Source organism: Perna viridis, chromosome 14 (genome assembly GCF_037379345.1).
Source record: "Perna viridis isolate PV_CMFRI_1.1 ecotype Kerala chromosome 14, ASM3737934v1, whole genome shotgun sequence".
Classification (NCBI taxonomy): Eukaryota; Metazoa; Mollusca; class Bivalvia; order Mytilida; family Mytilidae; genus Perna; species Perna viridis.
Window position 1 is genome coordinate 4,603,001 of NC_142458.1, and position 257,822 is coordinate 4,860,822.

Genomic DNA, 257,822 nt, shown 5'->3' on the forward strand with positions numbered 1-257,822 from the left:
TTCCTATCATTTTTCGAACTCAGTAAATGAATTATTTAGAGTTCAACCGTACTCTCCATGACTTTAAAACTGTTTGTGATATGGTTGCAATGTGAAGATGAAGCACATGAGATAAAAGTGCTCTCCAAAATTGTAAATCCTTATATATATATAAACAGCATTTGGTTATATGGTAGAAACTAACCGTTCTATCAATCCTTTGTGATAACAGAGACCTATAATTAAATTTAATTACAGTTCTATGCTTTTTTTTTAAATAAGTGCGAAGTTAATAAATCTACTAATTTATAATGACCATAACCAAGCAACATATATGATATGAATTATATAGTTATATAGAGTATACTATACTGTTAATTAATTAAGTGGCGGATCATATATATATATATTTTATAGGTTATTTTCAAGTGCGCACCATGGACATTGAGGTTATATCAAATAGACCGAACAAACATAACAGTCGTTCATTTTAATTTAATTTTAGTATTGAAATTCAACGAGTAAATCATTAAAACGGTTGATAACATGATAGTCACATTACAAAATTTGGTCTATGAGATGATGGCCATTTTTTTACCTAACCCAGAAGGGTGTTACTTCTGAAATTTAATTATTACGAAATATTAAGAAAAGTATACAATAGATTAAATCAAATTAACAAATGTAATAAGCTTATCCTTGGTACTCATCATTAGCGAGATCTGCATTGCGATTGCGGATTCCGTAGCAATGGCAAACAATCAGAAGTGACGGCTCCGTGAGTATATGTAGAAACCTGGCCCATCCACTTTTTGGAAAGTATTGTTAAGACCGAACAAAACGTTAGTAAAAGTGAGCAGAAAACACCCCCCCTTTTAGAAATCTCTGGATCCACCCATGAGTAACAAAAAAATTGTTACTTCTTATGACAAGGTCGTTACCATATGAATCTATCTGCAGATATTTGATTAAGTTACGGACTAAAAGCTATAGAGATCGTGGAAAACTCGTCTGAGTTCTGAGAGATTAACATGTATACCTTAATTTCCTCGATAAGTCGATTCCGAATATATACGAGGGAGCGTAATATACTATTGCAAAAAAAGTTATTATCAACGAGGGGCATCGCGGTCATGCCATATCGTACAGACACCATTTCCTCGGTCATATAATAACAGAGGTGCCCAAGAATATCACAGAGCTGCTTTATCAGTAAAAAAATACGGATCAACTTACTATACCATCTTTTATCGGATTTAATACTTGCTGACAAGGCCCTTCATTTACCAATGGATAATTTCAACCAGAAATATGGAGATTGTAAGCAAAATGATGTTCCTAGCACCTTATAGAAAAGGAGTATGTCTTTTCTATGCTTTTGAAAATTATATGTTTTATGTGTTTTATATGCACAAAAGAATTGCATCGATTCTAGAGTTGGGTGTAGCTTAGACCTTATTATACAAACGTCTCAGAATGTGACAACTCTATTCGCTACACTGCTCCATTGGGTCAAATTGATACAGGGAAGATAACGTAAGCATAGAAGGATCTGAAAAATTCCCAATGATGTAAATAATTTTTTGTCGTTTAGTCCGCGGGACTCGAACTCGTACCGCTGTGACATCTATGGCAACACCACCTGTACAAACTCCAGCGCAGAATTAATAGAACATATTATCATCAAAGCTCAAGTTCTTTGCTAAATATAAAAGGAAGTTGTACAAGTACAATGTAGTATTAAGAAATACAGATTACCACTGTGATTGTGTAATATATGCCATCATTTTTCTGATTATTTAAGATTTTCTATAATATCAAAAACAAAATATGTTAAGAAGAAAAAAATATAGGATAAGAGAAAGTATTGCTTAATTCCAAAAAAATGCATTAAATAATGAGAGTATTGGGGGAAAATGAAAAAAAAAAATAAAGAAAATAAATAAATATAAGAAGGAAAACATGGGGGTGGGAGTTTGTCATGGGAGCATTGAATTTCAGCAGAAATGATCGAAGTACAATGTCATGTATACCATATAATGACTGGCATGTAGACCTGTTATATACTATTAAAACCTTATTGTTGCATTAATATACATTATTATTGCATTTGTTACATACATATATGTGTGTTGAATATATATATGAATCTATATTAGCAATACGAAGAGATAAAGGGAATTCAGGAAAGCAATATTCGAAGGGTCCTGAAAAAACTAGTACTGTCTTTTAAAAAGATAGCCGACGTAGTAAAATGTTGTTCTTTTCTTTTAACTTCCAAATTTCTACATTTCTTTCAAGAAAATAACCCATGGCACGCAATTTCAAATTTTCAATACAGATTTTTCGAACGCCACTAAGTTATCAGTATTTGGCCAATCGGGAAACAGAATTGCGATCAGGTGACTTGCGTTTCCATAGAAGAGTGTCCTTAAGGTCAAAGGGTAAAAAGCGAACCTATACCGACTGCGTCGGAAAAACATAATCTATGGATTGAAAATAACAAGACAGTGACAACAGACACATACAACTAAGATCATGAAATTACTAAAAATAACACGTACATAGAAACAAAATTAGTTGATAATGTCCCAATCTAATTAGATTGAGAATGCCCCGACTCCATTAAGACCATGTGCACCGCTAGGGTAAAAGTCCTCTGCTTTTCTTGAAACACCCGCTGAGTTGCTTGTAAAATGTCTCGACCGGAGTAGACGAAAGAAAAAAAGGAAAAACTGTAGCACGATGGTTCTCTTGGTGCAGACGGATACACGATAACGATACGCGAGTTCATGATGACGACCATAAAACTTGAATAGGTAGTGATGTCTTATAAATTTAATCATGCAGTAGCATAATACAGGACCGTAACTAGGTTCTTATCATGATGGAGCAGAAAGACTTCGCCGAAAAAATCGGATCGAAAAAAAATCGGCAGGGGGTCTTGGGTCCGCTTAATCCTCCCCGAAGCTCTGGGGTAAATGATGCAAAATCCTGGGTTCTGGCATTTTCAGAACACTATTTGACCTCCGAATCTTAACGATCTTCAACAAAAATTTGAGTACATGTACGAGGTGATACGGAGATATATAACGAAATATCAACTCAGTAGGAATTAATTACTAGTTTCGCTGACGATTGCAATGACAGTATGGTAAAAAAAAATAGCAGAAAAGAATCAACAAGATTTTCACTTTTGAAAACATATTATTTCCATAAACAAATGCAAAATACAGTACCTGTATAAACACATATTTTCATTAACATTCATTTTTGTCAAGTAGGGTGCAATTCCCTTGTTTAGTTGTAAAAAACACAATCCAATTTTACGGTGACCAGAAGCATCATATCTCCTAAGTATATTTTCCCTTTGTACAGTCGTGATTCTGTGCACATAAAACATGCTAAACCACACAGACGTTCTCTTTTCATTATAGCACATTCTCAAGTTTAAGCGTACTATTATTTTAATTAACTTAGTCTGTTAAAAAGACAATATTTTCATAAGGCATTTGCCTCAATGTAGTTCCGACCCTGTATAACTCTGATCCAGAAGCCTAATTCTAAGATGTCTAGCACGGTACAAAAAGTCAACGTACCTCGGAAAGCTCTAGCATACCACATGATTATTGATAAAAAACACATATGTACGTACAAGTTTGGGATACTCAAGCAAACACAGCAATTACATTACAATGATTTGGTAACAAGCTTGGTTGAGTTTTTTTCAAAACCATCTCCTAATAGGCCATAATATTATTGCCTCAACTGTTCGAATGTTTAAATCACCCTGAAATATTATAAATGAAGAAACTCACAATATCTAGGTGTCATTGTTTAGCCTTACTGTCTCATCTCTCAATTCATGGCTAGAAGAAGAACGGTTTTTGAGCTAAAGGCGAAATATGTATCCCTACCCGTCGTAAAAAAAAACGCTTGAATAACAGGGTTTTTTTTCAGTGAAGTAGTGCACCAGTATCTTTCTTAATTTTCAGTATAGAAGTATCAAAGTTTATAATTTTAAGGTTTATTTGATGATTGGTGCAATTTTTATAGTCACAATATAACCACACACACACACACACAAAACTTCTGTTAAGTTTTCATGCACAAATTTATGAAAAAAAACACCAAAAATTGAAAATATTATCCCCAGTCCGATAAAACCGGCCTCAATATGAAACAAAATTGTTGATTTATAGCCTACCAACAGTGTAAAACTAGGATATAATATTATCAGGCGGAAGCTCTTCATGTAATTCAGATTAAAACGGCAAGTATAGCTCTGAAAAAAGTCGCAGAAAAGTAGGAAAATATTAACCAACCACTAATAGCGATACAACATGCTCCGTCCAATCAGAATGGGTGTTACGAAACATGGTGAAGATTACATCTAATATGGCGAAAATGAATTAATTTATTTTAGCCCTGTACAATTCTTAACAAACAAACAACAAAGAAAGAAATAAGCGAAGAAAGGAAGTATGACATCAATTCATTGTATAGTTCATCCATTACCAGGAACGGACGATCAACTGAACGATAGGTATGAAGAAATTCACGACAGAAAATTTATCGCCAGCGTGCTCTGGTCGAGTCTGTAATCGTCCACAACTGCACCATGAGACTCGCCAAATTTTGATCTGGTGTTTTCGCTCCACATACTGTCAAATTAATAACAAATTGACTTAAGCTTCATTCATAATACTTGTCTTGTATTACTTTATATTATTTTTTACAACAGCAAACTGGATATTGCCATTATTGGTTATGAAAGAACGAAAATAAGTCATCACCTATATTGCAAAACTGTTGCTGTTAAACGGTCTTGTAGCTGATTTTGTGGCAATAATCCTGTCATTTGTCAAATTTCTGTATTTTTGTCCAAATGTTTATCCAACAAACTGTTACTTCAGCACACTAATACAGTAATATTATGAAGGTGAAACCTTTTAACACTCCCAAAGAAACATTAATTAAAAACAACTTTGATAATTTTTGTCAGTTCTGATTTGATATATTATATATATAAATTTGTAATGATGTATGTCCTAAAGCATTATAATAATTGTCATGGTCTATTGGCCGAAATATCCGGCATTCATAAGGAATTAATGGTTGTAATAATCCGAAATGCCTGGGTCAATTTGTCTGGCACTGGTAAACATTATAATTAATGGAATTTGCGAAACGTCTTTAAGATTTCTTTTCTTTAATTTAGTTTCGCTGTTTTGATTTTTATCGTTTAATTATGTCTTTATTTTGATTTGATTTATTGTTTTGTTTCGATTCTTTGTTTTATCAATTATTTTCGTTTTCGTTTCGCAATTTTTATGACCCGAGAATTATTGGTAATATTGATTACCTAATTTTTTCCTAAACATCTGGGTGCCATACTGCAGACTGTTATGGCCAAGGGTTGGCAGCCCTATCTTGGAAAAACTATGATTTGATTTGTATTTAATTATCGAAACTAATGAATATTTTCCAAGACTGGCTCTCAATTGCACAATACAAGTATACGCAAATGAAGCTGCCATTATGCAGTTTTTCAGCTCCTGAAAATGAAGGTACAAACAGGATATTGATGCTTTTTCTTGCCATAAGTATACAGGACCAAATTCCTTAGGGAGCGTATTATGACAGTTTTTATGTCAAGACACTCACAGTGAGCCCGATTGGCCAAGATGGGATGTTTTGTTGAGACCTTCAAAACTGATGTTATCCTATTTATCTGTTGAAAACTAAATGCATACAATTCCAAAAAGTAACAACATTCATGTATTTACATTTACAATATTCTATTTTTATCTTTGAATTTCTGGCCTTCTGTTAGTTCAGTCTTCCGGAACTGAATGTTCATTGTCAAAATGGGGATCAACATTCAAGAATAATGCTTGATTACATCATAAGTGACATTCTTTCCTTATTAGTCTGAGTATGTCAGGTTATTTCATTGCTTTCTTTTGATCCCCATGTTTGATTGCAGAAGTCATTTTTAAATCAAATTCCATTATTATTTACACACATCATATTTAGCATTGACTGACAAAACATATTACAATATTTGCATCTATTTTACATCACACTTTCACATTAAACATTCCCACAAATAAAAAAAAAAAACAATTCCTCATATGTTCCCTTATCAGTTAAAAATATCCTCTATATTCCCAAATTCAAAGGATAGTGGGTGCATGAACACCCAAATGCAAAAACTGATGGGCACGCTGGATCCCCAAAGAAAAGTTTTATTTTTTTTTACTGTAAAACCCATTGTAGGCTAATGATTGGTCTGTCAATGTTGTTAATGTCTCATTTAAAAAAATATTGCTTGGTATGGTAAAGGTGCGATTAAACATGGTGATACATTGTATTTGGGGCAAACACATATTATACTGTACAAATATACTGGCAAGTATGACATGGTTTCAAAAAGGTTATGTCTTTTTCTGTCTACTTAAATTTTTCTTAAAGTCTTGTAATGAATATTATAACATATTACAGTAAATCTGTATTGTGTTTATGTTAAAGATTGAGAGAAGTTGCAGAGAAGATCAGTCATCATGGATTTTACAGTCCAGCAGCCTTCAGGGCCATCAGAAATCTTGTTGTTACACAATGTGTGGTTGGACCTAACTTTATTGCATTGTTGTTGGAGGTAGGATGGAAAATTAACATAGTGAAAATACCATGTTGAGCATATATTTTTAAAATTTAAATTGTCCAAGTTTGATATCTTTATTTGGCTTTGACATGAATTTTTCTTGACATTATTTACCTATTAATGTTACAGATTTTGAACAATGTACAAATACAATAATGCTTGTATTTTATAACACATGCAAAGGCGTAGGTAAATTTTTTGTAATGATCATGTTGTGAAGTCCTACATATTATTAATCATTAAAAATTCTAAAACAGGAGAAAAATTATTTTCAAATCGAGAGAATTTCAGAGTTTTTGGTTTTGTGACATACTTCTACAAGAATTGAAAAAAATTAGTGCAAAGTGGGAGAAATTTCCCTGAATGTGGCTATATCTCCCAATTTGACCGAAGCACAAATTTGAAAGTGGAAGATTGTTGAATTTTCCATGAAATGTTAGGAGGCTTCTGCCACATTCTTGTTGCAGACATGATTTATTTTTTTTCGTTCTTTAGCAGAATTCCACTAAATCTGCTGAATATTTACTTCCGATTTTGTCAAATTGCTTTATTCATTGACCTCGTAAAATCATCCCTTCTTTTGGTAGAGACATCACTCTTAACAATAGCTCTGTCCCTCGTAGGAAAAGGGACAAAGTCCTATTTTTTTCTTTTTTGAGTTCTTGATTATCTGCATTGTTTATTGTAGGATGGAAGAGTCTGTAGAGTACCATTTGGTGTTGTCACTGAAAGATTAGACCTCAACAAGTCAGATACCAAAACGTAATTTATCGTCTTATTTTTATGGTTTGAATGGTAACAAACATTAAAACCAAAATATCCCAATGTAATCATGAATTATTATGTTTGAATTGTCTGCCTATCTGTTACACTTTTCAAAGAATAACTCTTCATAAACTACTGCACCAAATTTCATTAAAACTTTGTAGGTAGTTAAGCCAAGAAAACAAATATTGGTATCTTCTATGTGTTGCTGTTAAACTGCCGTTTTTAGTTGAGCACTATTTAAGTCAAGGAAACTTCCTGTAAATGTCCATATAAAATTATTCTAAAAGATTTTACCTACCTACCCCTTTTTCATCCAATGTAACCTCAAACAGACAAACTATTTTCTTGCCCTTAGACTTAACTACCAGGAATTTGTAAACCATTGAATTTTGTGGAAGTGATTCCCCATTGAACTTTGGAATGGGAGAGACATACATTTTTGTAGACCAAGAAAAAACTTTCATACTCAAATACTCATACATGTATATTACTGAGTAAAACTTGAGTACTTACTTATTACAATGTAGATTTGTATTTTTATTTGATTAATTGGAACCATCTGAGTTATTTCTGTAAAGTGGGACTTGCTCCTTTATTATTATACTTACTTTCAATTAAGATTTTTTTTATTCTCCCTACAGCTCAATGGGTCAGCATATGCATTCAGTATACACCTCTAGTCAGTGTTCTAGGTTTTTTTTTTTTTTATAAAATTATAGGTTTACAAGGGAAAAGTCTAAATGAATATCAACTTTCCCATACTTGATGTTTGCTCTTTTATCTTAATAAATCATTTTAAAAAATTGAGTCTTCTACTTAACTTAGGTAAAGTTGAATATAATAAACAACTTTCCCACTTGCCCCTGTTGACAGATCAATGCCAATCATTACCTCTAATGATGAACAAGTAATTATGAACTGGTAATGCATTTTAATGCTGTTAATGGGGACAATGTCACATGTAGACAGTGAAGCTCTGTAATCAGTTGCTCATATTGAAAATCAATTGGCACACATTTAAATGATCAGATTTTTTTTTCAAATTCATTTTAATTCAAAAGTATGAGAACTTGAAACAATTGTACTTTTTGTGATTTAGAAAAATGATGTGTTTTTTTTTAACAGTACATTAAAACGAGACAGAAGTGAGAGGACAGCGCCGTCTAGAGGAGGAGGAACTTTAGTCGTAGAAAGTCCTATGGTGCTGGTTTCAGACATTCTAGGGTCTGGGGCTGAGCAATCAGCTGGGTTAGTATCGGGGTAAGCAAGAATTTTAATTTTCTCTCCTGGTCTGTTTTAGACAAATGTAAGAAATTGATGATTTTATATGACATTGTCATTTTTTCTCATTTGTTATAGGGCACTCAGGCCAAAAAAATATATGTCTGTTTCCTGTGCTGACTTAGCTGGATTTTTTTTCATTTATATTCCGGGAAAAATCTGGATCCCAATTGTGCCCTGTATGATCCAGATCCACATTCTACTGAAGGAGCAGGCACAAGTGTACTGTAGTTCACATTAAAGAAAAGTCTATTCACCAATTCATGTGGTATATCTTTCATAATGGAGTATCTATTCAAGTTAAGCTGATCATCTGATGATGCCAAAATCATTGAAAATCAAAATAATAACAGTCAACCTACTGACTGAAATTTTTGCCTTTGCAACAGGTGACAGGCATATTTTTTGTTTTGTTTTTGGCCTCAACAGTTATCTTTGATTACTGGTATGATTGTCAGCTTTAGTTTTCCTGTGACATGTGATTGCATAATTTAAAATTACAAACAGATTTATTGTAATCAAAATATTTAACTGCTCAAAGACCAAATCGAAAATAGGGAAAACTACAGGTTTGAAAGTGCAAAGGTCTACTAACTCATAAATGTCTGACCCTGATAAGTCAAGGCTAGTAACTAACTTGCTGAAAAAATATTGACTATACAGACTAAGTCCAAAGAATACAGTGGATGCAAAATCTGTTTATATATAAAACACGCCGGTTGACCTGTAGTCAGGAAGGTTAAACTGAATAACAATCATAAATTGTGAATCTGAGATGATTTGAGAATCACTCTACATTGTCAATGGAACTTTAGAAGCAAGAGCATTTACATAATCATACCCCGATTTCTTAAAAAGATGCTTGTTTGTATTTTAGTCGATGGGGAAGTACTGTAGGTGGCAGCACCAGCAGTACGACGAGAAGTTCTAGTGGTGGGTCAGGTGCTCAGCAAGCTTTTAGTCGCCAGATGCAGAGGTCAGTCCATGTTGGTAGAGGTAGAAGGTCAGGGGTCATAGTTGGAACTAGACCAATGGTACCTGCCTCAGTTGTACCTGAAGAGCTCATAAGTCAGGTAAGGGCATAGTTAACACGTTCATTGTACATACAGAACTGTCTTTCTGGTGTAATCAGTCTTCACAAGATAGGCCCATTATTTACACTAAAAAAAATAATGATGAATAGATTTACTGGGTTTAAGTGATAAATCTGAGAAATTCAGAGACTAATTTTCTGTATAAAGTGCATCAGTATTGTGAGAACTTACTGTAAATGTACTAATTTTCGCTATTTTTGTGTTGAACAGAAAACAGCGAAAAAAGTACACACGAAATAGATTTTAAGCACTATATAAACCTTATCATTCTTTTTAAACTGCAGAAATTGATACTCGAGAATATTGTTCACTTGATCAAATCCGTGAAAATTAAACATGTACAGTAAGTTTTAGTATAAAGTTTAGTTAAGGTCTCAAGGCTATTGTTGATAAATTCTTACCCACAAAATTAACAAACAATAAAATAGGGTTACAATGTCTGTTCCCTTCCCCAAATAATTGTTGAACACATGTCAGAGATGTTGAGTTCCTAAAAAATAGCATTTGGCCTGCCTGATTCCTCTATATTTGACAGATTTCTGTCTATTCTATTACAGTGTCAGGTGGTACTTCAAGGTAAATCAAGAAACTTGATCATCAGAGAACTTCAGAGAACTGTAAGTTTATATGTTTACACTCATTATACCCCTGCTCGTTATTAGGGGCTACATTCCAACCATCTTGTCTGGTCATCTGTAATAAATTTCTCGGCTTCTAATGGACGGAATGCTTATTATTTTTTATATTACTTTCTATACGACTGGAAATTCATGCCAATTTTATACATATACCCCTGCAGTCTAGTGGAATTTTTATGGTAACACTAAAATGATACTTTTATAATTTCATATTATTATACAAAACATGAAAGCAACACGAAAAATAATACATAACAAACACACTATATATCAACAATTTCGAATTGGCGAAACTTATCTCTGTGACAACAGTTTATCTGTCTTTACTACTTGATAGGTAGTCAGCAGTTTTCCGTGATCAGTTAAGATTCTTAACAGAAATGTTCTTTCATTTGTTCAAAGATTCAGGAAAAACATTTGTTATCAAATACTGATTAAAGATTGGCCATGAATATTTTTTTTTATTTCAGAATCTGGATGTGAACCTTGCTGTAAACAATCTGTTGAGTCGTGATGACGAGGGTGATGATAATGATGATGACAGTCAGGAGTCGTACATGCCTGATGATCTCATGTCCTTGCTGGACAGTGGAATGCACTCAGATAACCCCAGTGTCATCATAGATGCTGATGCTATGTATAATGAAGATGTTTTTGGCTATTATTCTACACTACGTAGTCGTGGATCTAGTACTCGTTCCAGATTAGGTAGGATTATGTGAAAATAATGGAATACCAGGAAGTTGTTGATGTTGAATTAGGTAGGAATTTAAGTCCGGCGGAACTGATGGCTGTCTTATGAGAAAGTAAACATTGAAAGTATTCAAGGATTCATAACAATGTAACATGATCCCTTTGTGATATCATATGGTGAAATAAGAATTTGAATTCAATATGCTTAGTGCCAATAACTGTAAAATGATTATTAATTGAATTAACACCTAACTATGAAGATAATCAACATTGAAAATCCAACAGATTCTATTGTACTTGAGTGTCATTTTACAGAGTTATCTCCCTTAATTTTGAAATCTACAGTACATTCTATATAATTTTTATTTTCTAAGAACATGGGTTATATGAAAGACCGAATGTTAATTTCTATTTACTATGGCAATTCAAACAAAATATCAAAAATAAAAATATGTAGGCTTTTTATCCATGAATCACATTTTGCATGATTCTTAGCTGGAATGCTACTTAAGTATTCACACACAATTTTGAAGATACTAGACAGTTATATGAGTAATGATGTTGATATTTGATTAACTTCCTCCATAGGTGACAGAGATATTGACTTGGATAGATCAAGAGAAAGGGAGTCTATTTTTAGAATCCGGGAGAGACGAAGGTTAGATACAACACTACGAGAAGAAGCAATTAAAGCTCTAGACCGAGGAAAAAGTGATGGATTAGATGCTGATGGTCTGAAGAAACAGAAGCTGCCGTCAGATAGCCCTTTAGATTTTGGTTTAGATTTACAGTTTTTCACTGAAAAGGTAAACTCAACCAATTTACTTAAATTGAATATATTCTGTATTTTGATTCAGTTGTGAAGTCATTTTGATGTGAGAAATGGTATCCTTGTAAATGATTTCTGCTACTGTAAATGTATAAATTTTCCTGATTGCTCATTTTTGTGTCTTTTTTCAGTGAAACATTGGCGAGTATCAATTATCAAAGTTTCAGAAAAAGAATATTAGCGTAATATACTGTTGAAAACCAATTTTGTGAGAACTGTTTTTTTGCACTTTTCTATCTAGTACGAAAAAAAGTGAAATTAATATGTACTAAGACTCCATACTTCCAAAACTGCAAAAACTAATAACATCTAAGGTAAACCATGAACATTTTAATCCTTATAGTACACAGCATAGACTGTTCATTATTTTTGCTACATATGTTCCTGTGTATTGATTCTCCAACAAATTTAATTGTTCTTAGAATTTCTTCATAATAACAGTTATCCCGTAATACTTGTGTAATATATATATTTTACAGGAAGGTACAGTAAGTTGATTCTCACTCATAGCAGCTATGCATTCAGAGTTTGTCAGTAAGGCCAAAAAAAAAATGTCTGTTTAGGGTTACATTCCTCCCAAAAATAGAGTAGGTTGGTAGACATTTTCATTTTATTTTTTTTTATTTTTTCTCGACTAAAGTTGAGCCTATATTTGTAAAATAGCATCATGTTTAAGTCATGAAAGTGTAAGTTTTAAGTAGAAAGTTTAATTGTTAACATACACATCTATTAATCATGTATACTCATGGCTTCCATTGTACACACCTATTAATCATGTCTTTTATTACAATACACTTATTTTTTGCAGGAATTTTGAACAAAATATAAGTACACTGTATTTATGCTTGGATTTACATGATATAAATCAGTCTCCTATTCAAACGCTATTGTGACCTGGTTTTAAACATAGCTTTGGTTTTACCGTAAATGATCCATATTATACTGGAAATTGGCGGAAATTACCGATTTTGTCAATTTTGGAGAAAAAATGTATTAGGGTCAGTCAGGAAACCCGAAACAGACATATTTTTTTTGGCCTAATATTCTATATATTTGACGGTAAGGTACAGCAAGTTGATTCTCACACATAGCAGCAATGCATTCAGAGCTTGTCTGTAATATACCATTTATTTTTCAGGATGCTACAGCAGGTAGATTCTCACATATAGCAGCAATGCATTCAGAGCTTGTCTGTGTAGGGACTAATGGTAACTTGTACAGCTGGAAATGGTCAGAACCAGAACCATACAAACATCCTGATGTAGGTTTACACAGATACACTGAATATTATAACAGATTGACAGAGGGTTATTTCTTTTTGATTAACTCATCGAATCACTGGTTCCTGAATGAATTTAATTACAAATTTCAGATATTCTAAACATATGAGAAGTAGGTGATTTGTCTACTTTTTCTGCACACCAATGAAGAAGTTTAGAAATATCAAGACTTTAGAGCCATTAAGTGGTACAGTGAAGCCTTTCTAAACCAAACCTCTTGTCGAATGTGTTCATTTAGAGAGGTGTTGGGTTTACCCAGGTTTAAAATATATTTAATTTATATAAAGTGACTTTAAAAAACTATCTAGTTTTGGATTATTCAGGGTTTAACTAGGTTTCACTATAGTTTCTTTCATGATATTTATTTTTTACAAAGCATATACTTTGATTTTATCTTGTTTATTATCAGAATCCAAACATAAGACATCCTAAACTAGTTCAGCTGGGTCTACAGCATGAGAAGATTATAGGTCTGTCTGCCTGTAATGTGAGGGCTTCTGTGTTCACTGAGACCCACCGTGTAGCCACCTGGGTTGATGAAACTCTCAACAAAGTAGCACCCAAACTTGAACACTCTATACAGACTTTCCAGGAATTCCTTACAGATAGGATTGTCTCCCTTCATACTTGTTCCCTGTATACCTGTGCTAGACTGGAAAGTGGTGCTCTCTATTGGTGGTATGTTTAAGTTTGTTACAGTTCAATTCTGAGGCAGTAAAAGTGTTTTATTGTTCATTCCATTTATTAAAAAAACATGAAAAAGTAAACAATATTATTAATTTTTATTAATTTTTTCATGGCAGACTCACATGATACAATTCAAATTAACTCTTGTTCAGGGACCTGGACTGTCAATTTCTGATACAGGACCATGAAACTTCTTTTATCTAGGTCCTTGACTTACTATACTTTTCATTTACTCTTATTGGGGACTTTGCAGTTATTCTGGTGGACTTTTAATTTAGGATACAAAATATTTTTGGGGTGTCATATCATTTGTTTGATGTTTAAGTTGTGTCATGTCACTTGTAATATTTCAGGGGTGTCATGCCATTCGGTCAAAGGAAGAAAATGGTAGAGAGGACAAAAATGAAGAAAAAGAAGAGTAAAGATAGCTCATCGTTTTCTTCCTATACCTCTGATGTGATGACTGGGTCATTGGTCTGTCTGCGGAGTTCTCCAATGTACCACATAGGAGCACTAGCCTTCACATCTATAGATGGAGTACCAAAAGTTGGTCAACTCTTGGAGTCTGCATGGTCACTTAATGATACATGTAGATTTAAAATACTCAAATCTACCATCAGGTATACAGCCTAAAGTGTCATACTTTTTTGTCCCCCGCAACATGTCACAAGGGGGCAAAATGCTGTTGTTCGTCCATCCATCTGTCCATGTTTTCTGCACTTTTTTTGTTATGCTTTTACCAAATAAGTTTGTTTTTGGTATGTGGCCTTATTGTGAAGAGTTACGAATTAAGTTCGACTTAGATTTTTACAGATAACGGCCCTTGGAGTTAGAAAATTTCGGGGAAATTCCAGTTTTCACACTTTATTTTGTAATGCTTTTACCAACTGATTTTATATTTTGTATGTAGTCTTACTAAGAGAAGTTGCAGGTTAAATTAGACTTTGGTTACGGTTGAATGATTTTTGCATAAAATTTTAGTAAATTTAAAGTTTTGCCTTTTTTTTGCAGGGGACATTGGAACGCTGTTCTTTTGTTAGTAGTAGTACATTTGTGATAAAGTATATCTATAATTTGTGCACATTATGTTTTTAATTTGTAAATCATAATGTATTTGTAGGTGTATGTAATTTTTTGGTGCAAGTACAAAAAAAAACATGTTTCTGTTTACCAGCAGAAATACTTTGTGTTATAAAAAAGGAAAAAAATTCTCCCTTAAGGTAATGCATGTATATAGATATTTAAGGCTACTTCTTATGTTTTCAGTGAAGTGAAGCCTGAAATGAAACAGGAAGTAAAAATCCCAGAGAGTAAACCTGATATGCCACCACCTCCCTCACCAGACTCATCAACATGTAGCGATCATAGTAGTACCTCCCTGGTCAGTCCAGCCTCTACTCTCAGTAAGTCTATTGTCCTCAACATGTAGCGATCATAGTAGTGCCTCACTAGTCAATCCCACCTCACTCATGTTCTAGTGATGAGGCAATATTGTATTCCTTTGTCCTACAAAAATTGTTGTTTTGTTTATTTTTTTTAAAGTAAATTTGATCCAGATCTTTTTTCCAATTTTATTTTTTGCTATTATAAGTATGTTTGGTATTGAATGGGCTGCTACAAATGAAAATGAAATTTCAATATTGCATGTTTATTTCAGAGAGAAAAAAAGCACCAACACCAATCAAAGAGTTTGACAAAAAAGATGAGGAAAACTGGCCACTTAAAAATGTAGTGTTTGTAGAAGATGTTAAAACTGTCCCAGTTGGTAAAGTCATCAAGGTTTGTCGGTGAAGATTTTTATTGTCCTTGATAAATACAATCCAGTTAGTTGGATATTAAATTCATAAATTAAATATGATTTTGATCATTTTCATTCAAATGGTAATTTTTGGCCAGGTTGCACTCATACAAATTAGTACTTAGAATGGTGAATTTTGGTCAGGTGGGCCAAGAAAATATTTTCGTAACAATTTACTCAGCAACTATAAATCACAGCCACTATATAATGGTATGCCGCTTCAGTGTGAGTTCCAATATTGTGAGATTCAATTTCAAGTCTGTCGCACTTCTACTTCCTGTTTATGGCAACCTGGCCATTTCTGTCTGACCCATTTTTTTTATTTGGTTGTGTATTAAAAGTTTTGGTTTATTGATTTATGATAATTCATAATAATTAGTTTCCCGCGGACAAAAGGTCTGTATTAGTTAATTTATCATTTGAATTTGAATTTCAAATTATGTTGAAAGCCACAACTCTTCCTTTTCTAACTCTTCTTAGGATTAATGAAGGTTTGTTTGTACTGTAGGTTGATGGTGCCTATGCTGCTGTGAAGTTCCAGACTAAAGACGACCAGACCAACAAAGATGATTTGACCAGTCTCTTACAGGATTGTAGACTACTCAGGAAAGATGAACTACAGGTAATTATACACAGATGTGGAAAAACATTGACATCAAGTTTCCTCAGCTGTCTAGATCATTGCTTTCTTATTTCCAAACCATTTAGAAAATTTACGGCTTTTTTCCCCAAATATTCAGATAATAGAAAGGCTTGTTTAGAAAATTGACTGCTTCTTTCCCAAATTATCCAGAAAATTGATTGCTTGTTTCCTCAACTATTTGAAGCATTTCTCAAACTATCTAAAATATATACTAACTTATTTCCCAAATTTTTTTAGAACATTGACTGCTTGTTTCCATGACTATCTAGTTTGTCACTTTCCCAAAATGTTCAAAGAAATTTAATAAAATAGATACATGTGAGTATAAAATAAAGATACATGTATATATATATATGTAAGTATTTTAATTTTGCTCATGTAAAACATTATAACATAAATGCATTAATGGTTCAATTTTGTAACTACAGTATTTGTTTAGTTGTGGCAGTTGACAGGATTTCTATTTACTCAATGATTTTTCATTATTATAGGTTGTTAAGAGTATCAATGCCCCACGCTTGCCAGACTGTTTTCAGAAGACACCTAAGAAAGTCACTCTTTCAGAAAATGGACAGATTCTAGCTGTGGCAGTTGATGCAGAAGGTATATTGAGATTCTGATCATAGTTAAATGAAAATACTGTCCCTTAATTTTATTTTAATTTGATTTGGGATGTTTATCATGTGTTCAATGCTGAGATTTAACTTGTTAAGACTTTCTGAGTTGACTTTCATCCATCAAGATAATTATTCCTTAAATTCCTAATTTTGTAGTTTCAAACAGACCATAAAAACCACAAAAATGAATCTTTTAGATAAAAATGAAACCAGAGTATATTACTTACGTATTTTGAAGGTATTCACGTGATAGCAAGATCAGGATCAAAGTTGAGTTACCTAGTTTACAACTTGACAACGGGGAAGTTAGACCAAGATGCACAGTTTCCGACAGATACCCAGGCGTTCATGGGAAGTCTACGCAGCGATATCACACTTCATAATACAGGAGATGTAAGCCATTATACATGGACATGAATCATGCTGAATTTTCAGTTTTAGGGGTTGATCATGTCAGTAGGTCTTACCAAATGAAGGCATTTAAAATGCTGTGTTTTAGGGAAGAGTCATCAAGAGGACCAAGATTCTAACAGAAATGAAAAGAACACAATCCAAGGGCAAAGACCCACACAACAATGAAAATAAAATAACGAAAATAATACATACAAAGAAACAAAAGTAAATGAGCAACTCGGACAATTATTTTAGAATTACATACATCATTACTAGAGATTGTTGTAAATCATTGGTTTGACTACTCTATTTTCAGGAACTGTTGGTCCAGTTACAGGATGGTAATGGTGCAATATATCCACTTGCCAAAGACTACAACAGTGGGATTAGGGATCCTATGTGGTTAAACTTGCCCCCTGTTAGATGCCTTGGTATGAGAGTCCAAGCATTATCTAATACAATTCTCAGTCAGAAGAACAAAGCAGCTGTTATTGTACTGGCTGTAGAGGTACATATAAATAATGTTATGAAGTCGACATGATATATTGCCCAGTGTACAAGGTCACATATTGTTCATCAAATCATGTTATATATTGCCCACTTCACATTGTCACATATTGCCCATCACACCATGTCAAATATTGACCATTTCATCAGTTTACACATTGCCCATCATACCACATTAAATATTTCTTCAATCACACCTCATGGGTTTTTCTTGTGGCTCCAGTACTTTTCTGTTTCAATTCTGGCATTTTTGGGGTATAATTACTGTATGCTGCCAAGTGCTTCCCTGTGTATAATTGGAAAGGGAATGTTTTGCATCTGAGTAACCGTTAATGATGTATTCAGAGCAATGATAATGTCAACACACTTACTGTTTCACATCATAACTCAAAATAGATGTATACTCAGCTGGATTAGGCTATGCACATAATTGCACTTTAAATTCATGTTCCAATCATTACCCCAAATGAGAAATGTGTTTCAAATACTGTGAAAGTACTTTAATTCATGGATTATGGAAGAAACACATGTTCGAGGATTCATGAATTTGTTTGTTTTTAGGTGTATAGTGCACATATCAATGAGAATTTCCTTTTCATTGGGAACCAAATTTCTTCCCTACCAACAAAAACCACAGAAATTGGTACCCTACGAACAATAGTACTTTCACAGTATCTAAGCTTCTTGCAATTATTTCAATACAGGTAGTTATCATTAATGGCTGAAAATTAGAATAGAGAAGAGTGAAAACAGGGATTTCAAGTAGATTTTTTTTTCTTAATTGAGATCATAAAATATATAAATGTGATGTGTTTTACAGCATCAGAATTTGATACCACATCTGTTAAGATGTGACTATGAAAAAGTAAAGAATGTCCTGACATCATTGGAACAGGAACAGAGTGAGTTATTGTACTAAATAGTATTTTTGACTTGTGCAATTTTGAAATATTAAAATAGTGGTGAAAATGAATATTTGTTTGTCTTAAATACATAGCTTATGGTTGGAAGTCCAGTATTAAAATAGTAACCTGCTACATTGCTTTTTTTTTTGTTTTTTTGAATATTTGATCTTTTTTTATTTAGCCAGTGCTGAAAAATAATTACCAGTCTAAAACTTGTGATAAAATTGTTATTTTTTAATTCTTTAATTCCTTTTATTGCCATCACTTGGCATCCGTTGTTGTCGTTAACAATTTTTCAAAACTCTTCTCCTCTGACCAATTGAACCAAACTTGGTATAAATGTTCCTTGGGGTATCCTGCATAGAATTGATGTGGGGATTTTTGATCTGTTGAAAAACATGGCCGCCATTACTAAAAATAGAACATATGGGTCAGACAGTAGTTTTTCACATATATCACGAAAACTGTTAGGTTTAGCTAATTCTGACATAGATAAAAGTGTTTAGCATGATGAGATCTATCTGTGGTCAATGTTTTATTTAATCCATTAAGCCATGTTGGAGTTATTGCCCTTTTTCAACATTTTTTGCTATTTTTTATGTTATTTCTTTCAAAAATCTTCTCCTCTGATACTACATGACCAATTGGAACCAAACTTGGTATGAATATTCCTTAGGGTATCCTGCATAGAATTGATGTGGAGATTTTTGATCGGTTGAAAAACATGGTTGCCTTACTAAAAATAGATCATAGGGGTCAGACAGTAGCTTATCGCATATATCTCTAAAACCGTTAAATTTAGCCAAATTCTTTCAGGAGCTGAAATGATCCATATTTATAAGGACTACAAAAGTCTTCAGGGATAAAATTTGTCAGGCCATTCCTTGTAAGAGTTATTGCCCTTGAAAAGGGAAAAATGACAGGTTTTTTTTTTTTACAGTATTCAGCTAATATCTTGGAAACTATGATAGAAATTCTTCTTAAATTTACTGCCTTTGAAAGACAAAATTCAACCAGGTGAGCAATTCAGGCTCCTGGGTGCCTCTAGTTAAATAATAAAAGAAGTTTGATTTATGAAACCTTCACTTTTTCCATGTGTCATGTGCTGCGCAGATGGCTTGTGAGTGGTATATTGGAATCACCATGTCTATCTGTCATTCCATCCCATTTTCTTCATTGAGATGGATAAGTAACTTAGGTTGCTGTTCATTATCAACTTCCGATTTGGGTTTTTTAATTTTTTTGTTAGTTGTTTTTTTTTACTTAGCCATTTCTCACTTAATGGAATGGTTTAGAAATTTTTTGTCTCATAAATCTCGGCTCCATATAGATGGAGCATATATTGTAAGTGATTTTGGTGGCTGTCCAGTGTCAACTTCCTGTTGGGGTATGCTTAGCACGATGATGCATGCAGATTCATGCTAAATATTCATTCTTTTCATTTTATTCAAATGAAGTTAAAAAAATTTAATCTTCTACCTTCATGTACAGATTTTTATTCTAGTTTTAATTATTGTTGTAGGTAACCCTGCCAGTCAGAAACAGTTACAGGATATTTTACATGAACATTGTGATGGAAACAGAAACATTCTTCACACATGTGTAGCTATGTGTGTTCCTACCTCAAACAAAGATTATGATACAGGTACATGTATAGATAATTAAGTCATATGTAGCTATGTGTTTTTCTTCTTCAAAGATTATGACACAGGTACATGTATAGATAATTAAGTCATGTGTAGCTATGTGTGTTTCTTCAAAGATTATGACACAGGTACATGTGTAGTTACTTTAGTAGAAGGAAATATTACACATGTGTAGCTATGTGTGTTTCTTCAAAGATTATGACACAGGTACATGTGTAGTTACTTTAGTAGAAGGAAATATTACACATGTGTAGCTATGTGTGTTTCTACTTCAAACAGATTATGATACAGGTACATACATGTTTATGGATACTTCTGGGAAAGGAAATATACTCACATGTGTAGCTATGTTTATGGATACTTCTGGGAAAGGAAATATTATACTCACATGTGTAGCTATGTTTATGGATACTTCTGGGAAAGGAAATATACTCACATGTGTAGCTATGTTTATGGATACTTCTGGGAAAGGAAATATACTCACATGTGTAGCTAGGTGTGATCCCAACTCGAACCAAGGTTAAGATACAGTTACATTTGTAGTAATGTGTGTTCCTACCCCAGAGAATGTGAAGTTACTTCAGGAGGAGAAAATATACACATTTGTGTAGCTAAGTGTGTTCCTACCTCAAAAGTAAAGATTATGACAGATAAATGTATAATAACTTTAGGTGACAGACATACTTATCACTGTGATGAAGCTATGTATGGACCTACTTGTTACCAAGATTTTGACTCATGAAATGTATTGTAACCGAAAATTGTCACTGAGAAGACAAGAACATTCCTATTTTTAGCTGTGCGAAATTTTTTTATCTCACCCATTGGTTGACAAGTGTGGTTTACGTAAAAAATTGGAACAATTAAGTAAAGAGTTCGTAAATGATGTGGGCTACCAATATGTGTTAGAAAATTCTTTGAAAATAATAATTGTATCAAGAATAAACTGTGATTGATTATTTCTTGCATTAAGTTTATATCCAGTGATTGTTTTGAAATGACCTATATTTTACACCTGGTCGTGACATATCACTTGTCCCATTGATACAGGATATGTAAGCCATTATATAGGTTAGATATGATATTTCTTGAACTTGGCGGAGCCTAAACAATTATATCTTACACTCAGGAGTCTGAGGTTTCTCTGTCTTGCACTGTTACAGATATTAGATTGTCAATATTTACATATGTGTTCTAGATCTTACAACTGAAATAATATATGGCTCATTCTATGAAAACTTTTTATTATGAAGTAAAATGAACACTACAAGCTATGAACTCACTTGGAATGACATATGTGTATTTTAGAAGTTATGACTCACTATTTTTCTATTTTAGAGCCGCCAGCTTTACCTACAACAACAACCAGTAGTCCATTCACATCTGCCTTGGAGGCCATCAATGCTGTTAGTAATGCTGTAGATGCTCTAGCTGCCATACAGTCACGCAGTGCAGAACCTAGAGGGTCAGTATAAATTATGTCCTTTCTCTGCTGAGTCAGCAGAACCTAGTAGATCATTCGAAATCCCGTCCTTTCTTTCTAGAGTGCTCAGAACCTTGAGGGTTGACTGTTATTTATATTCAATCTTGTGTGTGGAGGGGATATATGCCATTTCATTACACCTTTTCCACACACTCTGACAGCACTAAACTACACAAATTAGTATAGTGCAATGGAAAAGTAATGAGCAGTGTTCATGCCTTGTGATTTTGTTAAGCAGTTATAGGTCTGCAGAGGAGATTGAATGATATTCTTTGATATGTTTTAGATTGCCCAATATCTTTACATGTGAACATGAAGTATTTACTTTAATGTCCATTTATTTATTTTTTAGGAGTGTTGCTAATAGGAATGAGATGATTAGAGACATCATGAGAGCCACTACGACAGGACGACCACGAAGTAGTACAGGGTCTCGAGCTGATGACTCGGACAGAGAAAGTGATCCTGGTATATGTGTTCCTACGTTGTCATGGCCACCAGATCCTCCCTCATATGCAGAGTCTCTCTATATGGGTAGGTTTTCCTTTCTGGTCCATCCTATAGTTATGAACTTTTTGCTTTCACCCCATAACAGGTGTGACATATGTGCTTGTATTATAGAACATGTGTACTTTTTTTCAAATTAAAGCTAAATAGACAAATGACACTTTTGACAAAATTAAACCAAACTGAAATGACTAATATGCTTGTGAGATTATCACAGTAAAATGTAAAACTAAAGTCCTATTGTCCTTTGTTTTTATCAGGTCTAGAGTCAGTTACATTGCAATGTAATGCATTACATTACCATTGATTTATCAATGTTTGCAGTACTCAATTTTAATGATGTAATGCATTACATTACACAACTTCACCATTACATTAAAACTTGCCACATTACATTACACATTACCCCAGACCTGATTCTGATTACTGTCAGTATAGAATCCTATTTTTGTGATTACAGATACAGGTATGTCCCATGCCAGCTTTGGCCCTCCAGAATACAGTACTGTGTGTATACCTCCTGTTAAGTTGGATGAGAAAGAAAGGAGAAGTAAAGCTAACCAGATCCTCAAATTACTGTGTGAATCTCCTGTTCTACAGCCACATTTACAAACCTTGTTGTCAGCTAGGTAAGCCTTTGTTTTTCACAGGTCTGTGAATCTTTATGAGCTGTTTACAATAAATCTTAGTTTAAAAATAGTCCTGGGTTCTGATTTTACGATATTATGACTTAGACTTATTTTACACTTGCATGTTTTTATGAAATCTGTGTATGTTTTATAGCCCTATGTTGTCAGCTTGGTAAGCCCTTACTCTGTGCCCTCAGGTGAATTAAAATTACAATGTGTATCTCTCAATTTAAAGCCCCACCGTAAGAATTACGTCTTGGCTCCATGTGCTCTTTGAATGTCATCGTTTAATATAGAATATTGTCTAATACTAAAAAAAAATTATTTTGAATTATTTGAACTATTTACAGGGCTGATTTTGTTTTTTAATTTGCCAGTTATTTTAGACCTATAATTGCTAACATATCTTGGATAATGGTGCAAATAAAAACCAGGAGGAAATTGTACATAAAAGTTACTGTTTCTTTATCTTATCAAAGTCTACCATATTAATGCACATTTAACAGTCGCATCTATGATATGTTGAATTCTTATACCAAATGATGACTTAGCTACTTTTTTTTCTAGAAATGCTGAAGGATTAACTCCCTTTATGCAGTCAGTCAGAGGCTGTGCATATCAAGCATCTCTCTTGTTACTGGACACATGTAAACGATTGACTGTCAAGGATGATTCAGAGCGTACTGTGTTCATGTCACTGATCTACCCACCAGGTTCTACTCTTGATAGCTCACCGCTCCAGATGTTATGCTGTAATGACACATGTAGCTTTACCTGGACTGGCAGGGAACATATCAAACAGGATATATTCGAATGTAAAACATGTGGTTTGACAGGGTCCCTGTGTTGCTGTACTGAATGTGCCAGGGTTTGTCATAAAGGACATGACTGCAAGTAAGTCATGGAAAAATAGACAAGTAATTTAGGACAATATATCACTTCGTTGGTTTTAGTTACTGTCTTGGTTAGTCAATGATAGTAGTGTTTAGAATAAAATTAAAAATTCTGGCTTGTAATTATCCAGTTCTACATGATGTAAAACTTTCTTTGAACAATATTTACAGAATGATTCCAGGCTATATACATATAAAGAATAAAGCCATGGTGATAGAGTATATCTATTTATCTATTTGTATTTGGGTCAACTTAATTGGTAAAATTGAGGACACTGCTTTTATCTCTGAAAATTTACTCTGATAACAGTGTTGAAATATGGTAGAAAACAATTTTCTTCAAATTATAGTAAATTTAGTTTGTACTGTCTTAATGGGAATTTTATCCCCTTTTAGAATGAAGAGAACTTCTCCAACTGCTTACTGTGACTGCTGGGAGAAATGTAAATGTAAAAGTCTAATAGCTGGACAACAGGGACCCAGATTTGAACTTCTTAGTCGTGTGTTAACAGATACAGATCTAGTCACCCTTCCAAATAGTCGGTAGGTATTAGTTAACAAGGACCTTGATTGGAAGTTATGAGTGCTGACAGACTTAAAATAGGGTTACTATCTGTCAGTTGTTCAGCTTTGATTTCCTTGGTTCAGGATGTAGTCTGGCCGAAGTTCCCGGGGGTGGGGGTGTGGGAGCGCCCAGGCTCCCTGGTGGTGTCAAGGGGCAATGCCCCTGTAGTGGGTCCAGTGGCTAAAGCCCCCCCCCCCAAGGCCAAAATGGATTTCAGAGATTTTGACCCCTTTTGGAATTGCTCATCTGACTGCTTTTTTTGTTCATTAAATAGATATGATAAAAATGCAGTGAAAGTTTTAAATTAGACATGTAATTATTCCAGGTTATTAATCTTCATGTTTTGGGCCCTGATCCTTTGTTTTATTTGTTTTTTTTTTAATTTTTTGTTTTGCCTTTCAGGGATTTTTTTCTAAAGTTTGTTGCCCCTGTTGTGAATGAATTAGATTCCAATACTTGATACATAAAGAACACCTCATCAACTTTTTCAATAATAGACTTTCTTTATGTAAGGGTAAATTTAATTGGCTAATGGTGCACATGCCGACCAATCAGTGGCATCCATCTTAAGGTGCTTATAGATGAAATTTTAATTTTAAAAGGGTAGAAATGATTGGTTACAATCGCAGCTTCTGGCCAATCTGCGACAACCTTATAATAGATATTTTACTATTCTAAAAATAACATGTAGGGAAGCACCTCAGGTTCAAATTTTAGGAATTTTCTGTGTGAATTTTATTTGGACAACTGACTATAGACATAGACGCTGCATTGGTCATTTGCAATTTTAATTGGTTTTCTAGAAACACCCGCCGAGTTGCTCATAAAAAGTCAAGTCCGGGGTAGACAAACGAGGAAAGGAAAACTATGACCCGTTGAATACATCAGTTTTCATGGTGCTGATGGATATACCATAACGATCCACGAGTTCATGATGACGACCATAAAACTTCTGTAGTGATGATTTCAATCGTGTAGCAACATAACCCTGTTCCAGAAGCCTATTTGTTAGAGTTCTAGCGCGATAGTGTGTTTTGAATAGAGAGCAGGGATTCAGACATCAGGGTTAGGGTTTGCAATGAAAAGAACACAGGTTGTAGCATTAGTGGACTTGACATTACCATACATACATATATATACATGATATTAGATTGTAGACATTTTATATCTTTCTGTGATTTTGTCTTGGAACGATCTTAGCTTCAGTTTTTGGTCTTTTGGACTACCATGTTGATAATGAAAAACATTTTTTTTTGGTTGTTGTTTTAAATGTAAGTATATTTAAAGTATCCTTCTATAAAACAGGAAGTACACATCTACTTTTCAGAGGAGAAAATATCCTACTGTTTCTTGTTCAGACAGTTGGTAGACAGCTTGTTGAGCAAAGGCAGTATAGGCCTGCTAGAAACAGGGCTCCGGGAACTAGAAATAAGACATTGGTCCAAGAGCTGGGTTTGTATAATATGTAATAATTTGACATTTACTTCACAGTAAAGAAGTCAACAGGATATGCAAATTTGAGAGGTGAAAGTAATGCAAAATATTGAGTTGTGTAATTTGCCATATGAAATTGTTGTAAAGTTGCTATATAAAGAACAAGGAGTATTTGTTGAGTAAATAGATTCTGTATTTAAGCTCTGTTAAAATTCAACTAAAATTAGAAAAGGAAATCTTAAGTACACTATCTGTCTGGATTTAATTTACTTATAAATACTTTAAAGTACTAGTCCAAATAAAATTAAGACACTGCCTTTGGCAGAGGTGTAGAAAGATCAATGGATGCTTTTTCTGTCAGCTTATGTTGATCTTTTTGTTATACATATCTGATAAAACAGTACATTCATCTCTCTCTAAAATTAACAAAATCAAATCAAATCAAGAACAATAACTCCAACAAAGTGCAAATTTCATACACAATTTAGATAATTTTTTTTATCAAAAGTGCAACAGCAGAGTGATACACTATAAAGATTGGCTATGTGGTATGTAAATGTTTCAGAATTAGAAATAAAAGTGAATTTGGAGGGGTGTTGACATGCATAAATCCCCTTCTGTCTGGTTTTTATGAAGACTGCAGTGTATGTGAAATTAGTTTACAGATTACCAGACCGAATCTCATATTTTGAACATTTTCCTATTCGGGCAACTAAGAAAATAATATTTTTTACAGGACCAAGGACATTTTTACCAGACATGTCTGTTGGTCCTGAGGTATTTCATTTTCACTGGACTGCTAATTAAACAGAATTCACTGTTTTAATTTTTTTTTTTTTTGTCTTTCTGTACTCAGCAGATATTGAAATGCCGGAACACGACTTGGAACCTCCCAAGTTTTGTCGTCGTGCTTTGGAAAGGATTCTCAATGATTGGACAGCTGTCAAAGCCATGATACATAGCGGCAAGAAACAGAACACCAGGTATGAATAAGTCATTACTGAGACTTATTGTGGTGTACTGCTCTTTTGGTTGAATTTTTATCATTATGGAAATGAACTCTTTTTCCTTTCAATACTTTTTATATTTCTTTTTTGTATAGAACTAATGGCTAGCAATACCAGGCAACAGGCTCTTATTGATTAATATTTTAAAGCTGTCTAAATTTGAAGAAAACCATAAAATTAGCTATATATCACTTTAAAAAAATACATAATTAAGTTTTCCATACTATGATGCTCCATGTACATGTATGTGAATGTGGTGGTTAAGTAAGTAGATGAGGAATGGTAGTCCTGTGTTGAGTTTCTGTAGCTCCAGGTTCACTCTCATGATCTATAACATGTCTGAGTATGGAATTCTTTCCAGAAATGAATTACCTGCAGCCAGCTATTACTTGGAACTGTTCCTGTAAAATACTACATGTACATGTATGTCCCACAGAAAGGCAAGTCCTCTGCCACCTACATAAATATATTATAAATGGGTTTCAGATTATCCCCACTACTTTAAAAAGAATAAAATTAATGTCCAGAAGAAAAATTTTTCTTGAAGAAACTTAAGTTACCTTTAAAATTCAGTATCCTGAGCTGTGCAGTGATGCCTTATGGAAGTAAGTAATCAGACAGATATGTGCTCTGTTGAGTGAATCTCTCCAGTGCTGTCTGTCAAATGACTCATTCCAGAACTGGCTGTCGAGTGACTCATTCTAGAACTGTCTGTCGAGTGACTCATTCCAGAACTGTCTGTATGAATTTTAGTATTAACTGAGCATGGCTGATGGCATGAACGTAGATGTATAATCACAGTGAAAACCCACTTGATCTTTATTGGTGGATTTTGGTCCATTTGTAAGAACAAAATTTGACTCATGGAATTTTTTTATCTTCCATACATTTGTTTTTCCTGTACATAAATCTTAACTGAAATTTGTTATAAATTTCTTCAAGTGGCTACAATATGAATGGAGGGAAATAAATGCAGTTCATAATAAAGTACTTTCTGTATGAAAATCTATCAGGTATATTCCCAAATTACGGGAACATATTAACTGTATTGATAAAACTACAAATTTTATGTATTATGTCACAAATATCATATACCCGAATATACATCATTATCTGAACCTGCTTCACTCATGCTGTGATGATAAGTGTGAGCGAATCTAGTAAAACCATGACTGTTGATTTGGACTGATTCACAGAGACTGTGTTGACTGTCTATCCATCATGGTTTTCATGACATTAAAACAGTTCTGAGCATGATTTGTCATCAATCATCTATATTAATGTAGTAAAATGATAACATATTATTTCTAGATTTGAATAAAGTCAGGTGATTGTCTAATAATTACAAATTAGAATCTTGGAATCCTATTTTTATTAGTTCCCCAGATGTAGTGTATGAAGACCAGCTTTATCTGGACAGCCAGAGTGGTACAGCACACCTTGATAAATTTACACACAACCTTCTTGTAAAATGTAGCATAGAGGTAGGTTTTTTCCATGATTTCATTATAACAATAATAAAGTATAAGTGTTTGTAAGAGTCAGACAAAAAGGTAAAAATCAGAAACATGCATGTCAAAACCTCACTGTTCTGACAGTATAATTTCACTCAAGGATGCTTTATCTATTTGAAAAGGCCATTATGTGGATTTGCACAGAAATTTTTCAATAGAATTTAAAAAAAATGAGGTTTTTGACAGAGTTATTTGCCCTTTAAATTTTCATTTTTAGTGCATTTCATTGAAATTATATCTCAATGCAGCAACATCATACGAAAAATCTTGATTCTGATGGTGTATTGTAAAACATAAGGTCATTCAAAGAAATTGTCATCATAAATTAAAGTTATAAATTTACTATATTGTTTCCAGATGTTGGAAACCCTGTTGACTACATTGATCCGTGAGATGCAGAATGATAACACAGAGGGAAGGAAGGCAGAGGCCAAAACTGTAGCACGGAGATTCATTCGATCTGTTGCTAGGATATTTGTTGTCATCAGTATTGAAATGTCTCCTGATGCTAACAAAAAGAAAAGGTAAAATCACTTTCTTAAGTTTGTTATGGAGGCAAAATAAGTAAAATTATAGTGTTTATATTTCCTTTACTAATTAATTGTTAACATTTATGAAGGTGATTTTAATCTGAGTGGTATAGATTTAAAGCTTTTAAATGCTTTTTTCAAATCATGGTTGAGACACACTGATTCTATACTATAAGCATCTTATTTGGAGTTATTTCCCTTTGACCATGCAGTTATATAAAAAAATTGTAATAGTTCGAAAAACAATAAGCTTTTGTAATGGCAAACCAAGCCTATTATTTGGTAAATATTGGTTTTTTTATTGATCAAAGTCCAAGAATATCAACAACTTCTTGTGTAATTGTGCCACATGTCCTGTAAATAGACAGATTAGCAACAAACTCCTGTGTGATTATACCACATGTCCTGTAAAAAGATATAATATAAACAAAGTCCCCAATGATTGTGCCACATGCCCTGTAAAAATACAGAATGTCAACAAATTATTGTGTGATTGTGCCTCATGTCCTGTGAAAAGACATTGGTGTGATAGATGAAAGGATCAAATTGATGAGGTATATACACAGTAATCCAGATATAGTCATTTTCATTTCAAATGTTTTTATTCCAGTTCTACATCAAAGTCCTGTGAAGCTCTGGTCAGATGTAAGAAGGCATTCCAGGCTCTCATAAACATTTCCATTGAGGAACTGTGTGAGATGGGTAACTCACTGATAGCTCCAGTTAGAATGGGTGTAACCAGACCAACTGCTGCTTTTTCATTGGTCAGTGGAAATATTGAGGCAGTACAGGTAAGTCCAATTAGAATTGAATTGACAAAGCTAGAATGAAACATTTAATGAAAGACCACTTTCATTTGTTTTTTCTTCTCTATAGAAGAATTTTTTGGGGAAAATTGACTAAGTGCTATTCCATAAAAAGATGTGTCCTGGAGGCAAAATGCTGTAATATTTAGGGGAACCACCAACACTTTAAAATTAATATGCAATACATTCTGCCCCCAAAGACATTTTTTCTGGAATAGCCCTTAATAGGACCTTGCATATAAATAATTGTCAAACAGTGAGCACTATGACATATTAGTGTGTAAGTATCATTGTTCATAGGGTACCAATTTTCATGGTTTTTTGTTGGTTCATTAAACCTCGAAATCTAGTTCCCAATGAAAAGGAAATTAACCATTCATTTGTATGATGAAGTTGTCAAATCCATGAGTTCAAGAATCTGTGAACTGATGATTTTCCCCTAAACCACGAAAATTGGTACCCACGAATAGAAGTTCTTTAATAGTAGTCCTTATCTAAAATGCTATTGTTTCAGGGAAGTGAAGAAATATTCAATGTTGATCCATTACCATCTAAAACAAGTGATTCGGGTAGCAGTTCATCCTACATAGCTCACCCTGCTGTCCTACCATCACATAGACAGAGGAGTAGAGATGCAGTAGAACGAGAGGATGATGAAGAAATGATCCAAGCTGATATTGAAGCTGTATGTTATGTCTTGCTCCCTATTACAGTGAAAATACTTGATGACACTTCTCAACATTATTACATCCTCCATTAACTAAGTATATCAATGACCTTGTCAGTCTCTTTGTCTGTCCTGCTGTCCTTACGTCATTTAATGTATTTTAATGAGGTAAAGGACTGTTTACAAAGAGATGTGCCCTGAAACCTTATTCTTGATGTTCATGTATATAATTCATTCATAGTTTTTAAAGTTATTATTTTATCAGGGAGGAATCGGCCGTGACACAAAAAAACACATAAAGGAGAATGTTGAAAATATTCTTAAATTATACAATGGAGATAAGTTTCCAGTTGTGTTTCTCTGTTCAATGATTTCATCCACGTCTTTGTAATTTTTTTCATATGTTTCTTCCATATTGAATTCTGGAAATTTTGTTTGAAAGCAGATTTCAGGATTAAACTAATCTGATTTTGGATCTGCTTAAAACATGCACTGGATTTTAAATCTGATTTTAAATTATTTTTAATCATACACTGTCTAAGTGAAGGTTTTTGAAGGTTGTATTAATTTTACATTGATTGATATTGTATTTATACCTTCTCCTTATCTTAAGGTTGAAGTAGTAGATGGTCTAGAAAGAGATGACGATCAGTCTGACATTGATCACCATGATGACCACCAATCAGAACACTCAGATCAGGATCAAGGTCATGTAGACCATGAAGAAGGTCAGTTAATATTACTATAGTTTCCATATTGTTCATTACTTAGTTCAGGTCAGATAGATTTGGAATGTGCTCTAATAAAGAAATCTGAAATTGACTATGAATAAATGTTTTTGTTAATCTTTACCTGCTGTGTATTATGTGTTTAGTTTATCTCATTTTGACTCAAAAGTCTTTATCAATTCTTATTCTTTAAATTCCAAGGTCAAAATAATAAAATTTTAGTTAGAGGTCAGGGATCATACATTATTACCTATTCAGGTGCAGCTGAGAGCGATATGGACCTTGACCTTTTGGCAGAATCTGAAAGTGATAGTGAGAGTAGTCATAGCAACCAAGATAATGTCAGTGTACAAAGGAGTGCTGTTACTGCAGCAACAGCTGGATCAGATGCTGGAACAGGTACTTGAATGAATATAGCTTTTTGTATGACCACATATACCACAGTTGTATAATAGTATCATGCTGATGTTGTTTTTATCAACATGAGTATACATTTTATGTTCAAACAAATACTTGAGTATAATCCAAAGATCTTCATGAAATTATGAAAAATTATTAAACATGGTGCCACACCACAAAAGAAAGCCTGGGATTGATTTTGGCGTTGTGACTTGAACCGATACAGAATTAGGTAGCCGAAAAAGGACCAGAAACAAGCATTTTCATGATGTCAGGACAATAAGTTGAGTAAAATTTGAATGGATCTTTTGAAAGTGAAGCACAAGGTGTTATACCACAAAAGGAAGGCAGGGATTGATTTTTGAAGATGTGCCTATAACTGGTTTTTTTTTTTAGGAATTAGATACATGTACCAAAAAAGGAAACAAACAAGCATTTTCCTGATATACAGTGAAACAGAATGGATTGCTCTGAAATTATAGCACACACCCAAACAGAAGGCTGTGGTTGATTTTAGGGATTGTGTTTATTGAGGAATTAGGTCAGAAAAGGGGCCACTTTAATTTTGGTCAAAGTCTTTTCCTATGTAAAAAATTAAATCGCAATCAAAATTCAAAATGGTATCTAGCATGAATGTTGTGTCCTTAGCTGACTGTTGTATCATCATTTTATACAAATCTTACAGGTCCATTAAGTCTTGCTCATTTCTCTGAAGATTCTGGAGATTCTCCTGACTCCTCCAATCAGGATGATGATTATGAGAGTGATGAGAACCAGAGTGTATCTAATGATGCTGATGATATGAACCTGATCGACGAGCAGTTAGAAAGGTGTAATACTTCAGGTAAATATTGCTGAAAGTCATATCATTCATTTATAGTACTCAAATGTTTAACACAATCCAGAAAACTATTGTTTAAAGTAGAGTTAATATGAATTTTTATCCATTACTATAGTTTGTTCTTGCTTGAATGAAAACAGTGTATTTTAGAACTTTTGATAGTGTTTTTCCTCAAAGTTTGTCACATTTTAGACAATGTGTTAGATATATTAAAGCTGAGAAATTATCATTGTTCATTAGGCCAAAAACAAAAATATGTCATTTTTGGGTTTCCCGACCAAGGCTGATAAATTTTCTCCAAAATTAACAAAATCGGTAATTTCCGCCAATTTCCAGTATAATACAGATCATTTCCGGTTAAACCGAAAAAAGTATTTAAAACCAGGTCTCAATAGCGTTTGAATAGGAGACTGATTGATATCACGTAAATCCAAGCATATTACTGATGATGAGCACAATGGAAGCCATGAGTATACATGATTAATAGGTGTGTATGTTAAAAATTAAACTTTCTACTTAAAACTTACACTTTCATGACTGAAACATGATGCTATTTTACAAATATAGGCTCAACTTTAGTCGAGAAAAAATAAAATAAAATACCTACCTACCTACCTACCTACCCTATTTTTGGGAGGAATGTAACCCTAAACAGACATGTTTTTTTTTTTTTTGGCCTTAGTCATTAATCAATGATGCAGGGGTCGCGCTGGGCTTCACCAATGTCACAATTTGCGATTTTTTATTTTATCTTGCGACAAAAATAACCAGTTGATGATTTTCTTGGCGCCTAGGTTTTGTACATTACACTACCTACTACAGGATGTTTATCAGCAAGGGATATTCTCTCTAATTAAACAATTGTGTTGACACCTGTTCAGAGTTAATTGACCATGACCAATTTACGACTGAAGGCAATTAAAGGTAATTAGACCTGGCGACAGCAACTGACAATATCCTCATTGGAGGTGTCAACCAAATGTAAATATATTATTGAGCCAATCAAAACTCATCAAAGGTAAGCACAATAACGGCCATGTGCACGTGGCTACATACAAGCTTCACAGTCCTGTGATACATTCAGAAACAGGCTTACCTAATAACAGAATAAATTAAATCCGATTAACAATGATTGCCCCATCTGGAAGTGTCAACACACTTTGAAATGAAAGAATTGACAAAAGAAAATGGATGACATTTGTTTACACTTTTGCCATGTGATTTTTTTAGCGGGAAAATCGGTAAACAAGTAGAATGGGGATTCCCAAAATCTAATTAAGGAAATACTATTCAGGTATCAAGATAATTAAACAGGGACACAATTAATGGTCCATGATACAAAATGTAGTTTACTAGAAATTTTATCAATTGAAAAAAAATGTAGTTTGTTAAAAATATGAAAAAAAAAAATAAATTATTTATTGTAAGATAAATTAGACCATAAAGGACAAAGGTGAACATGTTTTAAAATCAGGTACTATATGAGAATAGTAATATAAAGTCCTTGATAGAAATAAAATACCTGTTTCTGGAGTAGTACTTCATTATGTTGTGCATTTGAAAGTGACAGACTATAGCTAAAAACCTGCTTTATACATGTGAGTGAATCTTGGGTACATGTATGTCATGAATGGAGAGGTTATTTTGATGAATTGACAAAGATAATTCATCATTGGACTTGATACTGTCATATTGTTTTAAATAAAAGTATAATTTTTATTTGGCACCCTTTGGCTCTAATTTTTGAAAATTGGTGACAAAAAATGGCAGCTGACAATTTTTTTGGCGACAGCATTTTCTAAACCAGAGCAGCCCCTGTGATGTTTGTGGATATTCATGTTCTGTCTATCTGCATACTCAAACTCTCGTTGATCGTCTGTAATTTATACTAAGTTCTAATACCCAGAATATACCACTGTTTACTCAGGTACCCATGGACAGAGAACGTTACAAGCTCCACAAACAATGCAATGGGCCATTAGACAAAGGGAAACAACTGCATCCAGACCAACACCATCAGCTGCCTCGAACTCAGCATCAGGTCAGTAGGTCAATATATTGTAAGAGATTGACAGGTTCTAAAGTAACAATTGTGTGAAATCCAATTAATGCATATCATATTAAGCAATCCCTTATAGTACAAATTTTGGAATAGAAGAAAAATCATCTGGTTGAAGTGTACTACAACCACCTTCTTGTGCCTTTTTTAAATCTGACATAACCAGTCAAAAATTGTTATCTTCGCCACTCAACTCTATTACTGTGTAAGTACTTAATTTGTTGATACCAATTTTAGTGGATTAGGAAAGATACACAAGTTTGTGAATTCTTGAATTTGTGGTTTTGAGGTTTTCAGTATACACATGAATGGGAATCTCCTTTTTGTTGGGAACTAAATTTCATGGTCTGGCTCACCCACGAAAACCACAAAAATTGGTACCCCACAAACAATAGAACTTCAATAGAATGTATATCAAGAGTTGATATTACTTTTAGTTACACAAATTTCTGCATGAAAAATCATCACATTCCTGGTTATTACATATGACCTGTTCTGTGGAATATTAAAAATACACTCTTCCCTCTTTGGCAATTTTCATAGGATCCAATCTCTTTTTATAGGTAGTGAATCTTGTTGTCTTCTTTGATAAAACATGGTTTTAAATTCAATAAAAGCTTCCTTTGTTCATTAATTGATAATAAATTTCAAACTTTAAGTTGAAAGAATATCAGGTTCACTTCTTAACCAAATTATATTGAAATAAAAAAATACAATTTCATAATTCTTTGTTTCAATCATTTTCTCTTTGATGTTATACAGGTGGTACCAGTGGTCTTATCTACATAGATCCCTCCACACTTCGCAGAACTACAACTGTCACTACAACCTCAACTCCAAGTCACGACAGTGCTGTTACCATGACAACAACAGCCAGTCAGTTAGCTCGTGGGTTTGGTATAATCATACGACAGATTGCTGATTTGTTGACAATGTTACAGGATTACCATGCTTTGGCCCCTGGTCTGCCAAGGACATTAGATATCTCTGATCAGGAGGCTTTAGATCTACAGGTAAATGTTCCTATTTACATTAGAAATTTGTTGTAAGGATTATGTGTTGTTTTTTTTTTTGTGAATTGAATAATGAAAAAATTGTTCTGTTAAAATAATTTTAAGCTCTTGTTTGTTAGTTTGGAGAATACTCATCTGTAATATTTATGTCAACCTAATAATATTGATAATGAATCTGATTACAGTACTTTTCTGAGTGGAACTTACGTCACACTTGGGAATGGTTATTTGATGTGATGGATTGCACTGAAGCCCAGTTAAGGTTTGGATCTGCTCTGAGTAATACATCAGACCCCTCTAATCCTGGCCATCCTTTACATTCCAACTACGTCAGAAATCAGAGGATTAATACAGAGGACCCTCATCCTCCTATATCACAGGTCTTAGAGAGGAGACGTGCTAGATTTGGTACAATAGCACGTAAGTATTGTACACATACTGACTTGGACCAGGTACGCCGGTAGGGAATCAATAATTTCAACAATTATAATTCTATTGTACTATGTTATTATATTTGTTGATGAAGTTCATACAATTTGAGTTTTTAACCAGTAGAAAATTGTATTTGATATTTGAGTATTATGTGATTTTTTTTAAATCAATATTTTACAATTTTAAAATGTGTGAAAAATTAAGACAAAAATTATTCAATGTTTTATTTTTCTCAAAAACTGAGAAAGACTTATGTGTAGCAATATTTCAACAGTTTTTTTTCGAAGATGCTTTATTAATAGAAACATATATACTGTGTTATTTCAGCTTCTGATGGTAGTATTGCTAGGAGAGACTTTCTGAACTATGCCCTATCACTGATGAGGTCACATAATGATGAACATTCAGATTCTCTTCCTAGCCTGGATATATCAGCCATGCGTCATGTTGCTTACGTCTTTGATGCTTTGATTTACTACATGAGAAGTGGCACAGATTCTGACACTGATGTCATACGGGATGGCATCTCGGTTATATCATGTGACCATGATGAGAATGAAAATGAAGAACAGGATGATGAAATGACTGGCAATGGAATGTCTGGTGTTGAAAATGAAAGCATGGATGGTGAGAGTGAAATGTCAGTAAAGTCTGGCAAGAAAAATCCGTTTTTCCATAGGTCTGAGTCAACCATATTTTTAGGTTGTCCTCCACCTGATCCTTTTAAAACACCTTTGGTAGAAGCTCTACCATTGGCTGATCAACCTCATTTATTACATCCTAACTCCAGACGAGAAGATTTATTTGGAATGGCCAGACAAACAGTTACTCCAGTCAGTTCTTGTGAAACCAAAGTTCATCCACCTCTGAGTGAGCCTTGGAATCTGTCAGAGAAGGTTCCTGTTAGGATGGCTTTAGCTGCCAGATTATCTGACATTCCAGCATCTGCTGCTGGTCAGGTGACTTCAGTTCCAGGCTGTAGTACTGCACCACCTGTCTCCACTGTGGCATCAGATTTGTCCTTCACCAGTGCAAGTGTTATTGTCAAGCCTCTTTCTCATTTACCTTCCTCAAGTTCCCTTCATCAGGGATCTTCTCAAAGTACAAGTAGAGGTTCAGATGGGTTATTTCAGAGTAAATTTTCTGTGGATGAACCAATGAATTTGTCATCTCATGATTCTATCAGTGACACTCAGTCACAGGATCAGAAGGCAGAAGTTCAGCAAGCAAGTGTCATTGTTCATGCAGGATCATCTCAATCAACAACAAAATCTCCTCTCAAATCAGAAAGGTCTGGTACTGATTCAAAAAGTCAGAGTTCAAGGTCAGATGAGACCCCTTCAAGTATGGATACCATAGTAACTGGTTCCTTGTCAACTGAAGGCAGTACCATTCAACAACAGAGTAGTAGCACTGTGTCTGGGTATGTTTATATATTTGAATACTCTTAATTCAAGATATGGAGATAAAAGATCAAAACATTACTCATTTTTGTCTGTCTTTCACAAAGATACAATGTACATGTATATTGGATATTGTTTTCATATTTTTCTCCCCGTACTTAACTGAAATTTGATTTAATTTTTAGATAGGTTAAGTGTTTAAATCTAAGAAAGCCTTGCTAATTTGTCTTCCTATGACCCCAGATTGGTCATTTAGTGGATTAATGTGCTTTTCAAACTGATGTTAATCTTTAAATTAAGGGAAAGTCATTATGGACACAAAACAGAATGTTATTGCATGAGCATAGTTGTTTATTTCAGCAGATTGTCTGTAGTTTCTATGAATTTTGACTGCAAGTTACACTCTACAGATTGTGAATCTCTTCATATCACAACTCATACATTATTCCAGAGCTTGCTGAAGCTACGCAGACTTTTTATATTGCACTAGAACTCTAACAAATAGGCTTCTGGAACAGGGTTATGTTGCTACAAGATTGAAGTCATCACTACAGAAGTTTTATGGTCGTCATCATCAACTCGTGGATCGTTACGGTGTATCCATCAGCACCATGAAAACTGATTTATTCAACAGGTCATAGTTTTCCTTTCCTCATTTGTCTACCCCGGACTTGACTTTTTATGAGCAACTCTACGAGTGTTTCTAGAAAAGCAGAGGACACTTACCCTACCGGTGCACCTGGTCCATGCTCCCAGTTTTTAGTGGAGTCTTTAGTTGCTCATTTGCTTTTGTTACTTTGTATGTATGATTTCAGTTACTTTATGTTCTTTGTTGTATATGTCTGTTTTCCATGTCTGGTCTTTGTCCCTGGATTACATTCTTTTGATTACTGCTATAACCTTGGTTCCCTTGATTACTCTTCCATAAAGTTATAACCACACAAAGTTTAGAATTGCCAGATCATTTTCATTTAGTATGGCCAAAAATATGGACTGTCATTAGAGGTCTGCAATAGTAAATACTAATGTTTTTACTGTATGTATTACTAATATTTTGTAACAGATACACAGTGTAGACCACAATAATAACTGTTTAGTGTTGTACGATGGTTTAATATGATCTGTTGACTTCACAGAAGCCTAGCCAGTGTTCCTAGTACCAGTACCGAAGGACCAGAAGATATAGTGGGATCCAATGAAAATGTAGCAGGCACTGTTGTCATAGAAACATCTCAAGGTGCCACAGCTGTCATGTCACCTGCATTGACACCATATCCTTTCTCAGCACCAAGGTAAATATGACATCCAGTGTTAGGGTTAGAAGTCACAGAATGATAGTAATGTAACCAAATATGATTGTATTGATTTTGAATGTTCTGGTCAATTTATGTGCTTTAAAATGTCAGAAATATTTCTAACCAATTTTTTATGAAATAAAAGTATCCACATGCAAGAAAATATTTAGACTTAAGTTGTTCACGACAGTCTAATTTATGGTAAATTGTGAGTTAATTTAGGATTTTTAATTTCAATGTAGGGATAGTTGAAATATTACCAATGTATAAACTGAATATTAGCAAATTATGAATAAAAATCCACTAAACATACCTTTTAAAGTTCTTTCAATGTGCCCTTGTAGTACTTTTTTGTAGATTTGCCTCATTAAAAACCAAAATGTGCTACCAACAAATTTAAGGTTAAGATAAAATGAGGAATTTTGAATAAATAATGTATTATTGGCCTCAAACCTAGTCCTTAAATGTTTTTCCTATGGACCTACATGTATATTAATTTTAATTTTATAAAAACAAAAGAATGGCTAAAATTTTATCATAGTAAAATTAGTATGCTTTGATTTTATCTTTGTAACATTTTCAGTAGACAGAATCCTATTGGTCACCAGCTGTCACATGACATCTTGTTGGGTAGATGGCGCCTTGCATTGGACTTGTTTGGTCGTGTATTTTGTGATGATGTGGGGGCAGAGCCAGGATCTGTCATTAGTGAGCTAGGTGGTTTTCCTGTTAAAGAAAGTAAATTCAGAAGAGAAATGGAAAAAATACGCAATTCACAACAAAGAGATTTAACTCTAGAGGTTTGCATCTTCCAGTAAAAAATCTGTACCTTTTTATCAATAAACCAATATTAATATCAGTGAATTGTAAAATTAAAAGTATGGCTGTATTTTGCAGGAGGCACTTAAACTATTATTTGTTGAAAGTACAAACTTGTCTTCATTTAATTACCTGAAATAACTACTGATATAATTGTAAGCTGTCTTAGATGACTACAGTAAAGTTTTTTGTTTAAATTCCTAATCAAGACTTGTAGCAATACATGAAGTTAACTGCTTGCAGTAACAAAATTCTGGTTCTCGAATTTTTTAAATACTGTATGTCAAATATTTTTGCAAATAAGGATGTATTGTGTATACTAGGTGCAGGAACTCATTATCTTGATATTGGAATTGTTCAAGGTTCTGGAAATGTCACAGAGAGTTTCAACCAGTCCTTATTTTAGGAAAAAAAAAAGATATGAAATAAAAAAAATAATTCACCGTTAAATATACAGCAAGAACAATTAAATATTTTGTAGATGAGTTTAGAATCAACAATACAACACAACCCTTGCTTTTTTTAGGTTGAAAGAGATAGAAATCAGTTGATAATACAGTCTTTCAAACAACTCAACAACCAGTTCAATAGGCGTACCAACACAAGTGGTCAACCTTTGGCAGTTCATAGGGCAAAGGTCACATTTAAAGATGAACCTGGAGAAGGAAGTGGTGTTGCCAGAAGTTTCTATACAGCAATAGCTAATGTAAGTCAACCAACAGACAGAGTCTATAGATATTGCAATAACTTGTAAATTCTGTGAAAAAAGCATCCATCATTTTTTTACTTGTAGATATCTTTTAGTCAAAATGAACATGCATTTGATTTATTCCCATTTACAGGTCCCAAAAACCTTGGAGTTACCTCCCTTAGAATGTCAAGGAGATAGTGTGTTGATATCATTTCAGTTCAGTAAAATTATCATAACTGGATCAACTCTTATATTGTACTTGTGAGAGTCAAAGAATCTGTTTTTTTTTTATCATGCTATGAACACACTTAGAAAACTTGAGATATAAGTAGTAGTAGATGGTATGATGTAGATTTGTCATATTTGACTGGTAAGTTAGGAATAAAAATTGCAGAGAAAATTTGCACTGTACAATGCATTTCAGCTTATTATTCAAATGATTGTTTCATTTTTAATCTGCTATGAATGTAAAGGGGGTATATTGTAAGATGCATTGCATTTCAGTGTTCTAGAATTCCTATTTCCCGTTACCCGGGGCAAGTGAAATTTTGGTCAGGGAAAGTTAGGTACTTAGTTATACTTTCCCATGGCAAGTTGAAAACTTCATATGCTGTAAGGATTTGTTTTTTAGGAAAGCAGTCATTGACTGTGGGAAAGTTGATTTAATATGGATTCTCAATTTCTGAAAAATCCTAGAACACTGCATTTAAGACCTGCTTGTTTTTTACATGGATCTGTATGTGACTTCAAAAGTTATTGCAATTTTGATGTTAATTTGAATAATGTAAAATAATTTATTGGTATTGAAAACTGGAGAAAATACACAACTCAATTTTATCATTAAAGAGACAATTAAAAAAATTGAAAATTTTGAAAATTTCAATAATATAGTGTATGTCTTCCATTAACACTGTTATCCATTGGATGTTTTGTGATTTCAGGCTGTATTATCTCAGGAGAAGTTACCATCATTAGAAGGTGTCATGGTTGGAACTAAGCCTTCTTCTTACAGTATGTATTGACTTAATTTCTAATGGCCTGGAGTTCTACTGTGTATTTGTAATGTAACACTAGCAAAGAGTTTAAAAACTAAATATTGATGAAACATTTTCAAATTTGTGTGTGTGTGTAAAGTTTTGAGTTGCCAAATGAAATACTTAAACTGAAGACAACTTGTATCCAAAATGATATGAAAGGCATTGTTTCCTTTATTATTACATATATTAAATATCAAGACAAATCTAATTTTTTTTTCATATTTTATTATTTTTAAAATCTACAAAATCTTATTTTGATGGGTAAAAAGTATGAAATTTACGTACTGAGGTAATTGTAGGAAAAAGAAACCTACAGAAATCTGGTCACATGACCAATGATTCAATAATATAGATTGGGTCAAAGCTTGCAGCCATTTTTCTTTGACACTAGATCCAAGATATTTATGTTGAATAATTTTAAAAATTAAATGGAAAATTATTATTGTGCAGGTCTAATCCAGAGGGCAAGGTCACGTGACAAGGAGAGACAAAGACAGCAAGCAAGTGCCCAGAGACGAAGAAGTCGCGATCGAGAACTTCGGTCCACTTTATCATTGGATGCACCCCCATTTTATCTTAATGAACCTGGTGCTTCTAATAATAATAGTACTCCCACAACTAGCATTCCTAGTAATGAAGGGCCAATTGAAAGTGGTACAGAGACTATCGGTAACTACCGAAGACAGTTCGGTGAACGTCTGTATCCAAGGGTTAGCGCTCTACAAGCAGTGAGTACTGTTCTCATTTAACTATTGGAGAATAGAAAATTTGTTAATCATAATTTTTTAATACCTTTCTCCATTTTATGTTGTGCATGTTCATGGTACATGTTCATGACACATCATTTCTGCAAGTAGCTGTTTAGTTTTATTTAGTCTGCAAGCCTTTGAGTCAATTTTGTAAAATTTACACTTGCATATTACCATTGTAGGGGAAAACTTTCATATGAATTTAAGGTATTATTACCTTGTGTCCACATTCTTGAAAAAAATATAGTATAGTATTACAATTTCTTGGTGATATAATTTTTCCTTTCAAAAAGAAAACACCCAAATTATTACCTCAAAAATTAAAGAGTAATTCCTCCATATGTCATCTATGTAGTGTTGTTTTTATTTTCTCCCCCTCTTCAAGAAAAAAACACTTACTGCAATAAAAACAAAATTTGTTCCTTATGTTTTCAATTAAGGATAAGTAATGTTGTATGCTGTGAAAAAGAGAAATGTCTTTTGAACATTTTTACTAAAAACTTGTCTGTTGTATTTCAGTCTTTAGCTCCAAAGATAACAGGTATGCTCTTAGAACTATCCCCACCACAGATACTACTGATGATTACATCAGAGGAAATGTTGAGACAAAGAGTGGAGGAGGCAGTGGAACTGATACATGCTCCTGGAAGGTATATTATCAACATTAAAGTCTAAGTAGGTCGGTGTTAGAACTGATACATGCTCCTGGAAGGTATATTATCAACATTAAAAACTCAGTAGATCGGTGTTAGAACTGATACATGCTCCTGGAAGGTGTATTGTCACCATTAAAGTCTCAGTAGACTGGAAACACGCTCCTGGAAGGTATATTATCAACATTAAAGTCTCAGTAGATCAGTGTTAGAACTGATACACGCTCCTGAAAGGTATATTGTCAACATTTAAGTCCATGTGTTAAAACTGGTTGAAGTTTTCCTATCTTTGTTTTGAATCACATGTTTATTTGAAGAAATAATTAATCTTCATTTTTGAAGGAGTGTAGCTGGAAATGCTATTTTAACACTATGTACATGTACAAAAATTTCCCATTGTTTTTACTACCTGCTATTTCTTATTTCAGGTTTTTCATGTGCTTTTGTTTAATGTGGGTGATTAGAAATTTACACATAACTGTCTATAAAGAGAGTCATGTCTGTTTTGAACATAACTACTTTGAAAGTACTTTTATTCATGGATGCCAATTTTTGTGGATAAGGGAAGAAACAAAAGTTCGTGGATTCTTGAATTCGTTGTTTTAAAGTTTCAATATATACATGAAATGGGAATCTACTATTTGTTAGGAACCATATTTCATGGTTTGGCCTACCCATGAAAACCACGAAAATTGGTACCCCACGAACAATAGTACTTTCACAGTATCATCAAATCCCCACCTTATTACTCTCATAATATTTTGTCTTAAATTCAAAATTGATGTAATTTTTTCACTATTGAACACACATTAGATATTAAAGGTACTGTAAAGCTATTTTCTTATTTTTTCGCGGTATAAAGAATATGAAAAGTAGTAAAGTACCCTGAAAAATCATTTCTCATTCTATGAAACATTCCATTCCTTCAGAAACAGCAATTCATTATACCTTAAATGTCATCATGTGCAAAAATTGTAACTTGGAAAGATCAATATCAGTTATCCATGACTCAACCTAACCTTGACCAATGCCTATATAGTACATTGGGATGTTGTTAAATTGGCACATTTATTCTTCCTGAAATGGCCCTTTGTGAGTTGAGACGACCTGTGGAAGACAATGTTACACATGCTTGTCTATCTTGTTCTTTTACCCAATGAAATGTCTTAAAAGTGGTAGCATCATAAACATATTTGAAAAAACAAAGGCAAAGAAAATTTGATGTCACTATATACTACATTTCTAGAAATTATGGTGCCCTCTTGGAGAAGCAAAAAAAATATATGTTTTCACAGAAGAAACATGTACTTACACTAGTTAAAGATCAGAGATCTGGTTATCTTTCACTCGTTAGGGAAATTCTTAGTCTTTTTTTGAAAAAAAACTTGTATTTCTCAAACTTGTGAAAGAAAACCTGATCTTTAATCTTCACTCGTGTAAGAACCTATTACTATTTAAGTGTATTTTAAGCCTACTTTTATCCAGCCTAGTCTAAGGCAGTTTTAGTAAAATTACACTGTAATTTACTACATGTATCTTTTCCGAAAACACAACAAACTTGTTAACTTAGTAGTTTAAATGAATTATTTACTGAATGATACCTTATTTAATTTTTAGAGAGCTGAGTGCTGAAGCTTTACTAGATCTTGACATCTTTAATCTGTCCGCTGCTGATAAAAAGAAGAAAGCTGGAGGTGATAGACGTAGTGACATTGAGGATGAAGATGATCTGGAGGATAATGCCCCATTGTTTTGGCAGCCAGGAAAGCGAGGGTTCTATTCACCACGGCCTGGTAAAAACTCACCGGAGAGACTTAATGCATTTAGGAATGTCGGAAGGTGAGTGTCAGAGTGTTGTGTGAGAATTTGTTGAAATCTAGTCATTTTGTTCAGGAAGTATATGACAATAAATGGTTATTAGACTGACTTAATGATTAGTTTCTTTGAGTTGTACTTTACGGGGTGTTTCACCTGTGTTTTTCCTTTACACTTTGCAAATATGTGAGGGCTTAATTTACAGATGAGGTCATAAAAATTACTGATTTATTCTGGCCTTTTGGTGCAAGTGAACAACAATTACCAGAAATGTTCAATAATAATATTAGACTAGCTATCACCATTGTATCATTTTCCAGTTTATTTTTAAATAGGTTTACAAAAATTAAATTCTCTGCATTTTCTTCAATAATTTGTAAAAAACCATGTATTTAGAGATTAATGTATATTTCTTATTTCTAAGTTAAATGACAATATCCATTGTGTGTCAGAAGCCTTTTACCTGAATCAAAGTACTAATTCAGAGATGTGTCAATGTATTGTTTATACTTACTGTTCGTGGTTCATATCTAGCTGGGCCACACAGAGTATCTGGTTAGAATATTGTTTTATATATCTACATGTAAGTGAATTTTAATGCACAAGTTTCTGGTCAGTAAAATATTTTGTTGTTAATTGCATGTGAGAAGCAAAGAATTTTATGAAAAAAAATATATATATATTATATATTTTTTAATATTTTGTTTCATAAAAATTAGAACCTTGTGAACTTCCACAAAATATTTAATCTTGATAATTTGTTTCAATTTCAGAATAATAGGACTGTGTTTACTACAGAATGAAATGTGTCCACTGTTTCTCAATAGACATGTACTAAAATATATACTGGGTAGAAAGATTGGCTGGCATGATCTGGCTTTCTTTGACCCTGTAATGTATGAAAGTTTACGACAATTGGTGCTAGATTCTGAGAAGAAGGATGCTAATTTATTGTTCACTGCTTTAGATATGAATTTTTGTGTGGAAATGAATCCAGAATTGGTAAGTTTATCTGGGTTTAATTATGTACAGGAACTTGATAAGTACTTGATTAGAATTATGTTGATCTGCTTTCCTAAATGATGTTTTGTTTAATGGCACAAATTAGTTTAAAAAGAGATGCTGGTCACAAAACAACATTGATCATTAGTCTGTAATCAATAGAAACCTGCATGATGTATAGAATACTCCACTAATACAGTCTAGAAGGCTTGAATACTCCAGAAATATAGGCTATGAAGGCAATGATACTGATGTAAAAGATGTAAGAAAAAGAAGATTTTAAGAAGCGATTTCAGCTTTCTCATGGATTTTAATAGTTTCAGGATAGTATTGTAAATCAGGATATTTCACACCATATTTTGTGTTTGTGATTTCTGCTATAAATCTGCTTCCACACAGTTTTAAATTTGTGACTGTTCTTCAATTTATGCTGTTATGTTCTTTAAAGAAAACATTTGTGACAGTTTAATTTTCGTTTTAGGAATCTAGGCGTGAAATTAGGGGGGAAATAATTGCCATGAAATTTCACGGTTTACAGTATCTGATTTAATTTATAGGGTGGAGAGACTGTAGAATTAATCCCAGGAGGGTCTGATATTGAAGTAAATGCTCAGAATGTACATGATTATGTACGCCGTTATGCTGAATTTAGAATGACCAAAGTAGCAGAGAAGGCTTTAAAAGTGAGTATCTAAATGTCAGATATTCATCTTTTAAATGGATGTATGTACCAATACATTTTTTCTGAATATTTGATACAGTATTACATTAGATATAAAATCTGATGTTAATGGCTTTTGTTTTTGCTACAGGACAAAATCTACGGGTACAATAAAGAAAACACTTTGTAGAAATTTCAAGTATCTATCTCTTGAATGTAATAATTTTAATTACGAACAAAGGTCAAGTTTTGACCCCATTTGACTGACATAGTGTGGTGTGGTGCTGCCTGTCTGAGCCATACCTGTTAACTTTATGAACAGTTCATGTGGTGGACTCTCCCCCTTTACACTGTCTCATTGGGGAGATTTTTTACATATAAGCAAGTTATTTAGTATTTTTCACTGAAAATGAAGTCATTTTAACCAAAAACCTCCCACAAATCTTTTGTTTTTATTTGGGAGATTCTAAATTTTTCATTAACTACATGGGAATCTCCCCACTAATGTGGAAAGGTAAACAGGAATGCTCCTCAAAATGATAACTTAAAACCTCTGAGGTTTCAATACTTTTTGGTGCAATGTATGTGTTCATTAAAGTAAATTCTTTACTTTTTCTTTTTTCTGTTAAGTGTTTCTTTGTTTTATAATTATAGTCTTCACATTATTCCAGTATTAGATAAAGGCTGGTAAAAATCCTACTTACAGGCCAGTAATGCCTCAATAAAATCCTACCTACAGGCCAGTAATGCCTTAATAAAATAATTCAACAAATTTAAGCAAGGACCTGTGGTTTAAAAAGTGAACTGTGACAATTGCAATGTCATTGGTTTCCAAATCTTTTGACCAAAAATGGGTATAGAAAACATGTTCTTCAGCACAGCTTCAATTTATTACTGTACTATAGATTTATATAATGAAATACGTATTATACATAATACCAACTTTGTATGGAGTTCTGATATGGTGTTTCCTATTTTAGAGTGTACAGCAGGGTGTGTTTGATGTGATTCCAGCTGCTAACTTGGAAGGTTTAACATCGGAGGACTTACGTCTCTTACTGAATGGTGTTGGTGACATCAATGTACAAACACTCATTAGTTATACATCATTTAATGATGAGAGTGGTAAGTTTTTATCTGTTTGTAGAATTTATTACAATATATATAATATGGTCTGTGAATGACAGCCATTTTTGAGTTTTTGATCCTTCAGGAATAAAATACCTTATGTCAGCAGTTCATGTTAGGAACTTCCTTAGTGTTTTTGAACGGATACACAGAATTAAGAAATGCATGTACTTGTAGTATGTAATGTTGAATATTGGTTTGTTTGTTTTTTTTAATGGTGTATCCAATGTATGTTTTACAGGTGAAGGTAATGACAAAGTACAGAGGTTTAAACGATGGCTTTGGTCTGTTGTGGAGAAAATGAACAATCAAGAAAGACAAGATTTAGTAAGCATTCTTACTTGTTGTCAGAGCAGGGGACATTAGTGTCTGTCGATCTGTACAAATTAAAACATACTTAGTCCGCAGAATTCCATATTTTGGATTCCCAGAATGGGTTGCATAAAACTAAGTAAATGAAGTATCATTAGTATGATAATGCATACAGTTTAAAATGTTTAAGGTCAAATTAAAAAGGTTGTGTTTCCTATTAACCTGCTCATCCTATTTGTTTTTTTCAACATAAAATAGTGTACCATATTTTGGTGTGTCTAATGCACATTTATGTATGGAAGGCTGTGCAAATTAAAGGTCAAAATGTGGAATAAGCAGCATTTTTAGACCTAGATTGCAGTAGAATTTGCAAGATAAAAGATATTTTGCACTTGATCAGTCAATTTATTTACCTTGATGCTGTATTTCCTACAAAAATGTGAAGGAAAGAAACTTATATTCACACTAAAATATCATGAAAGATCAGAAACTACATGAATTGGATAATTTAAATTTGAAGCATAATAAAATTGCCACAGGATAAAAGAAATGGTTTATAAAACGAAAATTAAAAGTCGGGGAAAATCTGACATTTATGGAGTTTGGTGTTACTCAAATTTGACTATTTTTCATTTTCAACCATAATTTTAAGGAAGAAAATCATTATAAATTATCAAAATACTCATTTTCAGCTGCAAAAACATATTAAAAGGAGGATTTGACAAAGAAAGGACTTTGTTACTTTTAAAGTTTGAGTTGTTTCATTCTGATCTCTGTGTTTTATAAGAAAGAAATATTGTACTTCTATTGTCTGAAATATGTATTAAGACAAACAAGATTTGAAGAAAATATCATTTATAATTCATTATTTGAAGATATATTGATTGATTAGATAAACTTTCTTTCAGTAATATTTCACGTCTAGTTAGTTTGCGATCTCTTTGTACGAAAATCTTTCATTTCATGGCTAATTTCTTATACATTGGTGCATAATAAGCACCCCCTTGCTCTGGAAATAATATCTATGTGAAATAATGTGTATTATACATACCAAAATAAAGTACAGTACAGTTCCTTTTTGGTCATTTTTTCAATATAACACACTGTTTAAATCTGAATATTTCTCCCACTTAATGTTAAAAAAAATATTGAAGTAAATGAAATCCCTACCTACCTACCTACCTACCTACCTAACTAACTACATACCTATCTACCTACTTACCTACCTACCTACCTACCTACCTACCTACCCACCCATTTTTTTTTTCAAAGATGTAATATAACCTCCATGATCTCAGGGTATCCACTTAGAATGTAGGAAGTGAGTGGGATTGATCCCTGTGTGAGTCACACCAGTGTCATGTGGGAGTGGCATGACTACCTGCAAGCTGTTGCTTCTGTGAGCTTGTACAATAAAGCAAGATCTATCCAGTTGATTAATATTTGTTGTCCTGAAATGCATGATCTATCAGCCATAGAATATTAAACCATAATCAATCAATCAATCAATCAATCAATCAAAGGTATAGTAGGGAACACAAATTGGTTTTTTTTCTGGGCGGGATACATAGTCCAGTATACCAGGAGGTTAGGTAAAAATATTCTGATAATCACAATGTCAAATTAGTACTATATTATTTCAATATGGAAAGTCAGCATTGAAGGTGATAAGAGATAATGTAACAATAGAACCATTAAAAAATCCTATTAAGATGCCAAGAGAAAACATCAATTTAGAACCATTCATGAATTACAATGACTTTTTTTTGTGTTATATAGTCTATTTTAAGTCTAAAGTGTTTACATTTTAGGTATACTTTATGTTCTATTGTTTATTTTAAGTTTGAAGTGTTGATATTACAGGTATACTTTTGGACCTCAAGTCCTGCATTGCCAGCAAGTGAGGAAGGTTTCCAGCCAATGCCAAGTATTACCTTGAGACCTGCCGATGATGACCATCTGCCAACAGCCAACACTTGTATATCTAGACTCTACATACCATTGTATTCCTCCAAAACTATACTTCGTACCAAGCTCCTGCTAGCCATCAAAACTAAGGCATTTGGATTTGTATAACCATATTACAAGCCATCAAAGCTAAGGTGTGTTGGATTTGTGTTATCATGTCAAACAAACTTAACTGATATTTTCGTGGGTATTTTTTGTAGCTAGGATTGTTCTTCATTACATCAGAGGTGTTGTGTTTTCTCCAATTTTCCTGTTAATTGATTATCCTAAACTGGTAGAAGCTTGTGTTATCACCCTAATGTCATGTGGAGAACCTTTATGTCAACATCACCTAAATGTCATGAGAAGAACCTTATGTCAACATCACTTTAATGTCATGAAGAGAATATGTCAATATCACCGCAATGTCACAAGGAGAATCTTGATGTCAACATCACCTTAATGTTATGAGGAGAACCTTTATGTCATTATCCTTTAAATGTCTTGAGGAGAACCTTTATGTCATTATCCCTTTAATGTCATGAGGAGAATATTTATGTCTATATTATTTAAATTGAAGTTTAGTTTATAAGTAAATAAGTGGTGCTTTACTTTCTGTTTATCACTGCCTATAATTATTCTACAGATTATTTGTTGTTTATTGCCAGTCCTTTTTTATAATCATGAGTACATTCTCATACACATCAAATGGTTATTATGTGTTTGGTATGGTGTTCACATACAGATCAAAATTGTGATCAGGGGGTTGATATGGAATACTAGTAAATAGTGGCAATGCAGCAAGACTCTTCAGTTATAATCACCAGGTTAAGAGCCTGTTACCACTAGATTTTTTCATCAAATGCCAGTGATCAAGTTTAGATGGGGCCACACATGCCATTTACAAGTATCTTGTTCCAGTGGAAAATGTGCCATTCTTTTAAGAGTTGTAACAGAGAATGTTAAAGAATGGTCCATTTAAATTCTTTTTGTACTAGAAAATTTCCCATACTTAAAATTTTGCCCTGGGAAACAATTACTTCTAATATAATACATGTTACCTGCTGGTTACCAGTTGGTAAACTGGTCCTCTTTGTAACTGAAACTCAATCAACTGGTTATTTATATATTGTGATAGAATATAGTGCTGTGACAGCTGTGAGAATATGTCTGTATTGGATAGTTCTTTGTGATGTCATCACTTACCTGTAATTTGATTTTGGTTGGCAAAAAAACATTGAGTGGCATGGGGCATCAACTTTTTATCCATGGAATTTTTAAATAAATATTCAGTAATTAGACTATATGAGCATAAAATTGTTAAAATAGTTATATATGAAAATGAGGTTTACGTTTAAATATCATTAAATTTATTCTTTCAATAAAAGAGCTATAAATTCACATACAAAATATGAATTATTTCATCTAATTGAAACATTTTACAGAAACAAAATTGGATATAAAATAACATAGTTATTAAGTTTTGAAAATTTGGATTCTAATCATGGAATTGTCAATTGTATATTTAGTTGTTAATTTGCCAACCAATTTGACACTTTATGATATGCAAATTAGTGAATATGACATCACTATTGAGATTGGCAAACTCTCCTATTTGCTAGATACAATGTATGTGTATTGTAATATTTCGGGTGAATTGAAATTTTATTATTTAGAAATTACTATGGTTGTTTTACAAATGAGGAAGAAACTGTAGATTCATTGATATTCATAGGAATAAAATAACGGTTATGGGACAAAAGATAATTTTGACCTATTGAAATATGTGGGACATATAATTGAAAAGGAAAACTTCAGCTTTCTGAACTTTGTCTGATCACAGTTGTATAGAAATGGATTTCTATCCGGAAGTTAAGTTTATTTAGTGCTCATTTGATTAATGCAGTAATTTTAGTACCAGTCGTCATAAAAATCAGACAGAAGGTGATTCATGTATGTCAAAAACCCACCAAATTCAATTTTATGTCTTGTTCAGAAACAGTTACTGATCACATAACCAGTCTTAGTTTTTCATTTGGTTGGATTGTTGCTCTTTTACAAAAAAATTACATAGATTGCACATGAATTGGCACTTTGCAAGAGTTATTGTTCTTGATTTGGTACCATTTGGTTGATTTTAGTGGGTGATGAATGTATGGTTTTCTCATAAGTGCAGATCTGGATACAGATAATTATTGTTGTGTAAAAATATAGCATATGTAGACAGAAAAATCAGTATTTTTTGGTGGGTTTTTCTACATCATAAATCACTTTACCATTGTCTGAATTTTATATGGACTGGTACTTAATTTCTATAATGACCATTCTTATTTACCACCCATTTGAAAATTTTGGTCTAAAATCTGAAATTTTTATATTGCGTGCAATTTTTTTAATAAACAGTATTACATTGCTTCACATTACAGTATGTGTGAATTCCCTGAAGTATGTTTGAATTCACTGAGGTATGTGCATTTTGTGAAATCAGGAAAATGTGTAATGCATTAGTCTGCTTGAAAACCTATTTTTGTGGTTTGTAGCTATCGAATGTTTGACTGTCACATGAATTACTATCCATGATAAATTAAACTTAAAGAATACATTTGTTGTTAAAATCACACACCTTCACATGTTAATTTAGTGCAAAGATTATGTTCAGTTTTATGTGATTCTTTTTTGCTTGTGTACTTTATGATTGTAACTGTATGATTTTGATGGTCTGTGATTGACTTATTTAGTTCTTGGAATGTTTTGGATGAACTTCATGTTGGGATATTTAGGAGGAAGGTTTTACCCTATTTGTTTCTGCATTTTGTTGTTAGAGATTTTTGTGTTTTTATATGAAGAAAAAGTCTAGCCAAGCATGTATTGATGGAACGTATCCCAAGAAACCTAGCAATAATTTGTTTCTATTCCAGTGTTGACTTATCTTGTGTGATTTAGATAAAGCAAAGTGAATTATTGATAACAAGTAATCATGTGTGGTTGCATCAATTATTTTTTTATTTTGTGGGTCATCTACCTAATCTAGAATTGATCCAAATGGGTCCTTTGTTTGGTAGTCCATAAGGAATGTAGAAAATTGAAAGATAATTTAACACAGCCTGACCCTGATCTAATCCAGTGTGTGTGTGTGTGTGTGTGTGTTTGTTTGTTACTTTCATGTGTGTATGATATTTTTGAGTTCATTTTTAGATTTGGATGAAAGATCAGCCACAAAGTGGATCTCATTGTAATCTCATTGTAAGAACCAGGTTTTCAAGGCATTTGTAAAATGTAATTGTATTAGGAAATAAAGTCAAACATTTTAAGTGTGTCAGTAAATGTGGAAATCAAGGGTTGTGAAATTCAACAATTTGTTTGTAGAACATGTGACTTACAACCCGATTCTTACAATGTATTGTATTTCATTACTATGTTACTGGTAACATGCATTTATATATATATCGAAAACTTGAGCTAAATAAAAACATGATCATTTTCTGTTCATTTGATCTTTAGTCCTTATAAGAAAACATAATTGGTAAGAACAAGATTGTCTGTAGACTTGTCAAGGAAATATTGGCATGTATAATCTTCAAGATGAAATGCAACCAAGAAATCATTGGAGAATCAGGCATAGGCACTCAACAGCTGAATTCATGCTAGCTTTAATCACTGAAGTGATATTTACAAACTTGGTTTGTAAATTGCCAGTTGTACTATTGTTCAAAATTATAATTTCATAATCAAACAACATACATGTATTATAGATTTCTTGAAACCTGAGTTTCTTATAAAATTATGTATTTAGCAATTACAACTTTTGTCTGTGTTGTGCAAAATTTAGGTTAAAAAGAACTTGCAGCTCATCTCCACTTATTATTCCCTACTGGCTTTAGCGGTAGGGGACTTAAGATTTGCATGCATTCCATCCATCCATCCGTCTGTCTGTCTGTCTGGAAAAAAAGTTTTTGTCTCTTGTTTTCAAAATGCTAGCAGATATTGAGATGATTTTTGGTATGTTAGTCCAACCATATGAGTTACAGATCAAGTTTATGTTTTGTTGTGCTCCTCTGATTTTTGTCCGAGTTATGGCCCTTGAACTTTGAAGAATTTACTGAAAGTGAAGTTTTCTGCACTTTTTTCCTAAATGCTTGCAGATATTGAGCTGATTTTAGGTATGCAAGTCTACCCTGATGAGTTACAGATTAAGTTTTTTTTTGTTTTTTTTTCTTGCTTTGCTGAATTTTGTCCTGACTTATGGCCCTTGTATTTACCAAAATTTTAGTTTTTCGCACTTTTTTTTTAACCGCTTGCAGATATTGTGCTGATTTTTAGATTTTTCGTTCCACTTTGCTGATTTTTTCCAAGTTTCAAAATCAAGGTCATTTCCTCAGTTTGTCATTTAAACTTGATTATCCAAGGTAGGGTGGGTCAGTGATATAAACAGCAGGTAGGGGACTATGTATTGTTTTGGTATCATTTACCAGTACTTGTGTTACTATACTTAGATCAATGTGTTTTCATATTGGGTCTGTTTTTTTTTTCAAAATTACTGATGGGAGAAAGAACTGTGAATCATTTCTTGTCCTTGCTGTTAATAAGAAGGCCATCTTCGAGCCTAACTGGGTATCCTTTAATAAGATTGTAGATGTATTGTTGTTAATGCTCTGAAACTTAATATGATTGTTGTCAATAGTCCTTGCCAGACTGAAAGAGCTGTGAAAACTTGTCAGCAAGGACCTGTCCACAGATTCCACTAATTGTGCCATTAAGGTGGTTTATACAGTGGTAGTGGTTATTAAAGAGACTGCTTAATTTTTGCTTTATGTTTGCAAAAACATTGCAGTCATATAATGGTATCATGCTGTTGTCTTCATCCATAGATGCTTTGATTCCATTCAATAACTTGAGTATAAGTGTATAGATCTTTATGAAATTGCACCACAAGGTGCCATACCACGAAGGGAAGCCAGGTTATGACCTTAACTGTTTAGGAATTTGGGGCCAGAAACTAGCATTTTCATGATGGACAATAACTTGAGTAAATGTGAATGGATCTCTTTGAAAGGGAACCACAAGTTGGCATACCAAAAAAGGAATGCTAAGGTTGTTGGGGTGGGTGGGGTGGAACTAGATCCATTAAGGAATTTGGCGCCAAGAACAAGCATTGTTCTGATATCCAGACAATAACTTGTTAATATATACATATGTATCTCTTTGACATAGAACCAAAAAGGGGCCAGAAACCAAGCATTTTCTTGAAGTCTGGTCAATTAGTTGATTAAAATTTATTGGATCTCTTTGAAACTGTTCCATAAGGTGCCACACCACCAAAAGCAGGCTGAGATTAATTTCGGGGTTTGTGACTTAAACCAGTTAGGAATGAGGTAAAAAAAGGGGCCAGAAATTACAAGCATTTTCCTGGTGTCCAGGCAGTTATTTGAGATCTTCTTGAAATTATACAACAAATTGCCATACAAAAACAAGGATTTATTTAGGGGTATGGTACACAATTGGAGGCCAAAGACAGGCCACATCATTTCTTATCAAATTCTTATCCTGTGTCAACATTCAATTCAAATTCAGAGCTGAATCAATTAAGCTAGAATGGTGTGTCCATTCTTGTTGGAATTGAACCGTGTGTTCAAATCTGTATCAACAGTATAATTATATTGTCCATGACTGACCATGAGGTCATGTAAAAATACTTGGATTGAATTGCACAACACACAAATTGTAAGAAATTTTAGGTCTTGCTCAATATAGTTGCAATTAAATTAACTGTTTAATGATTTTAATCATGCTTATCTTTTGAGGTGTAGTGAGGTAATTTAGCAACATTCTGCACTATCATTTTTGAAGAGGATTCCTTAATATCCATAAATGTGTATTATACTAATATAATTATTGTATACTATGTACTGAGAAATTTAATTTTCCATTTCTACAACTATTTTATATACATATATAAGAAAGGTTCAATATAATAGTTACTGGGGACTTACATTTATTATTCACTTTTTATTACCAAATATATTCTCCTAGGTGGGTCTAGGGTAAAAGTGGGGAGCATTGGTCCACCTTTTATGATTTTTTTTTTCAAAGTGCTATGTACTTTATGTCAAAACCAGAAAAATACCCAGTAAGGAAATGCATAATTCAATAAATTTGTTTATTTAACTGTATTATTAACACAGTAGGTATTCACTGATATGGTCATAATATAAAGATTTTATCCCATGTGGTCTATCATAAATGAAACTACAGGTATTCTTCTTCATGTTTAGTTTTTGAATTATGGATATCAGGTCAAAGCAAGGAAATGTTTTCCTGGAAATTTTAAAGTTCTTTGAACATATTCATTCTGTGTCAAACATTTAATCACAATCCAAACTCTGAACTTTATTAGCCTGTATTTGCACTAACTGTTCAGGGTTCAACCAATGTGGTCGTACAGAGCTGCGACCTGTGAAGCATTTTATTATTCCCTATACTCCACCAATGTGATCAAACACAGGTGATGACATCTGCTTCCTGGAAGACAAATCAGGAGCGGATCTAGGGTTTGTGAAGGGGAGGGCGTAATTACGAGAGTCATTATAAAAGGATACTAGATTATGATATGTTTTAATGAATGAATATGATAAATGGCCGTATTCAAAACAATATTTAGCAGATTACGATAGATTTTTTAACTGAAAAAGGGGTGCCGTACGTCCATTACGCCTGGACCCGCCCTTCATATCACTATATAACATTTCGAAATAACCATGAAATATACAACACACAATGTAGATGTACCTGTATAACCGACATTTAAAGGGTAATGATTGTTTTGCCTGGATGACTTTTAAGAAAAGATCGAAAATAAAAACATGTTAACCGAGTTGATATTGAAATACGATATATCTAGTCTACACAAGCATATTCTAAACGGAATTATGGGAATTTAATAGAACACCCTGTTTACGAAACGTTTCGACCTTGGCACCGTATGCGCATTTGTGTTGGCACTATGCGCCGACGATCTCTGCCTGATTTGCAAGTGCTGAATAAGGCATCTGTTCCGATACTAGGAGAAACTGTGCACGAGGAAGTTATTTTGAAGAACCCAGACATACTGTTGAATGACGAACCAAGTCCTCCCGGGAGCATTACAAGTAGTCAACCTCTGTTAACAGGAGAAATTTGTGACAGTGATGACGTTGTGTGTAGAGTCCGGAGGAGGTATGTCATATTCATCCTGGCTGCGGTTGTGTTTGTGGTCATATTTACCCTTCTGCTTTATGTCTTGTTCAACACCAAAATTGACAGCCAGGAACACACAGCACCGAAGACATAGGTAAATATACGGTTATCTTGCTAAATGTGCTAATCCCAACTTTTTTTATTGTGCTATATCACAGAGGGAGACATCTCATCCAACGCGGACATCCCATGTCGGGAACAAGTCAGGAAATAAGGACTAACTTCCGTTCGGGCACAATCCCTCATATGGTGTTTTTTTCTTATTTTAATTATGAAATTAGAAAGTTTTTAAATGGCATGTTTCTGTTAAAAGTGGAAATGTTTATTGTTATTGAAGTATCTAGACTGACGAAACTACACATTTAAATTCAATATCTAAAAGTTGCATTAAGCTGAAGTATTGCATTTTACTTTGGTCTCTTAACATTTGAAATGATTAAAATATATACTTCCGTTGCAAAAATTACTCGAATTACACCAATATTCCCACTTTTCACAGTATCTCATATTAAGATGTTATTTTGATTTGTATAATAGGTAAGTACTCACCATAGGAGGGGTAGTATTCTATAAATAGGGGGTTAACCCTAATTTTATAATTCCCTCTATGCCGTGTGTTTAAAAGAGGCTGTGAATACCCATTTGAAAGTGGCGCGGTAAGGACAGTGATAGAACCCACGTCCACCCCTTAAAAAACCCAAAAAATCAAACACCCTAAATGGGAAACGGATATCTATAGGTAAAGGAGTTACTTGGAATCGACACACAAAAAAACTGACAGCGTGGAATGTTTCCTAAGTGCAAACCACAAGAAAGTCTTTCGTCCGTATCGAATTAAACACCCTAGAAACCCATGAATGCACTACTTTATTAGTGTAGATAGCACTCAGATAACAAATACACATACCTGTAAAAATCGATAATAACTGAACATGTATAAATGGTAAACACTGGTATACTATGAGACGACATCTTTCCACCAGTCGGTCAATTGACAACAATGAAGAAACCGCTGAATTACTACTTCAACATGTATTAGAAGAGAGTGAACAAAGCTCATTTGGAGATTCACATGACCCACAAAAGACACAAATGGAGAGGAGAATATCGAGATCGGACTCCGTAAATGTAGATACGGTTGTAAATGTTGATGGACCAGAACCTGTACTTAGAATCCAGAGATCGGTGTCTGTTTTCTCTGCCAGGGCTTTGTTCAGTCGGAGATCGTGTGTGTTATTAACTGTCTTTAGTTTAGTCTTTTTGATTCTCACTGCTTTACTCATTCACAAGATACTGACAAGTGTTCATGAACTGGATGTTCCCTCTGAAACGAAGGTCGGTTTTGTATGGTGTTCTATAGAATGTTCGATGCGAACTGATAAGGTCCTGTATGGCTTCAAGCAATAATAAAGTAATGAGTGATTTTACATTATTCAGACAGAGAAAGTGATGAAGGGAGGCAAAATTCGAGGGTAATCAAAAGATTATTATTACGGAGTTAAAGACTAGACAGGAAAAAAGACACATGAAGTAGCCAAAATAAAGTAAATGAGCAACTCGGACTCCACTAATAACTGGGAGCACGGACCAGGTGCACCAGCGGTAGGGTAAGCGTCCTCTGTTTTTTCTAGAAACACCCGCCGAGTTGTTGATAAAATGTCAAGTCAAGATAGACGAAAGAGTTAAGGGAAATTGGTACGGTGCCATTGTGCAGATGGATACACATAAAACCCAAGAGTTAAGAAAAAAACATGAGTGAGGTGTTTTTATTCCTATTTACTTAGTTGATAGTATGGTAATAAAATTGGTTAATGAGGCACCCTACAAAGAGATGAGGTAGGACCTGCAAACCAATAAACAACTAGTATATTATTTTCAAAATTATGTTATATGATGCCCTAAATTGAAAGTTATGTATAAAAATATTTTGCTTAACTCCATTTTAGATGAATGCATCAGTAATAAGACTATCAACGAGTACACATGGACAATGATGTTGGAGAGGTCAAATCCGGTTTAAAAACTCTCATAAAGGGAAGATTGAGAAGTACCAAAGTTCCGTTATTTAATAGGGCAGAGTGCAATTATAATTATGGCATAGAAGTTTGTGAAAGTAGCAACGAATATCTTAGCATGGAGTACATGGAATATGATTGACGCTAACTTTTATATCATTTATTCATCGTAATATATACTGGGTTGAATAGATGACTGCGGATAAATAAATATATTAATAAATGTTCACAATTTAACAGGTAGCTTTCAAGCAAGCCACTGTTCATGACTGGTGCACTTCCGTTACTTTTATATTTCGTACTAGGATCCAGAACAATGCCCGGTTTTTTAATAAAATTCAAGATTGTTAATGTGAAATATTTAGAAAGGAGTATATTTTAATAAAATGATTGATTGATTGATTGATTGATTGATTGATTGATTGTTGGGGTTTAACGCCCGAGCAGCAATATTTCAGCTATATTCAGGCGGTGAACATGAAATGGTGATAAAATGAACATGAAATTACGATAAAGATGAAATGAAGTATGGGATGGGACACAAGGATAAATTTTGATTGCCACTATAAAAATAGGGAAGGATGGGTAGGATCGGGCAATTTAGCCTCCTGTGGCGGAGCGGAAAGGTTCCTACCCCTATCGAATACCACAGCAGGTTTCTTTAACGCCAGAACACGTTGCATCACTATGGTCTTCGGTCAGGTTTTCCGTATTATAGCATGTAACACGCTATGGGTACCCCATTCCACCACCTGGCGTATTTTAATAAATAATCACTGCATTGCGCTACTTAGTATTGTGTGTGTATATATGTATATATATATACAACGTCTCAGAATGTGACGACTCTATTCGCTACACTGCTCCATCGGATCAAATTGATACAGGGAAGATAAGTAAACGTATAGAAAGGTCTGAAAAATTCCCAACGATGTTAAAACTGTCAAATTTGCGATGCAAATTTTTGGTCGTTCCCTCCGCGGGACTCGAACTCGTACCGCTGTGACATCTATGGCAACACCGCCTGCACAAAGTCCAGCGCCCTAGACCACTCGGTCAGCTAGGCTACATAAAAAGACAACTTTCGCTGGCCGGGTCATTCTTCCTCGTAGGATTAATCTAGGGCTGTAACTTAGTACACGATGTATGGTAGTACGGGACAGTTCATTTAGATGTTATTATGTAGGATAGAGGATCAAATTAATGATGCATGTCACAACAAATCAATATTATAAAAACGTCTAAGAATGTGACGACTCTATTCACTAGGAGGAATTACCCGGCCAGCGAAAGCTATATTGTCATATAGCCTAGCTGGCCGAGTGGTCTAGGGCGCTGGACTTTGTGCAGGCGGTGTTGCCATAGATGTCACAGCAGTACGAGTTCGAGTCCCGCGGAGGGAACGACCAAAAATTTGCATCGCAAATTTGACAGATTAACATCGTAGGGAATTTTTCAGACCTTTCTATACGTTTACATATCTTCCCTGTATCAATTTGATCCGATGGAGCAGTGTAGCAAATAGAGTCGTCACATTCTGAGACGCTTGTGTGTGTATATATATATATATATATATATAAGTGCACGAAAATTCCCAATTTTTCATAAGGAAGAAATAGATCGGGTTTGCACCCCTTTGCCTGGCTACGCCATTACATTTCATAACTACATTAGAGAAAAAATATTAAACTGATTATAGCAGTAATGAACAAGGCATTGACTATGTCACAGACGGACGGGTATTTTGTCCGTTCATGTATGGTCTAGGTATATAGTCAGTCAATCATGAAAATAAATGTCAAGAATTAATTGCATATAAAATTATCAAAATATACAAATACTAAATCGTTATTGATATGTCTTGTATAAACTAGGTTGTACAGTATGGAGTTAAGACAAAAAAACACAAAAAAAGAATTGAGGCATGATTTATTAACATTTTCCCACAATGTGCATTAAATATAAAAATAGGAGATGTGGTATGATACAGTCATCCAACAAAAGCCAAGCAAAGAACAATTAAACATCTATAGGTCATGCCCCACAGTCTTCAATGATTTGCAAAACCCGTACCATAAGGCAAGCTGGAAACAATGACAACCACTGGACTACAGGTTCCTGGTTAAGGATAGGCACATAAAGTATGTGGCGAGGTTTAACATGTTCGTGTGCGCTCACAATACGATTTTTTACTCTACATTAATTGCCGTCAATGATCAGTCTAACATTGATTTGCTTTTGTCCAATTACATTTTTTTATCATTTCAGTCTGACATCAATTTGCTTTTGTCCAATTACATTTTTTTTTCATTTTTTTTTCATCTGTAAAATTTACCCACACTCATTTACAATTGATTCGTTTATTTGAAGTAATTGTAAATAATTGTGGGTCAATCTCACAGATTTTGTAAATTTTATATGCATACGTAAGGACTATTAAAGACTGATCGAGTTGATCCCAAAAATGACCCGCCCCTATCCGTACACGTGCTATGCGTTCAGTCCAAAAATACATGAGTCTTTACCTTATTTGGAATAATACAATATAAAATATAAACACAAAACCAGAAAAATGTATCGATATCGTATTGAAACTCCGTTAAAATTGTTCATTAAAATGGCATGCGCTTTAAAAGTACAACGCACATGTGTATTTAGTTACATCAGTCAATAATCATGATAATTATAATTTTACAAAATAATTGGACAAAAATAATAGGAAGAAGAGCGAAAACAAATCTCAAACATTGATAAAAAAATTCATTGAATCTGAGATTGTTCCTTAATGTATCCATTCTTCATGTTGACCTGAGATTGTTCCTTAATGTATCCATTCTTCATGTTGACCAGGTTTTAAATCTAAAAACAACATGTAGCAACTAAATAAATCACCTATACCATATTTGTAGAACTCATTTCCAGATAAAATTATATTTTCTGTATAAAACACTGGATTGGGGAAGACAAAAACAATATTTCAATTATATATACTTTTTACAATTAGGCGAAACGCTGGCTTAATAAGGGTTTGTTAAACTAAAAATAAAAGTATGAATTTACGACACAAATCTTAACCTATAACTTGGAAGCCATAAATCTGTGGTGTGGAACAAACGGGACAGACAACGTGAGATAATTTTGCTCCCCTGACATTCGTACTTTATATATTTAGGTGGGAACATATAACACTTTGAAAATCTTGTAGAGAGAAGTCACGTTTTAGATGAGAAATATTGTCAATAAAGTAGGAACAGAACAAGAGTAAACAAAAAATAACAAATTAAAGCCCTGACGTACAATACAAAAACTACAACATAACCGAGAACAAATAGTAAAAATGGAAATTAATAAAGTAAAATCCCTGTTTTGTAAACATTCTACCAAAATTACTTTTTACGTGTATGGACGAACAAACAATATACACAAACGGTCATCAATCTACATTCATTGATTTATAGACAAAATACCATTCACCAACTGAAAACTCGTCTGTAGTTTGTTATCCTGACAATGAGCGTATTGTTATTTTCAAATCTGTTTTGGAAATTCTATATATTTAATGCAGTAAGACACTTGTACCACATAGCTTACACTGGACAGGGCAAATATCAGACACTTGTACCACATAGCTAACACTGGACAGGGCAAATATCAGACACTTGTACCACATAGCCAACACTGGACAGGGCAAATACCAGACACTTGTACCACATAGCCAACACTGGACAGGGCAAATATCAGACACTCGTACCACATCGACAACACTGGACAGGGCAAATATCAGACACTTGTACCACATAGCTAACACTGGACAGGGCAAATATCAGACACTTGTACCACATAGCCAACACTGGACAGGGCAAATATCAGACACTTGTACCACATAGCCAACACTGGACAGGGCAAATATCAGACACTTGTACCACATAGCCAACACTGGACAAAGCAAATATCAGACACTTGTACCACATAGCCAACACTTGACAGGGCAAATATCAGACACTTGTACCACATAGCCAACACTGGACAGGGCAAATATCAGACACTCGTACCACATAGCTAACACTGGACAGGGCAAATATCAGACACTTGTACCACATAGCCAACACTGGACAGGGCAAATATCAGACACTTGTACCACATAGCCAACACTGGACAGGGCAAATATCAGACACTTGTACCACATAGCTAACACTGGACAGGGCAAATATCAGACACTTGTACCACATAGCCAACACTGGACAGGGCAAATATCAGACACTTGTACCACATAGCCAACACTGGACAGGGCAAATATCAGACACTTGTACCACATAGCCAACACTGGACAGGGCAAATATCAGACACTTGTACCACATAGCCAACACTGGACAGGGCAAATATCAGACACTTGTACCACATAGCCAACACTGGACAGGGCAAATATCAGACACTTGTACCACATAGCCAACACTGGACAGGGCAAATATCAGACACTTGTACCACATAGCTAACACTGGTGGACAGGGCAAATATCAGACACTTGTACCACATAGCTAACACTGGACAGGGCAAATATCAGACACTTGTACCACATAGCTAACACTGGACAGGGCAAATATCAGACACTTGTACCACATAGCTAACACTGGACAGGGCAAATATCAGACACTTGTACCACATAGCTAACACTGGACAGGGCAAACATCAGACACTTGTACCACATCGACAACACTGGACAGGGCAAATATCAGACACTTGTACCACATCGACAACACTGGACAGGGCAAATATCAGACACTTGTACCACATCGACAACACTGGACAGGGCAAATATCAGACACTTGTACCACATAGCTAACACTGGACAGGGCAAATATCAGACACTTGTACCACATAGCCAACACTGGACAGGGCAAATACCAGACACTTGTACCACATAGCCAACACTGGACAGGGCAAATATCAGACACTTGTACCACATAGCTAACACTGGACAGGGCAAACATCAAAGCTATATAAGAAGAAATCAATCATATTTATATGCTGAGTAGTTGGAGTTGTCTTAAAAGTATTTATGAAATAGGAAGTAAATATATTTCATAGATCCCGATTTGAATTATATTCTCTCTCTTGTGGAAATTTGTGCATCGGGGACTTTCCCACAAATCTATGTGATCCCAAATGTGAACGTGTTCAACGAATATTCATGTAAAATAGGCTCCTTTTTAAATTCGCCCCCACGTCTTGACAATTTCAGAGAACCTTTATAGCCTCACCAAATAACTTCACACTGTCTATAGGCAAAATACTACCCCTGTATTTTAGTTAGATTTCTATCCGTCCTTCAGCAGCTCCAAGATAAACGGTTGTTTTATCCTTCAGAAGCAGAATCATTCTACCGTTCTGGTCAACAGCATACAAAATTAATGAATAAGACGTTCTATTTCACATCGCTTTTGATAATAGATAAATACATCACATACTTCACAAAATTAACAGACGTATACATTTTTTCATAAAATACAGGTTTAACATATCCAATGAGTCTGCAACAATGAACTACTGACTGTATTAAGATACTAGTATACCAAAACTTTCGGCTGATGAAACGGTTGAAGAATTATTTTCTTTACGCGTTCACCGAATTCACTATCTTAATTTGATTAACCCGTGTATTATAAAGTGTCGTGTTAATGATTTATGCAAGATCAAACCAGAGTTCGCTTACTTTTTATTGGTAGCCGACTCTTGATTGATGTATTGTAACGCCCACCTCTATCCCTTCTAATGATTGATGCATTGTAACGTCTATCTCACTGTTATTTATATACAAGCTGTGCAACATGATGCGAAAAAAAAAAACAGAATTAAACTTCAAGAAAAGTGAATTCACGGAACCAAACACACCAAGGTAGGTCGTACAATGTAAAAGGTTTCATAAAAAGTCCACACACCTAGAAAATAATCGTTATTTCTATCATGATTTTGTTGTGTATGAAGTGTATGAAGTGTATACTGTATACCATGCCATTACAGGTAAGAAAAAGATGGCACTTGGCGAGTTGGTAAATGTTAGTTAAGCATGATATACCTTGAGAGACACATTCAGATATACCGTGAAAAAGACTCTTGTTTATCGTCAGATTAAAAATAGGCGCTACACGACAGAGCGTGGTCTTTATCAGTCAAAATGCTTAGATGAGCACTGACTGCAATGCAATCGTCTAACTGTAGACATCTAAGTACGATCAGCACGAAATCGGCCAGGTTTTTCTGTCCAAATGTGATTCCTCATAAACCATGCACAATTCCAGAAATAAAACTAGGCATGATTATTTCTGGGTGAATGTATATCACATTTGAATGCTGCAGTGATTATCCATCTAACGAGTCTTACCAAATTAGAAAGTATGACAACCAGAAAAAGGGAGGGAGGGAGGGAGGGAGGGGGGCGGGCGGGCGGGCAGGCAGGCAGGCAGGCAGGGAAAAAAAGAAAGAAAGAAAGAAAGAAAGAAAATTAATATTGTGTGGAAAAAAACATGTAACATTATATACAATACAAGCACTTACATTCGAGAAGTGTATTGTCTATTCAAGTTAAAGTTTATTTTGAAAGCCTCTCTTCAATGTTGTCAAACAAGTTGAAACGGTATCTTCGCATATACTGATCCATTCAAGTACCAGACAGCTTCAAACTTATTGGAATCTGATTGATTGATTGATTGACTGATTGTTGGGGTTTAACGCCCGAGCAGCAATATTTCAGCTATATTAAAGTGATGAACATGAAAGGGATGATAAAATGAACATGAAATGATGATGAAATAAAAAAGGACACAAGGATAATGGGGTCGACAAATTTTAATTGCCACAAGATAAAAGGAAGGGATGGGTAGGGCTGGGGAATTTTGCATCCTGTGGCGGAGTGCAAAGGTTCCTACTCCTATCGAATACCACAGCAGGGTTCTTTAGCGTGCGAGGAACGTGACATCTTTCCCAACACGGTGCACCACTATGGTTTGCGGTCAGGTTATCCGTATTGTATGGGGACAACCCCAGCATATAACACGCCAGGGGTACCCCATTCCACCACCTGGGGCACACATCCCAGTTGCTCTGTGGGCAGAGCGCCTAGCCCCCGGCTAGGTTTCTGAGCACTATTTAGTCGCCTTTTACGACAAGCTTAGCGCTGTGCAAGCCTATTCTTTTAACACCCGGACCGGCACGGGGCTATAGGAATCAGAGAGAGTCCCATATTATGCTGTGTCACATCATCTACAAGCTTGGTTACACACAGTTTGGATATGTTCTTTTTTTCTCCTCGAGATTCTGGACATAACTTCAGGGTTAGTGAGCTTCACAATTATTGGACGCTGCTGTCCCTCTTTTTCTGTGTATTCCCTGAAGTTCAGATCGTGTATCTGTGACATTAAGTTGCTCTTCGGCAATCTTATTAACCAAAATGTCTTTTATATTTTTATTTTCTATTTCAGGATAGGGGTCGGGTCGGGAATCGATTAAGTGTAGAGTTTGAATATTTATACTGGGAATCCGTCGTATATGGAATTTTCTTTGTTAGAGATACATTTTCTGGCACTGACGACTAACTTTTGCTTTGGGTCCGTGGATCCGGTGTGATGAAAGTAGCTCGTGACGCAATAACAAATTGATCCAGTATTCTAATGTTCATTGACGATGAACAGTCAATTTTTAGTATGATGTTTTACGTTTCTGATCAATTTGTTGTTTGTCATACTGTTAAATATCCTAGAAACGACTTTTTCACCATTATTTGACCCTATGTTGTGTCGGACCTACCAAAGGCCAATAGTACAATGTATCCCAAGGAATAATTTTCAAAATGTTGTAATTAAGAAATAAATGAATTACGAAAACTTCATTTTATCATTGATTTATCACTACTTACTAAGTTTTAAATTGTGAAGAAAATTAGTTACGGAGATTACTACATATAATCTCTGGTGATTGAGCGCAATGGACAATGTTTTCGGAAGTCAGAATTTGAGTTTTCTGTTAATAAAGAGAACGTCATCCGAGACTCCATTCTTTAACAATTTTCGAATTAGTGTGTTGGTAGCGATAACCACCCCATCCCACCAAAATAGGGTATACCCCAATACCTCCCATTTATGAATCTTTTTGTCAGCAAATATCAAACTTCGGAATGTGTTATGAATATCAGATGAAATAATTATATCTCCATTTCCGTGCGCACGGAAAAAGCCATCCCAATCAACCTCGAGATTTGTCATAATCCCGCCGGTCGCTAGTATGACTTACTTATTTTGGAGAATGATAACAAGAATCTGGTTCCATCTATTTCAAAAATGAAGCTTTTTGTGATAAATTTTCAACTGGCCTAACATTCCGGGACGTTCAGTAGCATGGACATACAAGACCCTTAAATATAATTTTTATTCTCTCCTATATCTCCTGTGTGTACGAGAATGTTTCTGTTAGTTTAGAAGCTCTACTGAGACATTACTTCATCGAAGAACTGAATATATGCAAGTACTTAGTTGCCTTGCGTACAGTAAGCAGAAATGTTTAATATGTATCTTTTATTCAAGGCCAATAAACAGGGGCGTGTCCAGGATATTTGAAAGGGGGGGCGTAGGATAAAATATTTCGCCGAGCGAAATTTTTGGACCTTTTTTGGCTTAAAAACATAAAATAATAGAGAATTGCACTAATGTAACGGTTCCTGACTTGGAGCATGTATATTTTATAGTTCAAGTGTCAGGGTGTGACATTTTTTATGCCGAGTTTTCTCCATTAATTGTCTATGGTATATTAAAATGATTGGATGGATCTTAACAGCAGTAGACCAATAACGAGAAATTCCAAACTCAAGGGTATAAGGACCCATCAAATTGGGGAATCAGTATAAAAAGAAATCAGAGTATGTGTTTAATTAATGAATATGATAAATTGCCATCATTCAATACAATACTAGCAGATTATAACGATAGTTTTTTTTTTTTTTTTTTTTTTTTTAAAGGGGGGGCGTACGCCCATTACGCCCTTACCTGGACCCGCCCCTGATAAATGCGTTAACTCGATAGTCGTCGTATCAAAGAGTTGGGCGACGGAAAGTTATCCTCGATTTCTGAAGTTCGGAATAGTTTACACCATTCGGAAATTCTTTGTTTTGGAAATTCACAATGAAATTTCGCAAACACCTTTGTCGACACGTAAAGTGATGGAAACTTGAAATAGAAACCGTTATTTTTTTCCACCACCACAGATTTAGAGAGCCCTGTTAATCAAAGCATTAATGGTTGTCAGTGTAAAAATCAAGCAGATCCTATGCTATGGGTGACACAGGACACAGGGAAAATTTTATCACACTGATGTAGACGTTATTGGAGCGGGGTCCTTCGGTGTGGAAGTGTTTTTATTGAAAAGGCGTTTCCTTTTATCATAAATACCTTTTTCATTAATTGTGACGGTGTCGGTGCCGACTGATGATGTCATTGTTTTAGTGAAACCCTTGATTTGGTCATAAAAGGAAACATGAAGATTTTAGCTGACTTGTGAAGGGAATGGCTATCAAAACGTGGTATCAGTTTAAAAAAAAACACACTTTATTTAGAAGATTCTCCCAGCATTGCTTAGAGGTACTGGGAACTTTGCATAAGTATACGGCAAATTAGAGAGCTTTAATCAAAAGTGCATTTCCATAGAAAAATAATCAAGTTCCACAAAAAATTGTCTCCACGAAATTGTACTCCCGCGAAAAGAAATGACTATAGGCGGACGATCGATGTTGTGTCAGATGTCTAACATATTGAAGTCTCTTGAGCCACGCGTTTTATTTTGGGTTTTGTGGCAAGTTGTGGTACCAGATTTTCCGCATTTGTTTGTTTTAAAGAGTAAATTTAAAGATACAGCCTTTAATGGCCATCCCAATAAGATAGTGCTAGCTGTGTTGGTTTTTATGTCGTGGTTTATACGGTGCCTGGTTAAAACTTTACTGAAGGTTATCAGCAAAGAAATTAAAAGATACAAAATTCGGAGAAAAATTCACGACGATATTGCTATACTGTTGAGTGCTCTGGTGTCGAGTTAAAACAGTAAGTCAAAAAAATAAATGTGCAAGTACAGGGTCGCAAATAGGTTACACCTTACCAGCAGTGTGCCCGAGAAGTCAGTCATCTGTATTAGCCATTACTAAAACAAATGAGAAATACAACATTACTTGTTGTGCTATGTAGTCATACTCATCAGCACAATGCCATGAAACCGAAAGTTCGTATGTGACAAAGTTCTTATTGAGTAGGAAATAAATTTACAAAGTACTTAATCATGAGATATTCTCTACCTTATACTCTTGAACCATCTCCAGATACATGTACGTGGCAGAAATATATACGCTATACGAGTAAACCTTTAATTACTTGTGGGTAATTGAAAAACTTACAAATGACGGGTGAAATATTTACAGGCGTTCCCTCCATTTTGATGAGTGTTTTAATATGCTGTTGGAAAAGTCGGTGGGGTGTTGTAATCATGTACTTCCGTTTTGTTTTTTTTTTTTGGCAGCCTCGTATTGATTCGTGTACCTCGAATATAGTGCCCAAAAAAAAATCTTAAAATAACGACAATACTGAACCACCGGCCAAGTTGTGAAATATAAACACGTACTATTAATCCTTCTGAATTATTTGAAATATGAAAGACTAAAAAATATGAAAGAAAATAAATACAAAAATAATTGCAGTCGGGTTTTTTGCCACGCTTGTTCAATCCGTTTCGTCGTATAAAAGGGAAACTTGGCCAAAACGTGTGTTATTATTTTTGTTTGAATTCGAACAAGTCATAACACAATGTCAGGACGTGGTAAAGGTGGAAAAGCTAAATCTAAGGCCAAGAGCAGGTCGTCCCGTGCTGGACTTCAGTTCCCAGTCGGTCGTATCCACAGACTGTTGAGGAAAGGCAACTATGCTGAGAGAGTTGGTGCTGGAGCCCCTGTCTACCTCGCCGCCGTTCTTGAATACTTGGCCGCTGAAGTATTGGAATTGGCAGGTAATGCTGCCCGTGACAACAAGAAGAGCAGAATCATCCCCCGTCATCTCCAATTGGCCATCAGGAACGACGAGGAATTGAACAAACTCCTTTCCGGTGTTACCATTGCCCAGGGTGGTGTACTGCCAAACATCCAGGCCGTTCTCCTGCCCAAGAAGACCCAGAAGGCTGCCAAATAAACAGTTTCGTTCATTGAACTATCATATACAACGGCCCTTTTCAGGGCCACCAAAACTTTTCAAAAAGATTCTTACGTTGATATGTACTTGCAGTACGCAAAACACAAACCAAGCTAGTGCCCCTACCCTGTAGTACTATTGTATTTTTTATGATATTATTCTATATGCACGTTGATAAAATATAACCACAAAGTAAAATTTTAACAGAAATAATCATACTAATAAATTCCACTTTTTACTTCTAATTTCTATAATACTTAATATATTACATACTGGAAAAAAATTCATAAAGAATCGATCCGAACTAAAACATACATACATACATACATACATACATACATACATACATACATGTTACGTCTGGTCAGAAAAGTTTAATTTTTTTTTGATTGATATCAGATTTTTTTTTGGTCTTTCACTCCTTTTATCATTGTTGTGCGTTAGAATATTTTAAATACAAGATGCATAAACTTCTTACAAAGTATTAAGTTAGATCACATCTTTCGAAATATTTAATATTTATTTTCCTCTTATTTTAGTATAGTATTAATTTATACTTTAAAAATATAAATATAAAAAAAACGTTACAGTACACATTTTCCTTTTATTTTTTGATAGATTTTGTTTTTTTTTTTTTTTCAACTGGAGCTCAACATACATGTCACTGTAATTCTGAATAAAATTTACATGTGTCCTGATGTTGATGACATTTGTATTCTTTTTTTTTTTTTTGGTAATTTTTTGCTTTTGTTTTTACAATAAAATTAATAGCAATAATTATTTTTGTTATTCTTTGACATATCACTACCAAAGCTCTACCACCAGACAAAAATTGTGGATTGAAATTTTTATTTCTTTTGTCCAATGAAAATGCCTGAATCGCAACCAATCACAATGCCTTTTATTATTCTGCGTAACCAATAATTCTTAACTTTTCAAATTTGCGGGTTAACAAAATTAGACCTATTACGGGATTTCGGGTATCACAGTCTAAGATTGTTGAAATCATACATCGTTCGTAATGGCTCGTACAAAGCAGACCGCACGTAAATCCACCGGAGGAAAAGCTCCAAGAAAACAACTTGCCACCAAGGCTGCTCGTAAGAGCGCACCTGCCACAGGTGGAGTCAAGAAACCTCACAGATACAGGCCAGGAACTGTTGCTCTGAGAGAAATCAGAAGATACCAGAAGAGCACTGAGCTCCTCATCAGAAAACTCCCATTCCAGAGATTAGTCAGAGAAATCGCCCAGGACTTCAAGACTGATCTCAGATTCCAGAGCTCTGCTGTCATGGCTCTTCAAGAAGCTAGCGAAGCCTACTTGGTCGGTCTTTTCGAAGACACCAACTTGTGTGCCATCCACGCCAAGAGAGTCACCATCATGCCAAAGGACATCCAACTGGCCCGAAGAATCCGTGGAGAACGTGCCTAAAATGTGAATTTTCACATATCAAAAACGGCCCTTTTAAGGGCCACCTAAATATTTCAAAAAGATTCTTATATTTATGTTATATGTATTATTCTGCACAGTCAGAACTAATTGAAGATAGCCCCCCCCCCTTTTATCCAAATGAATTGACTTGTAATAATTTTCTTTTTTTTTTAATACAAAATGTATAAAAAAAAATCGCATACGATTAATATTAATAAGTATTGAAATGGCAAGTATGACTACTTGCGAAAACATAAGTAATATTGATAAAATACACATATACCAATTTAAGAAACTGCAATACACAAATATGGCCTAAATAGTTATATTATTCCCATTTCATTTTACTATCCTCAAGTAAATGTGAGCTTTTGGTAGATCACAATTGTGCATGTAAAGTTATTTATGTGTTTTGCTTCAAATTCTCCCCTTAAAATAAACACATGTCAACTATTACACACTACAAACATGTATATATGTGTATGAACTTTTTTTAGAAGTTCTGAACATTGCTCACTCCATATATCTTTACAACTTGTTAAACAATGGTATTAATATCATTTATCTCCTAAGACCTAACACTATACACAGTTCATAGTGTGTGTGTAGCATATTTACTCTTACTTAAACAGCAAATGCTTCAATTGAAAAAAAATCATGTACATGCAATACACCCTTCCTAAAAGCTAGTTATGATCCAAATATTTAATTGGCCATTTGTAAATTTGTACAAAAAAAAATTATTTGCATGATTACAAATCACACTATACATTTCTGTTGAAGTGGCAGAATACTACTCCAAGTACCATGTTTGAATACCATGCTCTCAAATGTTATATTAGTCGAAACTCCTTATTTTTGTGATGAAATATTGGTATTGGCAGGATGGAGGAGCATACAGTCCCAAACATAAGCCAAAATCATATCATATCATATCCTATCATTTCATAATGTTTGATATTTTAATCCCAGTTCTTACTTGATCATCCTTCAGATATTTGAATGTTTACTGTACTACACATTGGCACAAATAATAACAAACATGTTTTTTTTTTGGGCTCTTCATAATACACTCAACCAAATGTCACATAAGTATGGAAACTTATTTGAGCACAATGTCATATATGATGCATACCCACAAATGTAAACAATTGAAAGAAATGAATTATGTATAGCAAATGATGATTAAAAACTTGATTTTTTTTTTCTTTCTTAGTGTTCAGACCTGCCAAAGATATATATATCATAATGTGTAATCTGTCCAACAAATACCTAGTTACCCAGAATTTGAGCATAGAGTATATGATATAGTTCAAGTCTTGGCACAATAGCTCATTAAATTTGTCAGACAGGCTTAACGGTTGAAATTGCCACTTAAAATAAGACTTGTAACGGACTTTTGCAAAGGACGAAAGTCCCAAACTCAAATTGTCTCAAAACTTGAACTAAATCTAAGAAATGGATGAATGAACTTTCAAAATAAACAGAACTGAGAAGCTTTATATGCTGTGTGTGCAAGATGCAAAAATTATATCGGCTCTTATTTAATAAGACAGATATATTTCTTCCATATGACAAGGGTTTACTTGGACATTTATTTGCTTAGAACATTTCAGTCTGTTAAAGCTGATCAAGGACAACCCCTTCTTATAAAATATGGCAATTCAGCTTGCAGACTTATAAATATTTCATGATTACAATTATTTGCATATCTTCTATTCGTTCAGAGTAATTCCACATCATGTGCACCTCTGTATCTATGTGTTTAAAATTGGAACTAAAGTTAAACTCAATTTATAAAGAACATTTACTATTATACAGCCACGTATTACAACTTGCAATTCATTTTCAAATAAAAAAGAGAGCATTCATTAGTTTTTAAAAAATACTTTTTTTCACAATTTTGAGTGTATAATCATCATAATTTGTAATCAGCATTTTTGAAAAATATTCTTTGTTTTACATTGTATTCCCCCCTTTTTTTGTTTGTTTACATTATTTTCCCTCCGATTAACCAAAGATTATTTGTTATAGTATTAACCAATGGTCGCTTAGCTTTGTAAAATCAAGGTAGCTTTCTATCACGGTCGCGTTATTTGTTTATAGTCGATTTTTTTGCCGTCCACTTGCCATTCTACTGATCAATTTCACTCAGTAAGTCAACATGTCTGGACGTGGTAAAGGAGGCAAAGGACTTGGAAAGGGAGGCGCTAAGCGTCACAGGAAGGTGTTGCGTGATAACATCCAGGGTATCACAAAACCAGCTATCCGTCGTCTTGCACGAAGAGGTGGTGTCAAGCGTATCTCTGGACTTATCTACGAAGAGACCCGTGGTGTGTTGAAAGTTTTCTTGGAAAATGTTATCCGAGATGCAGTCACATACACTGAGCACGCCAAGAGGAAGACCGTCACAGCTATGGACGTTGTCTACGCTCTGAAGAGACAAGGACGTACCCTTTACGGATTCGGAGGTTAAACAGCTTCCTACAGAACATACAATAACGGCCCTTTTCAGGGCCACCAAAATCCTTCAAAAAGATTCTTATATATGATATGTTACATGTAGTTGCCAAAATTTAAGTACAAATGTATAAAATATACGTATCTATAAAAGCTCCCCCCCCCTCCCTTTTCTTTTTTTACCCACCAAAAATAAAAAAATAAATTCTCACAATAAATACTTATATGCACAACCCAAAACACCAAATTAACGAAAGTTCACATTATGGTATATTTATGAAAGACATCTCTACAATGATCAAACTAACATTATATTTACTGTCAGGAATTTGAGTACTACGATAATAATCGTACTGCAGATTTAGTTTGTAATTGGTGCCTTATAAGACAACGTTATAATATTGATACTAACTAAAGTGTTATTTTTCTTTGTATTGGTATATGACAACATAAAGTGTGATTTTTTTTTTTTTTGGGGGGGGTGGTGTTTCAATGTTATAATGTTTATAGTACACGGGAATATGTCAATATTTTCTGTAGTAAAACGGGTAAGTTGAGGTATGTGCTACTGTTATAACATATCAACATAAGAATCTTTTTGAAATATTTTGGTGGCCCTGAAAAGGGCCGTTAATATTAGACTGCTACTGCTAGTCTACTTGCTGCTGGTGTATTTGGTGACAGCTTTGGTGCCTTCGCTGACAGCGTGTTTGGCCAATTCTCCTGGCAAGAGGAGACGGACAGCAGTCTGGATCTCCCGAGATGTGATGGTTGATCTCTTGTTGTAGTGAGCCAGACGTGAAGCTTCAGCGGCGATTCTCTCGAAGATATCGTTGACGAAGCTGTTCATGATGGACATAGCTTTGGAGGAGACACCAGTATCTGGGTGAACTTGACGGAGAACTTTGTAGATGTAAATTCCGTAAGATTCCCTTCTTCTCCTCTTCCTCTTCTTGTCACCTCCAGCCCGTGCGGCTTTAGCCTTGGTGACGGCTTTCTTAGCTCCCTTTGAACCTGTTGCTTTTGGTGGCATGTTTACTCGCTGACAATAATTCAGTGAATACTGTTGTCATACAAGTAAATTTTGTATTTAAATAACACGAGTGGATTGAAATATGTTTCTTAACGCGAACCTCGCGGAAAACACCATTACTACTCTCGATAGGACGATCTCACTGATTGGTTCATATTTTGTGCGCTTGTTCAATCCGTTTCGTCGTATAAAAGGGAAACTTGGCCAAAACGTGTGTTATTATTTTTGTTTGAATTCGAACAAGTCATAACACAATGTCAGGACGTGGTAAAGGTGGAAAAGCTAAATCTAAGGCCAAGAGCAGGTCGTCCCGTGCTGGACTTCAGTTCCCAGTCGGTCGTATCCACAGACTGTTGAGGAAAGGCAACTATGCTGAGAGAGTTGGTGCTGGAGCCCCTGTCTACCTCGCCGCCGTTCTTGAATACTTGGCCGCTGAAGTATTGGAATTGGCAGGTAATGCTGCCCGTGACAACAAGAAGAGCAGAATCATCCCCCGTCATCTCCAATTGGCCATCAGGAACGACGAGGAATTGAACAAACTCCTTTCCGGTGTTACCATTGCCCAGGGTGGTGTACTGCCAAACATCCAGGCCGTTCTCCTGCCCAAGAAGACCCAGAAGGCTGCCAAATAAACAGTTTCGTTCATTGAACTATCATATACAACGGCCCTTTTCAGGGCCACCAAAACTTTTCAAAAAGATTCTTACGTTGATATGTACTTGCAGTACGCAAAACACAAACCAAGCTAGTGCCCCTACCCTGTAGTACTATTGTATTTTTTATGATATTATTCTATATGCACGTTGATAAAATATAACCACAAAGTAAAATTTTAACAGAAATAATCATACTAATAAATTCCACTTTTTACTTCTAATTTCTATAATACTTAATATATTACATACTGGAAAAAAATTCATAAAGAATCGATCCGAACTAAAACATACATACATACATACATACATACATACATACATACATACATGTTACGTCTGGTCAGAAAAGTTTAATTTTTTTTTGATTGATATCAGATTTTTTTTTGGTCTTTCACTCCTTTTATCATTGTTGTGCGTTAGAATATTTTAAATACAAGATGCATAAACTTCTTACAAAGTATTAAGTTAGATCACATCTTTCGAAATATTTAATATTTATTTTCCTCTTATTTTAGTATAGTATTAATTTATACTTTAAAAATATAAATATAAAAAAAACGTTACAGTACACATTTTCCTTTTATTTTTTGATAGATTTTGTTTTTTTTTTTTTTTCAACTGGAGCTCAACATACATGTCACTGTAATTCTGAATAAAATTTACATGTGTCCTGATGTTGATGACATTTGTATTCTTTTTTTTTTTTTTGGTAATTTTTTGCTTTTGTTTTTACAATAAAATTAATAGCAATAATTATTTTTGTTATTCTTTGACATATCACTACCAAAGCTCTACCACCAGACAAAAATTGTGGATTGAAATTTTTATTTCTTTTGTCCAATGAAAATGCCTGAATCGCAACCAATCACAATGCCTTTTATTATTCTGCGTAACCAATAATTCTTAACTTTTCAAATTTGCGGGTTAACAAAATTAGACCTATTACGGGATTTCGGGTATCACAGTCTAAGATTGTTGAAATCATACATCGTTCGTAATGGCTCGTACAAAGCAGACCGCACGTAAATCCACCGGAGGAAAAGCTCCAAGAAAACAACTTGCCACCAAGGCTGCTCGTAAGAGCGCACCTGCCACAGGTGGAGTCAAGAAACCTCACAGATACAGGCCAGGAACTGTTGCTCTGAGAGAAATCAGAAGATACCAGAAGAGCACTGAGCTCCTCATCAGAAAACTCCCATTCCAGAGATTAGTCAGAGAAATCGCCCAGGACTTCAAGACTGATCTCAGATTCCAGAGCTCTGCTGTCATGGCTCTTCAAGAAGCTAGCGAAGCCTACTTGGTCGGTCTTTTCGAAGACACCAACTTGTGTGCCATCCACGCCAAGAGAGTCACCATCATGCCAAAGGACATCCAACTGGCCCGAAGAATCCGTGGAGAACGTGCCTAAAATGTGAATTTTCACATATCAAAAACGGCCCTTTTAAGGGCCACCTAAATATTTCAAAAAGATTCTTATATTTATGTTATATGTATTATTCTGCACAGTCAGAACTAATTGAAGATAGCCCCCCCCCCTTTTATCCAAATGAATTGACTTGTAATAATTTTCTTTTTTTTTTAATACAAAATGTATAAAAAAAAATCGCATACGATTAATATTAATAAGTATTGAAATGGCAAGTATGACTACTTGCGAAAACATAAGTAATATTGATAAAATACACATATACCAATTTAAGAAACTGCAATACACAAATATGGCCTAAATAGTTATATTATTCCCATTTCATTTTACTATCCTCAAGTAAATGTGAGCTTTTGGTAGATCACAATTGTGCATGTAAAGTTATTTATGTGTTTTGCTTCAAATTCTCCCCTTAAAATAAACACATGTCAACTATTACACACTACAAACATGTATATATGTGTATGAACTTTTTTTAGAAGTTCTGAACATTGCTCACTCCATATATCTTTACAACTTGTTAAACAATGGTATTAATATCATTTATCTCCTAAGACCTAACACTATACACAGTTCATAGTGTGTGTGTAGCATATTTACTCTTACTTAAACAGCAAATGCTTCAATTGAAAAAAAATCATGTACATGCAATACACCCTTCCTAAAAGCTAGTTATGATCCAAATATTTAATTGGCCATTTGTAAATTTGTACAAAAAAAAATTATTTGCATGATTACAAATCACACTATACATTTCTGTTGAAGTGGCAGAATACTACTCCAAGTACCATGTTTGAATACCATGCTCTCAAATGTTATATTAGTCGAAACTCCTTATTTTTGTGATGAAATATTGGTATTGGCAGGATGGAGGAGCATACAGTCCCAAACATAAGCCAAAATCATATCATATCATATCCTATCATTTCATAATGTTTGATATTTTAATCCCAGTTCTTACTTGATCATCCTTCAGATATTTGAATGTTTACTGTACTACACATTGGCACAAATAATAACAAACATGTTTTTTTTTTGGGCTCTTCATAATACACTCAACCAAATGTCACATAAGTATGGAAACTTATTTGAGCACAATGTCATATATGATGCATACCCACAAATGTAAACAATTGAAAGAAATGAATTATGTATAGCAAATGATGATTAAAAACTTGATTTTTTTTTTCTTTCTTAGTGTTCAGACCTGCCAAAGATATATATATCATAATGTGTAATCTGTCCAACAAATACCTAGTTACCCAGAATTTGAGCATAGAGTATATGATATAGTTCAAGTCTTGGCACAATAGCTCATTAAATTTGTCAGACAGGCTTAACGGTTGAAATTGCCACTTAAAATAAGACTTGTAACGGACTTTTGCAAAGGACGAAAGTCCCAAACTCAAATTGTCTCAAAACTTGAACTAAATCTAAGAAATGGATGAATGAACTTTCAAAATAAACAGAACTGAGAAGCTTTATATGCTGTGTGTGCAAGATGCAAAAATTATATCGGCTCTTATTTAATAAGACAGATATATTTCTTCCATATGACAAGGGTTTACTTGGACATTTATTTGCTTAGAACATTTCAGTCTGTTAAAGCTGATCAAGGACAACCCCTTCTTATAAAATATGGCAATTCAGCTTGCAGACTTATAAATATTTCATGATTACAATTATTTGCATATCTTCTATTCGTTCAGAGTAATTCCACATCATGTGCACCTCTGTATCTATGTGTTTAAAATTGGAACTAAAGTTAAACTCAATTTATAAAGAACATTTACTATTATACAGCCACGTATTACAACTTGCAATTCATTTTCAAATAAAAAAGAGAGCATTCATTAGTTTTTAAAAAATACTTTTTTTCACAATTTTGAGTGTATAATCATCATAATTTGTAATCAGCATTTTTGAAAAATATTCTTTGTTTTACATTGTATTCCCCCCTTTTTTTGTTTGTTTACATTATTTTCCCTCCGATTAACCAAAGATTATTTGTTATAGTATTAACCAATGGTCGCTTAGCTTTGTAAAATCAAGGTAGCTTTCTATCACGGTCGCGTTATTTGTTTATAGTCGATTTTTTTGCCGTCCACTTGCCATTCTACTGATCAATTTCACTCAGTAAGTCAACATGTCTGGACGTGGTAAAGGAGGTAAAGGACTTGGAAAGGGAGGCGCTAAGCGTCACAGGAAGGTGTTGCGTGATAACATCCAGGGTATCACAAAACCAGCTATCCGTCGTCTTGCACGAAGAGGTGGTGTCAAGCGTATCTCTGGACTTATCTACGAAGAGACCCGTGGTGTGTTGAAAGTTTTCTTGGAAAATGTTATCCGAGATGCAGTCACATACACTGAGCACGCCAAGAGGAAGACCGTCACAGCTATGGACGTTGTCTACGCTCTGAAGAGACAAGGACGTACCCTTTACGGATTCGGAGGTTAAACAGCTTCCTACAGAACATACAATAACGGCCCTTTTCAGGGCCACCAAAATCCTTCAAAAAGATTCTTATATATGATATGTTACATGTAGTTGCCAAAATTTAAGTACAAATGTATAAAATATACGTATCTATAAAAGCTCCCCCCCCCTCCCTTTTCTTTTTTTACCCACCAAAAATAAAAAAATAAATTCTCACAATAAATACTTATATGCACAACCCAAAACACCAAATTAACGAAAGTTCACATTATGGTATATTTATGAAAGACATCTCTACAATGATCAAACTAACATTATATTTACTGTCAGGAATTTGAGTACTACGATAATAATCGTACTGCAGATTTAGTTTGTAATTGGTGCCTTATAAGACAACGTTATAATATTGATACTAACTAAAGTGTTATTTTTCTTTGTATTGGTATATGACAACATAAAGTGTGATTTTTTTTTTTTTTGGGGGGGGTGGTGTTTCAATGTTATAATGTTTATAGTACACGGGAATATGTCAATATTTTCTGTAGTAAAACGGGTAAGTTGAGGTATGTGCTACTGTTATAACATATCAACATAAGAATCTTTTTGAAATATTTTGGTGGCCCTGAAAAGGGCCGTTAATATTAGACTGCTACTGCTAGTCTACTTGCTGCTGGTGTATTTGGTGACAGCTTTGGTGCCTTCGCTGACAGCGTGTTTGGCCAATTCTCCTGGCAAGAGGAGACGGACAGCAGTCTGGATCTCCCGAGATGTGATGGTTGATCTCTTGTTGTAGTGAGCCAGACGTGAAGCTTCAGCGGCGATTCTCTCGAAGATATCGTTGACGAAGCTGTTCATGATGGACATAGCTTTGGAGGAGACACCAGTATCTGGGTGAACTTGACGGAGAACTTTGTAGATGTAAATTCCGTAAGATTCCCTTCTTCTCCTCTTCCTCTTCTTGTCACCTCCAGCCCGTGCGGCTTTAGCCTTGGTGACGGCTTTCTTAGCTCCCTTTGAACCTGTTGCTTTTGGTGGCATGTTTACTCGCTGACAATAATTCAGTGAATACTGTTGTCATACAAGTAAATTTTGTATTTAAATAACACGAGTGGATTGAAATATGTTTCTTAACGCGAACCTCGCGGAAAACACCATTACTACTCTCGATAGGACGATCTCACTGATTGGTTCATATTTTGTGCGCTTGTTCAATCCGTTTCGTCGTATAAAAGGGAAACTTGGCCAAAACGTGTGTTATTATTTTTGTTTGAATTCGAACAAGTCATAACACAATGTCAGGACGTGGTAAAGGTGGAAAAGCTAAATCTAAGGCCAAGAGCAGGTCGTCCCGTGCTGGACTTCAGTTCCCAGTCGGTCGTATCCACAGACTGTTGAGGAAAGGCAACTATGCTGAGAGAGTTGGTGCTGGAGCCCCTGTCTACCTCGCCGCCGTTCTTGAATACTTGGCCGCTGAAGTATTGGAATTGGCAGGTAATGCTGCCCGTGACAACAAGAAGAGCAGAATCATCCCCCGTCATCTCCAATTGGCCATCAGGAACGACGAGGAATTGAACAAACTCCTTTCCGGTGTTACCATTGCCCAGGGTGGTGTACTGCCAAACATCCAGGCCGTTCTCCTGCCCAAGAAGACCCAGAAGGCTGCCAAATAAACAGTTTCGTTCATTGAACTATCATATACAACGGCCCTTTTCAGGGCCACCAAAACTTTTCAAAAAGATTCTTACGTTGATATGTACTTGCAGTACGCAAAACACAAACCAAGCTAGTGCCCCTACCCTGTAGTACTATTGTATTTTTTATGATATTATTCTATATGCACGTTGATAAAATATAACCACAAAGTAAAATTTTAACAGAAATAATCATACTAATAAATTCCACTTTTTACTTCTAATTTCTATAATACTTAATATATTACATACTGGAAAAAAATTCATAAAGAATCGATCCGAACTAAAACATACATACATACATACATACATACATACATACATACATACATGTTACGTCTGGTCAGAAAAGTTTAATTTTTTTTTGATTGATATCAGATTTTTTTTTGGTCTTTCACTCCTTTTATCATTGTTGTGCGTTAGAATATTTTAAATACAAGATGCATAAACTTCTTACAAAGTATTAAGTTAGATCACATCTTTCGAAATATTTAATATTTATTTTCCTCTTATTTTAGTATAGTATTAATTTATACTTTAAAAATATAAATATAAAAAAAACGTTACAGTACACATTTTCCTTTTATTTTTTGATAGATTTTGTTTTTTTTTTTTTTTCAACTGGAGCTCAACATACATGTCACTGTAATTCTGAATAAAATTTACATGTGTCCTGATGTTGATGACATTTGTATTCTTTTTTTTTTTTTTGGTAATTTTTTGCTTTTGTTTTTACAATAAAATTAATAGCAATAATTATTTTTGTTATTCTTTGACATATCACTACCAAAGCTCTACCACCAGACAAAAATTGTGGATTGAAATTTTTATTTCTTTTGTCCAATGAAAATGCCTGAATCGCAACCAATCACAATGCCTTTTATTATTCTGCGTAACCAATAATTCTTAACTTTTCAAATTTGCGGGTTAACAAAATTAGACCTATTACGGGATTTCGGGTATCACAGTCTAAGATTGTTGAAATCATACATCGTTCGTAATGGCTCGTACAAAGCAGACCGCACGTAAATCCACCGGAGGAAAAGCTCCAAGAAAACAACTTGCCACCAAGGCTGCTCGTAAGAGCGCACCTGCCACAGGTGGAGTCAAGAAACCTCACAGATACAGGCCAGGAACTGTTGCTCTGAGAGAAATCAGAAGATACCAGAAGAGCACTGAGCTCCTCATCAGAAAACTCCCATTCCAGAGATTAGTCAGAGAAATCGCCCAGGACTTCAAGACTGATCTCAGATTCCAGAGCTCTGCTGTCATGGCTCTTCAAGAAGCTAGCGAAGCCTACTTGGTCGGTCTTTTCGAAGACACCAACTTGTGTGCCATCCACGCCAAGAGAGTCACCATCATGCCAAAGGACATCCAACTGGCCCGAAGAATCCGTGGAGAACGTGCCTAAAATGTGAATTTTCACATATCAAAAACGGCCCTTTTAAGGGCCACCTAAATATTTCAAAAAGATTCTTATATTTATGTTATATGTATTATTCTGCACAGTCAGAACTAATTGAAGATAGCCCCCCCCTTTTATCCAAATGAATTGACTTGTAATAATTTTCTTTTTTTTTTAATACAAAATGTATAAAAAAAAATCGCATACGATTAATATTAATAAGTATTGAAATGGCAAGTATGACTACTTGCGAAAACATAAGTAATATTGATAAAATACACATATACCAATTTAAGAAACTGCAATACACAAATATGGCCTAAATAGTTATATTATTCCCATTTCATTTTACTATCCTCAAGTAAATGTGAGCTTTTGGTAGATCACAATTGTGCATGTAAAGTTATTTATGTGTTTTGCTTCAAATTCTCCCCTTAAAATAAACACATGTCAACTATTACACACTACAAACATGTATATATGTGTATGAACTTTTTTTAGAAGTTCTGAACATTGCTCACTCCATATATCTTTACAACTTGTTAAACAATGGTATTAATATCATTTATCTCCTAAGACCTAACACTATACACAGTTCATAGTGTGTGTGTAGCATATTTACTCTTACTTAAACAGCAAATGCTTCAATTGAAAAAAAATCATGTACATGCAATACACCCTTCCTAAAAGCTAGTTATGATCCAAATATTTAATTGGCCATTTGTAAATTTGTACAAAAAAAAATTATTTGCATGATTACAAATCACACTATACATTTCTGTTGAAGTGGCAGAATACTACTCCAAGTACCATGTTTGAATACCATGCTCTCAAATGTTATATTAGTCGAAACTCCTTATTTTTGTGATGAAATATTGGTATTGGCAGGATGGAGGAGCATACAGTCCCAAACATAAGCCAAAATCATATCATATCATATCCTATCATTTCATAATGTTTGATATTTTAATCCCAGTTCTTACTTGATCATCCTTCAGATATTTGAATGTTTACTGTACTACACATTGGCACAAATAATAACAAACATGTTTTTTTTTTGGGCTCTTCATAATACACTCAACCAAATGTCACATAAGTATGGAAACTTATTTGAGCACAATGTCATATATGATGCATACCCACAAATGTAAACAATTGAAAGAAATGAATTATGTATAGCAAATGATGATTAAAAACTTGATTTTTTTTTTCTTTCTTAGTGTTCAGACCTGCCAAAGATATATATATCATAATGTGTAATCTGTCCAACAAATACCTAGTTACCCAGAATTTGAGCATAGAGTATATGATATAGTTCAAGTCTTGGCACAATAGCTCATTAAATTTGTCAGACAGGCTTAACGGTTGAAATTGCCACTTAAAATAAGACTTGTAACGGACTTTTGCAAAGGACGAAAGTCCCAAACTCAAATTGTCTCAAAACTTGAACTAAATCTAAGAAATGGATGAATGAACTTTCAAAATAAACAGAACTGAGAAGCTTTATATGCTGTGTGTGCAAGATGCAAAAATTATATCGGCTCTTATTTAATAAGACAGATATATTTCTTCCATATGACAAGGGTTTACTTGGACATTTATTTGCTTAGAACATTTCAGTCTGTTAAAGCTGATCAAGGACAACCCCTTCTTATAAAATATGGCAATTCAGCTTGCAGACTTATAAATATTTCATGATTACAATTATTTGCATATCTTCTATTCGTTCAGAGTAATTCCACATCATGTGCACCTCTGTATCTATGTGTTTAAAATTGGAACTAAAGTTAAACTCAATTTATAAAGAACATTTACTATTATACAGCCACGTATTACAACTTGCAATTCATTTTCAAATAAAAAAGAGAGCATTCATTAGTTTTTAAAAAATACTTTTTTTCACAATTTTGAGTGTATAATCATCATAATTTGTAATCAGCATTTTTGAAAAATATTCTTTGTTTTACATTGTATTCCCCCCTTTTTTTGTTTGTTTACATTATTTTCCCTCCGATTAACCAAAGATTATTTGTTATAGTATTAACCAATGGTCGCTTAGCTTTGTAAAATCAAGGTAGCTTTCTATCACGGTCGCGTTATTTGTTTATAGTCGATTTTTTTGCCGTCCACTTGCCATTCTACTGATCAATTTCACTCAGTAAGTCAACATGTCTGGACGTGGTAAAGGAGGTAAAGGACTTGGAAAGGGAGGCGCTAAGCGTCACAGGAAGGTGTTGCGTGATAACATCCAGGGTATCACAAAACCAGCTATCCGTCGTCTTGCACGAAGAGGTGGTGTCAAGCGTATCTCTGGACTTATCTACGAAGAGACCCGTGGTGTGTTGAAAGTTTTCTTGGAAAATGTTATCCGAGATGCAGTCACATACACTGAGCACGCCAAGAGGAAGACCGTCACAGCTATGGACGTTGTCTACGCTCTGAAGAGACAAGGACGTACCCTTTACGGATTCGGAGGTTAAACAGCTTCCTACAGAACATACAATAACGGCCCTTTTCAGGGCCACCAAAATCCTTCAAAAAGATTCTTATATATGATATGTTACATGTAGTTGCCAAAATTTAAGTACAAATGTATAAAATATACGTATCTATAAAAGCTCCCCCCCCCTCCCTTTTCTTTTTTTACCCACCAAAAATAAAAAAATAAATTCTCACAATAAATACTTATATGCACAACCCAAAACACCAAATTAACGAAAGTTCACATTATGGTATATTTATGAAAGACATCTCTACAATGATCAAACTAACATTATATTTACTGTCAGGAATTTGAGTACTACGATAATAATCGTACTGCAGATTTAGTTTGTAATTGGTGCCTTATAAGACAACGTTATAATATTGATACTAACTAAAGTGTTATTTTTCTTTGTATTGGTATATGACAACATAAAGTGTGATTTTTTTTTTTTTTGGGGGGGGTGGTGTTTCAATGTTATAATGTTTATAGTACACGGGAATATGTCAATATTTTCTGTAGTAAAACGGGTAAGTTGAGGTATGTGCTACTGTTATAACATATCAACATAAGAATCTTTTTGAAATATTTTGGTGGCCCTGAAAAGGGCCGTTAATATTAGACTGCTACTGCTAGTCTACTTGCTGCTGGTGTATTTGGTGACAGCTTTGGTGCCTTCGCTGACAGCGTGTTTGGCCAATTCTCCTGGCAAGAGGAGACGGACAGCAGTCTGGATCTCCCGAGATGTGATGGTTGATCTCTTGTTGTAGTGAGCCAGACGTGAAGCTTCAGCGGCGATTCTCTCGAAGATATCGTTGACGAAGCTGTTCATGATGGACATAGCTTTGGAGGAGACACCAGTATCTGGGTGAACTTGACGGAGAACTTTGTAGATGTAAATTCCGTAAGATTCCCTTCTTCTCCTCTTCCTCTTCTTGTCACCTCCAGCCCGTGCGGCTTTAGCCTTGGTGACGGCTTTCTTAGCTCCCTTTGAACCTGTTGCTTTTGGTGGCATGTTTACTCGCTGACAATAATTCAGTGAATACTGTTGTCATACAAGTAAATTTTGTATTTAAATAACACGAGTGGATTGAAATATGTTTCTTAACGCGAACCTCGCGGAAAACACCATTACTACTCTCGATAGGACGATCTCACTGATTGGTTCATATTTTGTGCGCTTGTTCAATCCGTTTCGTCGTATAAAAGGGAAACTTGGCCAAAACGTGTGTTATTATTTTTGTTTGAATTCGAACAAGTCATAACACAATGTCAGGACGTGGTAAAGGTGGAAAAGCTAAATCTAAGGCCAAGAGCAGGTCGTCCCGTGCTGGACTTCAGTTCCCAGTCGGTCGTATCCACAGACTGTTGAGGAAAGGCAACTATGCTGAGAGAGTTGGTGCTGGAGCCCCTGTCTACCTCGCCGCCGTTCTTGAATACTTGGCCGCTGAAGTATTGGAATTGGCAGGTAATGCTGCCCGTGACAACAAGAAGAGCAGAATCATCCCCCGTCATCTCCAATTGGCCATCAGGAACGACGAGGAATTGAACAAACTCCTTTCCGGTGTTACCATTGCCCAGGGTGGTGTACTGCCAAACATCCAGGCCGTTCTCCTGCCCAAGAAGACCCAGAAGGCTGCCAAATAAACAGTTTCGTTCATTGAACTATCATATACAACGGCCCTTTTCAGGGCCACCAAAACTTTTCAAAAAGATTCTTACGTTGATATGTACTTGCAGTACGCAAAACACAAACCAAGCTAGTGCCCCTACCCTGTAGTACTATTGTATTTTTTATGATATTATTCTATATGCACGTTGATAAAATATAACCACAAAGTAAAATTTTAACAGAAATAATCATACTAATAAATTCCACTTTTTACTTCTAATTTCTATAATACTTAATATATTACATACTGGAAAAAAATTCATAAAGAATCGATCCGAACTAAAACATACATACATACATACATACATACATACATACATACATACATGTTACGTCTGGTCAGAAAAGTTTAATTTTTTTTTGATTGATATCAGATTTTTTTTTGGTCTTTCACTCCTTTTATCATTGTTGTGCGTTAGAATATTTTAAATACAAGATGCATAAACTTCTTACAAAGTATTAAGTTAGATCACATCTTTCGAAATATTTAATATTTATTTTCCTCTTATTTTAGTATAGTATTAATTTATACTTTAAAAATATAAATATAAAAAAAACGTTACAGTACACATTTTCCTTTTATTTTTTGATAGATTTTGTTTTTTTTTTTTTTTCAACTGGAGCTCAACATACATGTCACTGTAATTCTGAATAAAATTTACATGTGTCCTGATGTTGATGACATTTGTATTCTTTTTTTTTTTTTTGGTAATTTTTTGCTTTTGTTTTTACAATAAAATTAATAGCAATAATTATTTTTGTTATTCTTTGACATATCACTACCAAAGCTCTACCACCAGACAAAAATTGTGGATTGAAATTTTTATTTCTTTTGTCCAATGAAAATGCCTGAATCGCAACCAATCACAATGCCTTTTATTATTCTGCGTAACCAATAATTCTTAACTTTTCAAATTTGCGGGTTAACAAAATTAGACCTATTACGGGATTTCGGGTATCACAGTCTAAGATTGTTGAAATCATACATCGTTCGTAATGGCTCGTACAAAGCAGACCGCACGTAAATCCACCGGAGGAAAAGCTCCAAGAAAACAACTTGCCACCAAGGCTGCTCGTAAGAGCGCACCTGCCACAGGTGGAGTCAAGAAACCTCACAGATACAGGCCAGGAACTGTTGCTCTGAGAGAAATCAGAAGATACCAGAAGAGCACTGAGCTCCTCATCAGAAAACTCCCATTCCAGAGATTAGTCAGAGAAATCGCCCAGGACTTCAAGACTGATCTCAGATTCCAGAGCTCTGCTGTCATGGCTCTTCAAGAAGCTAGCGAAGCCTACTTGGTCGGTCTTTTCGAAGACACCAACTTGTGTGCCATCCACGCCAAGAGAGTCACCATCATGCCAAAGGACATCCAACTGGCCCGAAGAATCCGTGGAGAACGTGCCTAAAATGTGAATTTTCACATATCAAAAACGGCCCTTTTAAGGGCCACCTAAATATTTCAAAAAGATTCTTATATTTATGTTATATGTATTATTCTGCACAGTCAGAACTAATTGAAGATAGCCCCCCCCTTTTATCCAAATGAATTGACTTGTAATAATTTTCTTTTTTTTTTAATACAAAATGTATAAAAAAAAATCGCATACGATTAATATTAATAAGTATTGAAATGGCAAGTATGACTACTTGCGAAAACATAAGTAATATTGATAAAATACACATATACCAATTTAAGAAACTGCAATACACAAATATGGCCTAAATAGTTATATTATTCCCATTTCATTTTACTATCCTCAAGTAAATGTGAGCTTTTGGTAGATCACAATTGTGCATGTAAAGTTATTTATGTGTTTTGCTTCAAATTCTCCCCTTAAAATAAACACATGTCAACTATTACACACTACAAACATGTATATATGTGTATGAACTTTTTTTAGAAGTTCTGAACATTGCTCACTCCATATATCTTTACAACTTGTTAAACAATGGTATTAATATCATTTATCTCCTAAGACCTAACACTATACACAGTTCATAGTGTGTGTGTAGCATATTTACTCTTACTTAAACAGCAAATGCTTCAATTGAAAAAAAATCATGTACATGCAATACACCCTTCCTAAAAGCTAGTTATGATCCAAATATTTAATTGGCCATTTGTAAATTTGTACAAAAAAAAATTATTTGCATGATTACAAATCACACTATACATTTCTGTTGAAGTGGCAGAATACTACTCCAAGTACCATGTTTGAATACCATGCTCTCAAATGTTATATTAGTCGAAACTCCTTATTTTTGTGATGAAATATTGGTATTGGCAGGATGGAGGAGCATACAGTCCCAAACATAAGCCAAAATCATATCATATCATATCCTATCATTTCATAATGTTTGATATTTTAATCCCAGTTCTTACTTGATCATCCTTCAGATATTTGAATGTTTACTGTACTACACATTGGCACAAATAATAACAAACATGTTTTTTTTTTGGGCTCTTCATAATACACTCAACCAAATGTCACATAAGTATGGAAACTTATTTGAGCACAATGTCATATATGATGCATACCCACAAATGTAAACAATTGAAAGAAATGAATTATGTATAGCAAATGATGATTAAAAACTTGATTTTTTTTTTCTTTCTTAGTGTTCAGACCTGCCAAAGATATATATATCATAATGTGTAATCTGTCCAACAAATACCTAGTTACCCAGAATTTGAGCATAGAGTATATGATATAGTTCAAGTCTTGGCACAATAGCTCATTAAATTTGTCAGACAGGCTTAACGGTTGAAATTGCCACTTAAAATAAGACTTGTAACGGACTTTTGCAAAGGACGAAAGTCCCAAACTCAAATTGTCTCAAAACTTGAACTAAATCTAAGAAATGGATGAATGAACTTTCAAAATAAACAGAACTGAGAAGCTTTATATGCTGTGTGTGCAAGATGCAAAAATTATATCGGCTCTTATTTAATAAGACAGATATATTTCTTCCATATGACAAGGGTTTACTTGGACATTTATTTGCTTAGAACATTTCAGTCTGTTAAAGCTGATCAAGGACAACCCCTTCTTATAAAATATGGCAATTCAGCTTGCAGACTTATAAATATTTCATGATTACAATTATTTGCATATCTTCTATTCGTTCAGAGTAATTCCACATCATGTGCACCTCTGTATCTATGTGTTTAAAATTGGAACTAAAGTTAAACTCAATTTATAAAGAACATTTACTATTATACAGCCACGTATTACAACTTGCAATTCATTTTCAAATAAAAAAGAGAGCATTCATTAGTTTTTAAAAAATACTTTTTTTCACAATTTTGAGTGTATAATCATCATAATTTGTAATCAGCATTTTTGAAAAATATTCTTTGTTTTACATTGTATTCCCCCCTTTTTTTGTTTGTTTACATTATTTTCCCTCCGATTAACCAAAGATTATTTGTTATAGTATTAACCAATGGTCGCTTAGCTTTGTAAAATCAAGGTAGCTTTCTATCACGGTCGCGTTATTTGTTTATAGTCGATTTTTTTGCCGTCCACTTGCCATTCTACTGATCAATTTCACTCAGTAAGTCAACATGTCTGGACGTGGTAAAGGAGGTAAAGGACTTGGAAAGGGAGGCGCTAAGCGTCACAGGAAGGTGTTGCGTGATAACATCCAGGGTATCACAAAACCAGCTATCCGTCGTCTTGCACGAAGAGGTGGTGTCAAGCGTATCTCTGGACTTATCTACGAAGAGACCCGTGGTGTGTTGAAAGTTTTCTTGGAAAATGTTATCCGAGATGCAGTCACATACACTGAGCACGCCAAGAGGAAGACCGTCACAGCTATGGACGTTGTCTACGCTCTGAAGAGACAAGGACGTACCCTTTACGGATTCGGAGGTTAAACAGCTTCCTACAGAACATACAATAACGGCCCTTTTCAGGGCCACCAAAATCCTTCAAAAAGATTCTTATATATGATATGTTACATGTAGTTGCCAAAATTTAAGTACAAATGTATAAAATATACGTATCTATAAAAGCTCCCCCCCCCTCCCTTTTCTTTTTTTACCCACCAAAAATAAAAAAATAAATTCTCACAATAAATACTTATATGCACAACCCAAAACACCAAATTAACGAAAGTTCACATTATGGTATATTTATGAAAGACATCTCTACAATGATCAAACTAACATTATATTTACTGTCAGGAATTTGAGTACTACGATAATAATCGTACTGCAGATTTAGTTTGTAATTGGTGCCTTATAAGACAACGTTATAATATTGATACTAACTAAAGTGTTATTTTTCTTTGTATTGGTATATGACAACATAAAGTGTGATTTTTTTTTTTTTTGGGGGGGGTGGTGTTTCAATGTTATAATGTTTATAGTACACGGGAATATGTCAATATTTTCTGTAGTAAAACGGGTAAGTTGAGGTATGTGCTACTGTTATAACATATCAACATAAGAATCTTTTTGAAATATTTTGGTGGCCCTGAAAAGGGCCGTTAATATTAGACTGCTACTGCTAGTCTACTTGCTGCTGGTGTATTTGGTGACAGCTTTGGTGCCTTCGCTGACAGCGTGTTTGGCCAATTCTCCTGGCAAGAGGAGACGGACAGCAGTCTGGATCTCCCGAGATGTGATGGTTGATCTCTTGTTGTAGTGAGCCAGACGTGAAGCTTCAGCGGCGATTCTCTCGAAGATATCGTTGACGAAGCTGTTCATGATGGACATAGCTTTGGAGGAGACACCAGTATCTGGGTGAACTTGACGGAGAACTTTGTAGATGTAAATTCCGTAAGATTCCCTTCTTCTCCTCTTCCTCTTCTTGTCACCTCCAGCCCGTGCGGCTTTAGCCTTGGTGACGGCTTTCTTAGCTCCCTTTGAACCTGTTGCTTTTGGTGGCATGTTTACTCGCTGACAATAATTCAGTGAATACTGTTGTCATACAAGTAAATTTTGTATTTAAATAACACGAGTGGATTGAAATATGTTTCTTAACGCGAACCTCGCGGAAAACACCATTACTACTCTCGATAGGACGATCTCACTGATTGGTTCATATTTTGTGCGCTTGTTCAATCCGTTTCGTCGTATAAAAGGGAAACTTGGCCAAAACGTGTGTTATTATTTTTGTTTGAATTCGAACAAGTCATAACACAATGTCAGGACGTGGTAAAGGTGGAAAAGCTAAATCTAAGGCCAAGAGCAGGTCGTCCCGTGCTGGACTTCAGTTCCCAGTCGGTCGTATCCACAGACTGTTGAGGAAAGGCAACTATGCTGAGAGAGTTGGTGCTGGAGCCCCTGTCTACCTCGCCGCCGTTCTTGAATACTTGGCCGCTGAAGTATTGGAATTGGCAGGTAATGCTGCCCGTGACAACAAGAAGAGCAGAATCATCCCCCGTCATCTCCAATTGGCCATCAGGAACGACGAGGAATTGAACAAACTCCTTTCCGGTGTTACCATTGCCCAGGGTGGTGTACTGCCAAACATCCAGGCCGTTCTCCTGCCCAAGAAGACCCAGAAGGCTGCCAAATAAACAGTTTCGTTCATTGAACTATCATATACAACGGCCCTTTTCAGGGCCACCAAAACTTTTCAAAAAGATTCTTACGTTGATATGTACTTGCAGTACGCAAAACACAAACCAAGCTAGTGCCCCTACCCTGTAGTACTATTGTATTTTTTATGATATTATTCTATATGCACGTTGATAAAATATAACCACAAAGTAAAATTTTAACAGAAATAATCATACTAATAAATTCCACTTTTTACTTCTAATTTCTATAATACTTAATATATTACATACTGGAAAAAAATTCATAAAGAATCGATCCGAACTAAAACATACATACATACATACATACATACATACATACATACATACATGTTACGTCTGGTCAGAAAAGTTTAATTTTTTTTTGATTGATATCAGATTTTTTTTTGGTCTTTCACTCCTTTTATCATTGTTGTGCGTTAGAATATTTTAAATACAAGATGCATAAACTTCTTACAAAGTATTAAGTTAGATCACATCTTTCGAAATATTTAATATTTATTTTCCTCTTATTTTAGTATAGTATTAATTTATACTTTAAAAATATAAATATAAAAAAAACGTTACAGTACACATTTTCCTTTTATTTTTTGATAGATTTTGTTTTTTTTTTTTTTTCAACTGGAGCTCAACATACATGTCACTGTAATTCTGAATAAAATTTACATGTGTCCTGATGTTGATGACATTTGTATTCTTTTTTTTTTTTTTGGTAATTTTTTGCTTTTGTTTTTACAATAAAATTAATAGCAATAATTATTTTTGTTATTCTTTGACATATCACTACCAAAGCTCTACCACCAGACAAAAATTGTGGATTGAAATTTTTATTTCTTTTGTCCAATGAAAATGCCTGAATCGCAACCAATCACAATGCCTTTTATTATTCTGCGTAACCAATAATTCTTAACTTTTCAAATTTGCGGGTTAACAAAATTAGACCTATTACGGGATTTCGGGTATCACAGTCTAAGATTGTTGAAATCATACATCGTTCGTAATGGCTCGTACAAAGCAGACCGCACGTAAATCCACCGGAGGAAAAGCTCCAAGAAAACAACTTGCCACCAAGGCTGCTCGTAAGAGCGCACCTGCCACAGGTGGAGTCAAGAAACCTCACAGATACAGGCCAGGAACTGTTGCTCTGAGAGAAATCAGAAGATACCAGAAGAGCACTGAGCTCCTCATCAGAAAACTCCCATTCCAGAGATTAGTCAGAGAAATCGCCCAGGACTTCAAGACTGATCTCAGATTCCAGAGCTCTGCTGTCATGGCTCTTCAAGAAGCTAGCGAAGCCTACTTGGTCGGTCTTTTCGAAGACACCAACTTGTGTGCCATCCACGCCAAGAGAGTCACCATCATGCCAAAGGACATCCAACTGGCCCGAAGAATCCGTGGAGAACGTGCCTAAAATGTGAATTTTCACATATCAAAAACGGCCCTTTTAAGGGCCACCTAAATATTTCAAAAAGATTCTTATATTTATGTTATATGTATTATTCTGCACAGTCAGAACTAATTGAAGATAGCCCCCCCCCCTTTTATCCAAATGAATTGACTTGTAATAATTTTCTTTTTTTTTTAATACAAAATGTATAAAAAAAAATCGCATACGATTAATATTAATAAGTATTGAAATGGCAAGTATGACTACTTGCGAAAACATAAGTAATATTGATAAAATACACATATACCAATTTAAGAAACTGCAATACACAAATATGGCCTAAATAGTTATATTATTCCCATTTCATTTTACTATCCTCAAGTAAATGTGAGCTTTTGGTAGATCACAATTGTGCATGTAAAGTTATTTATGTGTTTTGCTTCAAATTCTCCCCTTAAAATAAACACATGTCAACTATTACACACTACAAACATGTATATATGTGTATGAACTTTTTTTAGAAGTTCTGAACATTGCTCACTCCATATATCTTTACAACTTGTTAAACAATGGTATTAATATCATTTATCTCCTAAGACCTAACACTATACACAGTTCATAGTGTGTGTGTAGCATATTTACTCTTACTTAAACAGCAAATGCTTCAATTGAAAAAAAATCATGTACATGCAATACACCCTTCCTAAAAGCTAGTTATGATCCAAATATTTAATTGGCCATTTGTAAATTTGTACAAAAAAAAATTATTTGCATGATTACAAATCACACTATACATTTCTGTTGAAGTGGCAGAATACTACTCCAAGTACCATGTTTGAATACCATGCTCTCAAATGTTATATTAGTCGAAACTCCTTATTTTTGTGATGAAATATTGGTATTGGCAGGATGGAGGAGCATACAGTCCCAAACATAAGCCAAAATCATATCATATCATATCCTATCATTTCATAATGTTTGATATTTTAATCCCAGTTCTTACTTGATCATCCTTCAGATATTTGAATGTTTACTGTACTACACATTGGCACAAATAATAACAAACATGTTTTTTTTTTGGGCTCTTCATAATACACTCAACCAAATGTCACATAAGTATGGAAACTTATTTGAGCACAATGTCATATATGATGCATACCCACAAATGTAAACAATTGAAAGAAATGAATTATGTATAGCAAATGATGATTAAAAACTTGATTTTTTTTTTCTTTCTTAGTGTTCAGACCTGCCAAAGATATATATATCATAATGTGTAATCTGTCCAACAAATACCTAGTTACCCAGAATTTGAGCATAGAGTATATGATATAGTTCAAGTCTTGGCACAATAGCTCATTAAATTTGTCAGACAGGCTTAACGGTTGAAATTGCCACTTAAAATAAGACTTGTAACGGACTTTTGCAAAGGACGAAAGTCCCAAACTCAAATTGTCTCAAAACTTGAACTAAATCTAAGAAATGGATGAATGAACTTTCAAAATAAACAGAACTGAGAAGCTTTATATGCTGTGTGTGCAAGATGCAAAAATTATATCGGCTCTTATTTAATAAGACAGATATATTTCTTCCATATGACAAGGGTTTACTTGGACATTTATTTGCTTAGAACATTTCAGTCTGTTAAAGCTGATCAAGGACAACCCCTTCTTATAAAATATGGCAATTCAGCTTGCAGACTTATAAATATTTCATGATTACAATTATTTGCATATCTTCTATTCGTTCAGAGTAATTCCACATCATGTGCACCTCTGTATCTATGTGTTTAAAATTGGAACTAAAGTTAAACTCAATTTATAAAGAACATTTACTATTATACAGCCACGTATTACAACTTGCAATTCATTTTCAAATAAAAAAGAGAGCATTCATTAGTTTTTAAAAAATACTTTTTTTCACAATTTTGAGTGTATAATCATCATAATTTGTAATCAGCATTTTTGAAAAATATTCTTTGTTTTACATTGTATTCCCCCCTTTTTTTGTTTGTTTACATTATTTTCCCTCCGATTAACCAAAGATTATTTGTTATAGTATTAACCAATGGTCGCTTAGCTTTGTAAAATCAAGGTAGCTTTCTATCACGGTCGCGTTATTTGTTTATAGTCGATTTTTTTGCCGTCCACTTGCCATTCTACTGATCAATTTCACTCAGTAAGTCAACATGTCTGGACGTGGTAAAGGAGGTAAAGGACTTGGAAAGGGAGGCGCTAAGCGTCACAGGAAGGTGTTGCGTGATAACATCCAGGGTATCACAAAACCAGCTATCCGTCGTCTTGCACGAAGAGGTGGTGTCAAGCGTATCTCTGGACTTATCTACGAAGAGACCCGTGGTGTGTTGAAAGTTTTCTTGGAAAATGTTATCCGAGATGCAGTCACATACACTGAGCACGCCAAGAGGAAGACCGTCACAGCTATGGACGTTGTCTACGCTCTGAAGAGACAAGGACGTACCCTTTACGGATTCGGAGGTTAAACAGCTTCCTACAGAACATACAATAACGGCCCTTTTCAGGGCCACCAAAATCCTTCAAAAAGATTCTTATATATGATATGTTACATGTAGTTGCCAAAATTTAAGTACAAATGTATAAAATATACGTATCTATAAAAGCTCCCCCCCCCTCCCTTTTCTTTTTTTACCCACCAAAAATAAAAAAATAAATTCTCACAATAAATACTTATATGCACAACCCAAAACACCAAATTAACGAAAGTTCACATTATGGTATATTTATGAAAGACATCTCTACAATGATCAAACTAACATTATATTTACTGTCAGGAATTTGAGTACTACGATAATAATCGTACTGCAGATTTAGTTTGTAATTGGTGCCTTATAAGACAACGTTATAATATTGATACTAACTAAAGTGTTATTTTTCTTTGTATTGGTATATGACAACATAAAGTGTGATTTTTTTTTTTTTTGGGGGGGGTGGTGTTTCAATGTTATAATGTTTATAGTACACGGGAATATGTCAATATTTTCTGTAGTAAAACGGGTAAGTTGAGGTATGTGCTACTGTTATAACATATCAACATAAGAATCTTTTTGAAATATTTTGGTGGCCCTGAAAAGGGCCGTTAATATTAGACTGCTACTGCTAGTCTACTTGCTGCTGGTGTATTTGGTGACAGCTTTGGTGCCTTCGCTGACAGCGTGTTTGGCCAATTCTCCTGGCAAGAGGAGACGGACAGCAGTCTGGATCTCCCGAGATGTGATGGTTGATCTCTTGTTGTAGTGAGCCAGACGTGAAGCTTCAGCGGCGATTCTCTCGAAGATATCGTTGACGAAGCTGTTCATGATGGACATAGCTTTGGAGGAGACACCAGTATCTGGGTGAACTTGACGGAGAACTTTGTAGATGTAAATTCCGTAAGATTCCCTTCTTCTCCTCTTCCTCTTCTTGTCACCTCCAGCCCGTGCGGCTTTAGCCTTGGTGACGGCTTTCTTAGCTCCCTTTGAACCTGTTGCTTTTGGTGGCATGTTTACTCGCTGACAATAATTCAGTGAATACTGTTGTCATACAAGTAAATTTTGTATTTAAATAACACGAGTGGATTGAAATATGTTTCTTAACGCGAACCTCGCGGAAAACACCATTACTACTCTCGATAGGACGATCTCACTGATTGGTTCATATTTTGTGCGCTTGTTCAATCCGTTTCGTCGTATAAAAGGGAAACTTGGCCAAAACGTGTGTTATTATTTTTGTTTGAATTCGAACAAGTCATAACACAATGTCAGGACGTGGTAAAGGTGGAAAAGCTAAATCTAAGGCCAAGAGCAGGTCGTCCCGTGCTGGACTTCAGTTCCCAGTCGGTCGTATCCACAGACTGTTGAGGAAAGGCAACTATGCTGAGAGAGTTGGTGCTGGAGCCCCTGTCTACCTCGCCGCCGTTCTTGAATACTTGGCCGCTGAAGTATTGGAATTGGCAGGTAATGCTGCCCGTGACAACAAGAAGAGCAGAATCATCCCCCGTCATCTCCAATTGGCCATCAGGAACGACGAGGAATTGAACAAACTCCTTTCCGGTGTTACCATTGCCCAGGGTGGTGTACTGCCAAACATCCAGGCCGTTCTCCTGCCCAAGAAGACCCAGAAGGCTGCCAAATAAACAGTTTCGTTCATTGAACTATCATATACAACGGCCCTTTTCAGGGCCACCAAAACTTTTCAAAAAGATTCTTACGTTGATATGTACTTGCAGTACGCAAAACACAAACCAAGCTAGTGCCCCTACCCTGTAGTACTATTGTATTTTTTATGATATTATTCTATATGCACGTTGATAAAATATAACCACAAAGTAAAATTTTAACAGAAATAATCATACTAATAAATTCCACTTTTTACTTCTAATTTCTATAATACTTAATATATTACATACTGGAAAAAAATTCATAAAGAATCGATCCGAACTAAAACATACATACATACATACATACATACATACATACATACATACATGTTACGTCTGGTCAGAAAAGTTTAATTTTTTTTTGATTGATATCAGATTTTTTTTTGGTCTTTCACTCCTTTTATCATTGTTGTGCGTTAGAATATTTTAAATACAAGATGCATAAACTTCTTACAAAGTATTAAGTTAGATCACATCTTTCGAAATATTTAATATTTATTTTCCTCTTATTTTAGTATAGTATTAATTTATACTTTAAAAATATAAATATAAAAAAAACGTTACAGTACACATTTTCCTTTTATTTTTTGATAGATTTTGTTTTTTTTTTTTTTTCAACTGGAGCTCAACATACATGTCACTGTAATTCTGAATAAAATTTACATGTGTCCTGATGTTGATGACATTTGTATTCTTTTTTTTTTTTTTGGTAATTTTTTGCTTTTGTTTTTACAATAAAATTAATAGCAATAATTATTTTTGTTATTCTTTGACATATCACTACCAAAGCTCTACCACCAGACAAAAATTGTGGATTGAAATTTTTATTTCTTTTGTCCAATGAAAATGCCTGAATCGCAACCAATCACAATGCCTTTTATTATTCTGCGTAACCAATAATTCTTAACTTTTCAAATTTGCGGGTTAACAAAATTAGACCTATTACGGGATTTCGGGTATCACAGTCTAAGATTGTTGAAATCATACATCGTTCGTAATGGCTCGTACAAAGCAGACCGCACGTAAATCCACCGGAGGAAAAGCTCCAAGAAAACAACTTGCCACCAAGGCTGCTCGTAAGAGCGCACCTGCCACAGGTGGAGTCAAGAAACCTCACAGATACAGGCCAGGAACTGTTGCTCTGAGAGAAATCAGAAGATACCAGAAGAGCACTGAGCTCCTCATCAGAAAACTCCCATTCCAGAGATTAGTCAGAGAAATCGCCCAGGACTTCAAGACTGATCTCAGATTCCAGAGCTCTGCTGTCATGGCTCTTCAAGAAGCTAGCGAAGCCTACTTGGTCGGTCTTTTCGAAGACACCAACTTGTGTGCCATCCACGCCAAGAGAGTCACCATCATGCCAAAGGACATCCAACTGGCCCGAAGAATCCGTGGAGAACGTGCCTAAAATGTGAATTTTCACATATCAAAAACGGCCCTTTTAAGGGCCACCTAAATATTTCAAAAAGATTCTTATATTTATGTTATATGTATTATTCTGCACAGTCAGAACTAATTGAAGATAGCCCCCCCCTTTTATCCAAATGAATTGACTTGTAATAATTTTCTTTTTTTTTTAATACAAAATGTATAAAAAAAAATCGCATACGATTAATATTAATAAGTATTGAAATGGCAAGTATGACTACTTGCGAAAACATAAGTAATATTGATAAAATACACATATACCAATTTAAGAAACTGCAATACACAAATATGGCCTAAATAGTTATATTATTCCCATTTCATTTTACTATCCTCAAGTAAATGTGAGCTTTTGGTAGATCACAATTGTGCATGTAAAGTTATTTATGTGTTTTGCTTCAAATTCTCCCCTTAAAATAAACACATGTCAACTATTACACACTACAAACATGTATATATGTGTATGAACTTTTTTTAGAAGTTCTGAACATTGCTCACTCCATATATCTTTACAACTTGTTAAACAATGGTATTAATATCATTTATCTCCTAAGACCTAACACTATACACAGTTCATAGTGTGTGTGTAGCATATTTACTCTTACTTAAACAGCAAATGCTTCAATTGAAAAAAAATCATGTACATGCAATACACCCTTCCTAAAAGCTAGTTATGATCCAAATATTTAATTGGCCATTTGTAAATTTGTACAAAAAAAAATTATTTGCATGATTACAAATCACACTATACATTTCTGTTGAAGTGGCAGAATACTACTCCAAGTACCATGTTTGAATACCATGCTCTCAAATGTTATATTAGTCGAAACTCCTTATTTTTGTGATGAAATATTGGTATTGGCAGGATGGAGGAGCATACAGTCCCAAACATAAGCCAAAATCATATCATATCATATCCTATCATTTCATAATGTTTGATATTTTAATCCCAGTTCTTACTTGATCATCCTTCAGATATTTGAATGTTTACTGTACTACACATTGGCACAAATAATAACAAACATGTTTTTTTTTTGGGCTCTTCATAATACACTCAACCAAATGTCACATAAGTATGGAAACTTATTTGAGCACAATGTCATATATGATGCATACCCACAAATGTAAACAATTGAAAGAAATGAATTATGTATAGCAAATGATGATTAAAAACTTGATTTTTTTTTTCTTTCTTAGTGTTCAGACCTGCCAAAGATATATATATCATAATGTGTAATCTGTCCAACAAATACCTAGTTACCCAGAATTTGAGCATAGAGTATATGATATAGTTCAAGTCTTGGCACAATAGCTCATTAAATTTGTCAGACAGGCTTAACGGTTGAAATTGCCACTTAAAATAAGACTTGTAACGGACTTTTGCAAAGGACGAAAGTCCCAAACTCAAATTGTCTCAAAACTTGAACTAAATCTAAGAAATGGATGAATGAACTTTCAAAATAAACAGAACTGAGAAGCTTTATATGCTGTGTGTGCAAGATGCAAAAATTATATCGGCTCTTATTTAATAAGACAGATATATTTCTTCCATATGACAAGGGTTTACTTGGACATTTATTTGCTTAGAACATTTCAGTCTGTTAAAGCTGATCAAGGACAACCCCTTCTTATAAAATATGGCAATTCAGCTTGCAGACTTATAAATATTTCATGATTACAATTATTTGCATATCTTCTATTCGTTCAGAGTAATTCCACATCATGTGCACCTCTGTATCTATGTGTTTAAAATTGGAACTAAAGTTAAACTCAATTTATAAAGAACATTTACTATTATACAGCCACGTATTACAACTTGCAATTCATTTTCAAATAAAAAAGAGAGCATTCATTAGTTTTTAAAAAATACTTTTTTTCACAATTTTGAGTGTATAATCATCATAATTTGTAATCAGCATTTTTGAAAAATATTCTTTGTTTTACATTGTATTCCCCCCTTTTTTTGTTTGTTTACATTATTTTCCCTCCGATTAACCAAAGATTATTTGTTATAGTATTAACCAATGGTCGCTTAGCTTTGTAAAATCAAGGTAGCTTTCTATCACGGTCGCGTTATTTGTTTATAGTCGATTTTTTTGCCGTCCACTTGCCATTCTACTGATCAATTTCACTCAGTAAGTCAACATGTCTGGACGTGGTAAAGGAGGTAAAGGACTTGGAAAGGGAGGCGCTAAGCGTCACAGGAAGGTGTTGCGTGATAACATCCAGGGTATCACAAAACCAGCTATCCGTCGTCTTGCACGAAGAGGTGGTGTCAAGCGTATCTCTGGACTTATCTACGAAGAGACCCGTGGTGTGTTGAAAGTTTTCTTGGAAAATGTTATCCGAGATGCAGTCACATACACTGAGCACGCCAAGAGGAAGACCGTCACAGCTATGGACGTTGTCTACGCTCTGAAGAGACAAGGACGTACCCTTTACGGATTCGGAGGTTAAACAGCTTCCTACAGAACATACAATAACGGCCCTTTTCAGGGCCACCAAAATCCTTCAAAAAGATTCTTATATATGATATGTTACATGTAGTTGCCAAAATTTAAGTACAAATGTATAAAATATACGTATCTATAAAAGCTCCCCCCCCCTCCCTTTTCTTTTTTTACCCACCAAAAATAAAAAAATAAATTCTCACAATAAATACTTATATGCACAACCCAAAACACCAAATTAACGAAAGTTCACATTATGGTATATTTATGAAAGACATCTCTACAATGATCAAACTAACATTATATTTACTGTCAGGAATTTGAGTACTACGATAATAATCGTACTGCAGATTTAGTTTGTAATTGGTGCCTTATAAGACAACGTTATAATATTGATACTAACTAAAGTGTTATTTTTCTTTGTATTGGTATATGACAACATAAAGTGTGATTTTTTTTTTTTTTGGGGGGGGTGGTGTTTCAATGTTATAATGTTTATAGTACACGGGAATATGTCAATATTTTCTGTAGTAAAACGGGTAAGTTGAGGTATGTGCTACTGTTATAACATATCAACATAAGAATCTTTTTGAAATATTTTGGTGGCCCTGAAAAGGGCCGTTAATATTAGACTGCTACTGCTAGTCTACTTGCTGCTGGTGTATTTGGTGACAGCTTTGGTGCCTTCGCTGACAGCGTGTTTGGCCAATTCTCCTGGCAAGAGGAGACGGACAGCAGTCTGGATCTCCCGAGATGTGATGGTTGATCTCTTGTTGTAGTGAGCCAGACGTGAAGCTTCAGCGGCGATTCTCTCGAAGATATCGTTGACGAAGCTGTTCATGATGGACATAGCTTTGGAGGAGACACCAGTATCTGGGTGAACTTGACGGAGAACTTTGTAGATGTAAATTCCGTAAGATTCCCTTCTTCTCCTCTTCCTCTTCTTGTCACCTCCAGCCCGTGCGGCTTTAGCCTTGGTGACGGCTTTCTTAGCTCCCTTTGAACCTGTTGCTTTTGGTGGCATGTTTACTCGCTGACAATAATTCAGTGAATACTGTTGTCATACAAGTAAATTTTGTATTTAAATAACACGAGTGGATTGAAATATGTTTCTTAACGCGAACCTCGCGGAAAACACCATTACTACTCTCGATAGGACGATCTCACTGATTGGTTCATATTTTGTGCGCTTGTTCAATCCGTTTCGTCGTATAAAAGGGAAACTTGGCCAAAACGTGTGTTATTATTTTTGTTTGAATTCGAACAAGTCATAACACAATGTCAGGACGTGGTAAAGGTGGAAAAGCTAAATCTAAGGCCAAGAGCAGGTCGTCCCGTGCTGGACTTCAGTTCCCAGTCGGTCGTATCCACAGACTGTTGAGGAAAGGCAACTATGCTGAGAGAGTTGGTGCTGGAGCCCCTGTCTACCTCGCCGCCGTTCTTGAATACTTGGCCGCTGAAGTATTGGAATTGGCAGGTAATGCTGCCCGTGACAACAAGAAGAGCAGAATCATCCCCCGTCATCTCCAATTGGCCATCAGGAACGACGAGGAATTGAACAAACTCCTTTCCGGTGTTACCATTGCCCAGGGTGGTGTACTGCCAAACATCCAGGCCGTTCTCCTGCCCAAGAAGACCCAGAAGGCTGCCAAATAAACAGTTTCGTTCATTGAACTATCATATACAACGGCCCTTTTCAGGGCCACCAAAACTTTTCAAAAAGATTCTTACGTTGATATGTACTTGCAGTACGCAAAACACAAACCAAGCTAGTGCCCCTACCCTGTAGTACTATTGTATTTTTTATGATATTATTCTATATGCACGTTGATAAAATATAACCACAAAGTAAAATTTTAACAGAAATAATCATACTAATAAATTCCACTTTTTACTTCTAATTTCTATAATACTTAATATATTACATACTGGAAAAAAATTCATAAAGAATCGATCCGAACTAAAACATACATACATACATACATACATACATACATACATACATACATGTTACGTCTGGTCAGAAAAGTTTAATTTTTTTTTGATTGATATCAGATTTTTTTTTGGTCTTTCACTCCTTTTATCATTGTTGTGCGTTAGAATATTTTAAATACAAGATGCATAAACTTCTTACAAAGTATTAAGTTAGATCACATCTTTCGAAATATTTAATATTTATTTTCCTCTTATTTTAGTATAGTATTAATTTATACTTTAAAAATATAAATATAAAAAAAACGTTACAGTACACATTTTCCTTTTATTTTTTGATAGATTTTGTTTTTTTTTTTTTTTCAACTGGAGCTCAACATACATGTCACTGTAATTCTGAATAAAATTTACATGTGTCCTGATGTTGATGACATTTGTATTCTTTTTTTTTTTTTTGGTAATTTTTTGCTTTTGTTTTTACAATAAAATTAATAGCAATAATTATTTTTGTTATTCTTTGACATATCACTACCAAAGCTCTACCACCAGACAAAAATTGTGGATTGAAATTTTTATTTCTTTTGTCCAATGAAAATGCCTGAATCGCAACCAATCACAATGCCTTTTATTATTCTGCGTAACCAATAATTCTTAACTTTTCAAATTTGCGGGTTAACAAAATTAGACCTATTACGGGATTTCGGGTATCACAGTCTAAGATTGTTGAAATCATACATCGTTCGTAATGGCTCGTACAAAGCAGACCGCACGTAAATCCACCGGAGGAAAAGCTCCAAGAAAACAACTTGCCACCAAGGCTGCTCGTAAGAGCGCACCTGCCACAGGTGGAGTCAAGAAACCTCACAGATACAGGCCAGGAACTGTTGCTCTGAGAGAAATCAGAAGATACCAGAAGAGCACTGAGCTCCTCATCAGAAAACTCCCATTCCAGAGATTAGTCAGAGAAATCGCCCAGGACTTCAAGACTGATCTCAGATTCCAGAGCTCTGCTGTCATGGCTCTTCAAGAAGCTAGCGAAGCCTACTTGGTCGGTCTTTTCGAAGACACCAACTTGTGTGCCATCCACGCCAAGAGAGTCACCATCATGCCAAAGGACATCCAACTGGCCCGAAGAATCCGTGGAGAACGTGCCTAAAATGTGAATTTTCACATATCAAAAACGGCCCTTTTAAGGGCCACCTAAATATTTCAAAAAGATTCTTATATTTATGTTATATGTATTATTCTGCACAGTCAGAACTAATTGAAGATAGCCCCCCCCTTTTATCCAAATGAATTGACTTGTAATAATTTTCTTTTTTTTTTAATACAAAATGTATAAAAAAAAATCGCATACGATTAATATTAATAAGTATTGAAATGGCAAGTATGACTACTTGCGAAAACATAAGTAATATTGATAAAATACACATATACCAATTTAAGAAACTGCAATACACAAATATGGCCTAAATAGTTATATTATTCCCATTTCATTTTACTATCCTCAAGTAAATGTGAGCTTTTGGTAGATCACAATTGTGCATGTAAAGTTATTTATGTGTTTTGCTTCAAATTCTCCCCTTAAAATAAACACATGTCAACTATTACACACTACAAACATGTATATATGTGTATGAACTTTTTTTAGAAGTTCTGAACATTGCTCACTCCATATATCTTTACAACTTGTTAAACAATGGTATTAATATCATTTATCTCCTAAGACCTAACACTATACACAGTTCATAGTGTGTGTGTAGCATATTTACTCTTACTTAAACAGCAAATGCTTCAATTGAAAAAAAATCATGTACATGCAATACACCCTTCCTAAAAGCTAGTTATGATCCAAATATTTAATTGGCCATTTGTAAATTTGTACAAAAAAAAATTATTTGCATGATTACAAATCACACTATACATTTCTGTTGAAGTGGCAGAATACTACTCCAAGTACCATGTTTGAATACCATGCTCTCAAATGTTATATTAGTCGAAACTCCTTATTTTTGTGATGAAATATTGGTATTGGCAGGATGGAGGAGCATACAGTCCCAAACATAAGCCAAAATCATATCATATCATATCCTATCATTTCATAATGTTTGATATTTTAATCCCAGTTCTTACTTGATCATCCTTCAGATATTTGAATGTTTACTGTACTACACATTGGCACAAATAATAACAAACATGTTTTTTTTTTGGGCTCTTCATAATACACTCAACCAAATGTCACATAAGTATGGAAACTTATTTGAGCACAATGTCATATATGATGCATACCCACAAATGTAAACAATTGAAAGAAATGAATTATGTATAGCAAATGATGATTAAAAACTTGATTTTTTTTTTCTTTCTTAGTGTTCAGACCTGCCAAAGATATATATATCATAATGTGTAATCTGTCCAACAAATACCTAGTTACCCAGAATTTGAGCATAGAGTATATGATATAGTTCAAGTCTTGGCACAATAGCTCATTAAATTTGTCAGACAGGCTTAACGGTTGAAATTGCCACTTAAAATAAGACTTGTAACGGACTTTTGCAAAGGACGAAAGTCCCAAACTCAAATTGTCTCAAAACTTGAACTAAATCTAAGAAATGGATGAATGAACTTTCAAAATAAACAGAACTGAGAAGCTTTATATGCTGTGTGTGCAAGATGCCAAAATTATATCGGCTCTTATTTAATAAGACAGATATATTTCTTCCATATGACAAGGGTTTACTTGGACATTTATTTGCTTAGAACATTTCAGTCTGTTAAATCTTATCAAGGACAACCCCTTCTTATAAAATATGGCAATTCAGCTTGCAGACTTATAAATATTTCATGATTACAATTATTTGCATATCCTTCTATTCGTTCAGAGTAATTCCACATCATGTGCACCTCTGTATCTATGTGTTTAAAATTGGAACTAAAGTTAAACTCAATTTATAAAGAACATTTACTATTATACAGCCACGTATTACAACTTGCAATTCATTTTCAAATAAAAAAGAGAGCATTCATTAGTTTTTAAATAATACTTTTTTTCACAATTTTGAGTGTATAATCATCATAATTTGTAATCAGCATTTCTGAAAAATATTCTTTGTTTTACATTGTATTCCCCCCTTTTTTTGTTTGTTTACATTATTTTCCCTCCGATTAACCAAAGATTATTTGTTATAGTATTAACCAATGGTCGCTTAGCTTTGTAAAATCAAGGTAGCTTTCTATCACGGTCGCGTTATTTGTTTATAGTCGATTTTTTGCCGTCCACTTGCCATTCTACTGATCAATTTCACTCAGTAAGTCAACATGTCTGGACGTGGTAAAGGAGGTAAAGGACTTGGAAAGGGAGGCGCTAAGCGTCACAGGAAGGTGTTGCGTGATAACATCCAGGGTATCACAAAACCAGCTATCCGTCGTCTTGCACGAAGAGGTGGTGTCAAGCGTATCTCTGGGCTTATCTACGAAGAGACCCGTGGTGTGTTGAAAGTTTTCTTGGAAAATGTTATCCGAGATGCAGTCACATACACTGAGCACGCCAAGAGGAAGACCGTCACAGCTATGGACGTTGTCTACGCTCTGAAGAGACAAGGACGTACCCTTTACGGATTCGGAGGTTAAACAGCTTCCTACAGAACATACAATAACGGCCCTTTTCAGGGCCACCAAAATCCTTCAAAAAGATTCTTATATATGATATGTTACATGTAGTTGCCAAAATTTAAGTACAAATGTATAAAATATACGTATCTATAAAAGCTCCCCCCCTCCCTTTTCTTTTTTTACCCACCAAAAATAAAGAAATAAATTCTCACAATAAATACTTATATGCACAACCCAAAAGACCATATTAACGAAAGTTCACATTATGGTATATTTATGAAAGAAATCTCTACAATGATCAAACTAACATTATATTTACTGTCAGGAATTTGAGTACTACGATAATAATCGTACTGCAGATTTAGTTTGTAATTGGTGCCTTATCAGACAACGTTATAATAATACTAACTAAAGTGTTATTTTTCTTTGTATTTGTACATGACAACATAAAGTGTGATTTTTTTTTTTGGGGGGGGGTTCAATGTTATAATGTTTATAGTACACGGGAATATGTCCGTGTTCAATATTTTCTGTAGTAAAACGGGTAAGTTGAGGTATGTGCTACTGTTATAACATATCAACATAAGAATCTTTTTGAAAGATTTTGGTGGCCCTGAAAAGGGCCGTTAATATTAGACTGCTACTGCTAGTCTACTTGCTGCTGGTGTATTTGGTGACAGCTTTGGTGCCTTCGCTGACAGCGTGTTTGGCCAATTCTCCTGGCAAGAGGAGACGGACAGCAGTCTGGATCTCCCGAGATGTGATGGTTGATCTCTTGTTGTAGTGAGCCAGACGTGAAGCTTCAGCGGCGATTCTCTCGAAGATATCGTTGACGAAGCTGTTCATGATGGACATAGCTTTGGAGGAGACACCAGTATCTGGGTGAACCTGACGGAGAACTTTGTAGATGTAAATTCCGTAAGATTCCCTTCTTCTCCTCTTCCTCTTCTTGTCACCTCCAGCCCGTGCGGCTTTAGCCTTGGTGACGGCTTTCTTAGCTCCCTTTGAACCTGTTGCTTTTGGTGGCATGTTCACTCGCTGACAATAATTCAGTGAATACTGTTGTCATACAAGTAAATTTTGTATTTAAATAACACGAGTGGATTGAAATATGTTTCTTAACGCGAACCTCGCGGAAAACACCGTTACTACTCTCGATAGGACGATCGCACTGATTGGTTCATATTTTGTGCGCTTGTTCAATCCGTTTCGTCGTATAAAAGGGAAACTTGGCCAAAACGTGTGTTATTATTTTTGTTTGAATTCGAACAAGTCATAACACAATGTCAGGACGTGGTAAAGGTGGAAAAGCTAAATCTAAAGCCAAGAGCAGGTCGTCCCGTGCTGGACTTCAGTTCCCAGTCGGTCGTATCCACAGACTGTTGAGGAAAGGCAACTATGCTGAGAGAGTTGGTGCTGGAGCCCCAGTCTACCTCGCCGCCGTTCTTGAATACTTGGCCGCTGAAGTATTGGAATTGGCAGGTAATGCTGCCCGTGACAACAAGAAGAGCAGAATCATCCCCCGTCATCTCCAATTGGCCATCAGGAACGACGAGGAATTGAACAAACTCCTTTCCGGTGTTACCATTGCCCAGGGTGGTGTACTGCCAAACATCCAGGCCGTTCTCCTGCCCAAGAAGACCCAGAAGGCTGCCAAATAAACAGTTTCGTTCATTGAACTATCATATACAACGGCCCTTTTCAGGGCCACCAAAACTTTTCAAAAAGATTCTTACGTTGATATGTACTTGCAGTACGCAAAACACAAACCAAGCTAGTGCCCCTACCCTGTAGTACTATTGTATTTTTTATGATATTATTCTATATGCACGTTGATAAAATATAACCACAAAGTAAAATTTTAACAGAAATAATCATACTAATAAATTCCACTTTTTACTTCTAATTTCTATAATACTTAATATATTACATACTGGAAAAAAATTCATAAAGAATCGATCCGAACTAAAACATACATACATACATACATACATACATACATACATACATACATACATACATGTTACGTCTGGTCAGAAAAGTTTAATTTTTTTTTATTGATATCAGATTTTTTTTGGTCTTTCACTCCTTTTATCATTGTTGTGCGTTAGAATATTTTAAATACAAGATGCATAAACTTCTTACAAAGTATTAAGTTAGATCACATCTTTCGAAATATTTAATATTTATTTTCCTCTTATTTTAGTATAGTATTAATTTATACTTTAAAAATATAAATATAAAAAAAACGCTACAGTACACATTTTCCTTTTATTTTTTTGATAGATTTTGTTTGTTTTTTTTTTCAACTGGAGCTCAACATACATGTCACTGTAATTCTGAATAAAATTTACATGTGTCCTGATGTTGATGACATTTGTATTCTTTTTTTTTTTTGGTAATTTTTTGCTTTTGTTTTTACAATAAAATTTATAGCAATAATTATTTTTTTTATTCTTTGACATATCACTACCAAAGCTCTACCACCAGACAAAAAAAGTGGATTGAAATTTTCATTTCTTTTGTCCAATGAAAATGCCTGAATCGCAACCAATCACAATGCCTTTTATTATTCTGCGTAACCAATAATTCTTAACTTTTCAAATTTGCGGGTTAACAAAATTAAACCTATTACGGGATTTCGGGTATCACAGTCTAAGATTGTTGAAATCATACATCGTTCGTAATGGCTCGTACAAAGCAGACCGCACGTAAATCCACCGGAGGAAAAGCTCCAAGAAAACAACTTGCCACCAAGGCTGCTCGTAAGAGCGCACCTGCCACAGGTGGAGTCAAGAAACCTCACAGATACAGGCCAGGAACTGTTGCTCTGAGAGAAATCAGAAGATACCAGAAGAGCACTGAGCTCCTCATCAGAAAACTCCCATTCCAGAGATTAGTCAGAGAAATCGCCCAGGACTTCAAGACTGATCTCAGATTCCAGAGCTCTGCTGTCATGGCTCTTCAAGAAGCTAGCGAAGCCTACTTGGTCGGTCTTTTCGAAGACACCAACTTGTGTGCCATCCACGCCAAGAGAGTCACCATCATGCCAAAGGACATCCAACTGGCCCGAAGAATCCGTGGAGAACGTGCCTAAAATGTGAATTTTCACATATCAAAAACGGCCCTTTTAAGGGCCACCTAAATATTTCAAAAAGATTCTTATATTTATGTTATATTTATTATTCTGCACAGTCAGAACTAATTGAAGATAGCCCCCGCCCCCCCTCCCTTTTATCCAAATGAATTGACTTGTAATAATTTTCTTTTTTTTTTAATACAAAATGTATAAAAAAAAATGGCACACGATTAATATTAATAAGTATTGAAATGGCAAGTATGACTACTTGCGAAAACATAAGTAATATTGATAAAATACACATATACCAATTTCAGAAACTGCAATACACAAATATGGCCTAAATAGTTATATTATTCCCATCTCATTTTACTATCCTCAAGTAAATGTGAGCTTTTGGTAGATCACAATTGTGCATGTAAAGTTATTTATGTGTTTTGCTTCAAATTCTCCCCTTAAAATAAACACATGTCAACTATTACACACTACAAACATGTATATATGTGTATGAACTTTTTTTAGAAGTTCTGAACATTGCTCACTCCATATATCTTTACAACTTGTTAAACAATGGTATTAATATCATTTATCTCCTAAGACCTAACACTAAACACAGTTCATAGTGTGTGTGTAGCATATTTACTCTTACTTAAACAGCAAATGCTTCAATTGAAAAAAAATCATGTACATGCAATACACCCTTCCTAAAAGCTAGTTATGATCCAAATATTTAATTGGCCATTTGTAAATTTGTACAAAAAAAAATTATTTGCATGATTACAAATCACACTATACATTTCTGTTGAAGTGGCAGAATACTACTCCAAGTACCATGTTTGAATACCATGCTCTCAAATGTTATATTAGTCGAAACTCCTTATTTTTGTGATGAAATATTGGTATTGGCAGGATGGAGGAGCATACAGTCCCAAACATAAGCCAAAATCATATCATATCATATCCTATCATTTCATAATGTTTGATATTTTAATCCCAGTTCTTACTTGATCATCCTTCAGATGTTTGAATGTTTACTGTACTGCACATTGGCACAAATAATAACAAACATGTTTTTTTTGGGCTCTTCATAATACACTCAACCAAATGTCACATAAGTATGGAAACTTATTTGAGCACAATGTCATATATGATGCATACCCACAAATGTAAACAATTGAAAGAAATGAATTATGTATAGCAAATGATGATTAAAAACTTGATATTTTTTTTCTTTCTTAGTGTTCAGACCTGCCAAAGATATATATATCATAATGTGTAATCTATCCAACAAATACCTAGTTACCCAGAATTTGAGCATAGAGTATATGATATAGTTCAAGTCTTGGCACAATAGCTCATTAAATTTGTCAGACAGGCTTAACGGTTAAAATTGCCACTTAAAATAAGACTTGTAACGGACTTTTGCAAAGGACGAAAGTCCCAAACTCAAATTGTCTCAAAACTTGAACTAAATCTAAGAAATGGATGAATGAACTTTCAAAATAAACAGAACTGAGAAGCTTTATATGCTGTGTGTGCAAGATGCCAAAATTATATCGGCTCTTATTTAATAAGACAGATATATTTCTTCCATATGACAAGGGTTTACTTGGACATTTATTTGCTTAGAACATTTCAGTCTGTTAAAGCTTATCAAGGACAACCCCTTCTTATAAAATATGGCAATTCAGCTTGCAGACTTATAAATATTTCATGATTACAATTATTTGCATATCCTTCTATTCGTTCAGAGTAATTCCACATCATGTGCACCTCTGTATCTATGTGTTTAAAATTGGAACTAAAGTTAAACTCAATTTATAAAGAACATTTACTATTATACAGCCACGTATTACAACTTGCAATTCATTTTCAAATAAAAAAGAGAGCATTCATTAGTTTTTAAATAATACTTTTTTTCACAATTTTGAGTGTATAATCATCATAATTTGTAATCAGCATTTCTGAAAAATATTCTTTGTTTTACATTGTATTCCCCCCTTTTTTTGTTTGTTTACATTATTTTCCCTCCGATTAACCAAAGATTATTTGTTATAGTATTAACCAATGGTCGCTTAGCTTTGTAAAATCAAGGTAGCTTTCTATCACGGTCGCGTTATTTGTTTATAGTCGATTTTTTTGCCGTCCACTTGCCATCTACTGATCAATTTCACTCAGTAAGTCAACATGTCTGGACGTGGTAAAGGAGGTAAAGGACTTGGAAAGGGAGGCGCTAAGCGTCACAGGAAGGTGTTGCGTGATAACATCCAGGGTATCACAAAACCAGCTATCCGTCGTCTTGCACGAAGAGGTGGTGTCAAGCGTATCTCTGGACTTATCTACGAAGAGACCCGTGGTGTGTTGAAAGTTTTCTTGGAAAATGTTATCCGAGATGCAGTCACATACACTGAGCACGCCAAGAGGAAGACCGTCACAGCTATGGACGTTGTCTACGCTCTGAAGAGACAAGGACGTACCCTTTACGGATTCGGAGGTTAAACAGCTTCCTACAGAACATACAATAACGGCCCTTTTCAGGGCCACCAAAATCCTTCAAAAAGATTCTTATATATGATATGTTACACGTAGTTGCCAAAATTTAAGTACAAATGTATAAAATATACGTATCTATAAAAGCTCTCCCCCTCCCTTTTCTTTTTTTACCCACCAAAAATAAAAAAAATAAATTCTCACAATAAATACTTATATGCACAACCCAAAACACCAAATTAACGAAAGTTCACATTATGGTATATTTATGAAAGAAATCTCTACAATGATCAAACTAACATTATATTTACTGTCAGGAATTTGAGTACTACGATAATAATCGTACTGCAGATTTAGTTTGTAATTGGTGCCTTATAAGACAACGTTATAATATTGATACTAACTAAAGTGTTATTTTTCTTTGTATTTGTATATGACAACATAAAGTGTGATTTTTTTTTTTTTGGGGGGGGGGGGGGTGTTTCAATGTTATAATGTTTATAGTACACGGGAATATGTCCGTGTTCAATATTTTCTGTAGTAAAACGGGTAAGTTGAGGTATGTGCTACTGTTATAACATATCAACATAAGAATCTTTTTGAAAGATTTTGGTGGCCCTGAAAAGGGCCGTTAATATTAGACTGCTACTGCTAGTCTACTTGCTGCTGGTGTATTTGGTGACAGCTTTGGTGCCTTCGCTGACAGCGTGTTTGGCCAATTCTCCTGGCAAGAGGAGACGGACAGCAGTCTGGATCTCCCGAGATGTGATGGTTGATCTCTTGTTGTAGTGAGCCAGACGTGAAGCTTCAGCGGCGATTCTCTCGAAGATATCGTTGACGAAGCTGTTCATGATGGACATAGCTTTGGAGGAGACACCAGTATCTGGGTGAACTTGACGGAGAACTTTGTAGATGTAAATTCCGTAAGATTCCCTTCTTCTCCTCTTCCTCTTCTTGTCACCTCCAGCCCATGCGGCTTTAGCCTTGGTGACGGCTTTCTTAGCTCCCTTTGAACCTGTTGCTTTTGGTGGCATGTTTACTCGCTGACAATAATTCAGTGAATACTGTTGTCATACAAATAAATTTTGTATTTAAATAACACGAGTGGATTGAAATATGTTTCTTAACGCGAACCTCGCGGAAAACACCGTTACTACTCTCGATAGGACGATCTCACTGATTGGTTCATATTTTGTGCGCTTGTTCAATCCGTTTCGTCGTATAAAAGGGAAACTTGGCCAAAACGTGTGTTATTATTTTTGTTTGAATTCGAACTAGTCATAACACAATGTCAGGACGTGGTAAAGGTGGAAAAGCTAAATCTAAAGCCAAGAGCAGGTCGTCCCGTGCTGGACTTCAGTTCCCAGTCGGTCGTATCCACAGACTGTTGAGGAAAGGCAACTATGCTGAGAGAGTTGGTGCTGGAGCCCCAGTCTACCTCGCCGCCGTTCTTGAATACTTGGCCGCTGAAGTATTGGAATTGGCAGGTAATGCTGCCCGTGACAACAAGAAGAGCAGAATCATCCCCCGTCATCTCCAATTGGCCATCAGGAACGACGAGGAATTGAACAAACTCCTTTCCGGTGTTACCATTGCCCAGGGTGGTGTACTGCCAAACATCCAGGCCGTTCTCCTGCCCAAGAAGACCCAGAAGGCTGCCAAATAAACAGTTTCGTTCATTGAACTATCATATACAACGGCCCTTTTCAGGGCCACCAAAACTTTTCAAAAAGATTCTTACGTTGATATGTACTTGCAGTACGCAAAACACAAACCAAGCTAGTGCCCCTACCCTGTAGTACTATTGTATTTTTTATGATATTATTCTATATGCACGTTGATAAAATATAACCACAAAGTAAAATTTTAACAGAAATAATCATACTAATAAATTCCACTTTTTACTTCTAATTTCTATAATACTTAATATATTACATACTGGAAAAAAATTCATAAAGAATCGATCCGAACTAAAACATACATACATACATACATGTTACGTCTGGTCAGAAAAGTTTAATTTTTTTTTATTGATATCAGATTTTTTTTTGGTCTTTCACTCCTTTTATCATTGTTGTGCGTTAGAATATTTTAAATACAAGATGCATAAACTTCTTACAAAGTATTAAGTTAGATCACATCTTTCGAAATATTTAATATTTATTTTCCTCTTATTTTAGTATAGTATTAATTTATACTTTAAAAATATAAATATAAAAAAAACGCTACAGTACACATTTTCCTTTTATTTTTTGATAGATTTTGTTTGTTTTTTTTTTCAACTGGAGCTCAACATACATGTCACTGTAATTCTGAATAAAATTTACATGTGTCCTGATGTTGATGACATTTGTATTCTTTTTTTTTTTTTGGTAATTTTTTGCTTTTGTTTTTACAATAAAATTAATAGCAATAATTATTTTTGTTATTATTTGACATATCACTACCAAAGCTCTACCACCAGACAAAAAAAGTGGATTGAAATTTTTATTTCTTTTGTCCAATGAAAATGCCTGAATCGCAACCAATCACAATGCCTTTTATTATTCTGCGTAACCAATAATTCTTAACTTTTCAAATTTGCGGGTTAACAAAATTAGACCTATTACGGGATTTCGGGTATCACAGTCTAAGATTGTTGAAATCATACATCGTTCGTAATGGCTCGTACAAAGCAGACCGCACGTAAATCCACCGGAGGAAAAGCTCCAAGAAAACAACTTGCCACCAAGGCTGCTCGTAAGAGCGCACCTGCCACAGGTGGAGTCAAGAAACCTCACAGATACAGGCCAGGAACTGTTGCTCTGAGAGAAATCAGAAGATACCAGAAGAGCACTGAGCTCCTCATCAGAAAACTCCCATTCCAGAGATTAGTCAGAGAAATCGCCCAGGACTTCAAGACTGATCTCAGATTCCAGAGCTCTGCTGTCATGGCTCTTCAAGAAGCTAGCGAAGCCTACTTGGTCGGTCTTTTCGAAGACACCAACTTGTGTGCCATCCACGCCAAGAGAGTCACCATCATGCCAAAGGACATCCAACTGGCCCGAAGAATCCGTGGAGAACGTGCCTAAAATGTGAATTTTCACATATCAAAAACGGCCCTTTTAAGGGCCACCTAAATATTTCAAAAAGATTCTTATATTTATGTTATATGTATTATTCTGCACAGTCAGAACTAATTGAAGATAGCCCCCCTTTTATCCAAATGAATTGACTTGTAATATTTTCTTTTTTTTTAATACAAAATGTATAAAAAAAATCGCACACGATTAATATTAATAAGTATTGAAATGGCAAGTATGACTACTTGCGAAAACATAAGTAATATTGATAAAATACACATATACCAATTTAAGAAACTGCAATACACAAATATGGCCTAAATAGTTATATTATTCCCATCTCATTTTACTATCCTCAAGTAAATGTGAGCTTTTGGTAGATCACAATTGTGCATGTAAAGTTATTTATGTGTTTTGCTTCAAATTCTCCCCTTAAAATAAACACATGTCAACTATTACACACTACAAACATGTATATATGTGTATGAACTTTTTTTAGAAGTTCTGAACATTGCTCACTCCATATATCTTTACAACTTGTTAAACAATGGTATTAATATCATTTATCTCCTAAGACCTAACACTATACACAGTTCATAGTGTGTGTGTAGCATATTTACTCTTACTTAAACAGCAAATGCTTCAATTGAAAAAAAATCATGTACATGCAATACACCCTTCCTAAAAGCTAGTTATGATCCAAATATTTAATTGGCCATTTGTAAATTTGTACAAAAAAAAATTATTTGCATGATTACAAATCACACTATACATTTCTGTTGAAGTGGCAGAATACTACTCCAAGTACCATGTTTGAATACCATGCTCTCAAATGTTATATTAGTCGAAACTCCTTATTTTTGTGATGAAATATTGGTATTGGCAGGATGGAGGAGCATACAGTCCCAAACATAAGCCAAAATCATATCATATCATATCCTATCATTTCATAATGTTTGATATTTTAATCCCAGTTCTTACTTGATCATCCTTCAGATGTTTGAATGTTTACTGTACTACACATTGGCACAAATAATAACAAACATGTTTTTTTTGGGCTCTTCATAATACACTCAACCAAATGTCACATAAGTATGGAAACTTATTTGAGCACAATGTCATATATGATGCATACCCACAAATGTAAACAATTGAAAGAAATGAATTATGTATAGCAAATGATGATTAAAAACTTGATTTTTTTTTTCTTTCTTAGTGTTCAGACCTGCCAAAGATATATATATCATAATGTGTAATCTGTCCAACAAATACCTAGTTACCCAGAATTTGAGCATAGAGTATATGATATAGTTCAAGTCTTGGTACAATAGCTCATTAAATTTGTCAGACAGGCTTAACGGTTGAAATTGCCACTTAAAATAAGACTTGTAACGGACTTTTGCAAAGGACGTCCCAAACTCAAATTGTCTCAAAACTTGAACTAAATCTAAGAAATGGATGAATGAACTTTCAAAATAAACAGAACTGAGAAGCTTTATATGCTGTGTGTGCAAGATGCCAAAATTATATCGGCTCTTATTTAATAAGACAGATATATTTCTTCCATATGACAAGGGTTTACTTGGACATTTATTTGCTTAGAACTTTCCGTCGGCTCTTATTTAATAAGACATATTATATAATAATATGTTTTTCTTTTTGAACGTGTTATGGATTTCGTATAAAAACTGAAAATATGCAAAATTAACGAAATCCACTGATAAGCACTAGCAACGTCAGCTCCGATTAAAAATGGAGAGGAACATCAAATTCTCAGGGAGGGTTAGCATGTTTAAAAAAAAATTCTCTTTCAATAGCAAGTGCGTATATTCCGATAATTCTCTAATTATTTAATTAAACTCTTGTTGAAGATACAAATGGGACCCAAAGAAATAAGTCTTGGTCTAAGGTTACGCTTTTAATACATTTCTAGCAAACACTTTAACAGGTTTTTTGATTGGTACAGAACAAATATTTTGGTATTCCTGACTGGATCAATGGTTTACGTACTCCATAGAAAAAATAGTTCTTCAAAAGAACATATCTGAACATCTCTCTCTCTCTCTCTCTCTCTCTCTCTCTCTGTGTGTGTGTGTGTGTGGATGTTCGTTTCCTGTTTTGCGATGTTCATCGTCGAACTGAAAACAACTGAACAATTTTTCTGTTTATTATTGCAAAAATGAGTGAGACAGACTAAGCATCAATTTTGGGTATTCATGTGTTATGTAAGTGGCTCCTAAGGCATTCAATGAATTAATGTTTGAATCAGTTCAGTTACGGAAATTTAAAACAATGCTTGTATGATTCAATGAGAATATCAACCAGTCAAACTATAAGCTTTGTGATTTAGGATAAAACGAATTTATGTCAACTTAAGGTAATCAACTTAGTAATTAGATTGGAATTGCTGTTAAAAAATTGATTGCCTAAGATAGCTCCTACCAAACACACAACTAAACAAATGAATCAATTATGTCCAATCTGTTGGTTAGTCGTGTTTTATAACGATGTAAATAATGTAATTTTCTTCCAATAAAGCTAGCTCTTTCAAATATTGTTCTTTCTACATTGGAACATCAACATAGTAAGTAGGCTAAGATAACTGCTATTCTTGTACGAATCTTTTTGTCGCAAACTGCAGCATCATTTTTTGCTACTTGTTTGTGCATCGCTGAGGAAAAAACTAACTTTTTACGTTTTTTTTTCTATTCTTCGAAATTCTACTTTCTACAAGATATGTATAGATATCAACAGATAGCCCAATATCTCAGCTTTATAATGGTATCACAAAAGTTGAAATATCACTAAGGATTTAGGTGAAAATTCATTATTGGCTTATCCATTTCAGCTCTTGTGTGCACAGTATTAATTTGCGTCTTAACTTCAATGGCAACTTGAGAAGTAAGAGCATTGCTGGATGACACAATGAATGTTACGTCCACGCACAATACCAATTTTATTTTCATAGGATAATAAAGCGTTTCACGGGACACTCTGTGCCTACATCAGTTAAAGTAAATTTGTTAAGATATAAAATTAATTTTAATTCAGTGCACCGTTTTATACCTGATTTTGTCAGTTTATGAATAACTCTTCATCTTCCCTCAAAATGTTCGGTTATAAAAAAGAAAATTTTGCAAAATTCTGTCCATTTCTTCGAATAACTTTCAAGGCACTTCTTTGTGATTTGTGTCTGGAACGTGCATTATTAGACTTATTGGATAATACTCACGTGCAATATGATTGGTGCCATAGAACATGCTAACCCTTCTAAATGACCAAATGTCACTCCGCGTTTTTGTTGTAGTGCAAAACGTACGGCAGCAAATTTTTGCGGGTGTCAAATTTGGCGTATTTTAGTGTTCTGTCTTATTTACTCTGCGCAGGACTTTTATTTTAAAATATTTTCAAGTCGCATTTCACAAGAAATAACTAAAAATTTCCATAATACATTTTTTCTGTAAAGTTTGTTTGATTTTTTCTACTTTCGATTTCTCGAAAATTTCCCTTTTGAATCATGTGATCATTTCGTGACATCTAAATATCCAACTTTAAAATGCTGTTATCCAATACCAAATCTGTGCAAATTTGCTAAGAGTATTTTTATTAAAGTCTTTTTTTGTAAATGTGAATTTTGATGACCTGCCTAGAAATTCATATTATAAATTGGTGCCACAACGAAATATATTAATCTGTCAAGGTCACTGCGTAAGATTTATTTATGTATTTTTTGTTTTGTTTTATTCCACTCTGTTTCATGACCTTTTTCCAGATATTGATGTATTCTTTATTGTATTTCGATGTTATTGGTGTATGACACAAGATAATCGGTTGAGTTTAACAGGTCGGGCGAGATGAACAAAAACATGTTACGTGTTCAGTTTATGTTTCTCTTTGTTCATGAACGCACAAATTTGTTATAATTAAATTCAATATTAAGTGACGTAACGGGTTATACCATTAGCATATCCAATGTTGTTTTAACTTATTCGCCATATTATAACCGTGCACATTGGTAACTCATCTATTGGATCTCAGTGAATGCTTTAAGTTTGTAACACAAGTGTGCATGATGCTGCACATTTCGTTGATCTACATTTAGCACTGAAATGCAATTTATTGCGTTTACACGCCTATGTTCATAATTTTGTAAAGACTATTTTGAGAGTAAAATTCCATAATAATGACATACTAAGTAAATAATGATTATCCCAAAAGGGGGTTACCATGAGATGCTCTAGCTTGTAAACATCGAAAAATACATAGAAAAATTTGCCCCGCCCACCAAAATCTTACGGAATGTAAATTAAGCAAACTTCTAAGAATATTTAAGCTGAAAACTCTCGTGATGCTTAAAATGTTTTACATATATTTTTTTTTCTATTTTCTATCAATGTTTCTTGGTAGAATTTCCAAGAAGTGTATGTTTAATGACAGAGTATCAAGGGAACCAAGGTTATAGCGGTAATCAACAGAATGTAATCCAGGGACAAAGACCAGACATGGAAAACAGACATACACAACCAAGAACATAAAGCAACTAAATCATACTACAAAGTAACAAAAGCAAATGAGCAAATCGGACTCCACTAAAAACTGGGAGCATGGACCAGGTGCACTGGTAGGGTAAGCGTAAGTACCTTTTTCTGCGTGTACCACTAAGAATGCTCAAAATAAGAAACGCACAAGTTGTTCGTATATGTTTTTTCCTAAAAACCGCGAAATTTAACATCCGGCCAGGACATTTTCGGATAATTTCCACTAAACATGAGTATGTGTTGTAATCATTCGTTTGTTTTGTGTGTAAATATTTCCTATGTCAGACTGTAGGAACCTGACACTATATGTCTTCGTTGTTTTTTTTTTACAATCAAAACTCGAATCCGTATGTCGTATATCTCCTGTTCCTGAATGTATTGCTAATGTGTCTTGCCATCAGTATCATCTAAGCAAAATAATCCAAAAATGTCCGTTACGCGATCTGATGGAATTTTTTTTACCCGAAAGGATCCGTTATGACTACGCACTGTCACATTACTAGACATTACATGTTTCCCTTGACAAAAAAATGATGTACACTTTTAGTGCTTTTAACAACCTAAACCGAATTGGCAATTAATGAAGCTCCTTTTTTTTGCTGTTTTTGTTGTTTTCTGTTTTTGTTTTTTGATTTGGTTTTGTTTTTGTTTTTTTCAATTGATTCTGACAACTCTTAGCAATGCCCATATATTTTTTTGCATTGGATCGGCAATGGAAAATTATTAAAGGCCTTAATATTATCGACCAAAAATTGTTCAAGAGCTTCCAGTAGATGTTAATTAGGAAATGACTGATTCAGTAAAAATTATGGGCACTAGTGTAACTAATTGTAGTTAATATATAATTAATTTGGGTTTTGAAAAGAAAACGTATATGTTAACGTTTCGGTTACTCTGAAGTATCAAGCGGATGTGTAGCCATTCTTGTGATTATTTGCATTCTATAAGTTCTGAGCAAATGTTCAGCGTTCTATAAGTAAAAGCCTCATTTGATTGAAATGATGTATGTTGAGGTGTTCAGTGGAAGCGAAAAGATGAATAACTCAATTACTAATTTCATCAAGTGTTTATTTTATAATTCTATTTTTTTTTGTTTGTTCATTTTTGACCTTGGTATACATTGAAAAGCGATATAAATAGAACAATAACCGAACCAGGTTTTATTCAGTAACCGGCAACTCTGCACTCTTTAGCATTAACCAGAATTAGCATTTGAAGAATCTAAAAAAAGGATAATAAAGTATTTCATCCATGAATTCTAAAAATGACATCTAAAAAACATGATAAAGTCTCAATTTGAATTGCAATTATTTTACCTCCTTTATTTCAAATGATTTGTTACCCTTCGTGTGTTTTCTTTGTGCGTTTAGTATTGTTTCATCTACTGACATCCCGCCCCTTAATCTATTCATAATTTTTCGTTCTGCATTTATGAAAGTTACAAGAATAATGTATTCTTACTCAGTGAAAAGTTGATATGAGTTAGGTGCATGTACGCCAGGTGATAATAATTAATTCTAAAATAATTGCATTTAATTCAACAAAATGTTATAATCAAGATCTAGACATTTGTACTTCTATTTAATGTTTTTTTTAATGAAAGTATTAATTTCTGGCACCGCAAAACTGTACCTGTAAAACAAAGATACTCACCTGTTGTTCATCATTCAATCACCCCGAACATATCCAAAGCATTTATTGCGTTTGCAACTAGTCTCTCCGGAAAATAATGCCATGATAACAAATAACAGAGTCTTCAACAATGGGAACAAATGCATCGTCTGAATACTAAAAATATACAATTAAGATTTAATGCAGTGTTGAAAATATATATCCGTTCGCTACTTACGAAATAATTCCTGGATGTCGGGGTTTACGCTGACTTTAACATGCTAAAATAAGCTTAAGACCCAGCACCCAACAATAATTTCTTCTGTTACTTGGCCAACAATTCAATGTTACCAATGAGGCCTACTTAGAAAAGAGAAAATGTTTGTCTCTTTCAATTATCTCTCCAGTTATTCAAATAAAGAACAATTATTACAACTTTTTCAATAATTTATTTAAATACACGTATATAATTAAAATAAAATATCTAAAGTATCATTTATTATAAGAATAAAATAAAACAATTATTTTTCGCATTTACACATTAATAAACCAACGGAATCTTGACGTAACATAATATCACGTACATATAAGTTATTTGACTGTGGTGGAAATTCCGCGCAAGGTCGCTACGGTTAGGCAAACATTATAAACAAATTACGTTCCTCTGAAACGTATTTTATATTTTGTGAGTGGAATAAATGTTGATTTGACCACCAGCAATCTGTTCGCGTGGTCATGTCCTTCAATGAAACCATCATTTCACATGCGTTATACAACTGTTATTACGTACCCGAAGAATTGTTGTATTATCAACTTGGTTCTGCATACATGTCGAAGTATAAATATCAGTTTTGTACCTTCAGTTTCAGGAGCTTAAAAATAACATCATGGTAGCTTCATTTACGTATACATTGTTAATGCGATTGACAACAAATCAAGTTTCGAAAAATATTCGGTAGTTCCGATTAGCATTCAAAATCGAATCATAGCTTTTCCAAGATACGATTGGCCTAAACAGTCTACATAACAGCCCCCTGACATTACCAGTATTACCCATTATTCTTGTATACTTCAAAATTACGAAACAATAACGAAACGGAACGAAAGGATAGAATCGATAAAAAAGAGAATCGAAACGACAAAAATAGTAACAAAATGAATCAGAACGAAATAGAATAATAATATTTAAAAAAAGATACAAATCGTAACAAATTAAATCAGGATAAAAAAACGATACAAATCGTAACAAAATGAAACTCAATGGAATACAAGGGATCTTTTTAAACGCTTGACGTTTACATTTTAGAGAATAATCAGGGAACCAAGGTTATAGCGGTAATCAAAAGAATGTAATCATTTTAAGGTATCATAATCTTTACGGTGTACCAATGCCGTACATTTCGACCCAAAGAAATTGCGACCCATGACAACCCACCCTTCCTTACGAATGCCGGACATGTCGGCTCATAAACATTTCAGACAGAAGACGCTTACCCTACCGGTGCACCTGGTCCATTCTCCCAGTATTTAGTGGAGTCCGAGGTGTTCATTTGTTTTTGTTACTTTGTATGTATGATTATAGTTACTTAATGTTCTTTGTTGTGTATGTCTGTTTTCCATGTCTGGTCTTTCTCTCTGGATTACATTCTTTTGATTACCGCTATAATCTTGGTTCCATCGATTATTCTTTAATCATAAATTTATATGTTGAGATAATCACTGTTGTCATTATCGAGATAATGGTCCGAAAAATATATAGAACAAGCTGTTTATGTTGTCTCCTTTATCTCGAGCTCTAGCACACAATCATTTAAATTGCAAAAAAGAGGAAACGATAGTATAATCCGATCGATTTATTCAACCCAATTCTTCACATATGTACTCTTTAGATTTTATTCTTTTTTTTTCTACAACACGAACACGGTAAACATTCCAATACAAAAATAAACATTGTAATAAGAATGAAAAATGAATGTCTTACCCTTTAATAAATGTACCCGTCAGGCAGCAGAATAGTTGAATTTTTGCATTTCGTTTATTTAAGTAGAAAATCCTTCTTTTGGATCGACCAAAATATGAATTACAGTCTGTTACTTCCGTGCATTTCTGTATGATGTTGGTATTGCTCTTGTTCGGTCTCTGATAATTTTTACTTTTTCATGTATTGTTTCAAGTTTCCTTCGTCTTTTTTTTGTAACCTCGTATACAATTTTGCCAATGTAGGGAGACAGTTACAGATATAGCCCTTGTTTGACCGATTTTTTAATTTGTTTTCTTGTAATCTTACTATTATGTTATTGATATTAGATTTCTTGATTCTGTCATTGTTTATGGATATAGGCAATGTATGTATATTGACTTTAAATAAATGGGAATGAGGTTTGGAATCGGAATAAAACGCGAGGTCGACTTCGTATTTTATTTTTATTACAAGTCAATATACTTTAATGTACGTCATATTGCACTCTTGATAATTTTTTGCATTAAGTTTAATTTTAAATCGACATGTTTATTACATTTCTTCCCCGCTAATGGCCCCCGATTGTGATGCTATGATAAACAAAGAGTACATGCAAGGGAAGTAATTATACACTGCCACAGACCGTATATCATCAAGACATATATTGTCAAAGTATTTTAGTTCCTAATGCCTTATTTGGTATATCATCATAATGACCACAGTTTTTTTCTAGTTCTTAGCAAAAATAAAATACATCCAGGCCAAAATGTGGTCAAATCTGAATTTAACTAAAAATCAGTTATATGCAACACATAGGCTGAATCTATTCAAACATGTAGAAACAAGCCAAATTAAAATCGAAAGAAATAACGGAAACTCCATTTTATCATTACTTGACCACGGGCTGGGCATTTGTATCTACCTGGGCAGGTGTTTCTAGAAAAGCAGAGGATACTTACTCTACCGGTACACCTGGTCAATCCTCCCAGTTTTTGGTGGAGTCTGAGTTGCTCATTTGCTTTTGTTACTTTGTATGTATGATTTTAGTTCTTTGTTGTGTATGTCTGTTTTAGTTCTTTGTTGTGTATGTCTGTTTTATTTCTTTGTTGTGTATGTCTATTTTCCATGTCTGGTCTTTGTCCTTGGATTACATTTTTTTTTATTACCGCTATAACCTTGGTTCCCTTGATTACACTTTTAAAGCCCCCGCTATTGCTCAGCATGAAACAATGCTACATAAATGACCAGCCCGTGGTAAAACAATGATAAAAGAGTTTCCTAGATTTTATTTCTCAAATAAGGGTAATAACAAAACACTAATCCGACTAAAAAATCAAGTCAAGTCTAATATAAAACTGACAATACAGATATTACACTGCCGGAGCAGCTGGTACCGTAATGGCCCTGACTTGATACAGGCATTACAAACGAAATGTTGTGATAAATCTAGGATTTACAGAGCGCTAAATTCCTTCTTCCTTTGCGGCCTGGATATATTAGTGGTGATTAGATAGTATTTGCATGCTATTGCGTCATAATCTGTACATCAGCGGTAACATAAGCAAAAAATATTCATAACAACAATATAGTCAATAGACAGAATTTTAGAAAAAGCCATGCTTTTATATAACATGGACTTGGGACTTTTTAGTTTTTAATACTATTTAACGGGTAAAAATTACGGGTGTTAACGTTCCCTCCAAGATCTTGCATTCTAATTAATCTTAATTCTCTCATTATTGCCGTTTCGGTATTTTTTGCTTGTCGATACAAAAACAAGAATGATATTCCATTTAAAATAGACACAACAGTGCGACAAAAACGGGAAAGCTAAAATATCTGGAAGAAAACATGAACTAATTGAGAAGTAACAATAAATGAATTATTTAACAAAATGTTTATTATTTATTATTCAAACACTTTATAAAATATTTTTGTACAAATAAGTGTATTCTAATTAATATTTTATCTATGGTTAAGAATATGTTTATAACAATTATTAGTTTGCTTGGTTATTTGTTTTGTTTTTGATTTTGTTCTGTTTTTGTTTTGTTTTGTTTTTCTTTTAATATTTGCTTTTTATTTACGTTCTTGTTGCTTTCTTGACGCTTACCCTACCGGTGCATCGGTTTTTGGTGGAGTCCGAGTTGTTCATTTGCTTTTGTTACTTTGTATGTATGATTTTAGTTACTTCATGTTCTTTGTTGCGTATGTCTGTTTTCCATGTCTGGTCTTTGTCCCTGGATCACATTCTTTTAAATATCGCTATAACCTTGGCTCCCTTGATTATTCTTTTTTCTAAATTCTATTAATCAACAATCGATAATTTTTATTAGAAGCATATAATAACAATCAGGGTAATGGATGACAATATTACACAGGAGAAGATTATTTCATGGAAATTCCACAGTCAACATTATTTAATGACATTAATAGTGATAATTTCTTTGTGTAATTTAAAATGGGACCGATTAAAGCATATCTGAAATGCATTAAATAAATCTATGGACATACATGCCAAAAATTTATTTTATGATAATTTATACTTGGCATATCAATCTTGTTAACTTTTAAAAAGAACCTGTTAATTAACCGTATTTGCGATAAACACAGATGACAACACTCCGCCTCTAAACTTGCCACTTACCTCATTTTACTCTCTGACAATAGGAGATACCAGTTTATCATTCCGAATTCCTGTCCAATTGTACGTCAAAACATTAAGCCTAAAAAATGTGTTTTTTTTTTGTTTTTTGTTTTTGTTTTCGTTGTGAACTATAACTTACAAAAAAGTAAAGCAATTAAGAATATTTGACATTACATGTATACGAAAGAAATATTCCTCAGGTAGTGAAAGTAGAAAAAATGGCTATTAATAGATTGCTTTTCTTTCAGATCTTCGAGGATTCATCCTTTTTTTGCAGGAAAGTAATTTTTATATGTTCTCGGAAATGGAACATAAGTAAACGTTTTATTGAATCAATTTCTTTTTTTTTCTTCCAAAGTTCTGAAGATATAGTCCTAATTGCAGAAGTCTATGGAAAAAGTATGCAAGATTGATACCAGGTCGGATGCTCCATTTGATGTCACACCCATTTTTTTTTATTTTGCAAGTGCTTTTGTTCTTGCTTTATCTTCATTTTCTTTGTTTGTTTTTGCTTCATTTTTTATTATTTATTTTTGTTGTTTGTTTTCGTTTTTTACACTAATTGTATTTCATTTTATTAACCATATTGTGTATGTATAGATTGCTTTGTTTCCTGATTTTCGTGATAAACCACGTGATAAAACACGTGATTTGTTTTATATCTATTAGTTATTTTTTATATGTTGAAGCTTTGTTTTGTTATATTTTTTGCCAATATTTCGTTTTGCGTATATCCATATCCATATACCAAAACAACCGTCATGATCATCTCGTTTGACAATCTTTAGTTTTGTCACGGTAATCAAATTTTCTTTCTTACAGTCATCTCTCCAATATGTTTATCTTGGAATTTCTCATTCATCATACATTTTACACATATGGTACCCGTTTCATATATTGAGTATTGATGAATGGCTTATTATTTGTCATATCAATTGCGTTCCATAACTTGAATAGACCACTTTATGAAAGTAAAATAGTTTTAGCCAAATTTCAATCCTCAATCGTTGCGGTCATCAGCCTAACCCGGTGATATCAATTGTGTTAGATTTAGTGTTAATATTAGATTGTAGTGGTCATTGTTTACACTTAAAAGAGTAATCAAGGGAATCAAGATTCTAGCGGAAATAAAAATAATTAATTCCGGGACAAAGACCAGACATGGAAAACAAACAACCACAACAAAGAGCATAAAATAACCAAAATAATACATACAAAGTAATAAAATAAAACTCGGGTAAGCGTTATCTGCTTTTCTGGAAACACCAGCCGAGTTACTCGTATAAAAGACAAGTCCGGGGTAGACAAAATAAGCCAGGAAACTATGACACGTTGAACAAATTCAGTTTTCATGGTTCAGATAGATACACTGTAACGATCCACGAGTTCACGATGACGACACAAGAACAGGTCAAAATCCAAGGTATACTGAAAATAGTATTAATCACTATATATCTTAAAAGAAGATTTAATTTCATTGTCTAAATATCAATACATCATAACCTCCAGACATAACCACCAAAATGTTTGTAACGTTTGCAATATTGAAAAATGGCGGGAAATTTTTTCCCATACTTCTTCCCCATAAAAGCAGTAAAACAAATATCTACGTCAGTGTGCTTCAGGATAAATTTAAACAACATTTCCGTTATTTTCTAGATGTATCGCATATAATTGAGTAAAAAAGGACCAGATTGAAAATTATAATGTGCAACCATTCCATTGCCTGATTCTTAAACAGAATGGTACTTAAATATCAACGTAGAGATAAACAAATTAATTTAGATATTTAACTGTTCTTAAAGGTTTCTTTTTCGCTAAAGGGTACATATTTTATGCCTTGTGAAATTATGTCAAAAAGACAAAGGAGGAGTATTATATGCTTTCTTTTGTAAGATAAAATACGGCCACTGGTCCCGGAAATATGGTAAATTTATGCAAAATCGATATATTGTTTGTTTTAACGGCTGACGAAATAAAAGATAATCAGCTCATGCCGTCTGTAAATGTTTTTACTAAGAAATAAACATGTATTTATACAGGTTATTGGCGTGGTTTTATCACATTCTGTCCATTATTTATTGAGACTACTTCTAACAACATGGTATACAATCGATACAAACCTTACTGCAGTTGCTAGTTAGGTAGAACGGTACTTTTTCTCATCAATTCAGCTTAGCCCTTTGTAAGTATTTTGAGACAATGTGATAGGAAAAACTGTGATGATATACAAAATGTTTTATTCATTCCAAACACTAGCATTATTATTCTTTTATAAAATTGCGTTATATGTTTTGAAAACTATTTCAAATAAATATAATGATCTTTGATGTGTGTGCTTTCAGCACAAAAAAAGTGAACTTTGACTTCAAACATCGTCTGCTTGAAACAGGCTTACATTTTATTTGTTAAGTTATGTTTTTTTGCTGTATGAAGATATTTTGAGTTTCATTTATGATACCGAGGAGACAAGTCGTACATAAAACGTAATATGCATAAGATACATTTTAAACCAACTGATGGAGAATATGACATGCATGCATGTATGGTATCTGAATAATGGGCGATTAAAATGTTTTTACTATCATTATATTTGGCCAGATACTTTCCTTTGTTTGTTTGATACATTTCTCCGAAAATATAAAAAAATACTCATAGTATCTTCGGTATCCTAGAGGATTGTCATTCCATCTATATTGATAAGTTTTCTGCGTGACTAAATATATAAATAATATATTTTGTTTAAATTAACGACGTTTTATAAGTGTCGTTGTAATTTAAATAAATATGTATGATTAATATTTTCAGTCATGCATATTGCTTCTGATCTTGATATGTAGTTACGTTTACTGTGTACATGTATGAAGGAATAAATGATGTCAGTCGTAATTAATGTCATTATTTTGTTCCGGATTTTACCTTTTGTATTTGGAAAACATTTCTTTATCGACATAAATACTAACATTGTTTCAAGTAAAAATCATTTGGTAACTTTATCAACCAATTCAGCTATCAAATGCGCTTATTTATGCAATGCTCATTCAGCATGTTGTGCATCGGAATTGAACAATACGTGTTCATTGTACTTTGTGTCTCCCTCCATTGAGACAAGACCATTAAGTGGAATACGTTTACTAGTACCCTTTAAAAAGTTCGGTAAGATAAATTATATGCTTTAAGGTGGTAGACCTAAGGTAAGGGACACAACCCTATCAAATCATTGGAACGTTTGTATTCGGCATTTTACATCAATCCCATGTAAACATGAAAGAAACTTGGCTTGATTTCATTTTATCTCAAATTGAAAACTTGATAGGCTTTGGTGAAATTCAAATTGATTCAAACATATCACTGATTTCAAGAGTTATGTCCCTTACCCAAGGTCTATCTCCCTAATGGTTTTCAGATTTTCCAAACTTAAATTCTTAAACGAAGGTATATTTGTAATCCTACTTTTATCGGATAAATTCGACATTCACCACGATGTTAGTATGATACTCTTATATGTTTCATAATGAGCGAAACTTGAAGATTGCAATTGAATAACGCGAGCAGATGTTTTGCAACATTCAAATTTCACGTGTAATACAACATTTTTGTTCTATGATATCTTTTGAATATTTTGCCAATTGACATTCGGTATCTGCAACGGCTTCTATAAAGGGAGGACACTGTAAAAAAAAAGCTTTCGTCCAATCAAATTTTATTGACTATGCGTCACTACCACACCACAAATAATCACTACGGCGAATTGTCCCATCGTCGTTTGATGTTATAACGCAAATGTCGAGTCCAAGCATTTAAGTATATAAAACGACCAAATCACATAGCAGTCGAACTTCATTCCCTCAAACTCGGATGGCTCGAACACCCGGGATTTCTCGAACTGTTTTCAAAGTACGAATTTTTGTTCCTATAAAGCCAATGATAATTACCTCCGAATTTTCGACTACCGATTTCTCGAATACTAAATGTTTGGTCCCAACAGCGATAAAGTTATGTAAATGAACCTCGGTAACTCGAACTCGTAGGTATGACGGCTTGGGTGTCAAAAGGTGTGGACAATCAAAGCCATATCACTCTACAAGTGTCACACCAAGGCAATTAAGGTTATAATTATGTCATTAGACAAAATGAGCGTGTATTGAGGTGATCAGCTCTAATTTTGATTAAGAGATAATAGAAGTCGCCAAATTAAAAAAAGTGACAATAATTTAAATTAAATGAGTACTTATCACAAAGTATTTACCGGGCCGGTCTTTGACGCTTCAATATAAATTAGCTTGGGTAAGCTAGGTATGGCCGTAAATATGAAATGCAATATGATGTTCAGCAGTTTGAAATGGCAGACGACGTCAGCAGTACGAGTTTCTTACTGGCATCCGAGCAATCTAGGGAAGGACCCGGTAACGGGGGATATCTACATCGGTAAATATGGCCAGCAAAGCTGAGTAATCCAGAGAAGGACACGGCAACGGGGGATATCTGGATTAGCAAAAAAGAGGCGCGAAAAGGAAGTTATATTCAAAAACGTTAGAGGAAAAATATAAGGCTATTTTAGAAGTTGAAATGGGTCAAAAATCAGAAACTGGAATTGCAAAAATGTTTAATGTACCAAAGAACACTTTATCAGGCTGGGTTAAAAAAGCTGAGTCAATTAAGGAAGGTTTCGAAAAGTTCGGTCCAAAACGTAGAAATCTTCTTGATGGACTACGGCTGTTCAAACAGGCATGGGGTATGGTGAACCAAGGCACAATATTTAACTGCTTCCGTCACGCCAAATTTTACTACCCAGTGACGAGGAGCCTGATGACGACATACCACTTGCTACTCTAGCTTTACAAATGAACACAGATGTTAACATCACTGAGTTCATCATATTTGACGACAACATACCAGTGTATGAAGTCAATACTGACGACGATCTTATCCACGAGTTCAAGATGAAACACAGTGCTGATATGAAGATGACCGAAGACGATGACGATGAAGACCAAGACCTACCTGTACAAACCCGACCAACGCCTTCACTTTCGGAAGTACTGAAAGCAGCTACAATTTTTGAGGACTATTTCACCAACACAGAGGATTGTGAAGACGAACTAGCCCTGATCTACCGACTCAAACAGAAAGTAACCAAACTCCAGTTTAAGAAAGAACTGTCAGCGAGACAGTGTTCCATTAATGACTTTTGTGAAAATTTAAATTTGAATAATGTACAAACAATATTGATACATCCCTATTATTGCAGTTTTCTACGTTTATTGTACTGTTTAATACGGTTTAATTTGTATTGAAATATAGATGATAGTGCATTATTTACTTTGAAATATCTATGTGCTCAGTTTTAATCCATGTGCTTAAAATGAGTTAATGTGCTGATAGATATATTGTTTTGTAACTGTACTTCAATGCATTTAATGTTAAAAAATAAAATTATGCTGACTCTAACTTGTGTTTTTCGTAGTTAAAGTTTAATGTTTTAATACCTAAATTAAAAAAAACAACAAATCATCAAATGCATATTTCGGGAGGAAACTACGTAGGCAGATCAACCAATATTACTTCAAAAGAACAATACACAAGAAGAAACAAAATTGTTATTGCATGTTTATACTACTGTCTCATTTATTTAAAAAAGTAAATACATATATTAAAACACAAAATACCTTTCAATAAAAAAACATCCAAAACATTTGAAATCCACATGGTGCTCTAAAACAGGAAATATTCAAATTATAACATTTAAAACTGAACCGGACCGGACACGAACGTAATCCGGAATTATTCGAACTTCGGTTTCTCGAACTTCTGATAACTCGAACAAATTTGGCTGGTCCCTTCGAGTTCGACTTAACGATATTGACTATTGTTATAATTCTCCAAACTTTTGCTGTAACGTCATCAAATACAACTTTTTTTTTAAAAAAGTTTTTTTTCTAACAATTGCAGAGAACGAATAGCTCACTTGTAAAGTATTTCCATGAAAGATACGACCACGTTGCTTTAGTAATTATTGTTACAATGTTTTGTGTATGTTTTAAGTCTCAGTCCATGCAAGAATCAGTCATTGAGTGAAATATAGTATGACGGAATTTGCACCATCAGCATCATAGTAATAAGACAAGAATTTTTATATCACTTTGGCACATTCAGTTAAATTTTCATTGAAATGCATTAAAAACGAACATTTCAAGGTCAATTAAATCTGTAATAAACCTTATTTGTTCACATTTCATTGAAAAAATTCTGAGCAAATCCAGCAATGCAGAGGTCAATTAATGGTCCTTTCAAGTAGGGAAATTTTACTTGAGTGAAATAATATTGTAAGATTTAGTTGTTTTTACCTGAATGTTTTTTGTTTGTTTGTTTGTTTGTTTATTTTCTTTTGTTTTGTTATGTGTTTTTTAGCCTGATTCTTACAATAGCTTACATTTCAACTTAAATTTTCGTATCTTTTTTTTCCTTTTCAGATGAATCCTGTCCTTCTGGTTGGGTTGAATATAAAGACAGCTGCTACTTTTTTAGTGATTTCCGAATGTCATGGGACGACGCCAAGGTTAGTTACTCAATGGAACAGTTGCATACCCGTGATATGGTTTAGGTGGAAAAGTTAAATTATTTTTCATTCACAGTGCCATCGTTAAGTGTATGAACAAAACCGATACAAAATGTATAACGAAGTAAATTCACAAATTATCGTAGCGATGATAATTACCAGTTAACAAATATATGATGAATCTGAGTTCCTTATTCATTAACCTGGCAGCCCGGTTTTCGTTCCACAAGTTTCTCTCAAATGTAACCCCGGGTCACCAGTGAAATATTCTGTCGTTTGATTGGCTGAGTGGATATGACGTGATTTTATTTATTTTATACGTTCAAAGATTCAAATTTTTAAAAGCAACGTTTTAATATTTCTTTCAAATTACTTAGATTACCTTTCGATACAAATACACAATAAATAAGTTAATTTAGATAATATCACCTTGGTTTTTACTTCATTTTATAAGCGGGAATTTACTTACGTATTGTGCATATCCGTCGCTGGTGACCTGAGTCTATATTTTAGCGACCTAGGATCGCTTTTGATATTGACCTGGGAACCATATTACTTTTTTAATTACTTCTGTTTCTTTGTACGTATTATTTTAGTTATTCTATGATCTTTGTTGTGTGTGTCAATTTTTCATGTCTTTTTTCCTGGATTACAAATGTACATTCTTTTGATATCCGCTGGTATCTTGGTTCCTTTGATTTCTCTTGAACCTTGACTTTCACCTTTAATTTATAAACAGTTCATCCATAGAACGTATCGCATTATTCAAAACATCTCTGGTATCTGTCAAAAATGCACAGACAGTTATCACTAAATAATTGTAAGATATATTATCATATAAAAAAAATCAAAATGGGTACATATGAAATGTAAAACGTAATGTTTATCATAGTCACCAGTTCAGGCACGGATTCAGGCGGTTGCAAACCACACCTCTTCCCCTTGAATGTGGTAAAAAATAATTGTTTTTGACAAAAATATTGTTTTTTTTAAATCCATCATTGTAGCTCCAAACATTTTCCTTTAACGCCTCCTAACCATCTAAAGTCACGGATCTGCCCCTGCATTCTTCTATATTGCTGCCAATTCATGTTTAGCGTACCAGTCAGACTCTTCATGAGTATTGGTCAAATGATACATTTGTAATCACCAAATATTGTTTTAAGTTTAGAAAGAGTAACTCATTTTCATTTTCATATACATTTAGAATTCTTGTAAACATAAGAAAAGCATGCTAGCAGAACCTGACACATGGGATAAGATGATGTTTCTGAAAAACAGCGCAATGGAACGAACTAAAGGTATGCACGTAAAAAATGTAGTTAAATTTTGGTATTATAAAATGGGATATTTTTGCGTTAGGTTATTTTGCGATTTTTGCACGAAATAAGCGCGTTTAACTTTTGTGCATGCAGAGATAAGTATTTATTCTTATTTTTTTTACGTTTCCTTTACATTGAAATCAAATTGTCCTTACATATCCTAGAATAATCTAAAGCTACCAGTGATATATTTTTTTCAGTAGTTTATCAGGTTGAAACCTTGTGTCAGTATGATTACTATGTAAACATCAGATACCCACGGTAATTGATTTGGTGAACATTCAAGGGTCTGTTATTTAATTACAATTAAATAATTGTAAGATAATTAGTAATAGTTTCATTTACACTAATAAATTTGTATAAGCCATTGAAGATAGCCTAAATAAGTTACAAGCTGTAAGCCATTATCACTTTTGTTTTCCGTTTACGTTTGTCGGTTAAGTATATTCTTCAGAATGACAGTTTTAAAATTTCGAATTAGTGATAGATTCATTTATTTATAACAGTTCAAATGAACTTCAGAACCATTACGACATAAATTAATTAAATTGAATAACATGTTTTCACACTTTTGCAACATAATTTAAAGTAAATCCACCGTTTACCACAAAACCATAAGAACTGATAGTTTATATTCATCCATTCTTCCTATATGAAAGAGGATTGTTTGGTTTTTCGATATCCATTTATTATTTTTGAAATAAAAAAATCACATTAAAATCCCTTCAAAACTGACTTCCAAACTTTACCGGTGCATGTTTCGTGTGACCTAGCTAACTCGCACATGGAAAACACATAACCACACGTACACGTCTACACATGAAACCATAATTAGAACGTGAATTAAATATATTTATTATAAACCTTACAATTTTATCATTTTGTTTTATGTACTTTATTCCTTATAATTTGTCAGTTTTTATCAAATGTAAAGTCTGAAATAATGCTTTCGTCAATTTCGTCACTGTTGTGAACATGCATTCATGCTTGAACGTGAATGCTCTAAATTTGAACGTCACCCTCCTTTCATTGGGATTTATTTATTTATGGATTTAGCATTTGAATTCAATGGTTGTCATTTTTGGTATTTTTATGGAATGTAAAAATGAGAAGTCTTATATAAGTTGATATAAGCATTTTTGTCCAGAAACCACTACCAGGCTGGATGATTTTGTTTACAATAAAGTTGGAAACAATTTTTAAAATCCAGAAAAGGATAATGAAAAACTTAGCTTTTTCCTAAGTCAGTTGTTAAGAGTTATCTTTCTGCACTGCATTGGAGAAAGGTCAGGATTACTCAAAGCAAAATTATCCACAGTGTAGCGATCAGTATTATGAAATGTGTCTATGAAATCAGATTTGGAATGATTCTTATGAGGTTTGGACATTAATTGCAATTCATGATAGATTTGCTCTTAAAGAAGCATCTTTTGTGACCATACCTACAATTTGAGCTTATTAGAGTACCTACAACCTGGCGATAAATTTTATCGCTAGAACAAATATAAAAAAATCATGCCTGCAGTAAGTATATCTGTTTTATCGAAATACCATTTTATTAGACAAGAAAATTTCTGTTAAATTATGTAATATGGGAGTGTGGTGTAAAGTGTGGTGAAATCAAGACTGTTTTTAAAAAATCATAATTTCTACGGGTTCACCCAAAGCAAGTAATTATTTATCGAAAACTTCCAGCGAGTTTTTCATACTCCAAAACAATTTATTAGTAATATTATTTCCATAGGCTTTATTACGATAATCCTTAATAAATTCCTTTAATTAACTGAGAGCACTGTTTAAATGGACAGAAATTTAAAGGGTTACTTGTGTAATAGGTGATATGGTCTTGAAAATGTTCACCGCGGGTCTTTACCTTACTTGTGTCAGTAATGTGATTGTTTACTATTTGACAGTCAGTTAAGTACATGGTTTGAATGTAAATTATATCACAATTTCATTTTTAAGTACAATTTTGTAGTATTTACATCACTCCACTTGAACATTATTGACTTTTCTGTCTACCAGTACTTATACGAGGGTTACTAGTAAAAATGTGGCAACAGGTCTCATGTTTTGGATATTGTACAGTCCCATGATAAGAGGGTGTTATCTCCAATATTAACATCCGATGAAACTTGCGTATAGTTGAAAATTAAATGTCTACTATATATTTTACAGCTTTTTACGGGATTTATTAGAGTCACCTTGTTTGCCTTGTTGTCTATCTGTCTGTCCATTGATCTGCCCACATTTCTAGAAAGCGCAACTCACACTGAACTACCTAGGGGATTTCAAAGAAATTTTATAGGAAGGGTAGACATTTTTATGATATGCATTAAAGTGTATAGACACTCTAGAAAACTGTAAGTCGAAAAAAATGAACTTACGGGGTAAAAACGTTATTTCTTGTTTATATTTTGTGACATGATCATTAGAAGTATCCAACAATGAAGTAAATATGGTCAAACTTTTATTTGGTTGAGTGTTGGTATTAGGTTATAGATCCTGCAATTTGTGGCGTTAAGCAGATCTGAGTGATAACATTGCTCCATATGAATAGTTTATCTTTAATTGTATAGTCAAATATCATACAAAGAAAGTGATGCAAGGAGGTTTGGAACGTGTTCAAGCAATTCGACAAGACAATTAACAAACCAAAACATCGTAAGCAGGTATTGTTTCTTGTCAATCTCCTGTAGATTTGAAATTTGAAGTTTTACACTTCTTCCACACTCAGAACTGAATTCCGTCTCTATATGCACATCAATACAGTATAAAGGAAGCACTTCACGGATTAGTTATAAGTAGTGTTCATGCCTTATGAATCTTTCCGTATCCTGATTGTCAAAGCCTATAGGTTCGCAGTGTAATATGAAGTAATGCAGGAAGCAGTCATGCATTTGCGGCGGGGGGGGGGTAGTTTGGTGTTACTCTAGTGTACATGATGTATACATGTATTGATTTTTTATATTTTGTTATTTACCTTGGTTATATTAAGATTATCTTGCTAAAAAATTATGGAGGTAGACTTAGGGTAAGGGACGTAACTCTTGAAATCGGTGATATGTTTGAATTATATTCAATTTCATCAAAGCCTATCAAGCTTTTATTTGTAGCAGAATGAAATCAATCCAAGTTGCTTTGATGGTTACATGAGGCTGATGTCAAATACTGAATACAAACGTTTCAATGATTTGTAAAAGTCGTGTCCCTTACCCTCGGTTTACCTCTGTAAGAAAAATATGATATCTCGTCGTACACGAACACAGCAAAAAGCTTGTTCTGATAGCATCTTCTAGCACAAGAATCATCAGTGACTTCCTACTTTTAATGTTAAAAATATAGTCTTGCATGCACTTCTACATGATGTAGTTGAGGAGGCAACGATAACGCACGATTTATAATTATGTTATAGTATCATCTCGATTGATCGATTCTGTTTTCAGTGGATGAAATTTTATTGATGATTACCTAATTTTATATATGACTTTTTAATGAGTGGTTGGTTTTTAATGCGTATAACTTAATGTACACATGTAAACCTTTTGTCATTTTCTGCAAGCACAAGTATGAGACTACCCAATTCTTGAAAAGAACACCATAAATTATTAAATTATGATATGGTAAAACACATCTAAAAATTGTGCTTTCTGTACATTTAGTCATCTATCTAAATAATGCACAAAACAGGCAAACAAACAGTAAAGAAAAGAGAAATAAATAAATAAAAAAAAACCATTTTGATAGACTTGATATTTGTCTCTGACAAAGTTTATCTTACAATCTTCCCCCACTTATTTTTACTATATATGTCGAAAAAGCGTAGGTGTCTTTTTTTACTTAATTTTACATATACTGATCGAATACGCAAATAACTTAATTTATTTCCTGTTATAAACATTTCTTTTAATCAAATAGTTGAAAAAATGATATTATTATAAAATAATGTGATACATAGCTTTTTATATCATCATTTATAACTTACGGCACGACGGTTAAAAATCACATGCATTTTGTATCACCGGCTTATAGTACGTGGGCTGAGATAACCCCCCGTGCAAGGCCCTCCCCCAAATCATCAACAAAAAATATGATTTTCAGGTACTCTTGTACCACCCATTTAAAAATATTTTTTTCGAAAAAGAATTTACTGAAGCATTTTTGTATTTTTCGGCTACTTTTTATACCTCATTCAAAAATCCATTTTTTGAGTACTTTGAGTCTACGAACTTTTTCTTTCCTCAAAACAAAATAAACTTACATATGTACGTATTATTTTGTAGCCCAATGTCTCAGCCTTACAATGGTACCAAAATTGTTGCAATAACACTTAAGGTTATGGGGTAAAATGAATATAATATACACCTACCCCGCCAAAATATCGCTTAAATTGACACATTTACATTTACACATTACACCATACAATGTTAAAACACCTATGATTCAGTAAAAATGGCTTATTTGGTATATTCTGTTTATTATTATCACAATTTATACTTCTGGGGTTCTTTTGATTAATTTTGGCGGGGTAGAGATATATTTTATTCATTTTATCCCAAAACTTTAAGAGTACCGCAACTGTTTTGACACCATTGTAAAGCTGAGACATAGGCGACATGATGATATCTACATTTGTTGAGTTTGCCCACACATGTAATCCCAGGAAGGCTTAGACGGTCAAACAATTGAGTCACAAAAATCATTGCTTTTTGACCCATTGAGGTACAGATATAGGCTTATACTGAAGAATCAGAGATTTGGCATAGGGGGTATAAAGGTACCTAAAATCACCAAGAAGTTGATGAGTGGGGGTGCACGGTGGATCCGCCTAGCTCATGGACTATTAGAATTAATTGGAAAAAACAAACAATTTCTGTTTACATTGTGCTATCTAAATTACATCGCAACAAATATTATTGCGAGGAAAGTTTTTTCTTAAAGTATACGCATGGTTTATGAATAAAAAGGTCGTTGATTAGAACCCACAGTCTTGATTTCTTTTAAAACAAAATTTTCACAATTTCTCTAAAGATTATGAACTCTATAAATAAATATCGCAACAGTTCTGCGTTTTATTTTGTAAAATAGATTACTGGATAGGTGGAAATGACAGAGAAGTCGAAGGCAAATGGGTGTGGAGTACCAGTGGAAAAGAAATTACAATTTTTGACTGGATGCCAACAGAACCAGATAATAAATTTGTTGGAGGCTCAAATTGTCTCATTATAAATGGATCGCTTCTTTATCTGCGAAAAATGGTAAGATTAGGCGATGGTCATATGTAAATGTTTTCCTTACCCCATTTTCATTTAATAAAGAGTAATCAATGGAACCAAGATTTTAGCGGAAATCAAAATAATATAATCCAGGGACGAAAGAGGGAAAGAAAACTATGACATGTTGAACAAATCGGTTCATGCAGATGGATACACCGTAACGATCCCCAAATTCATGATGACGATCATAAAATTTCTGTAGTGATGACTTCAATCTTGTAGCCACAGAGCCTTGTTCCAGATGCCTAATCGTAAGAAGTCAAGCGCGGTATAAAAAGTCTGCGTATTTACGGCAAGCTCTGGGATATCGTTTGAGTTGTGATATGAAAACTTCATATGCAGGTGTTGAAGGGATGTTACAACAGATGAAAGGAAAGTTGGTAATACGGAATGAAATTTCATCGTGTTCGTCGTATACTTTGGTCAATAGTGTAACAAGAAACAAACACACGTTAAACTAAACGGTGTAAATGGGAAGGTAAGCTCTTGATTGGTATGAACTTTCCACGTACACCATATCCGATTGTCGCCTTCCCATTTCCCATTGATAATTCCTCATTCTCATCGAAAAAATCCACATCGTCCTCAAAGAACCCCCAATGCATATTTCTTATCATTTTTTTATTTTCATTTATATTATTAGATTACATTTAAATTCTTCAACCTTTTTAGCTCTTTTTAGTTTTTGATTAAACTTAATACATTTTTCATATCTACAAATATTCAAAAACTTTTCCTCTTCTCTCCGTGTAAACTTTCATTCCCCAATACACCATCCCCATCCCCATTCCCATCTCCTTCCCAAATATACCATATAATGGGAAGATTTCCCCATACAAGTACTGTAATTTTTAAAAAAAATCCAAAGTTCGTACCTTAAATTATCCTGATATCACGGTAAGTGTAGATAGTCCGAGAACTTGTGCAACAAAGTTTGAATAAAGTGAAAAAAAGTCTTTTTTTTTATTTCAGTTGCTGAATGAAGAATGAAGGAGCGTGTCCATGACTTTCGAATAAATAAAATAACTCAATGTAAGGTGTCATAAGTCAAAACAATTGATCAATATAAGAAAGTGTAACCTTTCCAAACTGAACTCTGAAAGAAAAGCAATAAATTGTTTGATGCAAATATTTTTTTTTCAAATCCTGTCATATAATGTTAAGTACCATTCTGTGTAAGAGTCAGGACAACAAAACATATAACAATGTATACATTAAGGGTATATTCGTGAAAGTAAACATTTTAATGTTAGGTTACGTATGTTCCTTTAAATGAAATGGACTAAAATAAGTTTCTCAGGTTTAAAATTTCCCCCATATTTATCATCGAACATATTTTACATTGACGATAACATCAACCGCATTATATGTACGAGCACACAACTATAATTCACCCTCTGTAACAGCAACCCCCGCCTCATCGAAAAAAGGCTTATTTCCTCTTAAAACAGTTATTATGAAAAAAACAACTGATCTACATCAATTGACTATCATACTAGGTACATGGACACCATAAACAAATTGCGTTAAATACGTTTATCTCAATTAATATTAAAAATCTAAAAGACGAGCATAAGCACGTGGCAAAAAGATATATTCGAAGGCCAGTCGATTATTTTTGCTGCTAATATCGAATAAACCTGAAGTCTCCACGTAAGAAAATAAATCATAACAATTGTTTGAGACATTCCCACGTAAACATAAACGCAAATGCGATCTATCCTTTGGTTGTTACAGCTCTTTCCCTTTATAGTGCTACATCTGTTTTTTCCTTCTTTATATTCTATATATTTGCAAAACGTCAACATTTTCAATGTCATCATCACACCGGATTCTGGGTGGAATACCGTCTTCTGTTGTGGTGTCAATGAAGTTGTCAAACACAGTTAGTGATTTGTTGTTAGAGTAATCAAGGGAACCAAGTTTATAGCGGTAATCAAAAGAATGTAATCCAGGGACAGAGACCAGACATGGAAAACAGACATACACAACAAAGAACATAAAGTAACTAAAATCATACATACAAAGTAACAAAAGTAAATGAGCAACTCGGACTCCACTAAAAACTGGGGGCATGGACCAGGTGCCCCGGTAGGGTAAGCGTCCTCTGCTTTTCTAGAAACACCCGCCGAGTTGCTCATAAAAAATTAAGTCCGGGGTAGACAAACGAGGAAAGAAAAACTATGAACCGTTGAATAAATCAGTTTTCATGGTGCTGATGGATACACCATAACGATCCACGAGTTCATGATGACGACCATAAAACTTCTGTAGTGATGACTTCAATCTTGTAGCAACATAACCTAGAAATGGCCTTAAGAAAAGTAACCATCCTACTATAGCCATCAATACACCCATGTATCACAATTTGCCACCTAGAAAGACAGTGTGAAATTCACTATCTTTGTAAAAACTATATTAGTAAAAACAGGAGACGCTATTAACTTCTAATTTTGCCTATATTGAATATTACTATTGCATATGTTGCCCCTAAGAGTAACGCAGAGAATTCAAGGAATACAAGTGTCACGTGTACGGAAGTGTTAAAATGATTAAAGTTAGACAACACTAATATAACGGACACAATATTCTGGACTAAGAGAAGCACTAAACACACTAGCCCTTTTTTGTTCAGTTGAAAGACTATCAAAATCAGGTGTAAATTCAAAATACCAGGTACTTTGTAATTTATTTACAAAATTTGGTTTTTATGCCCTACCTACAACGTAAGATGGGCGTGTATTTTTCAGTCTCTGCATCGCCCTTCTGTGTACAAGGTTGAATTGCTTGCTGAAGGACACTTGATATCATTAATAATTTTTCAATCATGATATGAATCGTTTAATCGTTTAAATTACTCAGACTCATGCCTATGCTTTAAAACAAAAGAACTGCAATGTAAGTATGAAATATAATAATTACAGCATTACAAAGCGAAATAGAGGTGTACCATGTGAAACACCTTTTTATATGACAGATTACATATGAAATAGCCTCTAGAGACTCCTTGTACACGTACGTCTGTAAGAGGGGCCTGTACTATTATTCAATCATGACTCGTGGTATAACTATACGCGAGACTATATGGACATCCCTAATCGAACCTGTGGACCGAACCAACCCTTGAGCCATTCTACAATACTACTGTAATGGTCACAATGTTAAGAAATGGTCCCTTTTTGGCTCGGAAATAATCTCATAGGTTAAGGAATTGTCTGTCAACAACTGCAATTATCATCTATTTTGTACAAAATTTCATCTCTTATACAGATGTATGTGGTATACTGTATACTTAGCAATATGAACGATGAAATGACATTGAAATGGGTAATTCAAAGCTATGTTTTTAAAATATACGCATTCAGGATTGATCCTTTCTAAATCTATTTGTCGATTCCTGAACAAAATTCGAGACCATTCGTGAACACTGCCTTGGTTTTTAAGATCAAACGCTTGTGGAAGTAATTATTCGTAGTACCCAAACATTCAAGAGTTGCTTTTACCTTGGTTGCAATTCGATAAAGAGCTATAATTTTAAAAGGAAAAAAATATACAATTTAGATTTCTTTGGCATATGTGTGAAACGGCCAAATGAAGCGAAAAAAGTCTTGATCCCCATCTCAGTTGAATTATCACCAAATTAGTCAATTTGAAAGATTACCACACATAATCGAGGAGCGATCTTATCATATGTCAAATATCCCTAGATAGAAAATTACGTTGCTGTCCATGGGTACAAAATATAGACACAATTACAGCACAGAACTGTTTAATACAAGGCTTACTATGAAAGAAAACATTTTCGTGGTGGTACTATCCGCCATCTTGGTGTAAATATTCCAGGTAGGGTACACGACAGTGAATACATCATGTCCCCATTTGTAGAAATTTGCTTAAGCTATAATTTAATCATCAAAATTTAATTACTCTCATGCGTTCTGTTGTGTTTAATTTCGTCTCTTATATTTACAATCACAGCAAAGAAATGCATTTGCTTAATCATAAGTCAATATATTTCCAGCAGATCTTCTCACGTCCCTGCAAAAGTTGTTTAACCTGTAAAAGATCAATTTTAACGGAGCCTTGAAATGGAGATCGGCTATCAATCATAAATTTCTCTCTTACACATAGAAAATGTCTAGACAACATAGGCACTGAAAGCAAGACACAGTAGTAACGGCGGTGTTGTTAAATCTTTTCTAAAACTGATATGAATACAACATCTTTGGTACACCTCATGTAACAATATATTTCCCACATCACATTATTAGTGTGACCGACCTTGTATTCATGGTTCACTTTCTTCATAAAGGTTGCAAAATAGTTTTACAATAATTTCCATTCCTACCGAAATGTAATACATTATACACGTATTTATTCATTCATTCTTTTGATGTATTTTTATTAGGTACATGCTAATTTTTAACTTATCATTTGACCTTGATCTTAATTACACGATTCAGTAACTTTGCAAAAGGGCTTGGACCAAATTTTCCGGCGGCATTTTATTCTCTGAAACGTACCAACATGTAAATGCTATAATTATGCATAATCGATGATATATTTGGTTGATTGGGAAACACATGGAAAATAGGTGTTATAACATTTTTAAAAATACTTACTTTTCTATCATAAAATATGACTAATTGATTAGAAATGTCATTTTAATAATATTTTTTTACAAAATAATTTAAAGTATATTCCCTGGTCAGACCCCAACCAAAAACCTTTCCATGTTAACAAATGCAGAGCACGACTGTCAAACTAGCTGAGCTACGAACACTGCATGATAATTAGTCTCGTTTACTACTTGTTTTTTTTTTCCATTTTAACGAAAAGTTACTTTTTCTCCCAAAATCACATTATCTACCATCTTATCATCCTGTTTTTAATTGACTTTGACGGACTTAGATGGAATTTGACCTATCAAAATGTGAGTTTGGAGTAACAATAAAAATAAATGACAGGTGTTTGATTTCCAAAACTTAAAAATATTGATGAAAAACTGGGTTCGTGTAAACGGTCCTTAACAATCTTTTATTACACAAAAGTTGTCTCTGATAAAATGAGTCTGATTCGTTGAAGATATTTCAGTATATCATATTTTGAGATTTTTGTTTTCATTCTTCTTTTAATAGATATACCTTCATTTATACCTCAAAATGTGACATCATACTATTTTGGAGGATAAATAAACGTAATTTTCATGCAAAACCGCAGGTTAATTAGGAAAACAAAGGTTTGCAATAATCCAGAGATCTTCGTTAAAGGCTTGATGAACTATTCCAAGCTGCATGCAGCGGCAGACGTTCGTTTCCTCTCTTACTAACGACTGCAGACAGGCCTTTTCAAAATTCTCAAGTGTTATTCAAATCATATGTCGCTTGATAATCGGATTACGTCGCGTAAAATCATTCATTTTGATAATAAATACTTAGAAAGTAAATATTTTTGAATATATTTGAAGAGGGTATATCTGGTTTCCTAAACAAAACTCATATTGAGAATATCATCAAATCTTTGAGTGTTCCTCACATGTTCAATTTCAAGTGATTTAATTGGTCACAATGGGTTTTGGGAAAAATCTCAATTTGTCTGTGGATGTACCAACACTTTTTGGGACAATGCGTACTTACATGACAAAAACTTTATCTAGTGAGACTTTTTTCCTTTTGTATGGATCACAATCTTAACCAATAGATATTAATTTCATATTTTGTGTACCTATATGATATCTAACGGAATATATCGGAGATATTTTCCTCCAAATCACGTTTAAAAACGTGTGCATAAAGCAGTAGAATATGTATAAGAGTAATCAAGCTATTTAGGGAACCAAGATTCTTGCGGAAACCAAAAGAATATATTACAGGGACAATGATCAGACATGTAAAACAGACAAACAGAACAAAGAACATAAAGTAACTGAAATAACTAAAATAACACACATGAAATAACAAAAGTAAATGAACAACTCAGACTCCACTAAAAACTGAGAGCATAGACCAGGTGCACCGGTAGGGTAAGCATCCTCTGCGCTTTTCTAAAATCACCCGCCGAGTTGCTCATAGAGAGTCAAATACAGGGTAGACGAAAGGGGAAAGGAAAAATATGATACGTTGAACAAATTAGTTTTCATGATGCATATGGATACACCATAACAATCCTCGAGTTCATGACGACGACCATAAAACTTCTGTAGTGATGACTTCAATCTTGTAGCAACATAACCCTGTCAATTGTCTGGACAATTATATGAAATGAGTATGCTATGAATAATCATATGATTTAAATAATATTTTCGTGTGATTATCATATGATAACTATTTGTTTGGTAATGATTTTCACCAATAATCATCGAATAAGGAAGTGCTCTTTTCTAAGGACGCGTATCTTACCGGTGCACCTGGTCCATGCTCCCTGTTTTTAGTGCTCTTTTCATATTCATTGATCAAAGTTAATGCATTGATACACTTAGATAGAACTGTATATAATCTATAAAGAGGTTAACATTTCTTATTGAATTGTTAAATACAATGACGTACTTTACTATTATAGATACTATGCTTTAGCTCTGAAAACAATACAAAGTAAGAATATATAAGATATCTATCGTATATATTGAAGATTAGAAAGCAGTTTACCTCCAATTTGTCTTTTGTTTTGTTTTTGTTTTTGATTGACTCTCTTTGCAACATGAAACCTCTTTTTAATATACTTAAACCATCACGAATTGATCTTTCTTGTAAAAGACGGGTGCATTTTTTGTAGTTCAGTTGTCACCCTTTGCCTATGTGCAAAAAGTCGTCCGGGGTAGACTAAAGAGGAAAGGAAAACTATAACACGTTGAACAAATCGGTTTTCATGGTGCGTGTGGATAAACTGTGACGATCCACTAGTTCATAGTGAATGGCCATTAAACTTCTGTAGTGATTACTTCGATCTTGTAGCAACAAAACCGTGTTCCAGAAGCCGAATTGTAAGAAGTCTAAAGCGATACAAAAAGTCTGCGTTGTTACGACAAACTATGGCATAACGAATGGGTTATGATATGAAAACTCCATACGCAGGTGCTGAAGGAATTTTGCCACAGATGAAAGGAAAGTTGACAATTTCGAATGAATAATCATCATGACGTTTATAATATATATGTTAGCGCATTTCCGTATTCTTTCAATTTGGTACACTAAACTACAGTGTATTACCAATGCAGCTATACAAAAATAGTTCATCTTCTACGGAGGATGACATTTATTCATGTAACTGACAGACTATGCAAATCTGTTACATCTTTTAAGAACAATCACACTGATTTTCGAATACATTAAAGATTTAATTAAGACTGCATACTGATAATTAACATATTTAAACAAAGTGCTTTTAACATTTTACATTAACTTTGAATTTCCTTTCTAGACTATTAATCAAATTGATTTTAGAATAAATTGAACTATGATACATTGTAAGTCACTTCACATTACTTAAATTGCATATGTACACCTGCCTAAACCAACAAATGAAAATAGAGTCAAAAATGGTCTCGGTTGAAATACTTTTCAAAGACTCTCTCATATACAATGAAGGATGGGAATTGAAAAAATAAAGAAATTATTGAAGTTGTTTAATTATTTAGTGGTGTTTAATTAAGCTGCAGTGTATACATTCTCTGTCATTCATTTCCAACACCACCACATGTTTCAGTTGTGTCGGTATTAAAAAAGGATATATCTGTATATAATAAAAGTGATTTGATTAATAAAAATATGGTAATAAGACAAAAAATGGTTCATTTCTCAAAACATGCAGTTTTTATCTGTTCTGATATTTTAATATACTTTTACCAAGTAGCATGGCCAATGTATATTCTACACCCTTTTTATTGAACTTTTTAGAAAGAAAAATATTTTGGAAAAGAAACATCTTAATTACCATTCTGTGAAAGAATCAGGCAATGGATGGTACACATTATTCAAAATTTTGTCTTTTGAATTCAAATATTTTCAATACATCTAGAAAGCAACAATTTTCCCACCATTTTTCCATAGTGCATTTGAACTAACTTTGACCAGTCAATATCTTAATAATGCAAACTTTACAAACACGCTGATGGTTACTTCTGGAAGTTATGAGGTATAAATACATTAATAATGCAATAATGGTTTTATTCTTGATGTGCAAAACCTTTTTATACACATTTTGACTGATTCTTAGACCGAGAAGTACTTAAAAGGGAACGAAGTTTTAGATTTTTACTATAACATGAAATCGCTAGCGTTGTCGACCTAGGTATACCCTAATTCATACAGGAAGTTGATATCGGACAACATAAAAAAATTCTAACATCGTATGACCCACTTTATAAAGCTACACACCAAATTTGAATTATGTTAGTTATTTTATTTGTTGTATGTGTCTGTTTTCCCTGTCTAGTCTTCGTCCTTCGTCCTGGATTTCATTCTTTTAATTTCCGCTAGAATCTTGGTTCCATTCACATTCTTGAATTTATTTCATTTATTGGGAGTAGAGATTCGTGTGACTTAACTGTTTTCTATTAACTAATTACATATAAAATAAGCAAACTCGTACGCAAACGGAAGTTGATATCGGACAGTATCCCCAATTGTTTATGTCGAATGCCATGTCAATTTTTTTTTATCAAAAACCACGTATTAATTCTCAAATTAGGACAGGTGAAATGACAGACTGTCTTACGGAAAAACAAAGTGATACCAATGGACCTTCCACCCATGGAATCAGGGTATAAACAGTTATATATGAAAATGTGCTGGGTATTGGAAAAACAAAAGCATGTGGCATTTCAAATATATCAATAATTCAAAATACTTTGCCAGAATGTGAAAACAGGAAATAAAGTAAACTATGTAACCAACAAAATAAAAACGTTTATATAGAACAACTGAAAACAAGGAAAACAAAGCTTAAAACACACACACACACACACACACACACACACACACACACACACACACATTAGAACATTTATAGTGACATCATGTGCTCAGGAAGAGTAAGCATGTCCTGCTCTGACGGCGGCACCCGTCATATTGCAAGTATTTTGCTTCCCCTTTGTCCCATTGGCTGAAATAATAATTAATTATTGTAACAACATTACAGTTAACAAATAAGTTTCAATTTCAGAAGGAAAAGAGTTTCAATTGATCGTTATAAATTCCATTTAACGAAATAAAATATCAGAAGGATCATATTTGATTTGTTTTCCAATTAAACTGAATTTTAAATTATGATGAGAAATTATGCTTCATCTGTGTTCATTATTTTTCAAATGAGTTTAATGTTCATATATAAAAATGTTCTAATTAATTTCACTAAAACCATTAAGTATAAATCATATATTGACATGCTCTCACCTCGACCGACTTGAAGAAATATAGATTAGGTACACAATACATCTTCATCATAAGTGTTAATACCTGCAAAACATAAAGGGTCAAGGTCGAGACCGAATATGCATCGAAGTGACTATAATAGCCACAAGCAATATTTTGATAGTTTTTGATTGGTCAAAATGTTCAAATACCCCGACTCGCCATTCGGTCGGTCCCTGGTTACACGAAATTCTAAACAGAAAAGTCAAGACAATATTAATAATTGTAAACTATAAGTAAAAGCTTATGTTCCTAGTTTGTTTTTGGCTCATATTATCAAGTGAGATCTATAACATACTCATGTACACAAACACACACACACATTTATGCCATAGATATGATACAATTTAGATAAGTGTACAATGCGGTGTGCTATTCCAATACTGGAACATCAAGATCGTGATCACTGTCATATGGTTTTGCGTACAAACGATGAATTGGAGATATTTTGGTTTGACACCTCACTTAAGGAGTGAAAAAAAGTATAGTGCCATATTTTCTCACATATATGTTTATTAAACATACTTTGAAATTCGTATCAAAATCATAACTTGTTCTTGTTACATGTACCAGAAGTGGTGTGTGTGTGGGTGTGTACTGGTATGCTAGTGAGGATTTGTGTATGTATACACACCTTCAACTGAGGGCTCAACTGACAACTGAGGACGGCCTCAGTTTGATTTTTTAAAATTTTCAATGAAATGCTTCATTTTTTTTAAAGAAAATTATAAAAACTTAAACAAATAAAGGGGTCTCAGTTGTCGTTCATTTTCAGTTTGTGTGGCGGAGTGTGTACACGATGACCATTTTTGACCATATTCCGCGAATCGAACTTTTATACAATAGCATTACTGAGCATGTGTGACTTTGTGAAATATGGCTTCTAGTTCCATATCATAATGTTTGAGAGTGAAGAGATCCGTTCATACATGCATGAAGGACCGAAAATAGCTGTTTAATCCTAATGATTTTATTCCCACATATGTGATTTTTTTTTAAATGTGTTGAACCGGTAAATGTATTTATAGAATCTAGTTTTCCTTGTTCGGCAATTCACAACTGTAGCCTGTTCTTATTACCAATTTGCTATTGATAAAGGATGTTGTATATGCATACATGTTAGCTGATTGTATTCAAAATCTTCGAATTCGTTTCGAGATGTTGGGTAAAATATATTATAGTTAGTACCATACGTTTGTTTCTGTGTGTATGTGTGTAAAGCTACTTAAGAGGTGGCATTTATTTATCATCAGTTTCTCATGCAGTTAAATATCCGTTCTTAGTTTTGTCAAGAAAAATGGACGCTTGATTTTAACTTTAACTTCTTTAGCTTATGTGTTGTATTCGTTATCTTTATCATTAAATTACCAAAGTACTTGTAACCAAATTTTGTCGTCATTCTGAAAACATCTGGACTTGACATTTGGAAGTTAAAGCATGTGTAATAAGTCGTGCCATTAAATTTCCAACTGCAATTTGAATAGTTTAAGATAAGTCATGAAAAATTTATTTTATTACATTACTTACTTGACGACGATTCTATTGCCCGAAATCTTTTCACATTTGACATGCAAAGGTGTAGGAACAACCTTATAAAGTGCAGGGAAAATATATCCTTTGGGTTGTGTTAAAGCAGGTTTGATTGGTCATCTCCGTCAAACATGATGTACGTAGATGGACTTGAGTAATAACTATACAAGGAATAGTTTTTTCCAACCATATCACACGGGAAAAGGCAATCACCGCTAACTATTAAATAGACGGACCAAATGTTTTCATTGAGTTGCGCTTACATATTTAGAAAGTTCTGTACCAAAAAATCAGCTATAACAATATATAGCTAAAATTAAGTATTTTTTAACTCTAAAAAAACAGGCAGGGGTGATTCGTCATATCAAGTTTATCTGTGAAAATGTTCAAATACATTGCCAACGCCCTTGAAACAAATATTCGATATTATATGTTCATTTGCTTCGATCGGCTACAAATCATTAAATATTTTTTGACTGGTTATAGTGTAATTCCGGTTTGAAATTTACCCATACTTTTCTGTAGTGGAATGAAACAAAATTTTAAGTGTTAATAATTAATAGAAACTGGTAAATTTCGTTTTCAATTTTATTTTTGATTGCAGATTGTATGAGGTCTACTGAAGGATTTCCAATGAAAAAGCTATTGGTGATTAAGAAATGCATGAACCTATATCCTGTCTGGTTCTATGGCAGAGCTGTACTTAAATGGAAAACAAATCATCATTGAATACTAAATTTTGTATCAAACCACTGTTGCGTAATATATCATACACTATAAAAATTGTACAGCTTTTATAAAAGAGTAATCAAGGGAACCAAGGTTATAGCGAAAATCAAAAGAATGTAATCCAGGGACGAAACCAGACATGGAAAACAGATATACGCAGCAAAGAACACATAAAAACTAAAATCATACATACAGAGTAATAAAAACAAATGAGCAACTCGGACTCCACTAAAAACTGGGAGCATTGACCAGGTGCACCGGTAGTTTCTCATGCCTATCTCGTCGAGCGGTTTTGCCGCGAGACGAGATGAGCATGAGCAACTCCCGCGAGTTCAAAACATATTTAATAATTTTTTTATCGCTGTTTTACTGAATTGTAAGGTATAAGTTTTCTTTATTTTCCGTTTTCTTGACCTCAATATGTAAGTTTTATAAGCCCTACAAAGTTTTCTATTCGGGACTATTTTTGAGCGACGTGCTATGTGACGTCACGTATGTTGTGCAGGTGTGATACTTATTTTTTTTTTAATCGGTTAACTATGACGGTCGCGTCTAAAATTTGTGGAATAATTTTGGAATTTAGTCATTCTAATCGGGTAAGTTACTGTATTTAATCACTTTCCATTGTAGACTAGAAAATATTGCCACAAATTGGCCATTAGTTCATACGCAGTAAACAAACAGATGGTTATTTGGGTAGTCAAATATTCCTACGCTGTCGCTTGTATGTCACGCGAGGACATAGAAACTAGCGACAATTTTCATTCTCACTCGACTGGCGTGAGATTGAAAGTTATCGTATAGCAAGATCAAAAGTATTTTAAACAAATTAGCGATAACATGAATTAACTAAAATCATACATACAAAGTAACAAAAGCAAATTAGCAATAAAAGTTAGAAATACAGGAATCTTGTCAACATAATGAATGAAGTCAAACAGGTGTAATACATTCTTGATAGAGTAATTTACATTAAAGACAAACCGTTTACGATTTTCATAACCCTCCCATAATTATTAAGTATGTTTGCCCTGAGTGAATTGTCACACAACGTACAGCAAGTATTTTTCGCGGAGTGTTATTTTTGGCTTATTTAATCAATCTGTCAAAAACGAAAAAAATTAATTACACGAAAGATTTACTATGTGCTGAAGTATCGAGTACATGAATTAAAATCCACCTATATTAGTATCGGCAAAATATCTCGTATGCATTTTGCCTAATCATCCCCACAAATACCCGCCATACGGTATACAAATGAAGATATAGTGTAAGTCATTGATTCCTATTCTGCACCAATAAAACATAAAGAGATATGGAAGCAAACATTTACTCACCTTTATCTAGGATATAGATTCCCAAGACGAGAACGAGGATTCCAAAGGATTTCATTTCTAATCTTTGTGAAAGTAACAAAATAAAGGAACGAAACATTCATAAATATAACGGTTCTAGACTTAAATATCGTACAGTGATTTTTGTTCTGTCTTAAATAAAGGTATCTCATGTAAATAAACGTATATGTAAGTGGATAGTTTTTATATGTCAGTGGTAGCAACAGATATTGACTTTTATACATAACCAACAAAGGAATCTGTTAAAATTTAATTTAACTTTTATTAAGACAAAACCGACACATGTTAATCACTTCGATAAGCCAAGGGTTTACTTATCATTGTACCATCTACGTGTACGACATTCTTAAATTGAATTCTTTTGTCCACCACGAAAATATGTTAAATTAGTACACCATGAAAATTGATACGTTTACAGTATCTTGAAATAATACCAATATCAGTCGTTTAGTTTTCAGTCCTTTAGATTTTCAAGTTAATCATTTTATTAATTATATCATCCCGTTGTTGTTGATTTGTTTATTGAGTTAATGTCATTTTTGTATCTGTGTCCTCTGATCTTTGACATCTTTTTTGATGTCATTGTGCAATTTCAATTTCTTTGACTCAATTGTTTGAGAGTCTAAGCCTTCCTGGGATAGCATGTGGAAATAAACTAAACAAATACAGGTATCATCGTATAGCCCAATGTCCCAGGTTTACAATAGCACCAAGAAAGTTGCAGTAACACTTAGGGTTTTGCTGTAAAATCCGAAAAATGTATCCCTACCCCGCTGAAAAATCGCTTAAATTGACATATTTTTCAATGTCAAAACCCCTAGAGTATTAAGGCTTCAGTAAAAAAATGGCTTATTTAGTATTTTCTATTTAGTATTATCACAATTTATACTTTTGGGGTCCTTTTGATGAATTTTGGCGATTTTCGTAGTCAGAATTTATCAAACAATGCGAAAAATGGGATTTTCGATTTTTCTGTCATAAGTCACATAAAGTCGACTCTTTACGTTATTTCTCAAATAAAACTTCTCAAATTTGGTATCATTCGATAGATAAGTTTATTTTCTACATAAATAAACCACGAAAAACTAATTTTCAAGAAAGGATTTTCAAAAAATGTTAAAAATATTACCCCTACCCCTAGAAAACTGATCTCAGTGTCAAACAAAATTCTCATTCACAGCATACCGACAACGTAAAACTCATATTTTAGTCATTCATAATTAAGATAATGATGTTCCCAATATATCTGATCAATGCAAGCGCTTATATCTTCTTTTGAGGTAAAAACTACTATAAAATCGTAAAATGGGGAATTTTCAGAATTTCAGAATTTCTTCTTTATAACACGTTATTTCCTTTTTTTTTTAGAATACCATAGTTCGATCAATCTTTTGTGTAATACAGTTCATTACTATAATGTCTTAGCTTCAAAATAAGCTCAAGTAATAAATATTTGAACTCTAAGTCAAGTTAGGTGAAAAATTGCAACCACTACCCATGAATGAAAATGCCTCAACATGAACCTAAATGTTAATAATTAATATATAAACGGTGTACAATAGACATGTTGGGTACTATTGTTTTAATTATCGATGTATTCAACATATATTCTCATTTCAGGGGCGTATTTTTCAGTTTCAATGTGACAATAATGAGTTTTACATAAAAGGGGAATTTCAAGAATTTCATATGTCCTTCCATTTCACCTATAATTGGCATTTTTTTTTTTCGAATACTGTACTTCATATAAGCTCGTGTATATTCTAATACAATTATATAGTGTCTTAGCTTTGTAATGAGCCCAAGTAATAAATGTTTGAACTTTTCCAAGTCCAATTAGTGTAAAAATCCAAAATTACCTCTTTTTATGAAAAACTCATTATTGTCATATTGAAACTGAAAAATACGTCCCTAAAATGAGCAGGTACGTTGAATACATCAATATTAAAATACTAGAACACAACATGTCTATTGTACACCGTTTATATGCAAAAATATAATATTTTATTTCATGTTGGTTGAGGCATGTTTTATCATGGGTAGGGGGGCAATTTTCCACCTATTTGGACTTGAAAAATATTTATTACTTGGGCTCGTTAGAAAGTAAGATACCGTATAATTGCATTTAAACATAAAAGCTTGTTTGAAGTACGGTATTTGAAAGAAATTGCCAATTTGAAATTGAAGAAAATATGAAATTCTGAAAGTTTCCCTTTTTATGAAAAAAACTCGTTATTATCACATTAAAACTGAACAATACTCCCCTGATATGAGAATATATGTTGAATACATCGATAATTAAAAAAAATAGTATACAACATGTCTACTGTACACCGTTTATATATTAATTATTAACATTTTAGTTCATGTTGAAGCATTTTTTATCATGGATAGGGGTGGCAACTTTCCACCTCACTTGACTTGGTAAAGTTCTAATATTTATTACTTGAGCCCATTTTGAAGCTAAGGCATTATATTAATGAACCGTATCACATAAAAGCTTGTTTAAACTACGGTATTCTGAAAAAAAGACTATATATTGGGTGGTGTAGTTGAAAATTCTTAAATTCTGAAAATTCCCATTTCTCCGATCTTATAGTAATGTCACCCGAAAAGGAAAATGTAAGCGCTTGAATTGATCAGATATGTTAAATACATCATTATCTTAATTATGAATGACTAAAATATGAGTTCTGCAATGTCAGTATGCTGTGAATGATAATTTTGTTTGATACTGAGGTAGGGGTGAGATTTTTAACATTTTATTTGAAAATCCTTTCTTGAAAATTAGTTTTTCGTGGTTCATTTATGTAGAAAATTAAATTATCTATCGTATGATACGTTTTAGTTGAGAATAACTTGTAGAATCGAATTTATGTGACCTTTGACCGAAAGATCGAAAATCCCATTTTTCGCATTTTTTATATGAAAATCGCCAAAATTCATCAAAAGAACACCAGAAGTATAAATTGTGATAGAAAATATCAAATAAGCCATTTTTTTACTGAAGCCATAATACCCTAGGGGTTTTGACATTGAAAAATATGTCAATTTAAGCGATTTTTCGGCGGGGTAGGGTACATTTTTCACATTTTACCGCAAAACCCTAAGTGTTACTGCAACTTTCTTGGTACTATTGTAAACCTGAGACATTGGGCTATACGATGATACCTGTATTTGTTTATTTTATTTCCACATGCTATCCCAGAAAGGCTTAGACTCAAACAATTGAGTCACAGAAATCTTGGCTTTTTGGCCCAGAGGGGTACAACTATAGGCTTAAACTGAAAAATAATCCGAGAATATTCTGTCGCGACAAATTGATTCGGTAATGGGAGGTATAAAGGTACTTAAAAATAACCATGAAGTTGATAAGTGGCAAGGGGGGGGGGTGCACGATGGACACTCTAAGCCCACGAACTATAATATTTTAAATACATGTATATTATTAAGATAAAAGTTTCATTTATTACTAGAAAACGAAACTTGTACCGCATTGTCAAATAAAGAAAACGCAATCGTGTCATGACGCCACACCGTGTAACGTAAACATAGATCATTCAATCATAGTAGAAATGCCGCCATGCGTTATGCACCTAATTGGTATTTTGAACACCTTCATTGCCAATGGGATCTGGTCTCGATTCGGTTCCTCTTTACAGTAAATTGTTTTATAATGTAAAGTTGTCATTTATAATTAAACCAATCTTCAAAAGTGGTTCCCGTTATGAAGTAATAGAGATTTGCACTAATTTGACGGAACTGAACAAAACTCGCCCTGACAGAACCTTATGCGAATGACCATTCATATCTATTTCACAGCTCAGATCTTTATTAGAGCTCAACAATATTAACAAAACATTTTGAATCCCATATTCTATGCAGTACGTGCAATAAGCAGACGAATGCGACGCAGGGGTGACTCCAGCAATTAAAAAGGAAGGTGGAGAGAGAGATAAATCGGGATACTAGGCTATTCAAAGCTTGTTTTTTTCCTAATTTTGCATAAAGTTAGCACATTTTACCAATAAAAAGTGGATTCCAAACCATGGAATCCTTCCTGCTCCGTCACAGCATTTTAGTTAGAATAAGTCGAATTATCAACCCGAATGTCGTTCGAACTCACACTGGTTTAAGTGCGTATTATATACAAATCTTTATTTTAAAACTTCAAACTTAAAGATATGCGTCATATTTTGAAAGATTTCGTTGGTTATGTAATGTAGTACGTTTTCTGAAGCTTGGCATATTATGCCCCTTTCAATGACTTTTGAAAGGGGCAAAATATGCCACTTTTTAAACGTCCAATTGTAAAACAATCGCCCCACATCATATCTTGAGACTTGAGATATTGTATTGAATGAAAAAATGTGTGTCTAAAGTATTATTTATGATATATTTCAACGATAAGATTAGAATTGAGTTATGGTATTGATATTGTTCCTGCATGTACAAAAAGTAATCAATGGAACTAAAATTCTAGCGGAAATCAAAAGAATGTAAACAAAGAACATAAAGTAACTAAAATAAAACATACAAAGTAACAAAAGTAAATAAGCAACTCAGACTCAACTAAAAACTGGAAGCATAGACCAGGTGTATCGGTAGGGTAAGCATCCTCTGCTTTTCTAGAAACACTCGCCGAGTTGATCATAAAAAGTCAAGTCCTTGGTAGTACTATAACTAGATCCTCAGTAAAATAAATAAAATGCCCAGTTTAATTTTGTAGAGGCAATACATTAATTTCGTCAATTTAGTGGAAATCTCTAATAAGTTTTGTTTCTTATGCAAATGACATCTTTAACACCTGGTTTTACATGGGAGTGTCAATAGCCTAACGTTTGACCAAAACAGTAGATATTACTATATGTTCTTATGAAGTACGATAATATCGCAATAGAATAGAGGTGTTTCTTATGAAGTATTATTTACTTTGTTTCTGTCATAACTAGTGAACGTGTCAAACCATATTGAAATAAATATGTTTATTACCATAACTGTTTTTTGTCTTTTTTTGTTGTTGGTGGTGGTATCACCTAGAGAATTATAACTTATATCCCCAACTCGTTACACATCCGGTTAAAAGTATATGATCTGCACCTGGGGTTCAGTGGAGAGGAAATTGAGGAAATTATGATAAATATCTCATTTTTATCGGAATACATTTAAAGCAAACCAATAACATCGAAAAATAGTAAGAACAATAATTCACCATAACAGCAGTCCTAGTTGACTGTACTTCTCTGTTTTTATAATACTTCCCTGAACACGCTATTATGATAAACATTTTTTTCCAGAAATTAATTAACGTGATACTTCCGCGCTTTGGTCAGTAATCTGCATATACATTTGTATTTAAATATAACAATTATAACTATATTAAACAAAAGAAGATTAAGCTCATTTTCGATTAGATTAAGCAACTCGTATGCGGACACTTTGCTGCTTTGCTGTCGTTCAGAAAGAGGTTACAAAATAAGAATTTTACAGAACTGGATTATTCCAATTACTAGACGCGTACATACATATAAGTAGAAAAATAACGATTGTAAATGAATCGAAAATACGGAAAGAAAATAATGAAGCAATAAACATTGTCAATAAACTACTTTTAAAAGTTAAAAACTCTACCGAACATTCATTTGATTTTTACAGGAGACAGCTAGTTACTGATTAACTTGGTCGTTACTCAAATTATAACTTTGTGTTGTTTCTATAAGCAGAAAAAATACCAGTACCATGTTTAAGGAGATTGTCATATAGGAAGGGACATAACTCTTAAAAATCATCGGAACGTTTAATATTCACCATTTTACACCAATCTCAAGTAAACATCATAGTAACTTGGACTGATTTCATTCTGTTTCAAAGAAAAGCTTGAAATGCTTAGATGAAATTGAATATGATTCAAACATATCACTGATTTCAAGAGTTATATTCCTTACCCTATGTATACCTCCTTAAATTGTCCATGATTTTTGTTTGAGAGGCTGTCAATGCAAAATCCAGGTAGATCCTATGATGTGGTTGGCACATGGTAAATTTTATGTTACTGAATGTTTTGTACCAATATAATATATATCACATATATGTCAAATAAAATAAAGTTTGTTTTAAATCGACAATGCTCTTGCAATTATCTAACAATAAAACAAAATTTTACAAAAAATAGTGGTGGAAGTAGAAACCCCTTTTTATTGGACAATTTCTTGCAAAACGAGACCAAACAACGAGCAAATAGCCTGAAAATAGTTTTTTCTCTGGACCTCCCCTATTTCAAAATCTCTCGATCCGCCTGTGCAATTGCATTAATCTGCTTATCGGTTTTGTACAGAATTTGACATGTGGATTTTACATAAAAATAAAGGATACAAATGTGTTACTTTCGTTAATTTTCAATGAAGAGATGAACTGGTTCTATGATTTTCATTTGCACTAACTATAAATAATTATCTTTAATTTGTGAAATTTGAAGTACACAGATCGATAATTTTTATCACAGCGTTCTGGCTCTGATACAAAAATAACAGGTAAGTTTTAAACCAGGCATTCGGGAAAAATCATAACTTCACAGAGGAATTGAACGGCATTAGGTCATCCCGACAAAATATGTCATTTGCTTGTATCCTTTTGAGAAATTTTATTTTTGGATATAAATTACCGATAAACAAAATATTTAATACTGGCTTTCTCACGGGAATCTCAGATTCGCCTCACGGCCTCGACATGGAGTACCCATGACAAAGCCTTTATCAAAAATCATTTGCCTAATATTTTGTTTGTTCTCAGTTCCGTCACACTCTATTAAATTAGGTTGTGTTAAACGAGTTTCGTCGAGTAAACTTCGTTTACGACAGCTTCCGTCAATTATTTAGAAATCTCTATCAACCGTGGAATACATTCCTCACATAACGATATTTGTAAACTCGATAACCATCCATATATATCTGACATAAATAATTTTTTGATGCATGTATACATTTGTGAATACATAAAAGGTTATTTAAAAAGAAGAGAATCATTTTGAATATTTATTGGAGTGTTGTTTACTACCATTTTAAAACTTGGTGATTCAAGTACAGTAGTAGTATTTCATTATTTTTTTGGACATCCATTTTCACTATTTGGTCCTAACGAGGTACAACTGTAACGCTCTCTGTACTTGCAGTTTGCTGGACCAAAACAATTTGGAGATTTAATCTGATCTGAAATGGACAACATTAAATGTATAAGTTTCCCTGTATCAAAAGTATCCGTACACCCGAAAGTTAAAAACAAAGAAATTATAATCTGAACAGAGAAATTGATAGACACACGATTCGTTCATGGAGGTTAAAACAAGAAAATAAACAAGAACACCATATATCATAACATTCAATTAAAATTATATGCCAAAAATATATAAAAGCTTAAATGAGCCATCCGTACTAGTACTCTATTATTAGTTTGAACAAGGTTAACCGATGGTGCAAGCGCAAGTATGATTTTCTAGAGACAAACACAGAGTCTCGCACATGATGTACATATGTAAATTAATAACACAATTGGCATTTGAATTGTACTATATGTATTTAAATCTATTATCATAAGCATACGATTTTGTCTCCAATAGGTAAAATATTTACCTTTTGAACCATTTGCTGCAAAAGATAACAAATATTGGAAACTTATATCATATATTAAGATTAAAATATACCTTGTTTGTATATGCATCAAAAGTGTTTGTTTAAACCATATATCGTCTCCCTATATCACACATCTAGTCCTACATCGTATACCCTATATTACACCCATAGACGTATATCGCATACCTGTACCATATATAACAGGATTCTTTATTGTGTTATATCAAGTTCAAGATCAAAATTTTCAGCAAATATATGTGAAAGAAGCATATGTTGATAAATTTTTCGTTGCCTTAATCTTATTTTGTAAATTTCGGATGTTTGTCTACATTTTACCAAGTTGTCTGCTGTGCTTGCCCAAATGTAAATATTTAAAAGTCTCTGTGACGTTATTTGACTTTTTAATATATTTTGAAGGAGTGGCATCGTTCTGTTATTGCAATTTTATTTAACTTTTGTTGTTAGAGCCTTTCAGAGCTTACTTTTAGGTGTTTACACTTAATGAGGACCTTTTGGTGGTCTCGGAATTTTTTTTTCTCCCTCTTCATAATAAATGTAAAATCAATATTTCAGAAACTAGAAATTATTAACTGATCAATAACTTTGTAAACCATAGACAAAGGCGTACACAAGTGTGTACAAAAGTATATATTGGCCCTTGGGCTGATATAGGAGTATCAGGTTGATGCAACATGTGATATAGATTTTGAAATGGAATATTCAGTATTTATAGAAGGACAAGCAGTCAAAATACATGTAAGAGACTTGATGCAATTTCAATGTTTATATCATACAACAACAGGGTATCATAATAAAACACCACATGTTAAAGTCCTGGCGACAGTTTCACAAAAAGTCGTAAGTGTAAAATTGATCGTAAGTAATGAATAAAAATAATAACAGAAAATAGCATTGTTATGTCATAACTTACGATCAATTTTGCACTTACGACTTTTTGTGAATCTGACGCCTGGTACATTGGCAATAAATATAAAACAACAGGGTATTTGTAAACTTTTCCTTTGACATATGAAAGTTCCATTTTTATGTTAAAAAATAAGTATGAAAATAAAACTACCTCACAAGTTATATGAAGGTACAATATTACTCACAAGCCAAATTTTTTATTCAAACATCCCATGTTTGATCACATTATTATTCAGACACATACTAAAACACGTACCCCTCATGATATTTACCATTCCACCGGTACATAAGTTTTTATAGTCAACTTCCCCATTCGAATCTTTGTCCCCTGAAAAAAAAGATTCAATGAAGAAAAGAATGGATTTAATCTTAATTATATAAACCATTCAACTGAATCGACGTATTTTGATGTTTTATTTTGTTCAAAGTTAAAAAAAATGTTTGGACGAAATTAAATTCTGGAACTGAAGCATGAAATGATTGCAAAAACGGTTCATGGATAACCTGCATTAGATAAACGTCCATAAATACTTTCCTTGCTATTTGCAACTTCTATCAATCTAGAAACGGAATACTTTCGTCTCTACATTTTTATTTCTGTGAATATAACACGATGATAAAATATCAAAACATTACATGTAAACCTGAAAAATGATTTAATAACGGTAAGACTTACAACGAAAAATCATTACGGCTACATTTGCTGACACGACGTTGTACGTCTCGCATCTCCGTTTTTGTATTCCCTGAGACATGCTGTAATTAAATAAGTTTTGTATTAAAATTAAATATATGCTTCATGTGCCCTTAAAAGAAGCCATGGATTTTTACAACTGATGAGAAAGTAATATAATTGGATTTGGAGTTAGTCCTAGGGTGAGGGGCATAACTCTAAAAATCAGTGATACGTTTGTATCACTGTTTGATTTCACCAAAGCCTATCAAGCTTTCATTTGAAACAGAATGGAATCAACCCAAGTTACTTTAGTGCTTACATGGGATTGATGTAAAATGCTGAAAAAAAAATCCCAATGATTTGTAAGATTTGTGTCCCTTAGCTTTGGTCTATAATCATAAATTCAAATGTATAAATAGTGTTACTGAAATCAAATACTAACCTTAATGGCATTCTATACATGTCAAAAACCCACCAATAATTCACTAATACGTCTAAGTAAGTGACAGCTTACTACAAACCTGTTATAGTTTGTCATTTAGGCATTGTAAAATACAATCAAAAGTCTTAAGATATGTAAAACTGTGGAAGTTGTGGTACATTATGACGTCGCAATGCTGTTTTATGTTATGACAATCATTATTTATGACTTCCATAACACGAACGAATACTAATACAACCTTAAAACAAAGATTACAAAAGAAATTTTTGAGATGCTTTAAAAATGCAAGTTTAATGATATAAACAAAACAATCCTCCATTCCTTAAAATGTATCACCTTGTGCTTCCTCAAAACATGAAAAATGAATACCTGGATATAATGTAGTTTGGTCCAGATTGCTCTTCACAGGTAACGTGTCCAAAGAAACTTGAGTTGTAGAAGTTTTCTTGGTATGACGTACTAAAGAACGGTCTGTTTGAATCAGCAGAATACACTAAAAACGTTTTGTTCACAAAACTGCTTGGAAATTTACATGCAGACTGACCTTCAATAGAGAAAGATCGCAAAATTCATTTACATGTAAAATATATATTAACTATCGATTCCAAAATGACGTATGTCAAATGCATATGGATCGCATAACATTACAATGCAATATTTTATAAGTGCATGAATGTCTGTAAAGGACATGTATAACTAAGCATAATTTAATCACATTTTATATACATGAGTACTTGACTATATTACAACAAGTGATTAAGTGATTACAACGAAGAACTTGGTTTTCTTAATTTTGCATTTTATGTTGGTATTACATGCCACGAGTTTGTGTTCATCTTTCAGTGGTCGACAGAATATAGAGTTTTATGAAAATGTCATATTTTCATGGGTAGAAAGTCACGTAAAAATGTCTAAAAATATCAACATCTACATCTTCAAAAATTGAGAAAATTAGTCAAACAATCTTTTGTAGACTATTTAACTGCTCAACACACATTAAAATAAGAATTCATTTCTTCTGGATAAATCATTGGGAGAAGACATGAATAAATATTTCGAATTTGGATATAACAAAAGATACACCTGTGAATATATGCGTTAAGAAATCATCATTTCGGAAACTGGAGGGTTAATGCGGGATGTCCATTAACAGTTTTTAGACTGTCTTAAATGTTGGCAGGTTATGTGTGAATTAGCAGCAATTCGCTTTTTGAATAGGAATAGAATGAAATTTACTGTGGTGTAATGACAATCAGTAATACATTGGAAGTGGTATACTAAGCTTTACATATAAATTAAATCTAAGGAGTTGTGCTAGTTTATTACTCACTTTACACATTGTTCATTATTTAGGAAATTTTATTCTATTCTGATTAATAGGCCTGTTACTGCATTTTTAGATTATTTATCTGCGGATTGTCGCACAGGTCATATACGTTTAACATGCAATTCATGTGTGTCGAATCGGAGATGATTTAAGTAACAGGAGATGGTATGTCAAACGCAACAATAAACAGCTAAATTGAAAGCCCAGAACACCCAAACATGGAAGAGTAATCATGCAACCAAGGTTATAGCGGTAATCAAAAGAATGTAATCCAGTGAGAAAGAGCAGACATGGAAAATAGGCATACGCAATGAAGAACATAAAGGAACTAAAATCATACATACAAAGTAACAAAAGCAAATGAGCAACTTGGACTCCACTAAAAACTGGGAGCATGGACCAGGTGCACCGGTAGGGTAAGCGTCCTCTGTTTTTTTAGAATCTTGTATTATTATGAAATGACAAGTATAAAAAACTGCATATGAGCGGCAATGTTGAACTTGAAATTGGCAGGTTAATTCTTCTAAAGAGCGCGTTAATTTTTTCTTAGCTTCCAAGTCACTTACAATATCCAATAAACATAACCATGACAACAATTGCCAGATACATTTTCATTGTCCGAAATTCCGTCTGACTAAAATCTGCAGAATAGAAATGGAATCGACTGAAAATATGCCTTACTGTTTAGTTACCTTAATTTTAATCATTAGCAAAAACTGAACTGAAGATTCTAACATTTGTACGTATATAACTTTATGCTTTTGCTTGCAATGAAATAGAACGTATAATGGTGGTTGGCTAATTTAAGTAAAAAGTATAAAAGATAAGAATATGTAGTTGCATATACACATATTATAAATTCACAACCAACACTATGCCGGAAACACTGATCATAAAAAAGGTATGCAACACAATGGAAATTGTTTTCCGAAGCATCTGAGATTTTACAACAAATAGATATTTCGAATTTATCAAAACATGATTTATGCACCCCATTTATTTTGTTACACTTTCATTACAGTTTAATATTTCATGCTTACCTACGACGTGTGTTGTACAAATGAAATGAATTTTCTGGAAAATAAGAAAATATTTTTCACATCAACTTACTAAGTAAATGACTGAAGTACTAGTCTATTGTCACATATTTTACTTACTCATTATATCATACTTGCACATGGTTCACATGTTTCGCATGAATTTATTCATTTTGATGAATGATATTAAATTTGAAAATAAATCATCTGATAAAACATATAGGTAACCTGATGTTTCACAACTTCAAAGCAATATTATTGTCTTATTGTGACAACTATTTAAATGATGCAAGAAAATATATAAAACTCCATCAGATAAACTTTGTCAGTTATGTTCTGCAACTACAAAGATATTCCAAAGTTGATAATTTTAACGATTTTCAGAAAAAGACAAATTGTTATTGTATTTGATATATCCAGTATGTTCGGTTATATTCTGTAATTCTACGTCAAACCATTCGATGTTGAGGATCTGAATTTAGGAGGCAAGTGAATGATATATTATATTTTGTTCATATTTTTTTTCAAACCTACTGATATCATTTCTTTATTGTATAAATATATACCTACATAATACGCATTGAGTCAATGAGACCTAATTTTGTGTACAAGTTTACACTACTGATCATCTTGATAATAGATTTAAAAAATAACTTTAATCCAGTACTATACCACATAGAATGGTTCCCGATCGCAATATTCAGTATGTTACACATATACAAATATACTCGTGAGAGTGTTTTGCTAGTAGCTAATACCTGGAACGTAGTCTCGGGAACCAGGATATATACCACACTAACCTTCTTTCAATAATATCGACACCTTCAATTTCAGATGATATTTATTATGATTATTTACACCGAATACACTAGCGTTTGTCTTCGTATTGCATACTTGTACATTTAGAACGAGTTTGGTTAAAAAGTGTGTACTTTGTTTACATTAGTGACTAACATTCAACGACAGTGACCTAACAAAACATCTTAATATTTATAAAGAATTACATTCATATCAAAATTCTTGTTTAACAGTAAAATATGTTTTAGTGGAATCCATATATCGCTCAAATCATTATACAATTAATGACTTAGCTATAAGTCCATATCATAATTTATCAACCCGATAAAATACTTTATTCACCACTGTAGGCCGTAGGCGAGGTGGATATAACATTTTTGAGGGTTGATAAATCATAATAGCAAATTATACCAAAGTATATGCTTGTGATAATATACTTTTGTATGATATTTCGGGTTAAAACTTTACATTATTAAATTCTGCATAACAACTATTGTTATTTTTTATTGTAACCGTGTAAACGGTAAAAAAAATGTAACCGTGCAAATATGAACCACTGTCAATATATAACATTACCTGAACGTAGTGTTTAGAAAAATTTTAAAGCGGAAAAAAAAATCAATACATGTTTTAAAATACTGTACTATAACTTCCAATTTTCCCTAAACACCTTATCTTGATGACACAGCTTTAATCAACTTGTATTAAAACATGAGTTATGCATAATCTTCCAGAACTTAACGGGAATTTATCTTTATTTCAAACCTGGAGTACTAGTTTGCATTTAGCACACTTTTTCATCACTATTGAAATATTATCATCATAGAAAAAAAAAACGATATTCAGTGTAAGTGGTAATCTATCTTTCCTGTAGAAGAAATCAAATTGCACAATGACATCATAAAAGATGTCAAAGGTCAGAGGTCACAGATGCAAAAAATGACATTAATTCAAAAACAAATCAACAACAACGGGATGATATAATTAATAAAACGATTAACTTGAAAATCTAAAGCACTGAAAACTAAACGACTGATATTGGTATCATTTCAAGATACTGTAAACGTATCAATTTTCATGGTGTACTAATTTAACATATTTTCGTGGTGGACAAAAGAATTTGATTCAATTTAAAAATGTCGTACACGTAGATGGTGCAATTACAAGTAAACGCTTGGCTTGCCGAAGTGATTAACATGTGTCGGTTTTGTCTTAATAAATAAAAGTTAAATTAAACTTTAACACATTTAAGACAGAATAAAATCACTGTGCGATATTTAAGTCTATAGAACCGTTATTTTTATGAGCGTTTAATTCCTTTATTTTGTTACTTTCACAAAGATTAGAAATGAAATCCTTTGGAATCCTCGTTCTCGTCTTGGGAATCTATATCCTAGATAAAGGTGAGTAAATGTTTGCTTCCATATCTCTTTATGTTTTATTTATGCAGAATAGGAATCAATGACTTACACTATATCTTCATTTGTATACCGTATGGCGGGTAATTGTGGGGATGTTTAGGCAAAATGCATACGAGATATTTTGCCGATTCTAATATAGGTGGATTTTAATTCATGTACTCGATACTTCAGCACATAGTAAATCTTTCGTATAATTCATTTTTTTCGTTTTTGGCAGATTGATTAAATAAGCCAAAAATAACACTCCGCGAAAACTACTTGCTGTATGTTGTGCGACAACTCACTCAAGGCAAACATACTTAATAATTACGGGAGGGTTATGAAAATCGTAAACGGTTTGTCTTTAATGTAAATTACTCTATCAAGAATGTATTACACCTGTTTGACTTAATTCATTATGTTGACAAGATTCCTACATTTCTAACTTTTATTGCTAATTTGCTTTTGTTACTTTGTATGTATGATTTTAGTTAATTCATGTTATCGCTAATTTGTTTAAAATACTTTTGATCTTGCTATACGATAATTTTCAATCTCACGCCAGTTGAGTGAGAATGAAAATTGTCGCTAGTTTCTATGTCCTCGCGTGACATACAAGCAACAGCGTAGGAATAACCGTCTGTTTGTTTACTGCGTATGAACTAATGGCCAAATTGTGGCAATATTTTCTAGTCTTAATGGAAAGTGATTAAATACAGTAACTTACCCGATTAGAATGACTAAATTCCAAATTTTTTCCACAAATTTTAAACGCGACCGTCATAGTTAACCGATTTTTTTTCAAAAAATGTATATCACACCTGCACAACATACGTGACGTCACGTAATACGTCGCTCAAAAATAGGCCCGAATAGAAAATTTTGTAGGGCTTATAAAACTTACATATTTATGTCAAGAAAACGGAAAATAAAAGAAAACATATACCTTACAATTCAGCAAAACAGTGATCAAATGTTTTGAACTCGCGGAAGTTGCTCATGCTCATCTCGTCTCGCGGCAAAACCGCTCGACGAGATAAGCATGAGAAACTCCCTCTCGTTGAAAAAAAATTTAATAATCTAATATTCTTTGTTGTGTATGTCTGTTTTCCATGTCTGGTCTTTTCCCTGGATTACATACTTTTGATTACCGCTGTAAACTTGGTTCCCTTGAATATTCTTTTATAAAAGCTGTACGTGTAGAACTGATTTTAGAACTGTAAAATGTGTAAAATACAATTTTTATTCATACGTTATGCCAGAGGTTGTCGAGACAACGCAGACTTTTTGTATCGCGCTAAAATTCTAACAAATAGGCTTCTAGAGCAGCGTTATGTTGCTACAAGATTGAAGTCATCACTACAAAAGTTTATTGCTGTCATCATGAACTCGTGGATCGTTATGGTGTATCCATCTGCACCATGAAAACTGATTTGTTCAATGTGTCATGGTTTTCGTTTCCTCGTTCGTCTACCCCGTACTTGACATTTTATAAGCAACTCTGCGGGTGTTTTTAGAAAAGCAGAGGACGCTTACCCTACCGGTGCGCCTGGTCTATGCTCCTAGTTTTTAGTAGAGTCCGAGTTGCTCATTTGCTTTTATTACACTGTATATATGATTTTAGTTACTATGTGTTCTTTGTTGTGTATGTCTGTTTTCCATGTCTGGTTTCGTCCCTGGATTACATTCTTTTGATTTTCGCTATAACCTTGGTTCCCTTGATTATTCTTTTATAAAAGTTTGTAACCGGAATTACACTATAACCAGTCAAAAAAATATTCTACGATATGTAGCAGTTTGAAGGAAATGAACATATAATATCGAATATTTGTTTTAAGGACGTTGGCAATGTATTTGAACATTTTCACAGATAAACTTGATATGAAGAATCACCCCTGCCTGTTTTTTTTTAGAGAGAACAATACTTAACTTTAGCTCTGTATTGTTATAGCTGATTTTTTGGTACAGACCATTCTAAATATGTAAGCGCAAATCAATAAAAACATTTGGTCCGTCTATTTAATAGTTAGCGGTGATTGCCTTTTCCCGTGTGATATGGTTGGAAAAAACTATTCCTTGTATGGTTATTACTCAAGTCCATCAACGTACATCATGTTTGACGGAGATGACCAATCAAAAGCTGTTTTAACAAAACCCAAAAGACGTACTTTCCCTGCTTATTATAAGGTTGTTCCTACACCTTTTCATGTCAAATGTGAAAAGATTTCGGGCAATAGAATCGTCGTCAAGTAAGTAATGTAATAAAATAAAATTTTGCCTATTTAATGAAAACGTTTGTGTCATTATTGATTATCTATAATGCATGCAATGGAATCAGGACGTCTTTTTCGCTTTCTCTTTCTGTGGACATTTGTTACGTCTTGATTTGCGATCATATGAAAATTGTCTACGTTCTTTGAAAATATTCACGATTGTATGATTTTTAGGTTACAGACCTTACCGCATAAACGGCAAAAATAAAATGTCATAATTTGAAATGATTGTTTTATATCATTTAGCATAATGATTTTATAACAAGAAATCTATTTAAGGTAAAATTAGGTAAAACGAATAAATAACAATTTTCATGACTTATCTTGAACTATTCAAATTGCAGTTGGAAGTTTAATGGCACGACTTATTACACATGCTTTAACTTCCGAATGTCAAGTCCAGATGTTTTCACAATGACGACAAAATTTGGTTACAAGTACTTTGGTAATTTAATGATAAAGATAACGAATACAACACATAAGCTAAAGAAGTTAAAGTTAAAATCAAGCGTCCATTATTCTTGACACAACTAAGAACGGATATATTTAACTGCATGAAAACTAATGATAAATAATGCCACCTCTTAAGTAGCTTTACACACATACACACAGAAACAAACATTTAGTACTAACTATAATATACTTAACCAACATCTCGAAATGAATTCGAAGATTTTGAATACAATCAGCTAATACGTATGGATGTACAACATCCTTAATCAATAGCAAGTTGGTAATAAGAACAGGCTACAATTGTGAATTGCCGAACAAGGAAAACTAGATTCTATAAATACATTTACCGGTTCAACACATTTAAAAAAAAATCATGTATGTGGGGAAAAAATCATAAGGATTAAATAGCTATTTTCGGTCCTTCATGCATGTATGAATGGATCTCTCCAGTCCCAGGAATTAGGATATGGAACTAGAAGCCATATTTCACAAAGTCACACATGCTCAGTAATGCTATTGTGTAAAAGTTCGACTCGCGGGATATGGTAAAAAATGGTCAACGTGTACACACTCCGCCACACAAACTGAAAATGAACCTCAACTGAGACCCCTTTATTTTATTTATTTTTTTTTTAGTTTTTATAATTTTCTTTAAAAAATGCAGCATTTCATTGAAAATTGTTAAAAAATCAAACTGAGGCCGTCCTCAGCTGTCAGTAGAGCCCTCAATTGAAGATGTGTATACTTATAGAAATCCTCACTAACATACCAGTACACACCCAAACACACCACTTTTTGTACATGTAACAAGAACAAGTTATGATTTTGATACGAATTTCAAAGTATGTTTAATAAAATAAATGTGAGAAAATATGGCACTATACTTTTTTTGCACTCTTTAAGTGAGGTGTCAAACCAAAATATCTCCACTTCATCGTTTGTAAGCAAAACCATATGACAGTGATCACGATCTTGATGTTCCAGTATTGGAATAGCACACCGAATTGTACACTTATCTAAATTGCATCATATCTATGGCATAAAAGTGTGTGTGTGTTTGTGTATATGTGTATTTTATAGATCTCACTTGATAATATGAGCCAAAACCAAACTAGGAACATAAGCTTTTACTTATAGTTTACAATTATTAATATTGTATTGACTTTTCGGTTTAGAATTTCGTGTAACCAGGGGCCGACCAAAAGGCAAGTCTGGGTATTTGAACATTCTTATCAATCAAAAACTATCAAAATATTGCTTGTGGCTATCATTGTCACTTCGATGCATATTCGGTCTCGACCTTGACTCTTTATGTTTTGCAGGTATTAACACTTATGATGAAGATGTGTTGTGTACCTATCCTATATTTCTTCAAGTCGGTCGAGGTGAGAGCATGTCAATATATGATGTATATTTAATGGTTTTATGGAAATTAATCAGAACATTTTTATATATGAACATTAAACTCATTTGAAAAATAATGAACACAGATAAAGATAAAGATGAAGCATAATTTCTCATCATAATTTAAAATTCAGTTTAATTGGAAAACAAATCAAATATGATACTTCTGATATTGTATTTCGATAAAACGGCATTTATAACGATCAATTGACACTTTTTTCCTTCTGAAATTGAAACTTACTTGTTAACTATAATGTTGTTACAATAATTAATTATGATTTCAGCCAATGGATCAGAAGGTAAGCTAATTACTTGCAATATGACGGGTGCCGCCGTCATAGCAGGACATGCTTACTCTTCCTGAGCACCTGATGTCACTAGAAATGTTTTAATGTTTTTTTGATTTTTTGTTTTTTTTTGTTTCTTTGTGTGTGTGTGTGTTAAGCTTTGTTTTCCTTGTTTTCAGTTGTTCTATATAAACGTTTTTATTTTGTTGGTTACATGGTTTACTTTATTTCCTGTTTTCACATTCTGGCAAAGTATTTTGAATTATTGATATATTTGAAATGCTCATGCTTTGGTTTTTCCAATACCCAGCACATATATCACTGTTTATACCCTGACTCAATGAGTGGGAGGTCCATTGGTATCACTTTGTTTTTCCGTAAGACAGTCTGTCATTTCACCTGTCCTAATTTAAGAATTAATACGTGGCTTTTGATAAAAACAATTGACATGGCATTCGACATAAACAATTGGGGATACTGTCCGATATCAACTTCCGTTTGCGTACGAGTTTGCCATTTTATATGTAATGTATTAATAGAAAACAGTGAAGTCACACGAATCTCTACTCAAAATAAATGAAATAAATTCAAGAATATGAATGGAACCAAGATTCTAGCGGAAATTAAAAGAATGAAATCCAGGACGAAGGACGAAGACTAGACAGGGAAAACGGACACATACAACAAAAACATTACTAGCTTAATTCTAATTTGGTGTGTGGCTTTATAAAGTGGGTCATACGATGTTAGAATTTTTTTTATGTTGTCCGATATCAACTTCCTGTATGAATTAGGGTATACCTAGGTCGACAACGCGTGCGATTTCATGTTATAGTGAAAATATAATGCTTCGTTCCCTTTTAAGTACTTCTCGGTCTAAGAATCAATCAAAATGTGTATAAAAAGGTTTTGCACATCAAGAATAAAACCATTATTGCATTATTAATGTATTTATACCTCATAACTTCCAGAAGTATTCATCAGCGTGTTTGTAAAGTTTGCCTTATTAAGATATTGACTGGTCAAAGTTAGTTCAAATGCACTACAGAAAAATGTGGGAAAATTGTTCGCACCTTTTCCCTGTTTGAACAGTAAAAACTATCTCAGTCACAGATGCTTCAGGATAAATTAAAATGAGTTTTCGGTTGCTTTCTAGATGTATTGAAAATATTTGAATTCAAAAGACAAAATTTTGAATAATGCTGTACCATCCATTGCCTGATTCCTTCACAGAATGGTAATTAAGATGTTTCTTTTCCAAAATATTTTTCTTTCTAAAAAGTTCAATAAAAAGGGTGTAGAATAAACATTGGCCATGCTACTTGGTAAAAGTATATTAAAATATCAGAACAGATAAAAACTGCATGTTTTGATAAATGAACCATATTTTTATTAATCAAATCACTTTTATTATATACAGATCCTGTCGACTTTTTGAATACTAACACAGCTGAAACATGTGGTGTTGTTGGAAATGAATGACAAAGAATGTAAACACTGCAGCTTAATTAAACACCACTAAATAATTAAACAACTTCAATAGTTTATTGTTTCGTTTTTTTTCAATTACCATCCTTCATTGTATATGAGAGAGTCTTTCAACCGAGACCCTTTTTGATTCTATTTTCATTTTTTGGTTTAGGCAGGTGTACATATGCAATTTAAGTAATGTGAAGTGACTTACAAAATATCATAGTTCAATTTATTCTAAAATCAATTTGATTAATAGTCAAGAAAGGAAATTCAAAGTTAATGTAAAATGTTAAAAGCACTTTGTTTAAATATGTTAATTATCAGTATGCAGTCTTAATTAACTCTTTAATGTGTTCGAAAATCAGTGTTATTGTTCTCAAAAGATGTAACAGATTTACATATTCTGTCAGTTACATGAATAAATGTCATTCTCCGTAGAAGATGAACTATTTTTGTATGGCTGCATTGGTAATACATTGTAGTTTAATGTACCAAATTGAAAAAAATACGGAAATGCGCTAACAAATATATTATAAACGTCATGATGACTTTTCATTCGGAATTCTCAACTTTCCTTTCATCTGTGGCAACATTCCTTCAGCACCTGCGTATGGAGTTTTCATATCACAACTCATACGTTATGCCAGAGCTTGTCGTAACAACGCAGAATTTTTGTATCGCGTTAGAATTCTTACAATTAGGATTCTTGAACAGGGTTTTGTTGCTACAAGATTGAAGTAATCACAACAGAGGCTTAATGGTCATTCACTATGAACTCGTGGTTCGTCACAGTTTATCCATATGCACCATGAAAACCGATTTGTTCAACGTGTTATAGTTTTGCTTCCTCTTTAGTCTACCGCGGACTTTTAGCACATAGGCAAAGGTTGCTACTGAACTACAAAAATGCACCCGTTTTTTTAAAGAAAGATCAATTCGCGATGGTTTAAAATAGTAATCAAGGGAACCAAGGTTATAGCGGTAATCAAAAGAATGTGATCCAGGGACAAAGACCAGACATGGAAAACAGACATACACAACAAAGAACATAAAGTAACTAAAATCATACATACAAAGTAACAAAAGTAAATGAGCAACTCGGACTAAAAACTGGGAGTATAAGTATATTAAAAAGAGGTTTCATGTTGCAAAGAGAGTCAATCAAAACAAAAACAAAACAAAAGACAAATTGGAGGTAAACTGCATTATAACCTTCAATATAACGATACGATAGACATCTTATATATTCTTACTTTGTATTGTTTTCAGAGCTAAAGCATAGTATCTATAATAGTAGAGTACGTCATTGTATTTAACAATTCAATAAGAAATGGTAACCTCTTTATAGATTATATACAGTTCTATCTAATTGTATCAATGCATTAACTTTGATCAATGAATATGAAAAGAGCACTAAAAACTGGCAGCATGGACCAGGTGCACCGGTAGGGTACGCGTCCTTAGAAAAGAGCACTTCCTTATTCGATGGTTATTGGTAAAAATCATTATAAAACAAATACTTATCATATGATAATCGCAAGAAAATATTATTTAAATCATATGATTATTCATAGCATACTCATTTCATATAATTGTCCAGACAATTGAAAGGGTTATGTTGCTACAAGATTGAAGTCATCACTACAGAATTATTATGGTCGTCATCATGAAGTCGAGGGTTGTTATGGTGTATCCATATGCATCATGAAAACTAATTTGTTCAATGTGTCATATTTTTCCTTTCCCCTTTCGTCTACCCCGGATTTGACTTTTTATGAGCAACTCGGCGGGTGTTTCTAGAAAAGCAGAGGACGCTTACCCTACCGGTGCACCTGTTCTATGCTCTCAGTTTTTAGTGGAGTCTGAGTTGCTCATTTACTTTTGTTACTTCGTGTGTGTTATTTTAGTTATTTTAGTTACTTTATGTTATTTGTTCTGTTTGTCTGTTTTACATGTCTGATCATTGTCCCTGTAATATATTCTTTTGATTTCCGCTAGAATCTTGGTTCCCTTAATAGCTTGATTACTCTTATACATATTCTACTGCTTTTTACACACGTTGTTAAACGTGATTTGGAGGAAAATATTTCCGACTCCGACATATTCCGTTAGATATCGACTACGAACACAAAATATGAAATAAATATCTATTGGTTAAGATTGTGATCCACACAAAAGGAAAAAAAGTCTCACTAGATAACGTTTTTGGCATGTAAGTACGCATTGTCCCAAAAGTGTTGGTACATCCACAGACAAATTGAGATTTTTCCCAAAACCCATTGTGACCAATTAAATCACTTGAAATTGAACATGTGAGGAAAACTCAAAGATTTGATGATATTCACAATTTGAGTTTTGTTTAGGAAATCCATGCCAAACCCAGATGTACCCTTTTCAAATATATTCAAAGATATTTACTTTCTAAGTATTTATTATCAAAATGAATGATTTTACGCGACGTAATCCGATTATCAAACGACGTATGATTTGAATAACACTTGAGAATTTCAAAAGGCCTGTCTGCAGTCGTTAGTAAGAGAGGAAACGAACGTCTGCCGCTGCATGCAGCTTGGAATAGTTCATTAGGCCTTTGACGAAGATCTCTGGATTATTGGAAACCTTTGTTTTCCTAATTAACCTGCGATTTTGCATGAAAATTACGGTTAACTATCCTCCAAAATAGTATGATGTCACATTTTGAGATCTATATGAAGTTATATCTATTAATAGAAGTATTAAAAAAAATCTCAAAATATGATATACTGAAATATCTTCAACAAATCAGACTCATTTTATCAGAGACAACTTTTGTGTAATAAAAGATTGTTAAGGACCGTTTACACGATCCCAGTTTTTCATCAATATTTTTCCCAAGTTTTTGAAATCAAACACCTGTCATTTATTTTTTATTGTTACTCCGAAAACTCATTTTGATAGGTTAAATTGCATCTAAGTCCGTCAAAGTCAATTTAAAAAAGGATGATAAGATGGTAGATAATGTGATTTTTTGAGAAAAGGTAACTTTTCGTTAGAATGGAAAAAAACTGAAACAGTAAACGAGACTAATTATCATGCAGTGTTCGTGCCTCAGCTAGTTTGACAGTCGTACTTTGCATTTGTTAACATGGAAAGGTTTTTGGTTGGAGTCTGACCAGGGAATATGCTTTAAATTATTTTGTAAAAAAATATTATTAAAATGACATTTCTAATCGATTAGTCATATTTTATAATAGAAATGTACGTATTTTTAAAAAATGTTATAACACCTATTTTCCATATGTTTCTCAATCAATCAAATATATCGTCGATTATGCATAATTATAGCATTTACATGTTGGTACGTTTCAAAGAATAAAATGCCACCGGAAAATTTGGTCCAAGCCCTTTTGCAAAGTTACTGAATCGTGTAATTAAGGTCAAGGTCAAATGACAAGTTAACAATTAGCATGTACCTAATAAAAGTACATCAAAAGAATAAATGAATAAATCCGTGTATAATGTATTACATTTCGGTAGGAATGGACATTAATGTGAAATTATCTTGCAACCTTTATGAAGGAAGTAATCCATGAATACAAGGTCGGTCACGCTAATAATGTGATACTGGAAAGATAATGTTTCATGAGGTGGACCAAAGATGTTGTATTCATATCAATTTTAGAAAAGAGTTAATGTCTAGACATTTTCCGTGTGTAAGAGAGAAATTCATGATTGATAGTCGATCTCCAAACCCTCCATTTTAAAGCTACGTTAAAATTGATCTTTTACAGGTTAAACAACTTTTGTAGGGACGTGAGAAGATCTGCTGGAACTATATTGACATATGATTAAGCAAATGAATTTCGTTGCTGTGATTGTAAATATAAGAGACGAAATTAAACACAACAGAACGCATGAGAGAAAATAAATTTTGATGATTAAATTATAGCTTAAGCAAATTTCTACAAATGGGGACATGCTGTATTCACTGTCGTGTACCCTACCTGGAATGTTTACACCAAGATGGCGGATAGTACCACCACGAAAATGTTTTCTTTCATAGTAAGCCTTTTATTAAACAGTTCTGTGCTGTAATTGTGTCTATATTTTGTACCCATGGACAGCAACGTAATTTTCTATCTAGGGATCTTTGACATATGATAAGATCGCTCCTTGATTATGTATGATAACCTTTTCAAATTGACTAATTTGGTGATAATTCAACTGAGATGGGGATCAAGACTTTATTCGCCTTCATTTCGCCGTTAAACACATATGGCAAAAAAATCGAAAGTTGTATATTATTTTCCTTTTAATATTTTAGCTCTTTATTGAATTGCAACCACCGTAAAAGCAAGTCTTGAATGTGTGTGTCCTACAAAGAATAGCTTCCACACGCGTTTGATCTTAAAAACCAAGACAGTGTTCAAGAATGGTCTCGAATTTTGTTCAGGATATGTTACAAATAGATTTAGGAAGGATCAATCCTGAATGCGTATATTTTGAAAATATAGCTTTGAATTACCCATTTCAATGTCATTTCATCGTTAATATTGCTAAGTATACAGTATACCACATACCTCTGTATAAGAGATAAATTTTGTACAAAATAGATGATAATTGCAGTTGTCGACAAACAATTTCTTAACCAATGAGACTATTTCCGAGACAAAAAGGGACCATTTCTTAACATTGTGACCATTACAGTAGTATTGTAGAATGGCTCAAGGGTTGGTTCGGTCCACAGGTTCGATTAGGGATGTACATATAGTCTCGCGTATAGTTATACCACGAGTCATAATTGAATAATAGTACAGGCCCCTCTTACAGGCGAACGTGTACGAGGAGTCTCTAGAGGCTATTTCATATGTAATCTGTCATATAAAAAGGTGTTTCACATGGTACACCTCTATTTCGCTTTGTAATGCTGTAATTATTATATTTCATACTTATATTGCAGTTCTCTTGTTTTAAATCATAGGCATGAGTCTGAGTAATTTAAACGAAAAGGCAACGAAATGTGGCAATTCATATCATGATCCGTCTACATTGAAAAATTCTAAATGATATCAAGTGTCCTTCAGCAACTCAACCTTGTACACAGAAGGGCGGTGCAGAGACTGAAAACTAAATGCCCATCTTATGTTGTAGATAGGGCATAAAATTCAACTTTAAATTTTGTAAATAAACTACAAAGTACCTGGTATTTTGAATTTACACCTGATTTTGATAGTCTTCCAATTGAACAAAAAAGGGCTGGTATGTTCAGTGCTTCTCTTTGTCCAGAATATTGTGCCCGAAATATTAGTGTGGTCTAACTTTAATAATTTTAACACTTCCGTACACGTGACACTTGTATTCCTTAAATTATCTGTGTTACTTTTTAGGGGCAACATATACAATAGGCAAAATTAGAAGTTAATAGCGTCTCCTGTTAGGAGACTTAAAGAAAATTCTATCTTTTTACTAATATAGTTTTTACTAAGATAGTGAATTTCACACTGTCTTTCTAGGTGGCAAATTGTGATACATGGGTGTATTGAGGGCTATAGTAGGATGGTTACTTTTATTAAGGCCAGTTCTAACAACAAATCACTAACTGTGTTTGACAACTTCATTGACACCACAACAGAAGACGGTATTCCACCCAGAATCCGATGTGATGATGATATTGAAAATGTTGACGTTTTGTAAATATATAGAATATAAACGAGGAAAAAACAGAGGTAGCACTATCAAGGGAAAGAGCTGTAACAACCAAAAGATAGATCGCCTTTGCGTTTATGTTTCGGGGAATGTCTCAAACAATTTTTATGATTTATTTTCTTACGTGGAGACTTCAGATTTATTCGATATTAGCAGCAAAAATAATCGACTGGCCTTCGAATATGTCTTTTTGCCACGTGCTTATGCTCGTCTTTTAAATTTTTAATATTAATTGAGATAAACGTATTTAACGTAATTTGTTTATGGTGTCCATGTACCTAGTATGATAGTCAATCCATGTATATCAGTTATTTTTTTTATATAATAAAAAAAACTGTTTTAAGAGGAAATAAGCCTTTTTTCGATGAGGCGGAGGTTGCTGTTACAGAGGGTGAATTATAGTTGTGTGCTCGTACATATAATGCGGTTGATGTTATCGTCAATGTAAAATATGTTCGATGATAAATATGGGGGGGAGGGGGAATTTTAAACCTGAGAAACTTAATTTAGTCCATTTCATTTAAATAAACATACGTAACCCAACATTAAAATGTTTACTTTCACGAATATACCCTTAATGTATACATTGTTATATGTTTTGTTGTCCTGACTCTTACACAGAATGGTACTTAACATTATATGACAGGATTTGAAAAAAAAATATTTGAATCAAACAATTTATTGCTTTTTTTCAGAGTTCAGTTTAGAAAGGTTACACTTTACTAAATTGATCAATTGCTTTGACTTATGACACCTTACATTGAGTTATTTTATTTATCCGAAAGTCATGGACTCACTCCTTCAGTCTTCATTCAGCAACTGAAATGTTCAAACTTTGTTCTCGGACTATCTACACTTACCGTAATTTCAGGAAAATTTATGGTACGAACTTTGGAGTTTTTGGTTTTTTTTTTAAATACTTCAGTACGTGTATGGGGAAATCTTCCCATTTTACGGAATATTAGGGAAGGAGATGGAAATGGGGATAAGGATGGTGTATTGGGGAATGAAAGTTTACACGGAGAGAAGGGAAAGCTTTTGAATATTTGTAGATATGAAAAATGTATTAAGTTTGATCAAAAACTAAAAACAGCTAAAAAGGTTGAATAATTTAAATGTAATCTAATAATGTAAATGAAAATAAGAATTGATAAGAAATATGCATTGGGGGTTCTTTGAGGACGATGTGGATTTTTCTATGAGAATGAGGAATTATCAATGGGAAATGGGAAGGAGACAATCGAAAATGGGGAATTCTATATGGTGTACGTGGAAAGTTCATACCAATGAAGAGCTCACCTTTCCATTTACATCGTTTGGTTTTACGTGTGTTACACTATTGACCAAAGTATACGACGAACACGATGACATTTAATTCCGTATTACCAACTTTCCTTTCATCTGTTGCAACATCCCTTCAACACCTGCATATGAAGTTTTCATATCACAACTCAAACATTATGCCAGAGCTTGCTGTAAATACGCAGACTTTTTATACCGCACTAGACTTCTTACGGTTAGGCCTCTGGAACAAGGCTCTGTTGCTACAAGATTGAAGTCATCACTACAGAAGTTTTATGATCGTCATCATGAATTTGGGGATCGTTACGGTGTATCCATCCGCAACATGAGAACCGATTTGTTCAATATGTCATAGTTTTCTTTCCTTCTTTCGTCCCTGTATTACATTATTTTGATTTCCGCTAAAATCTTGGTTCCATTGATTACTCTTTATTAAATGAAAATGGCGTAAGGAAAACATTTACATATGACCATCGCCTAATCTTACCATTGTTCGCAGATAAAGAAGCGATCAACGATGCATCGTGAATCACCCCATTTATAGACTCCATTTACAATGAGACAATTTGAGCCTCCAACAAATTTATTATCTGGTTCTGTTGGCATCCAGTCAAAAATTGTAATTTCTTTTCCACTGGTACTCCACATCCATTTGCCTTCGAATTCTCTGTCATTTTCACCTATCCAGTAATCTATTTTACAAAATAAAACGCAGAACTGTTGCGATATTTGTATATAGAGTTCATGATCCTTAGAGAAATTGTGAAAATTTTGTTTTAAAAGAAATCAAGACTGATTGTTCTAATAAACGACCTTTTTATTCATATACCATGCGTATATGTTAAGAAAAAACTTCCCTCGCAATAATATTTTGTTGCGATGTAATTTAGGGAGAAAATGTAAACAGAAATTTTTCCAATTAACTCTAATAATCCATGGGCTAGGAGGATCCACCGTGCACCCCCCACTCATCAACTTCTTGGTGATTTTAGGTACCTTTAAACCCCCTTTGCCAAATCTCTGATTCTTCAGTATAAGCCTATATCTGTACCCCAGTGGGTCAAAACGCCACGATTTTTGTGACTCAATTGTTTGACCGTCTAAGCCTTCCTTGGATTACATGTGTAGGCAAACTCAACAAATGTAGGTATCATCATGTCGCCTATGTCTCAGTTTTACAATGGTGCCAAAACAGTTGCAGTGCTCTTAGAGTTTTGGGATAAAATGAATAAAATATATCTCTACCCCGCCAAAATTAATCAACAGAACCCCAGAAGTATAAATTGTGATAATAATAAACAGAATAATACCAAATAAGCCATTTTTTACTGAAGCATAAATACTCTAGGGGTTTTAACATTGTAAAATGTGTCAATTTAAGCGATTTTTCGGCGGGGTAGGTGCATATTTTATTCATTTTACCCCAAAATTATAAGTGTTATCGCAACTATTTTGGTACCATTGTAAGGCTGAGACATTTGGCTACAAAATAATATGTACATATGTAAGTTTAATTTGTTTTGAAGAAAAAAAAAAGTTCGTAGAATCAAAGTACTCAAAAAAATGGATTTTTGAATGAGGTATAAAAAGTAGCCGAAAAATACAAAAATGCTTCATTAAAATTCTTTTTCGTTAAAAATATTTGAAATAGATGGTACAAGGGTACCTGCAAATCATATTTTTTTGTTGATAAGTGGGGGCTTGCACGGGAGGTTATCTCAGCCAACGTACTATAAGCCGGTGATACAAAATGCACGTGATTTTTAACCGTCGTGCTGTAAGTTATAAATGATGATATAAAAAGCTATGTTTCGCATTATTTTACAATAATAACATTTTTTCAACTGTTTTATTAAAAGAAATGTTTATAACAGGAAATAAACTAAGTTATTTGCGTATTCGATCAGTATATGTAAAATTAAGTAAAAAAGACACCTACGCTTTTTTCGACATATATAGTAACAATAAGTGGGGGAAGATTGTAAGATAAACTTTGTCAGAGACAAATATCAAGGATATTAAAACGTGTTTATTATTATTATTATTTCTCTTTTTTTACTGTTTGTTTGCCTGTTTTGTGCATTATTTAGATAGAAGACTAAATGTACAGAAAGCACAATATTTTACAGATGTGTTTTACCACATCATAATTTAATAATTTATGGTGTTCTTTTCAAGAATTGGGTAGTCTCATACTTGTGTTTGCAGAAAATGACAAAAGGTTTACATGTGTACATTAAGTTATACGCATTAAAAACCAACCAATCATTAAAAAGTCATATATAAATTTAGGTAATCATCAATAAAATTTCATCCACTGAAAACAGAATCGATCAATCGAGATGAAACTATAACATAATTATAAATCGTGCGTTATCGTTGCCTCGTCAACTACATCATGTAGAAGTGCATGCAAGACCATATTTTCAACATTAAAAGTAAGAAGTCCCTGATGATCCTTGTGCTTGGAGATGCTATTAGAACAAGCTTTTTGCTGTGTTCGTGTACAACGAGATATCATATTTTTCTTACAGAGGTAGACCGAGGTTTATTCTGCTACATATAAAAGCTTGATAGGCTTTGATGAAATTAAATATGATACAAACATATCACCGATTTCAAGAGTTATGGCTCTTACCCTAAGTCTACTCCCATAATTTGTTGAGAAAGATAATCTTAATATAACCAAGGTAAATAACAAAATATAAAAAAGTCAATACATGTATACATCATGTACACCAGTGTAACACCAAACTACCCCCCTTACCCCCCGGGCGCAAATGGATAACTGCTTCCTACATTACTTCATATTACACTGTGAGCCTATAGGCTTTGCTATTCAGGATACGGAAAGATTCATAAGGCATGAACACTACTTATAACTAATCCATGAAGTGCTTTCTTTATACTGTATTGATGTGCATATAGAGACGGAATTCAGTTCTGAGTGTGGAAGATGTGTAAAACTTCAAATTTCAAATGTACAAGATTGACAAGAAACAATACCGGCATACGATATTTTGGTTTGTAACTTGTCTTGTCGAGTTGCTCGAACACATTCCAAAACCTCCTTCCATCACTTTCTTTGTATGATATTTGACTATACAATTAAAGATAAGCTATTCATATGAAGCAATGTTATCACTCAGATCTGCTTAACGCCACAAATTGCAGGATCTATAACCTAATACCAACACTCAACCAAATACTTATAGTAAAGTTTGACCATATTCACTTCATTGTTGGATACTTCTAATGATCATGTCACAAAATATAAACCAGAAATAACGTTTTTACCCCGTAAGTTCATTTTTTTCGACTTACAGTTGTCTAGAGTGCCTATACACTTTATTGCATATCATAAAAATGTCTACCCTTTCTATAAATTTTCTTTGAAATCCCCTGAATAGTTCAGTGGGAATTGCGCTTGCTAGAAATGTGGGAAGATCAATGGACAGATAGATAGACAACAAGACAAACAAGGTGACTCTAATAAATCCCTTAAATAGCTGTAAAATATATAGTAGACATTTAATTTTCAATTATACGTAAGTTTCATCGGATGTTTATATTGGAGATAACACCCTCTTATCATGGGACTGTACAATATCCAAAACATGAGACCTGTTGTCACATTTTTACTAGTAACCCTAATATCGATGACCGAAAGGTTATAAACTATCTGGAAAAAGGACCCAAATATCAATAAAAGACTTGGCAGAGTGTCGACAGGTGGTAAATAACGCTTTTTTATTTTACTTAGTGCCTTGCTCGATAGATGTTAACAGATGTAAATATTCACATCTCTCACACTGGAAACAACTTAGAAATTAACAAACACATGTAAATATTCAACTCTCTCACACTGGAAACAACTTAGAACTTAACAAACACATGTAAATATTCACATCTCTCACACTGGAAACAACTTAGAAATTACCAGAAAACCAATATTTTGCAGGTTGTATGTACTCTGATAAGCTAAAATTGTAGGTATTCTGATGGGCACAAATATGCTTCCTTAATAGCAAATATATCAATGTACTTTCATTAATCACACTTAATGTCCAAACCTCGTAAGAATCATTCCAAATCTGATTTAATAGACACCTTTCATAATACTGATCGCTACATTGTGGATAATTTTGCTTTGAATAATCCTGACCTTTTTCCAATACAGTGCATAAAGATAACTCTTAACAACTGACTTAAGAAAGAGCTAAGTTTTTTTATTGTCCTTTTCTGGATTTTCAAAATCGTTTCCAACTTTACCGGATCACATGATGGAATAGGAGGCTTTTTGACATTTATTGTAAACAAAATCATCCAGCCTGGTAGTGGTTTCTTAACACAAATGCTCATATCAACTTATATAAGACTTCTCATTTTTACATTGCATAAAAATACGAAAACTGACATCCATTGAATTCAAATACTAAATCCATAAAGAAATAAGTCCAATTAAAGGAGAGTGACGTTCAAATTTAGAGCATTCACGTTCAAGCATGAATGCATGTTCACAACAGTGACGATATTGACGAAAGCATTATTTCAGACTTTACATTTGATAAAAACTGACAAATTCTAAGGAATAAAGTACATAAAACAAAATGATAAAATTGTAAGGCTTATAATTAATATATTTAGTTCACGTTCTAAGGTGTAACTATGGTTTCAGGTGTAGACGTGTACTTGTGGTTATGTATTCTCCATGTGCTAGTTAGCTAGGTCATATGAAACATGCACCGGTAAAGTTCTGAATTCAGTTTTGAAGGGATTTTAATGTGATTTTTTTTATTTAAAAACCAAACAATCCTCTTTCATATAAGAAGAGTGGATAAATATAGACTATCAGTTCTTATGGTTTTGTGGTAAACGGTGGATTTACTTTAAATTAAGTTGCAAAAGTGTGAAAACATGTTATTCAATTTAATTAATTTATGTCATAATATGTTAATGGAAACCAGTCAGCAACAGATTGATCATGGCTAGACTGAGGGGTAAACAAGTTAATATGACGCTACTTCAGTGCTATGCTCCAATAAATGATGCCAGCGATGAAGACAAAGATGCATTCTATGAGCAACTTCAACAAGAGTTAGATCAAACCCCACATCATGACATCAAAATAATCATGGGTGACCTGAATGCAAAAGTAGGCAATAATAACTTGAACTTTGAAAGAACTATGGGTACACATGGATGTGGTAGTATGAATGAAAATGGTGAAAGATTAACTGACTTCTGCAACATCAACAACTATGTCATTGGAGGCACACTATTCCCTCATAAGGATATCCACAAGTTAACGTGGTATTCACCAAACTTAAGAAACAGAAATGAAATTGACCACATCATGATAAATGGAATGTGGAGACGATCTTCGCTAGATGTAAGAGTCAAAAGAGGCGCTTATGTAGAAAGTGACCATCAACTTGTTACAGCAAATATCAGATTCAAGCTCAGAGCAGCTGGAAAGAAAGTTACAACCACTCGTTATGATACAGAAAAACTTAACATCTTGAAGGTAAAAAATGACTTTTCAATAACACTCAAGAATCGCTATGAAGCGTTAAATATCTTGGAAGATGTTGTGGATGATATTGATGAAAAATGGAACAAAATAACCGAAATATATACAAAAACAAGCGAAGAGTGTTTAGGTTTGCGACAAAAGCAAAAACATAAGGACTGGATAACACCTGAAACTTGGAAAACAATAAATAATAGAAGAGAGATTAAAGCCAAAAGAGATAAGACCAAATCACCTCGGCTATAAGAAAGACTCCAACAAGAATACAGCTCAATACAAAAAGAAGTTAAGAAACTAGTTCGTACAGACAAATGGAATTTTATGGAAGAGCTAGCAAATAATGCAGAAGAAGCAGCACAGAAAGGAGAACAGAGTAAATTATACAAAATTACAAGAACTATATGTGGGAAGAATAGATCATCTCCAAATTTACCTGTCAAAGACAAACAGGGTAACATATTAACCTCAGAAAGCGCTCAAGAAAAAAGGTGGACAGAACAGTTTGAAGAGTTACTTAACAGGCCACCACCTTCTCAAGAACCGGAAATTAAAGATGCAGAAGTAGAGCTTGACATAGATATAGAACCACCAGAAATATCTGAAATCATAACAGCAATCAAAAGTCTGAAAAGTGGCAAAGCACCAGGTAGTGATAATCTCAATGCAGAACTCTTTAAAAACGATCCATACCTATCCGCAAAAATTCTCCATCCCATCTTCCAAGATATCTGGAATAAGACCAAAGTACCAGATGAGTGGAACAAAGGAACCATCATAAAATTACCAAAGAAAGGGTCATTAAATGATTGTAATAACTGGCGAGATATTACTTTGATTTCTATCCCAAGTAAGATACTAGCCAAAGTTGTCATCAAAAGAATTGCAAGATCTGTAGATGAAATATTGAGAAAAGAACAAGCTGGATTTAGACCAGGTAGAGGCTGCATCGACCAAATTTTCACGCTACGCAATATTATTGAGCAGAGCACTGAATGGCAGAGACAACTCTATATTAACTTTATAGATTTTGAAAAAGCTTTTGATAGCATACATAGAGAAAGTTTATGGAAAATAATTAGATCATACGGAATACCACAACAACTTATAGACGTCATCAAAAGTTTCTACACGAACTTCAGATGCAGAGTCGGAAACAACAGCGACATGTATTTCAATGTAAAAACTGGAGTCCGTCAAGGCTGTGTTATGTCATCAACACTTTTCATCATAGCCATTGATTGGGTGATGCGACAAACAACGAAAGATACACCAAAAGGCATTAGATGGAATACCTTCTCTATCCTGGAAGATCTAGACTTTGCCGATGACATAGCTTTGCTTTCTCACAACCACCAACACATACAAGAAAAGACCAAGAAACTTCAGAATTTTTCAGGACAAACTGGGCTAATCATCAACAAAAAGAAAACCGAGGTTATGATGTTGAATGTAAACACACCAACACCTATCAAACTGCACGAACAATGTCTACCTTTTACCAACAAATTCACATACCTCGGTAGTATAGTTACAACTGATGGAGGTGTGGAGAGCGACATCCACCTTAGACTCTCAAAAGCAAGAGGGGCATTTAATAGCTTGCAACCTGTCTAGAGATCAGGACAGTACACTATCCGCACCAAACTAAAATTGTATAACAGTTGCGTCTTGCCTATCCTGCTTTATGGGTCAGAGTGCTGGAGGATAACAGAGTTAGACCAACACAAACTCTCAACCTTTCACACCAGGAGTCTGAGGAGGATCCTAAGAATACTTTGGCCTCTTAAGATCAGTAATCAGGACCTCCTTAATAGATGCCAACAAGAAGACATGGCCACCATCATTATAAAACGAAGATGGAAGTGGTTAGGACATGTCCTGCGAAAAGACCCAAAAGACAACACAAAAACAGCCCTATTCTGGACACCTGAGGGAAAACGCAGGAGAGGACGCCCAAAGATCACCTGGAGACGCACCATTGAAGCAGAAGTCAAAGAACATAAGAAGACTTGGGGCACATTACAGAAACTTGCGAATGATAGAAAAGAGTGGAGGAACTTCGTTGCTGCCCTACATGCCAGTGGCGTAAAGGACAGTAAGTAAGTAAGTAAGTAAGTAAGTAAGTAAGTAATATGTTTCTGAAATTCATTTGAACTGTTATATATAAATGAATATATCACTAATTCGAAGTTTTAAAACTGTCGTTCTGAAGAATATATCCGACAAACGTAAACGGAAAACAAAAGCGATAATGGCTTATTTAGGCTATCTTTAATGGCTTATATAAATTTATTAGTGTAAATGAAACTATTACTAATTAATAATGTAATTTGAAAGAAATATTAAAACGTTGCTTTTAAAAATTTGAATATTTGAACGTATAAAATAAATGAAATAACGTCATATCCACTCAGCCAATCAAACGACAGAAGATTTCACTGGTGACCCGGGGTTACATTTGAGAGAAACTTGTTGAACGAAAATATTACTCGGTCTGCCAGGTAAATGAATAAGGAACTCAGACTCATCATGTATTTGTTATCTGGTAATCATCATCGCTACGATAATTTGTGAATTTACTTTGTTATACATTTTGTATCGGTTTTGTCCATACACTTAACGATTGCATTGTGAATGAAAAATAATTTAACTTTAACCGACTACAAATAAATAAAAAACATGCATGCACAAACTAAAGGAGTGGAGACAAAAGTTTTCTAATCTTACAATGCCAGTGAGCAGGTGGCTATGCCTCGCTGATCAGTGATCACTGTAACACCAGAAAATAAAACATAATAAATTAGAAACAAAACATAATAAAACAAAGAGGACAACTAAAATATAAAATAAGGATGGGCAACTAAAACTGTGGAGTTTAAAATAAAGGGACAGACAGCAGAGCAAAATGAAACAGGTTTAAGTTTCTCAGGCAGGAGGCAGATCACCATGAAACTTGCATGAACTACAAAAACATTTTTGATCATCGCACCAGCTATTAATATAGTTTTGGTCAAAAGATGTGGTCTCTCTGGCCGAATTTGGTAGTTCGTTCCATAATTTGGCTGCCTCGTACCTGAAAGACTTTTTACCATATACTGTAGTTCTGGGCTGAAAATAATAGGTTTAGCATATCTCAGAAGTTTAGGAGATATGCCGTCAATGCCAGTAGCCTTCTTCATATTGATCTTGTTAAGACGTTTCCTAACAAAGTCCTCATCCACTTGAGAAAATGAAAAATATTTGTCCTGGTATTCCGGCATATTTCCGTTAATGGCGGCAATACTAGGATGGGTGTCCTCTATGTTTACATCCGTGTTGCCGATGTTTTTTGCAACGTTTACAAAGAAATCATTAAATAGTTCACTGACTTCATCTTGATTTATAATTAATTTATTATTATCAGATATTATTGTCTCTTTTTGACATATTCCCCCTTTGTTGGTAAGAAAGGGTTTAACTGTTGACCAGAAGTCAGATGATTTTGGACCACCGGCACAGCGCTCAATAAAATAGGTATTCAGAGATTTTTTCTTTAATTTTTGTGACATAATTTCTCTGCTGTCCGTATGATTCCCAGCTTTTATCAGATCTTACTTTTTGAAATCTATTATGCAACATTTTCTTCTTATGTATAGCTCTTTTTAGATCTTTATTCATATAAGGAACCTGCTGTGATAAAATGTTTCTCTCTTTATAAGATGCATGCTTGTTGGCAACCTTCAGAAACTGTTCATAAAAATTTTTATAAGCATCATTTACATTACTAAAATTTGAAAAGTTAAAATCACAATTTTGTAAATCTAGTAAAAATTCATTTTCATCAAAATTTTAAAAACTTCTACATAATTTAGTTTTAAAAGACTTTTTTGGTAAATCACACTTAAGTTGAACACCAATAAAATTATGCACATCACTTATGCCAGTACCAAAGTTAAAAGTTTTCTTATAAACACACTCTTGATTTATTAAAATCAAATATATCAACTAACCTTGGTGTTGTCCCATGGCATTCGGAAATCACTAAATAAGTAGCAGCTGTCTTTATATTCAACGCAACCAGAAGGACAGGATTCATCTGAAAAGGAAAAAAAAGATACGAAAATTTAAGTTTAAATGTAAGCTTTTGTAAGAACCAGGCTAAAAAACACAAAACAAAACAAAACAAATAAACAAACAAACAAACAAAAAACATGCATGTAAAAACACCTAAATCTTACAATATCATTTCACTCAAGTATAATTTCCCTACTTCAAAGGACTATTAATTGCTGGATTTTTCAATGAAATGTGAACAAATAAGGTTTATTATAGATTTAATTGATCTTGAAATGTTCGTTTTTAATGCATTTCAATGAAAATTTAACTGAATGTGCCAAAGTGATATGAAAATTCTTGTCTTATTACTTTGATGCTGATAGTGCAAATTCCGTCATACTATATTTCACCCAATGACTGATTCTTGCATGGACTGAGACTTAAAACATACACAAAACATTGTAACAATAATTAATAAAGCAACGTGGTCGTATCTTTCATGGAAATATTTTACAAGTGAGCTATTCGTTCTCTGCCATTGTTAGAAAAAAAAATTTAAAAAAAGTTGTATTTGATGACGTTACAGCAAAGGTTTGGAGAATTATAACAATAGTCAATATCGTTAAGTCGAACTCGAAGGGACCACCCAAATTTGTTCGAGTTATCGAAAGTTCGAGAAAACGAAGTTCCAATAATTCCGGATCTCGTTCATATCCGATCCGGTTCAGTTTTAAATGTTATAATTTGAATATTTCCTGTTTTAGAGCACCATGTGGATTTCAAATGTTTTGGATGTTTTTTTATTGAAAGGTATTTTGTGTTTTAATATATATATATTTACTTTTTGAAATAAATGAGACATTAGTAAACATGTAATAACATTTTTTTTCTTCTTGTGTATTGTTCTTTTGAAGTAATATTGGTTGATCTGCCTACGTAGTTTCCTCCCGAAGTATGCATTTGATGATTTGTTGTTTTGTTTTTAAATTTAGGTATTAAAACATTAAACTTTAGCTACGAAAAACACAAGTTATAGTCAGCATAATTTTATTTTTTAACATTAAATGCATTGAAGTACAGTTACAAAACAATATATCTATCAGCACATTAACTCATTTTAAGCACATGGATTAACACTGAGCACATAGATATTTCAAAGTAAATAATGCACTATCATCTATATTTCAATACAAATTAAACCGTATTAAACAGTACAATAAACGTAGAAAACTGCAATAAGGGATGTATCAATATTGTTTGTACATTATTCAAATTTAAATTTTCACAAAAGTCATTAATGAAACACTGTCTCGCTGACAGTTCTTTCTTAAACTGAAGTTTGGTTACTTTCTGTTTGAGTCGGTAGATCAGGGCTAGTTCGTCTTCACATTCCTCTGTGTTGGTGGAATAGTCCTCAAAAACGGTAGCTGCTTTCAGTACTTCCGAAAGTGAAGGCGTTGGTCGGGTTTGTACAGGTAGGTCTTGGTCTTCATCGTCAACGTCTTCGGTCATCTTCATATCAGCAATGTGTTTCATCTTGAACTCGTGGATATGATCGTCGTCAGTAATGACTTCATACACTGGTATGTTGTCGTCAAATATGATGAACTCAGTGATATTAACATCTGTGTTCATTTATGAAGCTAGAGTAGCTAGTGGCATGTCGTCATCAGGGTCCTTGTAAAATTTGGCGTGACGGAAGCAGTTAGATATTGTGCCTTGGGTCACCATACCCCATGCCTGTCTGAACAGCAGTGGTCTATCTAGAAGATTTATACGTTTTGGACCGAACTTTTCGAAACCTTCCTTAATTGACTCAGCTTTTTTAACACAGCCTGATAAAGTGTTCTTTGGTACATTAAGCATTTTTGCAATTTCAGTTTTTTCAACTTCTAAAATAGCCCTATATTTTTCCTCTAACGTTTTTGAATATAACTTCCTTTTCACGCCTCTTCTTGCTGATCCAGATATCCCCCGATGCCGGGTCCTTCTCTGCATTGCTCAGCTTTGCTGGCCATATTTACCGATGTAGATATCCCCCGTTACCGGGTCCTTCCCTAGATTGCTCGGATGCCACTAAGAAACTCGAACTGCTGACGTCGTCTGCCATTTCAAACTGCTGAACATCATATTGCATTTCAGATTTAAGGCCAAACCTAGCTTACCCAAGCTAATTTTGTTAAAGCGTCAAAGACCGGCCCGGTAAATACCTTGTGATACGTACTCATTTAATTTAATTTATTGTCACTTTTTTAATTTGCCGACTTCTATATCACTTAGTTAAAATTAGAGCTGATCACTTCAATACACGCTCATTTTATCTAATGACATAATTATAACCTTAATTGCCTTGGTGTGATACTTGTAGAGTGATATGGCTTTGATTGTTCACACCTTTTGACACCCAAGCCATCATACCTACGAGTTCGAGTTACCGAGGTTCATTTAAATAATTTTATTGCTGTTGGGACCAAACATTTAGTATTCGAGAAATCGGTGTTCGAAAATTCGGAGGTAATTATCAGTTAAAATCCTGACTTAAAAACATTATACATCGTTGGTTTTCCAAAAAAGATGGTACACCTAGATACAAATATATAGTTCTTGGTAGAGATTCCTCATACTTTGTAAGAAATAATTCCAAAGTTATCTTCAAAATATACAGAGGAAGATGTTTACAAAATCCTGGAATTTTTAATCGACAACACATTTGTCCAGTGTGGTGGACGTGTTTTTCAACAAACGGTCGGCATTCCAATGGGAACAAATTGTGCTCCTTTACTTGCTGACCTATTCCTTCACTCTTATGAGGTTGACTTTATAGCTGATCTGATCAGAAAGAAAGAATATCGTTTGGCTAGATCCTTTAATCTCAGTCTCCGCTATATAGATGACGTATTATCTTTAGACAATCCTAATTTCGGGGATTTGAAACATCGCATCTACCCAAAAGAACTTGAGATAACGGGTACTACAGACACTGTGAAGTCAGCCTCATATCTTGACCTACACTTAGAAATCGATGGTAAAAGAAAACTATTGACCAAACTTGACGACAAACGTGATGACTTTTCATTCAGAATTGTCAACTTTCCTTTCATCTGTGGCAACATCCCTTCGGCACCTGCGTATGGAGTGTTCATATCACAACTCATATGTTATGCAAGAGCTTGCCGAAACTACGCAGACTTTTTGTATCGCGCTAGAACTCTAACAAATAGGCTTCTGGAACAGGGTTATGTTGCTACAAGATTGAAGTCATCACTACAGAAGTTTTATGGTCGTCATCATGAACTCGTGGATCGTTATGGTGTATCCATCAGCACCATGAAAACAGATTTATTCAACGAGTCATAGTTTTCCTTTCCTCGTTTGTCTACCCCAGACTTGATTTTTTATGAGCAACTCGGCGGGTGTTTCTAGAAAAGCAGAGAACGCTTACCCTACCGGTGCACCTGGTCCATGCTCCTAGTTTTTAGTTGAGTCCGAGTTGCTCATTTACTTTTGTTACTTTGTATGTATGGTTTTGGTTATTTATGTTCTTTGTTGTGTATGTCTGTTTTCCATGTCTGGTCTTTTTCCCTGGATTACATTCTTTTGATTACCGCTATAACCTTGGTTCCCTTGATTACTATTTCAAGTTTCGCTCATTATGAAACATATAAGAGTGTCATACTAACATCGTGGTAAATGTCAAATTTATCCGACAAAAGTAGGGTTAAAAATGTACCTTCGTTTAAGAATTTAAGTTTGGAAAATCTGATAACCCTTAAAGAGATAGACCTAGGGTAAGGGACATAACTCTTGAAATCAGTGATATTTTTGAATCAATTTCAATTTCACAAAAGCCTATCAAGTTTTCAATTTGAGATAGAATGAAATCAAGCCAAGTTACTTTGATGTTTACACGAGATTGGTGTAAAATGCCGAATACAAACGTTCCAATGATTTGAAAGGGTTGTGTCCCTAACCTTAGGTCTACTATCTCAAAGTATATAATTTATCTTACCGAACTTTTTAAAGAGTACTAGAAAACGTATTCCACTAAATGGTCCTGTTTCAATGGAGGGAGACACAAAGTACAATGAACACGTATTGTTCAATTCCGATGCTCAACATGCTGAATGAGCATTGCATAAATAAGCTCATTTGATAGCTGAATTGGTTGATAAAGTTACCAAATGATTTTTACTTGAAACAATGTTTGTATGTATGTCGATAAAAAAATGTTTTGCAAATACAAAAGGTGAAATCCGGCACAAAATAATGACATTAAATACGACTGACATCATTCATTCCTTCATACATGTACATAATAAACGTAACTACATATCTAGATCAGAAGCAATATGCATGACTGAAAATATAAATCATATATAGTTATATATTATAAATGGAACTCAAAATATCTTCATACAGCACAAACACAACTTAACCAATAACATTTTTCATGTAAGCCTGTTTCAAGCAGACGATGTTTGAGGTCAAAGTTCACTTTTTGTGAAAGCACACACATCAAAAATCATTATATTTACTTGAAATAGTTTTCAAAACATCTAACGCAATTTCATAAAAGAATAATTATGCTAGAGTTTGGAATGAATAAAACATTGTGTATATCATCATAGTTTTTCCTATCACATTGTCCCAAAATACTTACTAAAATAGGGTACACAAAAGGCTAACCTGAATTGATGAGAAAAAGTACCGTTCTACCTAACTAGCAACTGCAGTAAGGTTTGTATCGATTGTATACCATGTTGTTAGAAGTAGTCTCATAAATAATGGACAGAATGTGATAAAACCACGCCAATTACCTGTATAAATACACGTTTATTTCTTAATAAAAACATTAACAGACGGTATGAGATGATTATCCTTCGTCAGCCGTTACAACAAACAATATATCTAATTTGCATAAATTTACTATATTTCCCGAACCAGTGGCCGTATAATATCTTACAAATGAAAGCATATAATACTCCTTCTTTGTCTTTTTGACTTAATTTCACAGGGCATAAAATATGTACCCTTTAGTGAAAAAAAACCTTTAAGAACAGTTAGATATCTAAATTAGTTTGTTTATCTCTACGTTGACATTTAAGTACCATTCTGTCTAAGAATCAGACAATGGAATGGTTGCACATTATAATTTTCAATCTGGTTCTTTTTTACTCAATTATATGCGATGCATCTAGAAAATAACCGAAATGCTGTTTAAATTTATCCTGAAACACCACTGACGTAGATATTTGTTTTACTGCTTTTATAGGGAAAAAGTACGGGAAAAATTTCCCGCCATTTTTCAATATTGCAAACGTTACAAACATTTTGTTGGTTATGTCTGGAGGTTATGATGTATTGATATTTAGAAAATGAAATAAAATCTTCTTTTAAGATATATAGTGATTAATACTATTTTCAGTATACCTTGGATTTTGACCTGTTCTTGTGTCGTCATCGTGAACTCGTGGATCGTTACAGTGTATCTATCTGAACTATGAAAACTGAATTTGTTCAACGTGTCATAGTTTCCTGCCTTATTTTGTCTACCCCGGACTTGTCTTTTATACGAGTAACTCGGCGGGTGTTTCCAGAACAGCAGATAACGCTTACCTGTGTTGCATGTTTTATTTTATTACTTTGTATGTATTATTTTGGTTATTTTATGCTCTTTGTTGTGGTTGTTTGTTTTCCATGTCTGGTCTTTGTCCCGGAATTAATTATTTTTATTTCCGCTAGAATCTTGATTCCCTTGATTACTCTTTTAAGTGTAAACAATGACCACTACAATCTAATATTAACACTAAATCTAACACAATTGATATCACCGGGTTAGGCTGATGACTGCAACGATTGAGGATTGAAATTTGGCTAAAACTATTTTACTTTCATAAAGTGGTCTATTCAAGTTATGGAACGCAATTGATATGACACATAATAAGCCATTCATCAATACTTAATATATGAAACGGGTACTATATGGGTAAAATGTATGATGAATGAGAAATTCCAAGATAAACATATTGGAGAGATGACTGTAAGAAAGAATATTTGATTACCGTGACAAAACTAAAGACTGTCAAACGAGATGATCATGACGGTTGTTTTGGTATATGGGTATGGATATACGCAAAACGAAATATTGGCAAAAAATATAACAAAACAAAGCTTCAACATATAAAAAATAACTAATAGATATAAAACAAATCACGTGTTTTATCACGTGGTTTATCACGAAAATCAGGAAACAAAGCAATCTATACATACACAATATGGTTAATAAAATGAAATACAATTAGTGTAAAAAACGAAAACAAACAACAAAAATAAATAATAAAAAATAAAGCAATAACAAACAAAGAAAATGAGGATAAAGCAAGAACAAAGTCACTTGCAAAATAAAAAAGTTGGGTGTGACATCAAATGGGGCATCCGACATGGTATCAATCTTGCATACTTTTTCCATAGACATCAGCAATTAAGTCTATATCTTCAGAACTTTTGAAGAAAAAAAATTGATTCAATAAAACGTTTACTTTTGTTCCATTTCCGAGAACATATAACAATTACTTTCCTGCAAAAAAAAAGGATGAATCCTCGAAGATCTGAAAGACAAGCAGTCTATTAATAGCCATTTTTTCTACTTTCACTTTCTGAGGAATATTTCTTTCTTATACAAGTAATGTTAAATATTCTGAATTGCTTTATTTTTTATAAGTTATAGTTCACAAAGAAAACAAAATCAAAAACAAAAAACAAAAACAAAAAACCTACATTTTTAGGCTACACGTTTTGACGTACAACTGCACAGGAATTTGGAATGATAAACTGGTACCTCCTATTGTCAGAGAGTAAAATGAGGTAAGTGGCAAGTTTAGAGGCGGAGCGTTGTCATCTGTGTTTATCGCAAATACGGTTAATTAACAGGTTCTTTTTAAAAGTTAACAAGATTGATATGCCAAGTATAAATTATCATAAAATAAATTTTTGGCATGTATGTCCATAGATTTATTTAATGCATTTCAGATATGCTTTAATCGGTCCCATTTTAAATTACACAAAGAAATTATCACTAAATTGATGTTCTCAAATAATGTTGAGTGTGGAATTTCCATGAAATAATCTTCTCCTGTGTTATCTTGTCATCCAGTGCCCTGATTGTTATCATATGCTTCTAATCTAAATTATCAGTTGTTGATTAATAGAATTTAAAAAAAAGGAATAATCAAGGGAACCAAGGTTATAGCGATAGTCAAAAGAATGTGATACAGGGACAAAGACCAGACATGGAAAACAGACATACACAACAAAGAACATGAAGTAACTAGAATCATACATACAAAGTAACAAAAGCAAATGAAGAACTCGGACTCCACCAAAAACCGGTGCACCGGTAGGGTAAGCTCCAAGAAAGCAACAACAAGAACGTAAATAAAAACAAATATTAAAAGAAAAACAAAACAAAACAAAAACAGAACAAAATCAAAAACAAAACAAATAACAAAGCAAACTAATAACTTGTTATAAAAATATCCTTAATCATAGATAAAATATTAATTAGAATACACTTATTTGTACAAAAATATTTTTATAAAGTTTTTGAATAATAAATAATAAACATTTTGTTAAATAATTCATTTATTGTTACCTCTATTTTAGTCCATGTTTTCTTCCAGATATTTTAGCTTTCCCTTTTTCGTAGTTCCTATTTTAAAATTAGTAAATTCCACAGTCCATAATTTGAGGACAAAATCTGTATATACTAACAGCATCAAATTATAACTCAAAATGACCAGAAGAGTGTGTGTTAATAGGGGTAATTAGATAAAACCAATTAAAGACATCTCTGATAGCTATGAAATGTTGCATATATAATTGTCGCACTATTGTGTCTATTTTAAATGGAATATCATTTTGGTTTTTGTATCGGCAATAATGAGAGAATTAAGATTAATTAGAATGCAAGATCTTGGCTGGAAAGTTAACACCCCCTCCACATCCCCCACCCGTTCCCAAGGAAAAGAGGGTTTTGTTCAAACCTTAAGTTTTAGAAGACATTCTACTTAACCTTGTTTGGAGATGGGATAGAATGGAATCTGTGAACAAGCTTTTCTGTCACGGGTTTAAGCTGACACTAAGTTTCGAAACTATTGTTTCAAGTACATTTACATTAATTGTCCGTAACGAAAACTTTCGTCGACGACTTTTATTTTTACCGGTTAAATAGTATTAAAAAAATAAAAAGTCCCAAGTCCATGTTCTAGAAAAGCATGGCTTTTTCTAAGATTCTGTCTATCGACTATATTGTTGTTATGAATATTTATTGCTAATGTTACCGCTGATGTACAGATTATTACCCAATAGCATGCAAATACTATCTTATCACCGCTAATATATTCCGCAAAGGAAGGAGGAATTTTAGCGCTCTGTAAATCCTAGATTTATCGCAACATTTTGTTTATAATGCCTGTATTAAGTCAGGGCCATTACGGTACCAGCTGCCCCGGCAGTGTAATATCTGTATTGTCAGATTTATATTTGACTTTACATGATTTTTTAGTCGGATTGGTGTTTTGTTATTATCCTTATTGAAGAAATAAAATCTAGGAAACTCCTTTATCATTGTTTTTCCACGTGCTGGTCATTTAAAATTAAACTTCATGCAAAAAATTATTAAGAGTGCAATATGACGAACATTAAAGTATATTGACTTGTAATAAAAATAAAATACGAAGTCGACCTCGCGATTTATTCCAATTCCAAACCTCATTCCCATTTGTTTAAAGTCAATGTACATACATTGTCTATATCCATAAACAATGACAGAATCAAGACATCTAATATCAATAACGTAATAGTAAGATTACAAGAAAACAAATTAAAAATCGGTCAAACAAGGCTATATCTGTAACTCTATCTTCCTACATTGACAAAATTGTATATGAGGTTACGAAAAAAAAGGCCAAGGAAACTTGAAACAGTACACGAATAAGTAAAAATTATCAGAGACCGAACAAGAGCAATACCAACATCATACAGAACTGCACGGAAGTAACAGACTGTTATTCATATTTTGGTCGATCGAAAAGATGGATTTTCTACTTAAATAAACGAAATGCAAAAATTCAACTATTCTGCAGCCTGACGGGTACATTTATTAAAGGGTAAGACATTCATTTTTCATTTTTATTACAATGTTGATTTTTAGGTTTTCGATCGGATTATACTATCGTTTCCTCTTTTTGCAATTTAAATGATTGTTTGCTAGAGCTCGAGATAAAGGAGACAACATAAGCAGCTTGTTCTATATATTTTTCGGACCATTATCTCGATAATGACAACAGTGATTATCTGAACACATAAATTTATGATTACAAATAATCAAGGGAACCAAGGTTATAGCGGTAACTAAAAGAATGTAATCCAGAGAGAAAGACCAGACATGGAAAACAGACATACACAACAAAGAACATTAAGTAACTATAATCATACATAAAGTAACAAAAACAAATGAACACCTCGGACCCCACTAAATACTGGGAGAATGGACCAGGTGCACCGGTAGGGTAAGCGTCCTTTGCCTTTCTAGAAACACCTGCTGAGTTGTTCATAAAAAGGCAATATCCTGCATATGGTGTTTACATTTTACAATTGATTCACTACGCTAAAGCAAGTACTGTCTATTCTGATTTCATTAAACGCCATAAATGTGTCTCAAAAGGTAATATACAAGATATATAATGTATTATCCTAAGTGTCATGGTCTGAAATGTTTATGAACCGACATGTCCGGCATTCGTAAGGAAGGGTGGGTTGTCATGGCCCGCAATTTCTTTGGGTCGAATTGTACGGCATTGGTACGCCGTAAAGATTATGATACCTTAAAATGATTACATTCTTTTGATTACCGCTATAACCTTGGTTCCCTTGATTATTCTTTAAAATGTAGACGTCAAACGTTTAAAAAGATTCCTTGTATTCCATTGAGTTTCATTTTGTTACGATTTGTATCTTTTTTTTTATCCTGATTTAATTTGTTACGATTTGTATCTTTTTTTTTTTAAAATATTATTCTATTTCGTTCTGATTCATTTTGTTACTATTTTGTGTCGTTTCTATTCTCTTTTTTATCGATTCTATCCTTTCGTTCCGTTTTGTTATTGTTTCGTAATTTTGAAGTACACAAGAATAATGGGTACCACTGATAATGTCAGGGCGCCCTTCTGTAGACTGTTTAGGCCAATCGTATCTTGCAAAAGCTATGATTCGATTTTGAATGCTAATCGGAACTACCGAATATTTTTCGAAACTTGATTTGTTGTAAATCGCATTAACAATGTATACGTAAATGAAGCTACCATGATGTTATTTTTAAGCTCCTGAAACTGAAGGTACAAAACTGATATTTATGCTTCGACATGTATGCAGAACCAAGTTGATAATACAACCATTCTTCGGGAACGTAATAACAGTTGTATGACGCATGCGAAATGATGGTTTCAGTCAACCATGGAAGGACATGACCACGCGAACGGATTGCTGGTGGTCAAATCAACATTTATGCCACTCACACAATATAAAATACTTTTCAGAGGAACGTAATTTGTTTATAATGTTTGCCTAACCGTAGCGAACTAGCGCGGCATTTATATCACAGTCAAATAACTTATATGTACGTTATATTATGTTACGTCAAGATTCCGTTGGCTTATTAATGTGTAAAGGCTAAAAACCACTAATTCCACTTCCCATAGGCTTCTATGCTAATTTCACAATATTCAATGGCTTCTCTGGACTTTACCTTAACTTTAACCTGCAGATGACTATATATCAGCATGATTCTACATATGTCAGCTCACAATCCTCAGAATGGCATGTGGGGTTAGCAGACTTGCAGTGCAGTACTGGTCACCGGAAGTGAAGGGTCTATAAATAGCATGGGAAATCCCAGTGTTTTCACAAGATAGGGGTATATTTAAAAATCATTATGGAGATTAGGCTTCACATCACAAGAAGCAAAATGCACCTATAAAATGTACAGAAATGTTTTTCCTTTCAGAAACTGTTTAAATTTTTTAAATAAGATGAGAACTTTTTTCACAGCACTATGAGGAACAGGGGTAATTTCTGCGTAGGACTATTTTTGCGTACGTTCCGAATGCTCATTGGTTGAATTGGTGGTCTGTAACCTAAATGCGAAAAATCATTTTTTGTTTTATTTTATTATTGTATAATAAATGATACTTTAGATATTTTATTATAATTATATGCGTGTATTTAAAATAAAGTTCTAATGATTGTTCTTTATTTGAATAACTGGAGAGACATTTGAAAGAGACAAACATTTTCTCTTTCCTAAGGAGGCCTCATTGGTAACATTGAATTGTTGGCCAAGTAACAAAAGAAATTATTGTTGGGTGCTGGGTCTTAAGCTTATTTTAGCATGTTAAAGTCAGCGTAAACCCCGACATCCAGGAATTATTTCGTAAGTAGCGAACGGATATATATTTTCAACACTGCATTAAATCTTAATTGGATATTTTTATTATTCAGACGATGCATTTGTTCCCATTGTTGAAGACTCTGTTATTTGTTATCATGGCATTATTTTCCGGAGAGACTAGTTGCAAACGCAATAAACGCTTTGGATATGTTCGGGGTGATTGAATGATGAACAACAGGTGAGTATCTTTGTTTTACAGGTACAGTTTTGCGGTGCCAGAAATCAATACTTTCATTAAAAAAAAAATTAAACAGTAGTACAAATGTCTAGATCTGGATTATAATATTTTGTTGAATTAAATGTAATTATTTTAGAGTTAATTATTATCACCTGGCGTACATGCACCTAACTCATATCAACTTTTCACTGAGTAAGGATACATTATTCTTGTAACTTTCATAAATGCAGAAGGAAAATTTATGAATAGATTAAGGGGTGGGGTGTCAGTAGATGAAACAATACTAAACGCACAAAGAGAACACACGAAGGGTAACAAATCATTTAAAGTAAAGGGGGTAAAATAATTTCTTTACAATTCAAATTGAGACTTTATCATGTTTATTTAGATGTCATTTTTAGAATTCATGGATGAAATACTTTATTATCCTTTTTTTTTAGATTCCTCAAAGGCTAATTCTGGTTAATGATAAAGAATGCAGAGATGCCGGTTACTGAATAAAACCTGGTTCGGTTATTGTTTTATTTATATCGCTTTTCAATGTATACCAAGGTAAAAAAAAAACAAAAAAAAAAAATAGAATTATAAAATAAACACTTGATGAAATTAGTAATTCAGTTATTCATCTTTTCGCTTCCACTGAACACCTCAACATACATCAATCAAATGAGGCTTTTACTTATAGAACGCTGAACATTTGCTCAGAACTTATAGAATGCAAATAATCACAAGAATGGCTACACATCCGCTTGATACTTCAGAGTAACCGAAACGTTAACATATACGTTTTCTTTTCAAAACCCAAATTAATTATATATTAACTACAATTAGTTACACTAGTGCCCATATTTTCTACTGAATCAGTCATTTCCAAGTAAACTTCTACTGGAAGCTCTTGAACAATTTTTGGTCGATAATATTAAGGCCTTTGATAATTTTCCATTGCCGATCCAATGCAAAAAAAATATATGGGCATTGCTAAGAGTTGTCAGAATCAATTGAAAAAAAAAAAAACAAAACAAAACAAAAAAGCAAAAAAAACGGAGCTTCAATAATTGCCAGTTCGGTTTAGGTTGTTAAAAGCACTAAAAGTGTACAACATTTTTTTGTCAAGGGAAACATGTAATGTCTAGTAATGTGACAGTGCGTAGTCATAACGGATCCTTCGGGGAAAAAGAATTCCATCAGATCGCGTAACGGACATTTTTGGATTATTTTGCTTAGTTGATACTGATGGCAAGACACATTAGCAATACATTCAGGAACAGGAGATATACGACATACGGATTCGAGTTTTGATTGTAAAAAAAAAAAAAAACAACGAAGACATATTGTGTCAGGTTCCTACAGTCTGACATAGGATATATTTACACACAAAACAAACGAATGATTACAACACATACTCATGTTTAGTGGAAATTATCCGAAAATGTCCTGACCGGATGTTAAATTTCGCGGTTTTTAGGAAAAAACATATACGAACAACTTGTGCGTTTCTTATTTTGAGGATTCTTAGTGGTACACGCAGAAAAAGGTACTAACGCTTACCCTATTTGCTCATTTGCTTTTGTTACTTTGTAGTATGATTTAGTTGCTTTATGTTCTTGGTTGTGTATGTCTGTTTTCCATGTCTGGTCTTTGTCCCTGGATTACATTCTGTTGATTACCGCTATAACCTTGGTTCCCTTGATACTCTGTCATTAAACATACACTTCTTGGAAATTCTACCAAGAAACATTGATAGAAAATAGAAAAAAAAATATATGTAAAACATTTTAAGCATCACGAGAGTTTTCAGCTTAAATATTCTTAGAAGTTTGCTTAATTTACATTCCGTAAGATTTTGGTGGGCGGGGCAAATTTTTCTATGTATTTTTCGATGTTTACAAGCTAGAGCATCTCATGGTAACCCCCTTTTGGGATAATCATTATTTACTTAGTATGTCATTATTATGGAATTTTACTCTCAAAATAGTCTTTACAAAATTATGAACATAGGCGTGTAAACGCAATAAATTGCATTTCAGTGCTAAATGTAGATCAACGAAATGTGCAGCATCATGCACACTTGTGTTACAAACTTAAAGCATTCACTGAGATCCAATAGATGAGTTACCAATGTGCACGGTTATAATATGGCGAATAAGTTAAAACAACATTGGATATGCTAATGGTATAACCCGTTACGTCACTTAATATTGAATTTAATTATAAAAAATTTGTGCGTTCATGAACAAAGAGAAACATAAACTGAACACGTAACATGTTTTTGTTCATCTCGCCCGACCTGTTAAACTCAACCGATTATCTTGTGTCATACACCAATAACATCGAAATACAAACTGACAAAATCAGGTATAAAACGGTGCACTGAATTAAAATTAATTTTATATCTTAACAAATTTACTTTAACTGATGTAGACACAGAGTGTCCCGTGAAACGCTTTATTATCCTATGAAAATAAAATTGGTATTGTGCGTGGACGTAACATTCATTGTGTCATCCAGCAATGCTCTTACTTCTCAAGTTGCCATTGCAGTTAAGACGCAAATTGATACTGTGCACACAGGAGCTGAAATGGATAAGCCAATAATGAATTTTCACCTAAATCCTTAGTGATATTTCAACTTTTGTGATACCATTATAAAGCTGAGATATTGGGCTATCTGTTGATATCTATACACATCTTGTAGAAAGTAGAATTTCGAAGAATAGAAAAAAAACGTAAAAAGTTAGTTTTTGCCTCAGCGATGCACAAACAAGTAGCGAAAAATGATGCTGCAGTTTGCGACAAAAAGATTCGTACAAGAATAGCAGTTATCTTAGCCGACTTACTATGTTGATGTTCCAATGTAAAAAGAACAATATTTGAAAGAGCTAGCTCTATTGGAAGAAAATTACATTATTTACATCGTTATAAAACGCGACTAACCAACAGATTGGACATAATTGATTCATTTGTTTAGTTGTGTGTTGTGTAGGAGGTATCTTAGGCAATCAATTTTTTAATAGCAATTCCAATCTAATTACTAAGTTGATTACCTTAAGTTGAAATAAATTCGTTTTATCCTAAATCACAAAGCTTATAGTTTGACTGGTTGATATTCTCATTGAATCATACAAGCATTGTTTTAAATTTCCGTAATTGAACTGATTCAAACATTAATTCATTGAATTCCTTAGGAGCCACTTACATAACACACGAATACCCAAAATTGATGCTTTGTCTGTCTCACTCATTTTTGCAATAATAAACAGAAAAATTGTTCAGTTGTTTTCAGTTCGACGATGAACAACGCAAAACAGGAAACGAACATCCACACACACACACACACACACAGAGAGAGAGAGAGAGAGAGAGAGAGAGAGAGAGAGAGAGAGAGAGATGTTATTCTTTTGAAGAACTATTTTTTCTATGGAGTACGTAAACCATTGATCCAGTCAGGAATACCAGAAGATTTGTTCTGTACCAATCAAAAAACCTGTTAAAGTGTTTGCTAGAAATGTATTAAAAGCGTAACCTTAGACCAAGACTTATTTCTTTGGGTCCCATTTGTATCTTTAACAAGAGTTTAATTAAATAATTAGAGAATTATCGGAATATACGCACTTGCTATTGAAAGAGAATTTTTTTTTTAAACATGCTAACCCTCCAGGAGAATTTGATGTTGCTCTCCATTTTTAATCGGAGCTGACGTTGATAGTGCTTATCAGTGGATTTCGTTAATTTTGCATATTTTTAGTTATTATACGAAATCTATAACACATTCAAAAAGAAAAACATATTATAATATAATATGTCTTATTGAATAAGAGCTGATATTTCAATTTTTGCATCTTGCACACAGCATTATAAAGCTTCTCAGTTCTGTTGTTTTGAAAGTTCATTCATCCATTTCTTAGATTTAGTTCAAGTTTTGAGACAATTTGAGTTTGGGACTTTCGTCCGTTACAAGTCTCATTTTAAGTGGCAATTTCAACCGTTAAGCCTGCCGGACAAATTTAATGAGCTATTGTGGGTGGGTAAAATGAAGAAAAAAAAATTAAGTTTTTAATCATCATTTGCTATACATAATTGATTTCTTTCAATTGTTTGCATTTGTGGGTATGCATCATATATCTTATGTGATATTTGGTTGAGTGTATTATGAAGAGCCCCCAAAAAACATGTTTGTTATTATTTGTGCCAATGTGTAGTACAGTAAACATTCAAACATCTGAAGGATGATCAAGTAAGAACTGGGATTAAAATATCAAACATTATGAAATGATAGGATATGATATGATTTTGGGTTATTTTTGGGACTGTATGTTCCTCCGGCCTGCCAATACCAATATTTCATCACAAAAATAAGGAGTTTCGACTAATATAACATTTGAGACCATGGTACTTGGAGTAGTACTTGCCACTTCAACAGAAATGTATAGTGTGATTTGTTAAGAATCATGCAAATATTTTTTGTACAAATTTACAAATGGCCAATTAAATATTTGGATCATAACTAGCTTTTAGGAAGGGTGTATTACATGTACATGATTTTTTTTTCAATTGAGGAATTTGCTGTTTAAGTAAGAGTAAAAAAAGTTCATACACATATACATGTTTGTAGTGTGTAATAGTTGACATGTGTTTATTGTAAGGGGAGAATTTGAAGCAAAACACATAAATACCTTTACGTGCACAATTGTGATCTAACAAAAGCCCTCATTTACTTGAGGATAGTAAAATGAGATGAGAATAATATAACTATTTAGGCCATATTTGTGTATTGCAGTTTCTTAAATTGGTATATGTGTATTTTATCAATATTACTTATGTTTTCACAAGTAGTCATTTCAATACTTATTAATATTAATCGTATGCGATTTTCCCCATACATTTTGTATTTTAAAAAAAAGAATAATTATTACAAGTCAATTCATGGGGATAAAAGGGAGAGCTATATTCATTTAGTTCTGACTGTGCAGAATATTACATATAACATCAATATAAGAATCTTTTTGAAGTATGTAGGTGGCCCTTAAAAGGGCCGTTTTTGACAATCAATATTCTACTACTTCACCAGGAAAGTATATTCAAGAAAACCAGGATTCGGGCGGCAATATTCCGAGGATAATGACTGGAAAAAGAAAACAAACGCACACAGTAGATAATATGAAAGAACCAAATTACCACGAACAAAGAAGCAAAATCTATAGAAGCAATTCGAACTCCACTTACCTAAGAACAAAGACATATGTGCACTCCCATTCAACGGAATTAGCAGTTACTGTCCTTAAGAGCAAACTCTATTTCGTCACAAAACATTTTTCATCAATTAAATTCATAATTCTTAGATATTGTGCTTCAGTTACGTCCTCTTTGTATCCCCGTCTATTTTTAATGGATCCCCATACTGGCCACCAAATGTAACGCTTCCACCTGTAACTACTGAAGCAATTTTGAGTTATGTCACCAAACAGGTTGATTGACGACAGACTAATATTTCACCACCTGTGTTTGACAAGTAACGACTAAAGCCCAATAAAAATAATAATATTTATTTATTATACTTATGATAACTGAACAAGTTCCGTGTGCGAATGTATATTATCTTCTTGTACGTAAGAGTGGGAACATTACACATTTCATATAGAATTCAGACATTGCCTATGACACGGTAAAGCAATATCCTCCAATGCCTTTTTAGGTCTGCGTATGCTATATGTTTACATAATGATTATTATTATTATTTCTTTTTTATTCAATAAGATACATATATACATAACAGACAGTTTAAACTACATGAAGAACATCACATGTTGTTTACTTAAACCGCATCATTTTGTACATACAAACAACCAGCTTAATAATGAGATATATGCTTTATCCTATTGGGTTTACAGTAAATTAGAGGTGAAAAAAGGAATAATTTGATCTGAAAAAAAAGTCTGGCTGAATGTTAACAACATTGGGATCATTAGGTTGCATTCAAAAATCTATAAGAATTCCATTTTTTTTCAAAATTTTTCACACGTTTGTTTTTCGCAGCTATCATTTTTTCAATATTATACATATACTTCATTTTTTCAAACATTCCTTGCACATTTAATGGTTTATTATAACACTTCATACTGTAAATATAATGTTTCATCCAAAGAATAATATTAGTTTGTGGATCACCTTTACAACATTTTTTAATATTACCAAACAAAAATATGATTTTAGTGAATGCTATGCTTATACCATTATGAAGGAGCCATTGATCAATTTCTTCAATAAAATCCTGTACGTGTTCACATTCCCACAACAAATGTTCAATAGTTTCTATTCCTGAATTACAGAAAGAACAAAATGGAGAGGAGGCATTGTCAACTATATTGATAAATTTATTGGTTGTCAAAATCCTCTGATTAATTCTGTACTGGAGCCAATGCAGTTTTGTGTTTTGTGTAACGACAAATGGAAGTTTATTAAAAACTTTCCAATTCTCAGTATCTACATTTAAAATTGTGCTCCACTTGGTGTTCCCTGTAGACGTACAGTCATTTCTATTTAAAATACAATAAAAATCTCTTGAGCCCTTCTGACTCTTTAATATAGTTTTCACATGTGATGGAATGAAAACTGCAAACTGTAAACTGCTTACTTATCTTTGATGTCAGAGACATAATACTATTGTATTTCATTATATTCAAATTTACATCAAAAATATTTTGTAATTCGTCGTTTTTCAAAAAAGAACCATCTTCTCCAACCAAATCATTAACATAACGAATACCTCCATCAAGCCAATTCTTATAAAGAATTGGTCCTTGACCAACTTTAAACAAATTATTCATCCAAAGAGGACTGGCTAAATATTCCCATTTTTTTATCTGTCTCTCTCTCCATTACAATTTCCCATGACAACGGAACATCTCGCCAAAAAATCATTTTTAATATTTTCTCTTAAATGAGATATATATGCTGATCCACAGGTGAACAATTTTTCTTTGTCTACCTGTGATAAGAAAATATTTTGCCAATTTCCTTCATTTCTAAAAAGTCTCCTTATCCATGTACATTTCATGGCTTGAATAAAAGCATTTACATTGATCATCTTAAGGCCTCCTTCTTCAGAGCATTTTTGTAATACATCTTTCTTCACTTTATGAAATGGTGAATTCCACACAAATGTATAAAAATGTCGTTTATATTTTTCACCATATCATCCCTTGGGTTTGAAAGTGACATTATAAAATGACTCAAAATTGGTAACAAAAGTGTTTTAACAACTGTTATTCTACCAATTACTGTGATATTTCGTTTTGACCACTGGTTTATTATACTTTTGATCTTTCTGATACTTTCATCATAATTTTGTTTTATCATCTTATCCAGGTCGACCTCAAAATTAACACCTAATAATTTGAAAGATGTAACTCCCCAAGAAAGATTTTTCTCTACATAAAACCTCCTTAGAATACTTTTTACTCCCAATCCAAACAACTTGAGTTTTTGAAAAGTTGATGTTAAGTACCGAAATCTGGCCAAACCAATCAAGTTCATGTAATGCCTGGTTCAAGGAATCTTCCGAACCATCTAAAAGTAAAGATGTATCGTCTGCAAATTGGGACAATTAATGTTCAACCTGGATGACTTTAATTCCCTTTATATCATTGTTCTTTCTAATTTTCACACTCAAAATTTCAGCACACAAGATAAATAAGTAAGGTGACAAGGGGTCCCCTTGTCTACAGCCCCGTTCAATTAAGAAAAACTCTGAAAGATTCCCACCCTGAATAACAGCGGAGTTTACATAATGATTATGTAAAAAAAAATACATGATGATTATTTATCTCTATGTCATAGTTTGTTTTTTTAGAACACTTATCTCTCACTTAAATCTACTAAATAAAACCAAATAAAAAACGATAAATTTTCCAAGGTCCAAATTCCGTATGCAATCTCTATAATATTTATTTGGTTATGTTGTATGTAACTGTTTCTGATTCAGAATACGTGAACGAGATGGGGTTTTTGACAAGTACTCAATTAAGCATACAAACCAAGGTAATTTTTAATGATAAAATGAAGAAACATTACACAAAGAAAGCAAAGCTTATCATTATCATTATAAATACACACGTAAAACATACAGATCCAACATACAAATAAATGGGGTATGAAGATCCAACGGTCAACACTGTACAACTACATCATATGTACAGGTTATATACGATTTATTCAGATTTTTATTTTGTTTTTGAGTGCATCGCCACCGTTTATGAATTAAAAAAATCAGTAAAAATGTTTAGTTCTATGATATATAAATAATAAGACCAGATTCTCCCAAAAATGACAAGACAAGAGAATTAATAATCACACGTATCATATCAATAGGTAATAAGTTCATTGTGTCATGAGAGTTTGTCTTTGAAATAACAATTTTATACTGCAATCGTTCTATTTGAGCAGCAAAATGCATTGACAGTAGATTTAATGATGATAATTGGTCAGTAACAGTATATTGGCTCTGACAACCTTCCCATAAACAACATGGTAATCATTGTGTCACTATCAGGTTCTACAAATGGGGAAGAAATATAATAAACACGTCTGTATGCAAATAAACGATTTAATATTTGATAAGGGTGGCAGTATAAAGACAATGGCAATATATTGACTAGAAATAAAAGCGATACATGAATTCGTCGAAAAGGAGAAATAACTCCAACACGACTTTATAGATTTACAAGAAAATTTTACTAATGATAGATCTATCATTTATAAAAAAAAAATTTCTTTAATATTTCAGAATTTAGCTAAAAATAAATGCGAAAAAAACTTCTGCCTGATCCCTTTGTTGCATTTTTCGTAACGGCGACCATGTTTTTCTAAGGATCAATAACCCCACATGTTCTATGAAGAATATTACCTTAAAAACATTCAAGCCAAGTTTGGTTTAAATTTGCCCAGTAAATTTGCTTCATGGGAGCAGAGTTTTGTTAAGTTGTTTACGACAACGACGGACGACGGGCGATAGACGATGACTACGACGACAGACGCTAAGTGATGAAAATAGCTCACATGGCCCTACAGGACAGGTGAGTTAAAATGCGAAAACAACCTTCCTATATTGAAACCGAATACTTTTTAAAAAAAAATTTCTTCCAAATTTATAAACATTCTTTTAAGTTACTGCACAAAAAAAATAAGTGCTTACAACTTCAGCCCATTTTGTCCCTACTATCATCTGTTTACCTTGAAAAATATAATACCAACCTTCCACTACAGATTAGGAACACTTTCTTAAAATTACGTGCAAATCTATGAACAATCTGTAAAGATATTGTATGAAAACTAAGTGTCTACAGCTTCCGCCCTTTTTGGACCCTAATTCATAAACCCTTGAATCCACACGCATCCCCCAAAAAAGCGATAACAACCATACTCTGTTGATAAAAAAGAACACCGTTTTAAAATTTCATGCAAATCTTTGAACAACATTTTAAGTTATTGCAAAAAAAAATAAATTTATACAACTTTTTAGCCCCTAATTCATGAACCGTTAAATCCACATCCTTAAACAGCATACCAATTTTCCTATGTGGATAAGGTACATTGTCTTAAAATTTCATGCAAATCTATGAACAACCTTGGGTCTATGGACCACGGCGACGACGATGACGACAGCGCCATACCAATTTATTAAAATGATGACATTGTAACAGATCTAATTCACAAATCAGCGAAATTAAATACGTGTAGCTAATTTAACCTTTTATCTTCTATTACTGGAAACTCATAAATAAGTAAGAAAGCAAAAATTCCTGGATTGGAAAACGAAGTTAAGGATAAATTACATGCTCATATTTCTTAAGTCATTTTTTTTAAATTAAATTCAGTTACATTTTATAAGTGCATTTTTCTTCTTGTACTGTAAAGCCTAATCTCCATAATGATTTCTAAATATACCCCTATCTTGTGAAAACACTTCCAGTGACCATTACTGCACTGCTAACCCCACACACACATCGAATTCTGGGGAATGTGAGCTGAAATTTGTAGAATCATGCTGATATATAGTACTCTGCAGGTTTAAAGTTAAGGTGAAGTCCAGAGCAGCTACTGAATGTTGTGAGATTAGCATTAAAGCTTATGTGAAGTGGAATAAGTGGTTTCTAGCCTAAATAAGGTTAGAAATGAACAATGCAAGAAAATACATCGGTTATCTGTTTTAAGCATAGTACTTGTCTACGATAATATGATGGTTTTAATGGGATTGCAATTAAAAACGGAAAATTTAAGATGAATTTTGTACTACCTTGTATGTATAATCTTTCTATTATTATTATTTTCAGGACATATATACAACCAGACAAAAATAAGCAAAGCTATACTCCTGATTTGGTACAAGCAACAATTAATAATGTTAGACTGAACAACATTACAATTAGATCTAGAGGGTCTACAAAATTACACAGCAGAGCGTTCCCTATCATGGAGATTACAAGGCAAGAAAAGCAACATAAGTACCAAATATATTTTCAGCGACATAGTAGCCACAACTTGGGGGACATTGGGTTCGAATGACAGAATGGGAGCACGTCTTCTGAATCAGACTGCCAATATATGGAATGTAGGATCTCTCTCCACCTAAAGTTCTTTTTAGGTATGGGCAAAAACGTTTCCAATAGCATCTGAAAGGTCCTGCACAAGAGAGTGGAGAAATAATCTAAATTAAGAATAGGCTGAAGCAAATTTTTTTTTCTATGAAATCTGTAGAATACAATGAAAATGTGAAATGGCGGGAAATTTAATCACTGCCCAATGGTTAAAAAAATACAGGCATTTTTAATCATCATGAAAAAGTTCGCATGTTAGCAAAGTTTGGATTTTCTTCGAGATGGGGTGTAAATTTTCCATTGAATCACAAATATCTAGATTTTGTCTAAGGAACGCATCTCTTCAAATTATCTCCCCTTTGCTTGCCCTTTTAAAAAACGGTTTTTGTCCTTCTTTAAAAAAAAATGTTAGTATCAGAAAGATACTTGAAAATTATTACTATTTGCTACATGAAATTTAATTTGTATACAGAATGATTCGAGAACAAGCCTTTATAAAATACGTGTAGGTATGCATGATTTGCAGTACATGTATATCAAGATAATTATCCATACTTTTTTTTACGCATTTCAATATAGTTCATTATCTTGGTTTTTTTTTTTAAATGTAAATGACGTTTTTTTTTTTGTTTTTCCTTTTTTTCTAAATACTAAGCAGACCTACTATGCTAGGTGTTGGCAGGTAGAGTTTTTATTTTTTTTCTCACGAAATTACAAACAATGACCACCCTCTCAAATTTGAAAACGAAACAATATAAAGTTATGGCAACAGCTTTTTTTACTTTGACAATTTTCCATCCCAATCAACATTATTTTTTCTATAAAGGCCTCTTGATGATACAATTTTGATGGTATTTTTTTTTTCAGTCAGCGATTTTAGTATGAACATACACATGCTCAATTTTTGTTTCCAAAAAAATATAATGTCTAAATATTCTTTTGTATAATAAAACACAGCTGTGATTTTTTTTCTCTTTAAAACTTTGTTGAAAATTACAGATTTTTTTGGGTCTACATTTACTTTACAACACATTTACACATTTTTTGTTATTTGACTGGATTGTTATCTTTATGTGTCTTGTTGAAATAACTCACTATTTTGACATTTTTACTTTCTTTCACCTCTACTATTCTCCTTAGTGATAAACCAATGATAGCCCAAAGCTTAACATTGGAAAAATGCTGGTAGGCCTGAAAGAAATGCACTTTTCCTTCTTTTTCGTAAATTTACTCCTTTACAATCAGGAATGTATCATTGCCATTCTATTCTGTAATTGATATTTACTGGTCAGAGAGTAGATCAAGACTGAAGCACTTCTTGCCAATTGACTCACTAAAATTGTATTCCTTGATGAAATCTGTTGTATGATAGCTCATTTTTAGAGCACAATGTCAGCAATCTGTTATAAGTTTTGTCCTTCATTTTGGGCATGAACTTGTTTAACATTAGAGGACAAAATATCAGTTGCCAAGAATTACCTGCCAGTGAGAACTACTCCTTGACTTGACCAGCACAAGTACTTCAGATTTTGCCAATTTCCACCTTTTCTTGTTCCTAACAAAATCATGTATGTACACAGGCAAATGTGCCACACATGAGAATCATAAGGTTTGCATCACATGATTATCATATAAATCGAGCACCATATGATAATCATATATTTCAGTATACATAAGATTATTGCATGACCATCATATGATTGTCATGTTTTTCACAAACACATGATTGTCATATGTTTTTAAGCCAAATTTACCAAATGAGAATCATATGATAATCATATGACTATCATATGTTCAATATCATATGACTGTCATATGATTACCATATGATTATCATATGAATCGAGCATCATATGATTCTCATGAGTGGCACATTTGCCTGTGTATGTATGGTTACTATGGTTACTGCTAATTGTTGACATGGCTCCTCAACAGAAATATATATCTGGTAAGATTACATGTACAAACATGTACATATCATCTGAATACAGAATTTCTATGAAATCAAACTGTGTGAAAATCATTTTAAGATTTTGAACTTAAATAAGATGACCACAGAAAAAAAAATTTGTGAACATTAGAAGTACATGTATGAACACATCTTTAAAGTAAATAAAACATTTATTCAAAATACCTCCAAAACATCTACAATAATGTATGTGAGATCACAATATACAAAATATTATCATGATTAAGATCTTCAAATGACCCAGTAAGTAATTGAAATATAAAACATTTGCCAAAGGAAGAAAAACTCCTCGCCAAAAAAATTCCATACCATATAAGTTCAGGTCTGTTGTAAGAAACATATTTATAATACATGGAGAATATTTGAAGACAAACATGTGTTGAACATTACACAATGGAAAATAATGTTTCATGTGAGGGTGACGATGAAATAATAAATGGTGCTCAGTATCATTTTCTTTCTGGTGTTGTCAGTCCATATTTCTGTTTCATTTTTGTAATCTCTTCTTGTTTTTTATTATCATCTGTCTTCTTGAAAGCCTGGGAAATAAAAGGTAAAGAGATAAGTAAAATTTAATGAATTTAAGCAAAGGAAAAAAATGCTTTTTTTAAACTCTCTTTCATAGGTTATTAATCCTTATGTCATTAAAACACTTTCCTGTTTCTTCTGTTGAATAATAAGACTAAAATAAAAAAAAAAATATTTCCAAGATTCTCATCTTCTCCAGACCCAATATTTTCACCCTCCCTAAAAAAAATTATTTTGATTTTTTGCCAAATTTTGGTCAATTTCTTCCAAATTGAAAGCATTTTGATAAAAAAAAAATAATAACTAATACAATTTGCCCGTCTGCCCACTCTTAAATTTTGAAAAATGTTGCATGAGAATCTATGAAATTTTTTTATTATGGCCTAATCCTTTAGATTACAATACTATTTTAAATTATTTTTTATGAGTATATAGATCCTGAAAGCACATTAAGTTAGGTAACATTTAAGAAAAAAATACAGTATGTTATTGAGACATAAATAAATTTCAAAATACAAAATTAACATTTTTGTCTTTGTAATCTTTTACAAACACTTCTCCCTATCAAAGACAAAAGGGAGAAGTGAGCACAATCAAGGAGAAGTTTTTCCTCATTTCTCCTTCTAGATTAGGTTCTTTAGGATGTGACGATGTGCAATTTCTTAATTATTCTTAAATATCACTTTACTATGTAACAGAAACAACACAAACATAATAAATCGAGATAGAAATCAACCAAAAATTGTGACATGTATCGCATGGTGGCAGAGTGGAATCGTTACAACAAAAAATATCTACCTTGTTTGCTTGGTAGTACAGAACAACCAGATATCTGTTACAAACATTGAACCCTGAGAGATGATCACATGCATTCTTAGCATCAAATATATCTTCATATACAATAAATGCTGTTCCCTTTGTGTCAGGTGTGTTTCCACTAAAATATAGGGATAAACATTTCAAATGAAAATTACCATACTTGATTACAATAAAGCTGAACCTAAGAAGTCATGACATATTTATACCAAGTTTTTAAAAAACTTTTAAAGACACCAATCATAATCTGTAATTTCACTGAAAAATAATAATAGAATAATTAATTGGAAAGAGAGAATAACCAAACCATGAGCATGAGTGCTGAAGAACGTCTAGATTCAATGAGAGTGCGGAACTTGTTCCATGGAAAAGTTGAATCTTATTGTCTTCTTGTGAACAAATTTTGGTTATTCACAATAATGGTACATGTATGACCAATTGATTATCCTATTTATGATATAGATTCCTCAATTGCTATTTTTAACATATTTTTTTAAATTTTGTAAACGGTTGATTGATGCTCTTGTTTGTGATATTTTGGCTAGAAAAAGTCAGAAAGTGAAATTACCTAATTTATTTCAGTGTGAATTATCAAACTTTTTTCTACAGGAAACATCACTACTAATAACTTTGTTTTACTTACACTCTAATCTGTCTTATTGCACCATACTTTCCAAATATATCATACATTTCTTCTGCTGTGATTTTGTATGGTAAGTTTCTGACATACAAAATTCTGTTTACTTCTGGCGGAAGCCGAACCTGTTAAAATAAAAACACTGTATTGCATGTAAAACTATTAAAATATCCATATCTGTTTGTACTGATCCATAAATGTTAAATGACTTGATGGCATCTATTAGTTTATATTTTACACTTTGTCTTGTATTCTCTAGTTTTCCAAAAAAATAGTTTTTTTTAACATTTCAGAAAAAGTGTTTGGAAAAAGTGACCTTTCAACAGGAGAATAAAATGTCATGGTCCAGTGGTTTTACTAATAAAATTATTTTTATAAAGAATACTTATTGAATTTTGATCATTTTTTTCTAAGTAAAGCACTGTTAACATATTACTTTTTGCAGAGGCTAATTTTCACAGATTGTGTCAAGTGAACATACATTGTACAAATGTCTTCACAGGTATCAATTTTTGTGGTTTCAAAAAACTTGATAAGCTTTATACACGGTACAAGCTATATGAGAAAACCAGGGAGAAGTGACTTCTCTTTCAGAGAGACACTAGTTAGGGAGAAGTGGCTTTTTAAAATCATATGTGTTATACAATGTACGTTACTTACATGCACACAATATAAGCTAGCATTTTCATACATGTGTACATTCATTTATAAATAATATACATGTAGTGTTAAAAATCAGTTTTGTGGGTACTATTTTTCATGCTTTTCTATCCACCATGAAATAAAGAGAAAATTAATACTTCTACTATATATCAAATATACTAGGATAATGATCATGTTGCTGATAGAGAAAATAAGGACATATTTGAAAGTTCCAACAGAACATTAAAATTTCACTTTTTCCAGCCCATTGTGATATTTTCTGTTACAGCTAAACTGCAATTATGCAAAATATTATCAAGTATATCCCATATATTCCAACTTTAAAACAATATTTCACATAATCAAAATCTTTCTATACACCGAGTAACAGTTAATAACTCATTTCTGACCTATTTTAAAAATGATTAAAATCTATGGTTTCAGGTCAACCCCTCACCAAAGTTCTGCTCCACAAACATTACACAAATTATATAACTAAGAACAAGGTGTGTTTTTAAATCATTATTAACATTATAATTCATAAAATATTTCACTAAATACAATGTGCCAGTTATTTTTTAAGATGGTTAAGCCTTAAATTGGAAAAATATCATGTCTGTTCTTGACTGAGGAAAGGATATACATTTTGTATGTTCAACTTCATACATGTACATGTAAATTGAAATTTGGAAATGTAATGACTTTACTAGAAATATTTTTTTCTGTAGATTCATAAAATGCAATGGACTTGAGCGTTATTTCTTTAAGTTTGTTAAGCACTGAAAAATCTGATTTCAGATTTAAATTGGAAAATTATGATGTTTGTTGTTGACTCTGGAAAGGACATATACATGTACATGCACAATTTGTATGTTCATATATAGAAATTTGAAAATGTCAAGATTTGACTAAAATATTTTTTTTATTTTTAGAAACTATAGTAACCATATGAATAACAAGGAGTTAAATTTATCAATAAAACTCAAGTAAGTGTACAATATGATGTAACAAGTACATGTTAACCTCATCAAAGACAAGATACAGATGAACTGTAAAATTAACTTTGCACTAGAAATCGCAGTCTGAATGAATTCAGCATAATTGTTAATCATTTACATTTTTTTGATAAAAAAGGAATGTATAAAGCTTTTTCATTGTTTTGTATTCACCAGTCAATGAATACTAAACTCTGTATACACTGCTTAATTTCATAGTATCAGTTTCTAGTTAAAATTATTTTTTTAGTGGACAATTAAGGCTTCATAAAACATTCACTCAACACCAAATCTTAACCTTTCTATCAAAACCCTGTAAGAAAACAGTTCGAAAGTTTAAAGAGCTGCTCACACCATAGGGAACAAATGAATAATGAACATAGTTCCAAGGCTACAATTAAACTTTTTATACAAATGTATGAGCTGGATGGACCAGAAGATGTAACTAGGAGTTATACTGTTTAACATAAATGTGTTGTTTTTCGTGGTGATTAGAAAGAAAAAAGATATACATGTTCTAGCTGCGAAATCGAAATCGTAGCTCTTTATCTTTTTTTTTTTTGATTTTGCGATCTAGATCTAAAATACAAAAAATAGTTATAGCTACGTTCGCAGCTAGCCAATGCCACCACTGGGCACCAGGCCATAACTTTGCATAAGATTATGAGGATTGTGGATTAGATCAACTCAATAATATTTTGAAATGAAATAAAACAGACTTCCTAACTGCGGAGAAAATAATGTCAATAGGTTAAATATGATGGTAAAAACGTGAATTTATCTATTATTTACGTTGCCTCCTTTCCGACTCAATGCCATTTTCTTCTTTTACCATCTGTCCACTTCTTGATGACAACGTCGATTTTGACATTGAATCTAAACGTTTGCAAGACGTTATTTCAACCTGTTCTAAAGTTTTTTTTAGACAATTCTGAATTAAACTTGTAAATTGACACTTCCACGCTTTTCATTTTGTATTCTGATAACTAATATCATGTAATAAGAATTCAAAAGCATCAAAGCTTTTTATCTTTTGATTTTGTTTTGTATAGAGACTTTTTTTGGAAGTGACGTCATCGATCAATGACTTTGCAGCCACTTCCGGCAACATTGTGAATCATTTTCAGGTGTTCTGAAAAGTGTAGAAAATGTCGACTCCAACAAATGACAGCCCCAGCAAAACAGCTGGTATGGTATAAATTATAGTAACTAGACTTTATGCGCTAGAAATCACGTTTGAAATTTCCAATAACTCATTGGAGTTTTCAATGTCTGCTCCTGAATTTGCAAAATCTATTTTCAGTCAACGTGTCCATATGTAAACAAATATAACCCTTTCAACTTTACGTGCGCTCGCTGAACATTGTGGGCATACATTATGGTCTTAGATAAGCATTTCTTAGTTATCCATACAAAAGCTACAAAAACTGTCATGGTGTGGCATGGAAAAAACACTTAGACAGGGGGTGTAAAATAAAGTCCCTGTCTGAAGCCGTGAAGGATTCTTGAAATAGTATAAGCAATGATGTGTGATATTAGCATAATTTCTTGGTCACCTCCTTGTAGTGAGGCATAAACGTGAGATTTGAAAAAAAACCCTCTGCAAATATTGTGATTAGATCCAGCCTAGAGTTAGACTTAAGGCCAAAATACATGTATCAATTTAAATAGACGTCGTTCTTGAGGTCACAAGCTCCCTGGTTCCTGTCCCCCAAAATTCATTGGGGACCCCTGAAAATCACAATATGGTACTCCAGGGGACTTAGGAAAATTGCATTTAAATTTAAAAAAATTGAGCACTACGTGGGAGGATCGTCAAGTTTTGTTTTTTATATGGGAGTAAATATCGGAAAGATCAGAATTGTTTAAAAAATCGAATTATTAAAATAAATATGTATGTAGGTTGTAGTTCTTAGTTATTCATACAAAAGCTAGGAAAAGAATTCAGCAGGATTTCTTGTTGATCCGTGTCCTAGTAGATCTGTCCTCAATCATAAACTCAAGGCATTATGCATTAGGAATTCATACAATTAAAATATTAAACATAAATATTGAAAAAAAAATTAACTTATCCTTTTCTATATGTATTTTCTTAAATTATACAAAAACGAATATATTATACACGTAGTTCATAAAATAAAGTTATATTATTAATCTAAGACCTTATTGGTTTCAGTTTACAGTAATTACATGTACATATGATTTTTACATAACAAAATGAAAAATGATTAGTTAATTTAAGTCATTTTTTATTATTAATGAGTTATTGTTTTCCATTCACTTGTTTTTAATAAAGATTTCTGTGAAGGTAGACATGTGTAAATGAAACAGCTTATAAACCATGTCTTTATCTCTGAATAAATATACAAAACATTATAGTTTCTTCAATTTAGATACTACCTTGGAAGTGTGATGACTGCAGTCATAAATAAAATTGGCACTAAAAAAAAGTTTTCGAATATGACACTAAATTTTATGCACATAAATTTATACAGTGTAATTATTGGAGGGGACGGATCAACTTCAGGACGGATCCACTAGGGAACGGAATGACTTGGGGAAGGATAAACTTGTGGACGGATCCACCTGCTGCCATATAAAGTCCCTGACTGAAGGTTTCTAGAAAAGTATATTAATAAATGTGTGATAGTAGCTTAATTTCTTGGTCACCTCCATGCAGTGAGGCATAAATGTCAGATTTGAAAACAAAAAAAAACCTCTGCAAATATCATGATTAGATCTAGACTAGATTTAAGGCTTAAATACTTGTACCAATTTAAATATTTGTCAGGGTTCTCAAGGACCCCAGGTATCTGGTCCTGACCTCCAAAATTCATTAGGGACACCTGAAAATTATAACAGGGTAGTCAAGGGGACTTATGAATATTGCATTCAAATTTCTAAAATTTGACAACTATGTGCATGATTCGTCAAGGTTTTTTTTTATATATATGGGAGTAAACATCGGAAAGATAATAATTGTTTAACAAATCTAATCATTGAAATAAATAAATATATATTCATGTTGTATTTTAAACATACTCTACAAATTAGAAATGTCTCAGAGTAAACTGGAAGTATTTTTTGGCTGTCGAAAACAAGGTCGCTGTCTTGTCCTAGTTTGGACAAGGTTGAGGAAAAATTTAGTTCATGGACAGCCTGTACACCAAAGACATCTACATTTAGCACATTCCGTATGCAGTGGCTGAAAACGTATGGGTGGTTGGAGAAAGTTGGTGAAGGTGAACAAATGTGTTATCAATATGTGGTGCAAATACTCTCCATTCTCTGCTGTTGGCAGGACAAACTTTAGCACACAAAACTTGAGACCCTTCACTGTTATTATCTTTGGACCCTCTGAATTCCTTACATGACTTGTCATTTTTGTTGCAAGGGAGTCCTGGGACTTCCTGTTTTTTGGGAGGAGTGAGAACCTTAACATACCGTTTCATGTTAATTTGAACTATACTTTACCAAACATTTGGTTGTCAATTGTTAAGATACATGTAGTTTATGAGATTGTGTAGCATTTACTTTACAGATTTATCAACTGAGCATGCCAGAGGATTATCTTAAAAGGATCTGCATTTATTATATTGTCTAACTTGTGTGTTCTTTGCCCCATAGGCTTCTATAGTAATCCTTAAATTTTTATGATTTTTTGAATCTTCAATCTATCCCTTGACCATGTCTTTCCATAACTTGAGGAAATGTTTTAAACAATTTCATGGATTTTTAGGTGAACGTTTGAAAAAAAAAGGAACAACTTTTTGGTACACCAGAACAGGTCTAACTAAAAATAGACTTTTCTTCTTCCACTTTTATATATTAGTTTAATTAGAGTTCATAAATTAGACCCCTGTTTCTGAAGCATTTTTTTTCATGAAAATACTGATTTTTATTCTATAAAGATAATCAAGAAAAAAACAATTTTTTAGTGTCATACCTTGTACCTTTATTTATACACTGTATTTTGGATGAAAAATTGTGATCTTTTGCAAAAAACAAACAAATAAACAAAAAAAAGGACAAAAAGTAAGCCCACTATATTTTTTAGCCTCCATGTTTTGACATATACCCTCAGAAATATGTAATACAAGACTGATGATAAAAATGTTTAGATATCTATAATTATAAATGTTGTTTTTTCTGTAAGTATTTTTCAATTTTCAACTTAAAAACAAAACATTTCTGTGCTCCTGTTATCCTGTGAATTTTTGCTCTAATTTTCATTTACCGGGACATGTAATAACAGTATTAAGTCAAATATTTAAATTTTTGAAAAAAAAGACTAATTTTGATAAAAATAATTTAGTAACCATTTTAAACATGAAATGTGGTCTGTATTAATAATACATATGCCTTAGCTTAATTCTATGAATACCAAATTGTTTCAAAATCTCTATTTTTTGTCTCATATTCAAAAAAGTCAAGTTCGGATCCCCTTTTCTTAGCCTGAACACAACAGAGCCTCTTGATAAATTAAAATCTGCTTACCGAAACAGCCAATTGCACAAAGTTGTTCTCATTTACACATATATACAAAAATGTGGGCAAAATAAAGTAAAAATGTTAAAATATAATAGTTACCATTATTTTAATGAAATACTTCTTACTTGCTGATTTTCAGTCAAATTTGATACTATGGGTATGTATAAATGCACTCAGTATTTCCATAAGAAGAAATATCTTACACTGTGAGATTCTCACAGATACAGATAAATATTTTGCAAGAACAGTAAATAGCACACAACGAAACATCAAAGATTTTACTTACTATGCTTTTAAAGAAAAATCTATGCCATTACCACTATTGTTTTTTAGGCCTGTATTATTTATATGGTTGATAGATTGATTGATTGATTGTTGGGGTTTAACACTCGAGGAGCAATATTTCAGCTGTATTCAGGCGATTATTTATATGGCTTAAGTTTTTCCCTTCCCTGTACTCACAGTGTTCAGGTTGGATAGGTAGGTATGAAATATTTTTTTGTATACAATTCAGAATTCCAAATTATGCATTTAATGAAATCAATTTTGACGTTCAGCCATTTCCCTCAAAATTCTCAATGACTACCCCAACTAATAAAGGACTGTATAGGATTCAACTAGCCCAAAACAAGAAAAGTACACATCATTTCACTAGCCTGAATCAATTCTTCATAGCCCCGAGCATTGGGCTAGTGGATAAAAGCAAGCACTGGATGTTAAATAAATATTCCTTTCAGAGATAAAAAAAAATTAATTAATGCCTGAAGATTAGAATAAAATCTTTAAAAGTAGGGAATGGACAGAAAAAATATTATTTATTTTGGCATAAAGCAAACTATTGTTTTTGTAAGCTACATGTACATACATTATACATGTTCATGTATCACATTCAAATGTATGGGATTAACTTACATTGTAAGTGTTCAAAGGTCTAGATCATGCAATTTAAAATTAAAAAAAAATCATCTAGGATTTTCAGTGTTGTTTTCAGAACCAAATTTAGAAAAAAAATTGTTTTCTGTCAAATATTAACCAGTATCGGATTAACTTAGCAAGTTTGGGGACAAAAATAAAATTTTAGTAGTTTTCCCAATCTTGACTGACCAATTGAGATGTGAACTGTAATACTATTAGAAATACTTGAAGCAGTAGTACCTTTTCTCTTGCATGTAATCATACTGGTAAATTCCTCCACTGTGTACTGTAGATATGTCCAATTAGTGGTAATTTCCCACATGATGATCCATTATTTTCATCTAATTAGACAACCTTCACATGTTCATGTACATTGTAACATGTATGAACTTTTACAAGTTTCACACACTGAAATGCATGAAGCTACTACTAGGTAAAAAAAAATTGAGTCTTTTTCCTGTTACCAAGGCAAAAAATTTCATATAGCTACATGTTGTAAGTAAGGATTTGTTTTGAATAAGGACCTTTTTTTTAATAATTTTGTCGACAAATATACAAAACACAGAAAATAGCTTGTATCCAGTTCTGATCTAAGTTGTCTTCATCAACAAAAAAAGTAGCAGGAGTATGGGAGCAAGCCAATTTATACATGTACCTACATTTACGAGCATATAACCATTATCTTTTAAAGAATGTATCCATCACCAGGAATAAATCCAAACTTGTACACTTGACTTAATATGTTAGCGTCCATAAGGAAAAGATATTAACTTTGAATTTGACATGTGGATTGTTACGGTGTAACCATATGCGTCATGAAAACTGATTTGTTCAACATGTCATAGTTTTCCTTTCCTCTTTCGTCTAACTGGACTTGACATTTTTTATGAGCAGCTTGGTGGTTGTTTCTAGAAAAGCAGAATACGCTTAAGCCTTACCCTACCAGTGCACCTGGTGCATGCTCCCAGTTTTTAGTCTAGACCGAGTTTCTCATTTGCTTTTGTTACTTTGTATGTATTATTTTAGTTACTTTATGTTCTTTGTTGTGTGTGTCTGTTTTCCATGTCTGGTTCTTGTCTCTGGATTACATTCTCTTAATTTATGCTAGAACCTTGGTTCCCTTGATTAATCTTCCAGTCAAAAATTTTTAAAGTAAAGTTTCATTGAAATCAACATGTGTGATACATGTATATGTACATTTGTAGTTAAAAATTATTAGCCCAGTACATGCTTATGTACATATATATGACATGTATATGACACTGTATGGCTTGTATTGACTTGTGTATAAAAGGCAAATTTAAAAAAAATACTATGTACAGTTGCAGGGTTTCAAATTAGACTCTCAAGATGTGACAATTTTCTGCAATTCAGGTACCTTTTCATTTGAAGAGGCCTTGGGGGTACTTTTCGTCATTTTCATATATAAAACTATACAGAATTTTAGAAATTCAGGAGGTACCTTTCAGTAGTTTAGAATGGTAAAAATACCTGGTACCGCTTCTTCATGAAAGGCCTGAAGACCTGTGAAATTTCATTCACCTACAGATACATGTAGATCCAGGATCTTCAACTGTATTCATTGACAGTTACTTGAGGGCTTGGATAAAACTAAAATATGATAGCCTTGCTACCAGGGAAAAAAAAAATCTCAAACAAACTGTATACTTGCAGAGGCTTAATCTCAATGTTTTGTAACTGCTTAAAAACTGACGCATGTTAAATTAAAGGTTTGATAACAATCAGGGATGTCAACAGAAGCCATCAACTGACAAAATTTGACAGCTTCTGGCTCATCTTTTGATAGCTACTCTATTTTCAAAATTGGGCGAACTCTTGCAAAATTTTCATCAGTCTGTCCGTTACTTTTTCTTTTTTTTCCTGCTACTTAAAATACTACTGATATCCCTGTATTGTCCTCCCTACATTTGCCACATATCAGCAGTCCAAATTTTCTTTTAAACAGTGTTCTAGGATTTTTCTGAAATTGAGGTTTCCTCGGGAAAAATCCATATAAAATTAACTTTCCCACAGTCAATGTCTGACAATGACTGCTTTCCTAACAAAAGAAATCCTTACAGCATATGAAGTTTTCAACTTGCCATGGGAAAGTGTAACTAAGTGCCTAACTTTACCTGACCCAAATTTCAATTGCCGCGGGTAACGGGAAAAAGGAATCCTAGAACACTGTTAAGGGTGGGAGATATTGGACTTTGTATGTAAAATCTTAATTTTTTAAGGGTGTATTTTCCTCCGTTTGTCAAAAACTATGTATTGTTTATCATTATGTTAAACTACATGTCACATGCATAACTTTTAGAAAGACTTGTAAACCTTCTCTTGCATGTCTTGTGTTTTATACCAGTACATGTATGAACTTTGACCTATGAATTTGATTGACATGTTATAGGTAATATTTTACCTGAAGTCACATTGAAATGATGTCATTGTATTTCTGTAGACCTGGACACGTTAACGAATTTGTCTGTTTGACAATGTCGTCAAATGAATATGTTTTGGATTAATAATTTCAAACTTGTGTGACTTGTTTAAGATTCTGTTTTAATGCAATTTGATGGATTGAAATCATAGTTATCAATGACTTTTGGGGAATTCATGATGTTGAATAATTCATTGTTTAGTGCTTCCATAAAGTGGTTTGCCATTGTGTTGTGAAGTCTTTTTGAGACTCCATGTGATCACATATTGTGTAGAAATGTGTAGAATCTGACTACATGAAATGATCTGACATTTTCTTTTTATCTTTGAAGTTTTGTGTTTCCTGCAGATGACTCCCTGATTTTGTATTTTACTTTGAAAATATTTTTTATCAAATTTAAGATCTCTAATCATTTCTGATTTTCCGATTCTGCTGACATATCAATGTTCTGTATATGTATGACCATCAGATGACCAAAATGTAATGTCATAGGTTAAAGGTCAGCTGCACTATCTACATGTATTAGTATTTATATATGTACCTATCGACTGTATTGTTACCTATTGAAGATTAGAAAAGATAACATTGCAAACTTTCTATTTATAAATTGATTAATTAGGAAGTTATTCAATTTGTCCACGTCATGACGGAGGCAACAGCTGATTTCGGTGGCAAATTGTGAAAGACAATAACAAACTTGGAAATTTTAACCAAAAAAAGTTTGAAACTACATTTATTCTGTCAAAATTTGGAAGAAGTGCTCTCTCTGAAAATTGTTTTATTCTGGTTCACATGAGAGATACAGCACCAGCAAAAATATATTGAAATTTGGAAGAAGTGTTTACTAGATGAGAATTGCTAGGTTCTTGTTCACATGAAAGATAGAGTGAAAGTAAAAATATATGTGCTACATACATGTATGTTTCATCTAGGAACATTTGAAAGTTCCATTAGATTGAAGTGTGCTAAAGAGTCAGTATATAGTAAGCTGAAAAAAGTTAGAATGGATACATGTATATGGACATGATAGAAAACCTTATATAAGCGTATTTGATCAAACACTAATTTGAATTGATCTGCAGGATTTTGAGCTTCATGATTTCAAGAATTTAGTTATTATGGATTATTCATTTACCTAAAGTGCAATTTAACGGTAGAAAAATCATGGAAGTGAACACTGAAGATCTGGAATATTGTCCCAAAATAAGTGAGTCCGAAAATTATTTGAAATTTCTCAAATTGACCCATGATGACCATCATGATTCAGATGGTCAATATGATTCTGAGGGCTATTACGAGGATGATATTGTAGGTGATATGGTCAGAACAGAATCTGATCAGGATTTTTTGTCATCTGATCTTCCAGAAGCAGGTATAAAGCTCAGATGTTTTAAAATATTGCCATTTTGCAGTTTTATTTATTTATTTTTTTAATGAAAGTTGTACTGGTATCTATTTATATGCTTGCTAGTGTCCCAGCTGTGTGTCACATGTGTTGTGTCTAGGAGATAAGACAAAAAATGTTTTTAATTATTAAAACAGGACTCCAAGTTCCATTATGCTCTTTGCTTTGTGTTGTTCTGTCAACATTTGCTAAACTAAGTCTTTCTCCTTTGATTTTCAGTTTACCCTTTCAGCTTCAACCGTGTGTATTCTTGATTTTCATTCTTTTTTTTTATACCTTATTAATTTTTTCAGATGAAAACATGTATGATAATAATTCACCAACTTTTGAGACTGTAGATGGTGGAGCAGCGGAGAGCACTGATCCAAAGTTTACAGAGACTCCAGAAGAGAGGGCTGAAAGACTGAAAAAATTACAAGATGAACTGGAAAAAGTATATATAATATATTAGTTTTCATATGATACTTCAACAAAGCATTATAATTTTAGAAATTTTCTAGTTTTCATATAAAAGTGACTACTGGTTACCTTTGACTTAAAATTATGTGTCTGAGGGAAGAAATGCCTACTTGCTATCGGTAAATACTCGGCCAATCCCAGTAATTAGGTTGATCCCTAGGTTGGCCGAGAAGTTGTGATTGGTTTACTTGCTGACTGTGACTTTTTTTAGCTAGCAAAATAGAAATCTGGCGAAACACATCAAACTAGTACATACTACATTTACATAGCAGGATCAAATTAAGTTATCATGTGTATCAAACATGCATGAAATATCTGCCATGGAACTTAAGGTACTATCAGGCAATCCATTTAAGTAGTTAGACCTAAGGTAAGGGAAACAACTCTTGAAATTAGTGAAATATTTGTATCATATTTATTTTCACCAAAAGTTTTCAAGCTTTCATTTGAATCTGAATGAAATCAGTCCAAGTTACTTTGAATGCTTACACGAGATGGATGTAAAATGATGAATACAAACATTCCAATGGTTTGTGTCCCTTACCTTAGGTGTCCCTTCTTTCGGATTGTTTTCAATTGCTGGTTAGATATTAGATATAAATCACTTTGGGTTGGTTTAAGCTGATTGTTGCAGAGTAAACCAAACCAAAGTTGTTTATATCCTGTAATCTAAGCAACAACTGAAAACTATTCTTATATTTAATTCAATAACACCAGAAAACAAAAGATGAATTAAAAAAAAAATGATTTTTTTTAATATGAAATAAACATTTTTTTAAGGTGGATCAATACTGTCAGTGTCATCATTTGAAAGGTCCATATATAATTTACATGCATGCTTTTAGTGTATTGGGATACCACTGAAGTTGTTCTGTAGTTAGGGGGTGTGGCTAAAATACTAAGTTAGGCTATATTCGAAATGGACAGTGTTGCTCAATAATGCTGAACTAATTTTAAAAAAAAAATTAACATATTGAATCCACTGTGTTCTGCCCCAGAAACTTTTTTTTCTGGAATAGCCATTACTGTTAATATTGATTTTTCAGGTAGAGGAAGAAATCAACACTTTACGGTCTGTTCTTGGTTCTAAAGTCAGACGAGCAGCAGAAATTAAAAGACAAATGGGTATCACACCATTCCAAGAATTCAAACAAGATCTCCAACATGGCATCAAATCCATTCAAGATTCTGACGCGTATGTATACATATCTTGGTTTATCATCTCTGACTTTCAGCATTGGAGGTCATTGTAAGAGTCAGGCAGTGGGAGAAACATGGTATGATATACACACCTTTTCAACAAAGTAATTTGACTGTATGTACCAATAAAATCAAGGATTAATGACAAGATTTTCTATACCATTTTGGTAAAATCAGTCATGATTTGCATATTGACGCTTCAGGAGCAGATAACTCTGTCAAAAATCTCAAGTTTTCAACCCTCTTATGAATAAATTGAAACATCTCTTATGATGCAGCTTTGCAGAGATCAAATATGGTTATTTCAAATAGAGAATACTTTTTGGAGTGAAAATATATTTTCAGATTAGTGCGACTTTGATATTCATGTTTTAGAGTTTTTTTTCCATTTTGATTCATACAAAGTCTCATAGTTAAGTAAATTGTTGCTTTCTGAAATTGAAGACCCATGGGTGGCTTTGAGCTGACATTTTCATCCTGGTGGGTTTGTTGTCTCTTTGAGTTTTGGCATATTCACCATATGTCAATTCTTCTTACATGTATGTTGTTAGCCTAATTTAAAAATGTCAATAGGGTTGTTTCTAATCTGGTAATTATTGTTTTTTATTTTATTGCATGAGAGTTTTGTAGGGGGGGGGGGTGGAGGTTGTGTCATTTGTCCTATAGATGGACACAGTGAGGTGTTATCTTTACAGATTCTTTAGTTTCTATAATTTTGACTGCTAGTTAGGCCATTTGAATTGTAAATCGATTCCGTACACGTCTTAGTACCTGATGTTAGAATCACTTACATTTCAGGATTTTACAGATAATTCTCATTGAATGCAACAAAAAATACATATTGTCTTGACTTTGTATAAGCCGGTCTGGACACATATTTTTTGCCACTATAGTAGTCTCATCCTATCATATTGATTGAATTAAGAGTAATGTACTTCCAGTGTTCTATAAACATGAAGTTCAATTACCTTTTAAGTAGATCTACAACTATTTTGGTCTTTAGAAGGGTCTAAGTGGTGGTCTAGGGTCCTGTTCCAGTCTTATCGTTGGGTTTTCCTCAAGTCTTCAATTTTACTGCTCTGTTTCTTTGTTATTTAGGAGGTAAAACTCATTTGATATTTTTTTTAAATGAAACAGGGTCCAGTGTATTCAGTTCTCTCTTTTAGTTTATGTTTTTATGTTTTAAATGTTTGAGTTGTACTTTTGTAGCTCATTTTCTCTTTTATGTTGTGCAAAATATTGATTTTGTATGGATTTGCATATTTTAAATTAATTACGTTAAAGTAAAACATGTAGATACTAATAAAAAAAACTTTACACTGAGTATATCTGATAGGTAATTAAACACTAAGTCATGCTGAACTCCTTTTAAAGATTATATCATTTTTTTTGTGTGCAGTGGCAGATCCAGAGGGTTCCAACCAACCACATACACTACACACCCCTCCCTGGAAATCCCCTTTTGCTGGGAAATATCAATTTTGTGCAAAATTTTAGCAAATAACTGCCCGGAACTCCTCCTTTTCGAATTCCCTGAATCTGCCCCTGGTACAAATTGATAAATGTCTTAAAAAGACCTATATTTTTGTATTTTAGAATAGCATTGCATGTATATTTTCACACTTAAAATATTCAAACATTTTTTTTCTAATTGTCCATCAGTACTTTCAGTGCTTTGATTTTTTTGTGTTGTTCATAGGATGCAGAGAACAAATGAAACACTACATAGTGTGAAAGAGAAAATCACATCTACAACAGCGTGAGTCTGCTTTTGTGTGTGTAACTAACTTATTTGTAGAGGGGGATGGCAGTTTGATATAATATGTAGACTTTTTTTTTTAAATTAAGATCTCGGGTTGTCCAGGATGAGAAAACTGTCTAATTTGATCACTGACTCACCATTGGATTTGTAAATCAACACCCCTTAATTAACTTAAAATATGAAAATCCTTTCTTCTGAGAATTGTAACAGTTATGCAGAATTCCAGAAATGATAAATTTTGTTTCCTGCTTGGATTCCCAATTGTAAGATTTAGACCATTCAAAGTAATTTTTTTGTACATTTGAGGCTGCCATGTTTCCCATTTTTATTGCCATATCAATCCAGTGAAATACAAAAAAGCACTTACCTTGCCATTTGCTATGAACAATGTAAAATGTACCTTCGTCACTTTCTGGGGTACTTAAATGGTAGACAAAAAAATCACTTCCCTAATTGTATTTTATAAGAAATGGTCTGAGAACCAATAAATTAACTTAGAAATACCTAAATGTCCCTAAAAAGAGAGTTACAAAATTATCCAGGAAAAAAAAACTTCAACACATCAAATATGTGTACAGTGAAACCGTTTTTGGACTTCAGAATTTCTTTGCTTTAGGTTTTTGGTTTAGCAACATGACCGAAGTTTATAGTAAATTTATATTGATTGGAAGGGACTTTGAAAAGTGTCTGGTTCGGACAGATTTTCAGATTATTCAGGGTTCAGTTTCAATTGGTTTCATTGTTTATGTATGCAATGGTTTACTCAAAGGAATGAATGCAGTCAAACCTTGTGATAAAACACAGACACAACATTGAATAATGGGGAAAAGGGGGTCAGTTAGGGGAAAAAGTGTTTATATACATAAAATATAGCTCTATATTGTATATGTATAGGCCATAGAAAAAAACATTGCCTGTTTTAGGTTACCCTACCACTGCTATTTATTCTGCTGACCCTTGCACATTTTATTATTATTTTTTTTTTTGAAATGTCACTGAACTGTTGCTGTTTAGTTGAGCACTATTAAGTCAGGAAAACCTCCTCTAAGTGTATATCATTAGTGAATATGAAAAATAATTTGAAAAGATTTTACCTATATCTACAAATGTACCTACCCGATTGTTTTCCTTCTGGGAAGAGCAACTCTATTTTCAAAATTATTACTTCGTAATATATTTCCCTATAAAGAGGTGATCTCCATAGGAGGTTTGACTGTAATAGTGTTATCAGAAAGCTGTTCGAACCAGGTTGATTTTGGTTCATTCATAATATTATTTTACTTCTTGAAGTGAAAGTTGGCATAAGAAAAAGAGGAATTTTGAAGAAGTAGTCTTTGTAGGAATCATGCAAATTCTGTAACATGTGATACACCCCAAAAAAGGCTACACATTTTAGTTTTCGTTAAAAAGTGGCTTTATAGGTCTATATGATGAAATATATAATTCATTCCAATCTGTCTGCTCTAAGAAGATAATTCACATAAAAAAATGCAACAGTTTCTCTTGTTTTTTTTAGTGTCATTTACAAAGTTATCTCCTTTAATTTTTAATTCTACAGTACATTCTATATAATTTTATATATTTCAAGAACAAGGATTATATGAAAAGCCACACATAAATTTCTGTTTATCATAACATTTTAAACAAAAATATCAAAAATAAAAATATATAGGATTTCCAACCATAGATCACATTTTGCATGATTCTTATCTGGAATGCTACGTAAGACCTGATTTATTTAGACAGATGACTGGATTAAACAGTGCTTGGTTTACACATTTTGCTATCTTAATAAACCTGTACCACTAAAGTTTTCCTTGCATTTGTAACCAGAGCAAAACTATTTTACTTATACATTTGTAGTGTATAGTGGTTGGGAAAGAATTTCTTGATTGGACCATTTTCAGCATTTTTACAAATATTCAAGATTATAATGGACCATTTTTAAACATTCTGAATAAAATCCTGTGACTTTTATAAGCCGTTTTCAGCTTCTATTGGCAAATGGTCCATGGGCCCTTCCTTTCCCAATCACTTAGTGTGATTTTTCTGTTAGTGAATTCAGGAAACTATTGATTTTGATAATTAGGATATGAAATGTAACAATCTCCAGGCATGGTTGTCATTGAAAAATCGAAATTCTTGAATTTATTAAAATTTTGTCAGGTACTGTAAACAAACTTATTTTCATATTTCAAGATCTCGAATGTTTATTTTTGCAAAGTACACTCTGTCTTATGAAGAATGATGGCACTTTTTTGCTACCATTTATTTTCATGACTATTCTTGCTTGCAGAAATATAAAAAAAAAATAACTTGTAAAAAAGTGGGAGTACAATATTTCCTGAATTCACTTGTTACTGTGCATGCTGTGTGTGCATTGTGAATATTAATTAATTTTTTTGGGTTTTTTTTGTTGGGTTTAAAGGTGTGAAACTTGTCTAAATCCTGAATAATACGAAAACTGGTCAAAACCACTTGTATAATTCCCTTATACCAATTCAAGAGTAATCAAGGGAAACAAAATTCTAGTGGAAATAAAAAAATTGTTATCGAGGGACAATGACCAGACATGGTAAACAGACAAACACAACAAAGAACATAAAGTAACAAAAATCATACATACAAAGTAGCAAAAGCAAATGAGCAACTCAGACTCTACTAAATACTGGGAGCATGGACCAGGTGCACCGGTAGGGTAAGTGTCCTCTGCTTTTCTAGGAATACCTGTCAAGTTGTTCATAAAAAGTTAAGTGCAGGATAGACGAAAGAGGAAAGGAAAACTATGACACATTGAACAAATCAGTTTTCATGGTGCAGATGGATACAAAAGTAAATATATTTTGAACCTGTATTAACCAATTTTAAACAGTATAGACAGATTTCATTGTATATAAAAGGTCTGGTTTGATTTTTTTTTTTCAGTTGCAGTTTGTAAAAAAAAGGATTTTTGTCATTATTAAGGGTTTTTTTTTTGACAACGTTGTAACTTAAATGCTATTTCAGAGATAGAAGTTAAAATTCAGACTTTGGAAAAAGATATTCATGATATTCTCAAATCTTTTACATAAAAGGAATTTTTAAATTGTTTCTATGATTTTGTACAGTTAATGATACGGTTTGTAAAGTTAGATTGATCATGGTCCTGAAGGTCATTTTCTCAAGTAAACTAAGTAGATAGGCCATTCTCTAATAAACTGTTGGTTTCCTGTGTCTTATCATAATTTTTGAGCCGATTTTTTGTGTAAAAATGGAATATATGCTAATGGAAGACATTATTTTTTTTCTACGGAAAGAAAAAAGACAAAGTAAGAATGTTATATTTGTTCCTGAATTAGTAATAAATTGTAAGCAGTATACAAACAGCAAACCAAGTATTTTTTAAAGATGGCCTCATAAAGAAGTAACATCTGTTTGCCTTACTGGTAAATAAATATGTTTCAAAGAATTTTCATTCATATTGTAAGGTTAAGTAATCAATTGGTATTACATACATGATTTGAGGTAATACTATCGATATATTTTCTTGCTTCATTGATCATGCATTTTTGAGTTATTGAACTGTTCAGATTAAAAAAAAAAGAGAGAAAATAGTCTTTCTACATTCACACAGTGCATTGATCAGTGGAGGATTGTATTGAAAAGCGAAAAACTGTATATTGTGAACCAAATTTTGTCATTTGAAAGTTTAGACCTTTGATTGCAAAATATAAGGATTGATTAAAAAATATTTTGGAAATTAAGTAAGTTGAAAAGGCTCATATTCTATTTTAATTTATTTTTATGAGCTGAAAATTACAGTACTTTTATAAATACCATTTGACATACAGAATGAAGGGCAATAACAGAATTAATTCACATATGTTAAACTTAAAACACTCAATCCACCCATCCAAATTTTGTACAGTAACACAGGAATATTTATAATTATAATTAGATCTATCAGTTGTTCCATTCATTAACTTCATGTGGGATTTGATATAATAATTTGAATAACATGGATAATGCTTTCAAAATCATGAAAGATGAAATCTGATTTGCTATCAGAAAGGTCATGAGAACACAGTCGTTAGATCCTATACATGCAGTGACTTAATGGAACAATTGATAGGTCAAATTTTAATTAGATTGAGGAATATTTTAAACAATTGAAGCATTAGAATGCATGTAATGGATTTGTTGTACAAACCATCTGAACATCTTCTGTTGGGTTCTCTAAGCCAAAGTCTACTGGATTGTAACATTTTATCATCCAAAAGTTTATGTTCTGTGACTATAGTGGAGACAAATCCTTGGCCAACAGACTTTTTCTGAATGTACAGTTTCCTTCTATATATTTCAGGTATCAAAAAACAAATGAAAAAATTCATGACATAAACGATAAGATCACACATTCAACCGCGTAAGTAGTTTATCGTGTGGCATGGATTTAGCATGAGTGTATTTATACTAACTCTTTCTTGTCGCTAATTTTTATTTGCAATTTGAATTTTGATTTACTTTGTTTTTTGCTCAGTTTTGTGAGCTATTACCATCACTTGGTGTCCGTTGTCGTCCTCGTTAACTATTATACAAAACTCTTCTCCTCTGAAACTACTTGAATGATTAGAACCAAACTTGGTATAAATGTTTGATGGGGTATCCTGCATAGAACTGATTTGGGGGTTTATGATTCATCGAAAAACATGGTTGCCATTACTAATAATAGAGCATAGGGGTCAGACAGTAGTTGTTCACATCTATCTCCAAAACATGGCAGTTGTTACTGAAAATAGTAGTTTTTCGCATATATCTCCAAAATGGTTAGGTTTAGCCAAATTCTTTCTGTAGCTGAAATGATCCTTATTATTTGGACTACAAAAGTCTTCAGGGATAAAAGTTGTCAGATGACTCCTTGTAAGAGTTATTGCCCTTGAAAGAAGAAAAATGACTCCTTTTTTTTAACAGTTTTCAGTCATTATCTTAAAAACTATGATAGATTAAAAGAGACTTTCAGTTGTTGAAATGATCTTGTGATGAGCCCTACCAAAGACTTCTTGATTCAAAATTGTTGGACAAGTTCTTGTTAAATTTATTGCCTTTGAAATGCAAAATTCAAGCAGGTGGGTGATTCAGACTCCCGGGAGCTTCTTGTTTAGAAACCTTGGCAACCTTCCAACAATTTTCAATTTGCAAATTTTAGAGGTGGTCACAATTTGTACAATTTAATTCACAGTAAAATATTTAACCTGAATCTGTATAGTTTACATCACCATGGCAATATATACTATGCTTATTTATTAGAAGTTCAGTCTTATTAAGATTGTAATATTTCAGTCACTGCATAGATCTAAAATCACTCCCTTGAATGTTCTTTCTGTTCAGTTGACATTTCTGACCAGCCAATCATGTTTCAGCTTTCATTATTGTGAAAGTATTAAATGGATAGTGAAAAAATGATATGAATAAAAATTTGATTTCAGCCTTCTATGATGTTAGATTCTTAATGCAGTGACTGAATGGAACTAAGAAAAGTCTAATTTTCATTTTAAGTTGGAAGCTAATTTGTAAAATATCAGTATTTTGATGTCAAAATTATGTTCTGATCCTCCCTCTCTGTTCCATTCTATATTTGGAATACTTTCTGTTGCTTGAAATGAATAAAGATCATAGAACTTATATGCTTATATTTTTGTGCAGGATAATTTCAATATTTTGAATATGACTTTCCTAAATAAAAATGTTTACAGTCCAAAATGACAGTTCCTTTTGTTTGTTTTAGAAACTTCATAATTTCTCTAGCAGCCTTTCAGAACTTTCTATTCTTAGTATTTATGATTTTAAATAAAGTATCTAAAGAATAAGTTATGTAAGAGATTTCAGCTTTAAATTTTTATTTGTTTATTTTCTTATAACTTCCAGTGACTCCAGTCCATATAACGTTATATGGACCGTCTCACTTGCAAAGTAAAAATGTGACGTCATAATTTAAGAATTTGGATATATTTTCTCTTTTCTTCAACACAAACGATCCAAAGTAAACTATATATAAAAAGTATAATAAAGCAAATAGTTTGTGTTACTTCATGTCAAATTCCAATATATGGACTGATTGGTCGCCCCTATAATTATATGGACCTCAGCTAGGCCTCAATCCATGTAATATTTTTGGGTGACAAACTGGTCCATATTTTACCATATGACCTTCAGCATCATGAACTATTTACTACATATCTGTTGTTGTTGTTGTACCAATGTTTACTGATAGATAGTCTTCTTACTTTGTAATGCCTCTCACTAAATATCTATTTGTACATGTCATAATATTTTTATTGATACTGTTTATAGAAAGACGAAAGGGTTTTTTTTTTTTTTTTTTTTATAATTTCTGTCTGAATTTTAGAGGTTTCTTATTTTATATCTCTGCTCAAAAAGTTTGACTGCATAGTATTTTAAACTTCCATTTTTTTTTTTTGTGGGGGAGGGATATTAAATTGTCTGGTGAAGTCAAAGTATTTTTTATACCCCTGCTCCTAGAGTATTGGCTTGAGTGAATCTCATTTCTGTGTGTTTGTTACATAAACTTTTGCTTCCTTGATGATACATATATATCTGCTCTTCCAAATTGTTTCAGACATTAAAACAATACTTCGGACCATGTGTTTTTTTTATTTTGACCCATTGCTAAGGCTTCAGCATTTTATTTTGCCGATACATAAATTTATGTAAATTAAGGAAGTCCACATTTCCTCTAGCAGTGTTTTTTTTTTATTTTTGATAATTTAAATCTATATTTTTTTTTTACAATGTAATACATTGTATTTTTCTGAGGCATTTTTTTCTCTGATCCCCATCATCTTAATGGATGGCGTAATCAGTTCTAAATGGAATTCAAAAAAAAAAAATTCAGTTTATAATTTTTGTTCTTGACTTGTTATAGGCATTTAAGTGTGTGTGTTACAGTACCTGAACCAATCCGTGCAAATATAATTGTGATCGGTAATGAATCCCTGATCAGTTTCCACTCAGTCATCAATCCGTCAAACTGATCCGAAAAACAGATGACACTCCAATCTAAATTCTGACAGTTTTCAGGAAGTCTGATGTGTCAAATACATACAATTTGTACAAACTGAACCTTCTTTTTGAATGAAAAAAATGTTCAGTTTGGCAGGTGTTCATATCACATAGGTTCAAGATGTATTTTAACTTAACTTATTTGTAAACAGTTTAGATCATGTTTGGTTACAGGAGGTAGACCTAAGGAAAGGGACATAATTCTTACAAATCATTGGAACGTTTGTATTCGTCATTTTACATCAATCTCATGTAAGCATCAAAGTAACTTGCACTGATTTCATTCTGTTTCAAATGAAAGCTTGATAGGCTTTGGTTAAATTTAATATGATACAAACATATCACTGATTTCAAGAGTTATTTCCCTTACACTAGGTCTACCTCCTTATGTAGGTTTCTTGTTAATTTGAGGTTTTATTCACTCAGTCTTCACTTGCAGTTGGCCTAGTGGCAATCAAAATTTGTCGACCCTATTATCCTTGTGTCCCATCCCATTTTCATTTCATCATCATTTCATGTTCATTTTATCATCCATTTCATGTTCATTGCCTGAATATAGCTGAAATATTGCTGCTCAGACATTAAACCCCAACAATCAATCAATCAGTCACTTGCAGTTGCATGTTCATGTACATCACTGGGAAAGAACTGTAATTTATTGGTTCTAATTTCCTTGATTTTGAGGAAAACATATTAAGTTCATAGATTCTTGAATCCATAGATTTGATAACATACAAACAAAATTAATGTGAAATTATGTGTTCTGTAAAAAATAATTTTCGTGGTTTGCCAAAAAAAAATTTTAATCCACAATTAATGATACCAGAACTTCCATAACAACCTTTTTTAATCAAAATTGGTATGCTATCTATTAAATATCTACTCTAACACTGAGATAGTTTGTTTACTACTACTTTTTGACCTTTATATGATTATTTTCATTTTTGTTCTTGCATATGTTCAGTGCAGTCTGCCTCTGACATATAGTCATTCAGTAAATTATTCTAGATATGACACATTTTTGGTTCTTGATAAGAAAGTAGGTCAAAGATCCTGTACAGTTTTGTCTTTGTATATATTCAATGCAATCTCCTTATGTGGTTAGTTAGTAAGTGAATATGGTGTATAGGACACCTTTTGGTTCTTGATAAGAAAATGGGCTAAAGATCATGTATGGTTTTGTTGTTAATGCAATCTGGCATTTTGGGATCAGTAATTCCATTGATAATAGATGGCTTCTGTTGAAAACAATCGTTTGTGTGAAGTTTGAGCTTGTTCCATTTTATGAAACATGACCCAGGGAGTTAGAAGATAAAAAGAAAAAATTTGGGGATGGGGGGCCAGGGAGTTAGAAAATAAAAAGAAAAATGTTAGGGTGGGGGTAGTTTGTTCATTTTCAGTTGCTATTTTCCTCAAAATAAAGTGTTTCTTCTATCATGTTTCAGATCATTTTAGGCAACTTTTAGATAAATTAGTGATCACTTATTGTATTTTGCCTCAGTTTTGGGGTGACTAAGCTTGTTGGTTGACATTTAAATAAGGCGATTTTACATATCCTGCAGTCCTTTTCAGTTATCAGAAGACTTCATCTGTAGTCAAGACAGCATCAGAGAAGACATCTGCAGCCCTAACTACTGTAGGATCAACTGTTTCTAGAAAACTTAGTGATGTTAGGTAAGGATAGATATAATGGATTTGTCATCCATGTTTATTTTATATTTCATAGTGCATTGTGGGAGTTATCCACTGGTTAACATATACAGTGCAGATTTTGGTTTTTAGCAATGGAAAATAAACCAACAAATAAGTTAACACTGGATAAGGAATTTACACATTGGATAAGTTAAGTACTGGTTGATTTAAGGAGGTAGACCTAGAGTAAGGGACACAACTCTTACAAATCATTGGAACGTTTGTATTCAGCATTTTACATCAATGTCATGTTAGAATCAAAGTAATTTGGATTGATTTCTTTCTGTTTCAAATGAAAGCTTAAAAGTCTTTGGTGAAATTGAATATGATACAAACGTATCACTGATTTTAAGAGTTATGTCCCTTACCATATATCTATTTCCTTAAGCCAGTGTTTTGGCAATTCAGCCCAGAGCCCAGTTGTTTGAAACTCTAATTAAAATTAGACCTGTCAATGTTTCCACTCAGTCACTGCATGTAGGATCTAACAACACTGCATTCTATTTTCTGTTCAGACAACCTTTTTAGAATCCTTAGGTTTTTCCCTTTGGATAATACTTTCAAAATCATGAAAGATGAAATCTGATTGACTGATTAGAAAGATCATCAGAACAGAAAGTAGAATGGAGTGTTGTTACATGCAGTGACTGGATTGAACAAAATTGGTAGGTCTTATTTTAATTACAATGTTTAAAACTTTATCTGCTGAATGAATATCAACAGGTTCACTTACACAGATTGTACAAGACTGGGTAACTTATGTCCAGTGGATACATCTTATGAACAGCTGTGTCCAGTTGTTCAAGACTTTGTCAACTGGATAAGTATTTATCCCCTGAATAACTTGTTTGGATTGCACTAGACTTATCCATTTGGTAACTTTTGTTTAAGAGGAACAACTGGGCCTTGGTGTTAGACAAATTGAAAGCAGTTGTAACATTAAAAAAAAATACATGTACTGTTCCCTTGAATAAAGTGGTAAAAAAGTTAGTGATTTACACACACACAAGGTTTAAAACAGATTCATGGAAGCATTGATTTTGTATCAGCAAAACACCCTCTTTAGTTAAATTAGATCTTCACATGGTCACTAAAGCACTAAAGAATCTCTCAGAGTGGAGAAAAAAAATTGTACAAACCTGAAGATGGATTAATAGGAAATATAGGTTAACACTGTGCATACCTTACAGAAAAATATCATTTAAATCTTTATGTAAATTAAACATCCCTCCAGTAATGTTGGTAGCACTGACCAGATGTGATAGGGATGAAAGACTAATTAAGGAAAATAATAACATTGCTTGAAACCTGGAAAGTAATGTTTTCAATAGTAAAATGCAGTACATGCCAAAAAAATCAAGGTTAATTGGATTTTCCAGCCATGCAGCATGCACATACACATGTAGGTGTTAATCTTCGAAAATTCTTAGCAGGAGATCTCCCTCTCAAAATTTTTTAAATGCAGGAGATTTGCCAAGGTTTTGTTTTTTATGACATGTTTTATGTTTAGAAAATGACCTTATTTGAACTTAAATCCAATTTAAGGTGTAAAACCTTTTACAATTCTTGTACATTACTAAATCTAAGAATTGCTGCAATGTGTACAAGTCGAAAAAATGTTTGGATATATATTCGTTTTTTTTCTCTTTTACTAGGAATTCCACCGCATTTAAATCAATGGAGGAGAGAGTAGGTGGTGCTGTGGCCAATGTGAAGGTAAACCTCTACTTCCTGTTTACACTGCCACCATCATCATACGTGGTCTCTTTTATTGTACCTTTGATCATTTAGGAGAAATTGATTGGTAGTAGAGAGAATCTGGTCTTTATATGGTTAGGAGAATAAGTCGGATGATTGTTTTTAAGCAATTAATTGGAAATGAAAAAAAAACTTGCTCATCAAAATAAAAAAAAAAGTTGATGAAATTAGTTTATGAATACAAACTCTTAACTCATGTAACTGTTATCTGAGAAATGTAATTTTAAAATAATTGTTCAGAAGATGAGTTCCTGAGAGGCGAAGGATTGTAAAATGTATCTGGCCTGAGTGTAAGTAAAAGGTTTCTTACCTTTCTGATGACTATTTAAATATTATAGGTCAGTTCAATATTGTTCAATTATGGTAATACAGAAGAAATGAAAAACTCTTTGGTAAATGAAAAAAAAATCAATTTAAGATGGTTCATAAAAAATTTCATGTACATTTTGTAATTATTAGAATGAAAAAAAAATCATTTAAACTTTAGCACAGAAATCTCTTTTTTTTTAATTGTTGCTTTCATTTATGACTCTCTTCTACAGAATCTTGGGTCTGTAAAAACTCTATATTGCCCTTTCAGTGAAATTTCTTCTATTAAGTATCTTCTTTGAATGAAGATTAAGACTTTTTAGTGTACTCTAATATTTTACACACAGGCAAATATTGTTCACATAAAATATAAATGAAGTTCACATGAATTTCACTTACCATGGGTTTCATGTGAAATCATGTGCAAGTTTGATTGACATGAAATTAGCATGAAAGCTAGATTTCATGAAATTCATGTCAAGCTATAATTCTCATGAAAGTCACATGACTGTGTCAAAATTTTTTTGCCTCAATTCATGTGAAAATCATGTGAATTTCATGTGAAGATCTTGTGAATAATTTTGCCAGTATATACTGTGTCTTTTTACTTGTTTCCTTTTTATAGTGCTAATCATATTGTGATGATTGTTAATGAAATCTTGTTCTTTGAATCGATATGCTGTGATATATTGTAAACCAACTTACGTTCTTGGTCAATTATTTTTTATGTTTTAGGATATCAGTTTAATTTCACCGCTATATATTTTCCCAACAAACTCTCAGTTCAACATGTTTTCCATAGTGAAAGGATTTATGTGTGGCAATTCATATTCATTATTAAGTCTTCAGACTTGTTGAAAATAAAATAAATTGTTCATGGAAGTAACTTTGTTTACAGTATCAATAGGCTGCAATAGGTAGTGATTCATAATCTATCATTATTTATTATACCGTCATAGAGTGAATAGAATACTGCAATCACTTGGTCTCTGAACCTGCTCACAATTGAAATGTAATTTATTTTTTTTATTTTTTTGTGAATGAATAAGCATAAAAATACATGTACTAGCCACTACTCACAAAAGTTGTTTTCTTTGTAAGTAATTTTCAAAAGGCAGTGTTCTAGGATTCCACTTTCCAACATCTGGCGCAAGTGTAACTTTGGTGTGGGAAAGTTGTTTATTTTGCCCCACTTTCCCTCAGGCAAGTAGAAAACTCAATTTCTTTTAAATGATTTGTTGGAACACTGAAAGGCAACCTTTTCCTGAATAAATAAGTGAGAAAAAAAAACGTGTCATACCCACAACCCACAAAATTTTTTTTTGGTGATTTAATTGAAAAGGTAACCTGTACCTGAACAAACAAGCAAGAAAATGGTACCCATGAAATTAATTAAATTAGTTCGATAAGGTTATTTGTACTAGCTTACTTTTTCCTGTTTCATGGAAATTAGGATTTTTTTAGCTTTGTTTTGCCAATAATGAGTGGATGTATGCTTAGAACCACAACAAGGCAACTTTTTGTTTATTCAGTAATCTTGATTGTAAATAATCCTTCCTCTATACAAGTAAATATAAGCATGAATCTATTCTGTTCAGAAATCTCGGTCAATAGAAAGCTTTAAAGGTCGACTGGTGAGTGTGTGCACAATATTGTATTGATTACAGGAGACTGCTAATCATCCCAAAGCTTGCCAAAAGCCAAAATTTTAGAAAATCATTTCAATATTTTTTTTTTTTTGTTTTTTTTTTTCTGAACTGTGTAGTGCTCTTGAAAAATAGAAAAAAATAAAGATAAATGTCTGCTTATTTTTGTTGTGATTTGAGTAACTATGGATATTTTTGTGAAATGCTTCCTCAGTAATGTTAAAGACTGCATCTCCTTTGGTCTTACACTGAGGGTTTACATTTTTGGCTGGGGAAGTGGAAGGTGGGGTGTAGGTATGTAGGAATTATTCACATTATACTGCCATGCACAGTTCTAATAGTGTGAGCAGTCAAAACTAACATTATATGTGGATGTTTAAGTAGCTGCTTGGGTAAGAATCATGCAAAATCTGAAAAATGTGATACACCTCAAAAAAGGCTACATATTTTTATTTTTGTTGTCAAGTTGCTTTATATGTCTATATGAAATATGTAATTTTTCATTCAAATCTGGCTGCCCTTAGGAGAAAATCAACATTGAAAATCCAATAGATTCTATTGTATTTGAGTGTCATTTACAGAGTTATCTCCCTTAATTTCGAAGTCTACAGTGCATTCTATTTAATTTTTATCTCCTAAGAACACAGGTTATATGAAAAACTGAATGTTAATTTCTATCTACTATGGCAATTCAAACAAAGTATCAAAAATGAAAATATGTAGGTTTTTTACCCATGAATCACATTTTACATGATTCTTAGCTGGAGTACTACTTAAAATCAAATTAAAGTCCTTGATATGACAATACATTGATATATGTATGTTAAGTACAAGCTCATCTTAAAATCATGCAATGGAGTTTAAGTCCATATTTTGTCCTCTGACTTGCTAGTATAAATATGCATCCAATGTTTCTGAAAAGTATTTTGAGAAGCAATAAAAGTAATGAAGATGATTCATAGCTAATAGAACACAAATTTGATAGATTCAGTATCCTGTATTGGTGTTATGTTATGGAAGAATGTGGGGGTGTATCATAGAAGCAATTTGATAACCAATAAAAGTAATGAAGAAGATTCATGGCTGGGTGAACAAACTTTGACCAAACCTGCACATGGTGTTATGTATTGAAAACAGTTGGGAATGGGGGGGGGGGGTGAAATCTGTCAACAGAATTCAACTAAAATGTTTTGAATGTACCACTTTCCCATCCATAGATACAACTTTTAATAACATTTTAATCATAAATGTGACTTTCTAAGAAGAGTTCAGTTTTGCTTTTGAAAGTTGAAAAAAAAAATCATTTTTTCTTTACTTGCATAATTCTTGGGTTGAGCTGTACTTGGTTGTTATTTTCCATTCCAAAAATAACCAAATATAAACCCTCAGTGACTGTTGTTGTTTGTAAATGAATGATTAAAGTCAAAATCATTTTTCTCATGCTTTTTATTTTGCAGTACTCATCACATGTAAATATGTCTGTGTTGTCTGTATGTCTGTATGACTTTTTTTTAATAGATGGATTTTTTTTTGTAGCATCAGCATTTTCTTTTTTCATTGAATTTTGAATTATCTTATAATTAGCTGTCCTCCATGCTCAGTAATCATTTATTTTCTGAAAGAAATTTGAAGTTTTAATGGATTAATGGACAGGCCTTGCATATGAATAATAATGGTGTCTATGAAAGGAAGAGACTTTCAAAAAACAGCAGTAGTCTTTTTTTCACTCTTTTTGTTTTGTGGGGGGATAGGATTGTTACTGTTGTTACAAATAGATGCAATATCTTGTTTTCTATATTAAGAACTCCCATATTTATGTTAGTGTGTTGATATTTCAGTGTTCAACTTCTTTCATCATTTCATCATTTTTTATTCTCAAGTATTTTTCTTTCTCTTTTCATTGATAGTTTTTTTCAGTACTGGCACTTGCTTATTCTTTGGGTATAGAAATGAAATAAAACAATTGATCCAGATTGGACTTGGTTTGAACAAAGGCATATACAACATGTTAAATTAAAAGACAGTGTTTTTTTATTTTTTTTTTTTTTGAGGGGGGGGCATATTATAATTTCAATATCTCTTTGAATATACAAATAGTTTATAAGTACATGCTTTAAGCCAATATTTCTGTACACTATTAGTTATTTTTTTGAATTTAGACAATCACAAAATAATGGATTTATCAAAGTCACATGTCATGACTTTTTGCCCTTGAAAATATGGTTCAGGTCTCAGAACTTAAATATATCCTGATGTTTTTTTTCAGATAAACTTTCAAACAAATTATATATATGTTTATATTTATATATACATATTTTAATTTTCAGGCCAAAGTAACTGGAAGTAAATCAGAAAACAACTTTGAAGAGGCACTTCAAGAGGAAACAAAGGGAGCTAACCCTGATAAGACTGCAACAGGTACAGACGCAACAGAGAAAATTCCATTATAACAACTATACCAGTCAGTGTTAAAAATAGATGCTTCTTGATTATTGTATAATTTTAAAAAAAATGTAGAAATACTGTATGGCTGGTTATTTTTGTGGGTCTTAAATTTGTCAATTTTAGGCAAAATTTGGATGTTTCTAATTTTGGTAGATGCTACAATATGATGATGATGCTCTAAATATGTAAGTCCATAATACATATTTTATGGAATTTATTTTGGGGTTTTTAAACAAACCCCCAAAATATTCCAAATTTAGCACCTCACAAAAATTACCAGCTATAGGGAAATTAACAAATGATATCGTAGCTCATTTTTTTGGAATTCAGTGTATAATTTTTCATTTTTCATATTTTTTGGGTCGTTTAGTGTTTGTATACATGTATGGTAGTCTTGTTCATAGTTCAATGTACAAGGAAAATGATTGGTCAGAACAAAAAAGTGTTGTTTACTTTCTATTGGTAATTTAGTTCTTCATGCATGACATTTTAAGCTATTTTAGGATAATTTTGTTACTAAGAATAGATAGTTTCAACAATGTTTACAGCTTAGCGTCTTACATGTAAAGACAAAAAGATTTATTTTATTAAGGTTATATTCTGTAAAACAAATATTTGATGTGATACTTAGTTGCAATATTGTATTAATTCTTAGTATTATTCCAGTTAAACTTGTGCCACAATCCAACTTGACAACTTTTTAGACCAGAGTTGGGGGGGGGAGGGTGGGGGGCAGGGGGTCTCATAACTGTTCCCTGTTGTTAGATTCACATGAAGTCGTGACTTTAAAATGAGTTGTATACTGTGACATCACTATTGTAACATGAGTAAATGCTTTTAGAATATAACATCACAACTTTCTACTCATTTAACACTTGTGACTTATGACAGGACTTTCAGGCAAATGTGAAAGGAAATTGAAAATAGATTTCTTTATTTTATGGTCTTATGTTACATGAAAAGTATTAGCAAAATTACATGTCTATGATGATCGAGGGTTTATTCTTGTGTACCAATTCATGTTCATTGTTGACAGTTGATTTTTGAAACAGTTGTATGGTAATTATCACACACACACATTCCTCAGTTGTCTTATTAATCCATATTATATGTTGTAAAACCAGTTCATGGGTTTGTACAGTGAAATCTGTCTTTAACAAATCCCTTTTGAACTGAGACTTTGTCTGTTAAAGCAGATATTTGGTTTACGCAGCTTCAAAATATATTGAAATTGATATGAAGGTACTGTACGAGATGTTTGTTTTATACAGGTTTTGGTTTGTCTAGGGTTTTCTGTACTTGATGGTATAGAGAGCCTGAAGTACATTTATATGTTAAAGCTTTCATTTCTTTTTAGGTGTTACACCTAAGGTAAGGGATATAACTCTTGAAATCAGTGATACGTTTGTATCATATTCAATTTCACAAAGCCTGTCAAGCTTTCATTTGAAACAGAATGAAATCAGTCCAAGTTACTTTGATGCTTACATGAGATTGATGTAAAATGCAGAGTACAAACATTTGAATGATTTGTAAGAGTTGTGTCCCTTACTGGAGGTCTACTTCCTTAAACAATTTTTTTTTGATGTGCTGATCGAAATTTGAAGTTACTGTTGATTATAATGTGTATTGTCTCAATTGTTTGTATTTTTTGTTTGTCTTTTTTGTCTAGGATTGTGAATGATCAGTCATAATGTGCCCATGAAATAAGTTGGAATGAAGTTACATGCAAAATGAGTAAAATTGACTGAAATCCATTGATAATGATGCACCATATACATGTACATAACTAGTCAGTCTTCATGTGAAGTTTTTTTCAATTATTTACTATATTTTTATCTAACCAGCTACAGTCATTCATATCTATTTTAATCTAAAGAATCAGCAGTTATTTTCTATGGCCACCATAAAGTTTCTGGTTGTGACTTCGGCTGTTTAGGAATAAGGAAAAAAAGAGGGCCGCATGGATTCTTGTCAACTATTGAATCAATCAAAAATTCTATGATGTATCAAGCTATATATTGGTGTATCCATGCTTACACAATCTGTTCAGGTTTTAACCAATTATTTTGTATCAAGCTGCAATTTAAAATTGTAGAAAACCTATTTCGGAAAATAATCGCTATTGTATGTTGGTTAAACAGTACCTTGTATATTTATCACTCACTTGAATGGGTGAAAAACAGAACATTAATTTTTTTTTTCTGTATTTGTTGTAGGTGTATTAAGGGTTTCATGAGCAAGATTTGTATTTACTTTACATTAGCAATATTATATTTATCATACATGTACCTGTATTTATTGTATATTTAGGGTCTAGTCTCTCTGTGAGCATATTGCCTTCAAATTTCTATTTATTTAAACTAATGAGTGCTGAAATTCATGTGCCTTGTCAAATAGAAATCATTCTCATTCATTCAATTAGGGCTATTTTTTTCAAAAATTTACAATGCAGTGTTTACACAACTACAGGTCATAACAAAATTTCTTAGTTAGTGTGTCATCGTAGTCCTGATACTTTGAATGATATTTTTAAAAAGATGGATAAGACTTACAAGATTATTCTTCCCTCAAGACACACATTCTCATGAAGCATAATTCACTTATAACAATGACATGTGAGCTAATGGAAAAATAAGGGGCGTGGCTGGTGTATGCTTTCCCCAAAATTGGCCATTGATAGTGGACCAAGTTAGACACAAATCAGTTTTGGTATCATTTTTAGGTAGGATAAAAAAAAAACATGTAAAAACACTCTACATTCACTTACAAAATGTAATAGGATAAAAGAATTGATTTCAACCAGGATTTGCCATGTTCTGCTTGGCTAAGTGTGCCACCTCTAACATTTAAATCTAGGAATTGCCCCTGATATTTATCATTACCTATCTATCTACAGGTCTGTAAATCATCACTCAAAAGAACACCTGTTAAATATTTGTTTGGATGAGATTTTTATTTCTATTTGACAAATATCACATATTTCTGTAAATATTTTGAATAGCATGTACATGTAGGTACAAAATGTAAGGCTTTAAGTGTGAATGAAATAGCGTGACTGATACTGTCAGTCTCAGCTGCTCCTCGGCCAAAATATAACATCCATTTGAGAAAGAAGTTGTACTACATCTAGAGTCAGATTTTTCAAGGAGCCATTGTTTTTAGATATATTTAAAAAAAAAAAATTATTTTGATTACTCAGATATGTATATTCTAATCTCTACTGTGATGATTGCTCCTTTCTTCTGGAAGGTTGATTTTATAACTGAGGCCAGGGTTTCATATAATTTTACTCAACTGAAATTTCGACCAATCAGATTGCTAGAAATTTGATCCAATTTTACACCTGATGGATTTTAATTTTGTGATTCAGTTAATTCATGAATATTTAACCTCTTATTAAAGAAGTAGTGCCTTTAGTCTTCGTAGCTCAACTTCTTTCACATGTGGATGGCTTGTGCAATATTTAAAAAAGGATATTTGCCGCTAACTAAGCTGTCTAGTTAAATGATATTTAAAAGAAGTATATGCTTGGTCTTTTTTGTCTATGTTTATGTAGTGCTAGTTTTTTTGTGAGACAAAACTGTTGAACAGTTTGCTTTCAATTGCTGACTTCCTAAGTCTGGGGTATATAGCGGTTATCATGCCTATCCAGACAAGTTTCTGAAAGTTTATGCTCAAACAAATCTTTTTAAACCTGGGCATGTTACATCCATGAAATACTGGTTAAGTTCATTTAAGTCTGTATTTAAATTAACGTACAGGAGTTTTAAGGAGCACTTTTCAACTTAGTAAGATTTGATAACTATCAACAATTTTTATCTTCATTTTGCAAAAATGTAAAAAAAACTTATCAAGTTTCACTTTGTTTAGCCTACAAGTATGTAAACTATCTGTAGTTTCTCTTTATTGGGCCTAAAAGTTACTCGCTCAGCTAGATGTTAACTTTCAGTAAATCACTGCTATTTATATAATAAATTGATTCTTCTTTTTTTTTTCTAACAGAATTTCAGAGAGTTTTGAATTTATGAATTTCCATTGACCATTATTGTTACCTGGGTCACCAAGGTTGAAAGCCGTTGTAGTTTTTATAACAGATTTACGTAGTGTTTACCTTTAAAACATTAATTAATTTCCGGCGATAATTATGTTCATGACTATATTCATTTTTATTTAATGCCCCTTTAGAAGTAGTTTTGCACTTCATTGTTAGTAATTCAGCATTACACAACTTATTTATTCTGCCAGTTTCCGGGTCAAATTATTTATTTCTTGAATTGAACTGCTTCAAAAGATTTCTAGTATGTTTTTGCACAAAAATGAAAGCTTTAGAATTCATTACCATGGTGAATCCTGAACTTTTTTCAGACTTTAAAATTGGTTCATTATAGACAGGTATACATATTAAGGTAGTAGACCTAGGGTAACAGACATAACTCTTGAAATCAGTGATATGTTTGTATCATATTCAATTTCACCAAAGCCTCTCAAGCTTTCCTTTGAAACAGAATGAAATCAGTCCATGTTACTTTGATGGTTACATGAAATTGATGTAAAAAGGTGAATACAAACGTTCCAATGATTTGTAAGAGTTGTGTCCCTTATCCTAGGTCTACCTCCTTAAAGAGGTAAAAAAAAAACATTTGAATTGATATTGAGGGACTTTAAAAAGTGCCTGGTGTAGACAGAATTTTGAATTATTCAGGGTTCTGTCAAGACTGGCTTGACTGTATTTTGTTTATTTGTTTGTTTTTTTTTTCGGACTAGGCAATCATTCTGACTTGAAAGTAAATCTGGACTCAGATTGAAAACAAAATGATATTAAGTCTTGGCAAATTGACTAAATAATGAATTTTTACCTACAAGGTGTAAGTGGACTTATTTCTGTTATATATGATGTTTATCTTGTTATTGTTAAATGTATTATGTTATAATATTTTACTTTATGAGAACAACATGAAATGCAATACACATTTAAATGCTATTGGAAGTGTTGTTATTTTACTATGAAAGTTGACAATAGGAAAACTTTAGTCAGATTTATGTAGATTTAGGTACAGGTGATTTGGGGTAAAAATTACAGTCAGAATGTCCAATTAACATGTCAGAAGAAGGTGAAATGAGAAAAAAAAAACACTTTTTTTAACCTGAATCCAGGGATAAAAACAGACAAAACACTAAAAATAATACAAATCTAAACAAGTACACACCAAAACTAAAAAAAAATGGGTCAAAGACAGAAAGGGCTGAGTTGCCATGAAATACACCAAGTGGAAAAATGTGACAGGTCTGCATGAAAACGTATCCCACGATACCGGATGCCATACTGAAGTTGTGTACCAGATATCTAGTAGCCGTGATCCATAGTTGCTGAGAAAATGTTGCAAATAATGTAGCTTATCACCGATAATGTTGAAAATATGCACCAATTAAGTCTTTACACAGGAAATAGAACTGAAATCACACACCAGTATTTGGGATCCCTTACTGAAAAAAAAATCCCCCCTTCCGCCCCACGGACGTTCACCATTCTATTTTGCTTGAGTACAACCCAACCAATAAATAAGCAACTTGGACTAGCACTCCACTGTAAAATTTAAAAGTATGGACGAGATGCACTGGTAGGGTAAGCGACATAGAAACACAGAAATCCACCAGTTAGCTTTACTAACTTAAGAGTAATGGTATGAAAAAATTGCTTTGCTTCTAAGGAAGTTGCTAATTAGAGGACACAGTTGCATATAATGTTGTGCTAATTATACTTCTACATGTTCAACTTAATATACGTGTAAATAATCTTTACTTTAGTCAGAGACATTCAGATCATACAAAACTTGAATAAAAAAAAAGCTTTGCGGAGTGCAGCATGATACAACTATACAGCACATCGAACTCGGTTCACTTGGGTCAAGTGTGGAGTGCTAGTTTTGAAACACATAAGCATAGGGACTTACAGTTCATTACGAATTTTATAAATTTTATATGATTTAAAATGGGTCACTGAAACATGAATGTAATTATGTCTCGTCATATTCATATCTATGAATTTCTTAATTCAACTGTGGTTATTTAAGCAATTTTTCCATACTTTAATTAGTAACACATTGTTTTATTCAATCTGATCTTTAATTCTTTAAATACGTAAGTCTTAAGTAACCTTTAGATATTTGCAGGAGTTTTTGTTGCCTGAAGACTTGCCATGACTTTTCAAATTTATGCATGTAATAAAGAGTTCTGAAACCGTAAAGCGTTACACTAAACTCGTGTATACAGTTATATGATTTACAGTACACAGACGTGTCAGTTATACATCCTGTACATAACACAGGCGGGCCAATTCAGTTCGAATAACTACCCAACAGGTGGATATGACTTCATTAAATAGTTAGATAATTTATTGATTACAAAGTTAATACAACAATTAGCTTATACATTTTTTAAAAAGATTTTGTTATGATAAAAATACGAGAAGTTATAGTCGGAAATCAAAGTTTCTGAAAGAAAAATAAAAAAATTGTGATGTTCTCAAACATATTGTTTTATATCCTATTAACCAAGGATTTTTATCTCCTTGTTTTAACGTAGTCAATATATTCTTTATAATATACGAGCGCGTAAAACGATTCGGGAACCAAACATGCGCGATAGTCTTAGCTTTCTATTTGTCTTTCCAAGGATTCTATACTTACCTCCAGGCCTTTGTCTTTCGCAATTTGTGACTTAAAAACATGTCGAACAAACTACAATATTCGATGCTATATCGTAACCTTACAAGCAATATACAAGATAACATATTCTGTATCAGGGACTTTCGAGGATTTTTATATTTTCTATATTTCTCTAATTAACTCCTTGGGGACTTTATACACTTTATGAGTGACTGTATCAACAAGTCACTAAATAGCGAACTGAATAAAAACATAATTCGGAGCTAAAATTGGTGAAGATTTATGCATTGAACGAACCGTCCGTGCGAGACCCGACAGGGTAGTCACTAACGTTAAAAACCCCCTCAGTAGTAGTCATTGAACGATCTTTAGTTAATTGTTTGAATTTACTAAGTTATCGTAAATAAACTATAGTTAACGGATGCCGACAAATTAACCACAACAGGGTGAAACTATTATAGGACAGAAAACATACAGTCGTATAAAACGACCCAGAAATTACAAAAATAGAATTGCTTTTCCATGCATTGCCTTCTATTACAAAATCTGAAAAGAAACTACAGGAAGTTGATTGTAATTCATCAAAGAATTTCATAAAAAAAATATAAATAACTTAATCTGTTGTTTACAAAAAATTGAAATGTCATATAAATTATCAATACATTTTTGATGTAAAAAGAACAATCAGTAGACTGATATCCGTCCGTGCGAGACCCGACAGCGTAGTCAAGGACGTTAAAAAAAAAACCTTAGTTAGTTACTGATACATATTCAATATGTACTAACAATTTCTATTTTGAAAGGACAATTAAAGAGATAAATATGGTCCCAAGGTTTAAACTAGAGACTCTAGAGCCTGAATCGCTCACCTGCCTAATAACTTCTAGCTAAGGCAGCAAACATTTGATCTTCGTGGTTGGGGGGGGGGGGGGGGCTATGGATTTTTGTTTGGAAAAATGTTTCTGGAAAATGAGGATAACAATATTTTCTACTATCACTTAAATGAAACAGATTAAGATCATGCTGTCTATATGAAAGCTGCTATGCGGTAGAGAGATGAAAAAAAGATTGTTTTCAATATATGGTGAAAAAATTTATTTGTTTTTCATTGGCCCTGAAAAAAATACAAGTTATTTTCGCTCAAGGTAAAAAGAAGTTTATAAAAAAATGTAGTCCTCTTCAGCCCCCCCCTCCTCCCACAAAAAAATAAAAATCAAGCGGTTCTTTCCTGAAGCTGGATTCTTGGTAGGCACAAGGATCATTTAATCCATAGAGAGCATTTTAGTTACCCATCCGGTTTTTCTTTAATATTTATATTTTTTTTATTCTTCAAGAGCAATAACTCCAACTCCCACCACTTGAACAGCTAGATCTTTATGAAAATTTCGGCTTTGGTCCGTCTCACCATGCTAACCAATTTTCCCCCGTGAAAATTGGTTTAGATAATTCCACAAGTCTCGAATTTATAGTAATGGTGGTCAAGTTTTTTTTCATAGATCAAAAATATCTACACACAGATTGTTAAGAGAATCCTATCAAACATTGATGTCATGATTGGTTACAATCCATCCATGGCAAGTAGTTTCAGACCACAGATACTTGGGGTAGGGATTTTTTTAATTAAAAAAAAATATTTATTTATTTATTTATTTATTTATTTATTTATTTTATTTTAAGAAAAAAACGAAATCATGTATTGTAACAGCTAATATTGCATTTATACTATCCATATGAAGTTTTCTGGTATATGGGGGTCGACTGGTACATTGTACAATGTACATTCGAACCCATATACTAGAAAAACTTCATATGGATAGTATAAGTGCAATATTAGCTGTTATAACACATGATTTCGTAAGTGTTTTTTTCTTTTTCCGTATAAAAAGAATCCCGACCCAGAATTGCCTGTGTTCCAGAGAAGATTTGAAGGTCGGAAATAAAATCTTTTCAGGACCCATGTATGCATACATCAAACATCCGTCAACGGATCTTTAAATTCTGAAAGTCCATCTCATTTACTCAATGTCAGATTTTAAATAAACCCAAGTGTGTTTGAGTTATTTGCAAAATTTCGCAATTTGACCACTATGATCTATTGTTTGTAACGGCGGTCATGTTTTTCGTAAGATAAAAAAATCCCACATACATGCAGGTTAATTGTTAAATATGTTCTTAGGAATATTCATGGCTAAGTATTGTTTAAATCCATCCAGCAGTTTTAGAGGAAAAGGTTTTGAAAGTTGAAAATGTAAAATTCAGGAAAAAATCCAATTTAGGACCTATAACACATTCATCCGTCAACAGAACTTTCTGAAAAAAATTGGCAAAAGTCCATCCCATCATGCTGCATGAACAATTTTACTTCCAGCCAGAGTTTTAAATTAGCTTTACTCAACTGTTTTTTTTAACTATTCGCAAAATTCTGCAATTTCCCCATATTTTTATCAACACTGAGTGGCCATGTTTTCGCAAAACCAAAAACGGTATCCCACACAAAGATTGTTAAAAATACCCGAAAGAACGTGCAAGCAAATTTTGGTTACAGTCTGTCCAGTAGTTTTAGAAGAGAAGATGTTTGAAAAACTTTATGGAAGACAACGACGGACGGACACAATAGCTTACATGGCCCTTCGAGAAAGGTGATCCAAAAATACGTATATTTAAATAGCTTAAAAATAGATAAAAATATAAAAAGCTTTCGGTGTTTTTTTAAATATACCAATAAAGGAAAAATGGTATTTATTTAATAAAAGTTACTGACTAAAATTCAGTAGGTAAGGGGAAAAACCTGTTGAACTATTGACCCAAATTATTGAGAAAAAAGATTTCTATGTTTTCTTTTAGCACGAGATGTCTTTTGCGTTGACAACATTTTTGGTAAGCTAGCAGTGCCGGATCCAGGCACTTTGAAAAGGAGGGGTTCCAGCCGAAGTTCCTAAAAATGGGGTACTAGAACATTATTTGCCATTGTTTGTCGATTTTACACATGAAAATGATCAATTGTCCAATAAAAAGGTAGTGCCAACCCCCTGCACCCCTTCTGGACCCGCCACTGCCTAGGACTTCGACTGGCTTAAGCACATTGTGGGAGGTCTTACTATTAGATAAAGAATTTCTTTATGCTTGAGCATACCTTTAAAACAATCTTTGGTATGAAAAAGTGTGACTCCTGTCAGTAGTTTCCTGTTCCAAACCACGACTTTTTCGGGTCCACAAAATGGACTCTTACGATAACGTGTAGTCATTGAATAAATGATGTCACCTTTAGTTCTTTGTTATATTTCCTTTCCCTTTTCAATCGTACCCCAATCTTCGAGCATCGTACCCCAATCTTCGAGCATCGTATTGCTATTGTTTAATTTTCAATTTTTTGTCCGTGATGGGGACAAAGCAGCGACTTCATCTCTAGTACTTATTTCTGTCCGTAAACACACAGACGACGGACACAGAATGATGTCACTGTATTTATGAAACAGATGAGTGCAGTGAATTACTGCAGAATGTTCCCTGTGTAATAAATTTCGAAATTTCACATTTGAAATAAAGCCTGTACTTCCACTCTCGGACTTTGTCCAGCCAAAACACGGATGAATTAAAAATTCATTTGAAAATAAACCAGTATGATAAATATGATAATCAATTAACCAAAATTACATGACTCGTGCAAGAGCAATCAGGGGAACTAAGACTCAAGGGGAAATCAAAAGAATGCAATCCTGGGACATAGACAAGACATGGAAAACAAACATACACAACAAAGAATACAAAGTGACTAAAATCATACATACAAAGCAACAAAAGCAAATGAGCAATTCGGACTCCACTAAAAACTGGAAGCATGGACCAGGTGCGCCGGTAGGGTAAGCGTCCTGTTTTTTTTTTCTAGAAACATCAGCAGAGTTGCTCATAAAAAGTAAATTCCAGGGAAGATGAAAGAGGAAAGGAAAACTATGACAAGTTGAACAAATCATTAATCATGGTGCAGATAGATACACCGAAACGATCCATGAGTTCATGATGACGATCATAAAACTTCTGTAGTGATGACTTCAATCTTGTAGCAACAGAAACTTGTTCCAGAAACTTAGTTGTTAGAAGTCTAGCGCGGTTCAAAAGTCTGCGTATTTACGGCATGCTGTGGCATAACGTACGAGTTGTAATATAAAAACTCCAAAAGCAGGTGCTGGAGGAATGTTGCAACAGACGAAAGGAAAGTTGACCATACGGCATGAAAAGTCATTGCGTTTGATCAATAGTTTTCCTTTACAATCGACCTCTAAGTGTAGGTCAAGATATGAGGCTGTCTTCACAGTGTCTGTAGTATCTTTTATCTGAAGCTCTTTGGGGTAGATGCAATGTATCAAATCCCCGAAACTAGGATTGGTTAACGATAATACGTCATCTATATAGCGCAAACTGAGATCAGATCAACTATAAAGATACCTCATAAGGGTGAAAGGATAAGTCAGCAAGTAGAAGAGCAGAATTTGTTCCCATTGGAATGCCGACCGTTTGAAAAACGCGTACACCAAACTGGCCAAATTTGTTTTGAATAAAAAAGAAATTCAGCATTTTGCAAGCATCTTCTTTAGTAAATTTGGGAGACGATTTGGAATCATTTGTTTTTTACAAAGCATGAGAAATCTCTACAAAAACTACGTATTTGTATCTAGGTGTACCGTTCTTTGCCAAGAACACTCAAGAGATTTAATTCGTTAAATCTAGGCATTCTTCTGCACTTGTGATCATATTTCGGTTGTTAAATCTTTCGAATTAATTACAAAATGTATCTTATTTGTTTTTTGGAAGAACTATGAAACTAAAAGAAAAGAAGAGTCTAAAGACAATTATTTTCATATACATTCAGATTACAAGAAAATGGTATTCTTCTAGTAAAAATGTATTTTTGAATAATAACGCTTACTGAAGATACGATTTCATATTACGTGAAATATTCAATGATAAATTATCAATTGTAGTCTCAAAAAGTTTCAAAACTAAATGAAAATTAAGGTATCAGCTATCCACATATGGCTGATTTCAAATTAAAAGAGACAAATTTAGAAAAGCTTATAACAACATTTCTCAAATAGATATACATTTTTTTTTTAAATTCAGTCATGAAAATACATCCATTTACTTCTATATTTTGATTTGCGCAAATATTATACAAATTGATGCAAAAGCAATACGTTGGACTTTATGACCATTTTTATAATCAACTTAGTTACTTATATTCATTTTTACATGCCTTTTCCACTAGTACTAATTCTACTTCAGAAAAATTATTGGTCTTAGTGCACTAAGACCAATCTGAACAGTGTTTAGACCAACCCAAAGATAACTAATAAAACTGCAAACAAATGTATCAAAATATTTCAAAACCCATGAATGATAAATATATAAATTGTCACATAAATTTAAAAATACAATTCAGTTTTAAAACTGTCAAAGACCAAAAGAATACTTTTTACATACACATACATTGTATATGCTTAATTAAAACACTGGTAAATACACTAATTCATCAACAAATTCCCTAAAAACTAAATATTTTTGAAAATTCATTCATGTACATACTTTTAAATTTCAAACGCTAAATTATGAGAAAAAAAAAGAAACTTTTGTTTTAAACTTACTCTATCCGATTGGTGGTTTATACGGTCTTGACTATCCTTGCGGATCTCGCACGACTGCCCCTTGCGGGGATTGTGTTAGTAGATGTCTGTTCGTAGTTGGACGTAGCGGAGCCCAGCCTTCGGAAAATACCTGACCGAAGAACTCAGAGTATGTCCTACTAACGACTGGGCTGCCCTCTTGATGCTCTGGCCTACTCCCAGACCCCACGTGGGTCCAAGAGCGTTTCTCCACTCTGTTTGGGAGTATGTCAACATGAAGAGTGTGACTTATCCTTTTTGTATGCTAATTCTAAAATACTGACGTGAGCTACCTATGTGTGATAATTAACTGTACAGGTAAAACCACCAGTAGGTTACATGTACCTGTTCATTAAATTAGTCATTTCCTTTTGTGTATTGGAGACATGTGATGCTGGGGGATGGGGGGTCTTGCTAATTAGGAGCCAATAAGCAATTGGATGCTAAGTATTTATGGGATTGTACTGGGAGTTGTACTGTATGTATAATGGATACATCAATTGAAATATATGTTTTGTTCTATAAAAATGGTCTATGCAAGAAATACTAAAAAAGTTAAATGGGGGAAAATTCTGAATTTACTCATATAAGCAAAATCAGATTTAATTACCTTTCTCTTTCAATAGGAGAGTTCTTCCTGATGTCATCACTTACCTGTGATTTGGTTTTGGTTGGCAAAAAACCCATTG

At 33.3% G+C, this 257,822-nt stretch overlaps 39 protein-coding genes, 1 long non-coding RNA gene and 1 pseudogene across 47 annotated transcripts; 30 read left to right on the forward strand and 11 right to left on the reverse strand.

The window, feature by feature from the left end:
• The first annotated feature begins 4,337 nt into the window (after positions 1–4,337).
• Positions 4,338–59,091, forward strand: LOC148597817 (E3 ubiquitin-protein ligase UBR5-like). 5 transcript variants are annotated; one of them, XM_088562547.1, is made up of 50 exons: positions 4,338–4,525; positions 6,514–6,640; positions 7,335–7,408; positions 8,540–8,674; positions 9,573–9,768; positions 10,347–10,406; positions 10,898–11,135; positions 11,709–11,926; positions 13,088–13,210; positions 13,639–13,907; positions 14,270–14,536; positions 15,183–15,319; positions 15,574–15,695; positions 16,223–16,336; positions 16,849–16,960; positions 17,213–17,367; positions 17,684–17,875; positions 18,695–18,776; positions 20,302–20,424; positions 21,764–21,890; positions 22,261–22,442; positions 22,876–23,044; positions 23,612–23,938; positions 24,334–24,480; positions 25,830–25,954; positions 26,793–26,919; positions 28,322–28,427; positions 28,815–28,981; positions 29,598–29,778; positions 30,308–30,478; positions 31,074–31,188; positions 31,447–31,587; positions 32,273–32,431; positions 34,356–34,469; positions 35,250–35,500; positions 35,686–35,920; positions 36,260–37,355; positions 38,472–38,627; positions 39,214–39,430; positions 39,976–40,155; positions 41,082–41,151; positions 41,628–41,905; positions 42,446–42,576; positions 44,197–44,418; positions 45,168–45,396; positions 45,954–46,079; positions 47,038–47,182; positions 47,427–47,512; positions 49,361–49,599; positions 58,624–59,091. In XM_088562547.1, exons 1-49 carry the CDS (start codon positions 4,464–4,466, stop codon positions 49,571–49,573), a joined length of 8,799 nt encoding a protein of 2,932 aa, XP_088418673.1. In that variant the 5' UTR covers positions 4,338–4,463; the 3' UTR covers positions 49,574–49,599; positions 58,624–59,091. The 5 variants fall into 5 exon arrangements, with proteins under 5 accessions (XP_088418673.1, XP_088418675.1, XP_088418674.1 ...); XM_088562549.1 differs by having other exon boundaries at positions 39,217–39,430; XM_088562548.1 differs by having other exon boundaries at positions 26,796–26,919.
• Positions 59,092–60,561: 1,470 nt separating this feature from the next.
• LOC148597818 (uncharacterized) lies at positions 60,562–69,210 on the reverse strand. The gene is made up of 3 exons (XR_015918570.1): positions 69,119–69,210; positions 68,827–68,868; positions 60,562–61,551 (listed from the first exon to the last, which is right to left on the reverse strand). It is a non-coding gene; the product is annotated as an uncharacterized LOC148597818 (long non-coding RNA).
• A 248-nt stretch (positions 69,211–69,458) lies between these two features.
• Positions 69,459–70,164, forward strand: LOC148597819 (histone H2A). Its single transcript, XM_088560609.1, has one exon. The coding sequence runs from the start codon at positions 69,525–69,527 to the stop codon at positions 69,900–69,902; it is 378 nt and encodes a 125-aa protein (XP_088416735.1). The 5' UTR covers positions 69,459–69,524; the 3' UTR covers positions 69,903–70,164.
• Positions 70,165–70,284: 120 nt separating this feature from the next.
• On the forward strand, positions 70,285–71,971 carry LOC148597820 (histone H3). Its single transcript, XM_088560597.1, has one exon. The coding sequence runs from the start codon at positions 70,924–70,926 to the stop codon at positions 71,332–71,334; it is 411 nt and encodes a 136-aa protein (XP_088416723.1). The 5' UTR covers positions 70,285–70,923; the 3' UTR covers positions 71,335–71,971.
• A 1,239-nt stretch (positions 71,972–73,210) lies between these two features.
• LOC148597821 (histone H4) lies at positions 73,211–73,860 on the forward strand. The gene has a single exon (XM_088560625.1). The coding sequence runs from the start codon at positions 73,499–73,501 to the stop codon at positions 73,808–73,810; it is 312 nt and encodes a 103-aa protein (XP_088416751.1). The 5' UTR covers positions 73,211–73,498; the 3' UTR covers positions 73,811–73,860.
• Positions 73,861–74,132: 272 nt separating this feature from the next.
• Positions 74,133–74,890, reverse strand: LOC148597822 (histone H2B). The gene has a single exon (XM_088560616.1). It carries the CDS (start codon positions 74,825–74,827, stop codon positions 74,450–74,452), a length of 378 nt encoding a protein of 125 aa, XP_088416742.1. The 5' UTR covers positions 74,828–74,890; the 3' UTR covers positions 74,133–74,449.
• A 139-nt stretch (positions 74,891–75,029) lies between these two features.
• LOC148597823 (histone H2A) lies at positions 75,030–75,721 on the forward strand. The gene has a single exon (XM_088560610.1). It carries the CDS (start codon positions 75,082–75,084, stop codon positions 75,457–75,459), a length of 378 nt encoding a protein of 125 aa, XP_088416736.1. The 5' UTR covers positions 75,030–75,081; the 3' UTR covers positions 75,460–75,721.
• A 120-nt stretch (positions 75,722–75,841) lies between these two features.
• On the forward strand, positions 75,842–77,528 carry LOC148597824 (histone H3). Its single transcript, XM_088560595.1, has one exon. It carries the CDS (start codon positions 76,481–76,483, stop codon positions 76,889–76,891), a length of 411 nt encoding a protein of 136 aa, XP_088416721.1. The 5' UTR covers positions 75,842–76,480; the 3' UTR covers positions 76,892–77,528.
• Positions 77,529–79,055: 1,527 nt separating this feature from the next.
• LOC148597825 (histone H4) lies at positions 79,056–79,417 on the forward strand. Its single transcript, XM_088560619.1, has one exon. The coding sequence runs from the start codon at positions 79,056–79,058 to the stop codon at positions 79,365–79,367; it is 312 nt and encodes a 103-aa protein (XP_088416745.1). The 3' UTR covers positions 79,368–79,417.
• A 589-nt stretch (positions 79,418–80,006) lies between these two features.
• Positions 80,007–80,384, reverse strand: LOC148597826 (histone H2B). Its single transcript, XM_088560611.1, has one exon. The coding sequence runs from the start codon at positions 80,382–80,384 to the stop codon at positions 80,007–80,009; it is 378 nt and encodes a 125-aa protein (XP_088416737.1).
• A 138-nt stretch (positions 80,385–80,522) lies between these two features.
• Positions 80,523–81,208, forward strand: LOC148597827 (histone H2A). Its single transcript, XM_088560602.1, has one exon. The coding sequence runs from the start codon at positions 80,639–80,641 to the stop codon at positions 81,014–81,016; it is 378 nt and encodes a 125-aa protein (XP_088416728.1). The 5' UTR covers positions 80,523–80,638; the 3' UTR covers positions 81,017–81,208.
• Positions 81,209–81,398: 190 nt separating this feature from the next.
• LOC148597828 (histone H3) lies at positions 81,399–84,318 on the forward strand. The gene has a single exon (XM_088560592.1). The coding sequence runs from the start codon at positions 82,038–82,040 to the stop codon at positions 82,446–82,448; it is 411 nt and encodes a 136-aa protein (XP_088416718.1). The 5' UTR covers positions 81,399–82,037; the 3' UTR covers positions 82,449–84,318.
• Positions 84,319–84,610: 292 nt separating this feature from the next.
• LOC148597829 (histone H4) lies at positions 84,611–84,972 on the forward strand. Its single transcript, XM_088560620.1, has one exon. The coding sequence runs from the start codon at positions 84,611–84,613 to the stop codon at positions 84,920–84,922; it is 312 nt and encodes a 103-aa protein (XP_088416746.1). The 3' UTR covers positions 84,923–84,972.
• A 589-nt stretch (positions 84,973–85,561) lies between these two features.
• On the reverse strand, positions 85,562–85,939 carry LOC148597830 (histone H2B). The gene has a single exon (XM_088560612.1). The coding sequence runs from the start codon at positions 85,937–85,939 to the stop codon at positions 85,562–85,564; it is 378 nt and encodes a 125-aa protein (XP_088416738.1).
• Positions 85,940–86,077: 138 nt separating this feature from the next.
• Positions 86,078–86,763, forward strand: LOC148597831 (histone H2A). Its single transcript, XM_088560603.1, has one exon. It carries the CDS (start codon positions 86,194–86,196, stop codon positions 86,569–86,571), a length of 378 nt encoding a protein of 125 aa, XP_088416729.1. The 5' UTR covers positions 86,078–86,193; the 3' UTR covers positions 86,572–86,763.
• Positions 86,764–86,953: 190 nt separating this feature from the next.
• LOC148597832 (histone H3) lies at positions 86,954–89,873 on the forward strand. Its single transcript, XM_088560593.1, has one exon. The coding sequence runs from the start codon at positions 87,593–87,595 to the stop codon at positions 88,001–88,003; it is 411 nt and encodes a 136-aa protein (XP_088416719.1). The 5' UTR covers positions 86,954–87,592; the 3' UTR covers positions 88,004–89,873.
• Positions 89,874–90,165: 292 nt separating this feature from the next.
• Positions 90,166–90,527, forward strand: LOC148597833 (histone H4). Its single transcript, XM_088560622.1, has one exon. It carries the CDS (start codon positions 90,166–90,168, stop codon positions 90,475–90,477), a length of 312 nt encoding a protein of 103 aa, XP_088416748.1. The 3' UTR covers positions 90,478–90,527.
• Positions 90,528–91,116: 589 nt separating this feature from the next.
• Positions 91,117–91,494, reverse strand: LOC148597834 (histone H2B). Its single transcript, XM_088560614.1, has one exon. It carries the CDS (start codon positions 91,492–91,494, stop codon positions 91,117–91,119), a length of 378 nt encoding a protein of 125 aa, XP_088416740.1.
• A 138-nt stretch (positions 91,495–91,632) lies between these two features.
• LOC148597835 (histone H2A) lies at positions 91,633–92,318 on the forward strand. The gene has a single exon (XM_088560604.1). It carries the CDS (start codon positions 91,749–91,751, stop codon positions 92,124–92,126), a length of 378 nt encoding a protein of 125 aa, XP_088416730.1. The 5' UTR covers positions 91,633–91,748; the 3' UTR covers positions 92,127–92,318.
• Positions 92,319–92,508: 190 nt separating this feature from the next.
• On the forward strand, positions 92,509–94,195 carry LOC148597836 (histone H3). The gene has a single exon (XM_088560596.1). It carries the CDS (start codon positions 93,148–93,150, stop codon positions 93,556–93,558), a length of 411 nt encoding a protein of 136 aa, XP_088416722.1. The 5' UTR covers positions 92,509–93,147; the 3' UTR covers positions 93,559–94,195.
• A 1,527-nt stretch (positions 94,196–95,722) lies between these two features.
• Positions 95,723–96,084, forward strand: LOC148597837 (histone H4). The gene has a single exon (XM_088560623.1). The coding sequence runs from the start codon at positions 95,723–95,725 to the stop codon at positions 96,032–96,034; it is 312 nt and encodes a 103-aa protein (XP_088416749.1). The 3' UTR covers positions 96,035–96,084.
• A 589-nt stretch (positions 96,085–96,673) lies between these two features.
• On the reverse strand, positions 96,674–97,051 carry LOC148597838 (histone H2B). The gene has a single exon (XM_088560615.1). It carries the CDS (start codon positions 97,049–97,051, stop codon positions 96,674–96,676), a length of 378 nt encoding a protein of 125 aa, XP_088416741.1.
• A 138-nt stretch (positions 97,052–97,189) lies between these two features.
• LOC148597839 (histone H2A) lies at positions 97,190–97,875 on the forward strand. The gene has a single exon (XM_088560606.1). It carries the CDS (start codon positions 97,306–97,308, stop codon positions 97,681–97,683), a length of 378 nt encoding a protein of 125 aa, XP_088416732.1. The 5' UTR covers positions 97,190–97,305; the 3' UTR covers positions 97,684–97,875.
• A 190-nt stretch (positions 97,876–98,065) lies between these two features.
• LOC148597840 (histone H3) lies at positions 98,066–100,985 on the forward strand. Its single transcript, XM_088560594.1, has one exon. The coding sequence runs from the start codon at positions 98,705–98,707 to the stop codon at positions 99,113–99,115; it is 411 nt and encodes a 136-aa protein (XP_088416720.1). The 5' UTR covers positions 98,066–98,704; the 3' UTR covers positions 99,116–100,985.
• Positions 100,986–101,277: 292 nt separating this feature from the next.
• LOC148597841 (histone H4) lies at positions 101,278–101,639 on the forward strand. Its single transcript, XM_088560624.1, has one exon. The coding sequence runs from the start codon at positions 101,278–101,280 to the stop codon at positions 101,587–101,589; it is 312 nt and encodes a 103-aa protein (XP_088416750.1). The 3' UTR covers positions 101,590–101,639.
• A 589-nt stretch (positions 101,640–102,228) lies between these two features.
• LOC148597842 (histone H2B) lies at positions 102,229–102,606 on the reverse strand. Its single transcript, XM_088560617.1, has one exon. The coding sequence runs from the start codon at positions 102,604–102,606 to the stop codon at positions 102,229–102,231; it is 378 nt and encodes a 125-aa protein (XP_088416743.1).
• Positions 102,607–102,744: 138 nt separating this feature from the next.
• Positions 102,745–103,430, forward strand: LOC148597843 (histone H2A). Its single transcript, XM_088560601.1, has one exon. The coding sequence runs from the start codon at positions 102,861–102,863 to the stop codon at positions 103,236–103,238; it is 378 nt and encodes a 125-aa protein (XP_088416727.1). The 5' UTR covers positions 102,745–102,860; the 3' UTR covers positions 103,239–103,430.
• Positions 103,431–103,620: 190 nt separating this feature from the next.
• Positions 103,621–105,305, forward strand: LOC148597844 (histone H3). Its single transcript, XM_088560599.1, has one exon. The coding sequence runs from the start codon at positions 104,260–104,262 to the stop codon at positions 104,668–104,670; it is 411 nt and encodes a 136-aa protein (XP_088416725.1). The 5' UTR covers positions 103,621–104,259; the 3' UTR covers positions 104,671–105,305.
• Positions 105,306–106,550: 1,245 nt separating this feature from the next.
• LOC148597845 (histone H4) lies at positions 106,551–107,194 on the forward strand. Its single transcript, XM_088560618.1, has one exon. The coding sequence runs from the start codon at positions 106,833–106,835 to the stop codon at positions 107,142–107,144; it is 312 nt and encodes a 103-aa protein (XP_088416744.1). The 5' UTR covers positions 106,551–106,832; the 3' UTR covers positions 107,145–107,194.
• Positions 107,195–107,520: 326 nt separating this feature from the next.
• Positions 107,521–108,261, reverse strand: LOC148597846 (histone H2B). Its single transcript, XM_088560608.1, has one exon. The coding sequence runs from the start codon at positions 108,153–108,155 to the stop codon at positions 107,778–107,780; it is 378 nt and encodes a 125-aa protein (XP_088416734.1). The 5' UTR covers positions 108,156–108,261; the 3' UTR covers positions 107,521–107,777.
• A 49-nt stretch (positions 108,262–108,310) lies between these two features.
• On the forward strand, positions 108,311–109,568 carry LOC148597847 (histone H2A). Its single transcript, XM_088560607.1, has one exon. It carries the CDS (start codon positions 108,410–108,412, stop codon positions 108,785–108,787), a length of 378 nt encoding a protein of 125 aa, XP_088416733.1. The 5' UTR covers positions 108,311–108,409; the 3' UTR covers positions 108,788–109,568.
• Positions 109,569–109,809: 241 nt separating this feature from the next.
• On the forward strand, positions 109,810–110,502 carry LOC148597848 (histone H3). The gene has a single exon (XM_088560600.1). The coding sequence runs from the start codon at positions 109,813–109,815 to the stop codon at positions 110,221–110,223; it is 411 nt and encodes a 136-aa protein (XP_088416726.1). The 5' UTR covers positions 109,810–109,812; the 3' UTR covers positions 110,224–110,502.
• Positions 110,503–112,378: 1,876 nt separating this feature from the next.
• Positions 112,379–112,754, forward strand: LOC148597849 (histone H4). Its single transcript, XM_088560626.1, has one exon. The coding sequence runs from the start codon at positions 112,393–112,395 to the stop codon at positions 112,702–112,704; it is 312 nt and encodes a 103-aa protein (XP_088416752.1). The 5' UTR covers positions 112,379–112,392; the 3' UTR covers positions 112,705–112,754.
• A 597-nt stretch (positions 112,755–113,351) lies between these two features.
• Positions 113,352–113,729, reverse strand: LOC148597850 (histone H2B pseudogene; annotated as a pseudogene).
• A 249-nt stretch (positions 113,730–113,978) lies between these two features.
• Positions 113,979–114,623, forward strand: LOC148597851 (histone H2A). Its single transcript, XM_088561550.1, has one exon. It carries the CDS (start codon positions 113,984–113,986, stop codon positions 114,359–114,361), a length of 378 nt encoding a protein of 125 aa, XP_088417676.1. The 5' UTR covers positions 113,979–113,983; the 3' UTR covers positions 114,362–114,623.
• A 239-nt stretch (positions 114,624–114,862) lies between these two features.
• Positions 114,863–115,920, forward strand: LOC148597852 (histone H3). Its single transcript, XM_088561549.1, has one exon. It carries the CDS (start codon positions 115,356–115,358, stop codon positions 115,764–115,766), a length of 411 nt encoding a protein of 136 aa, XP_088417675.1. The 5' UTR covers positions 114,863–115,355; the 3' UTR covers positions 115,767–115,920.
• Positions 115,921–129,563: 13,643 nt separating this feature from the next.
• On the forward strand, positions 129,564–140,660 carry LOC148597853 (brevican core protein-like). The gene is made up of 5 exons (XM_088562103.1): positions 129,564–129,669; positions 132,987–133,072; positions 134,280–134,373; positions 139,483–139,652; positions 140,643–140,660. Exons 2-5 carry the CDS (start codon positions 133,052–133,054, stop codon positions 140,658–140,660), a joined length of 303 nt encoding a protein of 100 aa, XP_088418229.1. The 5' UTR covers positions 129,564–129,669; positions 132,987–133,051.
• A 19,049-nt stretch (positions 140,661–159,709) lies between these two features.
• On the reverse strand, positions 159,710–164,798 carry LOC148597854 (uncharacterized). The gene is made up of 7 exons (XM_088562193.1): positions 164,729–164,798; positions 164,255–164,329; positions 162,731–162,905; positions 161,920–161,999; positions 161,500–161,571; positions 160,317–160,331; positions 159,710–159,896 (listed from the first exon to the last, which is right to left on the reverse strand). The coding sequence occupies exons 2-7, from the start codon at positions 164,301–164,303 to the stop codon at positions 159,787–159,789; spliced, it is 501 nt and encodes a 166-aa protein (XP_088418319.1). The 5' UTR covers positions 164,304–164,329; positions 164,729–164,798; the 3' UTR covers positions 159,710–159,786.
• Positions 164,799–165,073: 275 nt separating this feature from the next.
• On the forward strand, positions 165,074–172,885 carry LOC148597855 (uncharacterized). The gene is made up of 7 exons (XM_088561984.1): positions 165,074–165,210; positions 166,865–166,926; positions 168,950–169,172; positions 169,541–169,641; positions 170,972–171,034; positions 171,338–171,352; positions 172,761–172,885. Exons 2-7 carry the CDS (start codon positions 166,872–166,874, stop codon positions 172,820–172,822), a joined length of 519 nt encoding a protein of 172 aa, XP_088418110.1. The 5' UTR covers positions 165,074–165,210; positions 166,865–166,871; the 3' UTR covers positions 172,823–172,885.
• A 40,860-nt stretch (positions 172,886–213,745) lies between these two features.
• On the reverse strand, positions 213,746–218,177 carry LOC148597856 (splicing factor 3B subunit 6-like). Its single transcript, XM_088562361.1, has 4 exons — positions 218,023–218,177; positions 215,600–215,718; positions 214,939–215,077; positions 213,746–214,151 (listed from the first exon to the last, which is right to left on the reverse strand). The coding sequence occupies exons 1-4, from the start codon at positions 218,047–218,049 to the stop codon at positions 214,062–214,064; spliced, it is 375 nt and encodes a 124-aa protein (XP_088418487.1). The 5' UTR covers positions 218,050–218,177; the 3' UTR covers positions 213,746–214,061.
• A 99-nt stretch (positions 218,178–218,276) lies between these two features.
• On the forward strand, positions 218,277–249,792 carry LOC148597857 (uncharacterized). Of its 4 annotated transcripts, none has more exons than XM_088562360.1 (8): positions 218,277–218,418; positions 226,775–226,914; positions 227,987–228,135; positions 229,840–229,899; positions 234,245–234,304; positions 238,531–238,632; positions 240,306–240,366; positions 244,691–249,792. In XM_088562360.1, the coding sequence occupies exons 1-8, from the start codon at positions 218,379–218,381 to the stop codon at positions 244,811–244,813; spliced, it is 735 nt and encodes a 244-aa protein (XP_088418486.1). In that variant the 5' UTR covers positions 218,277–218,378; the 3' UTR covers positions 244,814–249,792. The 4 variants fall into 4 exon arrangements, with proteins under 4 accessions (XP_088418486.1, XP_088418482.1, XP_088418483.1 ...); XM_088562356.1 differs by lacking the exon at positions 218,277–218,418 and adding an exon at positions 225,585–226,448; XM_088562359.1 differs by lacking the exon at positions 218,277–218,418 and adding an exon at positions 225,684–226,283.
• The last annotated feature ends 8,030 nt before the right edge of the window (positions 249,793–257,822 follow it).

Excerpts from the sequence above, each read along its gene's own strand:
- LOC148597817 (XM_088562547.1), top strand. The coding sequence starts at position 4,464 with ATGACATCAATTCATTGTATAGTTCATCCATTACCAGGAACGGACGAT. Across the intron at positions 15,320-15,573 it reads CAGTCCAGCCTCTACTCTCA|AGAGAAAAAAAGCACCAACA; the intron begins GTAAGTCTATTG and ends TGTTTATTTCAG. Across the intron at positions 15,696-16,222 it reads CAGTTGGTAAAGTCATCAAG|GTTGATGGTGCCTATGCTGC; the intron begins GTTTGTCGGTGA and ends TTTGTACTGTAG.
- LOC148597819 (XM_088560609.1), top strand. The coding sequence starts at position 69,525 with ATGTCAGGACGTGGTAAAGGTGGAAAAGCTAAATCTAAGGCCAAGAGC.
- LOC148597820 (XM_088560597.1), top strand. The coding sequence starts at position 70,924 with ATGGCTCGTACAAAGCAGACCGCACGTAAATCCACCGGAGGAAAAGCT.
- LOC148597821 (XM_088560625.1), top strand. The coding sequence starts at position 73,499 with ATGTCTGGACGTGGTAAAGGAGGCAAAGGACTTGGAAAGGGAGGCGCT.
- LOC148597822 (XM_088560616.1), bottom strand. The coding sequence starts at position 74,827 with ATGCCACCAAAAGCAACAGGTTCAAAGGGAGCTAAGAAAGCCGTCACC.
- LOC148597823 (XM_088560610.1), top strand. The coding sequence starts at position 75,082 with ATGTCAGGACGTGGTAAAGGTGGAAAAGCTAAATCTAAGGCCAAGAGC.
- LOC148597824 (XM_088560595.1), top strand. The coding sequence starts at position 76,481 with ATGGCTCGTACAAAGCAGACCGCACGTAAATCCACCGGAGGAAAAGCT.
- LOC148597825 (XM_088560619.1), top strand. The coding sequence starts at position 79,056 with ATGTCTGGACGTGGTAAAGGAGGTAAAGGACTTGGAAAGGGAGGCGCT.
- LOC148597826 (XM_088560611.1), bottom strand. The coding sequence starts at position 80,384 with ATGCCACCAAAAGCAACAGGTTCAAAGGGAGCTAAGAAAGCCGTCACC.
- LOC148597827 (XM_088560602.1), top strand. The coding sequence starts at position 80,639 with ATGTCAGGACGTGGTAAAGGTGGAAAAGCTAAATCTAAGGCCAAGAGC.
- LOC148597828 (XM_088560592.1), top strand. The coding sequence starts at position 82,038 with ATGGCTCGTACAAAGCAGACCGCACGTAAATCCACCGGAGGAAAAGCT.
- LOC148597829 (XM_088560620.1), top strand. The coding sequence starts at position 84,611 with ATGTCTGGACGTGGTAAAGGAGGTAAAGGACTTGGAAAGGGAGGCGCT.
- LOC148597830 (XM_088560612.1), bottom strand. The coding sequence starts at position 85,939 with ATGCCACCAAAAGCAACAGGTTCAAAGGGAGCTAAGAAAGCCGTCACC.
- LOC148597831 (XM_088560603.1), top strand. The coding sequence starts at position 86,194 with ATGTCAGGACGTGGTAAAGGTGGAAAAGCTAAATCTAAGGCCAAGAGC.
- LOC148597832 (XM_088560593.1), top strand. The coding sequence starts at position 87,593 with ATGGCTCGTACAAAGCAGACCGCACGTAAATCCACCGGAGGAAAAGCT.
- LOC148597833 (XM_088560622.1), top strand. The coding sequence starts at position 90,166 with ATGTCTGGACGTGGTAAAGGAGGTAAAGGACTTGGAAAGGGAGGCGCT.
- LOC148597834 (XM_088560614.1), bottom strand. The coding sequence starts at position 91,494 with ATGCCACCAAAAGCAACAGGTTCAAAGGGAGCTAAGAAAGCCGTCACC.
- LOC148597835 (XM_088560604.1), top strand. The coding sequence starts at position 91,749 with ATGTCAGGACGTGGTAAAGGTGGAAAAGCTAAATCTAAGGCCAAGAGC.
- LOC148597836 (XM_088560596.1), top strand. The coding sequence starts at position 93,148 with ATGGCTCGTACAAAGCAGACCGCACGTAAATCCACCGGAGGAAAAGCT.
- LOC148597837 (XM_088560623.1), top strand. The coding sequence starts at position 95,723 with ATGTCTGGACGTGGTAAAGGAGGTAAAGGACTTGGAAAGGGAGGCGCT.
- LOC148597838 (XM_088560615.1), bottom strand. The coding sequence starts at position 97,051 with ATGCCACCAAAAGCAACAGGTTCAAAGGGAGCTAAGAAAGCCGTCACC.
- LOC148597839 (XM_088560606.1), top strand. The coding sequence starts at position 97,306 with ATGTCAGGACGTGGTAAAGGTGGAAAAGCTAAATCTAAGGCCAAGAGC.
- LOC148597840 (XM_088560594.1), top strand. The coding sequence starts at position 98,705 with ATGGCTCGTACAAAGCAGACCGCACGTAAATCCACCGGAGGAAAAGCT.
- LOC148597841 (XM_088560624.1), top strand. The coding sequence starts at position 101,278 with ATGTCTGGACGTGGTAAAGGAGGTAAAGGACTTGGAAAGGGAGGCGCT.
- LOC148597842 (XM_088560617.1), bottom strand. The coding sequence starts at position 102,606 with ATGCCACCAAAAGCAACAGGTTCAAAGGGAGCTAAGAAAGCCGTCACC.
- LOC148597843 (XM_088560601.1), top strand. The coding sequence starts at position 102,861 with ATGTCAGGACGTGGTAAAGGTGGAAAAGCTAAATCTAAGGCCAAGAGC.
- LOC148597844 (XM_088560599.1), top strand. The coding sequence starts at position 104,260 with ATGGCTCGTACAAAGCAGACCGCACGTAAATCCACCGGAGGAAAAGCT.
- LOC148597845 (XM_088560618.1), top strand. The coding sequence starts at position 106,833 with ATGTCTGGACGTGGTAAAGGAGGTAAAGGACTTGGAAAGGGAGGCGCT.
- LOC148597846 (XM_088560608.1), bottom strand. The coding sequence starts at position 108,155 with ATGCCACCAAAAGCAACAGGTTCAAAGGGAGCTAAGAAAGCCGTCACC.
- LOC148597847 (XM_088560607.1), top strand. The coding sequence starts at position 108,410 with ATGTCAGGACGTGGTAAAGGTGGAAAAGCTAAATCTAAAGCCAAGAGC.
- LOC148597848 (XM_088560600.1), top strand. The coding sequence starts at position 109,813 with ATGGCTCGTACAAAGCAGACCGCACGTAAATCCACCGGAGGAAAAGCT.
- LOC148597849 (XM_088560626.1), top strand. The coding sequence starts at position 112,393 with ATGTCTGGACGTGGTAAAGGAGGTAAAGGACTTGGAAAGGGAGGCGCT.
- LOC148597851 (XM_088561550.1), top strand. The coding sequence starts at position 113,984 with ATGTCAGGACGTGGTAAAGGTGGAAAAGCTAAATCTAAAGCCAAGAGC.
- LOC148597852 (XM_088561549.1), top strand. The coding sequence starts at position 115,356 with ATGGCTCGTACAAAGCAGACCGCACGTAAATCCACCGGAGGAAAAGCT.
- LOC148597853 (XM_088562103.1), top strand. The coding sequence starts at position 133,052 with ATGTCATGGGACGACGCCAAG. Across the intron at positions 133,073-134,279 it reads TGTCATGGGACGACGCCAAG|AATTCTTGTAAACATAAGAA; the intron begins GTTAGTTACTCA and ends ATATACATTTAG. Across the intron at positions 134,374-139,482 it reads CGCAATGGAACGAACTAAAG|ATTACTGGATAGGTGGAAAT; the intron begins GTATGCACGTAA and ends TTTGTAAAATAG.
- LOC148597854 (XM_088562193.1), bottom strand. The coding sequence starts at position 164,303 with ATGAAAATGTATCTGGCAATTGTTGTCATGGTTATGTTTATTGGATAT. Across the intron at positions 162,906-164,254 it reads GGTTATGTTTATTGGATATT|GTCAGTCTGCATGTAAATTT; the intron begins GTAAGTGACTTG and ends TCTCTATTGAAG. Across the intron at positions 161,572-161,919 it reads AGCCGTAATGATTTTTCGTT|GGGACAAAGATTCGAATGGG; the intron begins GTAAGTCTTACC and ends CTTTTTTTTCAG.
- LOC148597855 (XM_088561984.1), top strand. The coding sequence starts at position 166,872 with ATGAAATCCTTTGGAATCCTCGTTCTCGTCTTGGGAATCTATATCCTA. Across the intron at positions 166,927-168,949 it reads AATCTATATCCTAGATAAAG|TTAGCGGTGATTGCCTTTTC; the intron begins GTGAGTAAATGT and ends TCTATTTAATAG. Across the intron at positions 169,173-169,540 it reads GGCAATAGAATCGTCGTCAA|TTGGAAGTTTAATGGCACGA; the intron begins GTAAGTAATGTA and ends TTCAAATTGCAG.
- LOC148597856 (XM_088562361.1), bottom strand. The coding sequence starts at position 218,049 with ATGGCATTGAGTCGGAAAGGAGGCAAC. Across the intron at positions 215,078-215,599 it reads GCAATAAGACAGATTAGAGT|TGGAAACACACCTGACACAA; the intron begins GTAAGTAAAACA and ends CCTATATTTTAG. Across the intron at positions 214,152-214,938 it reads TGTACTACCAAGCAAACAAG|GCTTTCAAGAAGACAGATGA; the intron begins GTAGATATTTTT and ends TTTATTTCCCAG.
- LOC148597857 (XM_088562356.1), top strand. The coding sequence starts at position 226,241 with ATGGAAGTGAACACTGAAGATCTGGAATATTGTCCCAAAATAAGTGAG. Across the intron at positions 226,915-227,986 it reads TACAAGATGAACTGGAAAAA|GTAGAGGAAGAAATCAACAC; the intron begins GTATATATAATA and ends TTGATTTTTCAG. Across the intron at positions 234,305-238,530 it reads AAGATCACACATTCAACCGC|TTATCAGAAGACTTCATCTG; the intron begins GTAAGTAGTTTA and ends AGTCCTTTTCAG.